The 288358-nt window shown below is 35.9% G+C and overlaps 2 protein-coding genes across 3 annotated transcripts in view; both read left to right on the top strand.

Annotated features, from left to right (window-relative positions):
• The window catches only part of LOC114364600 (uncharacterized), a gene marked incomplete at its 5' end in the record, with an annotated part of 7703 nt that extends 2905 nt beyond the window's left edge, over positions 1–4798 (top strand). Inside the window, one exon of the mRNA XM_028320811.1 lies at positions 1–4798. This exon is cut by the window's left edge and continues 677 nt beyond it.
• Positions 4799–113174: 108376 nt separating this feature from the next.
• LOC114364635 (uncharacterized) lies at positions 113175–227018 on the top strand. Of its 2 annotated transcripts, none has more exons than XM_028320861.1 (8): positions 113175–113383; positions 170612–170853; positions 207491–207726; positions 213943–214071; positions 218171–218264; positions 220571–220698; positions 221722–221890; positions 225405–227018. In XM_028320861.1, exons 2-8 carry the CDS (start codon positions 170775–170777, stop codon positions 225506–225508), a joined length of 939 nt encoding a protein of 312 aa, XP_028176662.1. In that variant the 5' UTR covers positions 113175–113383; positions 170612–170774; the 3' UTR covers positions 225509–227018. The 2 variants fall into 2 exon arrangements, with proteins under 2 accessions (XP_028176662.1, XP_028176661.1); XM_028320860.1 differs by having other exon boundaries at positions 225378–227018.
• Positions 227019–288358: the final 61340 nt, after the last annotated feature.

Here is a 288358-nt window from a genome sequence, read left to right as displayed (position 1 = left end):
TCAATAGTAAATTGTTGCCAACTATTCAAGTTCAATAAACAGACTCGTACAGCAAAACGTAGCGATTCGTTTAGTAGCGGAACAATGTACTGACACATGAGTCGGGTCCGCACGGAGGAACGAACGTTCGGTTCGCGTGAATGCACGCAAATTACTGATAAGAACCTAGTTCAACTTCGAACTTGTCCACGTAGAACGTATATTTCGATCGCCTCGGTCATTTTTACGGACACTGTTAACCCTCAACCAGTCAATGGGGATAAGTCACCAAACATTCGAACTTTCTTCTCCGATCCAGGGTTTAAGACTCACAGTTGTTATGAATCAACAACTGCCCATCCGTGCGTACCTGCCTACACAGTATTATACAGCTGCCACGTTTCGTTCCATAAATTCAGTCGTTTAAAACAATAATTTATTAATTGTTAGCGAGGTAAAGGCACTAATAGTTGACTCTACATAGTTTATGAAGAACCTTAAAAACTATGGTAATGTTATAGTGACAAAAATTAGAAGTACTGTTTAACTAATTACCTGTTTAAATAAGTGAGTACTCATTGTTCGTCAAATTTTTTTATGTGTATCATGCAGAAGATAAAGTTATTTTGAAGATAAAGATAGTTATGCTCATTGAGTAGGATTTAGTGCCTTTGCTTGCCTATTTACTGCAACAGTAGTTTGATGTCGCTTACTTCATTTATAATTTTACTTACAAAGAACTGTTGAGATTTAGACAATTTTCCCGTGATACTAATATCCCATTACATTAACCATTTGCAGTTATTAATTTTGTATTTATTATTAGAAAGTTCTGTACGAACTAGCAATTAGCTTGTATTTCTGTTCAGTTATTAATATAGATGAAGAACCGTATAGTCTGCAATCATTGCGACCGTTACATAGGTCATCACGATCATTTTATAGGGCAAATCATTACAATAACATGACTAAATATCACCTACCGGGACCCTTAACCAGGCTTAGGTTTCAACCGTACATCCACAGCATTTAGCTCAAATTTATGTGAGGTCTATAATTCTCCTCAGCCTGGTTATAGGTTAAGACAGCCGCAAGCAATAGTTTAATGTTTTTTAACTTGGGACGCGCCCCGCATTGTTGTGCCTTTTGACCCGCGCTGTGTGAGTGGTTGGAGTATCCGTATGGTACTTGGATTAAAATGCTGAGTGGCATATGATGGTGTTCTCACCATTGTGTGAAGTATTGAGATAAGTTCCCAAGCAATATTTATATAGGGCGATACACTACATGTTAAATTGTCCCATGCGAAACCGGGGTTGTTGGTAGTAGAACTTTAATAATTCTATTGCTTGCGACTGTTTTTTTTTCCTCATTTACATAAACTTGAGGATTTATCTTTACATAAATAAAAACAGTGTCTATTTAGCCCTAATATAGAGTTGTAATTATTACTTTTGGTCCTAGTATAAAGTTTCATGTGTACCTATTATTTCATTTCGCTTTTATGCATTTAATCATAAATGTGGTGAAGATTTACGATAATAAGTGTTCTAATTTGTTGTTTTTGTAAAGATTGTAATTAGCCACCAATCGACTATCAGTTAACATTTTTAGTAGTAAATTGCTTACTTTTTGTTTCCCTCAGAATCATTCCCTGAAGTCCTTATAAAAGTCAAGTGACTAAAGAAGTAGTGAATTAGCAGTATAGCAGGTTAATGTAATGTATGCCTGGCTGGTTTTGTTTAAATAGTAAACATTGACAGGAACCTCATTATTTGTTCAGTTACATCAGTTTTACAGTGACGTGATGAATTTTGCAAAAAATTTTGGCCCTCAAGATAAAAATGGCAACAAACCTATCTGACCTTTACACCACACAACTTTTTTAAACATTTTTATAGTTTAACGAAACTTCACACTTCCTACAGCCAGTTAAATAAAGCCAATAAGTTTTTTAAATAAACTTTTTTTAAGAAACCTCAAAAACATTACATTTATTACCGTGGATCATTAAAAGAGTAAAATGATTACCTATATTATTTTATCATGTCTCTTTTTTACATTAGGCATTGTATATATCGCATTCCCATGTGCCCGTGCACGAGTATAGTTCGCTCACCTTACCAAATGAAAGGAGGTATAGTGCATAATAGGTGCTGGAACAACCTGATGTAACTGAACTATGAGATTGCAGCAAAAAATGGACACGATTTGCGGCCGGCTAGTTCAATCGATATCGAATGTCATTAAATATATTATAATGTATTCAGCAAAAGCAATCTTCTCTACACATATCACAATATTATTGATCAATTAAAAAAAAAACATGTTAATTGTAATTATTCCATTTTGTTAGGTTCCTTACTGCGTACTAACATAAAATAATGCTTGCCCCTAATGTGAGAGGGATTAGTGGTAATATGAATCAATATGCAATATTTTACATAAATGTATTGAAATATTTAAATATTATGTACTTAGTATTTTCACATTAATAATAACCGTGCCTTCACTCTCACTTGATCTGAAAATACGGTAAATGTATCTGTGTCGACTATTTATTCGATTCGGCCATTATAAGTAGTTTTATAGGAATACAAACCTGTGCCGCGTTTTTTGTATTGATATTTTTAAAACTATCGTAAATACTGTTGTATTCATAAAATAGATGCACCATAATGGTTCTTTAAAGCCATTGCGTTTGCGTGTTTATGCCTGTAAAAGAATATCTAGTTCGGTGATAAAATACATAATATACTTTTTTTCCCTATGTTACATGTTTACAAATAGATTATAATATTAAAAATAAATTAGTACCTAATATAAAATCGTAAATATAACGTGTGTTATGTGATTGTAGATTGCGGAGCTTAGAACGAGGGCGTAGGCGAACATAAACTATATTTTGTGATAGATATATTGTAACGTTCACCATTGTGCGCTTAAAATATTTAATGAGAATGCACTGATCCCGCGCCGTACTGCATACCCATAGGGACTAATCGTAACGTTGTCGTATTTTCAAATATAGCTGTGCTGTGACTATTGTCAGCATCTCACCATAAGTAAAGAGCGATGGAGCTATTTGAAAACTTAAAAGCGTTCTGAAGCTACAAGATAAGGCAACTATATTGCTCCATTTAAGTCAAAGTTGCTCCATTACCGACAGTGCAGCACCTTGGATAGTCCTGCAGAGTGCGCGCCGAAAGTCAAACGTGTGTATTTTTACTTTTTGCACAATGTACTTTCCGGGCTCGGTATATGCCTTTGCTAGATACAAATTAATGTGCCTGCAGTAACTAAGCTTCACGCCCTGGTTTGAGCTCCGCGCCGCGCCATTGTTCAATGATTTGTCTTAACGTCCCGAATCGAATTCAAGTCGCACATAGGTACACATTATAGTGAAATTATTTCACGTTATTATTTCAGTGGCCACTAAGATTGCAAAACCCATTCATCATACATACTACTACCATAGAACATGTAAATACAAAGATACTTGCACAGTGGGAGTGTCATACAGCAAGTGAGGTTATCGCTTCTTAAATATTAGGATTTTATGCGGCTGGTCTGGCTTCAGCTGAGCTTAACATATTGAAATAAGTATCATTTTTGGTCGCGTCGAAATCATTTTCCATGATGAATCTACTTATTGTATTGGGGTTGGTATATTTAGTACAAGTTCATGATTTTATATTAGGTCTTATTTACTATGAACGAAGCTCAGCTAGGTCGAACTACTTTGCAGTGCGAAGTGTGAAATATACGACAAAATAGATATATTTGTAATTTAACCGTGGATCTGTTTTTTAACACCACGACTAATATTCTATGTAACTCTAGACCTTGTCATGGTTCATAGCACCTTTAAATCGTAGATTTGTGTCAGTATGATTAGACAGATTTAATTCTTGATTATTATTGCATTTCATAGACATTATGTTACGGTAAAAATAATATCTTTATGAGGCAGTCTCGCTTAAAATGTTTAATGAATGTGGATAATTATTTTGAAATTTCCTTTTATAAAGTTAATTGCACATTAAATTTCATTGTTGTATTAAACAAATTGTGGCAAAATGCCGTTGTGTCTAGTAAAAATAAATTATTTTATGAAGTTGCATTAATCACACATTCGGACAGTCAAAGTAAAATAACACTTGAGTAGACAATTTTTTACATACACAATATTGGTCTATTATTTTAATATACACAATATTATCAATATTGAGATTATCGAAAACTTTTAAGCGTGAAAGAATTTAGCAACATTTAACTTCATTTTTGCGATGAGAACATACTTCAATAAATCAACAATTTGATGATATTTTGTAACAATGATTATAGTTGTTGTGTTGGTTCCATCCAACTGACTCAATAGTAATAAAGAGACGACACAGTAATATTGTCATCTTCGAAAAGTATAGTTGATGCAACCTGAAACATTATTTTTACTTGACTTCAGAGGACACCGATCGCACTAGACAAAACAGAACAAAGGAGTGCCTGCCTGTCCGTTGATAAATTTGCTTGACCCAGAATGTTGTTTTTTGTGCAAGAAATAAATTTGTATTTACTAATATTCTACCTAATTTAAATTTTGATTTGTAATTTATGATGACTTGATACATCGCGGTAGATCGGTGTGCATGCATCAAAGTAGGTAATAATAATTATATTTATAAATAAATGTTTCATGTTTTCGGTGTTTCTATTGCAATATATGGAAAATTCACTCCATGATTTATTTAATGCGTGTTTCCAGTGGAACTGATGTTAACCTAAATTCGCTTGATCCATGGAAGACCAAATCAATGTGGTAGCACTTACATAGTAGCAGTTGGTCGTGACAGTACTCAGTATAAAGGAAAGTGATCTTATCAATTTAAACCATATTATGTTGATAATGTACGAAAATTTAGTTGCAATTATTTTTAATGTGTCTATGATAACGTATGTACATTCTTGCTGCTTTGGTATTAGTAATGTAAAAAAATATTTTATTTATTTCGGGATATATATTAGTATTTGATTGAAGTAAGGCCATTCGAGAAACCATTCTTAGTTTTTATTTTTAATTAACAATAGAGAACCTTTTAATTAAATTTTCTGTATGGTATTGTTGTTATATTAAACTATTATGCTATATTGTATCGTTTTCTGAAATAAAAGACTTAATTTATGATCCATTTGTATTACTTTGATATCCTATTCTGTTACATTTAGTTTGATGCACTTCAAATCGCACTGCAGATAAGGTTAAGACTATGGTTAAGGTTTTGAGTGCAGAAAGAATAGAGTATTTGCCATCACCAATCAATTGACGTACTTTTTAAAATTGACAAAACGAGACTCCTATATTTGTATGGCAATACTAGCCAGTGACGTCATAATTTTATGAACTCGATAAAACTACCAAAATCGTAATTTAAAATTAAAAGTTTTTAAGATCCGAATGAAGCACCTTTTTTCAAAAAAGTAGTGTATTAGAATTATTGGAATGAGTTGTGGCAAATACCCAATTATTTGTGATATTTATAAATAACTAGCTTTTGCCCGCGGCTTCACCCGCGTGGAATTTAGCTTGTCACATATCGTCATAAATTATAGCTTACATGTTATTCTGGGTTATAATCAATACTGTAGTTTCATCAAAACCCGTTCAGTAGTTTTTGGGTGAAAGAGTAACAAGCATTCAGACATTCATACAAACTTTCACATTTATAATATTAGTAGGAATGACTGTTACAAATGAGTAGTAATACAGATATTCGTTCAATGGTTCAACCCTCTACGGGTTCGTTCAACTAACAACCGGACACTGCTATAGTCTTTTTCACCTAAGATGATTCCTGTGACATAGGGTAAACCGTATAGCTATTGCCCACTTAAAGATATTGTTAGGAGGACTGTAATGACAGTCTCCATAGCGACAGTTTTTGTTATCGCATGTCTTGTCATTATAATTTTATTCTATGTGAAATAAAACATTCGTCACAAGTTCCAACAGTGTTTATTTAACTTTAATATGGTAGCAGAGCAAATAACGTAAATAAATACGGGAATCACGATGGCGTCGGGCTCAAGTACAAAAATTGAGACTCTAAGTAAAGAAAATTTCGACACATGGAAAATTCAAGCCAGGGCGATACTTATCAAAAATAAATTATGGAGTGTTGTTGAGAAACCGTTGGATCTTGAGAAAGCTGATGAAGAGAAGAGAGAGAAGGATCTTTTGGCTCAATCTGAGTTAGTACTTCTAATTTCACCTTCTGAATTAAAGCAAATTAAAAACTGCAAAACAGCTCATGAGATTTGGACAACGCTTGATTCCATATATGCGAGTAAGGGACCGGCTAGAAAAGCTTCACTTCTAAAGCAGTTAATATTGTCCAAAATGGAACATGGCAATATAAGAGAGCATTTGAATAAGTTCATGGATGTGGTAGATAAATTGCAGGATATGGACATTCACATTCATGATGATTTGCTTGCTGTTATGATGCTATACAGCTTACCAACAGATTTTGAAAATTTTCGCATTGCCATTGAAGCAAGAGACAATTTACCTAAACCAGAACTACTCAAAATTAAAAATCTTAGAAGAAGCAGAAGCCAGGCAAATTAATAACAGTTATAACAACAATATTAGAGATGGACATGAAGAAGAATCAAATTATATAAAAACATGCAAATTTTGTAAAAAGAAGGGGCATGTTGTAAATGACTGTAGGAAGCTGAAAAAGAAGAAAGAAACGAACGAAGAAGTTCCTGAAACATCTCATGCTTTATCTATGCATTCCAAAAGTAAGAATCTAGACGATGATAAGAATAGATGGATTCTTGATAGCGGTTGTACATCGCACATGTCTTTTAATAGAAAATATTTCGAAAATTTAGAAAAATCTGACTTCCAACTGCTAAAACTGGCTTCCCAAGATGCAACAGCTAACATATTTGGTAAAGGCCAAGTGAACATCATGACAGATTCTAATGTTGGAGGCAAAAGGAAAATTCAAGAGATCATGTTGAAAAATACTCTCTATGTGCCAACCCTATCCTCGAATTTACTGTCTATTGGAAAAGCCACAGAATGTGGATGGACTTTCTTATTTACAAATAAAAAAGCCACAATTACACAACCTGAAGAAGGTATTAAACTCGATGCGCCAAAAGGCAAAGATGGGCTGTATTACTTAAATCCTGCATCGTGTAAATACAACAACAAAGATACATGTAACTTGGCAAAAGACACAGAAATTCATAAATGGCACAAATGTTTAGGTCATATGAATGAAGCCGACATGAAATTAGCATTGAAGAATGAGACACTTGTTGGTTTAGATTTCAAGCCGGATGAGAAACTTGGAGACTGTGAAATATGCATTCAAGCAAAGATTAAAAGACTGCCTAGTAAACCCAATGACACACCACGCACGACAAAACGACTCGAGATAGTGCACAGCGATGTTTGTGGTCCGATGACTCAAACCCTCGGTGGAGAAAAATATTTCGTAACTTTTATCGATGACCACTCTAGATACAGCCGAGTCTATTGCATAAAACAAAAGAGTGAGGTATTGGACAAATTCAAACTTTACAAGGCAGAAATGGAAAATTTCACAGGTAACAAAATTATTAGTCTCCAGTCTGACAATGGCTTGGAATATTGCAATCAAAATTTTGATAATTTTCTGAAAGAGCATGGTATTACAAGACGATTGACAGCACCATATACACCACACCAGAATGGTGTTGCAGAACGCAAAAACCGTACTCTATTGGAAAAGGCTAGGAGCATGATGATTGAATCCAAAGCACCTCAAAGCCTTTGGGGAGAAGCTATTCAAACTGCAAACTACCTTTCCAATCGAAGTGTCAACAAAACTATTTCCGCACATTTTGGTACTGTTACTTCACCTTATGAGAAATGGGTACAAAGAAAGCCTTGCGTCTTCCATTTGCGTCAGTTTGGAATAAAAGCCTTTATACTACTTAAAGATGGCAAAGAACATGATAAATTCAAATCGAAAGCTATACCTGGGATGTTCGCAGGCTATTCAGATACATCCAAAGCTTATAGAATTTGGGTACCTTCAAGACATAAAATTATGATTGCCAAAGATGTTCGATTTACTAACAAACTCTACTACACTGAACCACAAAATTCAATTTCGGAAATTACAAAATCTTTGAAGGATAATGATAGATATTACGCCGAAATAAACTTCTTTGATAATAATGACGAAAGTGAATATGAATCAGTGCAAGAAAATGATGATGAAGATGTACCTATTCCAGATACAGATGATAATGATACTGTTATTGAAAGAAATATAACTGAAGAAGTTACAAATAATGAAGTCACTAACAATGAAGCTCCTCCTGAACAACGAGTACTTCGTGATCGCAGCCTTCTGAGAAAACCACAAACTTTTGATGAATTTGTTCTCGCTGCTACTGAAGAGTTTATCAACTATAGAGAACCTTCAACCTATCGCGAAGTTCTTGAAAGCACAGACAAAGACAAGTGGTTAGGAGCAATGCTGAGTGAGATAAATTCTCTTAATGAGAACCAAACATGGGATCTCGTTCCTTTACCAAAGAACAGAAAAGCATTACCTTGCAAGTGGGTATTTAAAGTTAAGACCAATCCAGATGGTAGTGTCGAACGATACAAAGCAAGATTGGTAGTAAAAGGATTCTCACAGAAACCAGGGGTAGATTATGACAAGACGTTCAGCCCTGTAGTGCGTCTTACTACCGTCCGTGCCCTATTAGCAGTAGCTGCAAAAGAGAAGTTATCCCTCTGTCAATTTGATGTTTCTACAGCATTTCTTAACGGCAACGTAGAAGAAGAAATCTACATGAAACAGCCTGATGGTTATAGCGATGGAACAAATAAAGTGTGCCGCCTGAAAAGGAGCTTATATGGTCTCAAGCAGGCTCCAAGATGTTGGAATACCAGTATACATGAATTTCTTGTGAGCTCCAACTTCACACAGAGTACTTCTGACCCATGCCTATATATTAGAGAAAATGGAAAATCAAAAGTGCTGATTGCTCTGTATGTAGATGACGGATTAGTCGCATCAACCACCGAAGAAGATGCAAAGAAATTCATTACGGAATTACAAAGGCGCTTCAAAATCGTTACGAAACCAGCTTCTTATTTTCTTGGTTTAGAAATAGAAAGATCTGATAATGGGACCATAACATTAAGTCAAAAAGCCTATACAAAGAAAGTAATTGAAAAATATAAGATGACTGAGTGCAAACCAGTTAAGACACCAATCACTAAAGAGATGACTAAAATTGATAATTCATCAAGTGAAAAAGAAAATTTCCCTTATAGACAGGCTGTGGGTTCTCTAGCCTACCTCATGGTAGCGACTAGGCCAGACATAAATTTCGCCGTCAGCTGTGCTTCGAGAAACCTTGATAGTCCATCAAAAGCAGACATTCTTGCAGTAAAAAGAATACTACGCTATCTAAAAGGTACAATAAATAAAAGCCTAGTATTCGGTATGCATAATGCCACCAATAAATTAATCTGCTATAGTGATGCAGATTTCTCCACAGCGCATTCCACGTCCGGGATACTTTGTCTATATTACGGACCAATTAGCTGGCGGAGTAATAGACAGAAAACTATAGCTTTATCGTCGACGGAGGCGGAGGTAGTGGCAGCCTCGGAGACAGCACGGGAAGTGGTTTGGCTACAAGCAATGTTGGAACAAATAACAAAAGTTGAAAAGCCACCACTGCTACACATTGACAATGAGTCAACGATTAAGCTAGCGAACAATCCGCCGTACGAGCAACATAGCCGGACCAAGCACATTCAACGACGATATCTTTATGTTAGAGAATGTGTGGCAGCTGGCACGCTTGAGGTGAAGCAAGTTACAACTGAGGACCAACTGGCCGATTGTTTCACAAAGCCTTTATATGCGCCCAGGCTAGAAAAGCTAACTAGAGCTCTTGGCCTCAGTTCCTAAAAGAGGAGTGGATGTTAGGAGGACTGTAATGACAGTCTCCATAGCGACAGTTTTTGTTATCGCATGTCTTGTCATTATAATTTTATTCTATGTGAAATAAAACATTCGTCACAAGTTCCAACAGTGTTTATTTAACTTTAATACTAATGATTTGAGTTAATCTTTGAGTAATCACTCATTTTTGATGTTATAATGCCATCACTATACAACTTGAAGTTGAAGTGAGCTAGTCCGATGGAGCAGAAAAGTTTAAAAACATATTTTAAATTCCAATTTCCAAAAAGCAAACAGATTTAATACCGAAATCAACACAAGGTGACAAAGAAAATCGGCAAAGTCTGGTTCAATTTATTTAATCATCAAAATTAAATCTTTATCCCATTTAAGATGGAGACAAAGGGGAATTTATGCGCATTATCTTTTGGATTGAGATCAGAAATTATTTGGAACCGTTCCTTCATGAATGAGCCAACAACAAAGCAACAGTAATCTTGATTATGGAGGTCCGTAATTTTCCCCGTTGCTTGTGTATTGTTTGGAAAATGGAGTTAATTACATTAAGTATACGAGTTTTGTTTGTTTGATCAGCTATTTGTGCCTTCATAGTTTTGATGATTGGCATAATTATTACGCAGTGTTAAGACCCGTTTAGGGGAGCTATATGTTTAGCAGTGGAAGTCCTGTGGCTGATTGATGATGATGATGAAGACCCGTTGCAAGTGTTAATATTCAGTCCTTAGTACCTGCGTCGCGGGGATCTAGTGAGTACGTAATATGACTAACAATCTGAATTACACGTATGTAATTGATTTTTGAGACAGCGATGTTGGTCATATACAAAAAATAGTGTGTGCATTTGATTGCCATATTCAATCTTTCAGATCTTATAAAATTTCCTTAAAAATACCGTAGGTAGAATAGATACAAATAAGTATAAAATCTATTTTGCTGTGGATTATGTATTCCTCTCAATAGTCCCAAAAATTCGTAGCTAATCCAATAGATATCCTTCTCCAAAACTCATCTGACACAACTGTGAACTTATAAATGTAAAGGATTCGCGAGAACTTTATTCCAGGCCCAGAAGTTAGTGCCTACAATAAAATCTTCTTGTCCCTGTAAACTTGTTACACATTTTCTGGATATTGTCAAAGTAATGAGCACTACAAATTCTATGCCATACCTCTATTGAAAGTAGACTTTATTAATATACAATTTTCAATCTTATTCCGAAGTAGCAAGCACTCTATTTAAAAAAAAAAGAATATTTTATATAGAAATGGAAGGTTTTATTCCCTCACTTTAAGTTAAACAAATTTTCTCAATTAGGGGAGAGTGGGGTGTAGTTGATCATGATACGCTTGACCTTTTCGTCAATTGAGAATACACTCATTGAATATCAATGAATTTTTTGTTCCAGTATTCATCTCTTTGATGAAGCAATGATAAAAGAGGTATCGAATACAATAAATAAATTAATTAATTAGTAAGGTATTGTAGAAAATGTTTTATCATGCATTCTTGTAGAATATTTACAAATAAGGCCGGGTTGCACCATCTTACCTTAACATTAACAAACGTCAAAGATCTATTAAACTCCATACAAAAAACACCGGTTAGCGTTATAGTTGCCGTTAAAGTTAGGTGGTGCTCAGCCTAAGTGTTCAAAAAGGGCCAACAAATTTATAGACAGCTAGTTCAAGTTTTACAAATTAAGTACCTGACTACCTGTTTTACCTACATGCTGCATGTAGCTCATTTTCCTGTGAGCGTAAAAAATAATTTTACTTCATTCATAAATAAATATGTTCCTATTTTTACCTAGCACAGAGCTTATCGGAAATGGAATTGGAATTTTGTATCGTATTGCAAAGAACACGTACCTAGGTAGTTGCAATTTCCAATGGAAGCAGCTGTTAAGGCAGGCGTCAATTAGGTTACCAATCCGAGTCGAGTCTCGAGTTTACTCCAGTTTCATTTCTTTACTCTAAAACTGTTCTATCGTTTGAACTAAGAACTTGTAGTATAGAAAAGCGCAAATGTAATGCTGTATGTAAGTGTAAGCTAATTTAATTGTAAAAAAAATGATGTTTCACAGAAATCATAGAGTCAGCCGCCTCTGTGGTCTAGTGGTAAGACCACCTACCTGCTTCAGACGCAGAGGTCCCGGGTTCGATTCCCAGGGGGGGACAGATTTTTCTGTTCGGTTTGGTTGGTGGTAGGGCTTGTTCTAAGTCAGCCTGGCTAGCTACCACCATCTTACCTAAGTCTGTCGCCATAACAACAATGTTAACAGCATTGTTGTGTTCCGGCAGTTAGAGGTAAGATAGTCAGTTCCTCCGTGGTTGAGGATTCCGGGTGAAGCTCGCTTCCACCTTCGGCCTGATCATCACTTACCATCAGGTGAGATACAGGCCAAGAGCTTCCTTGTCGTGGATAAAAAAAAGCTTTGTGTTGTATTATAATGTGAAATAAGTAATATTGCTGGCATTTTTACACAAAATACCGAACAGCTTAAAGCCGTTCGCAAAGTTTTAAGTTCTTCAAAGAAGTATTGTCTCTACAAAGTCAGTAAGAGACGTAAGAAGGAATTGTGAATATCTTTTTATATCACTGCAAAACTATGTAAGGTTAATAATAGCTTATTAACCTTTGACTCTACCTACTCGTATACCTACACTAGAGTGCTGCTTACTTCATACACAAATCACTATCAAGTCAATTTTTCGCAATGAAACACAGAATCAAGTTAAATAGCAGTCTACACTTAAAATGGGGTCAAATTATGTGAAAAAATAGCTTTGTCGGCGGTGCTTTTAGCCGCGGGACAAAATCATTTATCTTAATATCCGTAGTAGGGGTAGCCTTCTGCACATCGCAATCCCTACTTCATATTATAAATGCGAAAGTAACTCTTTATGTTTGTTACACTTTCATGCGTAAACCACTGCAGTGACTTTGATATAATAATATAAGTAGTTTGAATCCCGCGTAAGTTAAAGCCAAAGTCAAAAATTTCTTTATTTGTATAGACTCTTTAAATAGTGATAGTACTTACAAATCGTCAAATATTTTGTTCTTAAAGAGCTTCTACCATGTCTCATAATCTTTTTACCCGACCATCCCTTCGAGACCAACAATTGGCAAGTGCCGAGACTGCTGAGAGAGAAGAAGCGCCGCAGAAGGACATAGGATAGTTTTTATCCCGGTTTTTGGAACAGGGACGCGTTCATTATAGTTTATCTGTGACAGACAAAATTTCACGCGGGCGAAGTCACGGGCAAAAGATACTTTATTTATATGGCAGAAATCCAGTTTGTGGCGGGAAGTCATGAAATCCATGTGCCGGGGGAATCGTGCTCAGCATTTTTATGACTTTTGCATATTTAATTTTTTATCAGCATTTATCACCTTTGTTCATTGGAGTATTCGCTAGTGTGTTTTTGAGAATGCTGCAGTATGAAGATAGAAGTATCAAAATGAAGCAAAGTACATAGATATTATATTTTTCTAGAGTAGCGTCGAAAGTAAGTACGGTAGTTAGTCTGAGGTAGGTATTTTGCAAGTGAAATAGATTATATTCTATTCTATTAACATAATATTTAAACGTCTGTGCTGCCTGAATTCATTAGCTTTTAATAATCTTAAGGCTTGGTATTTCTGCTAAAGTAGGTATTTCGCGCTGTCAAAATCTGCGCGCGCAATACTTCGCCGAAGACAGCGCGCCAAAGAGCTCTCGCGGCTACACAGTATAGAAATACGCAGTTTGGAAATACGCAGTTGGTTAGGTTAGGTTGACTTCCTTCCGTTCAAGTGCTATTTCTTTTATGATTATTATATTATTTAGGTAAGCATCTACAGCTTGACCGCCAATTAAAACCCAACCAGTGAAGGTCAAGTTTGTCCCTGGGAAAGTTAAACGGTGCTGTTAGACACACCTACTCTACCTATTTCTTTTATGATTATTATATTATTTAGGTAAGCATACTACGAGGGATACATACATACTCTTTATGAAAATACCTATTATGTAGATTGACTTCTGTACCTATTCTTTTACATTGTGACTAGCTTCAATAGCTTTTCTAATATCAATCATGCGCTCGCCATGTAAAATAAAATATCCCTTCGGGGAAACCTCTAGCATATTCCTGTGAGGTGTAATTTTCTTTAAGATGATAGATAGCATCGCACGGCAGTCTATCAACCCAGAAAATAATGAAAGTCCATGAAAAATGGTAACGTGTCCCGTAAAAGTGAATACCGTCATATGATGCGTGGAAGGGTAATATTGGGGGTGGGTGCTTTAGGCACTTTAACGCAGCGAACACTTGACTCCATTTATCACAATTTCTTTTTATGTAACAGGTATGAAAATTGACCTGTTCGTATGTTTTCTTCAATTCGTGAAGCCTTTTTAAAGCTGTTATTGTAAATGACGCTGGTGGTACATTTCCACAATCGAGAATAGATTCAAACCAAAATTAATAATTTCATTGCAAAACACAACAGAGAGGTTATAATTTGTAACCATAATTCTTATAAAGTAATAAATACATAATTATAGTGTAGCTTTCAATAGACAGATGATGTTTATTGATCTTTCCATTGATTCTATTAATTTGTAACTTTCCGGCTATTCTAAATTTTAACAGATTGTTAGGAAATTCTAGTGAAATATCGTTCACAGCTAGTTCGAATGATATTATTTGTTATTACATCGTAATTGGTGTTAATGGCCGATATCTCAGTGTGGTTTACCAATTTAAAGCATAGTTTCAAGTAAGTAAGGTACTTGATACAAATAAGGCCTACGTTCTAATAAGGCCTATACATCAGAAAACACAGATAAATAAAACCTACCGGGATAATACTTCAAGGACACGTACTCATATGCCCTTTAACCCAGTAGAGAGCAAGAGCGTCCCGATCCACGATCCCAGCACCAATTGGCATGCGTTCTTCTAAGGTGGTGGGTGATTTCGTGCTCTCTTATAAAAAATCGGCGATTTCATCTTAAGTTTTTGGTAAAATGACGCTGTTTTAGATTAAGCTTTTCTTAGTAATCGTTTCTAAATATTTCTTACTAGCTAATAATTACCTTAATTTGTACTACTGGCTATAGATGCATTATTTGTAAATTTTTAAAGACAACGAGAGCGAGATATCTAATAAGGCCTAGGCCTTATTTCAGCATGGTAGGCCATATTAGATACGTATGTCAACACCTGATTACGGACAAATTCATTAAACTAAATGAGTCAAAGAGTAACAAAATATTTATTTAATAAGAATGTTACCAACAACACAGAAAAGAAAAAGAAAACAGTGTCAAAAAACATAACAAAACCTATAAAAAAAAAACAAACAAAATACAAAACCAATAAAAAAAAAGGAAAAAAAGCCGTATGTATAAATCTAAAGGAAAGGAGAATAAAAGCTGGTATTATCATGCCTGTCTCGAAGACAAAGTAGCAGATATGCGACCATAAACGACTGCTTTAGGTGGTATCACAAAGATTGTGTAGGAGTTCGTAGAGATGATTCAGAAGCCTTTTTATGCCCTGGTTCTAACAAAAAATTATGTCTCATTTTGTTTACAAAAATTCAAGTCTAAATGATGTTCCTAAACTGATTTATTTGAAAGGTTTTATGTGTAGGCCTTATTCGAACACGGTGTTTTAATAAGCCCTATGCAAAAAAATAATAATGTTTGTTTTTGATATTTTTTTTTAATAATATAAAATACTAGCTTTCCGCCCGCGGCTTCGCCCGCGTGGAATTTTGTCTGTCACAGAAAAACTTTATCGCGCGCGTCCCTGTTTCAAAAACCGGGATAAAAACTATCCTATGTTCTTTCCCGGGACTCAAACTATCTCTATGCCAAATTTCATCAAAATCGGTTGCGAGGTTTAAGCGGGAAAGCGTAACAGACAGACAGACAGACAGACAGACAGACAGACAGACAGACAGACAGACAGACAGAGTTACTTTCGCATTTATAATATTAGTTGGGATGTAAGGAATCATTACTTTGTTACTATGAATATTTAATTTTATCTATAATTTATGTATAATTCTTAATAATTGGAATTTAAGTTTATCTAGAGATGTAGAGTATATTTATGTTTACTTGGTATGTAAAATTTTGATAACGCAAACAAATCGACGTGTTTAATGTTATGAGACCGCATTTTGTGTAATACAATCACAATTTTAAGGTCTAGAGGCATTTGAATCATATAGGCCTTATTCCGTGTAGGTGATTTAATAAAGCCAAAATCAGTGGTTTCGTAATTTGCTTATTTTGAATAGATTTAGTTAAAAATTGTGTTATTTTTTGTAATATTGCTAAAATTAAAGGATGGAAGAAGTTAATTAACCTTGATTTTGTTGATTAGCGTTAATATTTATTGAAATATAAGCATTTAAAGTTAGGTAGGCCTTATTTGTATCAAGTACCTTATTTTGGAAATACATACAGGTAAGTTCTACACATATAGAATTTTATGGTTGATTGAATTGAAGCATCTGCTGGTAAACACGGCTCTCTATTTACTATTATGGGTGAAAATGTAAGTATGATGTGATACGAATTATAGTAGGTACTGTCTCAATCAATAATAAATGCTTTGTAGAAGGCTAACATTATCTAACCAACTGACGACTGTACTCACTAATTAAGTCGTCACTTGGTTGGTAAATCAGTCTATTTTTATTATTGTGAAATAACGCGAGCAAAAAAGACGTAACGAAGCGACTACAAAACGTCTAAGGCTGAGTTGCACCACCTAACTTTGACCGTTACTAAAACGATAACCGGTGTATTTTGTATGTAGTTTGACAGATTTTTGATGTTTGTTAAAGTCAAAGTAAGATGGTGCAACCCAGCCTTAGTCTATCACGAATATTCTTTGTCAGAAGGGCCGAGCTTGTGGAATATACCTAGTTTCTAACGCCACCCAACAAACCGCTAATAGCTTCAAAAGCATGTCACAACTGTCACATTCCCTTTGTGCGGCATAATTTGCAACCCTAGCTTTGCATCGATACCAAACCGCAGCGTTCCATATCGGCGGGTAACAAACTATACGTGACGCAATCAAATTATCAATTACGCCCAATTTTCAATCAATATTGACATTACAAATGAGTCGGCTACGTCCACCCGTAATAGCATGAACGTGCGCTCATCTGATACGCTCGGCCGTGATTGATCGGGATTGTATTAAAAATTACTGCTTTCGACTGCAATGTCACTCGGTTTATTAAGATTACTTTTTCATTGCGCAAATAAAAAGACGGGTTTAGTGATACGGCTCTCGATTCGAAGATGACTTTCGAGTTGGGAATGAAAAATGCATCCAATCTACGGGTCGATTTAATGAAAGTGCCGGTATCTTGTGCTTACAAAGTTACGAGAGGACGACACGTTATTTTTATAAATTCTTTCACGGAAAAGTGTGTTCAGGCGATTATTCTATAATATTATATCATGTCTAATAACTGAGTAAGCCTCGTAAAATAATGAGTTATAACTTTTTAAGTGATAAATAAGGTTAAATTATTACCCTTCATAAACAAACATAAATAGATTTTAAGAGTCTGAAAAAGCGTGAATGAAAATACTAAATTACTATTACAATTTCAGCTCACGTCATAACAAAAGAGCGTTAATTTTCGTTTCACTTCATTAACTCAAAGCCGTATTTTAAGTTTTAAATCAACGAAATGTCCGTTAAAACTGAAACGTGGACGATACGAGTCTCGCTGCTGCGCCGGTCATTTGAAACCGTCTTTTTGTGTCTCGCTTCTCTAATGGCCATGAGTCAGACACAACTGCATTCAAAGCTGTATTTGTACACTTTTTGCCCTGAAAGTTGGTACAAATGGTGTGTTACCTTTTAGTTACTGGACAAAAACGGCCGTGCGCTTCAGATAGGTGCGCACTTTTAATTAGCGTAGTAAGAATTGTGCAATTTTTAAAGAATTAAATTGCTTTTGTGGTATTAATTAACGCTACCAGTAGTTAGGTACTTTATTTTATCCTGTTATTATGGCTTTGAGGCAATTAACATGCTTTTTAGAGTCTAAGTAGAACGGTAGAACTATAAAAGTAAAACGCTGTGTGTAGAGAACACATGAAAATGAAGTCTTTTTGTTAGGTTTTCATCAACACTAATATTTCACGCCTGTATCAAATTATTATCCTATGTAATCGTTGATTTAATGTCCATAGAATACAAAACAGTTTGGCAGAGTTCAATCTGCTAGCTGATAATTTCCGATTTATAATAGAATCAGATATACGTTTCAATTCGGTACGTGATCGAAATCAGCCGAAATGTGCCAATAGTATTTTGGGTGGACTGATCAGCCAATAAATGGAAATGTTAATTTCAATCCGAACGTTGATAACGCCGCTTTATTCGTCCATTTTGTCCGTTTCGAATTTGTTTCAAAGGCATCGATTGATGCCATTCAGGGGGATTCTCGAACATTGCGATGCTCAAAAGATTTTCTTCAAACACCAAAGGAATAGGGGTTATTTGTTTTTATTCGCGTGACGGAAAATATAGGCATTTAAATTGTGTTTTGATTTTTTCCCTGGGATCGTGGTTGGCGCCTTGTCAAAGAAAAGTTTATTTTTCTAATCCTATTCCTAGGCGCTTCGATTTAAATTTTTATAAAAAATACCGGCCAGATGGCCAGGTGACATTTTCCTAACCTGCAGAGGGTAACGCGTACTTGACTATTTAACCGTAGCGGTTGATAAAGTAAAGTAAGCTTTTATTTACTTTTTAAAATCCCTGAATAACTTGTAAAATTCCCTTTAAAATATTTTTGATGATTTCACTTTATGATGGAATTCAGGATAATATGATAATCAGCAAAAACTTAAAATAAATATTTAAGCATACATGCCGAAGTCGGTTGAAATTAATATAACAATTCAATCAAAATATTTTAATAATTAAAATGAATATTTTGTTCGGATTATTTTACATTGCTCAATGCTCATCCTTAATTATAAAGGTATTTATTCATATTAAAAAATTGAAAAATGTACTTACCTTAGCAGCACGAAGGCCAATTTACAACGTGATAACTTCAACACTTTAGGCGTCCGTTCACCGCGGAGGTTAGAAAGAGACTGTCTGGTACTCGGGTCATATACAACGATGAATGACTGTTGAACCGAATGAACAAAATATTTAATGATCGCGATTAATAATCATAAAAATATAAATTGACTCGATAAGATTTATATTGGCCAGTCTTATATCGTGCAATACGCAATCATAAAAATCTATAAGAAAGAAGATATAATTTAGGTATTGCGTGATCTAATAAACGGTTCAAATTCCCAGAATGTTTTAAAGAACCCTAAAAAATGCTATTGCCATCCGAAAAATTCCCTTTTTTTTGCATCTAAGCTGATTAACAGTCTATTGAAAGCTGAACGTTTCATTTCCTTTGTCTGCAAAGACTATTAGTATTTACGAATCAAGTGCTGTTTCTGAGTAATTTTGTTATTAGGAAAATATCCGGACCAAAAGCTGTTTCTGGGTAATTTGTAATTATACGAATTTTGAGTAATTCCGAATCACAATAACTTTTTTCCCAGGAAAATGACTGGTCCATACTAGGGATGTTATGGATATGTAGTTTCGATTATGGATACGGTTACGGATATTGGAATAATATTATACCGGTTTCGGTTACGGTTACGGATATATTTTTATTTCAGATATCCGAAAGTTTCGGTTACGATTACGGATATCCATAACATCCCTGGTCTATACCTACCGCCGGGGGGCAGTAGGTTATGTGGGGCTCGAACCCACTAAAAACCTGAGGTGTTCCCCTGCCGCTTAGTGTTCGGTGCTTTGGGTACTGTAGACGACCAAGAGGCAGTACGCAGACGCAGTGTGACGCTGTATCACAAGAATAGAGTTGTTAAATTGCGAAAAATACTTACCTCCTATACAATTTATCGAAGTTTCTAGAAAATGAGTACCTACTAATTGTGGTAGTTAGCCCTAACGCAGACAATAGAAAACAATACGAACTAATGAATCGGTTTGTTGGCATTAAAAACTTTTATTTACTGGTACAGAAAAATGGTTTTTTCCTTTTGTTTGTCTGAATGGCGAAGTCAATTGTTTCGGGCCAATTGGAACAGGGCCCAAACTACAGAGCAAATGAAAGTCATTCAGAGTTTCTAGTACTATGCCTCTATGATAGAGTCAGAATTTTCGTTTGTTTTTACACGTGAAAGAATGTCTAACTCGTCCATTAACTTTTTTAGTAATTAATAGGCATTACTGTTAGTTCAAGTAGAAATAACTGTAGTTCAATCACTGGTAGTTTTAGGCGTTAATTATAACTTTAGATTTAATTATAAAGTGAATTTCAGTATTTTTAAATATTTCAGTCATCTCACAGATAAACACTAAACAGCTTCCATTTTATTTGAATATTAAATTTAATATTCAAGAATACATGCTGTATATTTAATGATGAAAACAAGAGGCACATCCACTTTATTCCAAGCACGCGTACATAATAAAAATAACAAACACCTCCCAAAAAATAATCAGCCATAAACAAATCTAATCAGAACGTTCTTAATAGCTTTTTTAACGATACCTGGCACTCGCGAAATTTCCATGCTCATAAAATTTCATGGACCTCGCGAACGTAAAGCCGTGGCTCACGTAGGCGGTAGATGGGGGTAGATGGGCCAAGATTGCGGCGGCGTAATGTGTTACTACATTTTTGGACAAAGTGATTCAGTAACCCTATGAAGTTACTTGACCTTTACTGGTTGGGCTTTTTTTGGCGGTCAAGCTGTAGATCCTGGCTACACAGGAGTTGCAGCGGTGGGCACGAGAGGTGGGAATAGTCCCGTAATCCTATAAGTTCTGTAAGTAATAATAATTTAAGTCCAACCACAGCTCTATAAATCTTATGAACATCAATCTATGGTCCTTTGAAGATGATTAATTTTTACCGAAGATTTTATTATGAACAAAATAAGGAAAACTATAAACTATAAAGAAAAAAAACATTAGAAAAACCACTTGTTGAAAACAATTTAACGTTTCTCTTTCAACCTTGGCTATCACTACTGAAAACAAAAACATGGACCTCTTGAATGTAAAGCCACGGCTCACGTAGGCGGTATATGGGGGTAGATGGGCTAAGATTGCGGCGGCGTAATGTGCGGGTACTAATGCGTCGTGCACATGCAATTTCCGCGTAAACTACGTCCACAGCGCCATCTGCGGTTGTCTGATTGAAATCGACGTGTAAACGTGTTTCGAGGTAAAGCGTTCTGTCCTGTGTGCCTACCATGAGTTTACGTTAGGTGTGCTCGCTAGCGACTGCGTAAAAAATGACATTTAAATGTATGACATATTGTGCAGCGCCCCTAGCGGCTACTTACAAGAAATAAAATCTTCATAGAATTTTTTGACGTATTCGCTAACGAGCTCACCTAACGTAAACTCATGGTAGGCACACTGTTGTGATTAGATTTCACCTTTGGAAATAGATTTTGGAGACAAAGAAAATTGGTGTTTTGCACCAACTTGACACAAGAGACTGGACACACAAGATGATGAAATTCGACTGTTAGTGCTCAATAGACCGTTAAAGTATTTTTTAGGGTTCTTTAGAAACTAAACTCTAAAAAATTCTATCACCGACCGAAAAAAACATTCTTGCATCTCTCGAACGGAGAGCCACGGCTCACGTAGGCGGTAGATGGGGCAAGACCGTGACAAACAAAATCCACTCTTATAAAATAGCTTGAACTCATTTTCAGACGGTGTGTGTTCCAACTTATCTTCCCACCTCGCATTTAGTTACTTCGGATGCTGAGCGAATACCAAACGGCGCAACCAAAGAGCGAAATGCGACGGGACTTTATTGTACCTGTCGCTTGGATTTAAAATGGATACGGTTTCTTGGCAGGCTAGATAGCTTTCTGAATGTAGAGTTCCAGTTTTATAACGTTTTTGACTGTGTGTTGTTTTTTTGTCTTCAATCTACGTAGTTGTGAGACTGATGACCAAATCGTTCGTTCTTTTCAGCCAAATGACGTCACTGCAGGACAAAGGCCGCAATCAAGAATTTCCATAAAGACCATGTTCCAAAAGTGGACCACACTACCTTGTGAAAGAAATTTCTAAAAGCATATTTCTGCAGAAAATAAATTACTTTTATGACTTTTTGAATATTACGATTTTTTTTTCATAAAAATATTTTTTTAATAATTAAAATATAAATACTCGAAAGCTAACCTAGAGTCGTATACGTGGTAGTAAGTTTCCTCTTGGCTTAGATTTATTTTTTATTTTTTTAAACGATGGCATATTATGTACACAGTACCTAAGATAATAATTAACTTTTTAAAAAAATAAAACCGACTTCAAATGCATGAACATAAAAAAAAACGTATAAAAAATTGCGTATAAAAAAGTTCATCCCCAATTTTCCACCCTTGGGGGTGAAATATTTTCTTCAAATTCGCATGAAACCACCCTTTTGATACCTAATACCTATTCAACAAAAAAATAATCGTTCAAATTGATTTATAATCGGCGGAGATATTGCGTATAAAAAAGTTCATCCCCAATTTTCCACCCTTGGGGGTTGTTTTTTCTATTATTAAATTTAAATGGGACCACCCTTGAGGTATTACCTATACACCGAAAAAAGATTTGTTCAAATCGGTTCATAATTGGCGGAGTTATCGCGTAACAAACATAGAAAAAAAAAAAAAACATACGGGTCGAATTGAGAACCTCCTCCTTTTTTTTTTGTTGAAGTCGGTTGATAACAGTGAATTTGGTATCAAAAGAAACTTGATATTATTGTCTTGTAACCGTCCGTCGTTATAAATTCTACGAAATAGGTTTAGGCAGAATATCGCCTGAAATAATTGTATAACCGTTTTATACACGTGTTAAAACTAGAGACCTGCTCCGGTTTTATATCGAGGTCGCAAAAAGCTATAGAGTTTCAAATTATAGCGTGATATTATGTTTAATGTAATTAAATGTTACCAAATAAACCATTTAAATAATTATATTGCAACATTTATCACACTAATAGGCGAAAGTTTGTGAGTGTGTATGTATCTTCACGTCTAAACGGCTGGAGCGATTTTAATAATATTTGGTATGGAGTTAGCTGACACCCTGGATTAGCACATAGACTACGTTTTACCGCGGGTAACATCGCGGGACACAGCTAGTTAGTTCATAAATAATCCTGCCTTATTCAATTGTTTTCCGGAAATCTCGTAATTCTACAATAAATCTTTCTTTTGTGCTACCTGTTTTTGATATAGATCATTGCTTCTGACACAAGGAAGCAATTATAACGATCTTGCACTATTTCAAACCCAGCCCAATCTCACAGCCCGTACACAACAGTTAGGCCTGGTTTCCGCCAAGGCGGAGAAGTATTTTGATTTGAATAACTAATCAGATTTCATTATTTCCACTTCAGTCTCCTCTCCGCTCCGCACAGATCCGATCCGCGCAGCGCCGCCACCGCTGTCAAATTCTATAGAAAAATTTGACGGTCCGATACTTCTCCGCTCCGTTTAGTGGAAAACGGGCCTAAATTTTAAAAAATTTACTTCACACTTAGGTACTTATGAGTCTAAACACAATGAACTCAGATAGGTAATTCATAATAAACAGTTATAACATTATCTACCTATTTGTATTTTATTTAAATTTTACCATATTTCAATCATTCGTGGTGTACAAATTACTAAATTTCCCGTTAATCATTCCAATAATACGCGCTTTTATCTGCTTGGTTTTTGAGTGGGTTCACTACAAAACACTTCAGCGGTCGATATAACCCCCGAAAGACTGTCTGTTTCCGAAATCATTGGGTTGTTTTCTTTTGTTGTCATATCGTTTGTGTTTTGTTTTCTTATCAATTGACAATGATGACCGAGTTTCTTGCGCTACTTGTTCTCAGCAGTGGTCTCTATATTGTCTCGAAGCAGTGGTAGGGTTAAAGTAAAACAATATTGGGATGGGTAAAAGCGCTTTTTAAAGCCTTGTTTCACCCAAAACGTGCATTGCTGGACAAAAGGATTTTTACAACGACCGGTCTTGCGCTGTTCACATCCAGGTTCTTCCCGCGACCTTCACCAGATCGTCGGTCCACCTAAAACCTATTTGCGAAAAATAAATTACTTTTATGCTTTTTAATTGAGTTTGCTGTCCTATCCAAGATGTGGCTGTACACCGGATCGCTGTATCTCGGATAGGCGTTCGGAGGCCATATTAATGGGCCTACCTGCTGCCTGACTGAGACGGATCGCTCGCGGCGACTGCCGTGACCTGACACCTTCTCCCTACCCTATTTGTTGTGGCCCAATTTTGTAAGTGATTTTGGTGCCGTTCTAAATTTGGGCCCGATAAAGGCTAATAAAGTGTCCGGTGTAGAGCGGAATTTTAATTGCCTGATTACATGAAGGCTATCAATTAATACACTCTATTTTATGACGCATGATACAAAGATAAATCTTTATGAACATAATTATATCTTTTCAAAAGCTTCTCTACCTATTTTATTAGCGATAAAAGTTATTTCTAAAATATTTATATAAGTTTTAGTTCAACAATCACAACCCATAGTATGACCGCTGTAAATCTCCGATTTGATGTCAGTCTTGATTTCAGATTTGTTTAGATTTATTATTCGTGACGTGGGTCTATCTTCTTTATAGGTACGTGTCATGAAATTCTAACAAAACGAGATCTTATTCAGGACCATTCGACATTCAGGAATCTAGAATAAAATGTCTTTGACTGAAATTGGAGCAATTCTTAATTCAAACTTTGTTTGGCATGTTGCCGTATACCTTGGTTTGTTTCTAGAAAAAAAAATTACGCAAGCGTACGCCAAACTAGTTTTTGTTCACAAATTATTGTTTGTATCGTATCATTTTCTTTAACGAACTTGGTTTTGGCAGACGTAGATTGCCAAAAGTGGCGTATTGTTCTACTGTTGATTCGTTATAGCTGGAATGGGGAAGGAAGATTAATGGCATAGGAAAATACACTTAAAGCCAATAGAGGCTCAATCTTTATTAATACTTATAAGTTGGGCTAATAGATCCAATCACTAATCATAATATTCAATGAACTAATTTCATGTTTTATGAAAACTCAATTCTTTTTACCAGACTGCGCCTAAGGGAGTTATGTTTCTATCTTTTGTATTCATTTCTACGCAGTTGGATTTTTTGTTTTTTCATTTTATTTTTTTTCTTGCTATCTGGTATAATCGATCGAACTAAACTTTATTGTAGTTAAATCCTTGAAAAAGACTCACTGTCGCAGACAAAGCTAACTGAGTTGTCTTGCGCTGCTTCTTTTCAGCACTGGCTCATTTTTTGTCCCGAAGCAGTGGTAGGGGTTAAGCAATATTGGGACGTGTGAAAGCGCTTTTTAAAAGCCTTTTTGCAGCAAATTTACTTAATTATGATTATGATTTAGTACTCGTATAGAAACTGGTGGTATTATACCAAGGCTATTCGCGCCAAATCTCTGGGCTTGTCAGCGTTGATTATATCGAGACACGTGCATCGCACCGATAAGCGATTAAGCTTAATCGATGTTTAAGTCAACATCAGCAGTAATAATCGAATTAATTAAGTTTGCCAGCCCCTGATCCGTGTGTGTACACTCAAGTTAATACCACTGTGTACACTGTAGGTACAGTTCAGAACATAGATTTAATAATCATCTTCGCCCACACGCGTACAAACATTTATAAATAGAGGTGAGGTTTTGTTTGTTGGAAAAGTTTTAATTAGGTACCTAACTGTGATCTAATTGAAATTCTGACAGTACACATGATTAAAAAGCTATTTATAAATTACAGGATTATGCCAGTGCACACAGCAAGCACATCAGAAAACAATTTGGTTGTAAAATACACAAAATATAATATGATAAATAGGAAGGTGAGTAGGTATTCATTGCATGTGCAACGATTAAGGACTTGTTCCCACGGAGACATCTCTTTTTTTGGGAACTGTTTTTTGCAGGTAATCCCGTTTGCAGTGTCCCGCAAAAACCGATCCATCCAAAATCGTAATTCGAATTTCAAACACATATTATGTGTGTTACGACAGTTCAGTTTTGCATCCTGCAATACAGCATCCCGTAAAATGGATTGTCTTGGTCAGTAATAGCAGAGTATTTTTCTATGGTAATAGCCACGATAGCCCAACGGTGAAGTAGTCGGACTGGCCGACTCGAGATCCGAGGAACGCGGGTTCGAATCCCACAGCCGCTCGACTATTGTGGTGAGCGTGAGCCCACTCGTAACACAAGCTTATTTAGCTTAACACGAGGGGCTAACGGGACTAATTAGTAATTTGTGCAATACAAATTTGCTAATAATGCTTAAGAAAAAAGAAGTAAAATTCAGAGCCAAGACATACTTTTAAATGTCTATGGATCCTTAACACACAAACACTGAAAAAGGTTAATAGAGTTAGCCAAGCAAAAGAAGCAAAACATCAAGTTAATTGAGTTCATAACCAATTTGGAGACGTACATATTTTATCACGGAAATGGATAAATTTTGCATAATTCAATCTTTTATTTGTGTTTCGTCAAATTCGATTTCCGACGTAGAAAATCATGTTTTGCATTTTGCAAAGGGCAAAGAATTCGTATTCCTTTGCTCTTTTCAATAAATTATCTTTATTTATGAAGTAAGGAGTCATGATGTCAGAATATTTTGTGTTTTATGCAAAATATTTCGCAATTTTGATGCTACGATGAATTGTAAAAAGATTTTTCATTATTTTAAGTGTTGAAATGTTAAGATAGGTACCTTAAGATTCAGATAGCTATCTGACATAATGAACTTAAATAAATATGTATGAATTGATTTCTTATTGCCGGTGACTTTATCTGCTAGACCTCTGAAACTAAAAGTTGTAGCAAGATATCAGGGATATTGCAGTTAATGATATTAATTTTAACCCATTAACGCCCATAGTGAAACCACGGTATATTTTCATAATATTTTTTATTATTGCTACTGAATGGATTACAAGTAATCTATAAACACAAATTTTTGAAAAAAAAAAAAATGAAAAACCTAGAAAAAAACCCTGTACACAAGTGTGTACAATGGGCGGATCAGGTGTGAAATTTCCCGAAGCAAGGTCGCTCTACGCAAATCGTTTTCAAGCATTTAGAGCAACGCCAACGCCCCCTACTATGGCAAATAACACACCGAAGAGGGTTTACAATACGTTCAGGGTTATGCCCTCCATTGCTTGACTGTAAATTTGATGTTGACGATGATGGCCGCGTCTTCGTTTTGTTATTGGGTAAATACGATCTGGCTATAGATCGCCTAAAAGCCAATTGATCCAAGTAGGTTGTGCTTTTGGTTTTCGCGCTAAGTACATGTAAGCGCCATGCATTTGAGACCGCCATATCCACTAGGTAAGTAAATATTACCCACCACCATTTCTTCCCTCTGATGCCAACACGATAAAGGCTTATCGACTGGTCCATTTGGTCCACACCTCCCATTCCTTTATTATAATTTTGAAAGAGGTGTGGTATATTCACGTCAACCTTTTGCTTGGAAGAAGAACACCAGCGTTTGACTTTTCCTAAAGGTTCGACATTATCAAAATTGGTTCCAATGGTGCAAACACTGTTGTCTTTCCAGCGTACAAATAAGACTTCATTTGTTTTATCAAAACGATAGTCGTAGTCGGCTCTAGGCTTTTTTTTCATGTCTTTCACCGAAGTCAATGGACATTTTTTTGTGCGGTTTTCTCGAACAGTACCCGTCGCTCTGTATCCTAAGACACGCAAATCATGAAGTAAGCTGTAGTTTGTAAAAAAATTGTCGAAGTATACTTTGTGTTCCTGAGGGTTAGTAATAGGCAACTTTTGAAGCAAGGACTTTACTACTCTAGCTCCTAATGGATCGTTTGAACTTTCCGCTGATTTTCCACAATAGACGTCAAAACCATAGCAATATCCATCTGAGCTAGTGATGGCCCAGTTTTTGTAACCAAAGCGTACAGGTTTGCCCCCCGCTCGCGCGCACTACTCGAAGGCGGACGCGTTACTGCTCGCTCCGTGTATTTTTAATTAAAAATGATGTAAAAAGTTACATTCCTGTGTCGTGCTATACCTTGTTTTGTAGACTTTGAGACAAGTTTTGTGGTGGTGAAAACAGTGTCAAGAAATACGAACTGGATCTAAAGGTACAAGCATATTCACTTCAAAATAGCATATTTATCCAACGAACGTTAGTACCTACACAAATCGAGCTCGCTCCGGTGCTAACGCCGGCACACACTGAGTCATCCGCTTGAGTGTTCGGACGGCCCATTGACGCGAGCGTAAAACGGACACATTCACACGGTAACTGACCGGACATCATACTAACTTGGAAATTTGTGACTGCCAAAAAAAAAAAAATGCCTTTGAAACGCACACCTACCAAATCACCTGGAAAAAAACAACACTCATCATCGACTACAAAAGCCGACGCCTCACAGATGCCCCAGTCTAAGGGGACTGCCGACCCCAAGGATAACCCCCAATCAAAAGCTTCAACACTGCAGCAGATCAGAACCTCCGAGACCTCCGACAGGGACACTGACGCGTCTTTACCAACATACGGTAAGCGAAAGTCTGACGGCCCTGATCACAGTGACTTGCGCTCATTTATGGCCGAGATGAGGATGCACTTTTCAAACTTTACAACCAATCAGGATAGAAGGCTTTTAGACCTACAGGAATCTATTACGAATATTAAGACTCAAAATGCAGAAATACTGAAATCAATCGAATTTATGTCCCAAAAATACGATGACCTATCGCACAAACTCTGTCTGCTGGAAGAAGAAAAGAAGGAGAATCAGAAGCAAATAGCCGCCCTGGAAGAAAAGTTGGATTATCTAGATAAAAAATCTCGTTCGACACACGTTGAGATCAGAAATATACCCAGGTCACCCAGTGAAACCAAGGAGACTCTAACCTCAATCTTCGAGAGGGTGGGAAAAATCCTAAACACGCCCGTAGATAGCAGAGATATAAAAGATATTTATAGAATTAACTCCAAATCAGAAGACAACAAGCCTATAGTCATAGAGTTAACTACCGTTGCTCTCAAGCATAAACTAATTGCCTCAGCCAAGAAATTTAATAAGGTTGAAGGTGCGGAGAAACTTAACACCCAGCACCTACAAATATATGGCCCTCCAAAACATGTTTATGTTGCTGATTCTCTGTCCCCAAAACTGAAACGACTGTTTTATCTGACACGTGAATTCGCTAAGGCAAATGACTTTAAATTCTGTTGGACATCTAGTGGAAGCATTTTTNTGTACGAATTAATATCTAGAGGAAAAACTGTCATTTGCTTGGCCGTGGAATCTTTAATTGTTCCAAGAAGAAACCCAAAAAAAAACTTAGACAAACTAAAAATGAAAAGATCGAAGAAGAGAAGAAAAAATGTTTATTCAGTATCACACATACATAATTTACTGCTTGGCCTCCGATTTTCCAAAGGTTTTTAAACGTCATGTGGTCAAAATCGGAAATACATAGTAACCAGTATAGTCCCCCCCCGTCAAGGTTCAGTGTTTTACAACTATAGTCCTGTTAGCCCCTCATACTGTCACAAGTTAGCTCACTTCAGCGGATTTCGAACCCGCGTTCCTCCGATGACAAGTCGGCTAGTCCGACCCCTTCACCGGTGTATGTAATGTATCCTTTAAATAAATTATTTTTATTTGAATAACTCTAGTTTTATTAATTACTTCCTTTATTATTGGAAGATGATAAGGGGGTTGCTAAAGCGATTAAAGGGCTAATAATTACTAAAGCGATTAAATAATTGCTAAAGCGATTAAAGCGCCGACGACCAGCTGTCGGCGCGCCGATACTGATACTGTACCAACTATTTGCAATTTATTTCTCTCCTATACTGTACTTTTTTAACTAGCTGACCCCGCGAACTCTGTTCCGCCTTAAAGGCAATAAATAAGCCATCGCAATTTTTCCTTATTTGCTCACCATTTAGGTGTTAGGGTAGGTACCCTGGACTACGACAAACATTTTAAAACCAAAATCAGCTCAATCGGTCCAGCCGTTCTCGAGTTTTAATCAGACTAACAAACAACAATTCATTTTTATTTATACAGCGTGTATCTGATGACGTGTAAAAAAAAGGTAAGGTTAGGTAAGTGTAGGCATGGCGCCCAAGATCTATACTTATAATAAATCTGTAGAGAGGTCAATTCTGTACAATAAGTATATTTTCAAAAAAAAAACATACGGGTCGAATTGAGAACCTCCTCCTTTTTTTTGAAGTCGGTTGATAACTATCAGGGGGTGATTAGTGATCGATACTGATGCCAAAAATGCAATCAGTAAAATTTTTGTCTGTCTGTCTGTCTGTCTGTCTGTCTGTCTGTCTGTCTGTCTGTCTGTCTGTCTGTCTGTCTGTCTGTCTGTCTGTCTGTCTGTCTGTCTGTCTGTCTGTCTGTATGTTCCTTATAGAAACAAAAGCTACTGGACGGATTTTAACGAAACTTGGTACAATTATTCTTCATACTCCTGGGCAGGTTATAGGATACTTAGGAATTTCCACGGGAATGGGAATTAGCGGGAAAATTGTTTTGTATGAAAAATCTGAACCGCTTAAGTTAGACGCTTGAAATTTGGCATGCAGGTACCTTAGTAAACTTAAAGCTTAGTTACAACAGGATATTGCAAAATTCCCACGGGAACGGGAGTTAGCGGGAAGAAACATTTGTATGAAAAATCTAAACCGCATAAGTTAGACGCTTGAAATTTGGCATATAGGTACCTTAGTAAACTTAAAGCTTAGTTACAACAGGATATTGCAAAATTCCCACGGGAACGGGAGTTAGCGGAAAAAAACATTTGTATGAAAAAATCTAAACCGCGTAAGATAGATGAAGGGGGTAAAACGGGATCCACGCTCACGAAGTCGCGGGCGGCCGCTAGTTATAAATAAATAACCAAACAAAAGACATTAGATTAATTGAACATCAAAATTAATTTAAAAAAACTTTACTGACTTATTTAATTAATAAATGTTATTATAATATATCTGAATTTTTTGACGATAAATCTAATTAGTTTATGTAACTAATGACAGTTTAACCACGGTAATAATATTATACAGTATTATAACTTCATTTAAACCGTCGAAACGCGAGCTTTCCTTCGAATTTCAAAACTCGGGACGCGGTCGAGATCCAAAAGTTAGGGGTGTCGCGAATGTGCCGAACGGACGTCGATGGCCTAGTGTTGAAAATGACTAAGGTGATTGAATTTGACTACCGTCATTTACGGTCAAATTTGTCAAAAACTAGTTATTAACTGTCAAAAATGGTCATTTTCAGTCAGTTTGATTTGAAATAAAAAATATATTGTATTAAACTAGCTTTTGCCCACGACTTTATCCGCCTGAAATTAAAGTAACAGGTCATTAAGTACTCATTATGATTAGTAGATTCAAAATTATTATTGTGTATTTTTTTTAATTAAATCTACTAACACAAAACAACACGCATTTTTATCCTATTCCATTCACAAAGTATTTTGTTTGTCTAAATAAAAAAAATACAATCACAAAACTAGATAGAAATTCGAAGTAGAAAGATGTAATTAGAATGGGTACTGTAGGTGAGCAGCCCTATCGCATTTATTTCAAAAATATGGTCGATTTGGAATACTGTATAGATAGTATTACCGTGGTTTAACTTTCCCCCGGAACAAACTTGACCTTTATTGGTTGGATTTTTATTGGCATTCAAACTGTAGATCCTGTGTACACAGGAGTGGCATTGAGGAAACGAGAGGTAGGAATAGTCCTGTGTCCACGAAAAGAGTGGGGTGGCTATACTTTGCTGGAACCACAGCATAGAAGAAATGTTATTTTTATGCAAGACAAGGCAGGTATTTGACCGCAATCGCACCTGGTGTTAAGTGAGATGCAGTCTAGGATGGTAAATATCTGCACTGTAATTGCCTATTCACTGTCGCCTTGAAAAGGCCCGGATTTTGGTGTTCAGGAAATACAGCAGCAGGCAGCGTATTATATATTATTTATTAACTAATAAATATTATTGTTAGTACCTATTAATTATTTATTAATTACCACTCTATCGAATTTCAATCACGTCGTATTTTTATCAGTATGTCTTGCACACCTGCGCCTTGGTTATCATATCACTGATAACGATGAGTTTAATTAATATATATAAATGCAGTAGGTTCTCTCTATACGCTTACTGGCTTCTTTAAAATGTAGCCTATGTTAATAATCTTCTTTTCGTGTCGACAACAAACCTAAACAGTGTCAGCCCAAAACCCCGCCACGAGAGTGGCGTTGTCAGCAGCGCGCTCATCAAATAGTCCTGAGTGCAGTTGCTTGATGGGCACTCATGGCACTCAGGGCACGACATCAGGTGCTTCATCGACTGGGGAACAAAAAAAAACCGCACCTGCACTGCATGTTTAAGCCATCCAAGAATCAAGAATCCCCACCTGACCAGATTTTCCTTACTACGGCCAACCTGCGTCCGAAGTCTATTTAAAGACTTCCAGGTAAGCCAGGGGAGCTCATGTCCAGGTGGAGGACTCTCAGGTTAATAATGATAATTTAACAATAACATTTCACACAGAACTATTATTAGGTACGTGCTCTGTGCACAGAACACTCATGCATGCATCGACTACGTCTGTATGTCACTCATTTGACAAAGGCTTCCTCCAACTGCTACCATTTTTAGGATTCCGTAGCCAAATGGCTAAAAACGGAACCCTTATAGATTCGTCATGTCACCGTCCGTTGAAACTTGGTAAGTAGATGTATTCTGTGAACCGCATTAAGATTTTGATGCAAAAATAAAAAAATAATAATAAATATTGGGGGCTCCCCATACTTAGAACTGAAACTCAAAATTTTTTTTTTCATCAAACACATACGTGTGGGTTATCTATGGATAGGTCTTCAAAAATGATATCGAGGTTTCTAAGATATTTTTTTTCTAAACCGAATAGTTTGTATTTTTAATTGGTAAAATGTAGCCTATGCAACTACTAATTTATTGTTCACTAGTGGCCGCTCGCGACTTCGTATGCGTTTTACCCCCTTAGTGGTGGAGTTTCGTAAAATCCTTTCTTAGCGGATGCCTACGTCCGCGTCATAACATCTATCTGCATGCCAAAGGACATTGTCAGAAACCGCCTAAAAACCGCCCAAAAACATTAACCCATCATAATTATTTTCTATTTTTTTTAATGCATTAAGCACCCTTTCATTCTAATGGACACTTAAGCATTNGGGTCATCTCATATTCGAGTATCTACGGAAGCAGACCTGGAGAAACTCAAAGAAAAAATATGACTAGAGCATTCACTCATGTCACTTACTTTTTCTAGCATATTATTGTTTTCATTACTTCTACTAATTATTATACAAATTACTGCAACTTGCTGTGGTATCAGCTTCACACAAATACTACACACTCATATAACACTACTGTCTTACACAACGACACACATACATACCGGCTTAAATGGAAAGAACCCTCTATACCACTCTAATACTGTATCTCGTACTATGTATCGTACAACATTATCAAATGAATGTAACTGTACTATCAATTGGACTCTCGCCATTCCTGTCTTAGGTAATATTTATTTGTCACTCTCTGTAATTTTTTTTTTTTTATTATAAATTAATTATACACTATTTATTTCATTTGTATTGTATTCTTTTTTTTTTTTTTTCTATTTGCAATGAATAATAATTGTACCATCGCTGATGATATTGACAATTTCAATGTCTCTAAATCGTTCAACTGTTCACCAGAACAAAGTGAAACATTCCTAAGAAACATTAGCAAGTCACTTAAAATTTTTCATGTAAATATTAGAAGCATAGGCAACACCCCCAACTTCAACAATCTTCTTGTCTTATTGGACAGAGTCAAAGTTCAACTAGACATAATAGTTTTGTCCGAGTGCTGGCTAAGTAAGTGTCCTTTCATCCCAAATATACCGGACTTCGAATATTTTAAATCAGATTTTTCCAATCAAAATGATGGTGTAGTGGTCTATTTTCGACGCAACTTAAATTGTACTGTGGAGTCTCCGGTTATGGTGGATGCCAATTGTCTTTTGCTTAAAATCCACAACGAACTTGCACTACTAGCAATATATCGCTCCCCGTCGCAACGTAAAATTGATAACTTTGTGAACGCACTAGACAGTACGTTAAGCTCACTTAAATCATTTAAAACTATCATCATAACCGGTGATATTAATATCGACATTTCGCATGGTAGCACGGACCTGAACTCTGATACATACCTCACCACAGTTGCGTCCCACGCAATGCTACCAGGTCACCTCTTGCCAACACGTGGTAATAGTTGTTTGGATCACGCTATCATCAAATCCAATAAACCGGCTGTTACACTTATCCTTGACTCATTTATAACTGACCACGCTCCAATGCTCATGGCTTGTAATATTGAATCAGTAACCTCAAGGACCCAAAGAGTTGCTACGCGTACTGACATCCCTGCATGTGTAACAGACCTCGAAACAACTGATTTCTCACCAGTCCTAGCCACCAACACTGCAACTGAAGCAGCTACTCTTTTGGTTGGTATTTTATCCGAAGTGGTCAGAAATAACACTCGTACACATAGGACTTCAAGTAGAAACCTTATCATCAAACCCTGGATTACGCCGGGACTGTTACGTTGTATACGAAATCGAGATAGACTTCACCATCAATCTAAGAGGGACCCCTATAACGACAACCTGAAAATCACCTACAGACGATATAGAAACTTTTGCAACAATTTACTTAAAAAAATTAAACGAGAGTTTGAAAGTGCAGAATTCAAGAAATACAGCAAAAATCCCAAAGCCACTTGGAATCTAATTAAATCAATCGCCAATTTGAAACAGACATCGTCAACTGCCACTAAACTGTTATCCGTAAACGAAAGTCCATCTCGCTCGGTAGATTTTGTAAACTCCTTTTTCGCTAATGTGGGAAAAAACCTGGCGTCCAGAATCGTGGCCACCAGACGTTGCCCTACTGTACCTGAACCGTCTTCACTAGCCTCACCCTCTGACTCCATGGCTGTTTTCACAACGGATAATAACGAAATTGAGTGTTTGATTCTTGGACTTAACCTAGATTGTGCTACGGGGTGGGACGGGATCCCTTCTAAACTCATCAGGGCCGCTAGACACATCCTGGTGCCTGTTATATGCCATGTTTTTAATCTTTGCCTCTTGACCGGTACTTTTCCTTCAGTTTTTAAAAAAGCACTTGTACATCCGATACACAAAAGTGGAGATGCGTCATGTGTTAATAATTACAGACCCATATCTGTGCTTACTATTTTGTCTAAACTTTTAGAGAAAATCATCAACAAAAGACTCGTTGCTTTTCTAACTTCACATAATATCCTAGCAGATAATCAATTTGGTTTCAGGTCCGGCAAAAGTACTGAAGACGCAGTACTGGCGTTAGTTGACGATGTGGCATCAAATTTAAATAAAAAATTAAAGACTATTGCTATCTTCCTTGACCTGTCAAAAGCTTTTGACACTGTTTCGGTCCCGATTTTGATTCAAAAGCTGGAGAGGATAGGTGTTAGAGGTTTGGCTCTTGACATCTTCGTGAGTTATCTAAGTGAACGCTCTCAGGTAGTAAAAATTGATAACTTTACCAGTCAAGATGTATGTATCACTTATGGTGTTCCTCAGGGTAGTGTTCTTGGCCCTACTCTGTTTTTAATTTACATTAACGACCTTTGTATGATGTCACTGGATCACTCCAGAATCATTACGTATGCTGACGATACTGCGATTTTGGTTCAGGGATCTAATTGGTCAGAAACGCGTACTCGTGCGGAATCTGCTTTGAAGACAGTCATGGAATGGTTATCAGTAAATTTGCTTACCCTCAATACTGACAAAACCAAATTTATAACCTTTGCTCCTAGACTTGCTTCCCAACCTGATTCTTTGTTTGATATAACTGCACACAAGTGTGGAATATCTGCTGTAAATGCGAGCTGCAACTGTGTAAGTATCTCCAGAACTAATAGCATTAAATACCTAGGCGTAATGATAGATAGTACGTTGTCCTGGAACTGTCAGATCACATCACTAGTTGCAAGGGTTCGAAAGCTGATTTTTGTTTTTAGAAACTTACGAACCTCAGCCAACTTCACCACCCTCAGGACTGTTTACTATGCTCTTGCCCACTCAGTACTGACCTACTGTATCACAGCATGGGGTAACGCTTGTAAGACCTCTTTCCTACGTCTGGAAAGGGCACAAAGAGCTGTCTTAAAAGTCATGACTCACAACCCCATTCGTTTTCCAACCGACGAACTATATGCTTTGTGTAGGTTANATCAGTTATCTGGCCTCCGACAGTTCTGTATAGTTTTGTGGCCGGATAATAAACAGTCCTGCACAACTTCCAAAGGCATTGCATATTTGCAAAATACAGTGTGAGTCACGTTAAAGTGTACATATGAAAATAAATGAAACTAGACCTATTTTTATCGACAAAAAAGAGGTCAAAAAATTTTTGCGATTTTTTTTTAATTTTTTATAGATTTTTTTTTCTTCCAATTACTTATTGTAAAGAAAACCTAATAACTTTTAAACTAAGCGGTACATCCTGATAAAATAAAAACAGTAATAATGCTAAATAACAGGCGATACTATAAAAATACATAAACTACACAAAAAAATGCCAACAAATAATAAAAAATGATACTTTTTGAAAAAAAATCTGCTTTTAAATTCGTGTTTTTTTGGTTATTTGATAAATTTCTCCAAAAAATGCCCCTATAACCGGTGGTTTTTATTACTTTGTATTATTCTCTATCGTATTACCTTCGTAAAACCAAAAATCGCATGTCTCTATCCCTATCACAACGTTTGCAATGATCGTTTGAACTAAGCCTCTCCGGGCGCGCCATTCAACGTTTCGTTAACAACGAAACTGAAAATGGCTCTACATTTGTAATTTTGATAAAGACAAGTTAGATTTCAAATTAAAACAAAAGATTTCGAAGTAAAATAAGCATTATAGTTAAAATTAAAATTGTCTCTACCTGTAGCGGAGAATAATGTTGTGGCAGGCCTTTGTTCAAACGGTCATAGCAAATGTTGTGATAGGGATAGAGACATGCAATTTTTGGTTTTACAAAGATAATACGATAAAGAATAATACAAAGTAATAAAAACCACCTATTATAGGGGCATTTTTTGGAGAAATTTATCAAATAACCAAAAAAACACGAATTTAAAAGCAGATTTTTTTCAAAAAGTATCATTTTTTATTATTTGTTGGCATTTTTTGTGTATTTTATGTATTTTTTTAGTATCGCCTGTTATTTAGCATTATTGCTGTTTTTATTTTATCAGGATATACCGCTTAGTTTAAAAGTTATTACGTTTTCTTTACAATAAGTAATTGGAAGAAAAAAAATTGTATAAAAAATTAAAAAAAAAACTCAAAAAATTTTTGACCTCTTTTTTGTCGATAAAAATAGATCTAGTTTCATCTATTTTCATATGTCCACTTTAACGTGACTCACACTGTATATTCAAAATATTTTGTACTTGCCATGTGATGCTTTTAGACAACAGCATTCAGGCGAGATAAAGAATAATAAATTAGATACAGCATATTTGCAGAACAATCATCAGGGTTCCCGCAACGTGTTGCAGCTATATGTAATTGAATTGGACTTCTTTGATATTGTAACATTTGGTCTTTGTCTATGCTTATAAAGAAGTCTACTGTTTGCCTAGGTGCATAAGGCAAGGTCTGCTGTTTTCCAAGAAGTAAGGTGCTGTTTTACGCTGTGTTGTATGCCTAAGCTTATAAAGAAATTTGTTCTCCTGTTTCCTGAGACACATCTTGGGTACACAGTGGTGGTCATGTGTAAAACAATGTCTGCTGTTTCCCTGGGTATTTCTCAACTAAAGCCCGGTCCGTGAGCACGTAAAATTTTGTCCAATGATCTCTAGCTACCCATCCTTATCGCTCGCGCGTAATTATATTGCTGTCGCGACTGTGCGACTGGCACCCGCAGTGAGTGTGCGAGCGCGATACAACATAATTACGCGCGAGCGATAAGGATGGGTAGCTAGGGGTCATTGGACAAAATTCTACGTGCTCACGGACCAGACTATATCAGCCTACCTCTGGCGCGCGGTAGTAGCGCGTGACGACATAGGGCGTCATCATGAAGGTGGTGCCGGCGGTACGCGCCAGCCCGAAGTCCAGGATCTTCAGCGTGCAGTCGCTCTTCACCACGATGTTGGACGGCTTCAGGTCCTGGAATAAACCGCAATGATTAGTAACGCCAAACATTTTTTTTATCCGCTGNCAAGAGTAAGACACTCTTTTATCATGCAAACTGTACTCCGCAAACACGCTGGTCTGGTATTCGAACCTAACCGGGAAGAAAAGACCCGAAGACATGACAAAGTGTGCAGATTGGAGTCCTGCGTACTTGGAGTGGCGAGTCGACAATATCGGTTCCTGAGTCCTAAATTATATAATAAAATTAATAGACTTCTCAACATCTACAAACTTACCTTGCGTGAATGTAAAATTGTGATTGATAAATGGCTTCATACGCTCACTTATCAGGAGATTGAAAATTTCTTAAACGGGTAACTTGGGTTCCTTCTATTCTATATTATTAAAGCCAACACACTCTTACAACACACAAATACACACACCACACACATACACACACCACACACATACACACACCACACACATACACACATCACACACATACATACAGCACGCCTAAAGTAGTATGTTTATGGAATATTTTTTACGGAAGTGGGCGTTAGTAGTCGCACCACAGTTCTCTGAAACTCTTGCGGCTATTATCGTACACGCTTTTTCATGTACAAATTTTCTTGTTTCCAATAAATAAATTTTGAATTTGAATTTTGAATTTGAACCTGTATTTTGTAGGGAATATTATTTTACACTTGACATGAAGAATATACTGCCTACCTTCAGTGGTAACACCAAGGTAATAATTAGTTAACTAAAAAGCAAGAAATAAGTTAATTTTAAAAAAAAAAAACCGACTCCAAAAAACATACACCAAAAAGTAGAAAAATAATTACTAATTACTAATTACTTATATATTAGGACGAATTAATATTTCACACGTTCATACACGCAGGCAAACTTCACACGTTTCATAATCTTGGCACCGACTCCAGAAGTATCAATCATGGTATACATAAATATTAATTCGTCCTAATAAATAAGCAATTAGTAATTATTTTTCTACTTTTTAGTGTATGTTTTTTGGAGTCGGTTTTTTTTTTTGACAATTTTGTGAGCGCTATTATAATAGCTAATGCAAGTNCCAACACACTCTTACAACACACAAATACACACACCACACACATACACACACCACACACATACACACACCACACACATACACACACCACACACATACACACATCACACACATACATACATCACACACATACACACATCACACACATTCAAACAGCACGCCTAAAGTAGTATGTTTATGGAATATTTTTACGGAAGTGGGCGTTAGTAGTCGCACCACAGTTCTCTGAAACTATTGCGGCTATTATCGTACACGCTTTTTCATGTACAAATTTTCTTGTTTCCAATAAATAAATTTTGAATTTGAATTGAATTTGAATTTGAAATTGCTTGGCTGGATGATGTCCGAAATATTTTATCATTGATTCATCCACTGATAAATCTTCATGAAATACCCCCCATTGGCATGCTTTTTTTTCTAATAGGTTACATAATGGTCTCAACTTATACATTTTGTCATTACTACTTTGAGCTAAAGAATTATCAGCAAAGTGTAAGTTTCTTTTTATTTCTAGAAAACGGTTTCTAGACATGCAGTTATTCACTAAAGGAACGCCGAGATCTTCGTCAAGGCTCCAGTAGGCCCTTTCTGATGGTAATTTATGGTACCCTGAAAGCAGTAATATTCCAAGAAAGCTTTTCATTTCCTGAGTCGTAACTTCAAAACTATGCCTATTGTTCTGTCCAGCATATAATAGACTATTGCTTATAATCAAATCTAAAACTTCCGTATCAAAAAATTGTTCAAACAGCATTGTAGGGTTAAAAGTTTCCAGGGAATCTGTAATAGATTGCTGTCGTTCTTGAATAATTTGGGTGATATCATGAGCAGTAGAATAAATTGGTAATATTTTTCTCCAAGTAGGATTTTCAGCAACTTCAGCTTCGTTACGAGCACGTTTTTGAGTCGGACCAAGACTTGAAAGAGGTTCTTCATCGCTACTGTCCCATTCCGTTTCTTCATCTGAAGGTTGGTGGCGTAATAACTCGATAGTACCTGGTATATCTCGAGGAAGTACCGAGGAAGTCAAATCATCTTCTGCACCTTCTTCTTCATCACTAACAACAGCAGGATCAGGTGGTATGATGATCAAGTCTAGCTCCGTATCGTCATCTTCAGCTGCCATAATGCATTCGACGGCTTCCTCTAGTCTTAGAAAGTCGTTTTTAGAAGATAAACTGTATCTATGTGACATCTTCAATGATCAACCAGGTCCTGCAAAAAATGTTTTTCTTAGTATACATCCACCCACTGTACACAAGCGTGTACACCAACATTCTTGAACAATTTTAGGTATGTTATATGTAGATATTTATTATTGTTTTAGCTTATTATAATAATTTACAATGTAAACTTACCTTGAAACGTAGAATTGAAGCAAATTATGGCTAAAATATATTAAATCAGTATTATTTCACAACTAGCACCAGTCACTTTGAGAAAAGGTCGGAAAAATTTGTTAATTTGACATTTATTTTCGCGCCACCCTCCAACTTTTTTATATTTCTTACCTTGTAGTGACATCTATATTATGTTTTATCTAGTAATTTGCTTTGACATTTGAAGTTGCGTTCAGAAATGAAGTTTAAAGAAGTGTACACACGTGTGTACAGAGGGCGTTAATGAGTTAATGGATAGAGTTCATAATTATTTCAATTATTTTCTATTTGCGTAAAAATCTGTAAATAAATCCAATACCTAGAATCAATCCGCAAACCTTCATGTTGAACCACTGTTAATCATCAATTCCATTCCACAACATGCATAAATAAATTCCACAAATTTTGGAGACCAGTGACAATAACCATTCCGCAGATCTGCGAACGATCCTCTACTTCTCGGAATTGAAATTGAATTCCCGACACTTAATTCCGGGATCCGCTTTGGACAACTTCCCCGATTGAATAGTTGTGTCTCCGTCTGCTTGGGTCGGGTGCATTTTGAGTACAAGCTCATGAGTTTATACAGGGTGTTAAAATTATCAAGTCGTAAGTGTCTTATTAAACGTGAGACAAAATGAGCACCACGTGTAGCTTAGGTACTGTCTGTGACATTATTAATGATTATTAATATTGTTAAGAGTTTTCGGCTAAATAACTTTTAGATGAAAATAGAAACATCTTTTTATCCGTGTACCTACCTATAATATTTGTGAAAATTCGTCTTTAAAAATGTAAATATCTAAATAAACATCCTATATTGACTTTGAAATATAAACGTAACAACACACAGTACCTTGCTTGGTCAAATTGGAAATAAAATATTACCTGCTCGTATGAAATATCAAAGTAAAATATTGTATCAAAATATGTATGTGCCACGAAAACTCTTTCAATGGGTAAAAAAATGGCTGAATAGCGTCCGAACTTTTAATGAAAAACATTTCTCAAACTTGGAAAAGTATGCAAAAGTTGCAAAATGAAGAGAAAGTCTTTAATACATGTACGAGTATTACCCATTTTCTAAAAGGAAGAGCTTTAAAGGCTTCTAAGGATGCCTTCAAAGCTCATCCTTCTAAGGTTTGTAGCACGTATTGATATTGTTTTTATTATTATCACCTTGAAATTTCGGCACCTCTCCCACCTTTAAATTTCGGTTTTTAAGATACACGGTTTGCGCCACCAAAACTTATTTTATATTTTTATAAATATTTATCTGAAAAGGAATAAGGCGCCACGAGCTTCAAAAATATAATAATAATTTTCGTCCGTGCTGCCCCCCAAAGTCCAACCTTTCGTCCGTGCTTGACCATCTAAGCCACGTGGGGGGCGGACACTCGCAACAAAGTTACTTTGCGAGTGACCAACAGGGCAATGGCAAACCCATCATGGAGAATGTCATTAAGGAAGTATAATTTGCGGCCGCTGCCCGGGGGTCGCCGGGGCGCACCTGGAGCCGTTGCTGGGTGTCTCAGCATGCGAACCAGCGGCGACGAGGAGTTGAGCAGGCGGGCTCCCGTCGACAAAAATACTACAGCCGAAACAACCGATCCATCTGATACTCAATCCCTTTTCTCAGATGGTTCATCCGTTTACCAACCAGATTTGTATAGACCATCATCCTCTAATAGCAGTGAACAGACCGAGGATGTTGTGCAGGATGTACTCGATACAGCAGAACCTGCACCCACCCCGAACAAAGTCTGTACGCGTAGAAGATGGACTAAAGACATGAACGTTTTTATTCTACGCACCTACCTAATGTTAACTAATATGGAAACTGACACAAAAAATTACATCGGACCTCTACACAACCAATTTTCTGAAAAATTTCCAGACATGCAGGTTACTGGACAACGTCTAGGTGACCAAAGAAGAGCTATAATACGCAACAAACTCCTACCGCAACACACAATAGACACAATTTATATGGAAGTTCAAAAAGATTTAAACCTTACATCCCCGCCTACTCAAAGTCCTAACACACAACACACATCCATATCACAAGTTACATCAAACACTAGCCAACGTATGAGGTGGACAAACGAACACAATGAGGTGATAATGCGATCCTACTTTAGAGCTACTAATCTTGAAAGAGACATCACTGCATACAGGACAAAAATACACGAAGAATTTTTAAATATTTTCCCAAATTTAGGTCACATTTCCGAACAAAGAATTGCAGATCAGAGAAGACTCATCGTAATGAATAAATGGATCAGCTCTGCTAGGTTGAAAGAAATAAGACAGGAAGTTGCCGAAGAATTACAAGTAGCCAGAAGAAATGAAGAAACGCAAGACCTTGAGGAGCACTTTAGTAACATAAATGTAGGAATAAGCCAGTCAACTACACAATTTGATCAAGATCGGACTACACTACATACACAACCATCACCAGAAAACCATTCACATAATGAAGAAATTGCTAGTGATAATAACGACAATTCCACAAACCCTTACATATTAAATCTTAGCCAAAAAATACAAAAAGAGTTTGAATATGCCCTCGATAAGTTTAAAGACAGTACCCCTACGGATAGGCCATACTTACCGAAACAAAAAATATCTAAGCAACTTAATTTCATTGTAAACTACCTAAATACAAAAATCCTACCCAAACATGTGTCTGCCAAACAAGACTTCAACAACTTGCACACTTTAATATACTGCGCAGCATATACAGCTGCTATATGTAATGGCACTATAAAACACAATAGCAATAACCACTCTAATCATCGAATCAATAAACCGCATTGGCAACAGAGACTCGAAAACAAAATCAGTAAATTAAGAAGCGACATAGGACGACTAACACAATACATGCTTGGTAACAGAAGTGCACGGGTCATTAGCGCAGTCGAAGATATTAAAGCCAAATACAAACAACATGCCCAGTACGATAACGTAAATGCCGACCTAACACAATTTATGGACACCCTTAAACAGAAGTTAAGTACCACGGCTAGTAGACTGAAAAGATACCTCACTTGCACTAAAAGAAAAAACCAGAATAAGTTATTCAGAAGCAACGAAAAATCATTCTATAGAAACTTAGGACAACCACAAACCGTAAATCCTACTACTGAAACACCTACTACCCAATCGCTACATCATTTTTGGGCACAAATATGGGAAAACCCTGTTTCTCATAATACCGAAGCAGAATGGATCCAGAAAATCGATAACACAAAAATAACCGACATGACATTTGAACACATATCAGTTGACACATTTATCAAAGTTATTAGTAGAACACATAACTGGAAAGCTCCCGGAACCGACAAAATTCACAATTTCTGGTACAAAAAACTAACATACATATACCCATATATACATAATCATATAAATAACTTCATACAATATCCCGATACAATACCTGAATATTTAACACATGGTATTACCTACATGCTTCCTAAAGATAAAGACACCAAAAACCCTGCTAAATATAGACCTATCACTTGCCTTCAAACCATTTACAAGATAATTACAGCATGCTTGAGTGAAACTATATACAACCATCTGGAAGAAAATGATATTTTATCCGAAGAACAAAAAGGTTCGCGTAAGTACAGTCAAGGGTGCAAAGAACAGCTCATCATAGACGCAATAGCCATGAAACAAGCACACACTAATAGGAAAAATATACACACTATGTACGTAGACTATCAAAAAGCTTTTGATTCGGTTCCTCACAGCTGGCTTTTATCAATTTTAGAAACATATAAAATACACCCGCTTCTAGTTAAATTCTTAGAAACAGTAATGGATAAATGGCAGACAGTCTTAAACATTAGAAATTCGGATATAGCGACCGAGCCAATAAAAATCCAAAGAGGCATATTCCAAGGAGATGCCTTAAGTCCTCTTTGGTTTTGTTTAGCGCTTAACCCTCTCTCACAGTTATTAAACGATGCTCATTGCGGATTCAAACTTAAAAGCAACAATTCATATTTCAATTTATCGCATCTCCTTTACATGGACGATATCAAATTATACGCGTCTAATAAAAACGATCTGTACAAACTTGCTGATTTAACAGAAAGATTCTCACATGACATTAAAATGAATTTCGGGGTCGATAAGTGCAAAATATTTTCAGTACATCGAGGGAAAGTAGAAAACAATAGCTATATGTTACAAAATCAAGAAATCATAGAATCACTCGGAGAACATAATACTTATAAATACTTAGGATTTCAACAGGCAAAACAAATTAATCAAAAACAGACCAAAATAGACCTAACTCAAAAATTTCAACGTAGGGTAGATCTCATCCTTAGAACAGAGCTTAACTCAAAAAATATTATAAAGGCTATAAACACTTATGCAATCCCGGTACTAACGTATTCTTTTGGCATAGTAAACTGGTCCCAAACAGATTTAAAGAAATTACAACGAAGCATTAATACAAAACTAACTAAAAACAGGAAACACCACCCAAAATCGTGCGTTCAGAGACTTAGTCTACCAAGAAAAGATGGAGGAAGAGGGATAATTGATATCCAAAATCTACACAACAGACAGATCACGACACTCAGAAACTTTTTTCACACCAAATCACAACACTCACCATTGCATCATTTTTCCGTTTGCATCGACAATAATTTTACACCCCTAAATTTGCATGATACAAATCTACAAAAGAACGAGCACATTGTAGATAATGAACAGAAATTTAGAGCTTGGGCTGAAAAGTCACTACATGGCAGGCATAAAGCAGATCTGGATCAGGAGCATATCGACAAAGATGCCTCAAACAAATGGCTTCAAATAGGAGACTTGTTCCCTGAGACAGAAGCATTTATGCTTGCCATACAGGATCAAGTAATAGCGACACGTAATTACAGGAAATTTATTATAAAAGAGCCTAACCTTCCCACTGACTCATGCCGCCTATGCAATAGTTCAAGCGAGACCATACAACACATCACCAGTGCATGTAAGACCTTAGCAAACACCGATTATAAACACCGTCACGACCAAGTCGCTGCAATCATACACCAGGATCTAGCACACCAATACAATTTTATCAATCAAAAGACACCTTATTACAAATACAAACCGCCACCAGTACTAGACAATAGAAAGCACAAAATTTACTGGGACCGCACAATTTTAACCGATAGGACAACTCATTACAACAGGCCCGATATTACCATCCACGATAAAGAACAGAATATAGTATACCTTATAGATATTGCAGTACCGAATACCCATAACATACAAAGCACAATTAATGAAAAGCTCACAAAATATACAGATCTAGCCATACAATTAAAAATACAGTGGAAAGTAAAATCAGTCCATATAATCCCCATAGTACTATCAGCAACAGGCGTAATACCCAAATCCTTAATAAAGAACCTGGACATCCTCAAATTAAAAAGCAACTCATATCACTTAATGCAGAAAGCTGTTATTTTAAATTCATGCCGAATCACCCGAAAATTTTTAGCCGACGCGCGCTCCACGTGTAACGAGTACTAAATTAAACATCATATCAATGCTATCCACTTGGTCTCGACCCGTGGATAACATTAATACCAGCATAAAATGCTGAGAATTTAAAACAACTCAAAATAATAATCTGTCACAGAAAGAAAGACTTTATCAAGCACATGTAACATGTCGTCATCCCTTGAAAAACATAAATAAAAGCTGAACTAACAAATTATATCAGTCTTTTCAGCAGTTTTTGTGAGAAAGAGGTTGCTCTTTTTGTGATAGTTTTCATTAAAAAATGCATATTAAAATGTTTAAAATGGTATGATACTTAAGTAACGCTAAATAATGATAACTCTCTCGGCTCAAACTCGCTTTCTACCGGCTTTTCCACTTTCACTGTCATTTTCACTGTTTATCTGGTGTCACTTCACAAAAGATGCCCTAAGGAAGAGTTGATTTGGGTCAATAGTTTTAACTAAACAATGCTAACTGCTACACTGTATTAAAATAATAAATGCCTACCACACTAACATGAGTGTTCAGAACCAATACTAGTTTGACTCAGCGTTTCAAACCGACAATAATCCCGTTGATCCCAATAACTATTTTCCATCGGATACCGTATTATTGTTGAGCATTGTTAACATTAATAATGAATGTAGATTAAAGCCTGACAATTACGACACACGGGGTGAATTCGTATTGAAACACTACGCACTGTTAATCCTGATCGATGTACACTGGATTTAGGATTATTCGGAATATAATACCTCGGCAAGGCATTTACACATACGTCCGTATTCACAAACATTACTACGAGGTCTCACAGTGCGCGTGGACGTACAGGGTGACACACGAACCAATCTGTAAGTACAAATGCACGTCACTACTTTGTTTAATATACCACGCAATTTTGTATATCCATTCTTATAAGATACACCATACAAGAATGCGTGGTAAATTCAGAGAACTGCTCCTGAATCAATAATGCTATTTCTATTTATTTATATTAATCGGCAGACAGTGGTGCCTGAGTTTGTTGCGGCGCTTCTTCTCAGCACTTGCCAAATGTTGGTCTCGAAGCGCTGGTAGGGTAAACAGATTATGAGACATGTAGAGGCTCCTTAAGAGCAAAATATTTGACGATTTGTAAGTAATATTGTATAATAGTCTAAACAAATAAAGAAATTTTGACTTTGACTTTGAATCACTGAAAGAAATAGCATGTTTTCCACCAGTGAGAACAGTTTACTCGATTCGACTCTGGACTCGATTGTGACGTCAAAGGACTCGTCAAACTTAGCAGTCGTGGAATTCAGTCTATTTTTGTAAAATCGTTTATCTAGATTGGCTGACTGATACATCAGTTAGAACTTATACGTCTTCCAAAATTCCCCTTCTATGATCGTTAAACATAGTAGCATAGTACTAGTTAGCTCAGGAACCTATCATATGTCAATAAAAATATATAACATGATACCTAAGGAAATAAAAGGCATTGAAAAAAATAATTTGTTTTGTAAAAAATTAAAAGAATGGCTACTAAGTAAATGTTTCTACACGTTAAAAGAATTCTTTGATCTCAAATCTAGATAAATAAATAAATATACCTAAGCAATTGTCTGTAATATTGTTATTTTGATAATTTAGATTTTAATATTGTATGTACCTATAATGTTGCAATGCCCTTACAGGGCCATGTTTCGGGACTCTGTATTAATATTTAAGATCCAAATGTACCAACATGATGCAATAAACATATATGACTATGACTATGACTATATTAAAGTTTTGTCGAAAGTCGGTAATAGGTAACAAAAAAAAGATAATTCGAGAAATAGGATTCTTTATTTTTAGCAACATTATTGCCGATTTTACCTTCAAAATTAAATTCTATAACACTTTTTTTGTACAACGAACCGATGTTCAAAGTATCGTATCAAATCTATCTCGTCTAAGAACGTAATCGAAATTCGCGTAGAAAATAATTAACAAGCCTTCGGATACTCGCAGAAGTGCCTTGATCGTCGTATTGAAGAGCCCTTAACCTTCCCATGCCGTGGATTATAGCTTTATGTAACAATAAAGGTAGGTACATGTTTATCGCCCTTCTTAAATCTGTTCATCAAATTGATCACAGTTTTGTAACATAACAGTATACAAAAGACTGTTTGAAAAAGTTTTGATAATGAGCTTAGTAGACCACAATAAACCACTGAAATTACACTAGCCAACTACCTACCTACATAACTCTTTGGTTATATTAGATGATCTGTATGTATTCCGCACGTATGACATATCATACGTGCGGTGCGGTGCGATGACAAATATTTATTCACAATAAACAGATTTTTTTAAAACTAAAGCAAACTTAACTCTAAACAAAAAAAAAACTTACTTACTACTCAAAAATAAAAGTGTGTCCGCGAGGCAAAGAGGCTCATTCAATGATTGAATTTATCGTGATATTCTTTTTAATGTACATCGGCATAATTTAGTGTAAGCACAAACAAACTTGGCGCTCTATTTACGCTAAAATTATATACTACAAACACTACTCCATCAAATGAAATATGTATAATACATTATCTTTCAGCGTTCGGCCTACAAGACCCTTCTTCATTTCAAGGTTAAGGTTCGCGTTCCTCGTAAAACAAGGTTATTGGTTCGTTAAGCAAACAAGTTCGGATCAAATCCGTTCAATCGTTCATATTAATGGGCAGGACTTAACGAATAGTAACAGGGCATCGACCTAAGAGAATTAAAGGAGCATGCTGACTTTCATTTTTTTTAATAAATGTGGCACTATGCAATTTTTTCGGTTTTTAAGGATTGGTATTTATGAGGAGTTAAAAACTAGAATAAAGGATGCCATCCAAATAAGTATAAGAGTGAATTGTAGGTATTTATGTACATACCTATTGCTTAAATTTATCAAAATGTATATTTTCTCCATCACCACCTACGCATTTATCTGTGGGGTGCCGTCAATGAACTTTGTCTTGTCTTTAACAATTCTGCATTTTCTCGAAACAAATACCGATACAAAAATATTATTCATCCAAAAAGCAATTTGCTCGGAAAAATATATAGCTATAACCCTCCGAAAACACTATACTTTCAGCGTAAATCGTGGAGGTGAAGGAGATAAGATTTCAAATCGTTCGTTCCTCTTTTTTCACACATCGCAATAAATTGTAAGAAATCGGTGTAATATATCGTGCGGTTTGCTTACTACGTGGTGGTTGTTTAAGGGTCTTTCGCAGACGAATTATAATATACAAATATTTGGGTTGTTAAACTCATAATAATATGCAAATATTTATGTTGTTAAACTCAGACCTGATAAAACTTTGTGCGAAAGGGTTCCTTTCATAACGCATATTCTATGCCAAGTCTATTGAAAAAAAAAACTTCTTTAGTCAGTCAATTGATCTAACTAAAAATTGTGGGACGTCCACCCATAAGGTGGACCGACGACCTCATAAAGGTAGCAGGAAGGCGCAATGATACGAAAGAAGTACGTAAGAGGACCTATTTTGCAACGAAAATATGTATAGTGTAATGTGCTGTCGTCTGAACCTAACACAAAACTTCGATCAGACTTTTTATACTAACATTTCAAATACAGAATACAATCGCTTCTAAAATCAGATGGTAGATTTTCTGCCTTTGCCATCAACAGAAAATACTCCGTTTGCGATGCCCCTTGAATATGTGTAAAGTAAATTCACCCTTATGGCGCCTGCGCAAAAAATGGCAGCTGAAATGATGTGGGATTCTCTTCTGGTAGGTAAAAGTGTTTGAGTTGTAAATGGAGTCCACTTATTTCAATCTTATTGGGTACACACTTGTAATGGGACTGTGTGCCTGGAGACTATACGTCACTGTGTAGGTATTGTTTGTGTTGACTCTCCAAAGAAAAGTGCGCGTTAGGGATGTTTGTAACTAAAAGCACAGAATATTAATAAGTACTACGTACAGAAGTTTTACTTCGCGAAGGTATTAAAAAAAAATGTATGCTCAATGTCATTAACAACATGGTGTAATCTTGTCTCAAGAGTCAAGCACCATTTTGTTGACAAACGTCAGTGATCGGTACTGCGCCGAAGCTATAGGGCTGACTTCGGTATAATGATGTGACGTGAGGTGCCAAACTGCAGAAAATGGCGGAGGAAATACATGATTTAGCATGAATTATCATGAATAATATTAACTACTTATTTACCTCTCAGTGTCTTCAGGCAACTTACAAAAGTACATTCTGTGTTTTTATCATTATTTAGGCAGTTAAATACTGCACAGTATTTAGTACATCATTTTCTTTATTTTTTCCATCATACACAAGAATACGCGTGCGAGAGTCAATGTTCGCTCGTATGTGAGGCCTTGTCGAATAGTACTCCTGTAGGGGGCCATCGTGCGTGTTTTGTTTTCGATGTAAACTCGCGGAGATGAACAGGCCTGCTAAAAGTGTGAGAAATTAAAGAAAAAGACAGCTTGAACCCGATATCTTACCTACTATTTGTATAGGTTTTTTTATTTAACACTGCAGTACACGCGCCCCTTTTTTTACACGAATACACGCGCGGCCTACTCTGGTAAGCCAATTTAAAATCACTGTAAATCAGTTTGTAAGCAATTTATGAATAAAATAATTAAGTAAATGATAAAAGTGTTTATTATAGTTATTTTATAATCAAAGTTTCTTTATATAACTATTTGGGATCAAACATTATAAACAGATTTAAAAGTTTTAAATTTTTTGGACCAAAATTGCACTCTGAAACCAATGTTAACAAAAACAAAATGACTGAAAAAATATGATTAGTTTTTTATCTGTCATAGTATTCATGACTTTCTACTGCCTGGTACACGGTATAAATCCATTTGTTGCAAGTCTTTCATAATTTTTTTGTCGAGTGATTTCGGGCTTTTGAGTAGACCCGCAGTNTCGACCACGGGTGCGTCGAAAACTGGGGGACTCGGCCACGGACCCAAAGATTTTAGCAATTTAATTCACAAAATGAATTGCGCACATTTAAAATCATTGAAGTAATATTACTACGTATAGAACAGACATCGCGAACAAAATATGTACAGTGCGGGGTGCGGGGCGGGAATTTGACGGACAGCTGTCAGTCAAATCCATGACTATCAAGTTTCATAATTTATGGCGATAAAATCTATGGTAAGCCAATTTAAAATCACTGTAAATCAGTTTGTAAGCAATTTATGAATAAAATAATTAAGTAAATGATAAAAGTGTTTATTATAGTTATTTTATAATCAAAGTTTCTTTATATAACTATTTGGGATCAAACATTATAAACAGATTTAAAAGTTTTAAATTTTTTGGACCAAAATTGCACTCTGAAACCAATGTTAACAAAAACAAAATGACTGAAAAAATATGATTAGTTTTTTATCTGTCATAGTATTCATGACTTTCTACTGCCTGGTACACGGTATAAATCCATTTGTTGCAAGTCTTTCATAATTTTTTTGTCGAGTGATTTCGGGCTTTTGAGTAGACCCGCAGTTTTGACGGCTAATTTTAGAAAAGTGCGCAGACGCTAGCGACCCAAGCTTTACTGGCTTACTGACAAATTTAGTAAACGAGGCTTTCCTGGAATGCCAGCTCTCTGGCGCAAGTTTTCAAAAAGTTATAGCGTAAAATGTTACCCTGGTCTACTATAGTAGTCCGCGCGTGTACTCTAGTGTTAATTCCAAATTCAAATATTATCGTACTTTTAGGTTCTGCTTTTTTGTATTCTGCGAAATAAACTATAATCAAAGTTGGTCTACAAAACCTCAATATAATTTACTGAACGTGTTCAAGTCTCACAGCAAACATTTTGAGAAAAATATACTATTAATGTTTCATTTTGTAGCATAGCTTAGTTCTAGCTCTTTGCCCGTTTTCACCGTCAATCCCTTATTTTTAAGTGACGCATGTGAAACAAAATGCCTGTTAAGTGTTACTATTGGGGTCACTTAAAAATTAGGGATAGATGGTGAAAACGGGCATTAGTGTCACATTCTTAAAAAAACTGTGGTAAGAATCTAAGACCAAATATACACGAGGAAAAGTTTTTTAATGTTATATTCGTAAATACAAGAAAGCGTGACGTCCCACCTGCGTGCAGCCCGTGCATAATGGAAATGCGCCCTTAGCCATAAAAGCCAATGTTGTTTCAGCCATAAAACCATGTAGTCAGACGAATCATTAAATATTACGTCAGAGGTCAAACGACGACAGTTATATTTCTACTCTGAGGTTAAAAGGTTTCCCCCAAACCCTCTTTTTTAAGGCCAAGAAAAGTAGTGCATGATTCTGTGAATTTAAAGGTTTTCTAGTGTTTTAAGTCTTCTGTTAAAAATAATGATGTTATCTAACCTTATAAAGGTTAGATAGGTACCTACTTTTTCCATGAAAGAAAAGGCTGAGTTGCACCACCTAACTTTGACCGTAACTAAGTATAACGATAACGGGTATATTTTTTGTTTGGAGTTTGATAGATTTTAAACGTTTGTTAAAGTCAAAGTAAGATGGTACAACCGAGCTTAAGAGTCATTTCTTACGGTGGCAGTCCAGTTTTGCGGGACCCTGCATTACTGGATCCCGTCCGGACTGTCGTGTGAACACACAAGTGTGTTTTGTGAATTCCAAATTCGTGTTTTTAAAGGGATGTTCGCGTGAATGTTAAGTAATTCTAAAACACGTACCATGGGATCCTGGAAAAACGGTTCCTGCAAAAAACTTGTTCGTGGGAGAGCCCATACAAATTTGTTTGTTCCAGAATTGAATTTACCCCCTCTAATTCACAGATACAATAAAACCAATTTAAAACAAATGACAGTCTCAGTTCTCGAACAGCGAATTAAATGAAAAATGAAATGCGAACAAAGCAGTCATAGTAATATCGTATTTCCGATATAGGACACAATCCACTTGTCACTTTTATTATTGAAACTATTGATCCGCTGCGGCGTATGCAGAATCCAATATCGACAATACATTTGTTTCCCACTTCCCCTTTCATGCTCCAAGTAGGCATCTTGACTTGTTCACAAATGAATTCACTTGGTGACAACGCAGAAGCAGTAAAGTTAGTTAAGCCAACTCAGATTTATTTTTACTCGGAACTTTTAATTTAGGGCTGATTTTTCAATCTGCAGATATCTTTTAACGGAAGAATAAACTTGTCATTTTGACATAGGTATCTTCCATATTAAAACTGTCAATGTGCCAAACTTTTCTTCAGTTAAAAGTTATCCGACGATTGAAAAATCAGCCCTTAAACAGATATCCAAATATTGAATAATTTTACTTAAAGCACATACAAGTTAAAAGCCATGCCTCTGCCATCTGCCCAAATAGCAAGACAGTGGCTGGTGAAATCGAAAATCTTAGACCAGATAAGAAATTTGAAATCAGGTATTTTGAACTACTGAATAATCTCTTTCTTCTGGCAAATCAATAACTTTTATAAAAGCTGCTGATCCCCGCTTATCATAAAATACGGAAATATAACTTATATCTTCGTGACAGCTGCACTGCAGTGTACTGCGCTATTCATCATAAATATTTTAATATACAGACTACGGTCATTGATATAATGGCAGATGTAGTACAGGTCTGTAAAAATATCGAATGTGTTCACCGAATGGCGCAGTTACACTATGCCCGAAATTGATCGAGACATTATAGTGTAAACACGCACTTCAGTTAGTTTTGCCGTGCGTCGTCAATACTTCGGTTTGTGTGCTCGCGCTTCGTCTCAGTCATTTCCCGCATAGTGTAACTGAGCCAATACAATTTACAAGTCGCAACATACATTACTGTAGTACATTACTGTTAGAGGACTTTTTCCTTTGTTTTGGCTCTTTCTTTTTGGCTATGACATCGGATATCCTTGAAGAGCGAGTCACTCTGTGGATTTACAGCGTGTTACCTATGCATTGCTATGGGAATACAAAAACAAATAGCTATAAATATGTACTAGTTGGGAAGATTGTCTTCTGACTGAGAAGATCAATATCAGTATAAGAATGCACTTTAATGTTCATGAGATTTTCGTGACTTTAATACTTAGTATGACTGTTTTTATTAACTCTTGTTATGTTGCTTTAAAGCTATATTACAATGCGTACTTTAACTTTACTTTTAGGTAATTTTACTAAGTTGAAGAGATTGTGTTAAGTTTGTTAAATGTATTTAATGTAAGTTTAATATTAGCTTGAAGAGTTTATTCTGTAGTATGAGGAAAACACATTTAAGTATAATAATATTATTCTTAAAAGAAAATCTCAGTTTTATTTTACCCGACTAATAATACGTTTTTTTACTTACTCGTTCAACGACAAATTAAGTAGGTAAATAAAAGTTTCAGAGTTATAAAGGAACATAATTATATTAGTTCTTATATATTTAAATTGGATTATTGAAGTAAATGGAACTACAGACTTCTCTCATAATAATTTCTGAATGACATTCCGACCTCTACCTGTCTCCTCTGTTGCTACGTTATTAGTAGTGTTGTTCTTATCTTCATAGCATTCGTACTTGGCTTGGATAAGATTATGTTTCGTACCTACCGAAAAATATTTATTAGTTTCTTAATTTTAGTTTAAGATAAAACAACACAAACTGGAAGGAATTTGGTCTTTTCTTAATTGCATTTTTTAATCACAAACTGGCAACATTCTTTCCAATCCTAAGGAGCTCGCGATTGCGATTGCGACGCCCCCCAGTGACGCAAGAGTTTTGAGTTCGGAAGGACGCCCGTGCGCATCAGCGGTGTGTTCTTTGATTCGGCAACCACATAAGCGTTTGTCAATTTCCAAAATCAAGTGAATCTAATGAGTGCGGGATCCAGCCCCTATGGAACTATGGTCTTTCTCATCAATATGTGCTAATACTTCACAAACAAAACTGCATTTCGGAGATACGCCGGGCCCGGCTAAGCACGCGGCTGGCACTGTGGATAAGAGGTTTGTTCGCCGTTTGTTTTGAAAATTTAGTATAGCTAACAGATTACATTAGGCAATTTAATTTACCCAAACAAGAAAAGATAAAGGCTGAGTTGCACCATCTTACTTTAACTTTGATAAACGTCAAAAATGTGTCAAACTCCATACAAAAAGCTCCGGTTATCATTATTGTTACGGTTAAAATAAGGTGGTACAAGTCAACCTAAGTAAAAAGGTAATTACTTCAAAGTGAAAATAAAAATTAGAAACTGTTTTTAAAAGCTAATTAGAAAGTAATTGTTTAAAGCAAGAAATAAAGTGCTTTTGTATCACTAAGATGACATTGTAAAATTATGTATCTAGCTTTGTTTGTTTTACGAGTTGCAAACGCTCATTCTGAAGGTATTTTATCAACATTAATGTGGAAAACATGGACATTTTGAAACATCGATTAAGATCATATACATGTAGGTAATGACTATAATAATATATAAAAAAACTATACTATTACGTTGTACCACCATGTTTTAAACAAATAAAATTATTTGATTTGATTTGATAGTTTTGAGATATTGAAGAAACGAAAATTAGCCCGATATCCGATATCTGACTGAATGAATAGTCGAATAGCAGGCACATCTCTATTAATATTTGGGCTAAACAATAACTGAAGGCCTGCGTGGGCTGAGACACAAACAATTACTCCACGGTTATGGATCAAAGGGCTATTAATACCTTAGACGACAAGTCATTTAAGATGGCTATTTTGCCGATTACACGCATGTTTAATGGGCAACAGATATTCACTAATAGTAATATACGAGGATATTGTGTGTATAGGGGTCTGACTGGCTGACTTGACATCCGAGGAACGCGGATTCGAACTCTGCCGCCGCCGTCGCTCGAATATTAATTGTGGTGAGCCCATACGTAAGATAAGCTTATTTTTGGCTTAGCACGAGGGACTAACAGGACTATCAATAATTGTACAATATAAATTACTGATATTAAAAAAATACACCATACAGCAAAGCTGGTTCCCATATTATTCCTAAGACATACAGGGCTACAGAAAAGTTTCATAGTCTGGTATAAAACGAAAGTTCTAGAACAAAAAAGAATCAAACATTATATGCCTTAGGCTGGTGATACAGTCACGCTTGTAAATACATCACAAACGATGCTTGCTTAAGTGAAACAGCAAATCGAACGCACAGCGTTGAATATAGCTCTGTGATTGATTCGTGTGTCACCCTGTGCATCCACGCGTACTGTGAGACCTCTTAGTAATGTTTGTGAGTACGGGTAAATGACGTAATGCTTTCACACATACACGTTGGTATTGTGGTATGTGGTGAACCGAGAGCAAAGACGTGTGGCGAATGGGTTACGAAGTGGAGGTCTGTGGTCTATACAGTACGAGTAGGTATAGTTTACAAAGTTTCTAGGTCTATATTGTTCATTAAAAAGTGATAACACTGAATATCCTGGATCCATTAAAAACTGTGCATGATGCTGTGATAAGATTAAATATATTGCCCGTTCGACAAGGAATAATTCAGTTACTTAATATTTTTAAAGATAACATGCCTTATCGTCATTGAGATAAAAATACAAATGTTCAATTTAAATTTCGTTTCAGCTGCATTTTTCTTAATTAAAATACCGTTGAAACCGCACTGCCCCATATTTGAATCACCCTCAAACATTGCGCATTTTAGCAACGTTAAAAATATTTGTTAGATTCATAATTTTAAGCTTTTTGTCATCCGATGCAAAATTGTGTCAACTAGTAAAATGTGGAATGTAAATAAAATGCTGGAAACCTGCGCCACTATCATTTATGTTCGCGAAATTGTAACTTGCTACGTAATTGGGTCACCTACATAAAACTTTATTGGGGGACTACGAAGCACGAAAAACAATAGCCCATCTCAGGGCACGGTAGTAAATTACCGGACGAATGACCAGTGCATCAGGGTATTAGTTTTTGCTATCAATGGACTAGTTTTTGAGTATTGGATCGTAAGTTAAGCGAATGTGGCCCTTTGAATTGAATGCATTCCAAAACTCTGAATATTTTAATAAGCCTCCATTAGTGTTTGACACACACACACTGTTAAACGTAGTGACGTACGTTTTGAATGCTAGAAATCTTCCTTATCTTACCTCAAACCAAACTAAGAGCCAACATATTTCTGCATTAGATACTTTACGTACCATTTGGGAATCAAACCCAGCTTCCAAGTCTCTGATCAATACTACTGAACTAGGCTTTTAACGTAAACCCGGTGCTACATAAAAAATGCCTCAATAAAAATAAAAGCGCGACTTGAAGCGATTTTACTTTCTCAAGACCTATTCGGAAAATCCTGCGGATGCTGTATGTAATCAGATACTGGCAAATGTATGCAATACGAATACGTGATGTGTTCTCCTATTACGTTATATGTCGGCATGTTGTAGATACAAAATAACATTTGCTTTTTCGACCGATCTCGTGGAAATAACAGTTTTTGGTACGAGTACATTTACAATAATGTTTTCCAAAAAAGTAATCGTATATCGTCGTATGTTCCTAATTTGTAAAATTTTTGAGATATTCTCTTTTTCTTCTTCACGGTTCATCCTTCAACTTCAGTTTGGCTCAAGATGTAAAATTGTGCGCGTAAAATTAATAGTGGTTGGCACGTGTTTCATATTAGGACGTAAGTATGTCTATGTCACCCTGAGTCTGGATGTCTAGTATTATTTATTATCTTTGCTTAGTTTGGGACTAGAAATCTCTGAAAAATTGCTTTATATCCTTTGTTTTTTTTCATTAATAACGTAACTGACGTGACCATTATTCGAACCTGAGAACTTAAGCAATCCAGTGTTCATTTTCAATGTACTTTTGAGGTATTTCATTAGCATAGACCCGAATCACTCATAACTGCCGCTTAAAAATGTACAGTCAACAGTACCTACATCAGACTATAATATTTTGTTGCAAAATTGCTTCTATTACAACCGCTTAAGATGTTTAGTTTCAATGCTGACTGTACGTAAATAGGTAATACGAGAAGCTTACAAGTCAAACCTCAAGTGTTCTGATTTAATAACTTGAGCTGAAAACCCTACTCAGAGGCGGTCCTTGGAAATACAGGGCTGGTTTGAAAAGGAGTTTTTGTGACAATAGGAGGCGAGACTTCTGGGGGTGACAATAAAAAGTAACTTACGAGTGACAACTCTTTTGGACTGGATTCGTTTTACAGATGTGATGAAAAATTAAAACTCCATTCAGTTCATTTCTAATTAAGTTAGGTTATTTTTGATGAAAAATGCTAGCGCATAGAGAGCACAATGTTAATTAAACACAGCTAGTTCAAAATTAATAAAATTATGTCAGATAACGAGAATCAATCGTATGTGCAGTTAATTTAAATAATCCTGTGCATGATGTGGAAATTGTTACTGCGAATTTTTTGTTGAAAAAACATTTTTGATGTTGACTGCTCAAATTGTTTATGATATATTTATTTTATTTCAACTTAATTCTAAACGTATTTAGGTAATTGTTTGTGTATATCGATAAGTTTTATCCACTGTTTTCCCAAGTAACTTTGATTAGTTGCAGTAGCATGAATTTTGGAATGTATCAAAAATTCCCAAGAAATATCTTTATCAAAAAACTATCCACCCTGTATTTTGATCAGCAAACCAGTTCATATTTCATAANTTTCATTATAATCTAGTAAGCTGAAAAGGGTTAATTATTACATCTACCCACATGTGAGTTGAAGGTCGGGTCGATCTACCCTTGATTAGGTGTCAAACGACTTAGCGTGAATGGAAGCAATGAATTTCCAGGTTTTTTACCAGTAGAACGGCCCTATTACCTACTGTAGCGTGGGCTAGTTTTCTTTAGATTATTATAAATCTTGGCTATTCCCTAATGCTTTAGAATACTCCGACGACGTGACGGAGCGATGACATAATACGTAGTTATACTCGTAGGCGCGAGTGGCGCAGGATCGGTCTTAGTGGAAATCCTTTGTCCAGCAGTGGACGTCTTTCGGCTGAAATGAACGAACGTACGATACTCGTAGGCCGCGTATGGAATTGTAATCAATAGCTGATTCAATCTCCAGAATTATTTAAAGACTGTTATTGGTTGAACTTCAATATTAAGACTAATCTTAAACCTATTCCCTTGTATTCACACTGCACTTAAGGTGGAAATTAGTAAAGATCTCTTGAAGATCTGCCATTTGCTTCTCTCTTACTCTCTACCTAAAATGTCAATGACACTCTAAGTTATTCAACTCTATCTACCTTTGCTTTTAAAACAATCACAACAACACGAGGGCAGACCAATAACGTTCCCAAAACCCTGCCAAGTATCCACTTACCTTTACTCGTACCTTGCCACTCTATCCATTATCAAAATTATCTTTAATCAGCAAACTGATATTAAGGGAAACTTTCCGTCCGAATGGAGAAGGTACAATGCAAGTCTGCCATTCGTTTTGAAATACAATCGCCAAAGTTCATGCCATTTAAACTTGGTAAAATAGCTTTCTAGTTAATCGTAGTCATTTAGGGGAGCACCACCACAGAATTCTCTGATGATATTTTAGCGAAGTTCTTATAGAGGTACACTTTGCCTTTATAAATAGTTCGACTCGTCATAATTGAAGTTTCGACGCTATTATGGCTTTGTGTAGCACCTCAAATGGGTAGGTAAGTGTTTGAGTAACTTGTTTAGCTAATACTAGTTTTTGCTTGCGGTTTCTTTCACAGAAAGTCCAGATTATAGAGCGTACAGTGATCAAAGACACTTTTGAAAAACAATGGGCTATTCATTAAAAGTATACGAGTCACTTTTTTAATTTAATCCTAATCTGATCATATTCTCCTCCCAAAGCTAATCTGTTGTCTTATTCCAAATCGATAGTTTCTTTCAGATTCCTTCATTTCAGTCAAATAATTTCCACTGCTGGACAAAGGTCTCCCATGGAATTCCATTACGATTCTTTCGGATTATTAGTAGAGAAATACCTTTAGCATAGACTACTTGTTACTCTTGTTAGTATTAACTTTCTTTACAAAATTTGAGGAATATTATAGTATCTAACCTTATTCAGTACAAATAAAGGTAAATAAAGTAAAATTTTAAAACCATTGTTGATCCATTGGCATGGGTGCGATGATAGCTTCGGTAGCTCTAAGTCACATAAACTACTCATAATAAAACCATCTCCTCTCATACAATCAAAGCAGCTTTCTCAAAGACAACAATCCTTGAGCGATACAGCTGTCGCCCGTTCCGTTATCACGCACGTCACATTTGACTCCGACTCGTTACTGTAACTTGGTACAATTCGACCTTTTTGTCCCTTCCCAGTTATACTCAGCCCCTTTGTTTTCCTTCTGACAAAAGACGCACCTTTGAAAAGGAAATCCAGCGAGCGTGTTATGTAAATTAGAAACAGAACAGACTCCTCTACGGTAGGCCGCGTTTTGGTAAGTGGTTGGCTAATTTAACTCATTCCATGGAATCAAAGATCACCAATCTGGAAATCGTTCTGTCGCTGAAATGATGGTGATGTCATCATTAGCTCAGAATGTCGTAGCCATCGTAAACAGCGCCCGCTCTTTTGGTCATTGTATGAAAATAGTATCTTAAATTAAATTAGATCTTTTGAAAACCGTGAGTAGTGGCAGAAAGAAAGCCTTGAAGTAGGTACCGAGTTAGAGAGGTGATATTATAACTAAGTTTTCTGAAACAACCTCCATAGGGCTTTAACCTGCATTGCTATCCAAGTATAGTTATCTAACACACTCCGCGCTTAAAAGCTCTCGAGACCAACCAACTCCTGTTTCAGGTTTCGTGATGTTCTTGCTTCAGCATGAAAAATGTTACCTTATTATTTTCGGTGTCAATTTAACATATATTCAGTTAGCTTTTCGAAAGATTTGCACAACAAATGTAGAGTGACTTGCAGTATCCTACCGCACCGCATCCCATGTGTGCATAACAAAGTATTCGGTTTTATTGCTATAATATAAGCGAGCACTCAATCCCGACTGCCATATCCCGAAGGCTTAATGAAATTTTTTGATTACACTCCCTATTTACACAGGGACACGACACACAATAAATCTCCTTATGAAATCTACAATTTAATCAAAAACGTATTTGGCATCCGCATGTTTCTTCAAATGCGATTTCGGACGTTGAATGAGATTAAGGAATTTATTTTACCACACGACGTTTATTTGAATGAAAATGTAAAGGTTTACTTATTTTTATTCAATGCAGTTCATTTTTAAGCCGTGAGTATTGCGGTGAAAGGTTTCCGTACAAACGGATAGCTGTAAGCCGGAGGTGTGTTTATTTGTTTACAATGTTGATTAAAAACTACAAAAAATAACATTATGAGTAAATACAAAATGGCAGCGAAACAAGTGCGCATCATTTTTATTTACCAACTGGAATGAATCATGAAAGTATTGATAGAAAGTTTACAAAATGTATTCACGGAACGGAATACTCTAGCCCAAAGTTAATGCCAATATTTTTTTAATTTTCCAACCGAGCAAACTAAATCATAACAGCCTCAGCCCGCTCCATTGTTCACTGGGCGTTTTGTCAGACAATAAATTCGCCACTATCTGGTAACGCTGAATATATTATAAAATATAGCAAAGATAAAGTCAGAGCGGCTTACCGTTAATGCCCCACGTAACCCTCTTCACCCCTGTTTCAGATCATAAATACCTTGGAATCCTGATAAGCTGTGCTAAAAGAAAAAAACAAGTTTTCACCCAAAACGTGGAAAGGAAAGTAAGGGTAGTTCCATAAAATAACACAATGCGGTAGATTCTTACTGAAAGTGCGATACTAAGGCACGGCTTACACAAGATGTGTAGCGTGTATTATGGTATTTAGAATGACATTTTCATTATTGTAGGTACCTACTGCTTTTTTCAATGGTTGGATGAGATTGTATCGGTCAGCTCGTCAGTACAAAGATGTCCAGAAACGGCATATAAAGATGCAATATTCAGCCATCTCAATGGGAAGGTTTGGCAGCACAGCGCTCAGAATGGCGGGTTGTGAAGAGGCGAGTCTGCGAGTTTGAGGAGCAGCGCACAACTAAACTCGATGCGAAAGGTGATGATTTAAAAACCCAACCATCTACTGCCATTCAATAAAATAGGCTAGTTTCCTAAAAAGTTTTTTAGTCCGTCAATTTTGAAGTTATGGTGCGTTGAAGTTCGGCCGTCACAAAGTGCTGCACTTTAAAGCACTCATTGACGTCACGGGCCTCTTTCTTTGAGCTTTGGCGCGCTTTATCTCTTTAAATTTTCATTAGCTTGAAAAAGTGAAAAATACGTGTCGAGTATTTTTTGGTATGTTAGTTGACGGTTGACTAAATAAAACTCTTGCTTTTTTACCCAGGAAACATTGTATANTTGGGATGTGTTGTGCCTATAATCGATTTGAATTTTTTCTTATTGGCTTTCGTTATTATATGGTCAATTTGTGAGATTTTATTTCCGGATTTCCATGTTTTCTTGCAGCTTTGTCTACCGAATGAAGTTTCTATGCAGAGTCTCTCTCTTCTGACGATATCTATGATGATATTTCCTGTGTCATTAGACTCTTTGTGCAACAGGTTATTTCCTACTTGGCCAGTTTGTAGAAGGTCGCGTACGTCAAGTGAACCTATATGTGCGTTGAAGTCTCCTAAAATTATAAGGGTGGCCTCCTTTGGCTTTCGTTTAATTGTTTGTAGGAGACTGGAAACAGTTCCCGTCGCAGCTGATGTTCTGTTCGGAATGTGAGTTGTTACAACAAATAACTTTTTCTCGTTACTAGTTATGGTGGCGGCCATGATGTTGGGGAGGTTTATACTATCTGTTATTTTAAGCTGAGTATTTCTCCTTATTGCAATTGCCAAGCCGCGGTTTTTGTTTGACCCTGATAATATCCAATGGTAATTTTTTGACTTGTAATTGCCGTTGCGCATGTTGGTCTCTTGTAGACAAGCGATATGAACGTTATGTTTGTATAGAAAATTATCTATGTCGTGTCGTTTTTTGGGGTTCGCTGCGCCTCTGACATTCCAGGTACCAAATCTTAGGTTTTTCGGTTCGATGATCGTCTCATTAGTTGTTGGGTTAGTATATGCGTTGATAAGGCGATAGCCTGTGTCGTCTGGGCATTCTTCGATGCTCGCGGGTGTGTAGATCGAGCTGCTTGATTGGTTATCAGATTTTTGGCTATTTTCATTCTGAGTAAGGTCTGTGGCTGGTGATGAGACTGATACTTCTGGATTTAAGTCAATGAGACTGTCATAATGGCTGCCGTCGTATATAAGATTGATATTTCCTACTGAATCCTCCGGGATTTTTGGCTTGAAAACTATTTTGGAGTTGGTAAGAGCTTGATGGATATTGACGTTCACTAGGTAGAGATTAGCTGCTGCTATTATTATGTCAGTACCGGCCCATTCTCCGACGTTGTATTGCTTGGCNTCTATGCTCAGATGCCCGCAATGTAGGGGTTTTACAGGAAGATCAGCTACGTAAGCCATCTCCGGGCGCACCAACGTTGCCAAGACAGTTAAGAGTCGAAGTGGTCGCCATGACCGACATCAGTCGGGCAAATCATCATCACATGGATAAGGTTGTAGGTTATGTATTTTCTAGTCTTTGTGAAATTCCGTGGGAAAAGCCTTTGTCCAGCAATGGACGGAATTCAGTTGAAATGATCGAAGTTCGCTACCCATCATGCGAGCCTTCTGTCTTCTTCAATTTACAGTACATAGTTCTTTTCCGGAATTCGATCTTGGTCTTTGTTCGAAAGTTGATCGGGCCTAATTTTGTTGCTTCTAAGCCAAACAACTGAGTAGCGAGTCCATCACTCAAGTTTTCGTCGCAAAAACTTCGAACGGAGGTGTGGTTGGCGAAATGTTTTCCATTGTGCTCCTCGGATTTGCTTTTTAAGAATTCCACTTTCTTTTACTAGGTATTTTTAATTAACACAGTTTTGTTTAGGCACTCTTTTAATAGCTTGTATTTAGTATTTGAGAATTGTGCCAATGTTTGTAGTTTTATGAAATGAAAATCTTGGAGGTCTGAAACAGGATGATTTATAACCTGTAGCACTATCTCTACTGAAATGAATTTACTAAAAAAAGTACGTAAATGGTTCAAATACTGAAATTTTATCAATGACAGAATAAATCTATGTTGGTCTTTGAGCATTACTTATTTCAGAATAGTTATTTGTCCATTCTGAAAAGTAAGGTTATTGGAGGTATATTACGAGAAACCAAAAATGATCGTGAGGTCATGATTCAGAATTAGTCTTATTTTTGCGAAAGACACAGTATAAAATGATAAAGTAATAAATATTTCATGCAAATGTTAAAAGCTATATTGAATGTTTTTTTCCTTATGACTCTATTATTATGTGAAAAATGTTACTCATATTAATTTTTCATTTTATTCCATAACTAATTATTTAATTCACACAGTTTCTATAGATAATTTAATTGAAGGCTGAATTAATCCTTTATTGTATTTAAAAGTAAATAATGGAGCTTAATATAATAGCAAGATAAATAAAATTGAGAAGAGTTTTAAACTTTCACGAATCCGAGTGCAGAGAGGTTTCATTAAAAATATACAAGCGTACCTTAAAATGGAATTTACTGTTAAATAATATAATGTACTGCCTCTAGGATGAATCTTCCGCAACCTATACGAAAATTAGCAATTTCTTTCTGCACAATAGACCCGTAGTGCTTTATTCTGAATTACAAAATACTTTTTCTGTACCGCAAACTTGTGTTCCTTTTATGTTTCGAATGAATACAGAAATTCTTTCAGATGGTATTTTTATTAGACTGTATTCAAAGTAACATAATGAATTTAGATATTAGTGTGACATTTATTTAACAAGATTATTTTAAAAATATAATTCTGCGAGTCATCAACCTCTAAAGTTATATTCATTAAGCTTTTTCTCATTACAAAATTTAAAAACAAACCCTTAGTCCTACCCAGGTAAATAAGGTACACAAGATGGTACCTACATCAATGTTATTGTGAGGCATTAAGATGCCTCACAAAAATAATAACGGCCTAAGGGCCGTTACAACACCTAACTTTAAAGAAAGAAAGAGAGTAAGAAAGAAAACATATTTATTTGGNAAAACAAATACTAAAAATATAATTGATACAAATTGACATAATAAAGCAAAAATTATAAAATTGTTGTACCAAATTGATCTCTGGTCAGTATGAGGCCATAACGTAACGATAACCGGTGTTTTTTGTATGGAGTTTGACAGATTTTTGACGTTTGTTAAAGTTAAAGTAAAATGGTGCAACCCAGCCTTAATTTATTTGTAATAGTTGCTATTTTATGCTGTCAACTGTACATTTGATGCAACTAAAGATCCACTTAATATATTTGAAAGGTTATCTTTTATCGGTGATGAGAACACTCTATTGATTATTATTTGTTTGATAATTATCTGTGTAGTCAAAGCATAGAGTTCCAATTAGACAATGACAGTATAATCATACTATGTGATTTTTTTTTGCATAACAGTTCCTGTTGCAACTGACTTATGATACCTCTGTGTTTAACTTGGTATATTTTCCGTACCGGAAAACGCAGCGTGGAACGTCCACCCACAAGGTGGACCGACGACCTGATAAAGGTAGCAGGAAGGCGCTGGATGCAGGTCGCTACCAACCGTGCGATGTGGAAGTCACTGGGGGAGGCCTATGTTCAGCAGTGGACGTCCTGTGGCTGAAATGATGATGATGATTTTCCATACAATTTCTGTGACAAAAATTGCAAACAAAATCGTGTTTGCGAATACTATTTCTCTAACAGGAAACAAGAACGTCTTACCGAATTACATTCCACCATAGACCCGCAGTTCCGAGAGTCCCAGTTCCCCATAAAAGCTAAAATAATGTCCACTTAGAAAAATATTCGTTTCAGTTAAGTCACGTAGGCACGCGACGTGTTTGATGTTATGTCTCTATTGATCTACCTACATTCCTACAAGTTCTTTTGGTAACAATTGTACGGTTTTATGGCTGGTAGAGAAGACTTACGTTTATTTTGTAATAAATAATACTGGCGATTTACTTTGGCATGAGAAAAGCGGCTTTAGCGTTATTACATACAGGATGTTATTAAGGTTCACGAAGCTAACAACATAAGTTGCAGACTTAATCACTGATTGTTCTCAACAAAATGCATTTTTGGTACTAGGGAACATCCTACTTTCCAACAATAATAGGTACCTACACGCACCCTCTTTAAAATAATTCTACGGCCTTGAAATAAATATCACTTTTAGGATCGCAACATTTTGTGACTAGCATTTGGCTTAGCAATAACCCGAGCTTTTCTAGAATAAACTGACCTAAACCGTTCGTTAGTTTCTGTTACATCTTACGTAACGCCTCTCAGGTAAAATGCCTAAAATATTCCGTCCTTTCAAAAGGCGCCTTTATAAAATTACTCACTGGACCGTTTTTCTGTCTGTCATATCCCTTTCCGGAAACCCTTAGAATAGTAATTGAATTTGAAAAAGTATAAGAAAACATTGGCCGTAGAGAATGTAAAATGGTTACACGAGTTTTGGTGGTACAGTCAGCGTCAAATAGTTCATGACATCCAAAGTAGCCAAAAAGTTTGCAACGCGTCTTTGTTACAATTGGAATAAGATTGTGTTGTCATTGGTGACTTTGGGTGTCGCGAAATATTTGACGCTGTCTGTACAGTGTAACACCAGAGAGCAACGAATTTTTGTGTAATAAGGGCAAAAAGTTAAATAAGGACATTTTATGTAGATAACTGCTTGAGCAATGTAAGTACCTACTTGGTAACTTCTTGAAACAAACTGCAGAAACAAGTATGTAGTATGTTCAATTTGTCATCGATAAATATTTTTAAGTCTTTTGCTTTGTTTAATGTAACCCCAACACATTTTTTGTAGGAACACGCTTGAAAAATATCCCAATACCAAATAATTTTCTCTTAAAAATTCGACTCAAACGTGTTGCTTCGAGATCCTTGTTTACAGCGTCTACTCAAAGTGTATTACTGCCTGAGCTTGTTACCCACCAATAAAGCTCAAAATCCCATAACGACAGAGTCTACTCTATACAGAAAGTGAGGCATTGTTTATTCAGGAGACCTTGCGGGAACTTTTAAAAGGATTGAATCAATTTTTCACAGTTGAAACCGGATCATTTTCGAGGGATTTAATACCGTCCAAGTTTTAATTACCTGTCTAACAAACTCTTAGGGCAGGGCTTCCAAGGTTAGTAATAGCTAATAATGTTACCTACCAGTTAATTAAACTACAGCCAATCTTGATCAGTGAATCACAGACAAAATCAATGCGATCCTGTGTTTGAAGTTGATGAATCAAATAATTTGTAATTAAAGTGATATGTTAATTTTCTGAAGCTTTAGTAGTTTTCTAAGTATGAGGGATTTTATTGAGTCATGACACTCTTGAATGTTGAATGACACCCACATTCAAGGTGGACCGACGACCTCATAAAAGTAGCAAGAAGGCGCTGAATGCAGGCTGCTATAAGGCGATGTGGAAATCATTGAGGGAGCATTATGTTCAGTAGTGGATTGGACGTCCTGTGGCTGAAATGATAATAAAGAATATAGAGACCCAATCCACCAAAATTTAGTTGAAACGATTGGTACTAATTATCTAGATATCAGCAAAGGACGTTGAATTTAATTCCCACCTAAGGCAAATAGACGAGACATCATTATTTGTCGGCCGTTTGGTGTAGTGGTTCGAAACGGACTACTATAAATTCCGGAGGTAGCGGGTTTGATTCCCGCACAGTACAAACATTTGTGTGCATAAACATATGTATTTGTTTGTATTGGACTGGGTGTTTTCTATGTATAATAAGTATGTATTTACAAAAAAAAGCATTTAAGTATGTTTGTTTATATCCGCTGTCTAGTACCCATAGTACAAGCTTTGCTTAGTTTGGGACTAGAAGCGCAGTGTAAAATGTCCAAGGATATTTATTTATTACATAAACATTAATAAATGACTACCTTCTTTGTATCAAAATTACCTTTACATACCTAGATTATTCTAATTTAAAACGATATACACGCGTCTTCCTAACTTTACAGAATCCTTTTAACGGGCACCGAAATATCTTGTAAATATTTCAGGTACTGAAGATAAGTAGGTACAGATGACAGCATATCAAGCTTAACCTTATAGCATCTAATGTCGTTGTAATAGAGTCTATTTTACGATAAAAATGTACAGTCTGACGTGCTGTTGGTTGTACTAGCCAACGGCAAAGGCTTTTAAGCTGTGGAATTAAGGATTCTTAAAATAGCTTTGAGCATGTATAATGTAAATCTAAGGGAGTTGTAAATAAACGTCAAAAGAGGGCTGACCTAGCATTACGGCATGGTGGATTATTTTGAATGAAGTCGGTTACGGGTTCGATTGCTAATAGAGTCATTTTAGAAAACATTGTCTTCTAAATTGACTCAACCAGCGATCGAAATCGATCTCTAATTACGCATTAATTTTGCCATTCTATACATTAATGAGATAGTTACATTCAAATGACTCGCTAGTAGAAACATTAAAATGACACACAAATGTCACAATGACACACAACAGACACTAATAATAATAGTGAATAGCAGAATTAGGAATACTCATTTCATAATAGCTCAACTTTGACTCAAAATGACATTTAATAATTGTTAGTGTGGGTAGTATTACCTTAGTGAGTCAGTCATTTTAAACGTTAATACTCGTAATACTGCAATAATACCTACCACTATAATTTAATTCGTGTAAAGATAGTTATCAGCAAATAACAATCCTCTACTGTGAAACCTTCATCAAAATCTTAGAATCAAATTAGTATATTCAAAATGATCACTTTATTTGAATTTGCCGTGGAATTCTAGGTTTTACTGGTTTTACGATATTTATAGCCTGACCAGGAACATAAAAACCCTGGCATAGAGGCGCTTCAATTGCATTTGATAGTGCAACACTGGGTACAGTCGTACCTGTATTAAATTAATAGGCTAACTTTATGTATCAGGATTCAGGATTATAGGCTTATTTAATATTTTCATAAATTAACAAAAACGTATTATATTATAGGTAAACTGGTTTAAATAAATTAAATGAAACCATCAATCGAGCAAGTAGGATTTTATTATTATTCATCAATAATCAAATTCTGAACTTGAATATTCAACTACAATGTCTGCTCATGAACGCTTCAAGCTCGGTACTTCTTTCCCAATTCCATAAAATTCAATACTTACAAAGTGACAAAAAACTTTAAAATAGGTAGTTGAAACAAACCACAGCTAATTTCCATAGTTGACTGTACTATACGATAAACATGTCAGTCAATTTGACAACCTTTGTCGGAAACATTATTCAATGAAAATATTGTCCGAACCCTTAGTATTTCTCTTCGACAAATACTTTAACACATTGTGAACCACTTTTCTTTCACGACTATATAAAGATTTTAGCAATTTAATTCACAAAATCAATTGCGCACATTTAAAATAAAGTTTATTTGACAGCAATAGACTGACATGCAAGGTGACATGTCAATGAAGTTTTCAGTTACTGTTGCCATTAAAACAAATTAGTACCATTAATTTTCCGCAACATGGCGAGGGTTTTTATGTTCCTGGTCAGGCTATACTTCTAATCAGTATGGTTTCATTTGTTCTTTCTAGTTAATCGTGCTTACGTATTATTTCGGTAACTAGCGGCCGCCCGTGACTTCGTACGCGTGGATCCCGTTTTACCCTTTTGGTGGAGTTTCGTAAAATCCTTTCTTAGCGGATACCTACGTCATAACATCTCCTTCATGCCAAATTTCAGTCCGATCCGTCCAGTGGATTGGGCTGGTTGATAGATCATTGTATCAGTCAGTCAGTCATCATTGAGTTATTGTATATTTAGATTCAGTAATTTTACAGCCGGGGTAGGATGCGTACCTACCTACCGTGGTTAAATGTTATCGATGATTTTAGTCGACAAACGTATGGGCCTATCGCGCAAAATCGTTAAAATAGCGATAAAAGCTTATTGCAGTGCGCATTCTAGGCCTACAAGACAAAAAAAAGTTTATCGTTAGTTACTTAAACATAGCTTCTGTAGACTCAGACAAAAAGAACTGAGATAAATTAGCTACGATATACCTATATACTTAATCGCATAATATAATAATTGGGTCCTTATTGAAGTAAATATTAGGTCACATCTCAATTACCCAATAATATTGGATGAAATAACCTTTACCTAGTTCCAGAAATAGCTTTTCTATGAAATCAATTTTGAATGGATTCTGTTAAGACATTAAATTAAAGACGCCATGTAGAAGCTCGCCCCGCTCGTTAGGCAAATATTGGGAATATGACTTTATTTGTTAATAAATTTTGGTTTAATTTAATATAACTAGCTGACCCGCCGAACTTAGTACCGCCTATGTTCGTTAGAAATAATGTAGGATTGTAATGGAAAAAGAATTTTTCAAATTCGTCCAGTAGTTTTAAAACCTATTTAATACAAATCATTCCTGTTTATACCTTTATTAAAGTTATAAATTACAATATTTGTCGGCCGTTTGGTGTAGTGGTTCGAATCGGACTACTATTCCGGAGGTTGCGGGTTCGATTCCCGCACAGTACTAACATTTGTGTGAATGAACATATTTGTTTGTATTGGACTGGGTGTTTTCTATGTATAATATGTATGTATTTACAAAAAAAAAGTATATATGTATGTTTATATCCGTTGTCTAGTACCCATAGTACAATCTTTGCTTAGTTTGGGACTAGAAGCGCAGTGTAAAATGTCCAAGGATATTTAAAAAAAAAATATCTTTTATAATAATACAGATACAGAATACTGATTAATTTTGATAACTTAAGCAGGGTACTCATCTAGCCGTGTAGCATGTAATGTATCAGATACTGTATCAAGTGAGTACTAGGCACACGAGCCCGCTGCGAGTTGCTCGCGCGTGGTTCGCAGGGAGACCGTAGCGAACCGCCGAGTGGCGGTTTCACTGCGAGCACAAAGGCGGCTCGCAGTAGGATCCAGGAGCTCGCAGCCAGATACGCGATGACCGTGGACGATAATCGTATCTATCGATTTGATGCGGTTTTGGCCGTATTGCTATGAGACAAAAATGTTGGTCGTGGGCTCTCGTACTATGAATGAAGTGTACAATGATTGAGTTTAATTCATTTGGGAATTTTGGGATTAACCAAACCATAGGTAATTGATATAATTATCTTTACTAGTTAATGAAGACGGTATTAGTATTTTTGTATTGAATAGATTCTGAAAGTACTTACTGAACCGATTTGAAAAATTATTTCCCATTAGAATCGTAATTTCTGACGAATACCTACGCATTTTTTAATTAAGAAGAATTGAATATACGCATATTTTTTTATAATTTTCAAAATTTTTGTTAAATACCTTATCTACCCGTGCCAAGCTTTTATTCACTCACAATCAACACTAAGGCTGGGTTGCACCATATTAATTTAACTTTAACAAACGTCAGAAATCCGTCAAACTCTATACAAAAAACACCAGTTATCGCTAAAGTTACGGTCAAAGTTAGGTGGTGCAACTCAGCCTAAGCCTAGTTGTAGAAATAACGGTTCAGTTAAACACAGTGGTTTCTTATGAAGTAAAGTGCGATTTTACCATAAAAAAGATGTACTCGTATGTAAACTGTACCTACAGTCTTTGGTGTACCAATGATCCTTGCTAAGCTCAATACGCACGTACGTGCACAAACGTGTAGTCGTAAACAATAGTGTGCACAATCAGATATTATCCAATTTGTGGGACAGTTTATTTAATTAGCTGATACGATTGTGGCCTGCACTATTAGACAAATGTAAACAAGATAACCGCCCGATAATGCTAATGCTAAACAATTATAGAGGTGAACTGGGAAATTATAAAGTACACATTGTTATATGTACTTACTGGATGTAAGATGATCTTCTGTAGTTTATTATCTAGCTGCTAACAAATAATATACATATTTAACACTTGATTTAACTTCCCACATTACTACCATTTCCTCGTTTAGTATACAAAAATTCAAACTGTTTATTGATGAGCGCAGTTAAATAGTAGAGATATTTTATTATCGCTGGCTGTCATTTTNAAATTCCCACGGGAACGGGAGTTATCGGGTAAAAACATTTGTATGAAAAAATCTAAACCGCGTAAGATAGATGAAGGGGGTTGGTTGGGCCTATGTCCAACTTTCTTCTCTTCCTTTTCTTCGGTGGCTCCAGGGGTAAAACGGGATCCACGCGTACGAAGTCGCGGGCGGCCGCTAGTCTATTATATAAAAGAAAGTCGTGTTAGTTACTCCACTTATAACTCAAGAACGGCTGAACCGATTTAGCTGAAAATTGTCAGGGAGGTAGTTTAGAGCCAGGAGAAGGACATAGGATACTTTTTATCCCGTTATTGATTGCCATTAAGGCGGAACAAAGTTCGCCGGGTCAGCTAGTTTAATTTAAAGTAAGATGGTGCAACCCAACCTTAATAAATTATAATATTACGTATGTCTTTAATTTGTTATTTTTTGTTAGCCAATTTCTTCAATCATGCAGTTTAATAATAGTATTAATTCAATAATAATTGTTTATGAATGATGCTGTGATTTTGATACATATTTTATTCCACAAAATTGCACAAAAATATATTTTTTGTAAATAACATGATTGTGAAAACTCAGTGCAATTTTATGTCAGCTCTTGAACGTGTGGAGTATACTTTAATGGAACATAATTAGGTTAGCTCATACAATGAACACTGCAATTATATTACTACGTTACTCTGGTACTTTTTAATTGGGTTTATGTACTTATATTATATTATACACTTCGTTTGTACGAATACATACTGCTTTCTGCAAAATTGGAAATGACCTTTTGAGGAATGAAAACGCTGCCATTTTATGTTTTTCTGATTGAACATTTTTTTATCCTACGCAATTATCTATACTTATAATAAATCTGTAGAGAGGTCAATTCTGTACACGAAATATATTTTCAAAATAACTATCAGGGGGTGATTAGTGATCGATACTGATGCCAAAAATGCAACCAGTAAAATTTTTGTCTGTCTGTCTGTCTGTCTGTATGTTCCTTATAGAAACAAAAACTACTAGACGGATTTTAACGAAATTTGGTACAATTATTCTTCATACTCCTGGGCAGGTTATAGGATACTTAGGAATTCCCATGGGAACGGGAATCAGCGGGAAAATCCTTTTGTATGAAAAAACTAAACCGCTTAAGTTAGACGCTTGAAATTTGGCATGCAGGTACCTTAGTAAACTTAAAGCTTAGTTACAACAGGATATTGCAAAATTCCCACGGGAACGGGAGTTAGCGGGAAAAAACATTTGTATGAAAAATCTAAACCGCTTAAGTTAGACGCTTGAAATTTGGCATGCAGGTACCTTAGTAAACTTTAAGCTTAGTTACTACAGGATATTGCAAAATTCCCAAGGGAATNACGGGAACGGGAGTTAGCGGGAAAAAACATTTGTATGAAAAATCTAAACCGCGTAAGATAGATGAAGGGGGTAAAACGGGATCCACGCGTACGAAGTCGCGGGCGGCCGCTAGTTTATAATATGAGATCGGACATTACAGAAAGACGTTTGTGCTATACATGGAGAATTTGGTTGGCATTACGCCATCCTTTTGAATTACGAAAATTGAATGGTCAAAAACTAACAACTCCGGGTCATAAAATCAGTTTCTATTGGTTTTCTTATTCAAAATCTAATATGCGCATCTTGCCAATTCTAGACTAGGAAGATCGTTTCGTCCACGAAGACGCGCCCCACCAATTTTTGGTCGAGGGAAGCGCAGGGTGCAGGGAGTTTGATATAGTATGCGTGTGTACTCATGGATAATTTAATTTAGCGTATACCGATAACACTCAAACATTAGCGGAATAATGTTGAGGCGCGTCTTCGTCGATGAAACGATTTATATTATTTATACTTATTCTGACACTTCCTTCTGTTTTTGTTTCTATCGAGGACACATCTTCGTCTCTTATAGGTAAATGAATCATTAGTGTTTTAATCAACCTCTGACATTTAATTAAATAAACCTATTCCCTCTACAATTACCGTCTCAGAAGGTTCGTCTTATTTGAGGACTGCCAAGTTATTATGTGATGCATTATACACATTTTGCAGGTCCTCGCTGCTACTCTCGTCGCCGAGGTATGGTAAATTTCAGCGCAGAATAAACCCACTGTAATTAACTAGCAAATAATGCAAAGTACTTGGTACTTCATTATGTGAAGATAAATTTGAGTTTTGCACGTAATTTAGTATTACGAATGGCAATAGAAGGACAGTTTCAAATGGATTTTAGTGCAAATAGCCAGAATACGGAATGCTGTGTTTAAGTATACAAGAACAGTTTTCTGACACGTGCTCCTAATATATTGCAGGGTAATTCTTGTCTCAGTGCTGTGTTCTGGGAAAGATTTAAATCCTTGAAGATTGCTTCTTGTGAAATGGAGAATCCACAAAATAAAATAACTTTATGCCCCGGGTGATATTTAAACGACAAACAAATTGAAATCGCAAAATTGAACGGGCGTTTTTTACCTGGCGTGGCAGAAGTTTTATTTATTTTAAAAGTGTTTATTACGGACTCTGTTTGAACCACCTTTTGACATAATAATTATGGTATGTTGCACTAGTAATTATTTTTTCACTTATGTGTTACAAGTTTTCTAACAAACGGACAGCAATAACAGTTTTTACGTGAGCTGTGAGTTACTTGCACGCCATAGGTAAAACTTTTTCAATATTTACTAAGCTAGACTCAATTATACAGTAGACACGTATAGCTACTTTAGTGCTCTATTTATAAAATATTAGCAGAGCCCGCGACTTCGTTGAATAATATTTCTCGTTCTTGCAACATTTTTCTTTATTGCTCCACCCCTATTGGCTGTACATTGATATTATGTAGCTTAACATGTAGGCTATATTTATCGAGGAAAGCTTTAGGCTCTAAAGCCTTCCTCGATAAATGTGCTACCCAAACACAAAAATGTTTTTTCAAATCGGACCAATAGTTTCTGAGATTAGCGCGTTCAAGCAAACAAACAAACTCTTCAGCATTATAATATTAGTATATTATAGATGTCGGTGACCATCCAAGTTAACCACGGCCATTGATTTTAGCAAAAAGGCTTTGACTTTCACCTTCAGAGCCATCTGCTTAGCGAGGGTTTCCATTATTTATGACATGCATTATACCAAATTTTCCCAAAGAACACCGTACGAATTCGCTAAAAGAACAAAACCCTCTGTATCCTTAATTACCACGGTGAAGACCGCCCATGAATAATTCAGTTAACAAAATTAAAATAATTAAATTTCACTTCAGCGGTGAATAAAGAAACTGTCATTTTCGTACGAGACAGGGCTTGACAGGAGCGCCATGTTAGATACGTAATTATACACTTGAAATATTAGGCTGCAGGTAACATGTTGAGAGCAAAGGCGATATAATTTTGGACTTTGGTTATATAGTCGTAATATTTTGTATTAAAATTCAACTCCAACGGTGCTATTTTTATCATCTAAAGTAGCAATCAAAACCTATTGAAATCACATCGTTATTTTTCAATGATTAACTATGAAACATACACAATGTTATATTTTCAGACACCGACCGTTTCGAAGTTGACTCAATCGACTCGGTCGAAAATTGACCAAATTATTCAACACGATAAGTGGGTCTATCTATCGATTCCGTAATTACTACCGAAAACTTCCTCATAAATACGTAAATACAAGTACACTATCCAGAGGGCTTAGTGCGAGTTTAAATCAAACGTCCTCACTACTGAGTGCGTTATAAAATAGGTATATGAAAATTTTAGTTTTTGAAAGTTTCCGCTAGGGGCGCTGAACAATCCATGTCATTTTTTACGCGCTCTTTTAGTGACAACGTTTGATGTAAATTTACACCAAGCCCTCAGTCCATATCCAACCTCAAACATATCAGAGTCGGTATTGACCTCGTAAAATTTTACCGGCGTAACTCAATATTCCGTGCAATTCTATTGACTATCTGCCAAAACAATTTTAAAAGAAAATAAGTGGGACGTTTTGCTACAAAATATAGTACAGTTAAAGTTTGGCAGCGTAAACAGTGAGGGGACGAGAGAGGATTTTCTGAGGGCTGTTTACCTTCCCCGTCCAGCGTCTTCTAATTAGTTTCACTGTTTACATTTTGTTATACCTACCTTGTAAGACGAGCCTCTGAAATTGCGTGCATAACTCGCCACCTCGTCATTCTGTTCTAACAGCGTTAAATTTGTATCCACGAGTTGTTTAAATAGGTTGCTTGTTTTATCGCCCTAAGTTTAATCCTCTCGTTGAGATTAATTAAAAATGTTATGGTTTGCCAATAAACGTTTAGTTACTTTTCGGGATTAAACCTGTTTTCAAAGGTTTCCAAATAAACAAACTTATGTTAATATCAAAGAGTATTAATTTAAAGCAGCTGGTTTACATTTTGATAAGCTTAGTTTGTGGATAAATCCTAAGTCTTAGACTAGACTTAACGAACACTAATTTAAATTTATTTACATGAATAAACAATTTAAGTAAATAATGCATTACATACACTTTTTGAAATTTTCAATTTAACTGTAAAGTTATTTTGTAGTTAATCGCTACTAAGACTGCAAGCGGTGTAACACAAATGATTGTCAAAAATAAATGGAAACATATGGCGCTGTGTGACAAATCGAGGCAATAAATTGTATATTGGCCCAAGGTTGGGCGATAAATTTAGAAAATATTACTCCATGACAATGTGTGACACTCCTCAGTTGAGAGAGCTTGCGCTGTTTTATGGTTAAACATTGTTTATTTTAAAGATACTCGTATTGTTTGAACTAAATATTTGAATTGTGTTTAAAATAATTATACTTACCAATTTAAGATATTATAACGACGATCTGGTGAAGGTTGCGGGAGGTGCCTGGATGCAGGCGGCGCAGGACCGGTCTCAGTGGAAATCCTTGGGAGAGGCCTTTGTCCAGCAGTGGACGTCATTCGGCTGAAACGAACGAAGTTATTATAAAATAACTACTTAAAATCAGACGGTTGGATTATTGGACGGACATTAACGGCAAGGTAGAGCTCCGATTTCATGAAAAGATTTACCTACTAGATATTTCTTTCACTGTCTATCTTGATTAGTAAGTACCTGCTTAATTTGAATACCAAGTCCAGGTGAAACTGTATTCTCCAATAAGAAAATGCTCTGAACGATCTACGTTCAAGACATCAATCTCTAAAACATAAGTGAGATTGATAAGAGAACAAAGCCAACTTAGACCATCGCAATTATGTATGTATGAGGCCGGGATCGATACTTTTTCTTTCGGCTGAAACTTCGCTATAAACCCAGGGATCGGATCGTCGACAAGTTTAATTTAAAACGACTTACCGCTCGATCGCCGATCGCGGTGCGGATTAAACTTGCGATGTTCAGTAACCTGGCTACCGGAGATCAAAGAAACGTAAATAAAGAAAGGTTTAACTTCAGACGTCTTCGTTTATTAATTCTGGTGTATCTGTGCTTTAATTTTCCGTTCACACGAGCTTTGGAGAGCTTTTTTCGCGTTGTTTCTCTTACTTTGCATTAGCGACAACTTTGAATATTATGTAGAACTTTGGAATTTTGCTAATCTTCGTCTCATTTTATCGTATAGTTTATTAGTGACAAAGTTTAAATTCTGAAGGCACATAATTTAGTTCTTGGATCGTTTCAACTTCATAGAGACATACTAAGTTTTTAGTAGATTATTAGTATTGTTTCTTGCATGTCATTTTATCAGACAGCAAACAAAGTTTTTTCCAAACCCAATATTTTTCATTACAATTCCACGAAGCCGCGCCGCATCGCACCGCATTTTGTATTTTCTCTAAATTACATTATGAGCCATAAAGGTCAAAGGTCAAAACCGTGACATTATGTTTAACAATATTATCGGCTGGACATAGGTCAAAGCAAATCAAGTTATTGACACAATAATGGCCGGCCTGTAATCGCTATTATGTTGCGTCATAACAAATTCAAATGAAATGGCTGAAAATAGACAAGTTCGAAATTATTTGGTGTTTTAAAGAAAAAAATAATAATTTGAATTTGAATCACTCTGTAAAAACGCTCCAGAGAAAACAAACTACATAAATATGACTTCACACCTATGTACTTTGTGTGCATCAATTAAGAAATTTGTTAGGTAGCTATATTAAATTGTAGACAGCTATTTTTCAATCAAAGAATTTTGGGTGCACGGGGGGGTAAGCGAGTTTAGATGAAGGAACGTGAATTCAAAACTGCTTCTGCGCAAACACAGAACACAGATACTCAAAGGTGAGAGACGCATTACCTACCTACTCTATCGATATGAATAGTGGTATTCAATGGTATTTCTGTTTCTTTAGCTCAACCAACTGGCATCCGCAGAATAACAGTGGTCGTGACGCGCTCTCTGCCGTCGTGGCTTATACTGAGCAGATGGCATTTTGGTGCTTGTGCTGTATAGTTTTAGCCTAGGTGCAGACCACAGACTTTTAGTTGGCCGATAGTCGAGTCGGGCTGTTAATCAGTATGGACATGTATGAAAGAGCGCACATTACACCGATTTGATATCGGCCAATTTTTCATATAAATTGAGTTGGGTCAAACTATGGGCCAACTAAAAGTTTAGTGATTTTTAATTTGGCACTTTAGAAATAGACTCACCAACTTTAAAGAGTCATCAAGATATGAAACCAAAAGTATACAAATTATCCTTTGTAACCACCTAACTACCTATATTCAATAATATGTTACAATACCAGGATCTGTCTACCTATTGTAAAGCTGACCTCATTGCCTGCGATTGACTTTGGCTAACTTCAAATTTGACGACTGATACTTCGAGTTCGGTCCACCATCTGCTGACAATCGGAGAGGGCAAATAAAGAGGAATTAATTTGTGAGACTGCCCTACTTTGGTTCGTATTTTAAGAGCTTTCAAGGTATTTTTGGTAATCGATTTAGCAATGTAAGGGTAATCATCAAAATTAACAAAAAAACGTTCTGATAGCTACTCCTGTCGTGGGTATCATGTAGGGACGTACAATTGCGGTCATCGACCATCCTTAGGCTGGGTCGCACCATTTTACTTTAACTTTGTCAAACGTCAAAAATCTGTCCAAGTCCATACCTACAAAAAGCACCGGTTATCGTTATAGTGACGGTCAAAGTTAGGTGGTGCAACTCAGCGTTAGATTTACAAACGTCTGCGCACAATGCTTTGTCAATATGATCATTCAGGTTCTGTGATCAATTGGCGCAACAAATAATTAAGCAAAAAAACAATTGACTGATTTTTTACATAAACAGGGATATTATTAAGTCCCTTTTGCCTGACACCCATCTGCGCAATGATACGAGTATATTTTGGCAAAAAAACAAAGCACACAATTATCTTTATTGCAAATTAATTAAAGTATTTTTCTTATTTATTTCAATAGATGAGTCCTTTAACTTGTTAAAAACACTTTTTTGGGATCTCAGCAACGACTAAGTGACAAGATTTCAACAAAGGTTTATTTTAGTTAGGGCTTGTTTAAAATTATTTGTTTTTAAGAACACCTAGGATTACTTAGGAGTAGTTTTAGTTCGAGTTTTAATCCGTATCCCGCCGGGGACCGCCCTTTAAGCCCCTCTAAATTAAAAACTGACTCTTAGGCCTCAGCCTCGAACTTAGCGGGCAGCGGGGCGGGAGCGGCAGCGGCGTGCAGCGGCAGGATCTTATGCGTGAAATCAAATAGACCGGTTCTCGAAAACAGCGGCGCGGCAGCGGCGCCAGAGCGGGCAACGAGCGGGCAGCGGCGAGGGAGCGTGTAACGAGCGGGCAGCGCACTCCTTCTTTTGCCCACAATAAATCAAGCGTTAGGAATAAATTTGAATCGAAATAAAATTGTCGCCGTTGTTCAGACATTTCGTTTGCGAATAAAAACAACTATCTCGACAACACAACCCCGACCACAACACTTCGCCGCTAAAGCGCCGCGCGAGCTGCCCGCTTGTTTCGAGAACGGGTCTGCGTTGCCCGCCCCGCTCCTGCGCCGCCGCCGCCGCCGCCCCGCTGCCCGCTAAGTTCGAGGCTGAGGCCTTACACGTCCCGAACGTAGATTTGCTGAGTGTTCCCGTAGAAGCAATCTTAGTCAAGATAAATAAAGCAAACCGAGTGCCTGGTAGTGCACAAGCCAAGCGAAAGGTTTAAAAATTAATTATAAAGTTTTGCAAAAACGTGTGGATGAGATGAACCTATTTACAAACTTGCCGTCTAGTAACTACTTTTATGTAAGAATGATGGCATGTATGGCAATACGTACAAGTAATTAAGCTGTAAAAATAACAACATATTTTCATTAAAAATTGTGAGAATTATCATTAAAAATATAAAAATCCATAATTATTAAGGTACTTAGTCATTCTTAGATGAATAAATCACGCATTAATCACTACTAGTCCGAACCGAGTGGGTCAAATGACACACCATTCAACGCCTTTTCATACGCTTTTGTTTAAATAATCTTACAATAAAATTGGCCAATCTCTAATCAACATCTTCTACAAATTCATATCACCCTCCAAGTCTAGACGCCTCGTTTGGAAGCGTGTCCCTTGTTTGTTAGTTTAATATTTCCAGTGTCATTCTTCATTTTTGTCGTACGACCGTAAAGATGGATTTTGTCTCCGCGTGTAACTCAATTTCGTGCAGCAATTTTTTGAAGGAATGCATACAAATCTCACTTGCACTACATTGGGCTGGGTTTATCTTTTTATTTTTGTCTGTGAATATCAAATTGTCTACGATATTTTAAGAATGTTAATGAAAAATTAAATAAGGAGAAAAATAATATCCAAAAATCGATAATATTTATTTAATATAAACTATTATTTTCATAGTATAGTTAGAACTCTTCCAAATAATCTTTAATGCGTGTTCGTGGTCACGAACACACAGCAAAATAATTATTTCACAATTTGCTTTGTTAGTTCAATAGACATCACAAAGGCTACTGAGTCCACCATGGTCCAGTGTACTCGCGACGCCTCTAAATGTCAGAAATGGAAGCACATCGCCAGGAGAGCTACCCTCGGAGATGATCAGATGACATCGAAAACCTCACCGTGTACCTCGTTAGCGCAACCACGACCACTCTGATATGAGTGCCCGACTAAGAAGAAGAGAAGTTCAATGGGAGAATAATGCAGAATGAGATTTGACTAGATTCTAGGTAGAGTGTGGTATTATGAAAGCTTATTTTTCCTAATCTCACACATTTTAGTATTTATTTAACTGTTTTAAAGAAATTCCACCACGATCTGAGAAATAACCTGTCACGATATATTTGCGTTTCTAAGACGACAATAAAGGTGATTGCACCAACGGCAATTTGTAAACATGCATATATCAGTCTGAAGATATTTATGAAACATACAAAGATTAATCTAAATACATTAGTGCAGCCTTTGTTCTAAGTAGGTAATACTACTTCTAATTGATCTATGAATAATTTAGTAAATTTTTACTATTAAATTGAATTTAACTTTAGTTTTTCAACCGACTTCAAAAAAGGAGGAGGTTCTCAATTCGACCCGTATGTTTTTTATTTTTTTCTATGTTTGTTACGCGATAACTCCGCCAATTATGAACCGATTTGAACAAATCTTTTTTCGGCGTATAGGTAATACCTCAAGGGTGGTCCCATTTAAATTTAATAATAGAAAAAACAACCCCCAAGGGTGGAAAATTGGGGATGAACTTTTTTATACGCAATATCTCCGCCGATTTTAAATCAATTTGAACGATTATTTTTTTTTGTTGAATAGGTATTATCAAAAGAGTGATTTCATGTGAATTTGAAGAAAATATTTCACCCCCAGGGGTGGAAAATTGGGGATGAACTTTTTTATACGCAATATTTTTAATTTTTATTTTTTTTTTGTGTTCACGCATTTCAAGTCGGTTTTATTTTTTTTAAAAGTTAATTATCAGTCTATCACAACAACATGGACCTTAGCCTCTTTCACCATCTACGAGTAAAGTTCCAGTAGTTACTACCAGATTACCACTACTTATCAAGTAAAATAAAAGCGTTTTTGCGTTCAGTGTGCCTACCATGAGTTTACGTTAGGTGAGCTCGCTAGCGAATACGTCAAAAATTCTATGAAGATTTTATTTCTTGAAAGTAGCCGCTAGGGGCGCTGCACAATATGTCATACATTTAAATGTCATTTTTTTACGCAGTCGCTAGCGAGCACACCTAACGTAAACTCATGGTAGGCACACAGATATAGTGGAATTCGATAGCTGTAACTTGAATTGGTTTTATTCTACACTGCATTGCAACAAATAATTCATCTATACCTACTTATAATAATTCTGTAGAGAGGTCAATTCTGTACATGAAATATATTTTCAAAGTAACTATCAGGGGGTGATTAGTGATCGATACTGATGCCAAAAATGCAATCAGTAAAATTTTTGTCTGTCTGTCTGTCTGTATGTTCCTTAAAGAAACAAAAACTACTCGACAGATTTTAACGAAACTTGGTAAAATTATTCTTCATACTCCTGGGCAGGTACTTAGAAATTCCCACGGGAACGAGAATTAGCGGGAAAATCCTTTTGTATCAAAAATCTTAACCGCTTAAGTTAGACGCTTGAAATTTGGCATGCAGGTACCTTAGTAAACTTAAAGCTTAGTTAGAACAGGATATTGAAAAAACATTTGTATGAAAAAATCTAAACCGCGTAAGATAGATGAAGGGGGTAAAACGGGATCCACGCGTACGAAGTCGCGGGCGCCCGCTAGTAAAACATAATCTTATAAACAAAAACATTCCAATAGACGTTAGATTGTGCAAAATAATGAGACCGACCCGCCATTGGTTCTAGTTTTCCTACATCACTCCTTATTGTTGCTCTCTGCCCCAATTGTGCTGACGTCACAATAGACCCAGTCCTGAATGTGGTTCTGAACGTGCAATTTAATTGCCCATGTATGTAATTGCGTCTTAACAGTAGTTCGGTATTCTGCTACTAAGCAATATAATTTCTAGTCCGATTTTAGATACAGCTGATTTGCGAGCATGTTTGTTAACAGTAAGTCTAATATAGCGTGGTTATCTTCAACTCTATATCAACGTATCAACGTATCAACGTATGTATAGAATGCGCGAGTAGGAACTTGCAATTTGGGACCTTATAGAGCCAAATATATTGAGATCGAGCTGTCTATCCCCCGGCTTCTGCATTGAGATTTTTAGCTTTTCATATTGAGCTCACCTACGTAGAAAACGAGCAAGCTTGTGCTAAAAGTCTCAATGTAGAAACCGGAGGTAAGTTTCAAGCGTGAATGACTAAACTTGTCTTTGATTGTAAGATCCGGTTTTTACCAAAACGGAGCAGAGCGGAAAAGTGTCGGGTCGTCAAATTTTTCTATAGAATTTGACAGCCGGGGTGTCGCGACGCGGAGAGGAGAAGGGAAGTGGAAATAAGGAAATCTGATTCATCATCATCATCATCATTTCAGCCACAGGACGTCCACTGCTGAACATAGGCCTCCCCCAATGACTTCCACATCGCACGGTTGGTAGTGGCCTGCATCCAGCGCCTTCCTGCTACCTTTATCAGGTCGTCGGTCCACCTTGTGGGTGGACGTCCCACGCTAAAATCTGATTGGTTATTTAAAACACTTCTCTACTCTGCTCCGCTCCGCTCCGACATGGTCGAAACTGGGCCTAAAGTGATTTTTTTGGGATCACGAAGGAGTTCGATAAGTCGATTTTAATCATACTTTATTTACTAAACTGTCAGTTGCTATTGTCGCAGTATAGCAGGACTGGTCCTGCCTCCAGTATTACATTTACATAATATACTTAGTGAGGAGAGCCGCATACAAAGGCTCTTCGCAGAAGCGATGAGCGCTGTATCGCGTCAAGGAAAAATGAATTCTTTTATGGTGGCACTTAAACAGATATTACCTTGGGGCAAACATTTTGCTAGTATTAAATTATTACGCGGTGTTTTACTCAAGACTCGATTAGAGTTTTTTGTTTGTTTGAAAACATTTTTGTATTGGGAAATCACTCTGTGAATCATTGTAGTAAAGTGTATTTTAGTATGAAATATTACACACCATGTGAGGCCTTATTACAGCGCTGTTTAGATCAGATCCAGTCCAGTGGGACTAGCGGAGAATTTTTGAAAAATCTGAAATATTTCACGGATCAACATTTCAATAGGTATTCGACATCCCTAATATAAATTCCAGTAAAATCCTCACTTTACCTGAACTAAAATTTCGATCGTTAAAAATCACATTTTTATCTAAACGAATTTTTTGGAATACAAAATATTATTTTTCTACTAGCTGTGCCCGCGACTTGGTACGCGTGAAAACCCGTTTTCGCAACATGTTTCATTATTGATCTGCTCCTATTGGTTGTAGCGTGATGTTGTATAGCCTCGATAAATGGGCTATCTAACACTGAAATAATTTTTCAAATCGGACCAGTAGTTCCGGAGATTAGCGCGTTCAAGTAAACAAACAAACTCTTCAGCTTTATAATATTAGTATAGAGTATAGATTACACTTCTCTAAAATTCACACTTACAAAAGAATTTATTACAATACTATGCATTGAACTGCAGTAAACAGTGTTTATTGATGAGGGCAGTGAAACAGTAGACATCTTTTAGTGCCGCGGGCTGTAACCCGCGAGCCAAATTGAATAATGCTTGAGGAAGCGTCGGAATCATCTTTATAGCTTTGTTCCTCCTATCACACTAGCATGTAATGTAACAATAATACTTAGATTCATTCGGATAGTGCTATTTTGAAATAATGTTTTGCTATTTTCCTTTATTGCAATTTCCAAAGACCACAGGCCGGAAGACGTAGTGTGGACAGGCCCCCACTAGTTGGACCGACGATCTGGTGAAGGTCGCGGGAAGAACCTGGATGCGATCGTTATGGAAATCCTTGGATCCTTGGTCGTTATGGAATCCTTTGTCCAGCAGACGATAAACTTAAATATCAACAAACTTATATTTATTTTTTTCTGTACATACCAAAACTTATTTAAATATCACACAATACCGATTGAGAAAAAGCGCGCCGCAAAATCGGATGCCATTTCGTGCATCGCTCGACTCAGAGAAAACCACGGCAGCGGCGGTTATGTGTCAGATTCGATTAATATGAAAATGCCGTGGTTTACGAACGGAGGTGTACAGCCTCTGGTTGCAGTGAGCGCGAGTTTAGCGTTGCGAGACATTTTGATGCAATTTGACGGCCTTTGCGCGTAGCAACGCGAATATAGTCTGCGGCAATAGAAACTGGCAATATTTAATATAGTGTGTCAAAAATTTACTCAAACTAACATTTTACAGAGTTCTGTTGACGGGTTGACGGGTTGTTCGTCAACTCGCACCTGTCAAACTCGCTAGCAGGTGCGAGTTGGGAAATTCCGATTTTACCTATTATTTTATCAAATCACAAAGAGTTCGTATTTAGGGTTGTCTGGAATATTGCAAGTTTATAATGGCTTGGACTATACACACGCACAACATGCTCCCGTTTGTCAAACCACATCTATTCTAGCTGTTTGCCGCTTCAAAAAACTTAAAATAAATTTTGAACTAAAATATCCAAGTTATAATTTTCTGTACGCTATATCAGTACGGTTTCTCATTGTCAGTACCGCAAAATTAGCGTCCATAATCTCTATTAGCGCTAATTTTATAGTCCATAAATTTAAATGCCTTTAAATTAACATAAAGGTGCTCGCTGCGGTATGAAGGAAACTATTATGCAGGTCTGGATCGCCCGGCTTAAGTTTCATTGTAGACTTGAGCTTGTTTTAGAGTGACGGTAAATCTTCAGCGATTTTACGGTTTGGGTCTGTGCTTACTGACACTTGGCGTAAACCTATTTGTGCTGCTTCTTGCTTTATATAAATCGGGAGAGTAAAAATTTTGCTATCTGCATTTGCATGTGCAAAAGTTGGAAGCAATTGAAACTATTTGGTGCGGATTTGTGACGGATTTAAAAAAAATACGTTGTATTTTTTGCCTGATTCCTGGATTTTTTAAATGCTTTCCTCTTTCCCAGTTTTTCAGAAGAGATCAGAGATCGCTTCCAAGAAATAGGACTTTCGTGTCTCTATATTTGAAATTTTTATGTAACGTTTCACTGGATTTGCTTCCCCTGCAAATAGCGCTTTGTACATCTCTGCTCTTCACAAAAAATAATGTACTCGTAAATAGTGATCATAATCACAGAAACATAGGGGATAAAATTCTGCAATTAAAATAGAGCCTGTGTAGCCACTTAAAGCCCTTTAAATAAAATATTACCCTGAACGCTGGAATTAACCAAAATTGTTAATGATTTTAGTCAATTATCACAAGAAAAAATACAGAAAAAGAATTACACCCGGAAACGTTTTCTAAGTTTATATGCCCACTTAAAATCTAAGAGGTTTTACTCAACGCAAACCATATAGTACTTCTGCAAACTTCACATATAAAACACGAAACCACTAAAGTCAAACGCAAGCCTCCGTAAAAAGAATAACACTCGGCAGTGAAAGCGTACGAATGAACAAAAACATCGTACACAAATAAAAGTTTCATCGGAACACTTGATGGCAATTCCTAGCAGCTCCGAACCCGGTCAAGTGTCAGTACATTACGCGCCTCTGTAATTGCCTCGCTATAATGAACTTGTGCGATACCAGCACAGGGACGTATTCAGGTTTCCCAGTGGAATATATTCAGAAAGAAAAATTTACTAACCGAATTGACAACCTCCTCCTTTTGTTGATGCTAAGTCGGTGAAACAATGTGGATTGACAGAATTAAATTATCTAGCCTACTACTGACTTCAGATTTATACCTACACAACAAACCGTACCGAAATACAGGTACCAAAAATAGTGTATGTATACTGAATAATGATCTTGGTGAAACAGGAGATAATTCCTCCATTCATAGAGATACTCGTAATAGCATAATCTTATAGTATAATATAAAAGGAGTTCAAGGATAATTTATCACGAGTAAGTGATAAGTAACGTGCTGTAATAAGTTATTAAACACAATAACATTAAGATCAGTCAATAGGTATACTTTCATAACGAAAACATAAAAATCGAACAATTATTACTAATATTCCTTAGTTTTTTAGTAACGTACATAAAAATTAACTTACCTGGATTTTCTTGAACAGTATTTCCACCACTAAACACTTTAAAACACTTCACAAACACGTCTGTTCACAGCGGAGGTTGGATAGCGACTGACTGTCCGTTGCTTGAATTACAATAAAGTGAACGATCGAGTGAGTAAAAGAACTTGAATGAGTGAGTGAATAGATGAATGGACTTTCCGGATCTGACGTCATTGTCATTTCCAATACTTATAAATTAATTCTACTTTTAAATTTTAATAAACTTCGAGAATTTAAAAAAAATGGGTTTGAAATTATTTAAGAATCATTATTATTAAATACTAACAATTTTATAAATTATCCTAACAAACATCATAGCATTCTGAACTGTATTAACATAACAATGACGAATTTTGCTATATTTGTACAGAATTAATTTTATTCATTAGTTCATACACCACACAAGTTAGTCCTATTTGTCTTTCGAATGCTACTCGGTTCGTTTACTAGAAGACTAGAAGCTTACTCTCGGTAACTCTCTTCCAACCTTATAAAGCAACCAAGCTTTTTAATCCACAAAACATTTTCACTGATAAATGACGTTGTTGTGTGAGTTTACTCACTCTCATGCATGGCCACAATAAATGAAGTGGTACACATATGTTTCAACCCTGAGTACGTCCCTGTAACCTGCTAGGAAATTATAGGCGAAATTAACTTCTGCTGCAGGTGTTTCTGTCACTGCTTGTTAGTTCTCTGTTACGTTGAACAAACATTTTATAGGAAATTCCCGTGGAGTGCAAGATAAATGTCTTTGTAGCGAAGTTTTTATGCATTGTTTGAGTAATAATGTATTCTGAAGTAGGGCTTTAGTGTAATTTGTATTTCTTGTAATCATGCAATGCCGTGTAATGGATATTAAAAATGTTTAAGTCACGAGTTTTGTGTGTTTAAGCACAAAATACCCTTCACGTCTCCTGCTATCAATAGTGCTAGTTATTAAAGTATTTAAATATTGAATTTCAGTGAATATAGATTTTTTGAACTACTTGTCGTTTGATTTAATTTTAAGGAAACCTTGAAATTAATATTATGTGTGAATCTAATGACTTTCGTTTAAACAAATCATTTATCTCGAGATATCTTTTATACCTTTTTATTTATTTATTTTCAAAGAAAAACAAGATTTTTGCAGTAGGTATGTAATTAGTTTATACAAACTCAGATTTTCAAGAATTTTAAAATTAGCATCCGCGCTAACTGCTAAATTCACAGCTTTATTAACAACAGGTTAGCCGAACTCGAAATTCATTAAGCAATGGAATGCGATAAACGTACGGTTGGAAGCGATAAATCGATTTGCAGTTCCGCTCGCCTCGCTTGCTCCGCTCAGCTCGTAGCTAGGAGCTGTTAATTTCCGCTGGCTTGTATCGCGGAGCGGAGCGGCAGCGGTATTATTGCGCCTCGCCAGCTGTTTGCGACCTGTTACACAACATTCGTTAAGGTGGGACATTGTGGTAGGAAGAGCGGGCAACAGGGCGCTATGTAATTTTTATGTAAGGTCTACTTTGACATTTAATAATTAAATCTCAAAGAAGACCCTTGTCTGTCAGCTAAAAACTCTTCGACACCGTTATTATGAACACTCAAGGGGCGTTCCCCTTGAATGATCATAATAAGACTGCTTCAATGGCGAGAACATTACAATAGATTTTTGAATATTTAGGTACATGGCTATTATGTTTTTTATTTTGTCCAATTACTTGACCTCACGACTTTTAAGTAACTGGAAATTCACCCAATAATGATACTATTTGTTTCACGTTTAGAATCTCCATTGAACTATTTAACTTAATCTATAATTTAGAAAATGAAGATGATGGTGAATAATATCTTTATTTTTGTGAATATTGAAAATCTTAACCGCTTCTCTTCGCCGCTAAGCGCAGCCCTTTATTTGACGTTCATAGGCCGCACTGGTTGGATATTGAGGAAATGACACCGATGTTTCGGATCACATGTAATTCAACGTAGGTATTGCCCAATATTTAGTACGTTGCAGCTGGATTTGTAGTAACAGGTTCAAAATCCCATTTGACCCCGCGAAATTACAAGTTACATATCAGAAAGTTAAAACTATTAATCAAACTGTTGGTCATAAGCTTTCCCCCAAAAACTCATAAGTTATCATTATTAAACTCTTAGGTGAACTTGTATGTATTTTTACTTATTTATTAAGGGANGTAATTTGTATTTCTTGTGATCATGCAATGGCGTGTAATGGATATTAAAAATGTTTAAGTCACGAGTTTTGTGTGTTTAAGCACAAAATACCCTTCACGTCTCCTGCTATCAATAGTGCTAGTTATTAAAGTATTTAAATGTTGAATTTCGGTGAATATAGATTTTTATGCACTACTCGTGGTTTGTTTTAATACAATATTTGTGTGAATCTAATGACTTTCGTTTAAGCAAATCATTTAAGTCGAGGATATCTTTCATACTTTTTTGATCAGAGAAATTTTTGCAGTATGTACTTAATTGATTTACAAATCCAGTATTTCCAGAATTTTAAAATTAGCATCCGCGCTAACTGCTAAATTCACAACTTTATTAACAACAGTGTACCTACCATGAGTTTACTTTAGGTGTGCTCGCTAGCGAGTACGTCAAAAATATCTATGAAGATTTTGTTTCTTGAAAGTAGCCGCTAGGGGCGCTGCACAATATGTCATACAATGAATGTCATTTTTTTACGCAGTCGCTAGCGAGCACACCTAACGTAAACTCATGGTAAGCACACTGGTAAGCCGAACTCGAAATTCATTAAGCAATGGAATGCGATAAACGTACGGTTGGAAGCGATAAATCGATTTGTAGTTCCGCTCGCCTCGCTCGCTCCGCTCAGCTCGTAGCTAGGAGCTGTTAATTTCCGCTGGCTTGTATCGCGGAGCGGAGCGGCAGCGGTATTATTGCGCCTCGCCAGCTGTTTGCGACCTGTTACATAACATTCGTTAAGGTGGCGCATTGTGGTGAGACGAGCGGGCAGCATATAGAGGGGACGCTAGGTATTTTTATGTAGGGTCTACTTTGACCTTTAACTGTCTGTCAGATAAAAACTCTTCGAGTTTATTAGATACCCTTGAATGTTCATAATAAGACTGCTTCAATAGCGAGAACATTACAACAGATTTTATCTACATTTGTGATTTGTTATTTTTTATTTTGTCCAGATACTTGATTGACCTCACGACTTTGAAGTCTCACTTCACCCAACAATGATATTATTAGTTTCATGTTTAGCAACTCCATACTAATTTGAATTCTTAGGCTTGGTTACCCCATCTTACTTTGCCTTTAACAAATGTCAAAAATCTGTCAAACTCCATACAAAATAAACCGGTTATCGTTATAGTCACGGTTAATGTTAGGTGGTGCAACTCAGCCTTAATCTATAATTTTGAAAATGAAAATGAAGGCGAATGTTACAATTATTGTGAATAATGAAAACGTCGACCGCTTCTCTTCGCCACTAAGCGCAGCCCTTTATTTGACGTTCATAGGCCGCACTGGTTGGATATTGAGGAAATGACACCGATGTTTCGGATCACATGTAATTCAACGTAGGTATTGCCCAATATTTAGTACGTTGCAGCTGGATTTGTAGTAACAGGTTCAAAATCCCATTTGACCCCACGAAATTACAAGTTACATGTCAGAAAGTTTATTTTATTTAAGAAAGCTTTCCCCTAAAAACTCATAAGTTATCATTATTAAACTCATAAGTGAACTTGTATGTATTTTAACTTATTTATTATATTCTTTAATGTCACATAAATAAGGTGAACTTAATGTCATAATCGTAAAGCATAAAATATTTTTATGAGACGTAAAGTTTTTGAGCCCGAACGGCCTTCCGCGTGGTAGACGCGAAATTAACTTCTTTTATTTAATTTCGAAATAGTATAAACCAAAATTACAAAACATGGACAATAATTTTCTTGGAGACAAAAACTCAACACAGTATCTGCGACCCTAAGCAATAAATAGATGATTGAGAATAAGGGTTCCATTTTTTGCCATTTGGCTACGGAACCCTAAAAAGGCAAATGTAATTAGTTAAGAAGTACTCAAACTAGTATACAAGCAATACCAGACTATAAGTTAAAGACTACTCGACTAGACAGCAGAGTCCCTCATCACGTTCCATGCTAGAATTCCTATTAAAACTCCCGAACTACGATTTTGTCCACTCTAAGGAGTATATTCAAAGTACTAAAGGTAAAACTTGGAAATGTGCACATTCCATGCATTACTCTTTTGTTCCCAGTCGTGTCTTAACTTTTTAATCCGCTAGTGGGAAAGCGTGTAACTGTTACCATAAGGGCCACAGTAGACATGCCACTTTGAGCATCTGTTATCGGCGATTTTGCGACTGTATCCGATGCAGCATCGCCATTTTGCGACTTCATGCGTTCGGATGCGGTATCGGAATCGCGCGTTTTAGGAAGTGCTGTCGCGGCGTCACTTTCCGAAAAGCGCCTCAATCGCCATTCGCCACGTTTGGCATTTCCAAGTGTGCGGTGTGGAATGTGTGGTCGCTGCATTCAGCTTCTAAAACGCGGCTAAATTGCTGATCGCTGATGCAAGTAGCATATTATGTGAGCTGTGGCTCTAAGGCTGGGTTGCACCATCTTACTTTAACATTAACAAACGTCAAAAGTCTGTTAAACTCCATACAAAAACACGATATGTATACAAAAAAATAAAAAATAAAATTCAACAGGCTTTTAATAATTATGTTTATTGCTCATAAATAGGCCGCATGTTGCTTCCATTATAATCAATGTTCAAATTAACCACTAACAGTAATTAGTTTAGCATGACTAATTTCAAAATCATTGTATCATTGCTTTCATTAAAGCCCGTCAGCAAAATGGTAGCTTTAATATTAATTAGGCCAGTTATCCGTTCGTATGAATACCATCTACTTCTACTAAGGGCTGACATTTCAATCGCTGGTTAACTTTTAACTGAAGAATCAGTTTGGAACATTGACAGTTTCAGTATGGGAAATAATATGTCAAAATGTCAATTTTATTCTTCAGTCAAAAGTTATCCGACGATTGAAAAATAGCCCGAAATAAACTTACGAGTAGTAGGTAAGCTTACTTGGATCTTTTTAGTTTTTTTTAATAATATTTTTGTAGTTTTATACTTACTTAGTTGCTTGAAAAGTTTGCTGCACAAGAACGTTTATCAATTACTTAGATTAGCGCGTTTAAGTAAACAAACAAACTCTTCAGCTTTAAAATATTAGTATAGATTTACATTTTCAAATAAAAGCTCATCATCATCACCGTTTTAGCCACACGACGTCCACATAGGCCTCAATGATTTTAAGATTGGCCATTTGTTATTTTTTTAACCGACTTCAACAAAAGGAGGAATTTCTCATATTTTAATAGTAATCGTTGTATTACTTGTATTGAAATTGATTGATCGGTTCTGTGTAAGCACAGCATCATAAATATCCACGACGTTTGTACGAACTAAGCGCCTACGTTTCCTCTTAACACCGTATAAAATTCTGAAAACCTGGAGGCTAAAACAAACAAAATCAAGGCATATCCTTACGTAGGAGTATTCAAATAGCTCCGTCGCACGACTGTTCCCTTCCCCTGTTATTTAATATTTCATCCCAGGGCCTACGTATGTCAATATCACACAGTACATTCGGTGGGGGACGCTTGGAATTTTTCACATAACGCCTAAAATGCGGATGAATTTTCATATTCGCTGGCTCACCGTGAGCGAGAAGTTTTTGCTTGTCATCGGGGGGTTAAATGCGAAAGTTGTTTTTTAAGGACAGGATCGTGTACGTCGAAAATAGTAGGAAGGTTTGCATTTAAACCTACAATACTTAATGCCGCTTGGTGGTTACGAAGTTTAGCTAAATTATCTTCATGATACAAGCGTAGGTATCTTCTTGTATTTCATCTTTGTCTACGTACGAGTATATCCTCTTCGTGCTACCTTTATGATGTCGTCGATCCACCTTGTGGGTGGACGTCCCACGCCGCGTTTTCCGGTACGCGGCCTCCGCTCCAGAACCTTGCTACCCCATCGGCCGTCAGTTCTGCGTACTACGAGTATCTGTCCTGACCGGCAGGCCGCAGCCATAGGACGTCCACTGCTGAACATAGGCCTCCCCCAATGCTTTCCATGTTAAGTACCCGGTTGGTAGCGGCCTGCGTCCAGCGCTTTCCCGCTACCTTTACGATGTCGTCGGTCCACCTTGTGAGTGAACGTCCCACGCTGCGTTTTCCGGTACGCGGCCTCCACTCCACAAGGGGCTAACGGGACTATTAGTAATTTATGCAAAGAAAAAAATATTTATAATTATTCTTTAAAAAAGTCTTAATAATAGAACAGTTCTTACATTCTAAACAGAAGTAGAGCTCAGTCACGAATTCACAACTTACCCACAAGTCGATTAGTGGCGTTTGTGGCTTCACACCGCAACAACAATCACGTAAACAAAGCCACATGTCAGTTTGTTGTCAAGTTGGGGCTAGCGTCCTATATCTATTATAGGATGTCCCTTTATGTATCAAAGAACAAGGATTGATCACTGCTCAAATGCAACAAATTTCCTACAGGAATAATATCCGAATTCTCATAAAAAATTATCCTCATACAATTGACTAATTACTGATGACAATTTGTATGAAAAGGTATTCTTTTTAATATTTGACTTCCTTCTCTTGGGAACAGTTGTCGCATTTGAGCCGAAGAATTTATTCTTTTTGTTTGATCCATACTTGAAGGGACATCCTGTATAATTTAAAGAATAGATACAATGACCTAGATCCAACGTTACAAAATACAGTGCGTGTCCCCAAGGGAAAGTTTTCATTCCACCCCGTATGGGTTTCGAATAACTGGCGTTGTGAACGCTGCCTTTATTACCAAGATTTGTTCATGTTTCTTTCGAGATCTATTTCCGCTCAACCTTCAGGGACTTGACTTCTTTGTTATGGCGCAATTGATGAACGATTTGACTTGAACCTTATTGGAGAAAATAAGGTAAGTTTACACACAAAAAATAAAAAATACAAAGTTTAACAGCAATAGTACTTTCAACATTAAAATGGAGCTATGGTATTATTTCCAATACAGCTGTTAGATAGTACAAATATAAGTAGGTACATCGTAAGAGATAAGAGAAAAGCGAAAAGAAATGCTAGGTTGGCCTAATGTTTAGTAGGAAGTAGGGACGCTCATAATGTATGTAACTAAAATGATCAAATTTTTCGTATATCAATGAGTTTTCACGAAACAAAATATAAAAAGTTTTTTATTGACATACGAGTGCAAAAATACATCTTGATTCGTGATCTACAATATCAATGTAAGTAAAACAAAAACTTACTCCCGGTGGGAATTAAACCAGACGATCTTGAGACGTTTAAACACAATATAGGTAATTACTACCCTTGAAGGAGACCTAATTCCCGCAACTACGTGGTCGATTAGTAACTAGGCCAACGCCAGATGAGTGAGTAAATATTTTAGTACCTAATATCAGAGGTACTCGTATGTATTTAGAACGATTCCATTACCCAATGAACTAATTATTTTGACGTGAATGGGTTTTAGATGTAGTAATTAATTGTCTATAGAGATATTCTTGATCAAAACATAATTATGGCCTACTTTCGTGATTAGCAAAAAGCAATTATTTTTATGAAAGTAAAGAAAGGGCGCTAGTTTAGTACATGATTAGTACTTACTTCAACTTTTTTGGTTTCTCAATATAGTGAATAATATTTACCCACAACAATACATTACGTAAAGGGCAAACCCTGAAACTGATTTTATACACATTGAAAAAACTATAATTAGGTTTGATTTTTATCTTTATTCATTATTTTTTTCTATATTTAGTTTTGAGTCTTTAATTTATAATGTATGGTATACCATTTAGGTTTAATTCGTACCTGGAAATAGATGTTTACCAAAACATATTCAATACAAATCACCCACTGGTTACTCCCACGGACATAGGTACCTACTCGTGTCGTGATAATGATTTATTGACTTTTTATAGAACACATTTTATCTTTGTACTATATTTAGAACAAAATAACACGCAATGTGATTAAGTGCTATTAGATTTAGAACACAGTTCAAATCAGGAAACGCAGAAAATAATATCCTGTGATAAATAAATTGTTATTTATTAATTAACGGAATTAAAGTAACTAATTTAGTACAAAGAAATCGCTTCAGAAAAAAAAACACAAAATTACTGAGTAAAATCAGTGTATTTTAAAGGTTCTACCTTTTTTCGCAGAACTTTTTTAATCATAATTTTACTATGCATAACAACGGATGGCATAATCTTCTTACGCAGAAATTCGTTAGGCATACACTCATTTGGTATACATTCAAAACTAATAATTTTGTAAGGCAGAATCATCTTTAGCCATAACTTTAATATCCCGAATAATCAAAAAGCAGAAATATCACATCGCAGAAAGTACTTAGTCAGAATCGTCTTTTGGCATACTATTATANCTCCCCTATATTCTTTAATATCACATAAATAAGGCGAACTTAATGTCATAATCGTAAAGCATAAAATATTTTTATGAGACGTAAAGTTTTTGAGCCCGAACGGCCTTCCGCGTGGTAGACGCGAAATTAACTTCTTTTATTTAATTTCGAAATAGTATAAACCAAAATTACAAAACATGGACACGAATTTTTTTGGAGACAAAAACCCAACACAGTATCTGCAACCCTAAGCAAATAGATGATTGAGAAATAAGGGTTCCATTTTTTGCCATTTGGCTACGGAACCCTAAAAAGGCAAATGTAATTAGTTAAGAAGTACTCAAACTAGTATACAAGCAATACCAGACTATAAGTTAAAGACTACTAGACTAGACAGCAAAGTCCCTCATCACGTTCCGTGCTAGAATTCCTATTAAAACTCCCGAACTACGATTTTGTCCACTCTAAGGAGTACGAGTATATTCAAAGTACTAAAGGTAAAACTTGGAAATGTGCACATTCCATGCATTACTCTTTTGTTCCCAGTCGTATCTTAACTTTTTAATCCGCTATTGGGAAAGCGTGTAACTGTTACCATAAGGGCCACAGTAGACATGCCACTTTGAGCATCTGTTATCGGCGATTTTGCGACTGTATCCGATGCAGCATCGCCATTTTGCGACTTCATGCATTCGGATGCGGTATCGGAATCTCGCGCTTTTTAGAAGTGCTGTCGCTGCGTCCACTTTCCGAAAAGCGCTATCGAGAGCGCGTTTTAGCCACTGCTGTCGCTCCGTCGAGCTTCCGAAAAGCGAGTTAATCGCTACGTTTGGCATTGCCAAGTGTGCGGTGTGGAATGTGTGGTCGCTGCATTCAGCTTCTAAAACGCGGCTAAATCGCTGATCGCTGATGCAAGTAGCATATTATGTGAGCTGTGGCTCTAAGGCTGGGTTGCACCATCTTACTTTACCTTTAACAAACGTCAAAAGTCTGTTAAACTCCACACAAAAACACGTTATAGTTACGGTTAAAGTATACGAGTACGACTGAAATAGTAAAGTGACTGTTATATACAAAAAAATAAAAAATAAAATTCAACAGGCTTTTAATAATTATGTTTATTGCTCATAAATAGGCCGCATGTTGCTTCCATTATAATCAATGTTCAAATTAACCACTAACTGTAATTAGTTTAGCATGACTAATTTCAAAATCATTGTATCATTGTTTTCATTAAAGCCCGTCAGCAAAATGGTAGATTTAATATTAATTAGGCCAGTTATCCGTTCGTATGAATACCATCTACTTCTACTAAGGGCTGACATTTCAATCGCTGGTTAACTTTTAACTGAAGAATCAGTTTGGAACATTGACAGTTTCAGTATGGGAAATAATATGTCAAAATGTCAATTTTATTCTTCAGTCAAAAGTTATCCGACGATTGAAAAATAGCCCGAAATAAACTTACGAGTAGTAGGTAAGCTTACTTGGATCTTTTTAGTTTTTTTTAATAATATTTTTGTAGTTTTATACTTACTTAGTTGCTTGAAAAGTTTGCTGCACAAGAACGTTTACCAATTACTTAGATTAAACAAACTCTTCAGCTTTAAAATATTAGTATAGATTTACATTTTCAAATAAAAGCTCATCATCATCACCGTTTTAGCCACACGACGTCCACATAGGCCTCAATGATTTTAAGATTGGCCATTTGTTATTTTTTTAACCGACTTCAACAAAAGGAGGAATTTCTCATATTTTAATAGTAATCGTGGTATTGAATAGTTGATAATAATTACAATAGGCTCCTGGTTCTTTAAGCATACTTAGCGTCATTATACATCATGAATAACCACCACGTTTGTACGAACTAAGCGTCTACGTTTCCTCTTAACACCGTATAAAATTCTGAAAACCTGGAGGCTAAAACAAACAAAATCAAGGCATATCCTTACGTAGGAGTATTCAAATAGCTCCGTCGCACGACTGTTCCCTTCCCCTGTTATTTAATATTTCATCCCAGGGCCTACGTATGTCAATATCACACAGTACATTCGGTGGGGGACGCTTGGAATTTTTCACATAACGCCTAAAATGCGGATGAATTTTCATATTCGCTGGCTCACCGTGAGCGAGAAGTTTTTGCTTGTCATCGGGGGGTTAAATGCGAAAGTTGTTTTTTAAGGGCAGGATTGTGTACGTCGAAAATAGTAGCTAGTAGTAGTAAATTTATACCTACAATACTTATTGCCGCTTGGTGGTTACGAAGTTTAGCTAAATTATCTTCATGATACAAGCGTAGGTATCTTTTTGTATTTCATCTTTGTCTACGTACGAGTATATCCTCTTCGTGCTACCTTTATGATGTCGTCGATCCACCTTGTGGGTGGACGTCCCACGCCGCGTTTTCCGGTACGCGGCCTCCACTCCAGAACCTTGCTACCCCATCAGCCGTCAGTTCTGCGTACTACAAGTATCTGCCCTGACCGGCAGGCCGCTACGAACCGGGCAACATGGAAAGCATTGGGGGAGGTCTATGTTCAGCAGTGGTCGTCCTATGGCTGAGATGATGATGATGATGATGATGATGTATCCTCTTAATTTGTGTTGGCTCTCCTTGTCGACTTTAATATACATTAAATTCGAGTGCTTATAATTATACAATTTTAGTAAACAGATAAATAGGGTACTCCACACCAATATAAGCAATCACACGAAATAAATCGTTGGAATGTCTTAATTTAATCGGTTTTATCGTAACAGTACTATCTTTTGTCTAGACAGAGGGTAAGTATAGTGAGAGGCTAAGTATTTTGAATTAAAAAGAAAAGTAATGGTTAGAAGCCACGATAGCCGACCGGTGAAGGGGTCGGACTGGCCGACTCGTCATCCGAGGAACGCGAGTTCGAACCTCGCTGACGCTCGACTATTGTGGTGAGCTCACTCGTAACACAAGCATTATTTAGCTCAGTACAAGGGGCTAACAGGACTCATCATCATCATCATTTCAGCCATAGGACGTCCACTGCTGAACATAGGCCTCCCCCAATGCTTTCCCTGTTAAGTACCCGGTTGGTAGCGGCCTGCTTTCTCGCTACCTTTACGATGTCGTCGGTCCACCTTGTGGGTGGACGTCCCACGCTGCGTTTTCCGGTACGCGGCCTCCACTCCACAAGGGGCTAACGGGACTATTAGTAATTTATGCAAAGAAAAAAATATTTATAAATATTCTTTAAAAAAGTCGTAATAATAGAACAGTTCTTACATTCAAAACAGAAGTAGAGCTCAGTCACGAATTCACAACTTACCCACAAGTCGATTAGTGGCGTTTGTGGCTTCACACCTCAACAACAATCACGTAAACAAAGCCACATGTCAGTTTGTTGTCAAGTTGGGGCTAGCATCCTATATCTATAGGATGTCTGTTTATGTATGGATCAAAGAACAAGGATTGATTCTACTGCTCAAATGCAACAAATTTCCTACAGGAACAATATCCGAATTCTCATAATAAATTACGTCCCCAATGCATACAATTGACTAATTACTGATGACAATTTGTATGAAAAGGTATTCTTTTTAATATTTGACTTCCTTCTCTTGGAGACAGTTGTGGCATTTGAGACGAAGAATTGATTCTTTTTGTTTGATCCATACTTGAAGGGACATCCTGTATAATTTAAAGAATAGATACAATGACCTAGATCCAACGTTACAAAATACAGTGCGTGTCCCCAAGGGAAAGTTTTCATTCCACCCCGTATGGGTTTCGAATAACTGGCGTTGTGAACGCGGCCTTTATTACCAAGATTTGTTCATGTTTCTTTCGAGATCTATTTCCGCTCAACCTTCAGGGACTTGACTTCTTTGTAATGGTGCAATTGATGAACGATTTGACTTGAACCTTGTTGGAGAAAATAACGTAAGTTTACACACAAAAAATAAAAAATACAAAGTTTAACAGCAATAGTACTTTCAACATTAAAATGGAGCTATGGTATTTTTTCCAATGCAGCTGTTAGTACAAATATAAGTACATCGTAAGAGATGAGAGAGAAGCGAAAAAAATGCTAGATTGGCCTAATGTTTAGTAGGAATTACGCTCATAATGTAGGTAACTACAATGATCAAATTTTTCGTAAATCAATGAGTTTTAACGAAACTACATTTAAAAAGTCCTTTATTGACATACACGAGTGAAAAAATACATATTGATTTGTGGCCTACAATATCAATGTAAGTAAAACAAAAACTTACTCCCAGTGGGAATGAAACCAGACGATCATGAGACGTTTAAACACAATATAATTACTACCCTTGAAGGAGACCTAATTCCCGCAACTACGTGGTCGATTAGTAACTAGGCCAACGCTAGATGAGTGAGTAAATATTTTAGTACCTAATATCAGAGGTACTCGTATGTATTTAGAACGATTCCATTACCCAATGAACTAATTATTTTGACGTGAATGGGTTTTCGATGTAGTAATTAATTTTCTATAGAAATATTCTTGATCAAAACATATTATGGCCTACTTTCGTGATTAACAGAAAGCAATTATTTTTATGAAAGTAAAGAATGGGCGCTAGTTTAGTACATAATTAGTACTTACTTCAACTTTTTTGGTTTCTCAATATAGGGAATAATATTTACCCACAACAATACATTACGTAAAGGGCAAACCCAGAAACTGATTTTATAAACATTGAAAAGAACTCTATATTTAGGTTTGATTTTCATCTTTATTCATTAACTAACGGCCGCCCGTGACTTCGTACGCGTGGATCCCGTTTTACCCTCTTCATCTATCTTACGCGGTTCAGATTTTTTCATACAAATGTTTTTTCCCGCTAACTCCCGTTCCCGTTGGAATTTTGCAATATCCTGTTGTAACTAAGCTTTAAGTTTACTAAGGTACCTGCATGTCAAATTTCAAGCGTCTAACTTAAGCGGTTTAGATTTTTCATACAAAAGGATTTTCCTGCTAATTCCCGTTCCCGTGGGAATTCCTAAGTATACTATAACCTGCCCAGGAGTATGAAGAATAATAGTACCAAGTTTCGTTAAAATCCGTCGAGTAGTTTTTGTATCTATAAGTAACATACAGACAGACAGACAAAAATTTTACTGATTGCATTTTTGGCATCAGTATCGATCACTAGTCACCCCCTGATAGTTATTTGGAAAATATATTTCATGTACAGAATTGACCTCTCTACAGATTTATTATAAGTATAGATTTGTAATGTATGGTAAACCATTTAGGTTTAATTCGTACCTGGAAATAGATGTTTACCAAAACATATTCAATACAAATCACCCACTGGTTACTCCCACGGACATAGGTACCTACTCGTGTCGTGATAATGATTCATTGACTTTTTATAGAACACATTTTATCTTTGTACTATATTTAGAACAAAATAACACGCAATAGTGATTAAGTGCTATTAGATTTTAGAACACAGTTCAAATCAGGAAACGCAGAAAATAATATATAAAATAACTATAAAATAAATATACATTTTTTATTTATTTATTTATTTGATAAATAAATTGTTATTTCTTAATTAACGGAATTAAAATAACTAATTTAGTACAAAGAAATCGCTTCAGAATAAAAATACTAAATTGCTGAGTATAATAAGTGTATTTTAAAAAAAGCATGCAACCAACGTAATTTTTTTCTGAATAATGTTCTAAAAAATACTCCTCTACCATCATTAATAAGTACTTAAATTAGTTTCGTATATCGCCATAGACACATTTTCAATGTCTCATTGGTTAAAATGTTTTTTTCTATAATGTTTTAAAAATTCCAATAAATAAATCGTTATGCTTGCACCACACGACACAAAATGTTGCGATCAAGAAGTTTAAAATCCCTTTGTGGAAACATCAATCTTGCTTTAAATTCCTCTCAGGGTATAAACTGGCAACATTGGCGTTCGTATCCGAGACAATGATGGGTGGTTTGTTTATGCCAATGCAATTAACTCGACAATGGCCTGATGTAATCGATGCTGTATTTAGCTAATGACTTGTTATTGGCGTGGCTAAAGCACTATTTCTAAGAAGTTTCAGCACCACGTAAACAGTTTTCAATTAATGTTTGCAATGGATATACAAACCACTTTGTTATAACGATGGAGTACCGACAATTATGAAAAAAAGAAAGAAAGAAAATAACTTTATTTTGGCAACAAAATGAGGCAGCAAAGACGTACACAATAAGGTAATTTTTATAAAAAAAAATAAAACCGACTCCNAGTGTAACTAACTGCCAAGACATAGATTTTCTGTGGTTATGAATACCTATCTCATAAGAAAACAAAGTACGTTATTATAATTTTAAAACTCTATTGCATTGCTAATTACATACAATATGCATTATGCTACTGTGTTTGGACAAAAACAAATAAAAAAAATGTTACAATGTTAACGGAAAGTCTAACTAAGACTTATTTATTAGCTTAACTATCACCAAGACAGTAATAGTTATGTCAATATCAAAATCTAAATAAATAACCAGATACAAAACCTAAATCCTTCAAAAGGGATATCCATACACTAGCGGTTAGCTCAAATAGAAATAAATCAATCAAACAAACCATAAACCGAGTTGTTTCACAAACTTTACCACAATTGATCTATTTTGGTGTACATTCGGTCTAAAATCGATTGTAATTCGGAAGTTGGTTGAAAACGCCGAAAAACGAGTTTTCAGATTTTTACAGCCGTTGCTTAATCTCCGCGAGATATTGCGCACTTTTCGCGCCGACGCTCACTTCCTTATTTCTAAAAGGATATCCTATACAGGCAGATGTAATATGAATATGATTTGATGCTGGCTAGTGATAAAACTCTTATAAAAAACTATTTATAAGTTGTAACCAGGGAACGAATTTTCCAACTAGATACAGATTTCAATAACGTAACTTGACAAAAACGTCTTTACGACGCAATATTGCTACGGCTATGCTCTAACTCTATACGCCGCAATATCGCTACAGCAATGCTACGGCGGCGTAGTCGTACGAGATGTAGTGGTACGATTCGTAACTGTAGAATTCGTCACTGTATAATAATGTAACATTGTTGTGTTGATAGTCAGAAACGAAGCATTATTATAATTTAACGGAATAATATTCCGTAATTTCTCGTATTCTGTATTGTGCTTTAATTAGGGAGACGTTCGACAATGTTCTTAGTTGTGTGGAATGGTACGATAGTATGATTTAAAAACCGGCCAAGTGCGAGTCGGGCTCGCGCACAAAGGGTTCCGTAGCAGCAAATATAATAAACTTATTATGTCAATTTAATCAACCTATCTCAAAAACTATAAGAGATACTTTGATCAAACCAAAAATCGTTGAAAGAGTTAATTAGCATGCATCACCTCTATTTTTTTTAGAATTTTATACCCCGTAGTTATAAAAATAGAGGGGGGGGGACATACTTTTTACGACTTTGAGAGCTGATATCTCAAAAACCGTTCACTTTAAGAAAAATGTTTTTTAGAAAACTTTATATCATTTTAAAAGACCTTTCCATTGATACCCCACACGGGTATGTACATCGAAAAAAAATTTTCATCCCTCAGTTACATGTATGGGGGGCCCCACCCCCAATTCTTTTTTTTACTATTTAGTGTCATAATTTTGTAGCGGTTCATACAACACATATTCCCATCAAATTTCATCACTGTAGTACTTATAGTTTCCGAGTAAATCGGCTGTGACAGACGGACAGACGGACAGACGGACAGACGGACAGACGGACAGACGGACAGACGGACAGACGGACATGACGAAACTATAAGGGTTCCGTTTTTGCCATTTTGGCTACGGAACCCTAAAAATAAAATGAATGAGTTGGAAAATATTTTGTCTTTTATACAAAAGGTTCATGTAATTGTAGTTTAGCTTGGGGCGCTTTTGTAATCAAATACAAACGAATGGGATATTTTTAGCTAGTTAAAAAGTTGGTAATTTTAAATCATGGTGGATCAGCAGCGAAGTAGTAAAGTAATTCTTCTAGCTGCTTCATTCGGCTTTTGTTTATGGCCTTTATTGACACGTACTGGACATAAAACCTGAGCGGGACACTCATGCGCGTAATCACATTTGGCCCTCACAACGAACGTACGAATTTAACACACCTCTTTACGGGTAACAAGATTTACCCACTTTTCCGTTTTATGCAGAAATCCTTTATGATTTACCAACTTGAAACAGCAGATTTTTGCTCCTGATTTTTTCATTGATAGAGCTGTATGTTCTTTACGTCAAAGTGGAATATTATGAAAGAAATTATGACCTTAACTAACACGTTACCAATGAACATAATATCAAAAATAGATATACTATGACTATTTATAATTTAGTATTCACAGAATACTAAAATTACGGCCTCCGTTCTAATTTTGTTATTGAGATTTAAGTTTTGTGTTCCATTGGGTGAACCAATGACTTGGTGAAGGTAGCGGGCAGCGTAGGATCGGTCGTTCGAGAAATCCATGACGTGCTTCTAGTCAGTAAAGGACGTCATTTGGCTGAAATAAATTTTAAATGTTATTTCATACAAAATTAATATTTTCTTAATTTCTTACGTGACCAACGTCATTTTTTAGATTTTTATCTCACGTCTATCAGCAAAAAGCTTACACTTGTCCTTCTGACTTAATTCGTCCCTTGTCATGGGGTTTCATTATCACGCGCGGACATAAAACTGGAGCACGAGTAATCACGTTAGTCCTTNCGAGTAATCACGTGGACAAATTGCAGGATTTACGTAACTTTCTGCCATTTTTGTGTTGAGATGATTAGTTTTTGTGAGAGCCCGCCAATTTCGTTCTAGGTGCGTTTATTTTCGGGCGTTTGGGATTGTGTCAGAAATTGTCAGACAACAATAGCGATCCATATGTCTGACATCAAGGTTCTGAACTCTATTATTTCACATCATAAGATAGAAGTAGGGGATAGCGGTTTGGCAAACATAATTTTAGCCTTTGTATACTTGCGAATATAAAAAAGAAAATCGTTAGTACGATCCAATTTCAGGTCTGTTTGTTACACATCCTTCTCACACATTAAATAGCAAGATAGCAAAATGTTAGTTATTTTGAATGTAGTAGCGAGGGTAAATATATTTACGTTAACAAAATAATGTTTACATTAGTGCTTATAACTTTGTGTTTTTTAATTTCGCTTTCGACACGCGTTTGTAGTGGTACAGACGCTATACACACAAAAGTCAGACCCAATCTATAGACGTTTGAAGAAAAATAATCCCGCCGCATACTTACATAAGCCCCTACATTTAATTTAGTTCACTCTATATTATGTGCTGTAAAATCTACATCCTTAGCTTCTTTCAACGGTCTGAAACAGCGTTTATATCAGTCTTCGTTTATTTACTTAACATAGTCTTTAATTTGTTCCTTCTCAAGAACATAAAGGATTAAATTCAGTTCGTTAGAAACATTGTCTATACTTATCACAATGTAACACTAGCTACTTTGTAAATAACGATCCAAACTATGGACTCAACTGATTGTCAGTTAATTAGAAAATCCAAAGCCCGTATAGTGTACAATCTAACAAACAAATCGGATAGCATATGTTCGGCTTCGGAATAGGGATATTGGCTGAAACCGATCAAATATCGCGTGGAAATTATGTTGTGGAATAGATTTTACCCACAGATTCCGCCCATGTATTAGTTCGTAGAAGGACTATCTCGTATTCAGAAACCTTGTATCGCAGGAAATAGGGCTTTAACTATGTTACTTGGCGCCCTATAATGTTTCGGTTATTAGAGATATAGTTTCCATTTAAGTTAGTAATTGACGGATAAGTTATCATAAACGTAGTAAAGTAAATGAATATTGTAACCTAAAACATAGTTATGAGAAACCCAAAAACTACACTTATAAGTATTATAATTGTGTAGTTTTTGGGTAATTATAAGTGTAATCACTACGAATATCATACCACTAACATTGCAGTGAAGTCTGAACATAGCTTAAAGTGAAAATAACGTAAAGGTGAATGCTATTATTAGTCAAGTATCAATTTGTGCCAGGCTAAGTATACATAGAACGAATTAGTGCGCTCGAGTTGCTTTATTATATTTATAGCACACCCTTTTTGTAGGCTGGGTGATGATGTAGGTACTTTCTTTCTTTCTTCTTCTTTCTTTTCAGCCAAATGACGTCCACTGCTGGACAAAGGCCTCCCCCAAGGTTTTCCACAATGTACTTTACATACTATAATACTCACATTAATGTTAAAATATAGGCATTGTAATCAAGTCTTAACTATCTTCTTCTTCTTTGGTTTATGGCGATGAACTTGAGTTTTTTTCGCCACTGAGGGCACACTATTCCGCCAATGTCACGTGCGCGTCTTAACTATGTTCGTGTCTAAGAATCTCTGACAATTCAGGCACTGATAAGGTGGACAATTTTTTTTGTAAGTGCTCTCTATTAGGTCTATTTTTTTTTTCATTTAATGACAATAGTATTTTATTGTTAAAGTAGAACTTCCTCATAAAACATTAATCCTTCAAGCTCCGCGAATCTAGACACATTAGATAATCAATTGTTATGACATTAATTAATGCCGTCTGGGACTCAATCGGTTAAAATATAGCCTAATAAAATCAAGTTTTATAACACGTAGTATAAAGTTCGATATCATGAAAGTCGCTCAGTGAAACGACAAAAAATTAAGTAAGAAAGCAATTTTAATATACCTACGTACAATAATTTATTCAAATGTACAATAAATGTTTAAAGAGAAAATATCGTTATGAAACGAAATAATTTTTAATTGTTAGTTGCGTTTAATGGTCATGGCTTTAATAACTCATATTCCATGACTCACTTTTGTTGTAGTCTAGGAGCAAAGCAATTTTTTATTGCTTATAAGGTGCTGTTGTATGTTGTATTTTTGGTAAATTAATAGAAATGTGATGGACAGTAAAAAGTTACTGTATAGCTATGATTTATTATAATTGGTACACTGCAGTCATTAAATAATTGTATTTTTATATCACGATAGTAACTTTTAGTTACAATAAAATCAGTTATTCTCGTTTACATGGATAGATTTACTTGTGTTTGTAATAATCACCTGAAATATCCGGTGTTAAGTATTTAGAAAGATGAGAGCAGTCAATTTGTTCACATAGTGTTGTTCATCTTCAAAGATTGCATTTCTTGTTTTCATTATCATTAAAATCATTTAATTTCAGCCACAGGAGTAAGATTTAAAATGAACTTAACAAGAAGGGTAGGTATACAAAAAATATTTATTTATCGGGCAGATTTAGAATTCCTGTTTTATACACTTCAGAAAATGTAGAGCTAGCTCTTAAATTATAAAGTGGAAAGTAAATGATGATTTTGCTGTATGATTCCTAAACCCAATCAATTATGTGACCATTACCCCGCCATCTTGGTTAAATACAGTAATTTAGAGCAATTTGATGGCAAATGTAACTTACATTAATGACCAAAAGGTAAAAGTGTCTGACAGTAATAGTAACTTTGAAATTAATAACGGTCTGCTAAGTGAGAAAGATCGCGCAACTATGATTTTGCAGCAGGGTTGGCTATCATTGTATGTAGGTACATATGTTAAACGCGAAGTTCAGGAAAAATCAAAATTATTGTCACTTATGACCTTTTATTTCTGAGATTATGTAAGTTTTGGACAAGCATAGTTTTTTAAAATGATCCCTAATTTTGAGCTTCCAGAAAAGTATCAAAGTAATGTTTACAATGGAGTAGTTTATTCGCAATGAATGGTTTTTGGCAACAAGTCAGAAATTTCTAAAAATCGAACAACTTAGTAACCATCTAGTTTTGCCCCTTGGTTCACGGGATTTAATTTGTTGCTAATGACCTCTAGTATAATCTCTTTCAAGGAATAGGACGTTATATCACCCATAGGAATCCCTGTCACCCTGTACCTTCTAAAATATGAAACTCCTACTAGATCGATTTAGTGTTTATCAATATACTTAAACACTACTATTTAACTTGACACTAGTTTTAACTAAATAATACCCGTTTCTTTCTCAAAAAACCTAAATATAGCTGTTTAAAACTTACAACCACACTTGTCTAAGGCTGCCACCCGATGTCCAAGTTGTTTATCGGTTAAAAGTCTTAACTACAATCACTGTTTCGGATTGAATTCCCGCGAGGTGCACCTGCTTGTGACGCCCACAAGTATTTTAACTTTTGCTTGTTATTTATTTAACCGTAACCTAGTCGCTGCTTAGTTGAGGACTAAAAGTTGTATGCAGTGCGGTTTGTAAGTTATAGAAGTGTTTTAAGTATAAATGTAGCCTATGACATTCAATATTGATTTTACAGCAAATACAAATTCAGTTTGACAGCAAAATAATAATCTTACAAGTAATATTTTGAACTTATTGGTTAATAGTGTCACTTTACCACATAATTGGTAGCGTTCATCATATTCAACTGTAACTAAAAGATGATTCAACCATTCTGCTTTCTGAAAACTCAATCCATTAGCACAAATGGAATCAAACTGGCCGTTAAATACGTAACAAGATTGCAATATACGACGCAACAGCATCAGCACTCAGCAGCGTAATATTCTCGCACGGATAGTAACGTCCAATGTTCAGTTAAATGCCGCCGAATGGTTCTTGCCGGCCGACCGCAGGGCGTGTGCGCCGTTTGAACCAAGTAATTAGTGAGGGCTTAACGCTGACGCTCGCAAACATGCTAAATCACATTATTTTAATCGCAACTATGTTATATTCTTTAACCGTATCTAATCGTTGCAATAATCCATCAAAACATAATTTATTAACACTTTTTCTTTACGATGAAGCCTAGACTGTAAACTGTTTGTATACCTATTACAAATAAATATAAAAACAAAAAAAAAACTTTCAGACTGTATAAGATTGGTAATTAATTTATGGGGAATATGTAACATGAACTTTTCAATACCTAAACAACCACAAAATTGAAGATTATCTATCTATCTATATAAATAAAAATGAATTGATGTTCGATAGTCTGATTAAAACTCGAGAACGGCTGGGCCGATTGAGCTGATTTCGGTTTTAAAATGTTTGTCGTAGTCCAGGGTGGGTCTAAACGGTGAGCAAATACGTGCGCGATATTGTTTTTCTGTGACAGACAAAATTCGACGCGGGCGAAGCCGCGGGCGGAAAGCTATAAAAGATAAAAATGTTTAAAATGTTGTAACTGCCTAGCTCGCGTCAGTAATAGGTATTTATTATAAGGCTATGTTTATGTAAACCATGGAAACAGAAGATGAAAAAGGTGTCTGATGCCCGTTTTCATCATCAATCCCTAATTTTTAAGTAAACTCTTTGAAAACAAAATTCCTGTTATATGTTATCATAGGGGTCACTTAAAAATGAGGGACTGATGGTGAAAACGGCCATGTGTCTCTTGCGCTGCTACTTCTCAGTAGCTCATTTATTGTCCGGAAGCAGTGGTAGGGTTAAAATAATGTTAGAACGTGTAAAAACGCTTTTTAATTTTATTACAATACAAAAAACGAATTCGAATCATTCATTTTTTACTCAACAGTTGCTTCGTATAATCTCTATTGAAATCTTATAAAACGCGATCTTTTTATCCATTTTAACATGACGCAAGTAAATAGGTCAACTAGAATGCTTTATTGGAATTGAGCCCACGACGGGGCCAGTGTTAAACCGATTTCGGAGATAGATCTTTGAGCAAAGAATCGGCTGGATGAGCTTCCTTAGCGGTGAGTGGAGGTTACTGTGGCTGGAAATCTATTGTTCGGGATCCGCAGGTGAATATCTGTGCCTCTTGGTAGAATTCTCTTAAGGATTATGTAGCTAGCACACGTTATTGGTCTCTATATTTAGAGAGCGAGTGAACGGGTGACTTTTGTCTCCGTGACTGTTTCGTCACTAGTATGATGTATGGAGGTGACAAAAAGTTTCTGTCACTGTTGCGTATAGACCCAATATACTGAACTGTCCTACCTATGACATTGACAGCAAGGCGCCACAGTCAATACCGGATGGTTGATTCCGATTTTTGCCATGTTGGAAACTATACAGTTGAATGATGGTGGCGCCCTTCTGTCAATGAGTTTGGTGGGACAGTTCAGTTTAGGTCATCTATAGCGACGTGCGCGCACCTCCATATATCTCTATGGACTTGGTATGAGTGACGAAACAGTTACGGAGACAAGGGTCACCAGTGCGCGCGCACCGTTACAAGAGTAACTCGGGGTTTTTTTGTATTTTGTTAAATAACGTTAATCAACGTTACTGAACTATTTCTTAATGAACTAGCTTTCTGCCCGCGGCTTCGCCCGCGTGGAATTTTGTCTGTCACAGAAAATAGGGACTCAAACTATATCTATGCCAAATTTCATCAAAATCGGTTCAGTGGTTTAGGCGTGAAAAAGAGACAGACAGACAGACTTTCTTCTCAAGTTATTAAAAAAATAAACTGACGAATTAAACAGCCATTAGTCATTTGAATTACATGTTCATACATTATTATTATAAATATAATTGATTTAATGGACACAATCACTTAACTTTGTAGGTAAATGAACTTAATAAAAGCTATCAGTTCACAAAATCAGATTAATCAAGTCATGGCACATTTCTTTCAACAAACAAAAAAATATGAACCCAAACAGTTATGTTATCAGATTACACAGTAACTTAAAGCAATAAAAATCCTAGTACTACCTAAGTTTGATCACAAATAGCCACAGTCAACGTAACAGTCGAAGAGGTATGATAAGTTCATATTATTTTACAGACTAAACTAACCATTTACTTGTCGGTACACCGTATTTTGAACTTTAAAGAGACTCCATGAGGTTTACTATCTACGAACATTTTTTCTCCATACTGGTAAAATGAATAAGTTTTTTGAAAAAGTTATTGAAACAAAGTAAAAAAATAAGCAATCTTAGAGATGGAATTTGTTGAGATTCTCTTGAATAAAGAACTAGAAATTCAAGTTGGCAAAAAATTTTTGTGCCTCAAAATATCGTTCCATTATTTCACTGGGTGTTTAACTAGGCCTATTAATATTTGGGACAGTGTTAGCAGTAGTTTCACCTCTGTCCTCCACAAATAGAATAAAAAGTCTTTAGTTTAATAATGTATTCGTTTATTAAGCAGAGCATCAAGCAGATCGTGTCGGGCGAGTAAATAAGACTTACTGCTTTTGTTTACTATGTAACATTGTGGTCTCAAGGTTAATGCTAAATAGTTTCAGGTTTATTACAAAATCTCTGACTAAAATTACTAGAGCAATCGCTGGATCAATACGCCCGCTAATATGAAACTAAGTGATCCCATGAATACGTAACGACTTTGTTTCGTTTTGTGCACGCTATTCTCTTATTAACTGCTTACTTTGATTATTATTATTGGCAATGAAAAGTGAAAAAGGGCTTTTTATACCCAACTTAAAGAGGGTCTATGACCTGTTATATAAACGTATTATGACTCAAGTAATTAATAGTTCATGATTGACGATTTTACTTTTCCAAATAACGGGATTACGTAACTTACAGTCTATCACGTTGGTTCAAAAATAACAAACAAAACTTGCAAAATAAGCCAAAAATATTTTAGTGTCCTTCTGGAGATCGAACCTAGGACCTCTAAACAGAGTCTGACTCTCTAATCCTATAACTACGAAAACGTATTTTTTTATAAAGAGTTTAAAATAACAAATTTGATAGAATAAAAATACAAGTATTAAATTCTGTTACTCTATTTTGCTGATGTTGAAACCAACATTGAAATAAGTTAATATCGAACATGGTTCGCTATTTCTCCACAGCGGCTCAGACTTCAGATGCGGCCAAGAATTTTCTCAATAACTTTTAATTGAGAGGAAAAATGTGATGGAAATAAAGAGTAAGAGTTGAGAAATACTTTGTGGTTGTTGAGAGCGAAATGCTATGAAAACATTACTATATTCTCGTAAATATAAACAGAAAATATTGCTTGTTTTGGTACTGTGTTTCTTGTTTTCATTTTTAAGTGGGTACTATTGCAATACAATGATATCGTACAGAGACGTAAAAATAATATAAAATCTTTAATTACGGTACGTAAATAAAACCATTTTGGGTACTATTTTTGAGATTTCAAGTACTAGTTAGTTGAGTGAATGCGTCTGTTTCCAGAAAATAAGTGTATTGAATCCTTTTTATTCTTAGAGAGTTATTTTTTACATACACGTTCTTCTAAATTAATTTTCTTACAATAACTTAAATGTCAATGATTTTATAAAAATATTATAATACAAAGTCAATATTTCCTAGTGCAAAGTTTTTCATAATGTGTCGGTCAGTCCCGTGACCTGTTTAATCCGAACAAAGCTCCAGCACCTAAGCTCTACATAGCTGTTTAATATAATCGTCAACCCTTCACTCGCTCTATTAGTTTCCCCACTCCAAACAGCCGTCGATAAGAGAAAAAACAAAACTGCACTATTATTTCCGCCCGATAGAGAAACTCCGCACCCAATCAAGCAAATATCGACAATCTATCCCGAACGCCGATTGAACTGCGTAACTTCATCAAAAGAGCCGTTGTACGTCTTTGAAGCATCCGTATCTAACTAACTTGCCTTGCAGGCATCTAGATCCGTTTTTTCTTCCACTTTCTGTCCTTACAGCGCATACTTTATTTCTATTTGGCCGTACCGCGAGGTGAGCGGGGCGCGGGGCGGGTGCTAGGGACACGCGCGTTGGCGTCTCCCCAGCCAGTTGAGGCTGCGGCGAGCCTGCGAGCGCCTGTCACGGTCGCCACCCCCAAAAAAAGGACTGGTGACCCACCATAGTGTCAGTGATCGAGTGCCCGAAACGCACATGCGTGCGATGGAATGACCTGAAGTGACCACCCGTGACTTGTGATATAGTGCAACCGTACAAAGTTGAGTGAGTTGGTATCGAGAATCCATCGTAGTTGCAGTGCAATCGCAACGCTGCCGGTAAGTCGCGGTGTTTTCTGCGATAAAATTAGCATAGTAACAGGGTCCCGTAACAATTTGTACGAATGAGCAGCTCTGGGCCTGGATTAGGGACGTACGCGATACGGTTAATTAATCATACTCGTATCGCACGCACGGCTTTCCGAACGTTTGCTTGCCGTCAAATAAATAACCAGTAATTACTTCAAAGGTTAATGTGAATGGGAAAGGCAATCGTTTGGAATCTGTGCAATCAAATACTCGAGATTATCAAACGAAATTCCACCGGGTGGGTGAGATGATGAATGATAAAATCTAATTGGATTTCACGGCTTAAAAACACTTTTTTATGTTAAATAGCGAAAGAAAACAAATGAGTATCAAGCGTGAAGGTCGAGATATTATGCAAAAGCGTGTCGCATCGGAAAAGACGGTGTTTTTCAGGAATGTTAAACTGAAGACATTTACATTCAACGCGGTTTCTGTCTTATGAAATGCGATGGCAAGTTTATTACAGGTTTATATCATCATGGCTGTTGAGGCAAGAATATAAACTGTTATTTAAATTTTCTGAATTTAGAAATATTTGTAAACGTAACTTTAAAAAATCGAGGTCTGTTGAATAATACGCGTGGATTAACTATGGGAGTTTAGAAAAACAAATTGAAGTTTAATAACTTGTATAATTGATTTCTTTTATCATAATTATTTCTAACATGAGTTCCAATCATCGTTTTTTCACTATCAAAACCAGAATAGAGTTCCAGTTACTTAAATAACCTATGACTCTACAATATACATATTTCTTTTAATGGCGGACTAGTTCTTCATCCGCCTACAAGAAGGTACTCGTATTATATTTCTGAATCCATCAAAACAGTTTATCTGCTATTAAAGGGGCGTAGTTAAGGCATATTAACGGTCATTACACGAAAACCTTACTAGGTAGTTTCGTAACATAAAAATTGAATCTATTAACTTTTATGATATCGAAATGTTTCGGAAAAAATAGTTTAAACCAGTTTTACTCCTTTAGGGGTGGAGTGTCGTTTAATGCGTTCTTAGCGGATGTCTACACCCTATTCAGAACCTACCTGCCTAATTTTAAGATTGTAGGTGTCATAGTTTCTGAGGTTTCGTGATTAATCTGTGACTGGTATTTCGATTTTGTATGATAGAAGGAATCGAGCTTTATTTTACATTATAGATTATTGTAGTTTACAGGTTGTGCGTAAGGAGAGGAATGATAACACCGAAGACTGATTTATTAATTAAAATAATTCGTTTATATTCCCACGATTACATACCCATTACAGTAGGTTTAGGTGGCATAAGGCTGTATATTATTAACTTACATTATACGCATACGCAATGTAGGTAAGCTACGAGTATATAAGCGCAAAATGTTCAAAGATAAAAACAGAAAAAAAAACAAGCATGATGGGACTAAAGCTAACAGATGTTACATAGATCATGGAGCGTAAAGTGGCGCAACATTGCATGCTAGTAGAAATACAGCTTTATTCTTACAAATAGCTTTATTATTCAGATTTACGATAACGTGATCGAACCATTAATCACAGTTTTTGTGATTAAACACTATCAATTATGTTGAATTGCAAAATAAATAAAGCTTATTATAGAATTTCCAACAATACCCGCAGTTTTCCGATAATCGAGTAATATTGTAAAATAAAAATACAATAAAATATTTGGATGTGACGTTTTTCATTATTGCACATTGAATTTATTGAAAAGCGAATTATCCACGCTTTTACTATTTGAAAAAGTTATTTATAAAAGAAACCTCAACAAAAATGAAATAAATTGAAATCAACTTAATTCACCCATAAAATAGGGACGTCAAATTCAAATTCAATAATATATTTGCTAGAATACATAATCACATGCTCGTTTTACAAAGCAAATCTTACAGTTGAAGTTAAAGTAACAGGGAATAAGAATGTTGCCATGCCTTAGAGATCAGGTCTTATATTTATGAGACCCCTAGAGCAGCTGCAATGAGTAACCCATTTGTTACATTTTGGCATAGTAGTTTTGGAGAACATTACTCAACTATATCGTAGCGTCTACGCGTAGCATCTACGGCGTAGCATCTACGGCGTGGCATCTAAGACACATCATCATAGGCGTAGCATCTACGACACAAGCAATATCATCTTAGGGTTCGGACAAACCAACGCGATCACACCGCGATCAGCCGGCGTGCAGCGATGGCGACCAGACCTAAATGCATTGATCGCCATCGCTGCACGCCGGTTGATCGCGTTGGTTTGGCCGAACCTTTAGATGTAGCATCTACGGCGTAGCAACTACGGCGTAGTGTCTACGGCATAGCATCCTAGGCGCAGCAGCTACGGCATAGCATTTATAGCGTAGCATCTACAGCGTAGCTTCTACGGTGTGGCGTCTACATCGTAGCATCTATGGCGTAGCATCTATGGCGTAGCATCCACTGCATAGCATCTACGGCGTAGCATCATTTGCGATGTAGCATCGACGTAGATTGTAGAAGCATGCTAAAGAAAACGTGCTTAATTCCAATCCGAATATGTTAACGATTTCTATACGTGACAATTTTGAAGCTCCATCTTCAATAAAATATAGATTAAAAGCATTTTCGCTAACAGTTCAATTAACATTTTTAATATTCACTAAAACATTGACTCAAATTGATTTCAATCTTGTTTGCTTAACTAGGAATACAGTTTAATACGACATTGTTATCCAACTGTGATTGTGTTGCAAGCGACTGAGATAATTCTGTCAAAATAGTTTCACTAAGGGACAAACAGCTTTGCGACTCCAGCACAATTAGTGCTAATCGAGCCAGAAAGCGCTTTCAGGAAGCCGCTTGTTGGTGTTTTGGCAGATCTTAGCGATCTTGCCTCCATTAACTTGAGAGGTACTTGGTTTCAATGCATCCAGTTTGTTCTTAATGAAATCTATTAATTAAAGCTATGTTACTGTACACTGTTCAAACAGTACACTCACAAGTATAAGATCAAACAAATTCGTTGTGATTGTCACAAAAATGTTTTGATGTTGTTTTAAATTACACTAGCGTAAATTAAAATGAGGTTGCATGATCAATATTGAAAGCGAGGTTCTAATCTGAGTATTTTTTCTACCACATCAACTCCCAAGAAGCGAGGTCGAGGCGATTTATTACTTAACTACGAATAAAAGTCAACCATTGAAAGACATTAAGTTAATCTTAGACTTAGGGACTACACATCAAACAGAGAATGGGCAGCAGCGCTCTCTGAAAAACATCAATCTTTTAAACTGCGATCTCCAACCCGCCTGCCAAGCGTGGAGATTATGGCAAAACCCTCCACTATAGTGGAGGAGGCTCATAGTCCAGCAGTGGACTGTAAAGGGCTGTTGATGAAGTTAATCTATGGAAAAGTGGTAATAATTTGGTTTTCTGAAATTATTATCGGATTAAATATTACCAAAACCAGACTAATACATCAACATTAGAACAAGAATTCGAAGCCAAACCACCATTTTTCTTTCGTTAAAGCTAAAACCGCGAAAGTAAGAAGTTCAGTCACTTCGAAGTTGTTACTGACTGAAGTTCTAGTTGCGAACCACACTGTTACTATAGCATACTGCTTTAGACGGATAACCTTAAAGAAACCGTGAAAGTGCATTATAGTATCAATGTCCATGTAGCGAGAAGAAACTCGTAAGTGTAAACAAAATTATAACAATAATCACTACGAAAACATCTTGCGTTGTAAAGAAAACGAATACTTTATTTAAACGTTTTGGAATGAACATTTTAACATTGTATTCAAAACGTAGAGACGATGGATGTTGGGGCAGAAAAGTTCTCGAGTAGTGACCACTGGCCGGAAGACGTGGTGTGGGCAGGCCTCCCACTTGGTGGACCGACGATCTGGTGAAGGTCGCGGGAAGAGCTTGGAGCCTGGCGCAGGACCGGTCGTTATGAAAATCCTTGGAGGAGGCCTTTGTCCAGCAGTGGACGTAGAAGTTATTAAATCAGTGATCTGAAATACGAACCTATTATTAAATAATACACCGTTTCTCAAGCTTTGAAAAGACGTTGTAATCTTGTAATACCTACAAGAATAAATAACATTTTCAATAAGTACTTAAAACTAATCGAGTACCGAGACAGCGCGACGCTATTTGGCAAACTTAACTCGGTTTGGCTTAAATCCGGGAAGCCACTTTCATCTGGAACGCTACATCTTGCCTCTTACACTTTGAGCTCAATCGTTTATCTAGCTGAGATTCCTACGACGAACGTATTTGTTTTTGAACCCTAAATTCTTTATTAATTGAGTTTTAGGCTGGTTTGCACCATCTTTAACTCTGATAAAAGTAAAAAATCTGTCAGACTCCATACAAAAAGCAGCGGTTATCGTTGTAGTTATAGTCAAAGTTAGTTGGTACAACTCAGCCTTTGATTAATATCCAAATGTTGGCAAGTTTTGATTTATTTATTTAAGAAGTACAAAGCAGGTTACAGCCAAAATATGAATTTCAGATACAAATTGATTTTATGGGCTACGTTGTTACCCTAATTTAATCGTAATCTGATTACAAAGTCTGATAGTCTTGAATTTAATAAATCAATAATTATTTTCATACTCAAAAAGGAATTTTCAAAGGCATGCCGGTTAAGTCCTATTTTACAGGCTGTCTGGTATTTCAGATGTCCTTAAGTAATGAAAATTAATTACCATCTGGGAAGCCACAAAGTTTCCTATTTTATAAATAATCTCTTTTGTGTGGGATTGACAAATTGATGTAGATTTATGATCTTTATTAAACTACTTATTCAACAAGAAGAAAAATCTTTCCCCGAATTGGCCAACAACAATTGATCACAAAACTACTTAATTGGACCAAAATAAGATTTATAGCGACCATCTGTTGAAATGAGAACGATAAATAAGGCTGCCCACAAACATGGGCCTTGATATTTAATATTACAGCCACAATGGAATACTGAGCAGACAACAGCTTCGTTGTTTGTCCAACTCGACGGAAAATACTAAATGTATTACGCGAGCCACTGAAATAAAATAAAAAACGGAGAAGTGCGAGTCGGATTTCCACCCTACGGGTTGGGTAATATTAAAAATTCGACCAAAAAAGTCAATTTTTGCGTCGTGTACAAGTAGTGCTTTGATGTACAAATATAAAATGTAACTTATGTTTTTTTGTTTGAAAACCTTTAATAAAATACTTTTTGAGAAAATTTTATAACCTTTAAATAATAAAATTGATTAAAAAAATCCAAAATTGTCTATTTCTGTGCATCATTATAACGCCAATGATTGCAATAATGTTGTTTACATATTACCCAATAAACTACAACCTTATCCCGCTGCCTGACAGATAAGGAACTTTAAAAATATAGGACGTATCACTGGCAAGATAAGACTGTTCTGTAACATTTTACAAATAAAAAGTAATGGCTTTTTACGAACTAACGAAAGGAAAAACCGCGAGAGACAGGACTCGTGACTTTTATGAAACGGTTCTGGTAGCCGGGTGGGTAAATTAGTTCTGAGTTGTCAAGGCAGACTTTAAGTCTTACTGGGATTGGTTGCTTTTTGGAATTATTTTACTTCATGTTTTTTAACGGAGCGACCCAGTTCTGTGAGCAAATACTCGCAGATAGAACTGAAAGCTTCACCTTTTTTTGGTTTGTTTACGATAGCTAAATCACTTTGTATTATGAATCGATTCTTTAATAATCGAATAAGATTTATTTTTTGAAGAAAATTCACTTAGGTATTTTAGGTTCACATACATGACCAAATTCAAGGCATTTACTGTACTTTTCAAATATTCATAGGTACTGAACTCAGTCAGTCAGTCAGTAACATCAACTGATGTTGATATTAAATATAGAAAATACCTACATGTCAAGTTCTAATAATATGTTTAATGTGAGGACTAACTAAATCAAACCATGAAAAGGTAGATTAAAAAGGCTCTACACGTTTTGAAGTAAACGCAAACCAGGTATTTTTATGAAACTTCAACGTTAACATCTAATTACCTTATGTTTTGTCTAAGAAACTTACATGTTGTGAAATATTATTGAAACGTAAACAAAACATGTCACCACAATATCAGTAATCTATTGACTGTAACAGGCATTTAAGCAAAAAAGTTATCAATGTTTTACATAATAATNTGCATCATTATAACGCCAATAGTAATAATAATATGCAGTTTGTTATGATTGCGATAATGTTGTTTACATATTACCCAATAAACTACTACCTTATCCAGTTGCCTGACAGATAAACAAGGCAGAGGATTAATTGAGTCCAATTGCCACTATGGGTAATAAGGAACTCTAAAAATATAGGACGTATCACTGGCAAGATAAGACTGTTCTGTAACATTTTACAAATAAAAAGTAATGGCTTTTTACGAACTAACGAAAGGAAAAACCGCGAGAGACAGGACTCGTGACTTTTATGAAACGGTTCTGGGAGCTTGGTGGGTAAATTAGTTCTGAGTTGTCAAGGCAGACTTTAAGTCTTACTGGGATCGGTTGCTTCTTGGAATTATTTTACTTCATGTTTTTTAACGGAGCGACCCAGTTCTGTGTGCAAATACTCGCAGATAGAACTGAAAGCTTCACCTTTTTTTGGTTTGTTTACGATGGCTAAATCAATTTGGATTATGAATCGATTCTTTTAATAATCGAATAAGATTTATTTTTTGAAGAAAATTCACTTAGGTACTTTAGGTTCACATACATGACCAAAATATAAGGCATTTACTGTACTTTTCAAATATTCATAGGTATTGAGTTGATGTTGATATTAAATAATATTGAAAAGACCTACATGTCAAGTTCGAAAATGTATAATGTGAGGACTATCTAAATCAAACCACGAAAAAGTAGAATAAAAAGTCTCTACGCGTTTTGAAGGAAACGCAAACCAGGTATTTTTATGAAACTTCAACGTTATCGTCTAATTATCTATCAAAATCAAAAATATTTTGTTCAATTTTGACCACTAGCATGAACGTTAAAATACAGTAAAAAAGGTAGCCCTTAAGGAACACTTTGCATGTCTCCTTACCATGTTTTGTCAATCTAAAATACTTACATTTCCTTAATATTATTAAAACGTAAACAAAATCTTCGTAAAAACGTAATCTTTTGACTGGCATTTTAGCAAAAAAGTTATCAATGTTTTGCATAATAACNATAATAATGCAAGCATTTTAATTACTCGTCAAGCTGAAAAACCGTATCCATGATTTTCCATAATACCTAAATGGTAAGGTTCAAAACCGGTCAATTAATATTCGTAGTAACAATGTAACGTATACCTTTTTTTCACGCTCAATTTTGCGAAAATTAAAGCGGAATATTTGCATAATGTCCATGTTAATGACTTGTTCATTCATATTGCTATCTTCATGCTAATAAATATGGTTGCGTGGGTCAGTTTACGATGTAAATGTACAGTCTATACCACATTAGACTACATTTTTGTTCGAAAAGCACCCTTATCACAAGGAGGTAGGAGCCTACAGTGTTTAGGTTTATGTGACGTCTGTACTAACGTTTAACGACGATTTCGAGTTGTAAAATTTCGGATGTTTACGTTAGGACATTGAATTTGTTATTTACAAGCCATAATTCAGATGGTACAGTTAAATGCTTCATACAATCTTGGAGATGTAGAAGACATTTGGAATGTACAACCCGGTCAAGTTAACTGCGTACCTGGAGGTCGTGACGTCACATCGACGCTCTGGTACGAACGGAGCGAACGCGAGCAGATGTGCGGGTGAATGCGAGGAGAATCGCATTCCAGCGAGGTGCGCAGTTGACTGCGTCATACCTACACTTGTATGGCGATAGTCGTTTGATAATATTTGAAACGCCTTTAGTCACTATGTAACTAAATTCAGTATTTGATACTCGGTTTCAGTTAGTTCGGTTGCACCGACCACTATGCGGCAAAGGGGAACACCCCAGGTTTTTAGTGAGTTCGAGCCACACATAACCTGTCGTTCCCCCGGCGATAGGCATGGATAGGCCATTTTCCAGGGTAAAAGGTTGAGGTTAATGTCCTGAAAGCCTATACCTGCGAACATTTAACGTGTTTATAAAAGTATATCATTTTTCGAGTAACATTTTTAGGATTATTTATTTTAGCAACTAAATTATGTCTCTTCTTAATCCTATTGCATATCTACTTATATCAAACTGAAAATCCGTAAACATCTCCGTTCCGTATCTCATAAAACTTGAATAGAGTCGGCGTTCATGTTTTATTAGGGAGGGAAAGGGTAGAATCAATAACACCGCTGTGTGTAACGGGCAAACATTGCCTTTGGAGTCAGGCTACAGCTTAACTGGGAGGTCTGTATTGTACACAACAGTTGATAGACAAAAGGGCAATACACTTTAAGTTCTTTTAAGTTTTCTTTAAGGCTGAGTTGTACCACCTAACTTTGACCGTAACTGTAACGATAACCGGTGTTTTTTTTTGTATGGAGTTTGACAGATTTTTGACGTTTTACAAAGTTAAAGTAAGATGGTGCAACCCAGTCTTAGTCTTAGAGGCGGGTAGAAAAGAAATGAAAATTATCTTTATTGGTTTAAAATATGGTACAGAAATAGATGAAAATAAGTATGGTATAGAGAAATGTGTTTGTATTTCCATCAGGTCAGATGCGACAAAAGACAAAATGTGGGTGCGGAATGTACCCAGAGACCTTTTACACTAATTATTTGTCCAGTGCAGTGATTTCGCAGTGATTTCACAGTGAAGTTAGTGAGTATGCGTCGTTACATTGCAATTAATTTAATTAAATCAAATAGCTTTGGATCGGCGAGTGAGAGAGCTAGTTTGATAAGATGCATAGGTATTCTACTACTCGTAAAAGTACATACAGTGTCATGAATATACATACTTAGCCTTCAAGCGGGCGCGCGGTCTTTTGTAACGGCAGTGGTCGCGCGTAAACGAAAAGACCTATAGGGTCTAGTAGAGAACTAAAGCACTTATTTTCCAATAATCATTTATTATTTTGTACGCAGATATATTATGATTGTATTAAAGTCTTAAGTAATTTGAATTAAGTTAAAAGAAACAATTATTTAATCAATTAACATAACGCAAATATTATTTGGATCAATAACCAATTTTGGAATACAAAATCTTTTAAAATACCTCAGAATAGTTCATATACCTTGTAAAAACGATAAAAATGGCAAAATAATGATAAAACATAATTTCATATTTTTGGTTCAGTTTAGCTTGGTCTCTGAGCTCCGATTCACTCTCTTTTTCATATTATCGTAGTAATGCCTCTGTTATTTCACTTTGTACTAGCAGTCTAAGACTTATTTAATAAGAAAAAACAGTATTGCAAGCTTAATTCAATAATATTGGGTGATAGCCGAAGAAATGGTATGTCGCATAGAGAGTCGCGCGTAACCTTTTCGACGACGGGCGCGTGGCGTGCTTTCGACGCCGGCGCCGCGACTAAGACAACAGCAACCCATGGGGTGGGAAAAGCGCGGAGAGCTGAGGTAAGCTCTTTATTTCGCTCACAATGAGCAAGCGACAGGCTACTAAAAATGAGAAATATGTGTAACAAGTAAAAAAAAAGTTATGAACGAAAATGTGTTAGGCGCGGTCGATTCGACGCCGCGCGCCCGCTTGAAGGTTACAAAATTTGACAAACCTGTTCTAATGACCATGACAATTACTCCAGAATTATAAGGTTGTTATGTTAGAAGAACAATACTAATGAAACCAAATGAAAACAGTTACAAGTACCTGCGTAATGAACGGTCAAGGCAAGAATCGTCTTTAAATGATAATCAATATTAATAAGCAAGCCGTTCCGGTTTTGTTTTGGGTTGGATTCGAGGAAGATTCATCAGATCGATAGCAAAAAGCCGAGTCAGCTTCGGGCTTAGCCCGTAAATATTGCTTTGCAGTGCGGGCCACAGCTTGAACAAGGCCTACGGTTTTGTGTATCCATAAATTCTAACTGTGCTCTTTTTAATTAGATAGTTGAGTCTTTATTTTGCGCCATCTAAACTGAGTAAAGCTTGTATTGTTAGTAACTAGACAACTTTACCTGTTTTTTTAATACATTATTACAGAGGAAACAACTAGACAGGCACAAACAGATAAATCGTAAACATTTTTCAAAACTATTCTTAATATGTAACTACGATGTTAATTACTAACAACGCCACTCTTGTAGCCGAGTTTTGGGCTGACACAGTAGGTTTGTTGTCGACACGACAAAAAGAAGATTACGTTTACGATATTACCACTTTTTAAACAAATCGACTGCAATGATTTAAATAACCTCCTCCTTTTTAAAGTCAGTTAAAAATGAAAAGCTCTCTTACTCTAGCCAGAAAGATTCGTTGCTATAGATGGATATCATTTAAACCGGCATTGTTGCCTCAAAAAGACAATAAAAACGTCACAAGACTAAAACTACAAACGATCGTTGTCAAAGAAATGTACGCTTTAAATTCCCTGTGTACGCACAGTGTCCAATGAATAGCAACTCCGGCTCTGCTCTACAGAAGATTTATTAGAGCGACCGCGACTCTGAATTAAAAGAAAATACGAACAAAAACAAATGCGAAATTGCCAGCGACTGCGGACAAACTGACTCTCGATCCGGACACGCGGAGAATTCTAATATAGGAGCAAATTGGAAACGAAACAGGTATCGGAGCTAGTATTGGAACTGGTATTGTGGTATATGTAACGGTGACAAGAGCGTGTAATTAACATGTGGCGTGCACGAAAAATATTCTACGTTGAGTTGGAGCTGTGAATTATTTAGTGCCGGTTGAAATTGTATTGAACGAACATGTAGAGTAGGTAGGTATGTTAACAATAAAATAATTTTGTAGTTAAGACGTAAGTAAATAGCAATGTAATGAAATGATGTTCTCGTTTTTTATTGATGTGATGAGTACCTTGTGATGTGTAGTATTAAAAAATATAATGTTTATTTTTATTACTTTTTTTTTACAAAATATAAAATTTTTATTTGTGAAGCATAGGTAAAATCATAAAATGTAATGTAGTAATGAAGTAAGTAGCAAATGTATGTTATTTAAGAAGTTTCATTTGCTCCAGGTTCAACTGAACACATTTAAAATAATGTTTAAGTTGCGCTTTGAAATAATTCGTTCGTTCGTTTCGTTTCACCCGAAAGACGTCCACTACTGGACAAAGGCCTCCCCCAAGAATTTTCACAGACTTAAATTTGACCTAAGTTTAAAATAATACCTGCCTAGAATAAGTACCTTTAACTATAAAAGTGACTTAACGTATGGATCTCCATAATTTAAGTTAATAGTTGGCAAACGTGTACGCTCTAGTTTATTATGAAGTCGTTAAATGTCAAAACGAGGCACTAAGCCCATCATATTTGCCTGTACTCCGTAATCCACATGGGCCTATTCCAAGGATTAGGGCAGCTTTTCGGTGTTTAACTAATGCAGTGCGCCATAAAACCTTTAGTGAAATCTTTTATTCATGTAAGATAGCTCACCCTCCTTGTAAGACTTGATTATGTATTGTCACAGCTGTATGTTCATACGTTATAAAAATAATCGAATATTTTTCATCGTTCATTCTATTTTATTGTAGCATAAAATGGCCAGACGAAAAATAACAGCAAATACTTGAAAAATATTATCGGTGAACTATTTTATGTGTTTTATGCAGGTTTTGCTGAATATTATAAAACGTGAACGTAATTTTGTATTTTTATTAAAAATAGTTTTATCTACGTATGAGGAGCTGCATGGAATATTTGGTGAATAACAGAAAAATATTTGATTTTGATGGATAAGAGTAAAAAATGGTATCGTACAATTACCTATGAAGAGTTTCGTGATGAACACACTCCACAGATACTGTTGTTTTTAACCAGGCAGCCAGGATTTTTTTATTTTAAAAGAAATTAGAAACCAAAAATTTCAATGAGGGTTCTAAGAATAAAGTTATTTGCATGAATTTTCAATGCCTAAACCTCAGCTCTATAATTAGTAAGGCTAAATCTGCATAAAATGAAATCTTACAGTACCTACCCAAACCACAAATATCCAACTGATGGATTGTCTCACACATCTCTCACTTCTCTGTTATTTTACTGGTCCCAGGTGTGGCTAGAGATAGGCACAAATTATTCGGAGTATGTCCTAACTATTCGCATCGGCAATGGGTAATATGGGTATCCCTATGAAATACCGTACGCATTCCAGCGGGACCGCCGAACATCCGAAGGGCACGAGACAAAGGCTTTTTTCCGCGTGTATGTGGAAGCCATTTTGAAATTGCTGAATTGACAGCACTTACTCTGAATTAACCCCTTCAAATATGAGTGAGTGTCGCGTGCACTTTTAGGGCTTCTGACCAGTACAACGAATCATATGATATCGATACATACAAGAAAATATTATTATTACGCTTTCACGGCATGTACGACAACAATTACGATTAATTACGTGCCTTAAGCATTCCTAGTATGTAGTATTATTTAGTTGTAGTAGGTAGAGTACTTAACAACTTTATGTTTTGGAGAAAGTACCAATGAATTGTGTTCCAAAAAAGGCAACGAAAAATATTGTTTTTCAAAGATGATAACAAAAGCATCAGTAAGTTTTTAAATTAAAACTTTCAAATTGAAATTGAAGCGCAAAAGTATTTTTAGAAATACTGCACTAGTTTTACGAAAGCTTTCGAGCGTAAAATTCTCTAGTAAATAATATTATATCTACTGACCATCCAGAAAGATGAATTCTCCAAAATATTAGACCATGCGGATATTCAGGGTATACCAGGGCAGCAGAAAAAAGTAAGAGTCATAAATAAGACTTTACGCCCCTGGGTGATATCGCTTTTGTCCCGACTGGTGGTCATTGCAGATAGAAGATGGAAGTTGAATAATATACATGTAGAAGCATTTATATACATTTATATACTTTAATGTAGAAGCATTTGAAGGAGAGTTATAGTTCATTTTATACTGATAACTTGATATGTTTATATTTATTGTAAACAATATTCTAGAGATAATGGATTATACAACATAATTTAAAACTCTATAAATAAAATACACATGTGGAGATTGTTTATATAACAGACAGTATTGGAATGTACACAATCTTATTTCAGCGAAAGGCATTGAAAAATGTACAAGACTTCGAGTAAGGACATACGACGATAATGATACAACATTGTGGGTTAATTTGGATAGTAGTAAAACTTACCTACTTAGCAATAGCTAAATGTAATAACAGTTCTTGCAAATGAGAGATACTCATTAAAACCACCCTATCTCACCAAAACCACTACGCATTATGTGTACAATATTAATTCCCTCTGACCTCAACTGTCACAGAACACGTAAAATTAATGGGAATTCGTACAAACGATTCTCGTGCATTCCTGAATTTCTATTACAGAACTGTAATAGCAACATCATGTTACGTATTACCGCGCCTCGCGACATGTAAGATTACAATCTTCATTGAATATATTAGTTTGTACATGAACCAAATTATACAGCCAAGACATTTTGATTACGCGCTAATTCTGCTATCACTCTCTTTCGATTGTCTACGTTAACTATATATATGAGACAGCTTTTTCTTTATGGGCTTATGAGCTGCTAAAGATTCCATCTTTGTAGTGATATTTTTATTTTATTTTACGGTAATCTGNGTAATCTGTTTTTACGTTCAACAATATTATCCTCTATCTCTGGCTCCTAAAGTCTGTAATTTATAGATAGGAGTAGCCGTGATGATTAGGAAACCTTTTTAAAACACGCTTCGCTTAGTTCTTCAAATTGTAAACTTGAAACGGTAAAAATTAAAAGAAGCCTTTAAATGTCTCACTACAGACACAGACATGCAAAAACTGTCTTACTACAGACATACACTGTAAAGCCTTGATTACACATACCGAGTAAACGGGTGAGAGCACTGTCTCGCTCGTTTGCTCGGTACGGTGATCAAGGAATAAGGGTCTCGACTCTACGAAGGAGCCTAATGCGGCATGGATGAATTAGCTGTTAAGATTTTATCAAGCCAATTAATAATTTACTCATTTTTGTTACTAAAACGAGTAACAGCTCGTGGCCGTGGCTTTGACTTCGCCGAATAATAACTTCCGTGGTATTGTTATTTTCTTTCTTGAATCCATACCATTTTTCATCGTAATCTATTTAGCGGTTTTGGAGTGAAAAGGTAGTAATTATTAGCTATTGCCTTGTATTATATTTTTTCAAACAACGAATCTACTTTTTCTGAGTAGTAGGTAATTGAAGAAAATTAATTTTCATAAAATTTACTTCAAGTCATATTTTTCTTATACCAAAAGATAACATTTCTTTAGTAGCTAGGCTGTAAAAACGGAAAAACATGTTTTCCAAACCGAGTTCTTAGGTAGTTATTTTATTCCTCATCGTATTTTCCTGGAGCTGAGCAAATTAGTCAAGTGAACTGGCTCGTCAAACCAGGCGTTGAGGGCCCACACGGTAACGCCGAGTCATTTCCGCGAAACACATTTACCGCGTGCCCGCGACCGAAAATTATGCGGACGTAATAGTGCAAGTACCGGTATAAACCGGTACCAGGTATAGTGTATAAACACTTACACGCACATGCGATTAAAAATTATATAATTTTTGGGGAAACAATGTCAGANATGTCAGATTTTTCAAACAAAAAAAACCATCTATTACGTCTATTAAACTGGCTCGTCAAACCAGGCGTTGAGAGCCCACACGGTAACGCCGAGTCATTTCCGCGAAACACATTTACCGCGTGCCCGCGACCGAAGATTACACGGACCTAGTAGTGCAAGCCGCCAAACACACGCATATTATACTTTTAAATATTTTGGTATTTTTTCAGGGAAAACACATAAGTCAGATTTTTGAAACAAAATAGACCACCTCTATGATTCCAGTCGACAACATAACATGTAGATGTTTTGTTGCTTTTGAAAATATTGCTACCTTGTGAACCGTTTTCTGCTTAACCTAATTTATCTATCTACAGTATTAAGAGTACTTTCCCTCCACGTAGCATTACAAAATTACACCCTGTATACTTTTTCACGGTGGTTTGTGCCAATGGAACCTGTTATTTGGAGAACAATCATCCTCGAACGTGCCTTTTTTTACTTGATTGTGGCGTGTTGAAGTGTTAAGAGTCGACGCAATCTCTTTGTCTTGGAAATTGTTATTGAATCAACTTATCCATACGATAGTGGCTTGGTGTTAGCGGCTTTATTTCAAACGAAACTTGTCAACGACTTCATTTTGGTTCAAACTAAACAAACTATGTATAAACTACTTTGTATGACTACGATACAAGTACTACCTTAGAAGGAAATAGGAAGTGATACCTACGAATATCATAATAGTAGTAGGTATGTACTTAACCTGCAAAAAAGGCCCGGTTCCTTTTGTTATGAAGCATAACGATGTTGATGTAATAAGTTCTATGAAAGCAATCTGAGTATCATAAAAATATCACGACAGCCAAAAATACTCAAACAAATTTTTCTTTTTAGTAATAAAGGTAGGCGGAAATTGCATTCCAAACGAAATTGTCTTTGACGTTGTAAAAATGATACGCATTTATATCCTACTCCAGGTTTTAATTGAATATTGTCGTCAAATTCAGATTAAAACGTTGGCACTTATCTTGCAAGTTCTTTTTAAATAAAAAATCCAGAACCGATGCATCTCCGTGATCTCTTAAACATTGTTCTGCACTTAGTGGACATTACGACTTTCTTTTGTTTCACTGTACCAGCTCACGAAGGAAACTTCAAACGAAATTAAAATACAAAGCAATTTTCTTTCGCTGACTCCTCTCCTCAACTTAATCTTTTTGTAATTGGAGATATACGAGTAAAATTAACATAATTAACTTTTTCGCATCAAGTAGGCTTCGGTCTAGAGATTGAGGCTTCCTTTTCTGGATTTAATTCTGTTTTGATTTTTCCAACCCCCCGCATCCATCTTTGCGGGCTTTCAAGCTTTGGGACTTACGATAAAGTTTTATTAATGCCAATATATAATCATGGTACTTAATTTTGTTTTCGCGCCTACATCTGCTATTCTCGGAAGACCTTGAGCGAAGGCAATGGCGCTGTAAATATTTTATGTATTAGCTAACGCGGAAAAAGCTTCTTGCTGATAGAAAGACTTTACGTGATGACGTATTAGATTCTTATTTCAGCAAAGTGCTGACTTAGCCATTTCGCTTGTGAAAAGAAAAAGTAAAATTTTTTCGTTCGCACGAGTGATCTGTTTGATGTTCCGAGTAACTTTTTATGATAACGATAAACTGACAAAAATGGATAGCTGAAGTTAGTGTTTGTGTTATTTTTAAAATAAATCTAGTTTGGAATAGAGGGAACAAATTCAAGATAAATATTTGTAGTGAACTCGACACTTGTTACTTGAAGTTTGTTAGTCTACTTTAGTTCAAGGAGTAATTATTAAAAGTTTAGTTAACCAATAATATGTTAACATTGTAGTGACCATAATACACTAATTCTGTTATATTAATTTATGAAAGTAACTTACTTGTCAAACAAACCGGGAACTACATATATGTAGAAACAGAAAATAATTAACGCTTGAAGAAACTCACGCTAAATGAAAGGCGCCAAATTAAAGACCGCAACCGTAACTTCTGATAAGTATTTCCCTAGCTAGTAAAGAAAAGAAACGTCAGATAAACTTGATAAACCGTCCGTAGTAAACCTGAAACATCACGTCCCAAACCGCTATCCAATCGAAAGACAGACATTTCTCAAACTCGGTGGCAACCTTTGTAATCGATACGATGGTTTTTGCCCATTCCACGTACGCAGACGATGACGCAGCGATTCCGATCCGAGGCCTTGCCGACTCATTGCCGTTTCACGACCGGCTTTCTCGATCCCAATCTATAAGGAGCACAATCGCAACTATTCAATTTATAGTGTGGGGTGCCAAATGAAAAAAAGATAATGCGAAATTGAATGCGTAAGATGCGTATTTTTGTTACCCAATATTGTTTTATCTGCTCATCTTAGAACGAATCGAAAAAATGCGAATGCGAAAAGCTTTGCTTCGAAGATATTGAATATGATTTAGTAAGTAAATAAAATAAGCTTCACCAATCTTGCAAAAGAACATTTTGATATTACGAGTATACTCGTAGGTACGTATAAAAGCGAAAGGTCACATCATAAAATCTCAAAAACTACAAGTGCTAGGAATCTCAAAATTTGCATGGGGTTCCTTTTAGAACGTAGATGCTCAATAAGATGGGATTTTGAGAAACTCCACCCTTAAGGGCGTAAAACGGACCGCTTAGTACCGTTATTACCTAGTGAGACTAGAATAGTTTTTGGTACTACTTAGCACATTAACAAAATTACCAAAGCCTATTGGATCGGCCTATAAATAAACCTACACAATACAAAATCATATTTCAGATTGAAAGAGCATTTATTTAATGAAATGGCAGTAACACGATTAATTCGTAAGGTAAAAATAAAGATATTGTTTCCCTATTTTAGGCACAAAACCATCAATCTGTAATGTTTCTTTTAGGCCTAATTTGCTACAATTATAGTCTATTCATATTTAATAACGTTAGACAATATGATGCCTAAATAACCGTCAGAAATGGCAGTTACAGTCTGCTCTATTACAATAATAGTAGAATTATAACTTATATGCCTAAAAATAGAGCCGTATTTCTATATCATATTGTGAGCTATGTATTGATAAACGGTTTTTCTACGTCTAAGTTATTAGTATTAACGGACTTTATTGTAGAGTTTTAATACAACATAACAAAAGCTTTAAAATGAAAAATATTTTAGAGTAAATATTTTCAGCATATTTACGATTCTAGTATATCGAATATTAAATAATAAAAATTTATAAGAGTAGGTAACATTTGAAATACATAATATAAACCTACGAGTATTTTTAAATTTTCTCCACATAATTAACAATTAGATACAAATAATACGTATTGTTCGTAGAAATTTTCTTTCAAAATGATTATTTTTGTTTCAGGCCTTACGCTTCACTCACGGTATTCATTGTTGTAACAAGTTTGCAAATACAGGCCTGTAGAAACGTAGAGCCTACATTATTAGTACATACATTTACTGTAATTACAAAAACAAAATATGAAAATTCATGGTTCTAAAATTCAGACAAAAGAACAACATGTGAATAATGTAACTGTCGGCCGTTTGGTGTAGTGGTTCGGAACGGATTCCTCCTACTATTCCAGAGGTTGCGGGTTCGATTCCCGTACAGTACAAACATATGTGTGCATGAACATATTTTGTTTGTATTGGACTGGGTGTTTTCTATGTATAATATGTATGTATTTACAAAAAAAACAAAAAAAAAGTATTTAAGTATATATATATATATATATATATATATATATATATATATATATATATATATATATATATATATATATTTATATTTAGTTTTTTACACACATAAATGACCTCATATTAATCACATTTACCAAATCATGCGGTAAATTATTCATAATAACCGGCGATTATTCATAATTTTCACATTTATCACTTTGACCGTAACATATATTATATAGTTTATATCCGTTGTCTAGTACCTACCCATAGTACACAAGCTTTGCTTAGTTTGGAACTAGAAGCGTAGTGTAAATAATAAATATTTATTATTTATTTATTTATTTATTTATTTATTTACATACACACACATTTACTATTGTTACAGGCTAACCCAATATAATAGTAGTGCCAATCTTTTACCATAATTCAAATAATAATAATTTATTATTATTATAACTATAGTGAAGTAGGTAGTGACAAGTCTAGCGCCTAAACTTAGTCAGTACCTGAGGTATGGCAGCAGCAGGGGAGGGGTGATATTAACATATTATAACATGACAGAGCATAAAAATCTGAAGTATTATCTAAAGTCTCGCTGACGTTTGACGTCCCTCCCGTGCCGGTCCCATGCCTCAGGCACTCACTAAAGGCCCGGTTTTTTTATTCGTAATTAAAATAACCAATAGTCAAATTTGACAGATGTCAAATGACAAGTGGTTAAATATCAGAAATAAATGTTTTTCGAACAATGGTTAGCTTGACTTTTAGGCTGAGTTGCACCACCTGACTTTAATAGTAACTTTAACGATAACCAGTGTTTTTAGTATGGAGTTTGACAGATTTTTGACGTTTATCAAGGTTAAAGTGACATAGTGCAGCCTTAGTAACTTTTTTAACTATTAGTTAACATTTCGTTAATATTTAACCATTAGTAGCAAATTTAACAATTTTTATTTAAACTATGAATCAAAACTGGGCCTAAGTTAAGTACTAGGTACCTATAGGTATCAGCGCCAACTCTTGTTGGACCATTCGGTGCGGGTCAATGAACTCGCTCCAGAAACAAAGTGGAAAGGTTTTTACGTACATCTGTATTTATGGCTCGGCGTGTTCAGTTATGCTGTTAAGTGCCTGGAGCGTGAAGCTGATATCTGCTTTTGATGTACAAACAACGGCAAGTCAAGCCTTGTGGCGTTTTATGGTGTGATAGATTCGATTTTGCAACAAAAATGTAGCCTGATGTGGTTTCTATATCGTATAGGGAGACGTAGCGTAGCTAGGTACTGCGTGAATATTTATTAATTTGAACTTTTTACACATACTCGTACATAAAAGTAATGCATTGTGGCGGAATTCCGGATGGCATTCTCTGCCAGTCAACCATGGGCCATGCATAGATATTAATATAAGGTATATTCAGTGTATTCTCCTTCTTGTCGTGTCGACGGCAAACCTACACAGTGTCAGTCCAAAACTCCGCTACAAGTGTATTGATTTAATGGAAATAATTGTAATCTTTGGGTTTATTATCATAAGTACCATAATTTGGTGGATTTTTTTTATAAAACATTAGTATTTTCTTCAAAAAGTCGATGAATGAACTGAAAACCATAATTATTTTACCCTTGGTACTATTTCTATTCTGTTATTTTAGTTAGTACAGTTAGATAACTACACAGAGCATCAATTAATGAAACAGTGAAAGGGATTTGGCAAAACATTAATATAACCTAACCAGATGAATCGTATTACAAATGTAATATCTATGTTTATGTAACATGAAGAAATAATGCGTGTCGTGACGAAATAATCTACTCAGAAATAAAACGCGGCGCTACCGCACGCACCACGGTGTGACAGGTCGTGGTAGCCTGTCACCCGTGAATGTAAGCACACGTTTTGTCCAAACATTCGGCTGCCGAATATATTCGCTGAATTGATCGCAATATTATAATGGGTATCAGTATTTCTCATTTTATTTACAATAATATTACACAGCATATTTTTTCAACCTCGTCCCTACCCACATAAGCTAACTAAATTTTTGTGTTACCCACTCCTAACACACGCATATAATTTAGATATCCACCTACAACAACCTCAAGAATCTAAAGGATTTGAAGAGTTTGAACTCTTGAAACGACAGCTCGACATTGAATACTGTAGGACCATTTTGGTCTCTAACTACGAGTAACATATAACATCCGTAAACGAATTAAACTCGCTGACATAGCCCAACGGATTAGCTAGCTGAAGTGGCAATGGGCAGGGCACATCGTATGTAGAACTGACGGCAATGCGGCAGCAAGGTTCTGGAGTGGAGGCCACGTACCGGAAAGCGCAGCGTCGGATACCACCACCACCCATAAGGTGGACCGACGATCTCACAAAGGTAGCAGGAACGCGCTGGATGCAGGCCGCCACCAACGGGTAATAGTGGAAATAATTGGGTGAGGCTTTTGTTCAGCAGTTGACGTTTTATGACTGAAATAATGATGATGATGAACTAATATTGAATCGCACAAAAACACTTCTTTGATCAGAGAAATGTAGCATAAAAGTTCACGGTTGGGAATGTAATATAATTTGTAGCATTATTATGCAAAAAAGTTGTACAAAACCGGCTACCTGTTTCACTAATTTGAAGCCACAAAAATGTCAGTGGCGCTACAATATAAGGCGGCCACTGAGAACTATGGGCGGTTACACTATACGGTTTCTTTATTATTTGCGATTCCTTTGTTCATTGTAATTTTCCGTTTCTGTTTTTCTCATTTTTTCAGATAACTAAGTGCTATATTTGTAGTCAGTAGGTATTAACCCGATGAGGATGGGCCGGATAGGTCAATTTGCATTATGATTTAAGCTCTATAGATATTTAGATAATCCTATTAGTTATAGTTCTTGCAACTCACGAAGGCGAGTGAGCTTTACATATGTATAGTATAATGTCTATCAAAACTTTTGAAAAACGAACAGTGTGCCTACCATGAGTTTACGTTAGGTGAGCTCGCTAGCGAATACGTCAAAAAATTCTATGAAGATTTTATTTCTTGAAAGTAGCCGCTAGGGGCGCTGCACAATATGTCATACATTTAAATGTCATTTTTTTACGCAGTCGCTAGCGAGCACACCTAACGTAAACTCATGGTAGGCACACAGTAGCGAGCCACCACACATGTAAAGCTCACTTGCCTTCGTGAATTGCTACAACTATAGACGAATTACTGCAGCGATTGCAATGCTGTTTTTCAAGACTAGAAAACTGTTCTGCATTTACCTACTCTTTACCGTCTAATATCATTATACAAAGGGCTTTACTCTTGCTCTTTACGTAACATTTTAGTCTACGCTAAATCTAATAGCTTAGCCGATGATTAATGGTTGAAATCGTTTTAGAATACAGGCCTAGTGTCAAGGCATTTGTACACATAAATGATGATCCGGTTAAAACATTACTGGAAAGTAGAACAGCTGTCATCCGTAATGTACCTTACAAATTGATGTTTCATCAAACTTAACACTGTAGGATCTTAAGTAGTCTTAATAAGGGTGAATTTACAACAAAACTTTATACTTGTAGTCTGATATGCTGTCTTCTGTACGTTCGTTTGCCTCGCAGATACGAAAATCATTTGTTCAGAGGTTACTTAGTTCGATTGGGTGCCTCAAGATTGATTACTCCATGTCTAAACGTAATGGAAATTGACTGCGTTATCGCTGTTTCTTTTCTAATGTCATTGTTTACTTGAGCTTTTAGATAAAATATGTTTATGTAAACAGACGTGTCATTAGAAATAAAAATAATCAAACATAAAAACAAATAACAATCGCTTTTATTTATCGCAGCAAATTATTCCTCAAGTATACAAGTACCAAAAGATGTTTACAAATGTACGAGGCGCATAAATTTGTTCACCCCACCACACAATTATGGATACGTCCTGACTGCGCCCCGAATATCGCAATGATTAAGCATTACAGACGAGCATGCGACTGTTTGATGTTTCATAGCAAAATAATAAAAATATCGGTAGCATATACTTGAAAAATAAATAGTGAAAACAAGATAAACACGAAACATGTTCACTAATGCAAAGGAATAAAACTAACTTTTAAAGCCAAAATAACTCGCAGAAAAACAAAAACAATGAATGAAATAACGAACAAATACCTACCATTCCTTGTAATATGAAAAGGCTTGTACAAATCATATTAAGTTCACTCCACACAATTAAGAATACATTTCGAACTACGCCCTGTTTCCTAGCAAAACAGGGCGTAGTTGGAGAATGGGAGACAAGCATTTAAGACAACCCAAGCACGCGATATTTAACAGATCTAACCATAAGCTACATTTAGTAATCCTAATAAAATGCTTATCGCAAAACGCAAAAATACTAGGAACATGTTTACAGCTCTCTACAAAAAAGAAACATGAAAGAAAAGACGGAAAAACAAAACACAAAAGAAAAAACACACAACCATACCTTCCCTTGTAACAAGTACCAAAACATGTTTACAAAGGTACAACTCGCATAAATTAGTTCACTCCGCCACACAATTATTATGAATACATTTCGAACTGCGCCCGTCTGTTTCGCCATGATTAAGCATTAAAGACAAACGGTGAGCACGCGACGTCTAACGGCTGAATGCGAGCGAAAACATTGATTGCCGTAATACGGGTGAGATATCCACGCTTCAAGACCGCCAGTGTTATGAGAGCTATAGGGTGGCCATGCGTCAGAACGTTACGGTATTTATGTTTCTTGTCAGAACGTTCCGGTACTTACTTACTGGTTATGTTTCTTTGTCAAAGTTAGTCCTATTTTTTACTTTTCCTTTAGTTGTTTTGCTTGTCATATTTTTTGTAAGATTTTCAAGTTATTCAGATGTTTTTACGTTTCTGGAACTGAAAAATCTGACTTGTGACCATTGTACTAGTAGAACGTAAACAACAGGCACAAAATCAATATACATCAAATGAAAACTGAAAAGTGGGAATGAATAATGACAGTCAGCAGGTGTTAGACAAGCTAAAGCTTTTAAGCCAGTACATGAGATGTCAGATAGCGTTATTATAGAGCAAGGCACATCGGTAATTTCGTAAAACAATACGGATTTTGAAAATATTTCTTTTAATGTTTGTTAATAGCTGCAACCTTATCTTTAATCTAATGATGACACCAACAATCAACTGAAATACTTTTTATGATCTGTTTTTCTTTGCCATGGGTATGGAAATAAATTGTTCCCTAATTAAGCCTACCTAAAGTGATAGAATGAAGAGATTGGTCTGATAATGTCTTTTTGCCAGTTAACTCACGCCCGTATTCACAATAAACGATGCTTGCTTAAGGGTGATGAATTCACCCTTCAAAATCAAAATCAAAAATATTTATTCAGTTTAGACCACAAGTGGCACTTATGAACGTCAATAGAAAATAATAAAAAAAGAAAAGGTAGCCCTTATGGGGCACTTTACATGTCTCCTTATCTTTTGGACCCTACCAGCGCTTCGAGACAAACATAATATGGCAAGTGCTGAGAAGAAACGCCGGAACAAACTCAGTCACCACTTATTGCCAGGAATTATCTAACGGTAAGAATAGTCAAATTTAAGTACATCAAATATGTGCAGACTGAACTACACTTTATTTGAATAAATCGCCAAATATACCACCGCGGAGACCCCAATCGCGTCTCTGCGTTCCATGGAATCGTATGAGCGTATGGATTTTTTGCGATATTTTTCACAATTTCTATTTTTTAAAAATACCTATCGATAGCTTACTTTATTCTGATGAATAAATGTCATTACAAGTTTTTCTCTAAAACTGATAGTTTGGCTAGAAAAAAATATTTTCTATCCACGCAGTACGCCGGCAGCGATCGGATCGGATATAGTGACGTTATCGTCCCCGCGCCGGGCGGTCAGTGAACTTTTTTAGTAATTTGGCCATAACTTCGTCAATTTTTGTCGTAGAACAAAAATTTTTGGACTGTGTATTAAGGATTTCTTAGCCCTATAAATCTGCATTCACAGCTAAAAATCGAAATGATCCTCATTAAAACTGTTGAAATCGATTGAAATTTAATAAAAACACAGGTTTTTTAATCTAATATTTCTACGTTTATTGCACAACAATCAATATTAGAATTTAGTACTACTTATTTTGGTAAGGAAAGAAACAAAAAATTTAAATCTTCTTTCATAATTAATATTACCTAACTAATAATCATAACTTAGTTATTAACTAAAGGAACAAAAGTTATAATGTCGCGTGTACTTCAAGGATAAATAACAATAAAAATCTGGAGCTACAATTGAATCACTTGTTTTCCAAAGAACACAAGTCCAAATAGCAAAATTACGATTAATAGTATTTTTATAAACAAAAACACTTTTTTTATAATTTCTTAAAGATAACGACAACGACTTTAATAAACTTTACGGGGAGGTACGAGTACCTAACCGAACAGACAGTTAACAAATTTTTCGGTTTTTAAATCAGTCAGAGTTAAACATACATAATAAATATAGCATACTCGTAGGTGAACATTATTACTTAATTTCGATTGAGATCATTACTTGCAAATCAAATCAGTTAAAAAAGGAAAGACGAGGCCAGTATAAAAGCAACGTTAACATATTAAATAATTAAAAACTTACTTTTGTCTAAGAAAATAGGCTTTCAAGAATATTAAAGCTTCAAAATCGAAACTCGAGAATTCTCGAGCTCCGGTAATTTTTTTCTCGTCTCGAATGAAGCAAAATTTCTCGAGTTTTCTCGAGTTCGAGAAAGCTCGAGCAGAAACCCTACACACAATTATTATGAATACATTTCGAACTGCGCCCGTCTGTTTCGCCATGATTAAGCATTAAAGACAAACGGTGAGCACGCGACGTCTAACGGCTGAATGCGAGCGAAAACATTGATTGCCGTAATACGGGTGAGATATCCACGCTTCAAAACCGCCAGTGTTATGAGAGCTATAGGGTGGCCATGCGTCAGAACGTTACGGTATTTATGTTTCTTGTCAGAACGTTCCGGTACTTACTTACTGGTTATGTTTCTTTGTCAAAATTAGTCCTATTTTTTACTTTTCCTTTAGTTGTTTTGCTTGTCATATTTTTTGTAAGATTTTCAAGTTATTCAGATGTTTTTACGTTTCTGGAACTGAAAAATCTGACTTGTGACCATTGTACTAGTAGAACGTAAACAACAGGCACAAAATCAATATACATCAAATGAAAACTGAAAAGTGGGAATGAATAATGACAGTCAGCAGGTGTTAGACAAGCTAAAGTTTTTAAGCCAGTACATGAGATGTCAGATAGCGTTATTATAGAGCAAGGCACATCGGTAATTTCGTAAAACAATACGGATTTTGAAAATATTTCTTTTAATGTTTGTTAACCCTCCGTGTACGAGGTGACTAAAAGTTACGTCCCGTACTAGGTGGGGTATGACACACCCCAATATACAAAGTGATAAAATTTTCATTCAACTTTTTTTTAGGTGGAATTTAATATTTAATATTGATTGTTTACGTATGCTAATTAGGTTTAAGAAATGCTCTGAGGTGAAAATAATTATGTATTATAACATTTTTATCATAAAAAAACAAAAAGACACAATTTCCGTTGTTCTTGTAATTTAGGAATCAGTTTCCTATGTATAATTTTTAATTAGTGCCTTTAATTATGACAACCGTTTTTATTTAACAAAGTACAAGTATCCCATCCCAACTAATATTATAAATGCGAAAGTAACTCTGTCTGTCTGTCTGTCTGTCTGTCTGTCTGTCTGTCTGTCTGTCTGTTACGCTTTCCCGCTTAAACCTCGCAACCGATTTTGATGAAATTTGGCATAGAGATAGTTTGAGTCCCGGGAAAGAACATAGGATAGTTTTTATCCCGGTTTTTGAAACAGGGACGCGCGCGATAAAGTTTTTCTGTGACAGACAAAATTCCACGCGGGCGAAGCCGCGGGCGGAAAGCTAGTTTACTTATAATTTAAAAGTAAATTAAAAACTGGAAGGGTATAAATTTGTTTTGATCATCGGTTTTCAATTTACCACAATTCTGATGAAAGAAAATGAGTATGCTCAATGCATAAAATGGAAGCGTAACAATTTTATTTATTTATAAAATACGTTATTCCATTTCAGTAGCCCATAAATTGTATCACCAAGAGTATAAATTGTAGCCCATAAGTGTATGTTCACATACATCTTCGGATCTCAGTACTAAACTTCCAGATTCGCCTTAAAAGTCATCTCATTTGACTAAGTGCTTGAAAATTTCAGATGCCGTAAAAATCACGAAAAATAATATTTGTATTGAATTTTATTCAATTGACAAAGCTAAAAATATATAAATTACACCAAAATTGTTAGATTTTTTTTAAAACTTTTTAACAACGTCCCGTACCAGGTGGGGTGTGTGACACCCACACGCACTTTAAAGGCATGTAACTCAGTTGGTAGTCACCGCTGGACTGATTTTGCAACGCTGATCGAAGCAGCAGTGTCATAATTCCAGCTACTGAGAATTTCAAATTCAGCACTTGCAAATTTTTAAAATTGTGGCTATTTTTAAAGGACTGGGGTGTGTCACACCCCACCTCGTACAGCGAGGGTTAATAACTGCAACCTTATCTTTAATCTAATGATGACACCAACAATCAACTGAAATACTTTTTATGATCTGTTTTTCTTTGCCATGGGTATGGAAATAAATTGTTCCCTAATTAAGCCTACCTAAAGTGATAGAATGAAGAGATTGGTCTGATAATATCTTTTTGCCAGTTAAATCACGCCCGTAGTCACAATAAACGATGCTTGCTTAAGGGTGATGAATTCACCCTTCAAAATCAAAATCAAAAATATTTATTCAGTTTAGACCACAAGTGGCACTTATGAACGTCAATAGAAAATAATATAAAAAGAAAAGGTAGCCCTTATGGGGCACTTTACATGTCTCCTTATCTTTTGGGCCCTACCAGCGCTTCGAGACAAACATATGGCAAGTGCTGAGAAGAAACGCCGGAACAAACTCAGTCACCACTTATTGCCAGGAATTATCTAACGGTAAGAATAGTCAAATTTAAGTACATCAAATATGTGCAGACTGAACTGACCACGCATCCTTGTCATCAATATAGTCTCGAACCTTGTAGTACCCTTTGGACATAAGGGTATTTTTTATATGTATCTTAAATTTTATATGTACCTTAAGCACCAAACAAGAGTAAATATTAATCTCAGAATAAATTAATCGTTTTGACATAATATTTCCCATACTGAAACTGTTAATGTGCCAGTTATACCAGGAGTTATTCTCCGATAAAAGTTTTGTCGAATCGGGCCTAAGTAAAGCAGCAAATCGAACGCACAGCGTTAAATAGGGCTCTGTGATTGGTTCATGTGTGCGACCACGCGCACTGTGAGACCTCATAGTAATGTTTGTGAATATTGGAATACGGGCGTTATTTTTGCCGTATTGACAGCCGTCTATCATAAAGGTTGTTTTCAAAATAGCTTAATCAAATTTTTCTTCATTTATCAAAAGTCTTTTTTATGCATAACAAGGCAGGTATTTGACCACAATCGCACCTGGTGTTAAGTGGGATGCAGTCTAGGATGGTACAAGTATCTGCCCTGTCAGTGTCTATTCACTCTCGCCTTGAAAAGGCCCGGATTATAGTACTCCAAATAACCAAAGTAATGGTAACCCTACTCTGACAGATTGAAGGTTATTTTGGAACTTCGCTTCCTCAGAGGTGTTGCCTCACTTCGAATTTCGTATTATCGAGTAATTTTCGACTAAGTTTAAATCAAGATGGCATTTGCCGCCGTATTGGGTACGTAGGCATCCGATAAAAGTAGGTCGGCCATCGATTCGGCTGTAACACTATGAATATTAATATGAGAAGCTTAACAAGATGTCTGGTCGTGACAGGTTATTTGTGTGGTAATAATTTGTTTTAATAATTACTTAGCCTAAAACTAAGTAGAGCTTATAAGCTCTAGTTTGGTAAACTATAGTATAGCGACTAGATAATAATTAATGCTGGGATGCATCTTACTTTAACTTTGACAAACGTCAAAAATCTGTCAAATTCCACACAAAAACACCGGTTATCGTCAAAGTTAGGTGACCTGGTGCAACTCAGCCTAATAAAATAGATTCAACTCGTTATCAGAAGACTCCATAACTTGTATGATTTGAACCTAAAACCACATCAAACGTTTCGTAGTCCAGTACACAAGTCCAAGTTGACCTTGATTGGTTGGGTTTTTAGTGGCAGGCAAGCTGATCCTAGCTTAAATGATGATCACAGGATTTGCAACGGTGGGAACGAAAGGTGCGAGTAGACCCGTGAGGAAATCCACTAAGGCTGGGTTGCACCATCTTACTTTAACTTTACTAATGGTGCAAAAAGCACCGGTCATCGTTATAGTTACCGTTAAAGTTAAGTGGTGCAACTCAGCCAAGTTTGGTAGTCATTCTCGTTCGAATTTATACGGCAAAATTTTGATCTAAGATGCTATACAAACGATCAAATAAAATACAAGCTTTAAAAATACAGATTTTTTTCTGTTGTACCTAAGGTTTATTTTTCGCTACTAAAGTCGATTATGTCTGTGGCTCAGCGTGAAGGCCATTGCTCAGGCGACGAGCAACTCCGAGATCAAAGCAATAAGCACTAAGCTCCACTCATACAGATACATCCAACTCATTAACCTGAAAACTTGCCAAGATGAAAGTATCCTTTATTATGATGATGTTTTATCTCAATGACAAACGTAACAAATGTAGCGTAAAGTCAAATTATGCTGTTTAGGCGAACAACCATATTCCGGAGTAAAATATGAGTAACTAAGCCATAAAATATTCAAATAAACGTTACAGCCTGCAATACTGCGAATGACGCATTTGCTTAAGTGCCAGTTTACGGCGGCGTGTTTGCTCAGTGAGTTTGCCGCATTCAGTTATACGGGCAAATGAAACAATAGAATATTAGGGGAAATATCTAAAGGATAAACGGTATTTTGTATTTTGATACAGTGACAGTGCAGTAGTTAAAATGCAACGAGATGATAGCGTAATGGTATAATACGTATACCTTTCTTTTTTTTTGCATCGGGAAATACTTTGCGCATGCCCACTGGCTGATGGGGACACAGTCAGTCAGTGGGTTATGTGGGACTCACGTGTCATACCTCCTTACTCCCCACCATGCGGGTCAACAGGTTCCCCTACATTGCCTAAACCCATCTATCAAAATTCTTATAATGTAGATAATAGAAGCTATTATTAAATAAAATATACAGTCTTATATGACGCGTAAGACAGCAACGATTTTTAAAATTATTTGTGAATACATTTTAATGAATTCGATAAATTAAGGTAAAATAACTTCTTGAAACACGGCGTCTCTACTACGCCATAACATTTGTTCGATGTAAATACAAAAGTTATATTTTTTCATAATATATTCATACTACGATTATAATATTCCTCTCATATTCATAATACGCATAGAAAAGATATTGCCAAGCCCAGAACTGAGAGCAAAACGATAGCCCACAATTTCGTAGAACCCTTAAAAACGGCGCACCACTTTTATCAAAGAAAAAGAACTGTAATGTTCGATCGTTACGGAAAACAATGTGATGTGAAGTACTTATATTGATCATAAAATTCAGCTTACGAAAATTGCTTCCTCTGCAAGAAACTAAAGTGTTCGGAGTAAAGAAATTGATAACTGTCTTTGATAGCAAAGTATGACGCAAAATTTTCGATGTGAAAAAACATTACAAACTCCTCGAATGTTTCTTTTTTGCCCGAGGGAGATTTGACGGGCCCTCAAAGAAAGCTCGTAACTTCGTAAGAAATTATTTACTTCGACACAAATCCGGTTAGATGTTTAAATAAGCGTGGTGTTCCGAAATAGAATTTGTGTAATTGTTGGCGGACAGGTCTCATTTGTCAGTGTTATAAAAGGTTTTATTCCTTTGAGCGAGTTAATGTTTGTGACAGTTGGAACTACTGATAGGATTCTAACAAATTCCAATTTATTGCTAAGTTTCAATGGCTTTTAATTTCATCTCTAATATAAACGTAGATCTTAAAAAGTTTCTCAGAATACTAAGCTCCTTGCCAGCGGAATAATAATAATAATAAATAAATTCTTTATTGAATAACTTATTGACAGTTTTTAACAATAGGCTAATATTAAACTATAATAGGTAAAAGTACATACGTGCCTGAACTAAGAATTATAATTCCTGTATCTCAGGCAAAAAAAGGCTTACATTACTTTATTAATAGAACTATTTCTAGCAAAATATATAATCTAATATTTATACATAATAATATAAAAATTAAAATCTACACAAGTTATATTTAAGATTTAGAATCAATACAATGTGCTACATAATATTGCTTGTTCTACATACTTTATTAAAAACATCCAACATACAGTGTCTGCGTAAACAAAAATAATAAACTGGGTCACGCTCAATGTTGCAAAAATCATACAAGTTATTTATGTTTACTCTAGATATACTTAAATGCAATTCGGGTTTGTTAAGGTAGATTTGATAAAAGGTTAGTGGGACAGCTCTGTGATTAAATAATAAAATAATAAGTCCAGCATTTAACTCAGTCAGTGCCTGAGGTACGGTAGCGGCATGGGAGGGGTGACATTGACATATTATGACAAATCTGAAGGACATTTGAAGTCTCGCTGACGTTTGACGTCCCAAAAACCCTCCCGTGCCGCTCCTATACCTCAGGCACTATCAAATTAAAAGACTAAAAAGAATAAGAATAAGAAAAACTTTATTTGACACTAAAAGAAAAGAAAAAACAAAACAAAGGGTCTTAAAACTATACACGCATATTTTGTGCCAAAAGCGCCCGCTCAGCATTAATCGAGCCACGCGTGCCCCGACGCTGGTTTTCAGCGGGTGCCTCTCCAACCAACATTTTAAATTACAAAAAAAGAAAACATTAAACAAAACATTGAAAAGAGGGCACCACTATCTCACCGCATCAATTTTTGCCATGTTGAGAAAACACGCTCGATTCCGCATTAAAATTATAACAGTAAGAGAAAAAAAAATTAAATTATGAATACAACACTGGAGGCGACACTTTTAGACTAAAAGATTTGTTTTATAAATTATCTAAATCCCATTTAGAAACCCATAACATTCGTATTCATAAATGGGCAATCCCTAATACACTAAAAGAGATTCCAAATAGCAATTATTCGTCATCTATTAAGTTATTAATTACTGTGCTGGTAGTCACAATGAATCTTCGTCATGCTAACTACACGGTTATTAACATTCGTATTAATTAATACGTACGCATGTTTGTTTCTATAAGCTTAGTTCACATGGGAACAATTCTCGCTATTTCATTTTCAGAGCTGACAAAAAACATTTTTGGATTTACATAGATCTTTGAACAAAAAACTAAACAAAGCTTTGGTGATGTTTAATTTTTAAAATTTTGAAAATGTTTTTGTTGTATATTTACTTTCCAACTTCAAATATTCGCAGCACCGCGTTAATTTTTTGGCATTTGTACACAGAACTGAAATTGAAACAAAACACTGTGCCGTTCACGTAGGCACAACAAACAAAAAACTAAATAAATTCAATCCGTTATTTACTCTAACATACTTTTGCTTTCAGCTTATCAGTTATACAATAAGCATGGGCTTAACGTACTGTCTTCCACTAGTTTTTTTTGTTTAATGGTAACCAAACCTCCTCTATAGGAGGTTTATTTCTGCCAGTGTCGAGAGGTTAGTTTGATTTGAACAATAGAACATTGGTGTTTGCGTAAATGCCAAAGAGATAAGTCGGTATTCCTTTAAGCAGGTTTCAAGACACCATCGAGTCCATAGCGGGTTGTTCATTCGACACTCGATGCCGCTTTAAATTCGAAGTGTTTTAATGTTTATAATAATATATTTATCACTTCACTGCATTTTAAAACACAAAATAACATCAGAGGTGGAATTGTGTAAAGCAATCGTAATCATTTGACAGTTCATAACGTACGATAAAGTCAGTTAGACAAAGCGTTTGACAGAATAATCGTACGATATGAACTGTCAAATGATTACGATTGCTTTACACAATTCCACCTCAGATTTGTACACTAAAGTCCGTTAAATAATAAATTAAGACCATTATCAAATCCATGCTTTCCGTTCAGTTGAACGGAACACAGTCGTGGGTAGTTACCCACGACCGTGTGTACTAGGCTTTACTTCGTGAAATGACTGTCACGTGACAGTACGTAAAACGCCTCTGTTTTGCGGCGGCCATTAACTGTGATTAGTAATCGCTGGTAATGGAAACGGGTGAATGCGAAATAAAAACTGCCCAAGTGCGAATTACAATTGCGTGCTGAATTCATACCTATATTTTCGTCATAATTATGGATTCTAGATTAATTGAAATATCTTAATTACAAAGCAAAGCAAACAGAGCCGTCATAACTATTAACTTTTTCTCCATAATTGTTTGTCGTCTGGTCAAAGAAAAATTTAATCGCGCGTTTATAAAATCAAATAAAATATATTCTATGTCTTTCGCTTGGCCTCAAAATACATAATATTTATCTACCTTTCATCTAAATCGTGGTTTAAGCGTGAAAAGGTGACAGACTGATAGAGTTACTTTCGCATTTATAACAATAAGTATGTGACTACACATATAGGTGATATTTATTTATTCATTTAATTTTTATGTATTTTTCTTAACATCACACTACTCTATACCTAGACATAGTAACTTATAGTGACAGCATTCAAACTCCACAATGGCCGATTCTTCCGAGCAAGTCACCCCAGGAAACCCCAGGGGGTTCCTTTGATTCTGTTCATTGTAGCCGAAACGCTCAAGATTTGTCGTTTGGTTATTCACACGACCGATTTCTAACTTTGGTTGAGAACTTAACTATTCCAGGTCAAATAATATTTTAATTTGTTGAATCGAAAATAGTTCAAGCACAACTACGAGTATAGATCGTTTCATCTATGAAGACGCGCCCCACCAATTTTTGGTCGAGGGAAGCGCTGGGTGCGGGGAGTTTGATCCGAGCAATCCGCGCGTCATTATTGTAGTGTGCGTGTGCACTCATGGATAATTTAGCGTCTTCCGACGACACTCAAATATTAGCGGAAGAATGGCGGGGCGCGTCTTGGTGGATTAAACAATCTATAAAGACTAATATTTTAATATCAAACTTACTAACTTAGTACTTGAACGAAGAGTCACTACTAAATCCCTAACCCAATGAATTAGACCTCAATGAATTAATTCAACTAACCATATTTAAAGGGCACAACTAGAGCATTTACGAGTACAGTGCCACACACATGGGTACTACAAAATACCAAATAACTAAGTGAAGTTGGGTCATAAACATGAAACTTAGTCCACACCACTGCTTTGATGGAATCCCGTAGCGAGATCTGGGGGATCGCCCATGGTTCGTTAAGTCCCATTTAGGGTTGCCTAGTCCGATAACACAAAAGCCGGACTCGGCGCTTAATTTGGCCAGACATTACACTTTAAAAGCCGGACATACCGTATTAAATAGCTAGTCATAGCTAAAAAAAACCATAGTATGTTCACAAAGCGTAAAAATATTTCAAAATAAAAAAAATTGCGCCATGAATTTGATACTAAAGACACCATATTGTCGAATTTTAATTATGTGTAATTATTGTGTGATTTACTAACATAAACATACTAACATAAAGATCTTTGTTACCAACACTTTTATGGGCTATGCCTGAATGAAATACCTTTTATTTTATTTATCTTATTTGAGCATGCGCTTGACTTTCAACTGGCGCGGCAGTCAAATTCAAAGCCTAACAAGAGACGGACAGACTGTGCGAGTAAATATTTGACTGGACACGTCTGTAAAAAGCCAAACATGTCCGGCTAGAGCCGGACACCTGGCAACCCTAGACTCCCATTCCAAGTAACTAAGTTTACAAGCCAGAGGGACGGGACAAAATCTTCTCGCTTAAGTCTGTCACTCTGAAAAGGGTATTAACAAACATTTGCTTAACACGAGAACNTAGGGTTGTCAAGTGCAATAACACAAAAGCCGGACTCGATGCCTAATTTGGTCAGACATTACACTTTAAAAGCCGGACATACCGTTTTTAAAAGCTGATCATAGTTTTATAAATCCCTAATATGTTTCAAAAGCGGAAAAATATTTCATAATACTATACGTTAGAGGCCAGGCGTAACAGACTAAAAGCCATACATACCGTTTTTAATACTCAATACTCAATAGTTTATTGCTTCCATAATGTTTACAAAAGGTGTTATTGGTAAGGTAAGATACAATTATGGACCCTGTCGGGCACTGCATTTTAGGAGAGAGGAAGATTTTTAGATTTATTGCATTAATTTATTCTATGGTTATTAATTATCAAATTTATTTTTAATCTGTATTTATATGTATAACTAATAGCTGATCATAGCTTTATAAATCCCTCAATGTTCCAGAAGCGGAAAAATATTTCATAATAAAAAAATCCCGTCGTGGCTTTGACCATGCGCTTGACTTTCAACTGGCACGGCAGTCAAATACAAAGCCTAACAAGAGACGGACAGGCTGAACGAGAAAATATTTGGCTGGACACATCTGTAAAAAGCCAAACATGTCCGGCTAAAGCCGGACACCTGGCAACCCTAGACTCCCATTCCAAGTAACTAAGTTTACAAGCCAGAGGGACGGGACAAAATCTTCTCGCTTAAGTCTGTCACTCTGAAAAGGGTATTAACAAACATTTGCTTAACACGAGAACGGGCGATAAAAATCATTGGAATCTTTGACTTTCATCTTATGTCTGAAATGTAAAGGAGTTGAGTAATCTTGTTTTACAAGCTCAGCCCGCCAGCAGTGCTTAGTGCAAAGTTTGAAATAAGAAACTAAGCAAAATAGTTTCACATCCATAATATTATACGCCTTTATCGGAGTAGCGTGGTGTCGGAGTAAAGTCATGTCGATTTTCAATGGTGTCGGAGTGACGTAATGTCAAAGTAACGTTTGTCGGAGTTCAGTAAGGTAGCTTAATATAATATCAAGAGTGCAGTGAGTGAGAGTTTGTTTTATGAAGTTATTTTATGTAAAATCTACCAGCAAGTGCTTTTATAATAATTATGCTAAATGCGTCAAAATGGTCATAAAAACTACTGTGCCTGAACTGCAGTACCTGTTTAACGATTAAGCAAATGCTATGCTACTCGTAATGTATTTTTTTTTGCAACCCTAATAAAGGAAATTCATATTTACTTTTCTAAAATTTGGAACCACGATTTGAACCGTGTTGACTTTATACCGCATATACATAAATCAACTCATAAATTGCATTATAATCTGCTTAGTACCGTTAGTTTCAGAGGCCATAAAACGGAGTTACCTAAACGACAACACGGCTTAAATTAGAAACTTAATAAAATACGGCTTGCGAAGTTTACCGGGCACTTATTACGAAAGTTTTTACTTCGGGACACTGAATAGTGCTATTCAAATGAAAATCCCGATGTTTCAGAGGTAGACAATACGTCAAAGTTTGAGTTTGAGAGAAACATACCTTGATTGAGGAACGTGCCGTAGTTCCGTAGCATTTCTGGTTGTTTCCTCCTGCTTCTTTCTTTCTCCTTCTGTAAATAATAAGTACATTTACTGAGATATTCTTAATCAACTATTTCTATTTAAATCAACGTAGGAAGAATAAATATAAGTATGTTGTACCTTTTTAGGTCGTTGTTCCAATTTGTATCCCTTTAGGTATGTATTGTATGTATAATACATAAACTAGTTCAGAGACGGAATAGAGAGGAGAGAAGTATTTCTAGCTATACCTGATATAAAATTATCTCGAATCTACGCAGTATGCCGGAAGCGTGGGCTTTAATCTCATATAAGGCCTTATGTAATTAAAATACCTCCTGAAGCAAGAAGATGCTTGTGATAAAGTAAATACTTGAGTAAGTTAGACGGGTATCCACTTTGACTCCCACACGCGCTGTGGTTTTTCTAAACTTGGGATCGATTACCGAGTACTGTGGCCGCACTGGTAATTTTATGTACCTACCTTACAGTATCCATGGTATTTGAATCAACAATACTCCTGTAAGTATTTATCACGTAACCTTGATTTTACCAATCGTATTTTATTTATCGTGTGGGTAGTATTAACACAAATCACAACCCTGATGTTACAATTTGTAAGATACTGGCAGCTTAAGTGCTGCAACTGACAATATGGCAGCTTAATTAAGTGCCCTGCAAAGAATCAATAAGTACTCGTATTTTCCAAATTGTCAAACCAGTGGACTGTAACGGCGTTATGCAAAAATACTTTGACGTAAAACTTACATTATACCGGGTGAATTTGCCCGGCTATTCTCTAATACTCGTTTAACTACGAGTATTACCCTTCATTTACAGGCTCCTACTGTTTACAGCCTCGGTCGTTTATCTCATGTTGGAAACCGGACCCTGATATATTCAAAAGTTTCCAAAGCTGAATAGTGGTCTATTCATGAATATCCCGATTTCCGAACGTCCCAACTTTGAGGAACAAAATGCAAAGTTTGAGTAGCATTCGATCATTGATCAAAGTTCAGTAGTAAAAGCTTATTTGGATGAAGTTTTTGAAAGTCTATCGCAAGTGGGTTTGCTTTGAAGGGAAAACCTTTGCAAGCTGTTCTAGGGCACGTCCTTACACGGCCGAGTACATATTTGCAGGGAGATGAGTTGACATAGTGGGCTAGGGTAGAGACAGCAAATCTATCCAAACTTTAGGAAAAAATTCCCAATTTTGTTTGAAAGTAATGTAGGTAGGTACGAATACCCATTTTTATTGAATATTTATTTTCAAATTCAAATTCAAATTATTTATTTGCAATAAATAGGGTTTACAAAAAGGTATTTCAAAGAGATAAATGTTGCTTTCACTTATTTAACTATAATGACACAGCATGCAAATTTTCGTCTTAAAACGACTTTTTATAAATTACAATAAGTTTTCAATTAGATAGTACAATATTATTAATTTAACGATTACCATTTGTTTTCTTTGACATTTAAATAAGACTTATTTAGGATTATGAGACATCCAAGATGTTATGTACAATGCGTTCGTATCTTATCTTGGGCCTTAACTTTTTATAAATGCAAATGTATCTCATCTCATAAATACGTCTAAATATGACTAAGTTTATTAATACCGAAAATATAGTGTGCAAAGTGACTTTAAGACATTACCGAATTAAGACAGAAGTGCGATATCTTAAATCGTATTTTAATAAAACAATAAAAACTTCAAAACTCCTATTCACTAAATATTTTTTAAACTTCAAAGTAAAGCACACAACCGCCTCCGTTAAACCAGAGTACATACAAATGAGTAGGTCATCTTCATAGAAACGCACCGAGCGCGGTTTGTATGTGAGCGCGCCAATACACGTTTGCGGCGCGCACGCACACACTGACAAAATTCGGCGCAACCACGACTGGCTCACCGCTAATCACCGCTAAATTTTGTCAGTGTGTGCGTGCGCGTCGCATACGTGTTGGCGCGCTCACATACAAACCGCGCCCGTGCGTTTCTATAAAGATGACCTACTCATTTGTATTTACTCTAGTTAAACTATAAATTGAAACAGGAAGAAAGGCGTCAGAGAAACGTGTATGGCGGCCACATTTTCTCGCCGTAACTATGTCATGAAGTTAGAATACCGTAGGTCCATCTTTTGCGGACCGTACTGACAGAAATAGGTCACCAGTCATCCTGTCCATAGTTACCTGGACATAAAGTGTATAGAGTTGCTTTCATTGGTATGTTTCGTCTATGACGCCCGACGCGCGTCTTGCGTGAACGGATTGACGTAATTTCCTAGGTAGGTTTAGCAAATACGCTACGTTATCAGTATTAGCTTTGTAAGAGGACTATTTTTATAAAAAGTGGCTTTTAAGGTACCAAAGCGATTCTTGAAACACGAAAAGTAGGTAAAACTTATGTACGAAATGAAATACATTTCTGTCATCAATGTTCGAATTTTAGTGAAGAGAGAGTTTACTTTGTCTTTATTCTATCAATATTGATATCATAATAATAGAAATCCTATCATTATTTTTATCTAAACCAAACAAAGACAAACGCAGAAGGCAATTAAGAAAATTTTATATCTTAGCATAATCCGTTATTGTTGTTTGAAAAAGTTACGAACCATCTTTGTCCCTTGTTCCCGAAAGTGTTTAATCTAGCGATTTACGATGTCTAATCTGACACAGCCGAGATATAAATACGGCGATAAAACTTACAGGTCTAGCGTTTAACTCATTTTGTGCCTGAGGTAGGGGTGCGGCACGGAAGGCGGTGACATTGCCATATTATGACTTCGTAAAGCATACGAATCTGAAGCACATTTGAAAGCCGTCTCGCTGGCTAGTTCAGTGATTCGTCCCACAACAGGTTCGTCCCACTGCTGCACTGGGGCGAAACACTGAATTCAAAAAAATACATATTTTTAGTTCTGGATTCGTCACATTTAATTTATTCTTTAACATGATGAGATTTAGTACCGTCAGAAAGTCAATGAAATAAAAGAAAACATGAATGTTAACAATGTCTGTATTTAAAAGGAAATCAACATAGAAAATCTTAACTACTTGTATTAATAAGAAATCACAGCTTAAAGTATCACTGAATCAAATATAATACATATTTGATTCAGTGATCAATGATTTTACAATTTTTTTTTAATGTTTGCTGATCTATGTTTATTGTATAATATTCACGTGTTACTTTTCTTTTAAATAGAGATATTGTTAACAAATTAATGTTTTCTTTTATTTCATTGACTTTCTGACGGTACTAAATCTGATTATGTTAAAGAATAAATTAATTGGGACGAATCCAGAACGAAAAATATATATTTTTTTGAATTCAGTGTTTCGTCCCAGTGGGACGAACGTGTTGTGGGACGAATCACTGAACTAGCCGTCTCGCTGACGTTTGGTGTCCTAAAAAAAACATACGGGTCGAATTGAGAACCTCCTCCTTTTTTGAAGTCGGTTGAAAACACCCTCCCGTGCCGCTCTCATACCTCAGGCACAGACTGAGTTAAGCGCTCTATAGATTTCATATTTCGGTGGATCTAAATCTCTAGCGTTGGCTCCCGGCCCACTGGCCGGGTTGGGTCATCAGGCCACTGAACTTTTTATAGACAACCATTGTTTTCCTACGGTCTGATTTCTTTGGTGACACAGCTTTAGTTTCAAATCATAGTTTTGTGAGTTTGGTCATCTTAGTCTTATTCTAGAATAAACTTTTTAAATACTAGGAACCCGTAAATCATTCTAATCAATCGTAGAGACGAATTTTTAATCATTCGTGGAGACGATGGTCGTTCGGCAGAAAAGTTCTCAAGTGGCGACCACGGGCTGGAAGACGTAGCGTGGGCAGGTCTCCTACTAGGTGGACCGACGATCTGGCAGTGCAGCGCAGGACCGTGCATTGTGGAAAACCTTGGAGGAGGCCTTTGTCCAGCAGTGGACGTCATTTGGCTGAAACGAACGAGGAACCCGTAAAACCGGTTAATGATATAGTTTTAATGCGCAATCTTAACAAATAAAGGTTGCTGATTACCGGTGGTTCTAGTGGTGATTCAGTTGCACGATATTTCTAGGCGAGACTTGTAACCCAAATGTTGTAATTTATAAGACAGTTAAATTCCTAAAAGGCTATCAGGAACTTTTTAAACACATGTCCTAAGTAGGTATTCTAAATGTGCGTAAGAAGTAGTTTATTCTTTGGATGAAATATTATAATGAAACGTAGTACCAACATAGGTAACTTGTAGGAATTAATCCCATAATTTGGAAAAGGCAAATTCAAGTTTGTACTTAACACAATCAATACAATCCGGTTAGAAACTTGGCTTTATCAACAAGCCTAATAAATAATTAAAATTAATGTCGAAACACGTTAGGCCCAGCAAAATTGTTATAATAGAGCCTTTATACACTGTGGAAGGGAAATAACTGTAATTTAACATCCCAAAGGGAATGTAAATCTAAGTAATTTATATTAATAGCCCAAAATTTAGGTTAGTTTTGCTACAAAACGGCGTTTTGAGACCGATTTTGGGGCTAAATAGACAGTAGTTAATCATAATAAATCGTGCATTGGTTTCCTTGCTAATTCAGATTAGTTGTCGCATGGGTATGACACTCATTATAATATTAACAAAGCAGAGATAAATATTTATGATTGTAATAAGAATCAGTTGTTATATTATTGTCATATTTAGTAGTAGTACGTACTCGTACTCGTCAGCTTATTCAGTATTATTTTGTACTTAATTAGTCTTTACCTACATAGTTTAAAAAGTTTACCTTAATCCGTTTTCATTTAGGTGAACAGATTTCTTCACTTATGTATTAAAATTTTTCGCATTAAGCGACGCATTGTGTCCCTTCGTTTTTAACGCGTTTTCGCGGAAACGTCTTGCAATAAAATATTTTCATTCCCTCATCTTTTAATTCCGCATTATGAATTCTGAGAGATCCTAGTTTTTTTTATTGTAAAAACAGTTATCGTAAAATTAATTAAGATTTTATTTAACGTTAATTTAACTCTTTCTCTACGTTAAAAGTAGGTCAATACATTTTGTAGACGGCAAAATATTTCATTTAAAGAATAAGTTATTAAGTAAAATTTATACGAGGGTACTGTTTGTGTGCTTTTTTTTTATTATTATTTCTAGCGTAAAGTATTAAATAACATTTTTTTCAAAAAATAATATTTTGTTAAGCTAGTAATGATTTTATTGAATGTCGCCATAAAACTATATTACTACTACTTCATGTCTCATTAAAACGGAGTGCGTATTACTCACCATAGGTTATTAACTTTATGGTACTCACAATAACGACTGTACCATGTTTACACTTCCATTTCCAAGTAATGACGTGCATTTGAACGAAATATCATTCATCTAGTAATAAATTAGATGTCACTGTGACAAAAAGGGGTAATTTCGTCACAGATATTACTTCACGAAGCCGTTCATTAGGTTAAAACCGGAAAAGTGAGAGTTGCACTCGCGCACCGAGTGTTCCGTACAAACTTTTAAGATGTAAATAGTTTTTAGTCGCATTTTTGTGATAAAACAACTATTTAGAGCCTTTTTTGACAAACTTCATAATCCTAGGCTTATGGGACCCTTTAGGTTTTAGTTCCTCTGCAAAATGAAGATAAGCGTTGATGTGTTGACGTAGAAGCTTGTTTTGTAGATCCCCTGAAGCTGTAATAGAAACTATTTGATGTTAATTTAGACTATGTTTTATACCTCATAAAGGTAGCAGGAAGGCGCTGGATGCACGCCCCCACCAACCGATCATTATGGTATCTTTGGGGGATTCCTATGTCCTTAGTCTGAAATAATGATGATGATGACGTATTCCTAAGAAAAAGTCTTAACAGAAAGAATGCGCGGATAAAAAAGTGATCCTATAAGGGTTCCTTTTGAGTCTTATAACCCTAAAACACGAATGTTTATTTCACGCGTTAATACTAACGCAATAACTTCAAGATTACTCAGAAGGGCAGACACCGAACAAAATGGCGGTGATTAATCACAGCTGTTATTTTTTTGCTACATTTTACTTCAGTCTTATTTCAAAATGTTGGGATAAGGCAACGCAGCGCTAACGCTTCCTAAGCCAGTCAAATAACCTTGCTAATTAAAGAGATGGTGTCAAACAGATAGGACGAGATAACACGGAGTTGAGGAAGAAAAAATAAAATCCTGATGAATACTGCGTGGGCAGAAATTATTATTTTCATAAGACTAATTTCTAAGAACTTCAGGTATAAGGATTCCGTTTCCGATATTAAGATTTTATTTGAGAGTACAGAAAATTAGAATTACTTTCTACAATAACAAGAATCAAAAAGGTATCAGCAACTAGGTACCTTACGTAAACTATACGTAACTACGATACGGACCAGTANATCTTTGACTTTCATCTTATGTCTGAAATGTAAAGGAGTTGGAGTAATCTTGTTTTACAAGCTCAGCCCGCCAGCAGTGCTTAGTGCGAAGTTTGAAATAAGAAATGAAGCAAAATAGTTTCACATCCATAATATTATACGCCTTTATCGGAGAAGCGTGGTGTCGGAGTAAAGTCATGTCGATTTTCAATGGTGTCGGAGTGACGTAATGTCAAAGTAACGTTTGTCGGAGTTCAGTAAGGTAGCTTAATATAATATCAAGAGTGCAGTGAGTGAGAGTTTGTTTTATGAAGTTATTTTATGTAAAATCTACCAGCAAGTGCTTTTATAATAATTATGCTAAATGCGTCAAAATGGTCATAAAAACTACTGTGCCTGAACTGCAGTACCTGTTTAACGATTAAGCAAATGCTATGCTATTCGTAATATATTTTTTTTGCAACCCTAATAAACCAAATTCATATTTACTTTTCTAAAATTTGGAACCACGATTTGAACCGTGTTGACTTTATACCGCATATACATAAATCAAGTCATAAATTGCATTATAATCTGCTTAATACCGTTAGTTTCAGAGAGGCTATAAAACGGAGTTACCTAAACGACAACACGGCTTAAATTAGAAACTTAATAAAATACGGCTTGCGAAGTTTACCGAGGCACTTATTACGAAAGTTTTTACTTCGGGACACTGACTAGTGCTATTCAAATGAAAATCCCGATGTTTCAGAGGTAGACAATACGTCAAAGTTTGAGTTTGAGAGAAACATACCTTGATTGAGGAACGTGCCGTAGTTCCGTAGCATTTCTGCTTGTCTCCTTCTGCTACTTTCTTTCTCCTTCTGTAAAGAATAAGTACATTTACTGCGATATTCTTAATCAACTATTTCCATTTAAATCAGCGTAAGAAGAATAAATATAAGTATGTTGTACCTTTTTAGGTCGTTGTTCCAATTTGTATCCCTTTAGGTATGTATTGTATGTATAATACATAAACTAGTTCAGAGACGGAATAGAGAGGAGAGAAGTATTTCTAGCTATACCCGATATAAAATTATCTCGAATCTACGCAGTATGCCGGAAGCGTGGGCTTTAATCTCATATAAGGCCTTATGTAATTAAAATACCTCCTGAAGCACGAAGATGCTTGTGATAAAGTAAATACTTGAGTAAGTTAGACGGGTATCCACTTTGACTCCCACACGCGCTGTGGTTTTTCTAAACTTGGGATCGATTACCGAGTACTGTGGCCGCACTGGTAATTTTATGTACCTACCTTACAGTATCCATGGTATTTGAATCAACAATACTCCTGTAATTATTTATCACGTAACCTTGATTTTATCAATCGTATTTTATTTATCGTGTGGGTAGTATTAACACAAATCACAACCCTGATGTTACACTTTGTAAGATACTGGCAGCAACCGACAATATGGCGGCTTAATTAAGCGCCCTGCAAAGAATCAATAAGTACTCGTATTTTCCAAATTGTCTAACCAGTGGACTGTAATGGCGTTAATCAAAATACTTTGACTTAAAACTTACATTAGGTACAATACCGGGTGAATTTGCCCGGCCATTCTCTATACTCGTATAACTATTACCCTTCATTTACAGGCTCCTACTGTTTACAGCCCCCGTCGTTTATCTCATATTGGAAACCGGACCCTGATATATTCAAAAGTTTCCAAAGCTGAATAGTGGTCTATTCATGAATATCCCGATTTCCGAACGTCCCAACTTTTAGGAACAAAATGCAAAGTTTGTGTAGTATTTGATCATTGATCAAAGTTCAGTAGTAAAAGCTTATTTGAATGAAGTTTTTGAAAGTCTGTCGCAAGTGGATTTGCTTTGAAGGGAAAACCTTTGCAAGCTGTTCTAGGGCACGTCCTTACACGGCCGAGTACATATTTGCAGGGAGATGAGTTGACATAGTGGGCTAGGGGAGAGACAGCAAATCCATCCAAACTTTAGGAAAAATTGCCCAATTTTGTTTGAAAGTGATGTAGGTAGGTAGGTACGAATACCTATACTTATTTGTTGAATATTTTTTGTTTTCTTTGTCATTTAAATAAGGCTTAATTTAGAAATAAGGGGCATCCAGCAGGATGATATCTCATCTTAGGCCTTAACTTTTTGTAATTGCAAATGTATCTCATCTCATAAATACATCGAAATACGACTAAGTTTAATAATAACAAAAATAAAGTGTGTAAAATGACTTAAACCCTCGCTGTACCAGGTGAGGTGTGACACACCCCAGCACTTTAAAAATCGCCACAATTTTAAAAAATTTCAAGCGCTGAATTTGAAATTTTCAGTAGCTGGAATTATGGCGCTGCTGCTTCGATCAGCGTTGCAAAATCAGTTCAGCGGTGACTACCAACTGAGTTACATGCCTTTAAAGTGCGTGAGGGTATCACACACTCCACCTGGTACCTACGGGACGTAACTTTTAGTCACCTGGTATACGGAGGGTTAAGACATTACCGAATTAAGACAGAAGTGCGATATCAAAAACCGTATTTTAATAAAACAATAAAAACTTCAAAACGCTTCACTCGATATTTTTTAAACTTCAAACACTACTTCCGAAAAAATAAGGCATACAGTCAGCTGCCTCCGTTAAACTATAAATTGAATCAGGAAGAAAGGCATCAGAGAAACGTGTATGGCGTGCCACATTTTCTCGCCGTAACTATGTCATGAAGTTAGAATACCGTAGGTTCATCTTTTGCGGACCGTACTGACAGAAATAGGTCACCAGTCATCCTGTCCATAGTTACCTGGACATAAAGTGTATAGAGTTGCTTTCATTGGTATGTTTCGTCTATGACGCCCGACGCGCGTCTTGCGTGAACGGATTGACGTAATTTCCTAGGTAGGTTTAGCAAATACGCTACGTTATCAGCATTAGCTTTGTAAGAGGACTATTTTTGAACAAAGTGGCTTTTAAGGTACCAAAGCGATTCTTGAAACACGAAAAGTAGGCAAAACTTATGTACGAAATACATTTCTGTCATCAATGTTGGAATTTTATTTTAGAAAGAGAGTATACATTGTCTTTATTCCATCAATATTGATATCATAATAATAGAAATCCCATCATAATTTTTAACTAAACCTATAAAGATAAATGCAGAACGCAATTAAGAAAATTTAATATCTTAGCATAATCCGTTATTGTTGTTTGTAAAAGTTAAGAACCATCTTTGTCCCTTATTTACGAAAGTGTTTTAATCTCTGCGATTTACGATGTCTAATCTGACACAGCAGAGATATAAATACGGCGATAAAACTTTTAGGTCTAGCGTTTAACTCATTCTGTGCCTGATGTATGGGTGCGGTACGAGCAGTGTTGCCAGAAGGTTACTTTTGTAACCTTTTAGGTAATTTTTGAACTGCATTGTAGGTTACACTAATGAAAAGGTTACTTTTAGGTGATTTTTCGGAATTTGTAATTTTCATTAATAATAACACTTTGCATGAATTTTGGCTGATTGGTAAGATAAGAGTCGAAGATGAAAGATGTTAGTACGAATCAGCTTTATGACGCACCCCCCTGTATGAGAGTTACTTTTTTTTCAAAAAGGTTACATTTTTTTATATTTCTGGTAATTTCTGACAAGACCCTACTGGCAACACTGGGTACGAGAGCAGTGACATTTTGACTGAACAGAGCATACAAATCTGAAGCACATTTGAAGTCTCGCTGACGTTTGGCGTCCTATAAACACCATCCCGTGCTGCTCTCATACCTCAGGCACAGACTGAGTTTAGCGCCAGACCATGGATTCCATATTTCGGTGGATCTAAATCTTTAGCGTTGGCTCCCGGCCTACTGGCCGCGTTGGGTCATCAGGCCACTGAACTTTTTATAGTCAAGCATTGTTTTCCTATGGTCTGATTTCTTTGGCGACACAGCTTTAGTTTAAAATCATAGTTTTTTAAGATTTGGCCATCTTAGGCTGGGTTGCACCATCTTACTTTAACTTTGACAAACGTCAAAAAAGTGTCAAATTCCATACAAAAACCACCGGTTATCGTCAAAGTTACGGTCAAAATAAGGTGGTGCAACTCAGCCTTAGTCTTATTCTAGAATAAACATTTTAAATAACTAGGAACCCGTAAAACCGGTTAATGATAAAGTTTTAATGCGCAATCTTAACAAATAATGGTTGTTGGTTACCAGTGGTTCTAGTGGTGATTTAGTTGCACGATATTTCTAGGCGAGACTTGTAAACCAAATGTTGTAATTTATAAGACAGATAAATTCCTAATAGGCTATCAGGAACTTTTTCAACACATGTCCTAAGTAGGTATTCTAAATGTGCGTAAGAAGTAGTTTATTCTTTGGATGAAATATTATAATGTAAGATACTTAAACGTAGTACCAACATAGGTAACTTGTAGGAATTAATCCCATAATTTGGAAAAGGCAAATTCAAGTTTGTACTTAACACAATCAATACAATCCGGTTAGAAACTTGGCTTTATCAACAAGCCTAATAAATAATTAAAATTAATGTTGAAACACGTTAGGCCCAGCAAAATCGCTATAATAGAGCCTTTATACACTGTGGAAGGGAAATAACTGTAATTTAACATCCCAAAGGGAATGTAAATCTAAGTAATTTATATTAATAGCCCAAAATTTAGGTTAGTTTTGCTACAAAACGGCGTTTTGAGACCGATTTTGGGGCTAAATAGACAATAGTTAATCATAATAAATCGTGCATTGGTTTCCTTGCTAATTCAGATTAGTTGTCGCATGGGTATGACACTCATTATAATATTAACAAAGCAGAGATAAATAGTCATGTTTGTGATAAGAATAACTTGTTATAATATTGTCATAATATTTGGTAGTAGTACTTACTCGTACTCGTCAGCTTATTCAGTATTATTTTGTACTTAATTAGTCTTTACATAATGTAAAAAGTTTACCTTAATCATTTTTCATTTAGGTGAACAGATTTCTTCATAGGATGTATTAAAATTTTTCCCTTGTGTCCCTTAGTTTTTAACGCGTTTTCGCGGAAACGTCTTCCGATAAAAGATTTTTATTCCCTCATCTTTTCATTCTGCACAATGAAGTTCAGAGATATTCTAGTTTGTATTTAATTGTAAAAACAGTTTATCTTAAAGTTAATAAGATTTTATTTATCGTTAACAATTCTTTCTCTCTACGTTAAAAGTAGGTAAATCCCTACATTTTGCAGACGGCAAATCTTAGAAATATTTCATTAATAGAATAATTTATTGGGTAAACTTTATTATGAGGGTACTTTTTGTGCTCTTTTTATTATATTATGATATCTAGCGTAAAGTATTAAATAACATTTTTTTCAAAAAATAATATTTTGTTAAGCTAGTAATGATTTTATTGAATGTCGCCATAAAACAATATTACTACTACTTCATGTCTCATTAAAACGGAGTGCGTATTACTCACCATAGGTTATTAACTTTATGGTACTAACATTAACGACTGTTACATGTTTACACTTCCATTTCCAAGTAATGACGTGCATTTGAACGAAATATCATTCATCTAGTAATAAATTAGATGTCACTGTGACAAAAAAGGGTAATTTCGTCACAGATATTACTTACGAAGCCGTTCATTAGGTTAAAACCGGAAAAGTGAGAGTTGCACTCGCTTACCGAGATGTTCCGTAGAAACTTATAAACTAGCATAACATACTTTTTAATTACATTATTGTGGTGGGACAAGAATTTAGCCTTTTTCTTGATTTTTGGGAAGTAGTCTATAAGTTTTTAATTCCCCTGCAAAATTAAAATAAGCGTTGATGCGTTGACGTAGAATCATTTTTCTCTACAGCTTCGGTCTCCTGAAGCTGTAATAAAAAAGTATTTGATGTTAATTTCGACTCCTTTCTGTATTTTTCTCATGTGTTACGACGATGCCATGAAGCAGAAAATGCTGAATGCAGGTCGCCACCAACCGGTCATTATGGAAATTCTATGTTGCTAGGCCTATGTTTAGCATTGGACGTCCTTATTCTGAAATAATGATGATGATGACGTGTTCCTAAGAAAACATCTTACCAGAAAGAATGGGCCGATAACAAAGTGTTCCTTTAAGAGTTCCTTTTGATGTACATAACCCTAAAAACTAATGTTTATTTCACGCGTTAATACTAACGCAATAACTTCAAGATTACTCAGAAGGGCAGACACCGAACAAAATGGCGGTGATTAATCACAGCTGTTATTTTTTTTTGCTACATTTTACTTCAGTCTTATTTCAAAATGTTGGGATAAGGCAACGCAGCGCTAACGCTTCCTAAGCCAGTCAAATAACCTTGCTAATTAAAGAGATGGTGTCAAACAGATAGGACGAGATAACACGGAGTTGAGGAAGAAAAAATTAAATCCTGATGAATACTGCGTGGGCAGAAATTATTATTTTTATAAGACTAATTTCTAAGAAATTCAGCTATTATGATTCTGTTTCCGATATTAAGACTTTTGATAGTACAGAAAATTAGCATTACTTTCTACAATAACAAGAATCAAAAAGGTATCAGCAACTACGTAACGTATACGCAACTACGATACGGACCAGATCAAGGCCGCAACTAAGTGTTCGGTTAGCGAAAGTGCCCGGAAAGCTGCAGTCCGCGAGGAATGGCGCCGTATTACGAGGAACATCACTCATCGTGATTCACAATGATGACCACGACCATTCTGACAAGAGTGTACCGACTGAGAAGAAGATGAAGAACTACGTATTATTATTATTTTTTAAATCACGCTTCATAGATTAGGGCATCTACCACGCACGATATAATAGGCATCGCACTGATCACTAATATACTGGAATATGGACATGCTTATGATGAAGAGTGGTTTATCAACAATTTGATTACAAAATATAGAAAGTTAAACTTTTGCAAAGTAGGTAATTCACTGCGGCTATCTTAAATTAAGGGTCGTTTTCCATTAAAGTAAAATACAGTTGAATTTCGTTATTCTCCAATACAACCTTTAGTGGTAATGGGTGATAAAGGTAAGCTCCGTTTTGGTGAAAATAACCCGTTATTCTGCTCGTCTTTGCTCATCGCGCTTTGGTGGAAAACGTCCTTACTGGGCACTACTCTCTCACTTGGCAAAAATAAGGAAAACATGGCCAAACATTGTTGATTAGTTACATAAACATTGCGTGTAGCCCGGGCAACTGGACTCGGGGGATCAGGATGTAATGCGATGTCAGACACTGTCGCCTCGTCACGTCATAACGTGACATTATAACGCGATACTTTCGTATATTCGGCATTACTTTACCCTCGATGAAGGGTGTTCGTTCTTCCTTGTGGGTCATTTTAGAAAAATGATTCCATATTATCGTAGTTTCTACCACAAAGCTGCCACTTTTTATTGAATTCACAATATGCGTAAAGGGTGTGTTTGTTTCAATAAAATCTTTGTAAAAAAATAAATTCAGTTCATAATCCAAATTATGGGGTTTGTGATAATTTTGCAGTCAAAAAGGATACGGTTAAAGTCAAGTTACTCATAAGTTATATTAATAGTAATTTGATTTACTTTTCAAGCCTTAAGCATGAGTTTATAGGAGGTACTAATTTTATTTTACTTTGCACTAAAAACGTCGTTATAACTTTAACGTGCATATTAAGTACATGAATTTGAGAGCCGTAAAAATATATTTACAATCATAAATAACTTTTAGAATATTGGAACTTATTTGATGCATGTCGACGGAGAAAATCTCAATTTTGCAGGTTTGTTGGGAGCGGATGTCATTTCATATTCTATGTAAGTTTATATCGTGATTCCAGATAAGGATTGGCTTGTCACGTTTTGCTCTGCATCAGGCACGTCGTGACGTATTTCCTGTTCAATGGTACATATTTGGAATAGGTATTTTGTTAGCATGAGTTGAGTAAGGTTGTACAATTGAGGTCTTTGTTATCAAGTTTTGAGGTGCTAGTGAATATTTACGACTTTCATGTATCTTGCGATTAGTGTATTTTTCAATTGATGATGCGATTTTATCAGTTACTTTAAAAGTAATTAAACACACGAATTTTTTTGTGTTTACGTTAAAGAAGTTTTGAGTTACGGAAGAGTCAAAAGTGGCACCAAGTGGTTCGTGTAATATTACACTCGGCGCTGGCTAGCCAGTTCCTTGGCTTGACACGCTGCCGCGTGGAAGATCCACAAAGTGCTCTTTAAATTTTTAAGTACTTTTTTTATAAATTGAGCCTATTATAAGGAAATCTTCTTCAATATTTAAGTAAACTTGACTAAAGGTATGATTAAAACGGTTTTCTAACCAAAACGAGTAGGAGTTTAGAAGTAAATAATACAGATACCAGTTTATCTGCAAGACCGAAGTTTCGCTTACATACTCCGGCTGTGTTTACCTATAGGCGAAGTTATAATGAGTTGCAATGTTAATATTTATGTCTACGTAAAATGAACTTCGTGACTTTTACAAAAGACTGGTGTTTCATAAAATAAGCTGCTGGTTATAATTGGGTAATTTCAGGGGTTTAGTGCGGGGTGCAATGTCGACTAGGCAGGTTTATTGCGCCAACAAAATATTTTAAAGGAAACAATGTTGTTATTTCAAAACGAAAATAAGAACAGTAAAAGCTGAAATAAGCTGAGCGTAGCATAGATTATGGAGAATCACCTTTTGTTAGCTTCAGGAAAAACTGTCACGATGAGCAATATTTCAAGGTTTTTGAGTTTTGAGAAATAATACTTATGTAGGTAGAAATAGAACACTTGATTAATTTCGCATTTATTTATAGCAATGAGTCTAAAAAAGTAGTTAGGTACACAAATTAAAATACGCAGAAATATTTTTTTTCCTGGAAAATTGTCTTAGAATGAATATTATCTGTTTTGATAGGAATCTGTCCTTCACACTGATTGTACCATAATTCTCACTTCCTTTGCAACTAAAAGGAAAATATTTTCCTTTACACTTAATATCAAAACATCAACAGTTTTCATTACAAAACTTACAACATATTTTGTTACAAAAATCCATGCAACATTATTCCAGCACGTTATGCACAATGATGACATAGTGCGACTGTACTATTTACAAAGTATGACCACAGAATATAAAATCCGGCGGGAAAATCCACAGCCATAACTGCATTTAACTCAAAGATATTGCCCACCATAAATTCACTTAGTTGCCTCGAGATCGTAAAGTTTTTACATCAGCTCAAGTTACAGTGTTATAATGCAAATGAGTTCTGTAACTCTGTGGGTTGTCCCTCTAAATCTTCAACACTTTCGGGCTACGTGACAGCTTTAATCTTAGTGATTCGTGATCACGAATAAAGGGAGTCCCTAGTCATCAATTAAACCATTTTTCGCTCGAACTAAAAAGAAGTAGGTTAATCTTTTGCAATTTGGCCGCGGGCTGCCAAAAAAGCGTTTCAAAGGAGCGGTGATTCGAAGTGCCAATTTCGCTGTAGGTATCTCTTTATAAGAAATCTATATTAAGCGCTTGTGGCCAAGGCTGTCTGAAATATTTCAGGGCTCTTGGGCTCACAGGTATTCAGGATCGAATCTAGTAAAAAGACAAATATTAAAAAGAAACGTGATCTGATAAAATCGTGATAATTTTAAAATCAACGGAAATTCTTACAACCCAACCTAAAAATGTTGGAAAAGCTTGCTCCCTTTAGACCCTCTGAGGTTTTGGTTTCCGAGTAGGAATGGGACCTCCGGTACTATGATGATGCTATTTGTGACATCATATGACCTTTACGCATTGCTTTTGCTTTTCTTTCCCGGAAAACACATATTTTCTCGAGGGATGTGGGTCGGCTAACATAAATGTGAAAGTTGGTAATTAGGACTTATACAGTGTGAGTCACGTTAAAGTGTACATATGAAAATAGATGAAACTAGACCTATTTTTATCGACAAAAAAGAGGTCAAAAAATTTTTTTGAGAAATTTATCAAATAACCAAAAAAACACGAATTTTAAAGCAGATTTTTTTCAAAAAGTATCATTTTTTATTATTTGTTGGGCTTTTTTGTGTATTTTATGTATTTTTTTAGTATTGCCTGTTATTTAGCATTATTACTGTTTTTATTTTATCAGGATGTACCGCTTAGTTTAAAAGTTATTACGTTTTCTTTACAATAAGTAATTGGAAGAAAAAAAAATCTATAAAAAATTAAAAAAAATCTCAAAAAATTTTTGACCTCTTTTTTGTCGATAAAAATAGGTCTAGTTTCATCTATTTTCATATGTACACTTTAACGTGACTCACACTGTATTTCCTATATCGTGTTTTCTTTGACCACTTACATAGCTTTTGTCAGCTTTGCCATAAAATTATGTGATAGATTAGTTAAACAATGATAAGAAAACAAAGCCTTGATTTTATGCTTGGGCTGAGTTGCCTTACTTAAAAGTAACTACAACGATAACTGGTGATTTTAGTATGGAGTTTTACAGACTTTTGACGTAAGTTGAGTTAAAACAAGATGGTGGAACCTAGTCTTAGATGCTAGGGGTTAAGCTTATTAATATGCAGCAAGCTTATTATTGTGTGGCAGCAAGGTTCTAGAAAAGAGGGCACGTACTGGGAAACGTCCACCTAAAAGGTGGACCGACGACCTCATAAAGGTGGCGGGAATTAGGCACTGGATGCTGGTCGCCACAAACCAGGAGATATGGAAATCATTGGAGGCCTATGTTCAGCAGTAGACGTCCTGTGGCTGAAACGATGTTAATAAATTGTTAAGTTATTGGCTTCATATGTCAATACATTACGTCTCAAATTACGTAAACATCCGCTTTCAATTCAATATAACCGCTTCTACTTAAATTGCTGTTAAAATTGTTAGAAATACAACCCCTCTCGTTTCCAGTTCGCGGAAGCAATCAGCAGTTCGATCCGATTACGACGTTTTCTGATATAGTATGTCAGACACAGGCTTTCAATTCCTGTATGTCTAAACTCGGCACGGAAGACATGCGATCCTTTGCCGTAGTTATATACGTGCATGTTTCGTTTAATATAAACGTTTGAGAGGTTGGAGTTTTTCTTTTGTTTGAAGATCTCAGTTTTATTGTATTACTAGCTTTCCGCCCGCGTGGAATTTTATCTGTCACAGAAAAACTTTATCACGCGCGTCCCTGTTTCAAAAACCGGGATAAAAACTATCCTATGTCCTTTCTCGGGACTCAATCTATCTCTATGCCAAATTTCATCAAAATCGGTTCAGTGGTTTAGGCGTGAAAGAGAGAGAGACAGACAGACAGACAGAGTTACTTTCGCATTTATAATATTAGTATAGATAGGTACAGAGGAGGGATAATTATGACTTTGTGAGTCTGTGAAAACTATTTAGTTGTATTAACAAGAATTATAAATAGTGAGACAGCTTTGCAATCATATTTTTAACATCGTAATTGTTGTTAGTGCGAGGATTTCTGTATTTTCAACATTAACTCATAAAAAGTTGCAAAATACATTTCCTTACTACCTAAATCGTCTCTACGTGCTAAAGCCAGAAAAGTTCTCGAGTGGCGACCACGGGCTGGCCACCTACTAGGTGGACCGACGATCTGGTAAAGATCGCGGGCAGCGCAGGACCGTGCATTGTGGAAAACCTTGGAGGAGGCCTTTGTCCAGCAGTGGACGTCATTTGGCTGAAACGAACCACATAATTAAGTTTAACGAGCATGTAATTTTTATTAGTGAAAAAAGTAAAAAGAATTGATTGGAAAATAAGAGACTACTGAGAGGGTAACTATTTATTTTATTGGTTTTGAAAAATTGCTCAAATCCCGATGTAACTGTAGGTTGTAATTTGTTTCCTGTCTGTTCCTATTCGCAGCCTCGTCAGTAACCTAAGCCACACGCTGCTTTATGTTGGCAGTCGGCATGTAACAGAGAGATTTTATCAGGGATCCTTCGGGATCTACCTATTTCATCAGGTCACGTGTATTCCCATTCCTGTGATGGCTATTCCTGGCCCACGACCCACGTACCGGACAAATTGGCTCAATAAGGTTTTGTGAGATAGCGGGCACAAATTCCCGAGTAAAGTTTAAAGGAATTTCAAGTGAAGCGATATTTTTTAAGCAAATCTAAACATTATTAACTCTTATAATTAAGATTTCCATTGTAGTCTCTTGTTGTAATTTTTAATACATTATTTTTTCTTTCAATCTGTGATGTAGTTTTTTGGACATGTTTTGCTGCCAGAGGCTTCGTCTTATCGCGGTTTTAAGAATATTTAATTATCGAAGGACTCAGGCGTTGTTCACATTTTTTATGGATTTTAGTTCACTTGTTATCTTGACGCAGCATGATTATGCTAAAATAATGAAACTTGCAAGGAATGAGAGCTGTAAGTACGTGCCGCTGTTTTTCTTCATACTACGGCCCTGAATTACCACGCACACGTTCATAATGAATTTCAGCCTTATCATATTATGCTTAAAGCATCCTTTTCTGTACTTTGTTTTAAGTAGTTTAACCTACTCTAGAATCATGCTTTTCGTTTGTGGACGCGTCGCCGGGATACCATAAAAAGCCTTTTATGGTCAATACAAAACTTACTTTTATGGTCTGTTTATATGTCGTGAAGAATGCATGGGTTGTATTGACGGATGTCGGTAGTCCAGGATTTATTGAGGGGGATGCAAAGCGAATACTGAGAAGTGTTTAGGGAAGGGTTATTTTTTGCCTAATGTTACTGAGATTGGAAAATTTATTAGGTAATCTACACCGGTTTCGTTTTGTTTGTGGCTTGCTCATGTCAATGAGTTTTAAAGCGTAATCAAGATGAGAAGTAATCTAAATAATTTTAACGGCAAAACAGTTTTCAGGCTGGCTTGCACCATCTGACTTTAACTTTAACAAACGTCAAAAGTGTCAAACTTCATACAAAAACACCGGCTATGGTTATAGTTACGGTTAAAGTAAGGTGGTGCAACTCAGTCTGAAGAGTTATATCACATTTAAAATCATCATGTCTGCTGGTATACAAGCTCAGAAGTATATCCATTTTGTTACACACATAATATTTCGTTTTATTCCGAATGGTAGTGACATATACATACAGGGTACATAAATATGTATCTTTCTTCTGGTATCAGATTCAGATATTGTTTGTCTGAGTCTCGGGTCGGAACAAATCTGATTTCCTCTGCATTAATATTAAGACAAATTGAAAAAAAGATTACACAGAAAGATGATAGAATTCTTCCATCTCTTTGAGTAATCAGAAGCTTCCTTCTTATTGCTTAGACTGTCACGTCTACTTCTTTGTTAAAAATTATATTATCGCACAAAGCACAATAATATCACCAGAGAGTACAAAAAAATTATGTAACTGGGTGAAACGAAACGAATCTAAATTTTTGAAATGTCTTTTGTTTTTTTATTTAATTTTTAAACCTAATAATAGTTATGGTTTTTAGTAGCAGTATCTATCTTTCTAAAAAAATATTGTACAGAGTAGGGCTTTATCTGTTAGAGCAGCTCCATAGTGCATTATGCACGTTGTTATTTTCTTCTAAGAATCAAGGCTTGATGTTCCAGACGTTCGCCGTGAAATTATTCCCCCATTTTGAAATCAGAAATATCAAAATAACACGTTGATTTGACTGAAGCTTTATAAAACCTTGTCCAGGAGGGCGAATTCGCTGCAAATTCTACGCGCGTAGAATCATACGCGCGTTGGCGAGATACTAGCAGCCAATACATTGCGTCCAAAAGACACGCGCGAGTTGAAAATTCGCGCGTAAATCGCGTCATACATACGCTCGTGTTCGCGCAAAGACATTCGCGGCGAATTCGCCCTCGTAGACAAGGCCTAAAGTTGGTAAATTCAGCGCATCCATACACTTACGTTATAAATACCGATTTCATTACATACCACTGATACAAGGAACACAAAGGTTGTGGTTAACAGAAGTGACACTCAGCATAAAGCGAGTGAGCACAATACGATTCTGCGTCGGACGCCTCTCTACAATGAACGTCCGCCTTTGTAGAGCGTTTCCAGTAACGTGTTCAACAAATAATTATGCCGTGGTATTGTGTGAAAAAACGTTTGTTCTGTCCTCCTGGATTTCTAAGCGAGGATTTATTTGTTTACTGTGACAATAGCGTGACTTAACGTTATTTATGCAGAAACAAATGCGACGGTTATCCTAAAAAAATATAAATCGTACGCGGATTTTTAAATGAAAAAGACTAGCGATTTTTTAATGTTCAAAGATTACATTTCCCAATCAAGTATGTTAAGCTAAGGTGTATAGACTCATTTAATTAGGTATAAAACATCCATGTGATCTACAGCAATTTTTAATTTAAGCAGCAAAACTAAAAAGATCACAAATAATTCAAAAAAATAAGTAGTAGGTAAATATTTCTTTTATCTGTCTACATAGTTCTGACTAAAAGTTTACGAAGTCAGCTAGCGATTTCAGTCCAAATGGGAAGAATGAACTAAACATTTTAATTTGTCAATCTTTATAACGTACTTATTAGGTAACTTAATATCCTGTTACCCAGGCCCAAGTTGTATTTGCGAAAGTTNCGAAATTTAAATGCTCGAAAAACGGTCTACCAATAAATAATTTGAATGAAAATTAATTGCTAAAATTAAGACTTATATTATAATTTGTTTTCAATTGTTTCAGATGTGACTTCAGCAGCCATTTCATCGCGTTTCACCATCGGGACGATGTCTGTCCCATGCCTCTCCGCTCAAAGGACGATAATAATGGCGAATTCATGGTGATTGAACAAAGTGAAATAGAGAAGATGTCGGTAAAAGCCAGTGTGGGTTGAAAAAAGCGAAAAATGGGCACCAAAGGATTCGGGGCTGAAGTCATCGGCGTTTTCCTGGCGGTTGTTTTTTGCATCGTTTGCCCGAAATATGGTGAGTCTGTTTTTACTTTCACTTTCATTAGTGTTTTGGAGGTTTCGGTAAAAAGGGTGGCGTAAAAGTGGTCTAACGCTGAGGTACTTACCGAAATAGAGGGTGATTTTGTAAACAGTATCCATAATATACTGTATAAAAAAAAATATTCAGCTTAAATAAAAAAGGAAAAAAAATCGTTGAAATAAATTAACTGCAAAGTAGCAACACAATAGATATTTCAAATACCTAAGTTTTAAAGCCCATTTAGGCAGGAAGAACTAAGAACCTCTAAGAACCTCGGCTAGAAAATTCTTAAGTTTTATATGAACTAGAATAGAATAGAAATATTTATTTGTCTTTGAATAGGGTATACAGAGGGTCGTTTAGCCTTTTAGAATAGCTGAGTACCTACATAGTGTTTCGATATTAAAATTTCAGTGTTGGGAAACTATTTAGTACGCCACAATCTGTATGAAACCACTTTTTGCCAAAACAAATAAACGTTAAAATAAATATAAGCAGGGTTAACATTTCATAATTATATCAAATAATTTGTAGACTTTTTAGTTTATGAAAAGTTTTAATTAGTTTAGTTACCGTACGCCACTTTCAGGCATATCAGACTCGTGTCCGAAAAACAGCGATAACTTTTACAGTGCGTAAAATTATATTTTAACAAATTACTTAATGAGACGCGAAAAAGTGCCTTTTGCATAAATTAAAAAATGATTGATTTAAATGCTGTAGCTTTAGCAAAGATAATACTCACTTTCATGCGAGTCAAAAACTATAATTATACGGCACTGAAATGAAAGTAACCTAGCATATTATAACCAACAAAATTTTGAGTAAATATTAAATTCACTAACAGAAAACCTCCGTCAAAACTTAAATAAACACTGCGATGTAAAATGAGCTGTTTTAAGTTTAAACAACAACAATGGAGTATTTCAGCTGTACAATTACGTCATCGTGTTAAACGGACCGCCTCCAGCTATTCGCTTTTCATCCCAAAGTTTTTGAGCAAAATAAATACTTATGTATGTTTTAGTGATGTGGGGATTACATAATGGGTAAGCTTATGTCGATAATATCAAGAGTGTTAAGTTTTCTGCATAAAAGTATTAGTAAATAAATAAATAAAAGGTATTTAATTCAGGCATAGCCCATAAAAGTATTACTAACAAAGGTCTTAGAAACTATGTTAGTAAATCACACAATATTTACACATTTTGATGTCTTTAGTAAGATTAGACACGCGTCCGTGTCCAGTGCTGCATAATGGGCACTGTCCACGACTAGTACAGGTCACAGTTACCTAGATTATAATCTCTATTCATTTACCTTGGATTTTTACTTTTTTATCTTCAACGAGAAAACTCTTGGCTTGTATCTCACCTGATGGTAAGTTATGATCAGGCCGAAGGTGGAAGTGAGCTTCACCCGGAATCCTCAACCACAAAGAACTAATATTGGTGCGCTATAAATCAACTTACCTACTGATTCTTTGAATAAATGTCTGTATCAATATGAGTACGATTTATGAATTAAATCTTTTATGCAACTTTATATGCGTAACGCTGGCTAGACATCATGTACTTTTATATTAAAGTTTATACAAATAATTTTTATTTGTATGGTGTGAAAAATCTGAGGTCAAAAACCTAAAACGGTTACGAAACCATCCTTTTCCTATTGCAATCATACTGAGTGAGTTCGCTCTACGCACCTACGAATTCGCGCCCACTGCCTACCTTTATTGTTATAGCGGCGCCTATTCCAAACAATAAACACATTTCGCCGCTTATCCACTGGAGAGCCACAAAAGAAAGCCGTCAAAGAAAAATCACATTCTTGTAGTTAAAGCCAAATAAATTGCGACACAACGTTGTTACCCGCCAAGGGATGTGGGCTTAGGGCGCGTTTATATTGGAGCGGAGGCAAGCGGAGAAAAGTGTAATTACTCAAAAGTAGCTTCAATCGTGACTTTAAAGATGGGCGATTGGGAATGATATTATTCGAATCATTCGAATAACCTTTATTCGATTGTTCTAAGAATATCAAAGAAAAAGACTTAGGTATTTTGTTATTGCATTATGAATGTTAATCCATTACTTGCACTAGCGGTTTCGGTGCATTCGATTGTTCCTAAGAATGTCAATCAAATGTAGACTTTATTGAACTGGCGGTTTAATTCGATACGAACTAGCGATCGATTATATTTGTATTAGATTATTAATATTAGTAGTATCGAACTATTCGATTGTTGGAATTCTGATTCTTAGGCAAGTGTTTAGGGCCGTTTTGAGATGAGACGAGAGGAGACGAGACGTGTTATTAGTAACCAATAGAATTCCGTCATTTACACATCTCGTCTACACTTAGTTTCATTGGATACGGTTGAACAGAGCTCCACTCCGCTTTGGTGAAAATAAGCTGCTCATAATACATACAATTTCTCTCCACACGTCTAGCCTCGTCTCCGCTTTAGTGTAAAGTAGCCCTTATTGAAGCGGATAAGGGTGATGAAAAACGACTTTATTGTGTAGAAAATAGAAAAAACGCTTTAGGAGCGGTGCAGGGCAATGAAAAACGGCTTTACTATTGTGTAGGAGAAGCGCAGACGCGTCGATACACGCTTCGAAATGCGGATGACTGCACGCAAGTCTTCATTCTTCTATCCATGACAATTCATTCCTGCAGTCCCACTTTGCGTTCGTGGAATCGCGCCTTTAGCGTTTGAGAATAAGTAGATCGATGAAGCTCAGAGGCTTTTACTGGAGTTTAAAGTTACTTTTTGCACATACAGTACAGTGGCGGACTTAATGCCAGGTGGCATTCTCTGCCAGTATTATACTTGTCTGTAAGTAGGTACCAAAGTTTTTATTTAGCATGCCTAATCAACAGTCAATAAAAAGATTTAATAAGTATTGAAAATGATCCCATCACAGGCTTGGATTTACTCGTAAACTTAATTTTGAATAATTTTAGATACAGTTTATAAAAACATTTTACCAGTATGTAGTATGAACTAATACGACTTTTTATTATTCCCATTAGTCAAATCAAATCCAAGTTATACCACATTAAGGAATTACAAAAATTTAATGTGTTTTCTACTTTGTGAATTATCAGCTAATACCGTCTAATTTAATTGTGTTGAATTTGGAAACTTCGGTGTACTTTAAAAAGTTCTTGAGCCAACTCGTTTATTAATTTTCGCTTCTAAGCCGTGGTCTTGGGTATCAAAATGTATATTAGCAAATTGAGTTGTGAAGCTTAAGCAGTTTCGTCTAATTTCAATAGACCGATCCGGTATGCCAAACTTATGGCAAGTCCATTAGCAGATCACGCTATATTATGAGAATTTAATAACATCTATTTAAATGTAATAAAGCCGAATTTTGATTATGACAATTTGGGGTTTAAGAACTGGGTGGTTTATGACAAAGTTTGAAGGTGACTTTTATTGGCATTGAAAATCAGGAAGTACTTAAAGACCACCCAGGAGAGTGCTTGAAATCTTCGTTCATGTAAAACCATTAGACCAAACAACAAGGTATTAAAGAATAAGAAGTATATTTTATTTTGATTCTGTGATGTAGCTCAAAAATAAAAAAACTTCAAAAATATATTATTTTTATTTAAAGAGGCCTTTGTCCAGCAGTGGACGTCTTTCGGCTGAAACGAACGAACGAACGAACATTTTAAAATAGCGTGGACAGGCCTCTTACTAGGTGGACCGACGATCCAGTAAATGTCGCGGGAAGAGCCTGGATGCGGAAAGTGCACGAACGTTCATTGTGGAAAACCTTGGGGGAGGCCTTTGTCCAGCAGTGGACGTCATTTGACTGAAACGAACGAACATTTTAAAATAATTACTATGTATAATATTATGTACCTATGTATTTACTACAATAAAAATATTTAAGTATGTTTATGTCCGCTGTCTTGAACCCATAGTATATACAAGCTATGCTTAGTTTGGGACAAGAAGCGTAGTGTAAAATGTCCAAGAATATTTATTTTATTTTTTATTACTGTTGTTTTTTTTTATAAAATATAGAAAATATAATTGCCATTTTTTCTTAACCAGTTGAAAATGATTCTACATTTACCAGTCATATTGTAACCGTTAATTATCCGTTCAAATATCCCCCCACTATGCAGGTTCCGTTCTCGCAACAATTTCATTATTGGATTAAAAAAGGTCCATTTAAATGTAAAACATTCCGCTTATTTGCAGGGTTAAGCTTTCAAGCGGCATCGCCAGGGCTTTTGAGTATCAGAAAATTGCGTATCGCAGTATGAAAGAGCTTTCGTCGCAATTAATTTAATGAATTATTAAGGTAATCCGATTTTCATGTTTCTGACTGGTGAACAATCAAGAATTTAAATTCCGAAAAATACATTTAATTTTCATTTACAGTAACTACCTAAAAGTGTTGATTCTATCAACGAATACTGATAAATAATGTGAAGTAACTTTGTCAGTACCCTTTCAGGTTTTAACCGCTTGGTGTTATGATACATTTGACTTAGGAAAATGACATAAATTATACTTTTTTTTGACAAAAAGAACTTGAAGGGAATGAATCGTGTATGGAGTAATTTCTCATGTTTGCGATTATAACCTAAAACGCTAGTAGCTTCTTGCTTTGATAAAATTTTTGGTATACATACATAATTCTATCTCAAAATAGTAATTTCAAATATTAAATGTATTTCAATGTTCAAAAGCTCAATATACAATTTGTTTGATGTCAAACAATGGTTCCAAAAAGTTTTAAGCCGAGAGCAAAAAGCTTAATTATTATTTACCACAGTTGTTATTGTTCAAATAAGGCAGACGAAAATCTGAAAATAACTTCACTCAATTTGAGCTGGAATTTTCCAGAACCTAATACTGGGACAAATTTTTAGTTTATGGTTTAAAATGGAATATTTTGACATGGCCCCAGTGTGAATCTCAAAATCTGTAGAGGTAATGTGACTTTAGTAACTAAGCTGGTGACTGTACAAAAATTTTATGCCACTTTAGCTCATTTAATGGAGCTATTAAGGTTCATTTCTGTATTCCAATGTCAAGTTAAAATGGATCCTATCAGAGACAGACGACATTTATAACGAAAAAATTGTGACTCATAATTTGGCTTTAACAGTAAAATTTGTGATAAAATAGGTAACCGAGTAGCTAATCTTTTACCCAGCGTATTACAAAATGCACCACTGTGCACGAGCGTAGCAAAACGAGGCCGCCTAGGAATACCTTCGTGCACAGTGCAATGCAATTGCGTGCCCTCTGAGCGACTAAACTCGATCCGGACGGGTGCACGCCCGTTCCAAATTATGCGACCGCCCCACTGTGCCAGAAAAACCGATAACTTTGTTAATTCAATGTTGCTTTGGAAAGAAACACTTTTGGCTTTGTTCTTGTATGTTTATAATTATGTGATATTCTATCGGTATAGTCTGGTCCGTGAGCACGTAGAATTTTGTCCAATGACCCCTAGCTACCCATCCTTATCGCTCGCGCGTAATTATGTTGCTATCGCGCTCGCACAGTCACTGCGGGTGCCAGTCGCACAGCCGCGACAGCAATATAATTACGCGCGAGCGATAAGGATGGGTAGCTAGGGGTCATTAGACAAAATTCTACGTGCTCACGGACCGGGCTTTAGCAACAATAACTTCACGATATCGGGAATGAGGTTCGTGGACATATTGTGGACAGTTTAGCGAATGCACGTATGATAATAATCTCAATTAACATAAAACCATGTACTGAAGATTTAAAAAGAGAGAGAATGAGAATTCCTAATGAATTAAACTAACAATGAAATTTTTAAGTGATTTGGCGAGTGTAGAGTAGGAGGACCTTTTTTTAAGATGACTAATATAGGCAGAAATGTATTGAAAACAACGAATGCAAATAGTTCCTACTTGAAATTCTCTTTTTGTTGAAAAGTTATAAAAATGATTTACATATTAGTTACAAGATATCCCAAAGCCCTCATAAGCCAATTCCTCAGTCAGAACAACTGAAAATTTATCCAACAAATTAGAGTTATGACCGGAACAAAACGAAAGCGTTTGGCATAACTTTCAACACAAACAGAGATACGAGTATTATTAGTTTCCGTATATTGTTTGATTTAAACGTTATATTACCAGGCAAACGTTATCTAAACTGGAAGTGTTTTACAGACTGTACGTTTTCTTCATATTTTTTTTGGATGTGATAGCTTATTATTGCTTTTTTCATTGAAAACTTGATTGAAAAGTTTATGAAAATTAGAGCACCTACCTTGAAGTACCAATTTGCATACCCGAAATTTGGCAGCTCTAGCATGGACAATATTTTTTTTTTGTTATTTTGAGGTTTGTTTCTGGAGAAAAAAATACAAACCACTGTCCAATTCCTTCTCAAAGAATCTGTTAGAGGTGATTCTCTTAACTATTTTAAAAAATTCCACTATTATTCATGATTCATTTAATGATTGCTTAAAACGGATCCCGATTATGCCTTGTCATATAACTATAGTAACATAGACTTCACTATCGTTACCGAACAATCAGGTAATCTTTACTAACCCCTAACTACCTAAAGCGGTATTTAGCTACCTCGCTCGGCAAATAACGCGCAATCTGTTGACCCCTAAACCAGCAAATATAGGTTCAGTTCCGCAGACTAACCAGCCTCGCAAATTGTTCCTAAATCCAATTATACGCGGTCGAGCCCAAAATTTTGCGAGGGCACACCATTGGGTTCCTTTCAAACTTCACTAACAATTTTACCTTCACGAAACTAGTTTTGTAGTTGGGAATTTTGACGGCAGATTCCGTTAGATAACGATTAGGGGGATAGTTTTGCGATTGGGTGTATTATGTTGTTTTGTATATTTTGTGACGCAATGTGTTTCTGTTTTTGCGGTCTGACCTCTCAGTTCAAGGTTGAAGGTAAACGTGATGTTCAGTTGACTTCTTATTAAAAGAAAGAAAGAAAGAAAAATATTTTTATTTAGTCCAAACATCCTTAAACATTGAATTGTTTTGTATTTTCATCATCATAATTATAAATATTATAGACCTGCTGTTACTTACAAATTGCATGGTACGCAAAAACGGTAATTTCTTACCTACCTTTTCAGAAAATGTATCGATATACATATTTTTAAAAACCCTTAACGAAAATCTACTATGGGATGATCCTGGGACAAGAATTATTTGGGATATAGTATACCAATTTCAAAAGCCCTAGCTCGTTGGCCATTCTCAGCTCATATTCATAATATACGGAACCTACCTCTATTATACCTAACACAAATTATTTATTTTCATATTGCGACATCATTTATACTGCGGCAATTTCAAAGGGAACGCTTAAACCAATCAACTGTTATTTACGAGTGCGTTCGTGCGATAAAAAATATACAGGGCGTACAGACAAGTTGACAAAAACTTAAAAGTTTCAGTATTCTTGCAATACCCACCCAATTGTTATTCTGAAAATAATAATAAACAGATTAACTATAATGAAAGAATAGACAGCGAAAAACCAAGTTAAACATGAAGGCTCTACTTGTCTTACAATCTACCAAAAAGCTTTTAGCTTTTATTTCCGAGTAATAAGACTAATGTAAACACTTTGCTAAGCAGTTTACTATTCAAGTTTTGCAAACCTGTTCTTAGAAACACTCTGTATACTTATATACTAATATTGTTCCCATTCCGGTCACGCGCGCTACCCTAAAGGAACTTCATAACTGGCGACTCAAAACGTTGTTTGTGCACAGAAAAATATGCCTTCCCATCGGCAATAAGCATTCTTACTGTGACCCCATAAGGACTATGTTTGCTTGACCCAGATCCAAATATCCATTTGCTATGCGACCAGAGTAGTTGGGAAACAACAATTAAACTCTGCGTGATAAATATTTGTGTGAAGCGTCGTCAACAATAACAATTTAGGTGGTTGCAAAGCCTTTCGCTTTGTTATTGTATTAAAACACAGATTAACTTACCACCGACAATTAGGCATTCCGTGACGAATTCCATTAATTATTCTGGAGCTTTGGAGACATTTTTTCACTGTCACGAGCATTTAATTTTTCTTTTCATTTTTGTATAAAATACTTTACAGTTCTCTTCTTTCATAACGCATGATACTCAGTTGAAATATCGGAAAAACAAATACAAGTGATGTAATCTATGTAAGATTTTTTTTATTATTAGTGGCTATGTATAAAACTTTGATTGAATGTAGCGCATGTAATAACGATAAACGAATATGTATAGGATTGCAGCTTCACGAGCTTAACAAAATATAATTAAATTTCTAAATCTAAAGGTAAATTTTAATTTAAAAAGAGCCCAAAGTAGCAAAAAATAAATAGGTACTCCGCGTGACATCGTCACTCAAAAATATTTTTTTGGTCCAAGCAAAATGCTTTAAAGTAAATGTTTCTTCTGAGAGAGATATGTGCCTGACAGCTCCGTACGACTGTACTTTCAATTTTCTTTTACCTTTTGTGCGAATGTCACTTTCATACGTATTGTGTTTTTATCTGCAATTCTGTTTTAAAAACACATTGTCATTTTCTCTCTCATGTTGCTCATGAAGTCTTTTTGAAATATAGTAGGTACTATAACTTTCGTAAAGGGAATAAAATTGATATAAAAATAGCGTTTGAATTCAAACCTAAACTTATTTTGGTTTCAATACGGGCGTTAGTAAGTTAACAGTTTTGGTAACAGTTTTCTCTAATTTGACTGCTAAAGACAAATATGGCACAATCTGCCTGTTAGTATCAATCTACGCATCAGAAAGACCCCAAAAATACACGGACNCGCTTTTTTGCTCGACTTGGTGGGGGCACTGCCGTGCCCCCAGATTTAATTCTGCAACATGCTTCACCAACAGCGCCATTCTCTAGTTTGACTCCCAAGAACAAATATGGCACAATCAGCCTGTTAGTATCAATCTACGCATCAGAAAGATCCCAAAAATACACGGACTCAGACGCGCGTCCCGGAATCGCGTCCCTATGAAAATATTATGAGAGGCACATTTTTAACAAAAGAAAATGTAGTAGTTTTCTTCTTATTTACCATGTTATAATAATTACACTTACATGTAAAGTAGGTATTTGTATTTTCACACAACATTTAACCAGACTTAACTCGAGTAGTGAGTTAATTCTGCAACATGCTTCACCAACAGCGCCATTCTCTAGTTTGACTGATATAGACAAATATGGCACAATCAGCCTGTTAGTATCAATCTACGCATCAGAAAGACCCCAAAAATATACGGCCTCAGACGCGCGTCCCGGAATCGCGTCCCTATGAAAATATTATGAGAGGCACATTTTTAACAAAAGAAAATGTAGTAGTTTTTTTCGTAATTACTTACCATGCCTTAATAATTACACTTGCATCTAAGGTACTTATATTTTCACACATCATTTGGCCGGATTTGGCAGAGGCATGTTTCCTGGGTAAAAAAGCGTTTTAATTAGTTCGTCAGTTAGCTTATCAAAAACTACTTAACACGTATTTTTCACTTTTTAAAATTAATGAAAATGTTAAGAGATAAAGCGTGCCAAAGTTCTACAGAAAAGGCCCCTGCCGTAAAAGTGCAGCACTTTGTGACGTCGCGCGGAACTTCAACGCACAATAACTTTGTAATTATTTGCTTGATTGACAATTAAATATATACGTGTCCAATATTTTTTATACTAAAATTGACGGACTAATAAAATTTATTTAGGAAACTAGCCTGCTTGTTAAGTAGTATCAATCTACGCATCAGAAAGACCCCAAAAATACACGGACTCAGACGCGCGTCCCGGAATCGCGTCCCTATGAAAATATTATGAGAGGCACATTTTTAACAAAAGAAAATGTAGTAGTTTTTGTGTCCTTACATTGGATGTGTCCCGCGCCGCCCGTATTGACGACACAGAATACGCCTTTGAATAAAATATAACTCTATTTAGACTTTGCGGAAGGGTTGAAGGTTTTTTAACTAAGCGCTGTGTATTTTAGTTGACACGTGTATTGAAAGAGGTCGTTTTAACGATAGCAGATACATGGATTATGTTATAGGATTATAGGTACCAATTTGATAACATTTGAGACCATAAGGCTGAGTTGCACCTCCTAACTTTATCTATAACTATAACGATAAAACAGGTGTTTTTGTTTAGCGATTGACAGACTTTTGACGTTTGTTAAACTCCTAGTAAGATGGTGCAACCCAGCCCAGCCTACATGTGTGAGATGTGCAAACATTTTATTACTATTAATGTTTTATGGAAAATTTTCATGCAAAAAATATACCTGTAGGTATCTATTACTTATAGGCATATTTGAGCACATTGTTACACAGGTTTACTTATTGATTCTAAACAATAGAAAGGGTTTTTTTGTTAATTGAGTTGGGAATTATAAAGTATGCATTTAATTAATCTTTAGAAAGTTCATATTACAACAATTCAATCACACAATTAATTAGGCACCCACCTAATTCTAATAAATCATCTACAATATTTATGACCTCAGAGTTGTTACAATGGAAGGAAGGAAACTGGAATGGATAATGAATTAGTAACTGAAATGGATAAGTAATTATTCGTGCTCATCTCACTATCGATTGTTCCCTGATACCAACCTAAGGGTTCTGGTACACTTGCGCGAAAGACACTAGCGCGAAATACATAAGCGCGAAGACACTAGCGCGAAAAGCCGTTTGCGTGAATGGACACTTGTGCGAAAAGACACCAGTGCGAATGGACGCTAGCGCGAAGACATGACCGCAAAAGACACTAGCGCGAAAAGCCGTTTAAGTGCATGGACACTTGCGCGAAAAGACATGAGCGCAAAAGACACTAGCGCGAAAAGCCGTTTGCGCGCATGGACACTAGCGCGAAATACGTAAGCGCGAAGACACTAGCGCGAAAAGCCGTTTAAGCGCATGGACACTTGCGCGAAAAGACATGAGCGCAAAAGGCACTAGCGCGAAAAGCCGTTTGCGTGCATGGACACTTGCGCGAAAAGACATGAGCGCAAAAGACACTAGCGCGAAAAGCCGTTTGAGCGTATGGACAATTATTATTGCGCGAAAAGAAATTAGCACGAAAGACACCAGCGCGAAAGACATTTGCGCGAAAGACATTAGCGCGAAAGACACCAGCGCGAAAGACATTTGCGCGAAAGACATTAGCGCGAAAGACACCAGCGCGAAAGACTTTTGCGCGCATGGACACTAACTTGCGCGAAAAGACATGAGCGCGAATGGCTTTCGCGGTAGTGTCTTTCGTGCAAGTGTCCCGATACGATCTTACTAATAATGTAGTCGAATAACCCCAGACTAGTAAATAAATGTTATATATTAATCTTACACCACTCTCAGATCTCCTAACTTTAGCAAAATAACTTTTTTAGATAAGAAAACTAAGATAAAACATCAGATTTGTTTCGGGATAGTTGAATAGAGTTTTTTCTTTATCTCAAGAGCATAAGATAACAAACGAAACTTGATATTAATATTACATAAAGTTATGCATTATATAAATGGAAGATAAAGGGTATTGGCTCCATTATCTGCTTGAACGATCCCAACGGCAATATAAATCTGGAGCATTATCTTGAATAGGCTTAATTTTTATAATGTTTTGAGTCCAAAATGTAATCGCTTTGAGGTGTTTCCAACCAAAAAACCAAGATTATGTCAGTTTAAAAACTCAGAATCGCCAACGATGTTACGTTGTCTAAGACTGGGTTGCACCAACTTACTATAACAAACGTCAAAAGTCTGTCAAACTCCATACAAAAAACACCGTATATGGTTAGAGTTACGGTTATATTTTAACTCAATTTAGCCTAAGATGCACTAGGGTAGTACAAAAGAAAATTTAACATTCTTAAAAGTAAACAAACGAACTTTATATTTATTTAAAAGAAAATCCCCTCAAAAACGAGCACGCTACTCGTACCAAAGCTGATAAATAAACAATGTGCGATAACCTTACGAATTACCATCGTCTAAGCTCCCAACTTTTCCCCTAAAAAATCCGATACATAACTTCCTCACATTCTCCCTAAAATATCAAGAACTCCACTGTATAAAACTCCCCATTACAGCAATCTCTCCAGGATTACCCGTCGGGAAGCGAGCACGTGCGGTGCTCGAGCTAACCCGGGATCAACTCGAGCTCTGCCTGAAAAATTAAAAGAAAACGTATTGCCCGTTATTTATTTCGGAGAGTCGATGAGCTAGTGATGTAATGGTATCTTTTCGGAGTTCTTTCGAACTTTGCTATAGAGAGAGTATTTTTTCGTTTGTTGTGATCCGTGTGATTTATTTATTTGAACGCGTTAGTGAGCAATAGTTTTATTTCAATGAAGACAATAGGTATTTTTAATTATTAACCACTGGTTACAACACCAAAACACTGACACTGTGTAGGTTTGTTGTCGACACGAAAAGAAGAACACCTAAAACAGTTTCAGTATGTTTGTATGAACCAGTGAGCATAATAATTTATTATGCTCACTGGTTCATTTTTCAATTAAATTATTAAATTCATCTATCTTTTTTACAAATTTAGTAGCCAGCTAACTACTTATTAACAACGCGCATACTAAGTTTCTAAAAAAACTGCCGTTTTAAGTTAACTACATATAATTATGTTCAAACAGTCAAAACAGTAAAATAAAAGTTGTGTAAACTTTACTTTTAACTGAAAAAGCTCACTATGCTTTTTCGTTTAACGAATACTCTAAATAAGGGTTCCGTTTTTTGTCATTTGGCTAAAGATGCAATAAAACATCACCCCAATTTAGCGGCCTCCAATCATTTCATTCTAAATGAGCAAGAACTTTTCGAATTACAGAATAATAATTCAAAATGATTGTTCCAGAGGTTGTAAAAACTTTAATGCTTTAAAATTAATTGGCATGGGGTAACAAATAATGGCTTAAAATGTACAATTGTGAAAACAGGGAAGTAATTGATGCCCCATGATAAAATTTAATGCAGTCGGTTTAATGTTACTGGTAGAAAAGGGAGGGGTTTACTTTGTATGAAACGATAAAGAACTTCATTCAACTTTCGTGCTTGTGCTCGTACATGAAAGTTAAAATAATTTAAAAAAAATAGCCCATTAGGACTCTACATGTCTCCATATCTTTTGGCTACTAGAAGTTGTTTTTGTATGGTATACTAAGTAATCTAATCATCATTGACATAAACAAACATTTGCAGCCAGAGAACGGTATGTAATGGTATAATAATAAAAGCACATAACGTCATAAAAGAGTAATTTTATCAATTACTAGACTGAAGTAAAGTCTACAGTAAGTCTAGAGTGTAGTGTGAACACGTGAAAGCATTATAATTCAATTTGTCTAATATTGTTTTACATTGTATGTAGGTACCTACAAAAGTTCGGTTAAGTCGGTTACGTTACTGAATTAACATTAACGCCCGTATTCAGAAACATTACTATGAGGCCTTACATGACGCACAGGGTGACACACGAACCAATCACAGAGCACAAGCATCGTTTGTGAATAGGTACGGGCGTAAAATTACAAACATAAATAAGACCTAATAACGTTTTTATAAATAAACTAGCTTTCCGCCCGCGCCGCGGCATCGCCCGCGTGGAATTTTGTCTGTCACAGAAAAACTTTATCGCGCGCGTCTCTGTTTCAAAAACCGGGAAAAACTACCTTTCCCGGGACTAAAACTATCTCTATGCCAAATTTCATGAAAAACGGTTCAGTGGTTTAGGCGTGAAAGCGTGACAGACAGACAGACAGACAGAGTTACTTTCACATTTACAATATTAGTATAGATAATAAACAATGAAAAAGTTCATCCATCCGTAATGTAATTAACATACTGCTTTAACCTAAGTCATGGTCATGGTCAGCCAATGACATAAAAAAGCGTATATAGCCCACAATTTTTACCGTACTGAGTATCAGTGGTTGCGTGTTCAGTGATCCTTCTGAACGTATCTACACTGCGATGTTCCTTACGGGCTGTTATAACTTTAGGAAATTGTGCAAGTTATAATACTTTCTGTGTAGTTATAAATAAAGAGTCGGGTTTATTGCGATACTCGTAAAGAACGGGCCCGCCCGCCCAATAAATATAATTAGTGCCGTACGCTAAATGGCCCAGTGTGCGCACGCAACTGAACGATTATTTGTCTGTGAGTTACGTATTCTTGATGAGGCTTTTGTATTTTTTCATCATCATAATTTCAGTCGCAGGACATCCACTGCTGAACATAGGCCTCTTATGATTTTCACATCGCCCGGTTGGTAGCGGTCTGCAGCGCCTTCCTGCTAAATTTATGAGGTCGTCGGTAAACGGTTGTATTTTATACAGTGTCTAAAAATGGCACGTCAGACTTAGGGTGGATCTATATTTGTATGACGTGTTATGACGTGACGCATCAGAACGAAATCGATTTCATATTATCAGTAGGTATGTGACACGTTAAAAGCCATCAGGACACGACATAAGACTAGTTTATATCGTAAGCCTAGGCGCAGACCACCGCCTTTAGTTGGCCGATAGTTAGGTCGGGCTGTTAATCAGTTACGAAAATGTATGAAAGTGTATCGGTGTAATACACTTTTTTCTTTTTAATTCATTCTTCATACAAATTATAATCGGGCCCAACCATCGGCCGTCTAAAAGTCGGTGGTCTGAGCCTAGATATGTATGAAACTGATTCCGTTCTGATTACTTCTGATGCGTCATATCGACACAACACATCAGAAAAATATAAATTCGCCCTTGCACTAGAGAAAGCTAAGTTACAGACTTTTTAGACTTATTAAACTATTATTTTATAATGACAGTGGAATATTACTATTCTTACACCAATTAGATTAATACCAAACCGCTTATTAAAACTGATTTAACTGTTTTCCCACGCAACGCTAAGCCTTGGGGTAAAAATTCCAAGTTTTATACAAATCCCATAATTTTCGTGTAAACCTTATCACGTTGGATTAAGCTTGATTTTTGTTAATACAAAAAGGCGCCGATCGCAAGCATTATAATTAGGGCACTGGCCTCTTACTGACAATACACAAGAAAGTAGGTTAGGCAAACTCTATTGGAATAGCAGTGGACGCCAAGCACATAAAGCTTTACATTGTTATAGCAAAATCGCACTTAATACCAATGAATAAGAAGCCGCCTTGGTAACTTGATGTGCCATCGTCTGTATATGAAGTTAATTCGAACGGATGTTGGCTGAGTCAACTTTCATATTGGCAGGTCTTTGTGTTAGGTATATGAGCTATGCCATTTTCTGATTTGTGTTTAGAAATGCACTTTTTATAGTGCAGTTTTCTCAACAGTTGTGGTGTTTCATCTTAAGTGTGCTCTTTTATTTCTTCTTTCTGAAAATCAAAAAAAAGTTTGCCTTAATTATTGAGAATAACTTAGTACAATTAACCTTTAATTTCATACAGTAATGTGGGATATTGCTAAAAGTTATTTAAACAGTTGAAATTCACATAAAATGTATACCTACTATCAGAGTTCGACGTCAAGGACTTTCCGCTCAGAACTATACTCTTAAACTAACTAAATAATGACCGGTTCAAAATTTTAGAATGTTTTAAACTAATATTATAAAGAGGTTGGAATGTTTGGACGTAGGACTTCATTCACAATTTTTGAATTAGTATACTTTCAGAGTAGGTAGGTTAGGTCTACCTAAATTAAGTTAAAATAAACGGTGATTCTAATTTTGGAACTGTAAAGTCTACAAAAAACGTCGGTTAATTTTCACTAAGAGCCAAATCATACGACGCGTTGCGGCTCGTGTGCCCGCCACAGATATTTCTATGACACGACGCAGCGACACCGCTCCGGCGTCGCACCGCCGCCGCAACGCATCGTGTGCTTTAGCTCTAAACGTGATAAAATAAAAACTTTTCTCAGTTCAAATTAAATTTTGGCTACAGAATGAAAATCATGCCAAAAATTTCATAAGCCGCCTTCTGGCGTAAGATTAAGCTGCAAGTCGACTGCGCTAATATTAAAATCATATAAGTAGAACATTTTTTATGAAGCGTCGAGCAAACGGTGATTTAATATTCACTAGAATTTCATAAATTTATTTATGCTGGAAGAGCGAGATGCCTGTAGGGTAANAGAGGAAAACTTTGTTTGTTTGGTTGTAATGAATAGACTCAAAAACTATTGGACCGTTTTTATTAAATTCTTTCACCATTCGAAAGCTACATTATCCACGAGTAACAGGCTAAATTTTATTTTGGAAAATAATAGGGTTCCGTAAAATATGTAGGTACCTAATGTAGGCCACGCGCGCGAAGCCGCGAGCGAAAAGCTAGTGGAGTATAAGGTGACAATCGTTAAGTAATTTCACATATAAAAATCATTATTTCATTGCTTGGGGGTCTTGGGGCGAACGATGTATGGACGCAGAACAATATCCTTTATTTTCAAATTTAAGCAAAAAGCATTCTGTGGTTATAAAATACCTATGCTTATTTGCACCTAGTTTATCAATCACCATGTTAATTCCATGCTTTCTATCCAGTCGACTGCTCTAACGACAAGGGTGGGCTGTCGTTGAGATGACAGCGCGAAAATCGTCGGCATCCACTAATTATGACCCTTATGTACCACTATATTGACAAAGTTCTCCGTCTTCGTACGCGATATTGGAAATTTGGCATCTACCATCGGCTGATCTGACATTAGGCGTAGTCTGGCTTTGTTATTCAATTTTCAACTGTATTACTTTGACAATCAGTTCAAAATTGATTACTAGAAAATTATTTGACAGACGATTTCTACTCTCGACAAATGCATTTGAATTAGCCCACTGGATTTAATTTTACAAGTAAATGAAGACATTGCAAGATTAACTTAGAATTGTTAAACTGAAGCTGGAACTTTTCGTGTTCTTTCGTTTATTTCACAAGACCTAGTCAGATTCAATACAAGTTATAAATCTAAAGTACACTAACACATTAGTGTTATTCACTAATGTGTTACTATAGTCCCTACATTAGTAGGGATTATAGTAAAGGTAGGTACTTTTTGAAAAAGTATTAAGGTCTTATAAAAGTGTCATTTAAATACACAACCAATATTATTGAATTGAATACTAATGCCAATATTTTGTCCCAAAGGTGGTAGGGAAATTTATATTTAGGACGTGTATAAGTGCCCTGAAATGGGCCTACATTCTAACTTACAAGATTTCCACAAAAAAGTGTTCATAGAAAACTCTTCTATAGAATTCAGGCTATTAACTCGTTAACCTTTCGCGCTAAGTCTCGATATAGAACTAGGTCGTCTTTGTATGTTTGGCAATAACCCGTTACGTGTGAAGGCAGCGGCATATCAATAGACAGTGCTATCTTATGCTAGTGGAAACAGATGCTATATTGCAACAGAAATAGTCTGATGTTTAGTCGAGGGTTTGTGGTTAAAGCTTTTGCTCGAGGGATATTGCTTCTGGGAATATGTGAATGGCCGACATAGAACTAAGATTTAATCCTTCCCAGCACAATATGAGTACGTTTGATATTATAATGTTATGAAGATTCGAGTAAGAACTTGTCTTGTAAAAGGTTAATTGAAAGATTAAGTTAAGGTTACGTATATTGTCAGCACACTTGCAAAACAAAATTAAATGACGATTTCACCAATGTGTAAGTTTTAAAAATTTTTGCTCGGTTAACCTTTTAGTGACTGTACAGTGTACAATATGTTAGAAATGTATTATGTATATTAATGTAATAGAGGCTATTTTGCAATAAGAATGATATCAGATGATGGTATTGGATCGGAATAGATCATAAAATAAATATGCTGTTGTCTGTAAGTACAATGAAATATTGGGTATTGGCATTTCAATACCTACAACTTTTACTTGACGCCAAAGAGCGAAAATAGCGGGTATAGTTTGTAATCAATAATGACCCACTTAAATCGCAATAAAATGCCTACTTCATACGCTATATTCGTTTTAAAATCTCTACAATAGACATACAAATAGATAAATAACTCAAACATACAACATGGTATTCAATCCGCAACAATAATTTTTCAAGCATACGTTATTCGAGCATAATGGAGGGAAAGCTGCGGAATTATTCCTCTGTTAATATTAAACTTTCTTATTGTGTTGTAGACAAAGCATATACTTTAGCGAATGCCTGCATGTCACGGCAGATCATGTCTCGCGTACGAAAATGAAATAACAAAGCGTAATACAGAAATTCTTAGACCGCAGCTGTTATTTGCGAGCGTTGTGTAAACATTTCTGTGGTTTTGTAGTGATGTAACTATTCCGTTTGTATAATATGAGAGCTAGGATTGATTTCATTGTTTTGTTTGTTTGATGATGACGATTATGATGATGAATGTTACAAAGATAAAAATGATTATTAAAACTAAGTACTTCCTTGCAAATCATGCGTAAAATTAAGCTGGGCTTTTCTATAGAATCAAAACTTGATAGTAACTTTTTCATCATATATGCGTTTATTTTAATATTTTCATTAAGAAAGAACACAAAAGTTAATGTGGGTTGATGACATTATTAATATAAAAATTCCAACGCCCATTAAAAGCGCATCGTTAGTAGAGTTTCCAGTGTTATGTCTGCCTGTTTAAAGAAATTGAATGTTTTCTTTTCAGGCATTTTTACATACATTTTTATTCATCACTTGTTTCTACATTAATCAAAAATTATAAGTATATCCATAAGTTATCAAAACAGTGGAGCAACTTCATCGTTACTCAAGTCTGAAACAAAAACTTGTCACATCCCTACTCTTAAGAAACAGTTGTTTCTTAGTTATTAGTGACACGAACCAAACTAGGTCGCGTTCTATGCAGTGAACACCCAATTTCACTTTAATGAGTTTCGGTTTTTTTATTATTATAGCCAGCTATTGCTAACCTCCGAAATATAGGTTGAATGTTCTTTTTTAAACATTCGGGTAATATTGTACGCTATTTGTTGCGTTTATTGTCTCGAATTGCAACAAATAGTATAAAGCATCTATTTGTAAAATATCGTAAAGATATAACAAAGTAAAAAAAACGTTGTAGGTATTTGTAACTAATGTACTTAATAAAAATATAATTATACACATGATAGAAGAATCTGAAAATCGATTACTCCTTGTCTTAAGCGATTTAAATTGATCGATCACAAACACGAACAGTTTTATAATCCAATAGCTTTCCGCCCGCGGAATTTTGTCTGTCACAGAAAAACTTTATCGCGCACGTCCCTGTTTCAAAAACCGGGATAAAAAGTATCCTATGACCTTTCCCGGGACTCAAACTATCTCTATGCCAAATTTCATCAAAATCGGTTCCAGTGGTTTAGGCGTGAAAGCGAGACAGACAGAGTTAGTTTCGCATTTATAATATTAGTATAGATATTGCAAAATCTCCTTGAACGATATAGGCAATATCTTATCATGAATCCATATTGGTCATTTATAATAAGTAGGTAAATGTGTGGTGAGTTCTGAATATGTAAAACAAACACGTTGTAGTAATCAGCAACTTCCCATAAAAATGTAGGCCAAATTCAATAAACATATGATTTGTGTAATTACTTCTACCTAACCGTAATAAGTACACGGAAAACTCTTTCAGTAACCCGAATTCGCGCACATTACACCAAATTCAGCTACGAACGAGCATAGAAAGGTTATATTTCCCCATTTTTCACGGCTAAAGCCCCAATTCAAGCACACAGTCTCAAATTATTTACACCTTCAGTAATTATGAAGCTCACTATTACCTTGGAGGCTGTACAGTCTGCTACAGAGGTAAGCGGTTGGAATTACTATTTTTTAAATACGCTAAGAGGCCCTTTAATTTTGAGGAGAAATCTGTCCATCAACAGTGTGATCTTTTTCTTTTCTCGCTATCTACTGACATAATGTGTTAATAGTGTTGCTACATTTATCAATTGGAATCATTTATAATACGTATATAAAGTAAATAAAATCCCACCAAAAACTTTTTTTCATAAGGTTTCAAAAAAGTCATCAGATCTCATGTTAGAGCCAAGCTTCTAACACCAGTATTCACAAACATTACTATGAGATCTCTCAGTGCGCGTGAACGCACAGGGTGACACACGAACAAATCACAGAGCTCTACTCAACGCTGTGCGTTAGATTTGCTGATTCACTTAAGCAAGCATCGTTTGTGAATACGGACACAAAGGTGAAATCTCGATTTTGATCAATTTTCTCTAACACAACACTATATAACAGCAGTATTTTTCCCTCCCAATATATTTCTCTTCCATGTAATAAAGTAAAAGTAAGTTTTGTAGCCAACTGTACCTCGCAGCAAGAGTTTGCGCGGAGTCACGCAGAGCGTCGCTGGCGTCGATTAACCAAATTGTAGGGAATGGCTCGGCACTGCGGTACTCTGCTACTTGCCTTATTACTGTAACTTAGCACGCACTGTCTGGAAACAACGTTTGTGCTAAGTTTCTGAACTCATGTTTATGCTTAGGATTCATTTGTGCGCGCTGAATAATTTATTTTGTAACTTAATCTTCACCTTTGAGATTATAGCTATATCTATTATATAAAAGAAAGTCGTGTTAGTTACTCCACTTATAACTCAAGAACGGCTGAACTGATTTAGCTGAAAATTGTCAGGGAGGTAGTTTAGAGCCAGGAGAAGGACATAGGATACTTTTTATCCCGTTATTTATTGCCATTAAGGCGGAACAAAGTTCGCCGGGTCAGCTAGTTATAGATAAGTAATTGTTTTCTGATGCATTGCGATAAGTTTCACGCATATTATCGTTGAAACCATTAACTACTGAAAGGTGCACGTTTATTATTGAATTTAATCCAAGTCTGAATAGCTAGACTGAAAATAAAGACTTCAATTTCTTCAGGCACAAAAATAGCTGAAATATTCAAAGTAAATGTATTTCATGCACGTAGTTACCCGGACTCTAACATCGGAATAATATTTAGCGGCGTGTAAGCAGATTTGTCATTTAAATGTTAAATTGCATCGCCCGCTAAGCTCGGTTTGAATTTTAGTCGGGAAATACGTCAACAGTGATTAATCACACAAATTCATTTGTTGAATTAATTACATTACGTTTGTAATCATTTGAGTGATGATGGCTAAAGCAAATGACGCGACAATGGATGTGGAATTATCTACTAATCCTTATTTTGAGCTAATCCAAAAAACCAACTAAATGTACATTGCATTTTACTCGATGCCCATGTGGCAGCAAGGTTCTGGAGTGGAGGCCACGTACTGGGACGTCCACCCACAAAGTGGACCGACGACATTAATATAGCAGGAAGGCGCTGGACGCAGGGCGCTACCAACCGGGCAACATGGGAAGCATTGAGGGAGGCCTAGGTCCTATGGCTGAGATGATGATTTTATTCGATCGACAAGCGTCTGGCTTGGTGCAACAACAATATGGATTCGAGTTACATCTGAAGTTGTCATTTCTTTTTTAAAAGTATTTATTCAGCTATCTTTATATAGTTTCATTTTTAGTCATTCTCAATTTGCTTAGTAATAGGTAGGTGACATGGAAATTTTCAACTAATATTATTAAGTATATCATTTATTCTTCATTTCAAGAGGACGACCCTTTCAAATGAACATAAAATTCAAAATAAGCATAATGTGAAATCTAAAAAAATGTTTGAACACAAATCTTACATTCATCACGGCTGACGGAACATCAAAGTTAATGATGTATCGTCATCGGTTGCAATTGGTGTTATTTTGCGACAAAAATGTGTTCTGATATGCTGTACAATGACACAAACAAAATTCAACTCTCAGAAGCGAAAAAAATACTTCAATCCCCCCACGATTTCACGGAATATGTCAATTGGAACGGGAAAAAATATACAATGTGTAAAGAAAATACCAGCGATACACTGCTGTAAAACATAATTTTTTGATCTGCGAGGGCAATGACTGTAGCTTGAATGTTTTATTTTGTGCACAACACACAAAAAAATGCACTAAGCAACATTAAGGCTGAGTTACACCACCTAACTTTTACTGTAACTTTGACGGTAACCGGTGTGTTTTGTATGGAATACGACAGATTTTTGACCAACCTAGCTTAAAAAATAGCAATCAATGTCAAAATTAATCATCGCCTTCCTCTTTTATTTTTTTCACCTTTCCTCTGGGTTGTCTAGAAGAGATTGCTTCCTAACGATAATACGACCAAAATTTTGCCGCTTTCATTTTGCATTATTTGTTTAAAACAGTTTTGTGTGGTTTGCACCAAAAAGCGTCAAATTTACACTATTTCCATTATAAAATGTCGGCCAAAACATTCCTCGTTCTGTTGGCCCGAATTAATTTTCTAATTAATCACAAAGTTCATTGTCTAAGAACATCAGAAGGTCACGTTCAAGTGAGCGGACAAAATGCTCATTCTAGTTTCCTGTTCATGAGCAAATTAATTTGTTGCGACTAATTGTGTTAGTCTGTTGTTTAGGATTTCGGGGCATTGGACGAAAACACGCAATGTGAAGCGTCTGTTATGATACGACCTTGTGTTTTGGGAGTTGTGATTGTGAGAGCTATTACGTAATACATTAGATTTGATTCTGAGAATTGTGATTTGAAGTACCTAATTATTGGAATAGAGTTTTCACGGAGTCGATTCAAAGTGTACCTATAGGTACAATCTACTTATACCTACTACTGCTACCATTGAGATTCTTTAATAATGTCAACAACTATACTGTTGCGCAGCAAAAAAGTAGATTAAGGTAATTGTTAGTAGTTTAAGCTACTTTCTTGCTGCTCTAATAGTATATCACTATTAGCATAATAATATATGGTACTAAATGGTGTCTGTTTATCACATACCTAAGTCCTAACCACCAACCAAATCAAATCAATTCAAATTAAATATTTCCGGAAAAGTTGTTCAACAAGATAATTACATTTATTGTAACCTCAATCCAAGAAAGTAATTTTGGCAGCGCTTATTTAGGTGGAATTGTTTCCAGGAACAAAATTAAAGTAAACGTCCCAAGTGCTTCAGTCTAGCTAGGAATAGCCTTTTATTTCAAGAATTTGCTTTTTGAACCTCTCTACAATTAAGAAAGTTACTTAAGTAAGGTACTTAAGTATACCTACAATAAAGTTACTTAAGGTACGTTCTCTAAGTAGGTTGAAAAATATTTACATAAAATGTTGTCTTATTTAATTTTCTGTGTTAATCTTACGTTATCTTATTCAAAAAATTAGCATATCCATTTGACCTAGTTTCAGCGATCATATAGAAACGCCTACGCAAAGGAAAAGAACGCTTCTCATATTTTATTTCTTTTACTTATTTCTCAATAATATTTGTCATAACCATGTTGGAAGCTTGGATAAGTAAATGAGTTCAGTAATGCCTACATCACGATGGGATGTTTTAATCGAACTTAAAAGTTATTATTATTTACGGGATTGCTACCATGTACCTTAATTTTGAGTTTCCGATATTTCGGGACTGTTGTAAGCGCCATGGTCACGGAGTAAGTACTTCTGTTTTTGGGCATATTGCTGCGACACTGGACACGCCCCCTTGTAACATCTCCCTTTAGTTTCTGTGATCTGTGTTGCAACTGCTTAAAGCAGAATATTTTCAATTTAAATAATCATCAAATAAACACTGCATCCCATTTCAATATCATTATTAATACCCCGTCGTTAATTGATCACACTGCGTAATGACCCGCGCCATTACTGTTATTGATTCTGCCCACGTGGTCCAAGGCTTCTCAGAACGAGCCATTTGACCTATATGAAAGCTAATTGTGTAATAAAATACAATAGCTTGCTACGTTATGCGCGGAAAATATCGCAAATAAGAAGCGGAACGACCTAGACCAGGGCTTCCCTAACTTATTTGAGACGCGCCCCTTTTCGACCATAAAAAATTCCCCATCCTCCAGTCCACATTATTTATTGGTCGTATCGGGCAGTTTGGTGTATTCTCCCAGCGGACGCAGGTTTTTTAATACTTAACTATAGATTAATAAAGCCTAGATGGATAGTCTTCGTCAAAAGTGAGGCAAAAATCTTATGTCATTACAGTCAAAAAATCTTATGTCATAACTGTCAAAACGTTGTTAAAGATGTTTAAACTATGGCGTTTTTTTCGAAAATGAGGGATTAGAAAATGGTTTCAAGTTTCAAATAGACCAGAATGATCCACTAAAAGTTGCCTCACTTTTCGTGCGCTTACTTTTATCTAGACTTTATTAATCTATGTACTTAACTACACATTGCAGATTACCCCACTTTGGGAACCCCTGACCTAGACCTATGAATTGTTTCGGTTTCAATGTTACGGACTTTATCATCTTACGGAAACTTGGTACTCGTGTTTTGAGTTAGCAAAGTTTGTGTACTGGGAAATGGCGTAACTTTGTAATGGTTTAAAAATACTGAATTACTTCAGTAATATTTGCTAAAGATGTCGTATTTCATATGTTTACTTTTAAATCTAAAATTAGGTAAATATCAGTATTTGTTATGTGAAGTTAAATAATTTTATTTGTAGTTTTAAAATCTAACACCAAATTATTTATTTCCAAAGAATACTAATCGCTTTCAATTATACTTTTTATGCATTTAACTCAGCTTTTAATGCAATTCAAATTATAACTACCTAATTGTCGTATTAATTAAGGCAGCACCCAAACAACACCGTACACAAAGGCATCACACTCCAAAATGCCGAAACGTCAATCAACTCACCCCTTCATTAGACAAGAGACAACCCGACCCAAGAACCGCAGCCCAACCTTAGCCAATACCACGCCACGATGTTAATACGCACGATCAATAGCAAACGCACGAAACATGATTAATTAATCCAAATTTTCACATAATTAAAGCAAACGTGGATTCATAAATCTTTCGTTGAATGCTGAACGAAATTGAGGTTAAAAGTGGGACAAAAGATAGTGGACGGAATAGAAAAATTAGCGCTCTAAGGCGGAAGATGGCAACATTTGGGTCAGAGAGAAGCGTAGTTGTTTCGTGGATCACTCAGTTTGCGGGCGACTGTGGTTTTGAAGGTAGTCTTGTTTCAGATATTTACTTACTTATTTATTTATGTTTTTTTAAATAAAACATAATAAAATATGAAGTGTTTCGTAAATGTTTCGTTTAACTGATGCTGAATTAAATTGAGGTTAAAAGTGGGACAAAAGTTATATAATGGCGAAGGAATAGAAAAATTAGCGCTCTCAGATGGAAGATGCCAGTATTTGGGTCAAAGCGGGACTGCTTCACCGATAACTTTCAGTTTGCGATTCATAGATTGCTTATTAAGAAGTTTTTATCAACTAAGACCTTTTACAGATATGGCTTTTCTCTTAGCTCTACTTCAAGAATTTTCTTAACATTTTCCAAGAATGAATAATTAATCCAATCAATTTTGTATTTTACTCAGAATTTTCTAAGTAGTTACGTCTTATTTAGGTACTGACACGAATAAACGAAATTAATTTTGAGATCACTGAAAAACTACAATCTTTAATCAGTTCTCTTTAATAATCTCTTAAGTACCTCTATTGACTGTTAATGTAATAAAATATTCTGTTAATGGTAATAAACTAGACAAGAGATAAATACGTTACATTTTTCTTACAACATTAAATAACTAATCATAGAATATTTTTCATTATTCCTTTTTAACCGACTGCACCAGAAAGAGGGTTATGTTTTTTATTTCACTAATCTTATTGTGAAAACTTTTATAGACAGAACACAACCTAAAATAAAAACATTTAAGCTATTCGTTTTAAAAAACAATTAATAAAAACAGACCAAAAGTTACTTTTGTCGCCAGCCAATCAATCATCATTTCTTTGGAAAGCCAAAGCTGTAATAAAAAGCTTAGCAAGATTCTTCGAATCACGACGTTTTTGTCCTATCATCTATAATTAATTAAAGCTGGCTTGATTACAAAAACATTTTCTTGAACTTGAAATTGGCTAGAAATGTGTTTTGTCACTGGAACCTAAGGGCAACAAAAAAGTATTGTTAGGTAATCCATGTCCAGGCGGGTTATGATGCGGCGCCATGATAAAATCTCATCGACCTTTTTAGACGACAAATGTATGGGTTTATCACGCAAGATCGATAAAATGCCTCGACGAAAGTTTACCGTGGTGCGCATCCCAGGCATAGGTCAGTAATATCGCAATGCAAAAGCGAAAGGTCGTAGGGCCGAATCTGACCTAAGACTGTCCATCAAATTTAATTGCGAGAACATGTTTATTAGCTAAACAATTACAGTTCTTAATGCAACATTTATTTGGTTAATTTTTTAAATAATTTTAAAGTTAGAAAAGTAGTTCTGAAAAGCAACAGCCTACAATTATTTTGAACCTAGTAATGACTTGCTAATCCCACTAATAGCAGCCATTATGTCTGGTTCCATGAATGATGGATGAAATGTTTATTTCAAACTGTATGCCTAATTTTGGCTGGTTTTAAAACTAGTTATTATGCGATCGATATAAACTTAGTCTATTTGACATTAAAATACAAAGACTTAGAGCTAAAATATGGAGCTATTAAATTTCAACTTAGAGTATCGCTTTAATGTAAGATAAAATGGCAGCCATTTTTGTTAAATCTAAAACTAGTAATCTAACACAGTCATAGTCACGGACAGGAAAAAGTAATGTAAGCAGACGGATGATCGAGTGAAGGTTGCGGGATACACCTGGATGCCCAGTATTGCCCAGTATCTGTTTGTTATGTTTAAGATTTGCTATTTTTTTCATACTTACCATCTTTACAAAGTATAAAACAAAGTCGCTTCCTCTGTGAGCACACACCAAGCTTTTAAACTAGTTACGTAACGGATTTTAATGTTTTTTTCATAAAAAAATAGTGTTGTTTAAAAGGAAAGTTTATAATTATGCATTAACTTAAAATAAGTACTACATTGCACCCGTGGGAAGCCGAGGGTGGTCGCTAGTTTTCTAATAAAAGTAGCTTTCGGAAATACGCTTCCAGCTCCAAATCGCAAAGGCCATGATCCCGTTCGCTTTACCCACGCTTTCCATGCATCATACATTAGTTAGGTTTTGACCTTTAGTTGTTACAGTTTACGCTTCTACAGTTTATATTTGAAACCATTTACGAATTCTTTGATCAAGGTTTCTGATTATGTTAGTATGTAAACTTAGTATTAAGTTATTTACTCTCATAATTAGATTGTGGTGACTCATGCATTAGTAATATTGAGATTTGTACACTGTTACTGTCGTTTTGAGACAGATAAGAATTTAAATACAAATTTTGCTTGATGGGGAATAAAAGGGAAAAAGAAGTAAAGCGCCTTTTCCGGTAATGCGGATTACGGCACGTGTGCGGGTCTGTGTGCCTACCATGAGTTTACGTTAGGTGTGCTCGCTAGCGACTGCGTAAAAAAATGACATTTAAATGTATGACATATTGTGCAGCGCCCCTAGCGGCTACTTTCAAGAAATAAAATCTTCATAGAATTTTTTGACGTATTCGCTAGCGAGCTCACCTAACGTAAACTCATGGTAGGCACACTGGTCCTATTACGCGGGCTACACGCATGCGGAACGAAATCTGATCTTATTACGCGGGATATACGCACGCGGAACGAAAAAACACTTATGAAATTATGAAATGCGGAACGAATCCGCACGCTTGCCGAAATCCTCATCAAAGGAGAAGGCACTAAGATGCAAAATCATTCAAATTGTAATTCCGAATGTATTTCAACGAATCGAATCTCATCTTTGTAATAATTGTAACATCGGCCAATAAGAAACGATACTCGAGTACTCTTCTAATAATCATCAAGCTCAAATCCTTGTCCCGAATCCCGTGTCCTTGTCGTCGCAGATATTGGAACTGATATTGTGCCCTTCGCTGAACTGAATAGGCTTGTAAGTATATTGTGCCTTCACCACGATTCGCTATCGCCGCGACGGCGTTCTCAGCGAGATTTATAACTACGCCTTCTCTAATATTGTTTACTTCGGTAATGGTCAGTTTTATTGCTGCTATCCATCCATCCGTTTTTATTTTATTTGGCTTTTGGATTATTGGACAGAGATATTGAGACGTGCCAAATTGAGATACTGTCGCAAATGAGACGTTAAAAATTATTTTGATTCCATGAAACTGTATTGTCCGAACAAATATTTTAAGTAGCTATACACTAGTACAGTAGTAGTAGTAGTAGTTTTTTTCTTTATGGCTCTCGCGGATTGCACTAGTATAGTTGTTGCAATCCACGAAGGGTTATTATTATTCTGTGTATAACTTGCGTAAAGTTAGTCGTTGTCTAAGTCTTTAAAAAAAAGTGGCCTTTGAAATTCTGTCCCCTTTATTTACTTAATTGTGTTTTCTGAGGAATTTATTTTACCTAAATGATTTTTGGCAGCTTTCTCTTTAATACATTACAGAAAACTACGTGATTGTAGAATGAGGGCTATCGTTTTTATACTTAACAGTTGGCACCCCTGGCGATTGACAGAACCTTACTCTACAGTGGCGCCATCTTGATGAGTGCAATTGCGATAGTCCTCCTACCACTTTAGCGCTCACCAGTTGGTGCCACTGTCTTCGCTACTAGCAAGTGACAGGACCTTACTCTACAGTGGCGCTAACTGGTGAGCGCTAAAACGATAGACCTCATTGCAAAGGCAACTTTTGTGTACCAGTTACACAATTCTCCAAAGACACGTGACAAAATAAAATGTACACACGATACGTGCAAGTAAATACACGAACGTAGAAGTGAAAATGATATGAATATTTTATTTTGATGTAATTTTCGATCTTCTAGCCAATACATTCGTTCGTGATCCGAAACACAAAGCCAGACGGTCGAGAATTTGAATCCCCTGAGAAACAACTGTATACAATTTTGGTCTGTGATCAACACGACCAAAGAGTTAATAATATAATACACAAGTAACACTTCAAGCATGTTCATTTCAAATAGTCCACCTACTTGAAATAAACAGAATATAATCAACAAACTATGATGTAATCTGGTACAGTTTATGAATTGCAATTTCAATATTTTTATCACTTTTTCCCTTATAGAGTCAGATATTTTCGCTTAGAACGCAGGTTGTAAAAATATGTTAGGGTTTCGGCTATAAAATTTCTCCTAGCAACCCTTCTCTGTTTGTTGGTGTTCCGTTTCATCACAGTAAAAGTAATAGTAGAATATCTTCATGTTAAAACTTTCATTTATTAACATAGAGAAAGCAGTGTGATTTGAGAAAAACAATATTGAAAGTATGATCATTGTATTCTAACCAAAAAGAGCATCTGTTTACAATAAATTAAACTAATTTCAAATGTACAATTTTATAAAAGCGAGATGAAAATGGAACGAAGAAAAATATTTTAAAGAGAAAAAACAAAAAACGATCGGTAGATTGGAAACCAATCTTGACTGCCAGTACCCGTTCTCAGTTGAGGGGATGCTACTATTCGAAATTCAAAATATTTGAGAATTTTATCAGTGTGCTTACCATGAGTTTACGTTACGTGTGCTCGCTAGCAACTGCGTAAAAAAATGACACCTAATTGTATGACATATTGTGCAGCGCCCCTAGCGGCTACTTTCAAGAAACAAAATCTCCATAGAGATTTTTGACGTTTTCGCTAGCGAGCACACCTAACGTAAACTCATGGTAGGTACACAGACCAATTTACCGAAGGAGATTCTATACTATCAGGTCATGGTAACATTTAATTTATTGTGAACGAAATTTTCTGTGTACCCGATTGAGGCTAGCATAAACATTTCACTGCTCCATTTTACTGTGGCTTCATTCCGTCCCTTGTAGCCCCATTTTGTGATATTCAATACCACTGACAATAACAACGCCCTGCGGTCTTCTACTTTATTATCGTGTATGTTATTAGCAAAGGAATAGTGGTAAGTACAGCCTTTTTGTCTGAGGAAAAACATTTTCTCTTTTGTTAGCGGATAAAAGGCTAATTATAAATAATGGGTTGTTTTGCTAACGTTGATATTTTTAAAAGAAAACAACAAACTTTCGCTCCATTTGACCTTTTGTAAAATCTCGTAATGCGTGAGCGTATTACTTTAGCTGATTGATGTCTCTCTAGAAAAACAATTTCTCTAAATGTAAGTTGTAGTTGACAAAAAAAATCAATCTAAATAAGTATTTTTATTTAGTTCAATAGAAGCTTGATCATTAAGAGCTAAGTGAGTCGATCAATTCAATGTATAAATAAATACTCTCTCACATTCAATGTAGCTAAGCGAAAATCAATTTGTTATTAAAGTAAATATGTTTTGTGCTTAGAGATACGATTCTGACACCAGTGTTGAAATTAACCCTAAAACATAAGAAACTTTGCAACCCATGTTAACACCGGCTCTCAACGTGTCCATCCACTGGGGTAAGAGAGACGAATGCATATGACTGTATATTGTACTAGCTTTCCACCCGCGGCTTCGCGCGCGTGGACTACATTATCTACATATTTTGCGGATCCCTATTTTTTCCTAAATAAAATTTAGACTATGTTACTCGTGGATAATGTAGCTTTCGAATGGGGAAAGAATTTAAAAAAAAAGTCCAGTAGTTTTTGAGCCTATTTATTACAACCAAACAAACAAAGTTTTCCTCTTTATAATATTAGTGTAGATAAATAATTGATCAACATCATTTAATTTTAGTCTCCACTGCAGGAACATAACCCTCTCTAAACCAAAGGCAAATGGAGAACTTGGCCTACACTCCTCTCTAGCCAGACGGGTTTAGGTTAATTACGCTAATATAACGCACACAACAATTAATATCTACATAGACAGTCGACATGCATGAGAAAACTTCGTCAGTTCGAGTCTATAACTACAGTCGTAACTAAACGTAGGTCTGCGGCTTAGTCCACTCTCAGACTTAGTTGGCGGACGGTCTGCGGTCAACAGTCAATCGGACGAACGAGGAATTTACCGTTCCAGAGCACAGCCACGCAATGTACGCGTGAATTACGAGTCAGACTGCGGTTTTTATCTCGCTAGGGTTTATCGGTTTGATGGACAGGCGAACAATAATTTGACTTTCGTCATTCATCGTGACGGGGTCATAGGAGTCATCTAATGACATTGGTCTATTTACATCTATTTTAGTACTAGATATCAATGCCAAGGTCTTGTAATTGATCTTGGTAAGGCATAGTAATTCACTTTGAATTGTTCTTAGTTAGGTACCTAAGTAAGATAATTGGACACTTGAATAAACTTGATTATACAATGAGAAAAATTATAATTTTTCGCTTAAGAAATTGTACGTTAATGCAACCGTTTGAGCAGTCTCAATGGAAATTTAAAAAATGAAAAATTAGGTTATTTATTATTTATATGTCCTTATTGTCTGCAAAATCTTAACTCAATGTCTTCAAAAAACCTAGATTAGTAATAAGTTCAAATTATTACATTGTAAGACAAGAAACCCTTGCAAAAGTTTTTTGAACGTTAGTTCTAACCCAGCAAAAAGTTTTCTCTTGTACGATTTATAATTTTCAATTTTAGAATCTTTTGCAGCGCAGAAGTGGTTCCAATAATGGCGACGGCTAATGTAAAACCGTTCCAGAGAATAAATTCCAGGATCGACTGGAATTATTCGGGAAATTCCAACTGAGATAGACTCTACTTTCGTTTTACTACTTTTAAATTTATAGACATTTTTACCGTGTTTTTACGAGATCCATGGGGCGATTTTAGATTTAAGAGCTTTCGTTATGAGATGCGTGTATGAATTTACGATTATAGTCCAAACTAGCTTTCCGCCCGCGGCTTCGCCCGCGTGTAATTTTGTCTGTCACAGAAAAACTTTATCGCGCGCGTCCCTGTTTCAAAAACCGGGATAAAAACTATCCTATGTTCTTTCCCGGGACTCAAACTATCTCTATGCCAAATTTCATCAAAATCGGTTGCGAGGTTTAAGCGGGAAAGCGTAACAGACAGACAGACAGACAGACAGACAGAGTTACTTTCGCATTTATAATATTAGTTGGGATTGCAAGGCAATAAGGTAGCTAAAATAAAAATATGCTTCGTAAATTCAATCCATCAATGTTTTTCCTTCTTAGATTTACCGACCTTGTTCAGCAAAATGAAATCTATTTCTTCTGTAGAAAGGCAGGAAAAAAACTAATGACTACTTGAGTACATCTGTACAAATAATTGCTAGTATTTTTAAAGGAGAGTTCTTCGTTCGAGCGCTTTTATGCTCTGAGTACTTTTAGATAACCGAAAAGTATATTGAACGAACACTTAAGGCTATACAAATACAGACATGTTAGTAACAGCTTATAATAAACACAATCTTACATTAATGGTAGTTACTTTAGTTTCTTTTAGTCGTATGTCTTTTTTCGTGACGTGGCTTGTGATCTGTGGCATAATCTGAAACGTCTTTGCTACGTGGCATGACCAAAAATATTTATTTGCGATAGTCACTATCATACTTTTTCTGTTATTTCTAAATGACTTTTTGACATGCTGAGTACTTTGTGGTACCTAATTAGCGTCGCGCGTCGCGAACACAATAATACGTGTGACCTGAGAGTTAATTTACTCGAGATATCACACTTTAAAAGTTGTAATGTGCATGTACAAACACGAGTAAAGTTCACTTGCCTTCGCGAAATGCAAGAACTATACAACTACATAGATATAATTGTACCTACGTAACTTGAAATACCTTCGACCATACATTCCCTTTGTACCCATCAAAATACGTTGGATTATATTCGAAGCGTAAATATTGGATTTGAAATAAAGAATACGACACAAAACGGAAAAACCTTGAGACGGATCTCATGTATCGGTGTTTCAAATTACAGTCAACGCCTTCAGCCTATCTTAAGACGGAATACGGGGGAAATACGGCGTTTTTTAGGGTTCCGTAGTCCTGACAAGGAACCCTTGTAATTTCGATATGTCTGTCTGTCCGAGGTTTTGCTTGGAAACTATCGCCACTAGAGAGCTGTAATTTTGTGGAGGTATGTATATTGATCACGCCAACAAAACGGTAAAATATTTTTTTTAGGGTAGCTCCCCTACATGTAAAGTGGGGATGAATTTTTTTTCATCTTCTACCCCATCGTGTGGTGTATCGTTGGATAGGTCTTTTAAAATGGCTTAGGGGTTTTTAAGACTCTTTTACCATTTAGGGATCTGTGTGCTTACCATGAGTTTCCGTTACGTGTGCTCGCTAGCGACTGCGTAAAAAAATGACATTAATTGTATGACATATTGTGCAGCGCCCCTAGCGGCTACTTTCAAGAAACAAAATCTCCATAGAGATTTTTGACGTTTTCGCTAGCGAGCACACCTAACGTAAACTCATGGTAGGTACACTGTTTGCAGATTATTAAAGTTTTAAAGTACCAATTTTTGTTCGAGTAGGGCGTCACCCCTCTAAAAACTAAACTGTTGTTGGCTTGAAAAATCTAGAAAAAATCGCAATTATACTGCTTTTCATGAACTTTCAAGGAAAACTATAACGGTTAAGATATATTAGTCAGTATAGAAGTAATAGTCATTTCACTCATGTATTATAAAATTTCTTAACTAGTGAAAATTCCTAGAAGAAAATATTAAAAGTGACTTTAAATGAAGTAATTGCTGTTTCTGAAATATATTGTGTTAAAGACGGACAACTACGGAATCCTAAACTGAGCGTGGCACCACACTTTTTTCTACCTACGTCTGAACATGCTCATTATTGAAAATTATCTGGATATTGTACTTAAGACTTTCCAACTCGTATTCGGGGCCGTAACGAAGATATAGCGATGACAATTACGTCGTCAACATTTCTTTTGATAAAATACTTTTACACATACTTCTTTGGTTAAGGTTGGTTTAACCTTTATCAAAGTAAGATAAAATATATGTCTTCGTTAATAAAGGATACAAATCATAAAACATCATTGTGGTGGATCTCTCATCATCTTAACAGCCATTGTCATCACATTATGGGACCTACGGTACGAGTAAGCTTTATTGAAAAACATGTTTACTGCTTGCTCATTTACCTTTCCTTGTTTTGTTTACCTACGTATTGGTTGATGATTTACCTCTTATGATTATTATTCTCGAACGCGAACAATAGTATTAATAATAGCACTGTTGCCTTACAATTGTAGCTATATTTTGATTAACCTGCCACAATTTAGTAGAACTAAAATGAATAGAATACACACAATAAACCTATAAAAACTTGACACAGAGTCTATAACATTAAATCTCGTAATTTACCCTTTACAGCCATTATGACGTCATGACTGAAAATTGGACCACGCTTACACGTGATTGGTTCCGAGTTGCCGAGCGAGTAAACTAGAATAATAAGGCTATGTTCTGATGACAAAATTTTAACGCGCGTTTTCTAATCGCGCGACCTGACATCGTAGTATTTACATACAACCGATCACATATCATGAGCGTGCGTTAACGCACGTCAACGAGCGCTGACGCGGCGCTCAGAGAAAAAGTCTAGACGCAGGCGATTCACATACATACTTAGCTGTCCCAGCGCGTGTCAACGCGAGAGCTAAGTATGTAACGTCCATTGACTGTTCAGATGAGCGCGCACATCCATCGTAATAGCTTCATCCACGTCCATTTTCTAAGCTCTATCGAAAAAGACTGACGATCTCCTCGCAAAGCGCGTTAGCGCTTGTCATATGAACTTTTTATAAATTAAATTCCGCGTTGACCTGCGTTAACGCGCGTTACATGTGAACATAGCCTAATGCGCTAATCTGGGAGGTCACTACTGGGTTAAATTTTAGCGGAACAATGACAATAGAGTTAGGTTTGACATATCTTGACAGGTTCTTAAGTCCCAATTGGCACAATTCCGGAGGGACTCAATTGTGATGTAGTGGGTGCCTCAAGGCTATCCGACCGACACGCTTTGACACTTATAATGCGAGATTAATTTATAGTGATAAAACATTTGCGTTATAAGGAACTTCCATCCATTAAAAATTATTTGGATAATTTACTTGGAGAAAAGTATTTTCTTAAAAGTAAATAGTTACCTATAATATTAGAATTAGGTACTATACACTAAAGCCAAGACTTGACTTCTTTTACCTCAATTTTCAGACATTCTGTCTGTCTGAATCAATCACAGTTGAGGTACTAAATCAATCGCATACCTGACTATAATGAGGCGAAACACTTATTCAATTTTATTTGTAAATGAACCCTCTAGCATCTTCATCGTTACTTAACGAAAGGTTTTTATTTCAAACCTTCTCCTTACTAAATTATTAATGGCCGAATTTTCCATCTCCATATAACTTTAAGGGTAACTAAAAAGGTTCAGACGATTGAAACAATATAATATAGACTAAAAGCACATGTAGATAAATTATTACAATCACAGATAAAGTGGGAGCACCCACGCAATCTTAAGGGTGACTTTTATCATTCGATTGGAATCGAAATAAAATACTGTTTCAAAGAAGTAGAGCAACTTTGGTAATACATGAGATTTATTTTCATAGAGAGCAAACAAACAGTAACTTATAATAAACTAACCTTTTGATAAAAATCAAATCAGTCTGAGAACTGTTCTAATAACCAAAGAAAGTAAGTATTGTGTCTTTTTTCAACAAATTAATTAGCTTATAGACGCTCTTTCGGTCTGAAAAAACAACAATAGCTTTTAAATCTTTACTCGTTGAAAATAAAACCCAAGATTACGTGCATGCAAATAATATTTATCACCCACTGCACCATCGTAGATAAGTTTCACCAGGAAGAAAACTTCTGCAGCAGTTCCATGCGAGCCATGAATAAATGTAACTTCCTTACCTCTTGAAACTTGGGAAAATTTGTTTCCAACTTATTTCCTTCGTGTTATTATCCTGTCAAATACCTAGAAGAGCAACTTGCACTGACGATTTTTAGTGACACTAAACTCCAAAAGCTCCAATTGCTTTTTGTTCAAAATCTGACAAAAAAGCTGCAATAGGATCCGTTATATTAGTCTAACACTAACTAATAAACACCTTATGTAACTCGTACGTACATAATGGTTTGGCCAAAATTAAAACAACCTCCTCCTTTTGTTGAAGTCGGTTAAAAACTACAGAGTATTAAAAACAACGGCTCTTTAACACTATTGCATCTTGTACAAAACCCTATTCTGCAAAAAGATGTGTGTACCTAAACTACCTAAGCTTTAGTTATACCATAAAATCTAAAGCTTCAACCACACCAACGCGTGCAGATCGCCATCACTAAGGGTTCGGCCAAACCAACGCGATCACACCGCGATCAGCCGGCGTGCAGCGATGGCGACCAGACATAAATGCATTGATCGCCATCGCTGCACGCCGGTTCATCGCGTTGGTTTGGCCGAACCTTAACGCGATCATAGGCCAGGTCGCGTGACCTGTCATCGGTCGCGACCTGTCATTGGCCTATGATCGCGCCGGCAATCTGCACGCATTGGTGTGGTTGAAGCTTTAAAACAACATTCTTCTTTACTAACCTTCGTCTCTCTTCCACAGTGTCATCAGCCCAACGAGAGCTCGGCAAGGGTACGCCAACGAACGCGTCAGCCACAGCGTCCCCGGCCGGATCGGTCGAGAACGCGATACGGCCCGGCGCCGCCCCGGCGGACAGCCCGCGACCGACGCCCCGCACTGGCCCCTACTTTGACTTGATGGCGTCGAAAAATGTGACCGCTCTCCTTGGCAAGACTGCATATTTGAACTGCCGAGTCAAGAATTTAGGCAATAAAACGGTGAGTTTAAATAAATAAGTAGATGAGTAAGAGTCAGTAGACCAAGTGTCCTCGGCCGGATCGGTCGAGAACGCGATACGGCCCGGCGCCGCCCCGGCGGACGGCCCGCGACCAACGCCCCGCACTGGCCCCTACTTCGACTTGATGGCGTCGAAAAACGTGACTGCTCTCCTTGGCAAGACTGCGTATTTGAACTGCCGGGTCAAGAATTTAGGCAATAAAACGGTGAGTTTTTTTTTTTAATTTTGACCTAATAAGAAATTTAGTAGACCTTAGCTGTAAGAGCCAGTTGACGCTCAGCGCCAAATGCCTCGTACTGGCCCCTACTTCGACTTGATGGCGTCGAAAAACGTGACTGCTCTCCTCGGCAAGACTGCGTATCTGAACTGCCGGGTCAAGAATTTAGGCAATAAAACGGTGAGTTCTTTTTAGAAATTTTGACCTAATAAGAAATCTAGTAGAGCTTAGCTGTAAGAGCCAGTAGACGCTCAGCGCCCAACGCCCCGCACTGGCCCCTACTTCGACTTGATGGCGTCGAAAAATGTGACCGCTCTCCTTGGCAAGACTGCGTATTTGAACTGCCGGGTCAAGAATTTAGGCAATAAAACGGTGAGTTTAAATAGATAAGTAGATGAGTAAAAGTCAGTAGATCGTTAATGTCCCCGGCCGGATCGGTCGAGAACGCGATCCGGCCCGGCGCCTCCCCGGCGTACGGCCCGCGACCGACGCCCCGAAATTTAGTCCTAATAAGTAATCTAGTAGACCTTCAGCGTAAGTAAGAGTCAGTAGACGCTCAGCGCCCAACGCCCCGCACTGGCCCCTACCTCGACTTGAAGGCATCGAAAAACGTGACCGTTTTCCTTGCCAAGAATGAATTATTAAATTTTCAAAATTAAAGTACTATTTTATCGTAAAATTGGTTTCAAATATTTGTATTGCGTCAAACCAAAATGGAATTAAAAACTATTTATTACCTAATCTACTTAAAAGCAGATTAATGTGATTAATATAGCGCGTAATTCATGAAAAGATTAATTATACTCACTGTTCACAAAGGCGAAAGAATAATATCTTAGGCAGGCTGTTATATCACTCGTTTTCATTTTCCTAAGTGAAGTTTAAAATAACATTTTTTTGTCATTACTTAACAGTATTTGTCTACTCTATTTTTAACGCTAGGCTAAATTAGCTTGAAATTCTTCAACGTCAAACATATTTTTGAAAATGTGGATAAGTCTATTACATTACAACCGACGAAGTTGTAACTATTTCCTTCTCACAATATCCGTCGGTCGTTCATGTAAACGACATTGCAACCCACTTTGGATTTGATGGTATACTAAAACGAGCCAAATATAAACGCGTTCTTACATCCGAATTGCGAGAGTAAATGTCTTAACAGGCGTACCCGCTTCGCGAACGACGAAAAATCTTCCTCTCAACAAGATTACTTCAAGTTACGCCCGTGTGTGACTCAAGTCAAGAGCCAAATTAATTTACAGAGCTGTGTTAGTACCGCCCCAGCTCTGAAAGTAAGCACTCGCTTTCGTTATGCAAGTAAAGCTTCGTACACAACGCCTAACGAGTCCCCCTTACCGTAACACGTTGTCCAATTTACATAGGAGTGTGCGTTGCGCCGCAACTCCACGCTTAAAATGAAACGTAACAATAGCACAATGCAACTTTAAAGTCGCCATTGTGAGCTCAACTTTATAAATAAAAGTCTCATTAGGCCGCGATGCCACATCTTCCACATAAATAACAAGCCAGGCTAACGAGGTATCTCTGTTTCTTTCACTCGGCCGCTCTGAGAAAGGGATAGGTGGACTCGGCTTAAAATGTTTGGGACCGAAAATGGGGCGGGAGATTATTTCGTCATAATAGGATTATCCAACTACTCGGCTATATTTTCGCGCATCGACTTTCACTCGGTTAAGGAATTTCCGATAAGCTTATCTGAAACTTAATTTGGGTTAGGTTTCTTTACCTTAAAAAGTTTTTTCTATAAAGAAAAGTAATCCAAATTTATTCAGAGCTTTTTTCTGAAGTACTTTAGGCAAATAATGAGATTTTTATTCGCTTAGCAACGACATTTCGAATAACAAAATTAACCAAAATTTTAAGTAGGTAGCCTTGTAACCTAACTTTGTGGCGGCGGAGTAAGCGAAATATATTTTACTTGTTTTGATGTTTGCGGCTTAATTACTCATTATATTCCATCTGAAAGTTCTATTCGTATTTGAATTGGAATATTATACTTCCTACTAGTGATTACATCAAATATACCTACGAGTATTCTAAAAACGTGTCATTGTAGATCAAAAATGTGGGTCAAATGTCACATTGTATTTTAAAATTGTGGTAGATGCAGACCAAAGTATTTACATTGAAATTACATCGTACAATGGATGACAAAGCTTTGAAACTGCTAACTTTGGAGTGGTGTACAGACAACGGTACATCGAGCACACTGAGGCGAATTACGTCATTGTAATAGATGCTATTTTGCTACAAAAATGTAGCCTGATTTGCTGACGACTGTACAACAAACACGCCATTAGGGATACCCGCCAGAGGTTCTCAACATTGAAATCTTGTATGATTTCCTTAATAATGTGAAGATATTAGTAATGACTACGGATACTTAAGAAAGCAAATTTATTACCGCTACATACACTTGACTGAATTAATTTATACGAGACTTTGAAAATATTTGTGCCCATTTATAACAGAACAAATAAAAGTGACACCATTATTATTAACGCAATGTGTAAGAAAACAGTGTAAACAGAACTATTTGACTTATCTATACTAATCTTATAAATGCGAAAGTAACTCTGTCTGTCTGTCTTGCTTTCACGTCTAAACCACTGAACCGATTTTGATGTTTGCATAGAGATAGTTTGAGTCCAGGTAAAGGACATAGGATAGTTTTTGTCCCGGTTTTTGAAACAGGGACGCGGGCGATAAAGTTTTTCTGTGACACAAAATTCAATTCAAGAAATCTAGTTTTACATAAATAGCCTGCCATTGTAGGCAGATATGCCATGTGTTTTAATTTTCGCAGTGACTTTGGACTTCAATTTATTTGACTTATCGAGTTCGAATAAGTAGCGTCATTCCCACAACAGCTTGAGAACCAGCGTCAGGTTTTCTATTAGCCTCCTGTAATGCTCCGTTAATGAACCAATGCTGTTATTACCCGTCGCCTTTGATATTAGTTTTAATTAGCTACGGTAAACATAATACGGATAGATTAATATGAAAAAAAAAACCTTTCATCCTTATACTAAAGGGTGATTTCCTATTTTTCGCAAAAAGTACCTACTGTAAGGCTGGATTGCACGAACGTCTAAAATCTGTCAAGCTCTATACAATAAACACCGGTTATCGTTATAGTTACGGTCAAAGTTAGGTGGTGTAACTTAGCCTAAGGGTTTCAAAGAAACTTAAACATGCTAGTATTATAAAGCTAAGACCTCCGCTACATCTGTCTATCTATTCGCGATAAGCATACCTACTACTGAACAGATTTTCATGCGGTTTTTCTAATAGAAAAACATAGATAACATAAGATGAAAGTCAAATCGTTCGTTCGTTCGTTTCAGCCGAAAGACGTCCGGGTCATTCCATCGTTTCGGGTGTTACGTTCGTACACACATATTCAACAATTTCATGTATTTTGAAATAGTATTTTAATAATGTTAGTGCCTTAATCTGTCCGTTTTTAGTTGTTTTATCTTAATAATAAAGTTTGTACAGCTTAGAATGTAGGATAACGAAAATATGAGTCGAAAAGTGTGCGTTTCGGGCGTTACGAGATTTTGCCTCTATGTTCTGACTGTTGCTGCATTTACTCGAAATTTAGCGAATTTTCTTAAGGAATCATACCTAAAACTTACAGGACTTCTAAAGTATGACATTTACAAACCATGTAACATACAATCACTGTTAAATAAAACGTTTTACTATTTTTTTATAAATTTTTTCTTTGTTTCGGGTGTTACAATGGTTCTGTTTCGGGTGTTACGAGTACGAAAATTCAACTCGTTTTATCGATAAAATCGGTGTTTTATTAGTCTCTAGGTACTACAAAATAAGGAGTACAACAAATAAACACAAATAGAGCGAATTCTGGTTTGAAATTACGAAGCAGCTTTTTTTAAAAAATATACAAAGTTCAAGTTTAATTTTTCCTCAGAATATAGCTTTTTCTATTGTTTTTGGCTTGAAATAGCATTACTTTAATTTCTAATTACGATATTTATTGGAAATGTCAAACATCGACACTTTTTAGCAATACCTTAATTTTAGTGTTAAGTCGACATTTCAAAAAAGTCTTAAATTGAGAAATATGACTCCTTTTCCGATGCCAGCGCTAGTGGGAGGTCAAAGGACCCTCACAGTAATACTTTTTCACTTCTCCAAGCAATATACACACATTATCGACATATAAATAAAAATGTAATACCCGAAACGTTTCGGGTGTTACAGTTTTTAATCAAGAAAGAAACATACTAAATTAGTATCATGCTCAGATATTAGTTAGTATTTGAAATCATTACTACCATGACCTTACTTTTACCAAATATTGTTACCCTAATCCATGTGTAAGGTACAATAATAAAACAAATACCTGTTTTTCTGTTTCGGGTGTTACATCGCCGAAGTAACAAGAAAACACACTTAAAACTTGATGATTATCCATTTTTTTGGGACTATGACGCTATCTACCAATACTATGATAAATACCCTCGAATCATGTAGTGGCAAAACGTTTCACAGATTGATAGGTTTTTTTAAATCGTATTAACAATAATTAGAGAGAAAATGATCATTCAGACAGTTGACTTAAGTATAGACTTTGAAGACTAATAACTTAAAAATTACTTGTTTCTTTCAGATTTTTTTTGTTGCACATTATAATTTGGAATGTTTACTTTCAAAATTCATCAGATTTAATGCGAAAAGAACATATTTAGTTTTTCACCCTCGGTAACATTTGTCATGGAATGACCCGTCCACTGCTGGACAAAGGCCTCCCCCAAGGATTTCCACAAAGACCGGTCCTGCGCCGCTTGCATCCAGGTACTTCCCGCGAAAGTCAAATAGAATAATTTAAGTAATAGTTTAAGATTTACCTTTAAAATTATTTCTGAAAATGTCATTAAGCTTAAAATTTTGTTCAGCTGTTTCAGCAAAATAAACCCATAATAAATATTCAAAATTTACGTTTCAGAACGACAATCGCAGAAAGTTTTGATTGAATTCGAGTAATAAATTTAATGCCGAAAATTACATTTAGTTACGAGATTTGTTTGTGAGGAATTAATTTAGCGACGGACAAACATTGACAAGTTTAAAGCCTGCAGAAAACTATATAGTTTAGTTAGTCAATGCTGGTAAATGTTCTGAGAAATTGCAGACAGTTTGATAATTTGTTTGTTTTTATTGTACAGTCGTCAGCATAAGACACTAATATTAATTTGTTCTAGCAAAAGCACACCTATTTAAGTTCGGCCAAACCAACGCATGCATCCTAATGATTTCTACTAATCGCCATCGCCATCGAACACGCAGGCTGCAGGCGTTGGTTTGGCCGAACCTTTACGTACAACTAAATAAAATTTAATGTCCTATAGTATCTTATTTGATGTACAAAGTGTTTTCCTTTACATAATTTTCAATAGATGTTATCTTTTCAATAAAGACAGAACTTTAGGTCGAAGCTATTAGGTAAATGCTTTTATGTAGATAGGACATAAATGGTTAAAGTTTTTAATTGGAGATTTCATTGTGATAATGCACGCTATTTCTTATTACTGTAGCTTTACGATGACTATAAGTAAACGTCCTTAATCACTAGGGGGTACGTCAAAATCTAATGACGATTTTAGTTATTGAAAGTAACTGCTAGGGGCGCTATAAAATGTGTCATACATTTAGTGTCACTTTTTACCCAGACGCTAGCGATTAAAATTAATAACTCATGTTAAGCATACTGGTTTTGATGGTACCGACCGGATTACTAGAAAAAATGTTAAATAATGTTTATCCATCCGAGATCAGAGATTCGATGGCTCAGTGTAAAATGTCCTATAACTTATTAGTATTCAAAAATTTTTTTTTGTCACAGATAAACATGCAAGTGAGATTCGATGGATTGTAAATTGTACTTTATTTATTTGTATTCAAAAACCATCTTCTTTGTCACAGATAAACATGCAAGTGTCCTGGGTGAGGCACCGGGACATCCACCTGCTGACGGTGGGCCGGTACACCTACACGAGTGACCAGCGCTTCAGAGCGATACACCTGCCCCACTCGGAGGACTGGACTTTACAGGTAAGGGAAGACACTAGTTCGTTCGTTAGTTTCAGCCGAAAGACGTCCACTGCTGGACAAAGGCTTCCCCCAAGGATTTCCACAAAGACCGGTCCTGCGTCGCTCGCATCCAGGCACCTCCCGCGACCTTCACCAGATCGTCGGTCCACCTAATGGGAGGCCTGCCCACGCTACGTCTTCCGGTTCGTGGTCGCCACTCAAGAACTTTCCTGCCCCAGCGGCCATCAGCTCTACGAGCTATGTGCCCCGCCCACTGCCATTAAGTAGAGGACACTAGTACTCAAGGCTATTCCCACCTCTCGTTCCCACCGCTGCAACTCCTGTGTAGCCAGGATCTACAGATTGACTGATATTAAAAACCCAATTAGTGGAAGTCAAGTTTATCCCGAGGAAGGTTAAACTGTCATTGGACCTGAAATTAATTAGAAAAAGATAGGAGAAGTTCGTAGTCAAGTTTTGACTTCCCTCCAGTGCAAAGCGGATGACAGGTGACAAAACAAGGGAGAGGTTTAGATTGTCTATCTTACGGGCTTTTTCTTATATTGTAGGTTTAATGATGAACCTTCTGCCGTTGTTTACATAGGCCTTTATCACTCGCTTCATAGGTATGTAAGAAAAGCCACACACCATTTATATCACATTGTAGTTTACGATGCGATTAACAAAAGGAATGTCTGTCGCACAACACGTACATTCTAGCAATCTATTTCACACGTGACGACTATTTTTACTGAATTTTAATTTCAAATAGCAAGCAAGTTTGCACTTTATTTTGTTGGATGACCTTATACAGTGATGATTTTATTGCAAGTACTTTAGGTCTAATCTAATCATAATGATTGATGTTGCAAGAATCAAAAAGAGAGAGCTAAAAAGCTTATAAAAGGAAAGCAAATACCCATAACAAACTAATATAAACTTTAAAAGCTTTTAGCTAGTACGAGTACCTAGCGCTTTAATTACATTTGACGTTAATATTGAAAGTTCGAACGTAGAATACTAAACTAACATTGAGTACTAAACGCTGTCTGTAACATTTAAATAGCTTGAAATGATTCATGAAATTAATGAAAGCATTCAAATATATTTAATTAGGCATATCACAGTGTTCGTATACTGGAAAATATCTGAGTAGATTTAGTCTTAGTCTATTTAGTCTCTCTGGAAATTGGAACTATAAAAGCGCGTAGAATAAGGCCTCATATAACTAAGTACATTTCACAATAAAAATAGTACGCAAGAAATACTACAAGTAGTACTCCAACCCCTTTTCAACCGACTTCAAAAAAGGAGGAGGTTCTCAATTCGACCCGTATGTTTTTTTTTTTTTTTTCTATGTTTGTTACGCGATAACTCCGCCAATTATGAACCGATTTGAACAAATCTTTTTTCGGCGTATAGGTAATATCTCAAGGGTGGTCCCATTTAAATTTAATAATAGAAAAAACAACCCCCAAGGGTGGAAAATTGGGGATGAACTTTTCAACCGACTTCAAAAAAAAGGAGGAGGTTCTCAATTCGACCCGTATGTTTTTTTTTTTTTTTTTCTATGTTTGTTACGCGATAACTCCGCCAATTATGAACCGATTTGAACAAATCTTTTTTCGGCGTATAGGTAATACCTCAAGGGTGGTCCCATTTAAATTTAATAATAGAAAAAACAACCCCCAAGGGTGGAAAATTGGGGATGAACTTTTTTATACGCAATATCTCCGCCGATTATAAATCAATTTGAACGATTATTTTTTTGTTGAATAGGTATTATCAAAAGGGTGGTTTCATGCGAATTTGAAGAAAATATTTCACCCCCAAGGGTGGAAAATTGGGGATGAACTTTTTTATACGCAATTTTTAGTTTTTTTTGTGTTCACGCATTTGAAGTCGGTTTTATTTTTTTTAAAAGTTAATTATAGCCCAACATTTCGCGGGCATGGATCGACGCAGCTACCTACTTCCTGACGCTGTTTTCTGATCCATCTCTCTCAAAGTGATACTGGTGCGACAGACACAGACAGAAGAAACTCTCTTGGTGTTTGAAAAATATCTGGGAAAGCTTGCCTTGGCAACTGATAACAAAAAGGATTGATTGTACTGCTGAAATGCAACAACTTTCCCCAAGGGGTTAAGTTCCAAAATTAAAAAAAAAATGTATTTCCCTACAAATTGTCATCGGCAGTCATTTCATATGGGAACTTTTTTTTTAGAATTTGATATTGGTCCTGTGGGAAAAGTAGTTGTATTTGAAAAGTCGAATCAACCCTTTTTGTTTGATCAACTACAAAAATAACACAATGTATTAAGCAAGAAGTATCACTGCATCCATTTTCTTTAGGTACCTTTAAACAATGATGTTATCTTTAAGGTCGTAGCAAATAATTCAGTCCTATCTCAGTGCTCCGATGGACTAATTGTTCAAATGAATGTCAATGACATGCTAAATCTGTTATTGTACTCGAAATCACTCGACGAATATTGTCACAAGGTTGGCTGGAGGCCTAATGTAAATTAGTGGTTCAGTCAGATGTTATTGTTTTATTTCAACGTTTGGTATTCGTTCAGTTTTAATTTGAATTTACTTATAGATATAATTTATAAAAAAAACTTTGTTATCGCTCCGCATTTTTTGCCATCAAAATATTCAAACTCTCCTTTTATAGAGCATGTTTAGTGTTCCTAGTAATTTCTGTGCAATCATCAGTCTATTATAAAAGGAGACTAACAATGGCAATTTGCATTCTAATGGGTTATTAAACGTAGGTATCAAATTTTATTCTGTAATATTAAAAAGAGTATTTATCTAATAAATCACAAGCCTCGTCTGCCAGTCTGTTTAAAGAATCAACCCATTACCGAAAAATGTTAGAGCAATTCATAATACCCTTGAACTGTGAATTACGTCGAATAGTACCTAGAGAGTGCTTCAGAATTTGATAAACATATTTTTTCTCGCGTCAGCCAGACTGGAAAATTGCCCTTCGCATTAGATTTAATCTTGTCGAGTACGTACCGGCTCTTCGATGAGTACCTTTGTTTCAATCGTGACACCTACACAAGTGGCCAAAAAGTTCGCAACACATCTTTGTTACAATTGGAATAAGGTCGTGTCTTTTTGGCCAGCGGGCACATCTCGGACACTCACGACAATCATCATCATCATCATCATTTCAGCCATAGGCCTCCCCCATTGCTTTCCATGTTGATCGATTGATAGCAGCCTGCGTCCAGCGCTTTCCTGCTACCTTTATGATGTCGTCGATCAACCTTGTGGGTGGACGTCCCACGCTGCGTTTTCCGGTACGCGGCCTCCATTCCAGAACCTTGCTGCCCCATCGGCCATCAGTTCTGCGTACTATGTGCCCTGCCCATTGCCACTACAGCTTGCTAATCCGTCGGGCTATGTCAGCGGCTTTAGTTCGTTTACGGATCTCCTCATTTCTGATTCGAACTCACGACAATATGTATGTGCAAACAAACGTGTTCTAAGCACACAGTCGTAGGCTCGTGCAGGTGAACGCGTACCATGCTTGTATGAGCGAGATATGACATGCTAGGCTTAGCGTTGCACGGTTTAGGCGCATGTCAAAAGCTCAAAATGTCAAATACATAAAAATCTTATTAATTTATGATATTTCTATCCTGTTTAACCTTTGCTAATCACGTCTAAAGGGAACGCGGCGGAATATCACACGACATACGTACATTGTATCTTAACGTAAGATAAATTTAGATCACATACCACTCGGTAACTTTGAGGTAGGTATCTGACAGCGGGTGATGGCGTATTCAGTGGGAGGCAGGAGTGTCCGATGTCCATTCTGTAGTAGCAGAGTAAATACAAATGAGTAGGGCATCTTCATGGAAACGCACCGAGCGTGGTTTGTATGTGAGCGCGCCAATACGTATGCGGCGGACACGCACACACTGACAAAATTCGTCGCAACACCCCGCTAATCCACGCTAAATTTTGTCAGTGAAGATGACCTACTCATTTGTATTTACTCTGGTAGTAGTCTCATTATTATACTATTACTATGGTTTGGGTGTCACGAACCATTTGACGCTGATTGTGCCGGATTTTCATTGAGTGCTTTTGTTTCAGATAAAATATCCCCAGCACAGGGACTCGGGGATCTACGAGTGTCAGATCTCCACGACCCCTCATATGAGCCACTTTATACATTTGAATGTTGTTGGTAAGTATACTTTTATTTATATATTGACTAGCGGCCGCCCGCGACTTCGTCCGCGTTGATCCCGTTTTACCCTCTTAGAATAATCCGTTCTTAGTGAGCACCTACGTTCTAAAAGTAACCTCAATGAAAAATTTGAGACTAGCTAGGCACTTGTAGTTTCTGAGATATCGTGATGAGTGAGTCAGTCAATCAGTGACCTTTCGCTTTTATAAATATATATAATTCCTATTTAAAACCCTAAACTAATTCACGCCACTCAAAATCCAGATGAAATTTTCAACTTCAAATATTTTAAAACCTCTCCATACAAATTTCAACCCAGCGCTTACAGTATGAATGAAGTGGGTAGACAAACAAAACATCACAATCCACTTTCAGACCAGTTCGAGCCGGTTTATTTTGGTACTTGACGTTTAAACTTTCATTAAACGTTTAGTATCACTTTCAGATTCCGTCATACTGAATGAGTTGGGACGCTTTATATAATACTTTAGTGTTTGGTTGTTCTAAAAATACAGTTCTCAATTAATTAAACTCAGTAAATGTTAGCTTAGTAGACGAATTACAAAACATTCTACAATATAAATTAACTAATTTCTCTATGTCTCCTATACCGATAAATGCCTACTCGCAACTCGTAAGTTTTGACATACGAATATACTCTGTTTCAATTAAGTATCAGAAAATAAGAATTATTTATTCATATTCTACTGATCTCAATTTTACTTCACTTTGAAGGTATACCTTAACCTCTTTGTTGTTAGTTTGCTTGTAGTTAGAGATGTTTTTATCAAGAAGATCAATAAATTAGTATTGCAGGCAATTGAATAAGCTTTTTCTTCAGTTATTCCTTCAATCACGGGTTTGGGCGCACTGATTTGGCTCTACGGTAATTACAAAGAATCGAGTTCTAGCAACCAAACACCTCTACATTTAACATTTCACAAATGCTGGCTGTCAACAATTCCATGTACAGACGACGGCAGTATACCTTAACTAGTCAAAATATGTTCTATTTTGCGACATAATGTACTGATGCTGTACTTTAGTAAACACAGAGTTCAACGTATCATCTAGAGTTTAAACAAGCAGCAGTACTTCTCTAAAGTCTAAATGTTACGTTTTTGTTTCCACCGCGCTCATAACCCGCGTGCGTGCTTCTAATGCCGCACTTAATGAGTCGACTTGCTCAAACATGACGATCGAAAACATTGCGAGTTAACGAACTTAACGCGAACTAGGGTTGAGACCGCCATGGAATTTTAATGCGGACGAATTTGTGTCGTAACACGTTCAATTTGGGACACCTTTTGGGTTGACGGTGAAGACAATACTGATATTGAATGTGTCTATGAATAAAGGCAAAAAGACAATGATGAGATTTGATAGACTGCAATTGAATGTGGCTTTGTCCATTACTTTGTGAATAGCGGGTTAGCTTTAAGTTAAATAAAAATACAACTGTTTAAAAAAAAATATAGACTTGCGGAGCAGATGTGTATCCAAAAGATTCTAGTCTTAATACTCGTATAAACTAAATAATGTTGTGATTGTCTATAACAGGCATTTTTTCTGAACTTATTTGATAGAAACAAAATACGTATTTTGGTCACGTTCCAAATAAAAAAGCTTAGATAGAACTAAAACTCCATTGAATCGATGTAGGAATATTTTTATGGAAATATTGGAATTGAATCATACAAAACTTCAATGTCAACCTCAAAACGAAAGTTGATATCTGTCTATTCCACTCTTACTGAGAGCCAAAGCGCAAGATGCGATGCGGCGGCGGTTCGACGCCGGAGCGGTGTCGCTGCGTCGTCTTAAAGTTCAGCCAAACCAACGCAACGCGTGCAGCCTTCTTAAGTGATCCTGCGTAAGCGATGGCGATGGCGATGGCGATCCTATTAATTTCAAGCTGCACGCGTTGGTTGGACCGAACCCCTACATATAGGTAAATATCTGTGGCGAGCACACGAGCAATGCGGCGCCGCGTCGCGCGATACGTCCAAATATTTGCGGTGCGGTGCTCCAAATCGTGTGCTTTGGCTCTTAGGTATTTAATCAAGGGGCGTACTCGATATCGACTGCGTAAAAAAGTGACATTAAATGTAGGACGGATTATACAGCGGCCCCAGCGGAAACTTTCAAGAATTAAAATCTTCACATATTTTTAAGTGTGAAAACTCGCACTACGCCCCCAGATATCTTACGGTCATAGTTTAAAACCTATCATACCCCAGAATACATTTTCATTTTAAAAGAAGTTATTATTTTCAGAAACTAAATTAATTTATTTGTTGCAGAACCGACAACAGAAATTATTGGTGGGCCGGATCTCTACATAGACCGGGGCAGCACCATCAACTTGACATGCGTGGTTCTGTACTCACCAGAACCGCCAGCGTATATTTTTTGGAATCACAACGATGCGGTAAGAAAACTGATCTTCATCATCATCATCATTTCAGCCATAGGACGTCTACTGCTGAACATAGGCCTCTCCCAATGATTTCTATGTTGATCGGTTGGTAGTATCCTGCATTCAGTGCCTTCTTGATACCGTTATGGTGTCGTCGGTCCACCTTTTGGCTGGACGTCTCACGCGTCCCAAGAAAATTGATCTTATTAGGATGAACTAAGACCCTATTAATTACTATTGGCTTTTGATGATTTTTCCACTGGAAAGAGTGACAGGCTACCTTTTAGGGCGGAAGAAACCGCAGGAAGTAGCTAGTTTTGACTCTAGTGATTTGAAATACTCCACTTGGGTATAAATTGAATATAAATTACAAATATAATCGTACGTAAAACAAAATGAATAACAGTAAAACTCGTTACTGTAACAAGAACTTTAAATGAAATTCAAACCAACTAATTACAATTCGATGAGAAAGTTGTGGCCGAAACTGTAATTAATGAAACACCTGAATAAGTTATCGGTGTAATTATTGAATATTCTGCCTTTAATTAAACAACTCGAAGTAATTATGTCATCAAATTCACATTAAACTTTGTTCAACTTAAAATAATTTACCTTAGCAATTTTAGCCTAAATACGTAATGAAAACAAAAACTTACTATTAATTTGTCAATAATGAATAGTAAAACGTTTTTGAGTTTTTGATGAAATACAGTACAAATACCAGAGTGAAAATAAATTAAAGCATTGTTACTGAACAACAATATCAATAACACACATGAATTCATCTGGTTGATCAATCATTTGTTACAAAATATGACTGTAATGTTGACTTTTTGTTTTAAGTAGGAAGTATTTCCATGTGGCAGCAAAATAAACGTGTTTCTATTCTATTATATTCTATCATGGGTATTATCCCTATGTTTAGAGTTTTTGTAAAGATGTTATCACTTCCAAATGCCGAATTAAATAAAGTGTAACCAGTAGTTGTGTTAGCTAATTCTAGAGTAACTGAGTCTAATCCTTTCCCCCCAGATAATAAGCTACGATTCCCCCCGAGGGGGAGTGTCGGTGGTGACAGAGAAGGGGGAGACGACCACCTCGTTCCTGCTCATCCAGCAGGCCAGGCCTTCGGACTCGGGGACGTACCAGTGCAACCCCAGCAACGCCCAGTCCAAGAGCGTGGTGGTTCATGTTTTAAATGGTGAGTATCTACTGTCTAATTTACAAGGTAGTGTGAGTTTATGTCAAACGCATTCGATATTGACTGCTTTAAAAAATACTAGCGGCCGCCCGCGTCTTCGTACGCGTGGATCTCGTTTTACCCCCCCTTCATCTATCTTACGCGGTTCAGATTTTTTCATACAATTTTTTTTCCCGCTACCTCCCGTTCCCGTGGGAATTTTGCAATATCCTGTTGTAACTAAGCTTTAAGTTTACTAAGGTACCTGCATGCCAAATTTCAAGCGTCTATCTTACGCGGTTTAGATTTTTTTATACAAATGTTTTTTCACGCTAACTCCCGTTCCCGTGGGAATTTTGCAATATCCTGTTGTAGTTAAGCTTTAAGTTTACTAAGGTACCTGCATGCCAAATTTCAAGCGTCTAGCTTAAGCGGTTTAAATTTTTCATACAAAAGGATTTTCCCGCCAATTCCCGTTCCCGTGGGAATTCCTAAGTATCCTATAACCTGCCCAGGAGTATGAAGAATAATTGTACCAAGTTTCGTTAAAATCCGTCGAGTAGTTTTTGTTTCTATAAGGAACATACAGACAGACAGACAGACAGACAGACAGACAGACAGACAGACAGACAGACAGACAAAAATTTTACTGATTGCATTTTTGGCATCAGTATCGATCACTTATCACCCCCTGATAGTTATTTTGAAAATACATTTCATGTACAGAATTGACCTCTCTACAGATTTATTATAAGTATATAGATTTCATGTACAGAATTGACCTCTCTACAGATTTATTATAAGTATATAGATAAGTATATAAAGATTTTCACACACGCACAACGTAAATTAAAAGAAGTGGTGATTTTTTCTATTGTTATGATAAAAAGTTTTACTTACTTTACGTTATTTTGTTAAGAAAGAGTGACTCCTTCTAGCACAGGTGCCATTGCACTTACAAGAAAGAGTCCACCTTAAATTATTTTCATTATTGTCATTCATTCATCATCAATCATTTTACATTTAGTTCTTGAAAGTTTCCGCTAGGAGCGCTGTACAATCCATCATACATTTAATATTACTTTTTTACGCAGTCGATATCGAATGCGTTTGACGTAAACTCACACTATGCCTCCAGAGCTGTTTTTGGAGGCAGCCAAAGTTAATCATTTGTTTTGTTTTTCTTGTTTTTGTTTTGTTTTAAATAAGAGGGTAAGATTGAGCTGACATGTTTCATGTAGGCTCTTAAATTATTAATCTTTTAAAGAAATTGAGAAAACATCGTATGCGTCAAATAGGTAAATATAATTGCAGTAGGTACAAAAATTATGTCTGATACAATATTGGGAAAATTAAGAAGGAAGTAGATACAAAAAATAATATTGAGGATAATAATAACTCATAAAAAATCTTTGTGAAAAAAAAGATAAAAAAATAACGAAATTAATTAATTTGTTGACACCACTAAAGGCACAACATTTCCGGGAATCACTTCATTTCGCCGTGAAAATTATTTTTTGGAAATTTATAAATAGTTAACGAAGTCTGTAAATATTATAAAAAAAAATAAAACCGACTCCAAAAAACCTACNAAAAAAAAAAAAAAAAAAAAAAAAAAACATACGGGTCGAATTGAGAACCTCCTCCTTTTTTTGAAGTCGGTTGAAAAGCGCCTTTTAAGAATCGGGCCGTAAATTCAAAATCTCATTAAAATTATGAATTCGATTAAAAAGGGATTCAAGAAAAGCAGTAATACTGCGAAAAAAATATAAACATGTTCGGTCTGCAATTTTTCCGTCTACATTAAAAGGAAGATTAAAACGACATCACATAATTATGTTTTTCGAGAAAACCAAAATAAATTTAAGCACTCTCGTGCAATTTCAGTTGGAAGCCAAGAAGATTAAAATGAAACACTGTCAGATACCTTTTTCCTGGCAATCAGGATGAGTCTGAATATAATACCAGAGTAATAAAAAATATTTTCTTAAATTTCTTTTTTTTATTTGGGATTTTTAACGATAATTAAGAGCTAAAGCACACGATGCTTTGCGGCCCCTCACCGCAAAGAAAGTCGCACCGCAGATATTTCTATGTAAGACGACGCATTATCGCCACCGCAACGCATCGTATGCTTTGGCTCTAATCTAAAAACAAAAAAAAATATTTTTCCTCTCCTTTTTTATTTAAGATTTTTAACGGTAATTAACGGGAAGAATAAATGGCAATGCCAGATTTTGTATGGAAGGTGGCGTCTTTTTTTTTTTCGCGCGGCCATCGACCAAACTTTGTTTTTTGATTACAAAATAGTGTAATAAACCAAACTTACTACGGCATGTATACCTCTAAACTCAGTCTGAACTGAGTTACGAACATTAGAAGTTTGATGATTTTCATACCAGATTTGCTCAAGTTTTGTAAGAAATTGCAACAAAATATTGCGCTAATTTTTTATTGCGCTGATTCTGCTCCATACTGATGTCTGGAGCCTTTAATGGATGGTATTGTTTGTTTACACATACAATGTCACTATTTTGTTGCAATTTCTTACAAAACTTGTGCGCAAAAAGCAAATCTATTATGAAAATCATCAAACTTCTAATGCTCGTAACTCAGTTCAGACTGAGTTTAGAGGTATACATGTCATAGTAAGTTTGGTTTATTACACTATTTTGTAATCAAAAAATAAGGTTTGGTCGATGGCCGCGCGAAAAAAAAAAGACGCCAATTTCCGGCATTGTCTTTTAAAGCCTTAAAGACGTTCACAATATCCGAGCAAATCTGCAATTTCTAAATCACTTGACGGCGTTATTCGTTAAAGGCTTCCCAATCTGGTTGATAAACGACCTCCGTGAGATAGCGGAAGGAAAATATATTTTTAAAAATCTCAGGGAATAAAAATTCAGGATAAAGGCCATTATCATTAAAACAACGATAGCAATAAATCACGGAAATGAAACGTTCACTGTAAATGGTCGCGTTAATATTTTTTATTAGCCACGGCAATATAATTAGCTGCGAATGTCGCAAAGGGATCGTTAAATACGTTGATGACGCATTTGTTTTCCCTATTTTTTAAACATAATTGCGATAGTCAACTATTTTTCTTTCTCGCTGTTTCTCGAGTTTATATGAATTTACGACATTATAAAAGGAAAAAGTTTTAATTTTTTTTGTTTTATTATTTGTTTCTTGATTTTCCTTGATGTTATACAAGCTTCCTTATTGTGTAACTCAGAATCACAATCGCTTATTGTTACATAAGTATTTCACTGCAAGTAAATAATACTCATGCTGAGTAAATGCCAACAAAGTGACGATTGTCCACATCTAGATATTTCTGCGGATTGCTTAAAAGCTATGATATTGTATTTTGAGTTAAACAATTAAACCCCTGCTTCTCTTTTGATATGACATGACAAAATCTTTCAAAATTTTCAACTCTATCACTTTGGATGTAAGAGTTTGTAGTGATATTGTCGAGAGCAGTTTTAATTTTTTGCCAAAGAAGCAAACTCGATTTTTCCTTTGTCAGGTGAATACCCCGCCGCCATGCAGAGGGGGGGACAAGCGTTCGCGCCAACGTCGCCCGCGCACTGCCTGGTTCTCGTCGCCTGCCTGTTCCTCACGCTATCTTGACAAATACCAACCTTAAGATAAACACTGTAAATACCAGATTTTATTAACAGCTATTCACAATGACGCTTGTACCACACACACTTCTTCACGACACCTTTCCAACACAAACGTCATTGTAAACAGCTAAGATGCTCGCTATTTTATAGTATGGGTTGTGTTATGTAAAATATAAATTTAAATAAATCCCTGAGCAAGTAGACTACATGCTTGTTTCGTATAGAATTTGTATATAGTGTACTATAAAAACTATGTGTGTTTATTGTATTGTTTCATTGATAATCTAGATTGTCACTTACGTTCTCTAGCTCCAAATTTCAAAGTCCTTTGAAAGATCCCAAAATTTTGTAGTAAATGAAAGATTGGAAATTTCAAACCGAAATTTAATTTTCAAATAAAATTGTGGTTAGATCTTGAAATTCTTTTGCGTGAATATGAAAGATCAGTACTCATAATGTTATGGTAAAAATGTATTAGAAGTCGAAATTGAAAAAGTATTTAAACATTTTGAGAGAAAATAATAAAGATAGTGACACAGGAATGTATAAACAGCTGACAATATTACGATAAAACACAAGTTTAGAAAAAGGACTGTACATAATAACTAAAATAACGATATACGAACATTCTGTCTAGCTTTACTATATCTGTTTAAAGATAAGTGTAAATTGTAAGTAAGCATACCTATAGTTTTAAACTTGTGAACTAAAATAATGTTGTAAATATTATGCATAAAGGACTTGGTTACACAGGTTTTTAGAGAAGCGAAATATAATGGATGGTTTTATATCGTAATGCTAAGTAATTTATTTAAAAATACTGCGAAAACATTAGAGTATTTTTATCTAAAAATTACAAGAATGTATCGTAAGCATATTAACCTGTTAATGAGGTCCTTCCTGTAATTAAATCTTATATACAAAATAGATAAAAATTATATTAATAAGTATTAAATTAGAAATGAGAAATATAAATTTTACAGGTTAGTTAGAAAAGAATTCTGATTTGTAATTACATACAGTTGTTTGTATTTAAACGTTCTTCCCATGTTGCATGATCTATCCAGTTTAAGATTTCTACGATACTATTAATAAAGTTTTGTTTTATTTTGACCCTTTTAAGTTATTTTTATTGCCAAATTATTTTTATAAAGAAAGTCTTACTTTGTCAAAAATGTAAAGTTGTTCCCCGTCCCCTTATATTTAACCTAAAATTGCATTTAAAATGATTGAGATGAAAGTGCTTTCTAGACAGATGCTGTCAAAAAACGAAGATATTAATTTGTTTTGTATTTTAATGTAGATGTATATAAATCGTGCTGTCCATAAACATTCCTCAAAATCAAAACGTTCGATGTAAAAAAACTATGGAATGATGAAACTATGTATTTCACTAACATGTTTCTCTATTAAGATATTAAAGACAGATCTTGATTAATATAACCAGTTATTATTATGTCAAAAGTTTATTATTGTATACAAGTAACAATAGTATTAAAACTTGTTGTATGTATTACGATACCAGGAAAAGCGGGGCGCCGCACGATATAAATTACATGTGTAATAAACATTATAAAGAAACAATAAAGTTTTAAAAAAATAATTGCGTTTCTTTCAAAGATAAATGAATTACAAAACAAAACAGATGTATTACATTAAATATTGCCGGGGTGGGAGTTGGGAATTTTGGATTCATATTCGAAACTTTTTGTTTACATACAAAAATAATACGAGAAATGTTTCGGGGAGTGTGAAAAATGAGGGTAGGAGGTTCGACCCTGGTTGCGCCTTATGAATATCTAATCGGACTGAAAAGAGACGAAAGATGTCTTCCCTAATTTCTGTCGACTTATTTATGTGCTACATCGGCCATGTTTTGAAAAGGAAGCAGAATTGAATCCACGATGGGCTGAGATGCTTTGCTTAGTCGACGATATTACAGTTAAAATTTGTATTTTTCCTTGAAATTTTGCTGATGAAAGCCCCAAAAAAGCTAAATCACCATGTTTACTCAACGAGATCGGGCAGGCTTATTTATTTTGTTTGATGCTCGAATATGATTTTTATGCACGAGTGTTTAGAGATACAGTTCGAATGAATGGTTTATGAGTTCACATTAACGACTGAGATGAGGTCTTTGCACTTTGGGTCTTTTTTGGATATCAAACATAACCAGGTAGTAAGTAGGTTTTAGTAGAACATCCATTTCTACCACAGTTGAGATCTAATAGCTCAAATCAGTACAATAAACCTTAATTACGTGACTACTGCAATAGAATGAAAGCGAATCATATAATGTACTCGCTATGAGAAACCTCGTGTTTGTTACTTTAAAAACATTAAATTAATATGCTTATTAAGTCGCCCTAGTATCTCAAGGCTACAAAAACCAAATAAATACTCAGTTGTTCTCTACATAACAACGTTTATTTAGTAGGTCACGTCCTAATACGAATGGTAACCGAGCTTAACAAACGCGTTAATGTCCAAAGTTTACGTAAGACCGGCCTTACTTAAACTTGTATATTTTATCATTATCGGATCTAATATTTTCGGCACGCACGTATAACGTGAGTACCTAAATTACCCCCCAGCACACGATGTGGGGGGGCGCGAAGCGCGTCCATCAAGAATTAGGGTTGACGAACTACCGTCAGGAAGGTCTGATGTATTTAATTTTTAGGTCTTAATTTCAGGTTGAAAGCTTACAGTTAAGTCTAGATTTTTGTGCTTAATCTAGATGTTCCAGAGAACTCATAAAAACGAGGAGCAAATATTATTAGGTAGGCATTGTCAAATAAAATTAATAATGTACAAATTTAATATTGTCTAGTAAGACTTTGCCAACCCTTAGAAAATGTGTAAACCATTATAGGGAAACTAGTGCGTAATTCGTAGCGCCACTGCTACGGTTTGTATACTACGAACATGCATAAGACGCTACGGTGCTACGGTTTTGTTACGAAGTTGAGCATTGACGTCATTGTAGCTACGATTACATTAGAACAACAGACTCTGAACATTGTGAACATATTATTATAAACCGTTTTTTTTGTTTATCTACACACTTGGATCATTTTAGTATTGACATATTCGACTAGATTTCTACAGTTTGTGCAATCTACGAGGAATTTATGGATGTAAATCAACCCTATAAGAAATAGCACCGAGTAACGTCTGCTCACGCGATCTCCCTCGTAAAACAGGGAAATGCAATGGGAAAAGTTTATTGGAAGATAAATGTATCAGATAAATATGATGGATTTTTAATATTCAGCAAAACATTTCTGAAAACAACAACACTCGTTTGATTGATGTAGGGAGACTTTATGAGATTTGTTTCTGATTTGTAAGAACAAAGCTTCTGTTAATAAGTGTTACACGTGTAAAATGATCATATTGTACACGTGTGTAATGAATAATGATGCACGTGTAAAATAATATTTGTTTTGTCGCACAGTAATATAAATGGGAAAGATTGTGAGTATGTTTGGTACTCTTTCACGCAAAAACAGCAAAATGGATTTTGATGAAACTTGACGGTTAAGTTTGCTTGTACAGTCGCGGAATGAAAAGGTTCGTCACCTTAGTGTCGGTTTTCGCTTGCACTAGGTACTGTAAGAGTCAAACCTGCTAACATAACAGTGCAAGAAACAGTGCTGCTAACATTTAAATAAATATGACGTTTGCTAACGAATAAGGTTTTGCTTGTTTATTTTTCTATCCCATCAGTGCAATGCAATGATGACATTGACCAATTGACAATAGTTTTTTTTATTTAATAGAAATAATAATGGCAGGTTGAACCAACAAGAAGGTTTTAGTTTATCAATCATCATAATCTTCTTGACAAGATAAATCGTCAAACAACTTTGATCTGAATAATTTTGAACTTTACTGACGAACAGTTAAAGATTATTTTCTCTAACTCGAGATAATTCTGTAACATAGTTTCAAAAGGTAATATGTGCTCGCGATTCGTTGAAGGAATCAATTTGAAAACTGACGAACCTTTTCATTCCGTGACTGTACATCAGAATAACATGTAGCCAGCGAAAAGAAAATATTTTTTATTAAGCATTTTAAAAATGGTTCTACAACTGGTTATAAGAGGTAATTACACGACTGTACTGATGAACGAAAGACATGACATGGGCAGGCCCCCCACAAGGTGGACGGATGATGGTGAAGGTCGCCTCAACCTGGATGCAGGCAGCGTAGGACCGGTCGTTAAGGAAATCCTTTGGGAGAGCCTTTGTCCAGCAGTGGATGTCATTTGGCTGAAACAAACGAACGTAACGACTATTCAGACTTCGGTGGCGCCTCTTGTTCCCACCATTGTAATTCTTGTAGGTGATCGCTATAGTAATTAGCCAATACATAGTTATTGGCCAACTTGCCTAAAATGAAAAGAAACAAGCCTAATGGAACTTATTAAGAGAGGAAAAGAGACAAATATTTTTTCTGAGCAATACGCAGTCCAATGTAGTAAATATTTTTGTCTCTTACTTATTAACAATCCAATATGCCAATAACTATGTATAGGCTAATTACTATAGAAATCACCTACAGTTTCACTGCCAATGAAACCTGACAAGTTAAGGTTAAGTAAATAATATAGTTAAACTATAAATAGTTCTCTAATTAATGTTCAGCAAATAAAAGAAACTCAATCTACAAAAGATACCTTTGATAAATCACACGTAATTAATCGTCTATTATCTTGTACCTTTTTCAACATATTTGGCGTGCTTGAATATAGGGGAGAGTTCGGTATATTGTACCGCCGGGTAAATTGTACCACCCTCATATTTCGTAAAGTATTTATTAAATGTCTGTAACTTCAACACTCAGCGATACACAACTAAAATCAATTAATATCGGCCATGTGGTTTTTACCGTGACAACAAACACGTGTGTTTTATTTTGAAAAGTATTTTGTCATTGTTTTCAAGTAACTTTTGACAATACATATTTAGATTGTAATTTTGTTAAATTTAATCACAGGGTGTTTCTAATTTATTATTTAGAAGCGTAAATTAGTGTGGATTACAATTATTTGAAACATTTTTCGGTATTTATAAGCTATATTTTTTACCGATTTTTTAAAAGCACTATCACCTAGTCGGCTAAATTGTACCACATCAAGTTGTATGGAACTTTACCAAAGGATTTTGAAATTTTTTTTAGTAAATCATATTTTGAAGTTATAATAGCGTAGTTATGTTTGACTAACAATAAATGAAAGCAAAAGACTGGCAAAGTAGATTAGGTACAAGTGTGCGTTACGATAATTGGATTTACAAAACTTGTACTCAAAATCGTGATAACGTGTAAAACAATATCGATTGTCTATGTTATTAACTACTGTTCCTCTTCGTTTCCTAATTTGTTAAGAATGTATCGTATAATATTTTGCCATAGTTTTTTTAAAGGCTTGAAATTTATTGAAATCCAATTTAGTAACCCTGTGGTACAAATTATCGAACCGGTTGGCTAAATTGGACCGAAGCTCTGAACTCGTACTTTGTTGATTTGTGCTAAATATACAACAATCATGTTAATTAATACTTATGAAATAGTAAGTTGAATAATGTATCTTTTATTATATACCATGGACATTAGCAAAAACAAAAGAAAACTATGTGTAAAATGGGATTGAAAAAAACTGGTCCAAATTAGCGGACTCTCCCTTAATATTTCCAAGTACTTATCTAAACTAATTGCTCGTATCTTAACAAACTTCAAAAGTAAATATCAATTCTTTATCAGACTTAATATCTCAATATTTCATCTTAGTTTGAAATGAGTTATAATACCTACTCCTACTTTATCCAGCCATCTTTATGTAACTACTAATGTCTTAAAATGAAATTATTTATTAAATTGAATTATTAATAAGTAATATCTTTCTGTAACACACAACAGTAAAAAGTGTAATGTAACTGAGTAAATATACTACAACTTTGTTTTTAGATTTTCGTACCCAAAGAGTACCAATGGGTCTCTATTTGACTGTCTGGGGACTTTAAATATGCTGAACCGTAATAAATAGAGAGCTTAAAAAAAATACTTTAGGTACAGGGTGGAATTTTGTAATGCCACCTGGAGGGAAAGTATTCTTAATATTGTAGATAGAAAAAAAATCTCAAAGAAAACATTCCTTTATTTTTGAAAAGAAATAGAACTGCATTCAAAGATTTCCAAGAACTTTCTTGCCACACCCGGGAATTGAACCTAAAATCTGTTAAAAATTACACCCTGTATTTTTATTGCATCCATCGTTAGGGGTAAGTATAAGGATGAAATCTCGCTAACAAACTTGATAAATCAAATGAAAGGAAAACCATGAAATCTTATATTATTTTAATTGTTTACAGAAAATTTTATGCCATGGTGGTGAATTTCCGTAAAAATTTAGAAAATCTTTAATTTTCTTTTCAAAAATGAAGGAATGTTTTCTTTGAGTAAAATTTGCTATCTACAGTATTAAGAGTACTTTCCCTCCAGGTGGCATTAAAAATTCCACCCTGTATATGAGTTCGACTCTCACTTGACCTTTAAATAAACTGTCAGTGCAGGTCAATTAGCTCATCCTAGATCTCGTTTACTCAATATCTGTCAAGTAAGTAACGCTCCACAGCGTATCTTCCATCTCGAAAGGATGTCATCTATCATAGGCCTTAGGCTTGTTTCACACGAATCACAACTTTCTACGCCACAGCACCGTCGCGACAAAACGTGGTCAAGCTCGTGGTTATGTGAAAATTGCTGTATTTGTGGTCTAGTGATAAGATCACCTGCTTCAGGCCCAGAAATACTGGGTTTGATTCCCAGTGGGGGCAGATTTTTCTATTCAGTTTGGTTGGTTATCGTCATCTTACCTATGTCTGTCGCTATAATAACAACAACAGCATTTTTATATTCCGGCAGTTGAAGGTAAGATAGCCAGTTCTGTGGTAGGTAGAGGATTTCGGGTGATTTCCCCCTTAGGCCTGATCATCACTTTTCATCAGGTGAGATGCAGGCCAAGAGCTTACTCGTTGTGGATAAAAAAATTAACGTGTGAATTGAGTGGTGCCCGTCCACGTGATGAGGTTGTGGTACATGTGAAACAAGCCCAATAAAACTTACCTGCGTACCATTTATCACTTTCTAAGCGAACAACATGACATTCTCAGACCTCTCCCAATCGTTTATATTTCTCAAACGTCCAGAAGACCCTTACATAATGAGCCGATCGACCACTCGCCGAACCTATTTCCGTATACCAACGAGCATTTCACCAAATTGACCCGCGTGACTTGCTATAACTAGGCGCTGGGTTAGTACTGGTGCACACTGGGAGGGAAATTATACGTTAGTTGATTTTTTAAAATCATTCTTTTAGATTTTTAGTTGGCCGATAAATTTATTGGTATAAATTGTATGAAGAATCGGTCAAATCAAATCGGTGTAATGTGCGCGATTCCATACATGCCCATACTGATCAACTGCCCGACTAAACTATCGGCCGACGAAAAATCAATGATCTGCGCCTAGGCTTAATGTGAACAGTTAATAACTGGAATTCACTGCCTGCTGATGTCTTTCCTGAACACTTTGCATAGGTAATCCAGACATAGGCATCTACTGGGCACGTGGACACCACCCTAACTGCATCTTACTTATTTCGGGAAACTACCTTTTTACCTTTTCAAAAGTGTTTGTGTGTTGCCATATCTCGTAGTAGTGGGAATTTAGTAAAAAATGTTACCTACCATTATTTAGGAGATATAAAGTTAAATAATGACGGAGAGCAGCTAAGTGAGGCGGTGGAAAGAAGGAGTTAAGGGGAAGGTAGGTAAGTCTTTTGTAACCTTACTTCAATAAAATTAGCATTCATCGTCTGTATTTCAACATTTAAGACCAAGAAGTTGTATACAATACACAAAATATTTAAGGTGCCTAAAGTGCCTATGTTACAATAACCATAGAGCATAAAAGTTCAATGCAATATTGAAGGACTATAAAAAAAGAATGAACACTTTTCTGTTCTGAAACGAGATTACTAATGCTTTAATACCTAAATATTGCCTAAACAACACACTTTGATTGCTTTAAGACATTTAAATTATACTTAATGGATGCAGTTTACAAACAACCACATTATTACGAACCTATCACGAAATAAACCCACAAACTAATGCATTGTCTAAAGCCAATGAACTCGGTGTGTCTGGCCTTTACAATCGACTGGAGGTCAAAGTAATAACATCACATGAACCTATAGTGTATAGTACCTATAGTACCGCCCCGACTTTGTATGAGTTGTTAGTTTTAAAATGCCCTCAGCCTACGTTTACGAAAAACAGTATCTTCAAGTTTTTACGACGCTGTTCAATGTTCAGTAATGTAAGCGCGTTCGCCTCATTTTACCAGTATTGTGTACAGTCCTGAACAACTTTCACAGTCAGTTTTTAATTATGTAAATCATTAAAATGTAAACGAGATGAAAGTTCTTTGAATAAGCAAACTTTGAATGGTAAATGTGATACGTGGATTACATTAAAATACAGTTATTAATAACACATTTTAATTTTTATTAAATGAAGTATAAAATAATGAAAATATAAATTTCATGAGCCGCATTTAAGATTTTCAATATGAATAATTCCAACAGGTTTAATTATGAAATTCTTTACATACTTCATTAAAAATATTTTAATTTCATTTGGTAGGCGCGAGTAATTTTATTACGAAAATTAATGCTCCTCATTTTCATATTTCGTTGGTATTGCGTATCGTGGAAATATTTTATATACCTACTTACCGCACAATTTAACACCAAATTTTATATGTATAATCCGTTTGTATTGGTCTTGCCCTACGTAATATTTTTATTTAACCCTTAAGTAACATCCTTATTTTTGGTTACACTTTGAACACCCTGGGGCAAAAAATTACCCCAAACGGAAATTGAAAAATTTTAAGTAAATATTTAAAATAAATTTAATTTTGTGATTTACAATGTATTAATGGACTCACTGAATCATACGATTGCTTTAAAAGAACGTCTATCTAGCGTAAAGGAACACCTTAAATCAATCATAACAAAAAACAAACAATTTGTCATTAGCAACTAATAGTCTCCACAATGGTCTTCTAGAAAAATCTCGGAAAGTTATTGTGGGAACCAAAAACTTACACTAATCGGACATTAAATAGATGTTTTATGCATATTTTAAACACAAAATGAAATAAAACGAAAATTTCTGGCTTTATAATAAAGCAAAATAAAAAAACTATTTTTTTTATAAAATTATGAAAAAATGACTAAAAATATTTTTTGTTTATTTTATTCCTAATTATTTTTTTCAAAACACATCAGACCCGCTGAATTACTACGTAATTATCACTTTTGAGCCCTATTTCTGTGTCGAATTTATCAACACTCTGTTCTGAGGGGATGTCTTCAAAGTTCGAAAAGTATCATGTAAATCAAGCTCTAATTATCTCTCTGCATTCTAGAGACAATGTGCTACTTAATCGTCATATAAATATTTACTCATTTTGTTTCAATGTTGTAAAAACCTATTAATAACATGTTAGGTGATGATAAATTAAAGTATGCGTAACTAACACCCTGGGGTAAATTTCTGCCCCACCTGCCTGTAAAAGCCAAACGGATGATTTTTTTCACATCCCGCATCTACGAGCTTAAAGCGCACACTCTGGATTGAGAATACATAAAACGACATTGCACTAGCTACGCTAGAAAAAAAGTTTTGTAAATTTTTATGCGCCTGGGGTAAAAAATTACCCCACGGTGTTACTTAAGGGTTAAGAAAAATATAATAATATGAATCTATTTAATGAAAATAGAAAAAATATGTTCATATAAGTAGTACATTTTCTCGTATCTGTAGTACCTACCTGCTTTACTTTAGTATTGAATGGGACAAGATGATATGTATATCATCTTAGTATACATATCATCTTAAACAACTTAGTATTAAATGTATTTAATACTGTAGGTAATGAAGTTTGTGCCCAACTGTACTGTCTTTAGTTTTACAGCGTCTAACTAGATGTTCATAGGTATTCAAGCCGTTGTTATTTTTGGCAAATTATTTGCTAAGATTCTACTAGAATTTAAAGCGTAGTACAGCCCAAAAATAGTATTAGACAATATTGATATTTAAATAAATAAAAGAATAAATAAATAAAATAACTGGGTTATATTGTATGATATATAAATAAATAAAATATCTTTTCGGTTACACTAAGTCATAAATAAATACCCATCGATTATGGTATGCTCTATACTTTACAAATAAAGAGTTTTTCATTGTTTCTCGGTAAGAATCCTTACACGAATAATGTTTCGACCAGAATAATATGTAATTGTAGGAAAACGTATACATACATACTGAACAATTCAAAAAATTACAAAATTACATTTCTCAGTAACAGTAGATTTCTACTTTAAAGTAAAAAAAAACACACTTAAAAATGTTTGTTTGTAGCTCTAGGTCATTTATTTTCATTATCATACTACTAAGTACCTACACTTAAAATTGTAGCCACGTACTTGCTTTAAACTTCTATCCAGTTATAATATTATAGCATTTTATAAGCAGCATAAACATTCTTAATCACAATTTAAACCGCAATTTGGAGTCCAAAATAAACCGGCAGATAAACTTTCACCCCAATTAGAGGAATGGCCGAACAAAAATGAGGGTACATAATTAAAAGGCTTGAAACTGTTATTGTCACGCGGGCAGTTAAACAATAATTGTTGACAACCAAGTTAAAATTTGTTTGCACAAAATATAAATGTTTTTGTTTATAATTGAGTCAAGCTACTTACTAGAAAAACGCCGCCGCCGTTCCCAAACGATGCTTGCTTAAGTGATGCAGCAAATCGAACGCACAGCGTTGAATAGAGGTCTATCATTGGTTCGTTTGTGACCCTGTGTGTCAACGCGCACTGTGAGACCTCATAGTAATGTTTGTGAATTCGGGCGTAAGAGTTTGTACTATTTAATTTTTTGTTTAGTTTATCTATTTTATAGGTGTCAAACGTCATGCTGCAAAGAATAACAATAAAACAATAAAATGACCTAAGGCTAAGGCTGAATAGCACAACGTAACTTTAACCGTAACTATCGATAACTGGTGTTATTTGTATTCAGTTAAAGTAAGATGATGCAACTCAGCCTTAAAGTCCATAACGTTAAACGGAATAATAAAACGAAAGTAAATTAAATAAAAACGATCTATTATTTGGTTTCTCCTATACTTTTCCATTTCGGTAAATGGCTTGTTCTTCACTTGGAATAAACCGATTTTTCCAAGACGTTTTTGTTATACTTACTTTTACTTTATTATAAAGGTCCCATAAATCAAAAAATCAAATATTCGGGGGCAAGAAAAATGAAACGAAAGCCAACTTTCCGATGGCAAAACAACCATCAGTGGTCGAGTCACGCGCCAAGAGTTTTAAAAGTAAATTAATTTCAATGTGATATGCATACTCAATGTCACAATAGAGGTACTTAGAGAAGGATAAGTCCTCTTAAGTGGTTCTACTGTAAGAATTCTATTTCTGAATAATATTTTTTGAATCTTTTCGCCGAGTGGTTCGATAGCTACACACTCTTCCCGTGGATGTCATAAAAAATTACTAAGGGTCATTAAAAACATCAGGCCTCCCCAACCAGTCTTGTCACCATTTTTGCCAAGTGTGAACTCCTCTTGTTCAAGGCCAAATCCTTAATTTTGTTTTCTGCACACTTTGCATCATACAAAAATGCCAACTTACTTATGGAGTAAACTGTTTCCTAAACATGTAAATAGATTGCTTAGAGACAGGGGGCATCAGCTACTTATACCAAAAATAAAATTGGCTAGTGCTAGGGGCTGCTTTAGATTTGCCGCTGCAAAATTTGGAATGACCTGCCACCACCGGTTCGCGCCGCATTGGATCTTACGCTACCGACCTTCCGCAAAAGATGTCGCAACTGGCTGCTTCAAGAGCAATCTCTGGCACTGGCTAATTATAAGTTCACATAGCAATTTGTAATTTTAGGAAATTGTAATTTTAAGTACCTATAAATTAATATTTATTTATTTACTTATGTATATCTTGGCTATGGCAGAATAACAGGGTTTGTGGGTCTCCTGCAATCACTGAGTCATAGACCTTTTTGTCTCTTATGATTTTTTGTATCTGTGAAAAACTGTAAATGAAACCTGTTTTGAGACAAATAAATACTTTCTATTCTATTCTATTCTATTCTAATTTGCCTCTCATGAAATTAGAGCTAGTCAAGTTTCTACAGTGGCGGAGACTAAATGACCTGATCATGGTAGTATGATACCTATTTATTGCTATTTTAGTGTTACATGTGAAGTGTGTCGACCATTTTGTCATTGAAGCACCATGATAGTATAGCCATTGGGGGTTTCCTCAATTGCACCCACCAGTTGACGCCACTAGCGAGTAAATTCTAGTCAGTTGCTTGTAGCTAAGACAGTGGCGTCAAATGGTGAGCACTGAAGCACGTCGCATTGCAATCACCAAGTTGGCGCTACTGTGGCACCGTTAATAAAGTCCTATCACTCGCCGGTGGCGCCAATTGGGGAGCGCATTTAAGGGTTGTAGATGACCTACTGAAGCTACTTATCTTGCGTGAATACTTAATACAGTGAATCATTGTGCGATACGGGACGCAATCAGTTAACCGATTAATTATTTATTCGACTCATGGCAATTGCAACAAAATTTATTTGCAATTAAAAAAGTTACAGCCTGCCGCGATTTCAGTCCAATTTATTTTAATTGAAGCAACAGGTTTAACGATTGAGGCGCTGCGGTTAATATAATACAGTTAATGGCACAATAATTATTGTCATTGCTGGAGTAATTGGGTATAATTGAAAAAAAGGTACCTACCTTAATACCTTACCTTACTAGGCTTTATTAAACAACTAGCTTTCCGCCCGCGGCTTCGCCCGGGTGGAATTTTGTCTGTCACAGATAAACTTTGTCCCGGGAAAGGACATAGGACTATCCTATGTCCTTTCCCGGGACTCAACTCTATCCCTATGCCATCATCAAAATCGGTTCAGTGGTTTACGCGTGAAAGCAAGACAGAGAGACAGACAGACAGAGTTAATTTCGCATTTATAATATTAAGTAGTATAAGTAGATAATTATGAGCTCAAGGGAATGGAATATGTGGCATCTTTGACTTACAACGCCTGCTTGAATATCGGTCTGCCATAAAAAGAGTTTATCGCGCGTGTCAAATTACTTAGCGTCGTTCGTATTGCAATTTGTTCTATGTCAAAAATGACAAGTTTACAGGAGAGTAAAAAAAGAGCGTACGGAAAAAAATCTTTTAAGACACCAAAATTTTTTTAACTAATGTTTCCTAAGCAGTTTGTTCTTTTTAATATAAATATAAAAGTCTCCATAAATAATTTATATTTTGTTAGAATTTTTTTTGAATTTTTGTCATTGAACAAATTGCAATATGAACGACGTTAGGCTGAGTTGCACCACCTAACTTGGACCGTAACTATAACGATAACCGGCGTTTTTTGTATGGAGTTTGACAGATTTTAGATGTTTGTCAAAGTTAAAGTAAGATGATGCAACCCAGTCTTAATTGATGTAACTCGTATGTAGTTTTCACCAATTATTTACTCTATTTTATTCATGAGGAATACAGAACAGATGCGGCGAAGAACTCTGTTTCATAATATTATGCTAGAGATTTTGAAAAGAATAAGGCAATGGACTTGACAAAATATGATAAACTAGCGGCCGCCCGCGACTTCGTACGCGTGGACCCCGTTTTACCCCCTATGGGCCCGTTCCCGTGGGAATTTCGGGAATTCCTTTCTTAGTGCACCTCTACGGTACCTAAGCTACGTCCCTTTCAAATTTCAAGTGCCTACGTTTAGCCGTTTAGGCTGTGCGTTGATATGTCAGTCAGTCAGTCAGTTTCTCCTTTTATATTTTCTTCTTCTTCCTCGTTCCCTCACTGATGAGGATCGCGACCACAGATAGTTTTCCTCCACAGACTGCGGTCAAAAGCTGTGTGTTTTATATTTTAGATAAATGGTAATAAATCAAGATAAATGGAAAACAGCAAAATAGAACGCATCCTACCTTCAAATAATAACACTCCCACTTAACAGGTACGGAACTTCAGACAATCAATGAAGTTGTAAGCTTGTTTGAGATTGGCCCCGAGAAAGTTGTTGAGATCCCACGTAGGGTGAAGGTACCACTAGTCGACCACACACCAACATCAGTGTGCAAAAAAAATATTACCAAAATTAAGAAACTATGGAATCGAAAATATTGTTTTTTTTTTTTATTATTAAAAAGACAATCCATAAGAATTACCTATCAGTCAAAGTCTGCTGCTATTGGTTTGCACATAGTGGGACATTATGAATAAAATAAACTCTCTGTGACATTTATAAAATCTTTCATTTTTAGGAAATTATTATTATAAGTTTGCGAGTACATCCCCTAGTAAAACTCTAAAAAGCGATACTAAAAGCACTAAAAATAAATTAGTTTTTCTAACCATAAAGGCGCTTAAATAGTCAACTAGTGGTACTTTTACCTTAGTAAGTTGAAACACTAGCCATTATTCTTCTCACTCTTATTGCGTTGGAATAGGGTATACAATCGAATTCCATGTGAGATGGCTGGGTGTGTACGTGAGGCTTGATTTGAAAGGCCTTCCGTACGATTTGGTTAATCACCGTATACGTGTTGGTTGGTACTATACAGCCGATTACGTGCGTTTTACGTTGGTAATAAATTCGAAAAAGTAGGTAGGTATTATCGATTACATAGTAAGGAATCGAATATAGTAGATCTCGTTAAGTAGAGTTATGCCCGTTTTCACCATCAATCCCTAATTTCTAATTGACCCCTATGGTAACACCATAACAGGAATTTTCTTGTCATAGGAGTCACTTAAAAATTAGGGATTGATGGTGTAAACGGGCATTAGTCAATTTTTTAGTTTACAACTTTAAAGAAAGTCCAGGAGAGTCTTAAAGTGATGGCTGTTGAGATATCCTGTTGCGTTAGGATCAAAATTAGGATCCGTTGCTGGTTCGAATCCTGCTGAGGACAAATTAAAAGTTTAATAAGCACAAGAATATTTATTTGAAGTACCTAGTTTTTTACTAGTATAAAATAAAATCTGTAAGCTTAGGGGAAGAGTTTTGTGTAATAGCTTATGAAAAATAATAATTTTATTAACATTTTACTGTTATGTTACGCGCTTGTTATTTCAGCTAAGAAAAACAACAGTCGTGTTAGAATAAAATTGAGGATTTACTTATTTTTTGTGTTGATAATTTTGCTATCACGTTCCCCTAAAAAATAGTCGACCTATTATCTAACCCTTAGAACACTTGCCCTATTATGGTAACAAAATCCCGAAGAATAATGATCCGCATTAAAATTCTAACAAGATTTGTGCGCCTGCTCAAATTATTTTACGATACCAAATAGCACATCCAATTTACCATTACATTATTAAATATTGGGGTGACTTAGTACAGAAACCTTTACATGGGTTCCGTACAAAAAATTTGAAGTCCCATGCTATTTTTTTTTATTCATAAAATCACACTATGACCTGAAGGATTTTAACAGATTTGTAATTTGTGGCAATTTTATTTAACTGCAAGATAATTTTATTTAATGAATAAATTAACATCTTGGCAAAATTTTCACACACCTGTCTATTATATCAGACATAGAAACATAATTATATTATGTAGAATTTTGTAGAGCAAAGGTATTATTACTTACAACCACCTACCAAACATTTTATTTTAAGCTCAAATGTTTCTAAAACAAAATACCAAATATGTTTGTTATGATTGAAAAACCGACCCAAAACCATTCATGCGGGACCCCAAACACTCCCCTTTTCTATAAAGTTATAAATGTCAAAAAAGAATAACGTGCAATCGTTATGGCCACGAAATCTCAGTAAACCGAAGGGAAGTAACAAACTAAAAGGAGGGAGAGATTGCGTTTTAAACAACACCATAGTAGGGAAAGTCCATAAAGGTTTGCCACACTGGATGCGGTCTGCGGTCAAAGTGAACGCAGCCTGCATCATGCGAGAGCAACGTTATCGGTCTCTATACACAGAAGCGACGATAGCTGAACGGTGAAGGTGTCGGACTGGCCGACTCGTGTTCCGATGAAGGCGGGTTCGATCCCTGCCGCCGCTCTACTATTATGGTTCACTCAACTCGTACTACGAGCATATTTAGCTTATCACGAGGGGTTAACGGGATTATTGGTGATTTGTATTTATTTACAAATTCACCCACAAGGTGGACCGACGACCTCTTAAAGTTAGCGGGAAGGCGCTGGATGCAGGCCGCCACTATCCGGTCATTGTAGAAATCATTGGGGGAGGCCCATGTTCAGCAGGTGGACGTCCTATGGCTGAAATGATGATGATGAATGATGATTTTTTTTATGAAAAAAAATAATAAGATTACAATTTTGTATTGATGCGATCTGACAATACGTGAACCTGACCGCAGACCGCATTTAGTATGACAAGTGCTTAAAAGAGGAATGCCTAACGTACACCGAGGGGAGATATTATAAATGTTTGCTATTCTATATTAAAATTGCTCCCTTATGAAACATTCTTACAAGTTGCAGGAATGGCATGGAGTATCAGTAGTGCATTAAGTTTACCATGGAGATTTTGTTATTGTCTTTTGTATTATAATTTATTCGAAGGGAAATTAAGTGAGATACGTATTCAGAACGTAGTAGTAGCTTAGTAAGATGAAGTTTCATAAAAATATCACGAGTCATCCGGTACCTAAGTAATCAAAATAATTGGTTTTTATTCCTACCCACACGAGCTTCTGCGAGTATAAAATTTATTTAAAAAGTGCAACTGAATTCTGTGTTAAATAAATAAAAACTAGATTTTATTTTAATAAAAATAAGTGAATTACTAATTAATTTATTTAGGTTATCATGTAACCTAAATAAATTCCTGATCAGATTTTCTAGCACAATACTAGGTATATACCGAGTCGTGAATATGCAAAATATGATAAAAATAGAATAAAATAAAATAAAAAATAAAAAATGTATTTATTGCCTTCGAACCATTAGACATAGGTACATGATAAACACTTAAATGTCAAAATATCATATCTCGGTTTCATCAAAATTCTTAAACTATCTTCACCTAAGCTGGGGCAAGAGGTTAACAATCCAACACCAAAGGGCAAGGGTTAAACTCAAGCGTCCTAGTAATTTTGCACCCCAATATAATTTTTCGGGCCCTGTCTTGTTTGTAGTGTTGTGACTATTGCTATCGATAATGTCTCATGTAAAGTGATCTTAGTACAATTTCCGAAAACATTTTAATTGTTATTTCTCTTATGTCATTTTTTATTGTTTACTATTTTTATTCACAAAATGAAATAACTTAATTATTGCTGAGTTGCTGAGTTGCTTAATTGCTTAGTTGCACCATCTTACTTTAACTTTAACAAACGTCAAAAAGCTGTCAAACTCCATACAAAAAGCACCGGTTCCGTACAAGTTACCATTAAAGTAAGATGGTGCAACTCAGACTTACTTGCTGATATGTATCTAATCTACTTACCGCTCGTTGTACTCTTTCTGAATTTGATACTTGAATATGAGGCAGTAACTGGCTAATATCTGAAAAAGAAGACCAGTATTTATAACTTATGATAATTATTATCATAATGCATTTTTTCGTATCGCAGAAACAAATTAAAGAAACATACTACAAATTATGACACATAAGTCACATAAAATATTATACCATGGGTATGCTAATTTCAACAGGAACTTATCGATGTCGACACTATCGACAGTCGTACCTCACTACTCATGGCCCCACTTGTGATATTGCATATCTCCAACAATAACATCCCGTCGCTTCCCGTTGACCCTCCGGTTCCCATTTTATTAGAACGCGAACGCGACGGAACAATCTTAGATTTGATTGCGGATAACTCGGTATTATGTTACAACTTATTGCGGATTAGATTATCGAGTTACAAACGAGATTGGTTAAGTTTTGGCAATTTTAAATTTTCTTCATTGTCTGATAAATGCGGAATTCTGCGGTAATAAGTTTATTGAGCGGGGTTTCGTGAGCTTTGGCGAGTGGAAATGGGCATTCGGATTTTTTATGAACTGGATTTTTTATATTAAAAAATGCATCCTACTAAAGTTAAAATGCGGAAGTCTAGGTATCTGAAATATTTTTACGTCTACAAACTTTTGATGAGCTTTTCTGTAGTGATAGATGGGATATAGGAAAAAGAAATACTTTATTAGACTAGGAAATAAATGTTGCTAGAAACCAGCAATCATTTCTCTAGGCAGAGATCTGAAAATTCATTTTCATGCTTTGAAAAACATATTAATTTAAATATTATGTTTTAAAATATTTGGATGGAGAGACGACTTAACGCCAGAAAAAAATCAATAACTATGTTATTATGTTTTGGCACATGACAAGACTTTTGTGTAAGCAAGACCGATATCAGCGCAGACAAAGTTGCGAAATGAGCTAGTTGTTATAATAATATAACCTCCAATCCAAGTCTAGATGTATTTCCAATACCTATTTAGTTTCAAATCCGTGCCAAATAAATACACGGCAATAGTCTCAAAGTTGAGTCACGGCCTCGAAACTTGCAACCGGATATAGACCGCAGCCGTCACGTGACCTCGGACTTCCGACTTCGATCCGCCAAAACTGACGCCATATCAACACTTCTGCGCCTCTCTAGTGAACCAGAAGTTAGGCTGGTGGCAATTGTGCGATCAGAATAAATCGTCCGTTTTTCCCATACTGAAAATATTTTTTGCAACATTTAGGGCTGCGGGTGTCTGTAGACGTTGGTAATCACTTACCTCCTGTCCCACAAAAAAACTGCCCAACAAAGCACATTTATGTCAGTAAGTAGGTATCTTTATTGTTCATTTCAGTAAGTCGACAAGAAAGGGCACAAAACATTAAAAAACCACATACAAATCTCAATCTTACATTTTTTACAATTATTCTCATGTAAGATTTTGTATCAAACAGCTTTTGAGAAAAGTTATTCAATAGGTGTTTATCAACTTTTTATTTTTTACATCAAAATAGTGTCGAATTATTCTTTTGTTAGTTTGGTAGGTTGATTGTGTTCTAAAAAATAAAATTTAGGGGGTCACCGGTGCGCCCTAAAAATTTCGACCTGTCTACTATTTTCTGTCTTCTTTTCGACCGATAAAGAATCTAAAAAAAAAAACTCAGAAAAAATTAATAGTCGTAATATTGTTCCTGGCCGTAAAATCTAGCGAGGTGGGCCAACTCGCGCTGGCCGCTTGAACGATCCATCTGTCGGAACAAATATATTGACAGATTCATTTGTGCCAGCCAGATTGTTGGGTTTATAGCAAAACTACGTTTACACGTGACTGCGCTCGTGCGAATTTACTTCTTTAGGGTGTTTTGTAGGATGATTCGTTATACATCGATTTATGTTTCTTAACGTGTCGACAACAAACTTTAGAAAGTTTAGACAGTGTCGGCCCAAAACTCCGCTATAAGAGTGGCGTCGTCAGTGTCGATTTATTATTATTTTAAATAACCATTTATTCATACTACTACGTAAAACTACACATGAGTGAAAGAAATAACGATATTGGATAACAGTAACTACATGAACATGGCAGAGCCACGGGCATTGTATAATATCCGGAAATGTGTTCCTACATCAACAAATTACAAAACATGGCTAAGGTATACCATAATTATGTAAAATACACAAAAAAATTGCTTAACCTTGAGGTTAATTAAGCTTAGGTACAATGTTATCAAAAATTTTTAACGAGCATTTCCTAGTAGTCAACCCTTGTATTATATTCCTGGAAAGTTGAGTTTATAATTACAGTTCCAGTTGGTATTAGGCCAGTGCTTTGCAGTTAGGTGTATTAAATATGAACAAAGGGTTCTCAAGTTAAATTTTGGTTTAATATCTTTAATCAGAAATAGTGTTTATGCGTTTCTCAGAACAAAAATCTCAGAGATTTGAACTAAAAGCAAGTAAATAAATAATTTACATAATATGAACTTTGCCATACATGTTTTCTTAATAAGCTCCCAATTATTTCAAATGCGTCCATTAAAATTATGTAAAGCAAAAACATATTATTCATCGTCCAAAAAAAAAATACTTAGAAAAATACATCAGTATTTTCTCCGTGGAATGTTTGGTTCGTTATCCCTTACAAGTTCACACACATCCCTCGAATGTTACAGCCCAAAATTAGCCATTACCATTATTTATTATTCTAGGGCCGAGTCTAACTAATTAAAGAAAAAAAGGCGCAAAAACAATAGACGTGGCGTCGAACGGAACCCCAAAAATTCGTGACTTGCGTAACGATAAAGGCTTTTGGGGAAATTCTTTGTTTTGATGTAAAAGTAAATAAAGGCAGTTCTCAAAATTTTAAGAAGATACTTTATTTTAAAGTAATAACGTATCAATTAAAAAAAACATACAAACAGCCGAACATAATTATAACCTCCTCTTTTTTTGAAGTCGGTTTAAAATAGATCTTGTACCTAGTTGCACCTAACCTACTCAATAGCCCTTAGTATTATTTTTCTTTCGATTTCTTAATTAACCTTTTTTCGATGAGATACGTTTTTTGCTCATTACAAAAGTAATTATTTTGGAGTGATCTCAGTATTGAAAAGATGCTTATTGCGGGTACCTGCCAGACAGTGTTACAATAATAGGTAATCTCAACATTGTATAAACTCCCACAGAAAAATACATTTATATTAATAAAATCATTCATTTATACATACAGTATCTCTCTGTACTGTTCAAAATCTGAATTTTCATAATAAGTTCATACATAAATAGAGAATTAGCTCTTTCAAGCTTAAAATCTTTATTCAGACAGTGGGCGTAATGATTTAACCCATGACTATTTCCCACTTTCGCAAAAAACAATACTTATTATCCTGTTTTTAAAAATACCTCAGACACTACTATGCGTTAACAAAGCTCCCATCATCTCGCTCAGTATTCTTATACGTCATCTCATGGCTTATGAGCCATGTGTCGCCTCAATTTTGGCGCGCGGCATGCGCATGCATTATGCAGAGTTTTCAAATTGTAGCGCTTCTGTACGACGCCATTAAAATACATTGGTATTGCATGGGTGTATAATTTTGTAATTTCGGAGAGTAAGTAAAGGTAGGAGAAAATAGGGTGTCATGTGAGATCTTTGTCTAAAGATAGATGTTACATTATTTGTTATTTATTTTTATTTCGTCTTCATGCAGTATTTGTAATTTCTTGAGTTTATTTCTAGTAATTATTGTGAAAAATATTTTACTAGTCTGTAGAAAGCTACATTACCTTTAATCTTGAGAGACATAAGATAAAATAATACAAATTAACAAACTTAAAAGCTTTTAAACCTAGGTAGGGTGAAGCCGCAGAAACTATTATTTATAATAGAAACAAATGTTTTACACTATGACTTTACCTTGCGTTTCATAACGTATATACCTACATTAAAATTTATTGTGAGTGCAGATTGAAGAAGTTCAAAACAACATTAACCTACTATCGATATAAATATTAAACTACTACAAACTTTCCACGTAGGTACTTACAGATTAAACTTACCGAGAAACGTAGTGTGTGGGTAGAAAACCCATACTACGTTGCTCAAAGGTAAAGTTTATGAAGGTTATGATTTTGTTTGTTAGTATCTATTGTGAAGGCTCATATCATATTTGGAGATAATTAAATTTTCTTATAACAATTTATTGTATTTTGAAACATCAAATTATCTATATATATAAAAGAAAGTCGTGTTAGTTACTCCACTTATAACTCAAGAACGGCTGAACCGATTTAGCTGAAAATTGTCAGGGAGGTAGTTTAGAGCCAGAAGAAGGACATAGGATACTTTTTATCCCGTTCGAAATTAAAAAAAAAAGTCTGCTTATTTATTGCCATTAAGGCGGAACAAAGTTCGCCGGGTCAGCTAGTTTGCAATAAAATAAAATTAATTTAATGATGTTGGAAATTTGAAGATTCCAATGTCTGCAATTTCTCCACCGCAATCTAAAATACAAAGAGCGCCATCTGTTGATTACGCGAAGTACTAGCTTCTTATTAAACATCGCTAGTTGGTTCCAATAGAGTCGCTTAATCTAACCATTCTGCAGCCATCCGTCCCACACGACTTTATTAACATTACCATAACGCCAACTGATGTCAACTCTAACCGGCGGACGCATTTACATATCATTTGAATCTCCTTTGCGGGAGTGGTTGATGGGAAAAATTTATTGCAATCCCCTTGTTTTGGGCTAAACGGTTTAGGGAAACTATCGGGGACTGTGTTTATGTCGATGATGTATTATTTGGTTCGAAGTTATTTGAAACATAATTCGGGTCACTGTTTGTGATAGCTGGACAGAAAACCTTGCGGACTTTTATAAATTCCAAAGTACAATGGATCTACAAATTTTTGTTGTTTTAATAATGCGGGGCTCAGCTAAATTGTATCCCCATTTATAGGGTGTTAGTTGCGTTTTAAGAGTCTTATGCTTTCACCATCAATCACTAATTATTAAGTGAACCCTAGCTATGGTAACACATAACAGGAATTTTGTTTACATAGGGGGTCACGTAAAAATTAGGGATTGATGGTGAAAACGGGCATTAGTGACCCTGTAACGATTTAGGCGTATTCGCAGACGCTCACACAAACAGCTTCTAATATGTGAAAAAACTTAACTGTAGGTATCTATAATAAAAATGACTTGCTTTTCAGTCAATTATCTAGATTTAAGGGGCATAACCTAATACCCACCATTAGCCCCCCATTATAAAATAAATAATAACGTTCATAAAACAATAACGCCCTTAGGCACAAAACAACGAACAAAAGGGGTTCGCATTTTTTCAAATACCCAACTCACCCCTCATTCACAACGGCTTCATTCCTCGGAAGTGGGAAAACGAATTAAAAAACTACCGAACAGAGGTGTTAAACGTTCTCTAAACACAGTTTTCCGTTGGGAAATTTTTCACTCGGGTGAATAATCTGATTACCTCGGTTCACTCGTTGACAATGACGCTTTCAGTAGTCATAATTACATTTGCATAAAGCTCACAATCGTTTGGCGGCATTGTCTGAAAGCGGACAACGGGATTAGCGAACGTAAAATTTAATGAGCCATACTGATAATAGCCACGTCTCATTAGATATTCACAGTAAAGTATAGTTTTAATGCACTAAGGGTCCGTTGATGTAATTGCTCGCGAGGGTTTTGATTAATTGAGGCGTGGAAATAGAGAATTGTTGATGACTTTTGGTAAATTTACACAGTGTCACACCCACGTTGGGTTTCAGGGAATTATTATACAATATTAAGAAGGTTATCGCCTGTATTCACAAACATTACTATGAGGTCTCGCAGTGCTCGTGGACGTACAGGGACACACGAACCAATCACAGAGCTCTATTTGATGCTGTGCGTTCGATTTGCTGCTTCACTTGAGTATGAATCGTTTATGAATACGTGCTAATTTAATTCAATGTCAAATACATTTTAAAGTAAAATAATTAAAGCATCCGCGCATTAAATTTTTTGAACCAAATATTTAAAAAAACCTACTTTTGTTTAACGTTACTCAAAGTGTAACAAAACTCGTAGTTTTCTCAAAAATGCTGTCGTGTACACACTCGGCAAGGCCTCTTGGCATTGTGCGCGGAGTGTAGACACAGCTTTAAATATTAATTGCTGTTGAACCCACCTTGCAGTGGACGCTCGGACAGCGGGCCATGATAAATCATCATTTCAGCCTGACCGTTTTGCAGCCGTTTCAAATGTTGTGACGTTTACGTCTCCGAGATTAAGTTACTTCGTCTGTAAACGTAATTTTATTTCCAAACAGTTGGCGTTAATGCTGTAGTGAGTTTTAATGAGCACCTAAAAGCTTTTTTGTTTTGAATACAAATTAATTCTATTTTCGTCTGTAAAGCAAACTTTTATGTTTGATATCTGATTGAATGTTCACATATTTGAAAGCTAACAGTTTTATGTGGTTTTGTTGTCGAATACTTAAGTATTGTTTCTATCGTGGCGAGTTAAATTTACAATGACCGTTGAGCTGTATGCAGTCACATGCAATGTTTCAAAAGGTGCAATGAACTTTCGGCTATAAATATCTAATTGGTATGTATGCAGTTTTAAACGCGACCTTTTTGAAAGTTCATTCTTATTATTGAATTACTTATGTGAATTGGAGCTTGAACTATGAAATATTTAGTTTGATTCACGCCAATTACCATGTTTTAGTTATATTCTACGTCCAATTACTGTTTTTCTTTGATTGAACATCTTGGCACAGGGAGATTTTGCGAAGCAGTAATAAGATTAGTAAATGTAATTTTCTAGTCTGCATAACTATTCAAAGACCGTGAATTACATGGCCATGCCTTGTCTAGCAAAAATAAGCACTAAATATGACTATAATATCTTGTCAATAAGATACCTAGCCTTCCTGGATTGTGATAGAAATGATCTCGTTCACAAATACCCGTAACAAAAATGCAAACTAAGGCTGGGTTGCACCATCTTACTTTGACTTTAACAAACGTCAAAATACACCGGTTATCGTTATAGTTACGGTTAAATTTAGGTGGTGCAACTCAGCCTAAGAAAATCACTTTTGCAAGTATCTGCAAGAAAGTCACTGTGTTTTTACCAACGGAAAATACACACATCTTCTGTGTAAATAATACTTTTTGTAGAGAAATCGTCAATCAGTTGTAACCGTTAATGTATTGCTATTCTTCAATAACCACTCAATTGCTCGCATCCCACGGGCTAACCGCAAATTTCTTGCATGGCTCGACATTTTTGGAGCAGGCTTCTGTCATGCAACTAAAGTTATGAAGCGACGGAGTGGATAAAAAGTTTAAATGTAGCTTCGAGTTATCGCTATCGTTTTGTTGGCCAATCAGATCTGCTCTTTCAAAGTGAGCAAAACGCTGTATTAAGTTTCTTTTGTTCAGCTTGATTGTATCGAATTTTTCCGTCAGATATTTCATCTGCAACGGTTGGGAGCGTCCATAGTTCAAAAGCAAAACAAATGTCAGTCTACATCAGGGATGGTGAACCAAAGGCACGTGTGCCATTGATGGCACGCGCCACAATATTTAGGGCACGTCAGTCACAAAATTCACTACAAAATAAAATGGTAAAGTAGGTATGTGTTTTGAATAAGGGCTATCGGATTTGCCCTCACCGTTTAATGCCACTGTAGGGGAAGGTCCTGAGGCACCACTTGTACAATGTAGGTACAATACCCCTCATTGATAGCAATAACGTCCACTGCTGGACAAAGGTCTCGCCCAAGATTTCCACAACGACCATTCCTGCGCCGCCCACATTTAGGCACCTCTCACCTCCACCAAATCGTCGGTCCACCTAGTGGGGGGCCTGCCCACCCACACTAAGTCTCCCGGCCCGTGGTCGCCACTCGAGAACTTTTCTGCCCCAGCCATCAACTCTGTTTCAACATCATTTTTTTTAGATAGTGACACGTTGATACTTAAAGGTTCGTCATCCCTGGTCTAGATGAATGCAATTCGAGCAAGTCTTCGCAGCAAATACGAGTATTTGTCGAATACTTGGGCGCCGTGGAGGCGAGCAGTATCTGCTTTATTTGAATAATTTGATTAAGCCGGCAGTCCTTATGCCACTCGAAATAAGACCCATGCTCGGAAAGCATATCGATCGCTCGCCTGAGATGATTGCGACCTTATTTATTTATTTAAATGTTCATGGCCAGAGATTGCGGGTTTAATGAAGTATTATAATTAAATATCCTCTAACGGGCTACAAGCAATTTTGGATCTAATCACGTTGTCTCCCGCACCGTGTATTTTACAGCGGTTAACAGTTATTAAGAAATGTTTTCGTTTGAATACATAATCTTGGATTTAAATATGTACTAAGAACTATCTCAGCTAAGTGTTCATAACTCGTGAATAATAAACAGAATAAATTACTAATTCAAACACTAAAATTCAAACACTTTGTTATGTATTAAATCATGTATCTTGAATACAATCAAGTTTATTAAATTTAATGACATCACAACATTTGAGAATTGACATTTTCTGCGAAGTTAATTAAAACGTACCTTTCCAAAATGAGCCTTGTTATCAGCTTTCATGTAGGTTAAACTAGATGAAATTTCATTGAACAAGAATTGCCTAGATCTTGAGTTACAATGCACAAAAACCCTTAGCGTTAGACTGACTTTCAGTTTCATTTATTTAGTATGAAGTAAGTAGATTTTACTAAATAAATGAAACTGACAATTGACACTAAAAACTAGAAGTATTTTTGATCATGATTTCTTCTATTCATGAGAGAAGATGGATAGGTCTTTAATAAGCACTCCTACATGCAAAAACTACTTAACGGATTTTGATGACACTTTACAATGTTATAGAGTTCAGTTAGATCATCAGATAGTTTCGCTTCTAACAACTATTTTGATTATAATAATAACTTATGACAAACATAAAGTCAACCTATTGCGTGATAGAAGCGATGTTACTGTACAAAACTCTACTATTAAAACAAAAGGATGGAGTGTTCCCTCAGTAATTAGTTGGCTGAAAGTTAGCCTTTAGAAAACGACTGAGGCAAAAATAGATAATAATTTAACATTTGAAATGTTTTCGGGGCCGTGATAAGAAACCCGCATTCAGCAGAGTGGCGCTTTGATCTTATCGTCATTATTTAGCATTTCTACAAATGGTATATCATTTAATAGAGTTAGGTATAGTAGACTCATTTCCAATGGAGGCTTTTTTATGCATGACAAGTATTTTGAGTGTATTTAGCTATAAGTATTATCTATATAAATAAAAATGAATTGATGTTCGTTAGTCTGATTAAAACTCGAGAACGGCTGGGCCGATTGAGCTGATTTTGGTTTTAAAATGTTTGTCGTAGTCCAGGGTAGGTCTAAACGGTGAGCAAATACGCGCGCGATATTGTTTTTCTGTGACAGACAAAATTCCACGCGGGCGAAGCCGCGGGCGGAAAGCTAGTCATATAATATATTATAACTACTTTGTTTTAAACAATATTTTGAAGGGCTGTCTCATTTAATTTATACATTTATAATCAGTAACTGGGACTCTGATGTCATTAATAATGACATAACGGTAGAGACTGTTTAGATGCCAGGTCAATATTATAATTCTATTGCATTATCTGATAGGATATAATAGCTAATTAATTATACAGGATTGCAAAACGCAGCTTTCCTACAATCTAGATGTTAAACTCAACACCTTCAGACTACCAATCCCCAAATCGATTCTACTCTTATTCGACCGAGTGACCGTATAGTAATCAACATGTTTACTGATGAATTCGTTTGTCGAACGAGACTATTCGCTCGATTCGCACAGGATTCGATTCGAATCGGGTCTATTCGATCCGAATGTGCCGGCGCGAATAAATATGCAGTACGCCCTGGAGTGTTAAGATAACCTTCTCAAAAGGATGTCAACGTCCACATTGGGATTCTATTGGATCGTGACTCAAATGCGCTTAAATTTCATTTATTATACGCTTATTTTTAGTTATTTTCAGATTCTTTTTGTGACGCGTCGAAGTACGTAGTGATAAGCAGTATGCTTGAAAAATTGTGTTGGGTTTTGTTAATGTAACATAATATAAATCTTTATTTTTTTATCGTTCGTTTCAGCCAAATGACGTCCACTGCTGGACAAAGGCCTCCCCCGCGGATTTCCAAAACGACCGGTCCTGCGCTGCCCGTATCCAGGCTCTTTCCGCGACCTTCACCAGATCGTCGGTCCACCTGGGAGGGGGGTGGTAGGCCTGCCCACGCTACGTATTCTGGCCCGTGGTCGCCATTCGAGAACTTTTCTGCCCCAACGGCCATCGCCATTTTTTCTATAGATAAGTAGTTCTAAACTTAACATTGATTCAAGAATTACATTACACCTGTTCGAAGCCGGGGTGGGTTGCTAGTGTGATAAACACTACCTATTATTCAATCCGCGACCACCACCATAGGTTTTGTAAGCCAATAATTACAAAAATACTCAAAACTTCACGCAATATTCCGTCAAAAGACTGACTCTAGTTTAATACAAATGATAAAATTCTCGCCTACGCCAAGCAAGTGAACTCATTAAATAACTAACAAAACATAGTTTTTCCACAAAAGTTAAATGTCAGGGCCAATTAAATTCCGTTGTCACCTTCCCTAATGTCGATCAATGGAAATCCACTGTCAGAAATAATGCTAAGTTATAGCAATCATTCCTTTTAGACTAAGAGCTAGTGAACGCCAGACCTACGTCATTTTATAAAAGTTGAAAGTTTGTCAGCGTATGCTCCCAATATAGGATTTAATGTGCATAGCCGCCGCAACACTCGCGTAGGTGGCCGCCGCTGTGTCCAGTTTGGTGGTCTGCTTCCCTATCTCATCTTTGATCTGGTCAAGCTTCTTACTATTCTCTAATAACAGTCTCGTATTTTCCTCTATCCTGGCTATCACCTGATCCCTGTCTACATCCACCACCTCCACTATAATTATGAAGTTTGGGTCATGGTGGCTTTGTGAGCTACCCTAAAAAAACTGTCTGGCAAGGAGTTGGAACTGTCAAAACTGTCTGGCTGTTGGGGAAAATACTTCTAATTATTGTCCAAAGAGTATACATAAAAATCAGATTTAATGGTATTCACCATTCATTCATTTATAATTCACCAACATTATATCCTACATTGGGAGCATACGCTGACAAACTTTCAGCTTTTATAAAATGACGTAGGTCTGGTGTTCACTAGCTCTTAGTCTATAAGTTATAACAATCATTCCTTTATCGTTAGCGTCGCTTCGCGTGTCACGCCCCCGTCGACGGGACCTGTCGATGATGTCGATGTTTTAGTGGAACTGTTGTGACCGAACAACGAAAAAGTTTTCGGTAATAGCATAGAATTAGTTGATTTATTGGTGCTGCTATCATTTAGTAGCAATAGGTACCCAATGAACAGTCATGCGGCGATCAATCCTGCAAGGGTAATTTATGTGAGTTTTCATATATCAATAACTTCATCCACGTGGATTTGAATCTGTAACAGAAAGATTTCGTTACGCGTGTGTAAAAATCGGGGTAAAGATATTTCTTACGTTTTGTCCTACTTCCTACTAATACCTATTATAAATGCAAAAGTTTGGATGTCTGGATGTTTGTTACTCTTTTACGCAAAAACTGCTAAAGGGGTTTGATGAAACCTTACAGTATTATTGTTTATAACCCAGAATAACATATAGGCTATAAATGATGACGATCTGTGACAAACGATATTTCACGCGGGTGAAGCAGCGGGCAAAAGCTAGTCTCAATATTTTTACCTATTCATTCGCAGGCGGTCAGACAAAGATACATTTAAAAACTAACTTTATTTATAGCGTTATCTGATATTGAATTTCTGAGTTGGGATCTTCGGAGTTATGATGCGAGGTGTAAAATATATAGAAATTTATTTTTACTTCTTAGTTAAAATTAACGTACGTAAATGGTTACCAAACCGAACCGTTTCATACACATTTGCTTTCCGAATTTCATTGACCACCAGTTGGTCACGCGAGTCGTCGCTTAAGATTTTTTACCCTTCGTTTCGTAGGGTATTTCTTCGTCCCACTTTGTGAAATCCCTTAGACATGGCATCCAACCATTAGATTCTGATTGCTACGACGTAGTCGCGTAGACTACGAACTACATGTGCGTAGTAAGGGCTTGGTTAGACGCGTAATTTGAATTCGAATTTTTTAATAATATTGAAAGTAAGTATCACCATTGTCATTTTAGCCACAAGACGTCCACTGCTGAACTCTTCGTCTTCAAATTATTTCCAGATAGCCTAGTTGGCAGTGAGCAGGGCACATGAACGGTCAAAGAAGCAACGTGGTTCTGAAGTGGAGGCCACGTACCAGTAAGCGCAGCGTAGGACGTCCCCCCAAGGTGGTCAGTCGATCTCATAGCAGGAAAGCGCTAAATGCAGGCCGCTACCAACCGGCTTAACTATATGAAGTGTCTGAAAGTCTTTTGCTACATCTTCTCAGCATCAAGTAACTGGTAAGGCAAGCTTTAAGTATCCTAAAAAGTATCGACTATTTTGAATTTGAACAGAACAATAATGCACTATACATTATCTGAGAGTCTGATGCCCGTTTTCACCATCAATCCCTAATTTTTAAGTGACCCCGATGAAAACAAAATTCCCGCTAACCGTTACCGTAGGGGTCACTTAAAAATTAGGGATTGATCATGAGGGTCTCTCTATAAAATTATTTCTTGGCACTAATATTATGTGTCCAGCACAAAGCCCTTGGGTCTGTAAAGTCACCTCTGTTGCTAATAAGCCACGAAGGCAATTTCCAGTGTACATTTATTCTTAAAGCTGAAAATAGCTACACTAATAGTGATTATTGGCACTAAAACTCGTTTATGTAGCTCTACCTTTACCAGTCTACGTGTGAAATAATGATTAAAACTCTTTGTAAAGCTTCGGATCGATCGTCGGTTGTTTGTTGTGCTCTATGCCGCAAATGGATTGGATGTGCCGTTAGAGCCTTTGTTTTTCTTTTCTAAATAAGACTAAAGTATATTGCTGTCTTCGCTACGTTGTAAATGATGGTGTGAGTTCGAACGCTTCTTCTGAAGGTTATTTTATTTATTTATTAAGGTACTCTTTCAGATCTTGTTAAAATATGAAATTTTATCATGAACATAGGTCTCTACCAAAGATTTCCACATAGCCCGGTTGGTAGCGGCCTGCGTCTTTGGATCATAACTTGATATTATTTTTCTGTAACATTTACATCATTCAAGATGACGATAAAAATTATATCAACTCAAACAAGTCACATTAATAAAACATTAGGTTATTTGCCATAAGTCATGAAAATAATGAAAAAATCTTATCAGATCCCTTAGCTTTTGCTTTCAAGAAAATTTATGTAAAATATGAACATTTTGAGGAGTTTTGTTAAGAAATTTACAAGGTGATTAATGAAAGATCTTATTTACTAATCTGATTTGTTTTTTTTTTATCCTGAGGCTTATGAAGTAAGACGGTATGACTAGGGAATGTCGATGTCCTTAGAGTTCCAACTGCTTCCATGGGTCTATTGTTTAACTCAATCAGTGCCTCGGGTATGGGAGCGGCTGCGGCACGGGAGGGTGTTTTCATAAGAATAAGAAATTTATTTATAATGTTCATTACATGTCAAATTTTCAAATACATTTTCTTATTAATAACAGTCAAGGTATCAATAAGAAAGAAATACAAATCATGTCCAAACAAATTAATAATACAAAATACATTTTTCGGTGGTTTCGAACACATTACAGAAAGATATAGTGTTAAGAGTCACATGAGGTGTAATTAATAGAATTAATGTCAATTAAATGTTACATAAATAGTAGGTAAACAACAGTGTCAATAATCAACGTCAAACGTCAGCGAGACTTCAGATCTTCTTCAGATTTATATGGTCTGCCACGTCATAATATTATTATGTCGCTGTCACCCCTCCCGTGCCGCTCCCGTACCTTAGGCATTGACTGAGTTAAGACCTACACATAGATGAATTTCTAGTTGCTTAATCTATACTAATTTTACCGCCTCTGTGGTCTAGTGGTAAGACCACCTGCTTCAGACGCAGAGGTCCCGGGTTCGATTCCCAGTGGGGGCAGATTTTTCTGTTCGGTTTGGTTGGTGGTAGGGCTTGTTCTAAGTCCGCCTGGCTAGCTACCACCATCTTACCTAAATTTGTCGCCATAACAACAATGTTAACAGCATTGTTGTGTTCCGGCAGTTAGAGGTAAGATAGCCAGTTCCTCCGTGGTTGAGGATTCCGGGTGAAGCTCGCTTCCACCTTCGGCCTGATCGTCACTTACCATCAGGTGAGATACAGTCCAAGAGCTTCCTCGTTGTGGATAAAAAAAAAATATTATAAATGCGAAAGTAACTCTGTCTGTCTTTCTGTCTTGCTCTCACGCCTAAACAACTGAACCGACTTTGATGAAATTTGGCATAGAGATAGTTTAAGACCCGGGAAAGGACATAGGATAGTTTTTATCCCGGTTTTTGAAACAGGGACGCGCGCGATAAAGTTTTTCTGTGACAGACAAAATTCCACGCGGGTGAAGCCGCGGGCGGAAAGCTAGTATCCCATAACCCACATTTCCATCAGCCCTCTTTTGTTACAAAGAAACATTGAATAAATAGCATTTTCCTTTTTATAAACAAGACTGAACCGTACCCCGAACTACAAATAACAATTTGTATTTGTAACTAACTCCGTCTGATACAATACTGATTGTTTGTGTAACAAAGTTCAAACAAACTGACTTGGATTCCTTGGCATGTAAATAGTAACCTACTTATTATGTATTATTACTGAATAATTTTGTCCTTATAATTTTACAAAATGTCATTACAACTTCAATAAAAGCAAAGTCAATTTGGAGTCACGCGAACGAGCGCTTAAGGATGCACGGTGCATTTTTTCGTTGGTATTATTCATGGAAAAGTTATTGCATTTTAAATCACTTTGTATTTGGTTTGATTATAACCAGTTTAAGACTTGTGTTTGTTTTTACACGCTTTTATAAGGACCATGAACGTGCGGTCAGTGTAATGACATAAAATTTTATATCGTATTAAATACATCATTTATTTTTAATGTATCAGGCCATTCAGTAGTCGTAACGCACCTGTTTTTTAAGATAAGAAAAATGATACTTTGAAATAACAGTTACATAGGTGATGGTGATGATAATAACTAAGCTATCAGTAGATGAATGAAGCACAACTTGAAATCCTAGTCAAATCAAAAGTTTCATTCACAACAGTATCAAGTATACGTGCATCGTCAGAGGTGCTTGATGTGAAACTACGTTTAATTCCACGAAATGTTCCGCGTATAACTGTTACATTCCACTTGCTGTTACGTGCACAAACTCGTACATTACTGAGAATGTTACATAAGAAGGTACATCAATACTGCAAGTTTACACTGACGTCGCGCTCACGGGACTTACTAGTAAAAGACAAATTCAGAAAGGAACATTATTAGTTCATTAGAGTCAAAGTTGAATAATTGTTACTTAAGAACGTGATAGCGTCCTTTTAGTGGCACATTTCTGCTCTTTATTATCATATAAACAATAATATGACTAAAACAAACCCTCTTATACCGTAGTTGGAAACTTCTTAGTTACATTTTTGGTATCAGTTTTGTTTAGTTAGAAGATAAGATATAACCTATGAAGTATGCAAGTAAGTTTATTGTATGTTTTATTGGCCTTTTGTTAGTCTTATGCCCGTTTTCACCATCAATCCCTAATTTTTAAGTGACCTCTATGGTAACATAAAACAGAAATTTTGTTTTCATAGGGTTCACTTAAAATTAAGGATTGATGGTGAAAACGTGCATTATTCCACCACAGATCTCATATGTCATTGGCTACATATCGCTAAGTTATGCCGCTGTAAGCACGGAATCTTATCATAAGTATCAGTTGTATAAAATCGACTAAAACGTAATAAATCCAAGCACAAATAAATCAAGGATTCTACATTAAACATCGTGTCTCTAACGTAACAGGTAACTCAAAAACCGCATCACGTAAATAACACAGAACTGGGCGATTTGTAGGCAGCAAGAACCTTAGGACTCCACACATCAATATACGGCTAAGTGTCGGCGAATTTATCGGAGGCACGACTGATTGCGCTCGTAAACCGCTTTATGTGTACGGGGGGATTTAGAAGAGATGTTTGGCGGGAATTTAAATGTAATGATAGAATCGAGCTTTAAAATGTAACGGCTGTTTTATTCAAGTTAGGTGTTACCTAGGTACCAGAAACTTCAGGAAATGTTACAAGAAGTGATACTATGAATGTATGAATTATTATTACCACGTCTTCACTCAGGTGAGACTTGATTTTATTTATTTCAGAACTGCTAACAAAGCACCATCATACTTGGCAGTTGCTAAAAGGTTTTTTTTATACGTCATATAAGAAATTTTAGAATTACCTTATCAACAAAGTAAAGAAATAAACGATAAAAAAATTACTATTACTAGAATGGGGGCCTGAAATGTTCCATTTAAACAAACAATTGAATCCCTTAGTTTGTTGAATTTAAAGACACAAAACTTTGTCCTGTTTGAAGTAAAATATTACATTATAATCAATCAAATCGACTTTGCCGCATTACTCATACGTCAATACAGTACAAGTTTACACTAGCGTGACGTAAGAAGCTTTCGTCGCCTCGCGTTTTTGAAATCGAACACTCTATAGACCGATGTTACGAGGGTCCTATTTCAATTTGTTGCCGTCAAAATAGAAATATCCAAATACGTTACGAAAGGCCACGGTTTTAGTGCCCCCTTATTCACTCGCCATTTTTGCTGGTTTATTGGAATTGTACCTTTAAAACCCTTTTCCCGTATGTAGATACACTGAACCCTTCCTTTGTGTAGGCACGTGACGTTCTATCGCCTTTCATGCAGCTCCAATAACTATTCCAGTCGTTTGCTATTTGCCTATACCTATTCTGTGCGTATTCCCGTATTCCCGCTTTTATGTTTGAAAAACTACCCACTTCATTTTGTGCGGAACGTAATATTTCTTTTCTGAATACACGTGTACCAAGAGTAAGTGCTTACATTTTCAGTGGACTGTTAAATTAAATTCGGATGATTTTCAGACAATTCTGAGAAAATTTTGTAATGAATGTATGTAAATAAGGTTAAAGCTTAATATTTCATGCGAAATACATAATGGTTAAAACATATTTCGTTTTTTATTTCATTTTAAAGTGATTTTAAAATAACAACCTAATTAAAAAAATACTAAATGTAGTTTTAAATGCTAAATAGTAATTAGAGACACGTTCCATGCACGGTTAAGGAACTGCTAAGACACCGAAGAAGTCAATATTTACTTCATTAAAACCATAGTTAAAGTACAAAATTCCTTCGCCAACCACCTTATAAAAATACGCAGCACGTATCCCACAAAATTCAGGTGGGCACTTTTGTCCCTCTTATAATAAATATTTAAAATCAGCACGTCATACTGCACATCGCGGCTCATTATACCCAAAGTTGACTTTATTTATGTAGGGCCAGATAAAACGGTTGATTACTTACCCCGGCCTTGAAATAATAAGCTTCCTAATAATCTGTGCGCCGGTGAAAAATCTCCCCCAAAATTTTAATTAAAATTCTCAACGTTAACCTGCTAGTAACAATTTTCGATTACTTATGAAACGGGCCGCGTTTGAGACGGAGTATTTGATGTTTACGGGGAAGTTAATTAAATATTCAACCTAAATACCAATTTAAACAAATTTTTTTTGTTCAAATTCATAGAAAAATAGTGACCCAAGTATCTTACTCATCAATATTTAATCAAAGAATTAGTCCGGCTATCCCAACACAAAACCAATCTAAGTCGACAGTTGATTCAAGTCAGCAATTCAATTGAGAGCTCGTATTTCTACTAGGGTCTCTAAGACATTCTTGAGCAAAAATAGCGTTCAGAATCACCCGGGTTAATAAATCTTGTCTTGCACAAACACAATTTTCAAGTTCACCACAATCAACGGAGGTTATCTCTCGATTCCCCAACATATTCTTGGGTTGTTATTCCAAGGAAAGCGTGTATTGCGGGTGTGAGGGTTAGTTCTTATGTCAAGGTGATAGAGGATATAATACATAGAGCGAATGCCTAGTTTGTACGCAACCCTTTCGGAGTGTTGTTTGTTAGCCGTACGCCTCTCCCACGCGACTGCTCATTGCTATAGTATGGTGCAAATTAAAGATTAATTGATACTGGAACGTGCTAGATGTCTGATGAGTGTAGGCGTTTTGCGTGACTATGCTATTTAATAATTCACTTGATGAAGGTAATTTATTAGTTATCTTGAATAGAGAACAGGCTATTCATCCCCTTTTGCTGTAGGAGATAACATATTTGCTTTTGTTAGTTAGGTAATAGTTCCACAAGATTAATACCTACAAAATAATTTGAGTTGTGTTTTGTGTCAGTGATTATATTATGTTGGACTTATTTTTCACTGCTGCATTATTAGAATAAGTAAATGGAAATAAGTTTTCGTGGGTATAGTTCATCATTGCGATTAGTCTCATACTTGTAACATTCGTTGTAGATTATTTTTTGTGACCGCTTCGCTCAATCCACTGCGAGATTTTTATAATCTTAATGCACAGTCACATAGAGCGTATTAATTCACCACTATGCGTTTTGTCTTGCGGGCCCACCACTAGGCGGACCGCCGATCTGGTGAAGATCGTTATGTAAATCCTTGGGGGAGGCCTTTGTCCAGCAGTGGACGTCATTTAGCTTCTTCTTCTTATCGTGTCGACCTTCAATGTTAATCGAGACTACACACAGGCACGGTTTTGTGAGCGGACTGGTTGGACTTCGGTTTGCCATCGTGGTGCAGTAATTCGTTTCACGGCTTCTGCCGCTACTCACGGGGAGGGCCCGAGCAAAGGAGTTGCTCTACGGGAAGGCTCACTGCATCCCTCCATCATTTAGCTGAAACGACCGAACAAATAACGCTAACCAACGCATCGTTCACTAACCCACCCCGCTCTCTGCTATGTGTCGCACTTTAATCTTACGCACATGTAACCGCGTCAGTTCAAACAATTGCGCCATACCCCAAACTAGACTACACAGAAGGTTGCGGTTTACGTTAATTAACTACTGACTGAAAACTTGTTACAATAGAGTCGAGTAATTTGGAAATTGTTAATAAACCTAACGTTAAGGCTGCGGCTGGCCGTACTACGGGTTGCGTTCCGGTGCGACGTGCCTCAACATTAGTTACATATTACCTAATAGTTTGGTATAGTTTATATTAAATATAGTTCGTTCGTTCGTTCGTTTCAGCCGAAAGACGTCCACTGCTGGACAAAGAACTCCCCCAAGGATTTCCACGTAGACCGATCCTGCGCCGCTCGCACCCAGGCACCTCCCGCGACCTTCACCAGATCGTCGGTCCACCTAGTGGGAGGCCTGCCCACACTACGTCTTCCGGCCACTTGGTCGCCACTCAAGAACTTTTCTGCCCCAGCAGCCATCAGCTCTACGAGCTATGTGCCCCGCCCACTGCCACTTGATTTTAGCGATTCTGCGGACTATGTCAGTCACTCTGGTTCTCCTACGGATCTCCTCATTTCCGATTCGATCACGCAGGGAAACTCCGAGCATAGCACGCTCCATCGCCCTTTGGGTGACCTTGAGCTTGACCTTGATTAAATATAGTATATTAACAATAATCTTCAGAAAGGTGACTGAGTTTCTTGCGCTGCTTCTTTTCAGCACTGACCCGCCCTACCCACCTATGGTTCCGAAGCAGAGGCAGTGATGTTCCAAAGAGCCTTGTATACAGCCTATTTGCGAAGCATTAATTACATATTTTATGACTTTTAAGTTCAACTATCAACAAAAATCGTCTCTAAGAAAATGTACAAAGGTTTCATTTCTCATCCATTACGAGTATTTATTTTATTCATTTGTCTGTTGTCACAGAAAGATTTTGTCACGCACGAGTAAATTACGATTTGAATTTACACTTTTGCATCTTTTAATCCGATTAGAAACTCTCAAAAGTTTGTTCAAATAAAAATATAACACAAAACATATTTCAAAATTACATTCAACGCAAGTGGGTTGAGTAAACAAAGTATTTTCGACAGCTGTTATAATAAATTCAAAAGAAAAAACTGGTAATAAGCTGCCTCGATTTCAAACTTAACTTCTTCAATAGTTTTGCTGGCAAAATGGAAGTCTGCCAAAAGTCACAAACAATACCTACTTTTGTAATGTAACGAGAAGAGATCCGACAGAGGTAAAAGATATTTTAGCTGTTTCGTATTTTTGAGCTCAATTGAATATTTGAATAACGTATAAAATGGGCTAGAGATTATTAAATGTGTTTCCGTCTCATTATTTGTTTTGCTATACAGTTGGATAGGTCTGGATTCCGACAGCACCGAGGCTCTATTCGAGGATCAATTTCCAGTTGGAAAAATTAATCCAGGAAAGCCCTTATCAAACGCGTTTTACAGTCAAAATCACTTTATTGCCGTGGTGTTCCCCAACAGCACACAAAATGAGTTTTTTTTATCCACAACGAGAAAGCTCTTGTCCTGTATCTCACCTGATGGTAAGTGATGATCAGGCCGAAGGTGGAAGCGAGCTTCACCCAGAATCCTCAACCACAGAGGAACTGGCTATCTTACCTCTAACTTTAACCAATAACTTATACATAGGTATTACCGTTTCACAAACAATATTAATTTTATTTTTACAGATAGTGATAGAAAGAAAGATAGGTACTATATTAATAGGTTGAATTCAAGCAAGTTGTTACCCCCGATACCACTTCCGTTCAACAAGATGGCGGACCAATTTCCTTTGATCCACGCGAATACAAATTAGGCACCTTTAACTAGTCCAGTTGGCTGTAAAAAGATCTATTACCGAATACCGTATAATTTACAGAGTTTAATTAAAAGTAACCAAGCGTTTAGAATATCTTTTCTAACAAGTTTATTTCTACGTCAGTTTAAACTTAAGCCTGCAAAAACTTTACGTAGAGATTTCAAAACATTTTAACTAAACGTATTGTTAAGCAGTCAAACTAGAGGTAGTAAACGAATTACTATAGCTTAAAAATTAAAACTGTATCTGTTTCATTACTAAACTTAGGTATTTCATTAAAGCTGAGTTGCACCACCAACTTTGACCGAAACTTTAACAATAACCGGTGATTTTTATATGGAGTTTGACAGATTTCTGACGTTTGTTACAGTCAAAGTAAGATGGTGCAACCTTTTTTTTTTTTTTTTTTTTTTTCGGGGAAAAAATGCGTTGAATCGCATAAGCCTTCTCTACCACAGCCCCTCCCGGCGATTGCCCGCCTACACGGCGGGCCCTACAAGCCCCCCAGGACGGGGGGCGACAGGAGCAACTGGAAGCACACAGCTGTTCCCGTCCGACGGTGGTGGTGGCCTGTGCAATGCAGGCGGGGGCGCCCCCACGCCCCCAGCCCGCTGGCCAAGATGGTGCAACCTAGCCTAAGTTTGTGTTCGTTTGGTGTCAATTACTTACAAATCAATAAGAACTCACGTTGAATGGCAATTTTTGCTTCAGAATACGGTTATCAATAAAATATATTCACAATAACTTATGAATAAATCCTCATCAAGTGCACGTGTGGAATTTATTCCATATCCTGTCGATGGGACCTGAATGTATGGAAAATGAAAATGTTCCACTATTTTTATCAGCTAGATGTTTGTGTAGAAATGCTAGTATCCTTTTGTCGGATGGAATAAGAATGATTTTGCGATATATCTAATGTAGCGACGGGGATAATGTTAACGATATTTTTCGATGTTTTGTTTTGACCGTAAATAATTCTTGTTAAATTATAAATGCCAAATTATTATTTATTTTATTATATTTTATTTTTATTTATTCAGAAAACCACAGCTCTTTATAATAATAATACAAACAGGTATTTTTGTTCTTACAGCCAATAATGGATTAATTATCTCTAGGTAAAGTTTTCATTTCTTACGTAACCACTAAAACATAATGATGAGGGATAAATAATAATCCCATCAAAAACAATACTTGTCAAAAAAACCAAGTCTCGCAACTCAGTTGTTCTACGGTAAAAAGTTGTGAGATCCATGTAATACCAAGTCCAGGCTAGGAAATCTTTAACGTTTTACATAAATTATTGACTTGGCCATCGCACTAAATAATTTAATTTACACGTGTTTTCATTGGCGGTTGCACTACCGTGCCCCCAAATATTTTAGTTTTTCCTTGATTCATACACCAAACACTACTTATATTCTAAATTTGAAGCTTCTAGGTCTGCTAGAAGTGCCTTAGAATTTTGATGATCGGTGAGTCAGTCACTGAGTCAGTGAGTGACAAAATTAAGTAACTTTGACCAGTTATAATTCTTAAACTACTGGTTCAAATTGAATGAAATTTTAAATATACCGTGTCTTTACAATGCCTGCACTGAATCAGGATAGAAAAAGGACAAAATAACTAATAAAAACGCAGATTCGTTTGGATAAGTTACAAGTAACAAATTACGATGTGAACAACTTTGCAAGGAGTTCTGAACCTTGCCTCGGGGCATAGACGTTATTCTAGATGGCCATTTACATAGTTTACCTAAGTTTGCAATGACGATGTTTCTTTACAAAAATTCTGTCTCAACTAATCAAAGGGAGAAAGATATCACTGAGCTGTTCGTTATTAAATTGAAAAATGTTAGGTCTTACATCCAAACTTTTTGTATTTGTTTTAGTTACCTGTGTATCGAAGTTGTTTATCTAGCCAAACAAAACAATATCATCTACTGGGCACCGTCTGAATTTAATATGTATAGGTCATGTTGCTAATAAAGAACCGCCATCAAAAATTACATAGTCATAATACCTACCAGACAGGCGTAAAAAACTGTAGGTACATAGTGATTATGAGATAAATCATAAAAATAATAAGACTCGACGCCGTCTTTTAGGAGAGGTTTTCCAATACAATCCACCAAGTCCACCTGTGGATTGAAATGGAGTAATATGCTTTAATCTAAACTTTGGTTCGAAAGGTGTATTTTGATGTTACCTACTAGTAAAGCTATTGTTGCTGCTGCTGAGCTGATGGCCGCTGGGGCAGGAAAGTTCTTGAGTGGCGACCACGAGCTGGAAGACGTAGCGTGGGCAGGCCTCCCACTAGGTGGACCGACAATCTGGTGAAGGTCGCGGGAAGTACCTGGATGCAAGCGGCGCAGGACCGGTCTTTGTGGAAATCCTTGGGGGAGGCCTTTGTCCAGCAGTGGACGTCTTTCGGCTGAAACGACGAAAGCTATTGTAAAAATTCTTGTAATCCGCCTAGTAGTTTTTAAACGAACGAGAAATAAAGATCTAATCATTCACCCTCGCAAACTCCTGCGTATAAAATACTAGCGGCCGTCCGCGACTTCGTACGCGTGGACCTCGTTTTACTCCATTAGGGGTAGAGTTTCGTAAAATCCGCTCTTAGCATCTATAGCGCATACATTTTAAATTTCAACTCTCTTACTTTAAACACATAGGACTTTCAAAATTGTTGGGATATTCAAAATGTGTGTTACTCCACTGTAATCTTGGAACTACTAATTCAATTTCACAAATTCCTTCACAATAATAAGAAAACTAGTCCAACTAGCTGGTTTCTCGGGAAAATAATCAGCGCCCAGGGTATGCGCGATGAAATCTTTCTGCAACAATGTAATCTGCGCAGACAGCGCCTCGAGCAGTATTTCAATTTAAATACAACCGTTACGTAAATTGGTTAGTCATACAGTCTTATACATGATGTTTTTAAAACGGGACTATTCCCACATCTCGTTCCTACCGTGAATGCGCAACTCTTGTGTAGGCAGGATGCAGTACTGAAGCTGTAGAGCTTGACTTAGCAAAAAAAGCCCAACGAGTAATTTAATAAATCAAAAGTTACTGATTCCACTGCTCACACACAATTTTTCCCTAAAGAACGAAGTTAAAATCTTCCAAAAAAAACCTTTTCATACGAATATTTTGTCATCAGCAATTAGTGATTTAGTATGGAGAAGAGTAATTCACCAACTCGCACCACATTCCTACAGCCCATTTGGAACGACTTGCTGAACATTTTGTTGAAAAGGCCTAAAGTTCCACGAAAAAGTAAATAGCCGTATGGTCCGAGCAGGTGAACCCGGAGAAGACATCAATTTTTCTTGAGAATTGAGATTTTGGTTCTGTAAGAATAATCTAATGAGGAGAAAATCAACCCTTTTTGTTAAAAGAAACAACCAAAGAATCACTCTGTCTAATTCGTTTATTACACTCGCGTTAAAAATAAAGAGGCACACATGAAAATGAATACATACCTACATTGAGGAGTGAAACGCAAAGCCACAAAGGCAGCGCCCTCTTGCAAGCCACTTACTTGCTCGCTCTCTTGGCATTTTTTCAGGGTACGTTTGTTCCTAACGGGGTTAACTGTATGAAGAAAGCGAGTGATAATTACCATGTTTGAGCAATCAAAATAAGCCTCGTTGAATTTACCGTTTTGATGAGAGAAAAGTTCGCTGCTCGGTGTTTTTATTAGGTTTGGGAAAAATAGTTAAGCACTATTTTAGATAGACAATCCTTTATGTACAAGTATCAGTAGTGTATCACAAAAGTGATAAATGTTTTTTATAGTTTCCTTAATACTTGGAATGACTTTTTTCCGTAATCACATTACGGTTTTGTAATATTAGCTCCAACGTATACGTAACCGCACGTTATTTTCGCCGCAATGAGCGAATACCTAAAAGGTCTCTTTGAAAGCATATTCCAAATCCAAAAACTCATCTACCGGCTCTTGTTACACGTGGATTGCCTATTTCGACCCGAATAATTCTTTGTACGTAAAACCTCAGAGGCACATTCATTTGAAAAACAGCTAGCTCCCATTCAATCCGGATCCAAGCGAGGACGGGTAAATCTGATAGCTCGTACGAGTATCACGTGGCTAGTGTTGCAGATCTATCGATTTCATTTATCGATGTTTGACCTTGATATAATCATCGAAGTATCGAGTTCGATACTCAAATGGGAGTTGGAAGACCAGTCGCCCGGCAAGCGGAAGGTCGTGGGTTAAATTCCCGCCTTAGGCAGTTCGATTTTTTTTCAAGTTATTTATAATTTTCAAATCAAATGGGTCGCTTTCATTCTCATGGTGCGATATAAGATTACTATAGTTCTAGCGCTTAACTGTTAGTGCCTAGGGTAGGACAGTGGCAAGACGTTTCTGACGTTGGCGAAACTTCGGGTGTGCTTCAAACATGTTAAACGCTCTGTGACGTCATAATAATATGTTATTATAATATAGGGGAGAGTTCGGTATATTGTACCGCCGGGTAAATTGTACCACCCTCATATTTCGTAAAGTATTTATTGAATGTCTGTAATTGCAACACTCAGCGATACACAACTAAAATCAATTAATATCGGCCATGTGGTTTTTGCCGTGACAACAAACACGTGTGTTTTATTTTGAAAAGTATTTTTTCATTGTTTTCAAGTAACTTTTGACAATACATGTTTAGTTTGTAATTTTGTTAAATTTAATCACAGGGTGTTTTTAATATATTATTTAGAAGCGTAAATTAGTGTGGATTACAATTATTTGAAACATTTTTCGGTATTTATAAGCTATATTTTTTACCGATTTTTTAAAAGCACTATCACCTAGTCGGCTAAATTGTACCACATCAAGTTGTATGGAACTTTACCAAAGGATTTTGAATTTTTTTTTAGTAAATCATATTTTGAAGTTATAATAGCGTAGTTATGTTTGACTAACAATAAATGAAAGCAAAAGACTGGCAAAGTAGATTAGGTACAAGTGTGCGTTACGATAATTGGAATTACAAAACTTGTACTCAAAATCGTGATAACGTGTAAAACAATATCGATTGTCTATGTTATTAACTACTGTTCCTTTTCGTTTCCTAATTTGTTAAGAATGTATCGTATATTATTTTGCCATAGTTTTTTTATAGGCTTGAAATTTATTGAAATCCAATTTAGTAACCCTGTGGTACAAATTATCGAACCGGTTGGCTAAATTGGACCGAAGCTCTGACCTCGTACTTTGTTGATTTGTGCTAAATATACAACAATCATGTTAATTAATACTTATGAAATAGAAAGTTGAATAATGTATATTTTATTATATACCATGGACATTAGCAAAAACAAAAGAAAACTATGAGTAAAATGGGATTGAAAAAAACTGGTCCAAATTAGCGGACTCTCCCTTATTTTTATCGTTAGTGGGAAGTAGCCTATTATTAACTACCAGGAAACAAAATATCTATGCTATTAATAGGAATATCGATTCGATAAATGATATTTTAAGACTTCGATACGATAATCGAAAATTATCCGAACAACACTACACCCAATACAATTTCGGTATAAAGAGTGGCGGAATCTGTTGAGATGTTGTAACGTTTCAAATTTGCTTTATGGAACGGAGGAAGGTAAAAATTGATGTAAACTGAATTTAAGGGGGTTTGCCAAAATTTACTAAATGTCGGTCGACCTGATTTTATAGTTTCAATAATACAGTAGTTGTTAAAATGCCTAAAAATTCAAGGACATACATAAAATTGTGTTCTTCAATATCAAATAGGTAAATATGTTTGGGTGACCGATTAAATGTTGTAGTTAGGCACGTGCATTTTTGCTACAAAAACGTGATTTGAAATTATTTTAGGCACCCGGTGCAATTATACATTTTTAATCTAAACGACTTTAGCAACCTTAATATTATTATATGTACTGTGTACTTAGTATCTTACAACTGAAAAATATAATCTGTTCACTATATTGTCTTTTAACCAAAAACTATCTGGACAAACCCAAAATAATATTAAAACAGCAGCAATTTCATGTTTTCTCCGCAAACATGTGTATTTAACAAAGAGTGCACTGCAGGCCAATTTGGCTTGTTTTACTTCGTGGATAAGGGTCTCACTTACTTATCCGTTTTCGCTAAGTGCATTCCGGGCCGTTGGCCGTTGGCTCTGCCCCGGTTCTGCCCCGCCCATCGGATTACCTTCAATATTACTTTTGGAACTCGAAGTCGAGTCGTTCGTAAACATACCTAATTGGACGATTTATTATAAGTTTTGAAAATAAACTGGGATTCAACAGAGAAGGTTACTCTTTCACAGGAGTACCTAATTGCTAGCGCAAAGCACATTATTCGAAATATTTAAGCTCCCATAAGTCATGTGATTTTTTAAAATTAGGCTTGTAAAGGGCACTTCTACACGTTCCGGTGTAATTAATTTAATAGTTTACAATAAAAATACTCAAGCTTTAGCAGAGAATTATGAAAAAATTAAACATACTATGACTATAAAAGGTAGTATTTTGGTAAACGACTAAGAATTAGGGAAATCGCTCTTTCAACCCAACTTTTGCAATTCTCCTTTCATTGCCAAAAAAATCATACTAAACATCAGTCTTTGTCGCGAAACTGCTATTATGGCTGGGTTGCTTCATCTTACTTTAAATTTGACAAAGGTCAAAAGTCTGTCAAACTCCATACAAAAAACACCGGTTATCGTCATAGTTACTATTATAGTTGATGGTGCAACTCAGCTTAAGAATTCTAACACCCGTATTCACAAACGATGCTTGCTTAAGTGAAGCAGCAAATCGAACGCAAAGCGTGGAATAGAGCTCTGTGATTGGTTCGTGTGTCACTATTCGTCCACGCGCACTGTGAGACCTCATAGTAATGTTTGTGAATACGGGTGTTAATGTACCATTTTCTCCTAGTAAACATTTAGACCAGTCAGAGATAATATTATAGCACTGAACAGTAGTAAGAGCAAATCAAGCATGGCCTTGCTATTCAATGCCAGACCCTAATTGACTTAAGGGAATTATGTATGTATATTTGTAAGATAATACTCGCAACGGATTAATTAAAACTTAATTAGCAGGTTCGTTAATTGTTTTTATTTTAATGTAAACTAAGGCTGGGTTTCACCATCTTTCAACGTCAAAAATCTGTCAAACTCCATACAAAAAGCACCGGTTTTCGTTATACACTCGGCATCAAACAAATCGCACCTCCCGCGACAAGCACTTATCAAAAGTATGCATCCCCACTTCCCACCAACGTTGGTACCATTTGAAAGCCTAGTTCTAAACTTCATTTCATTAACACTAGAAGTGCCGAAGATTACGACCCCCCTAAAAGCGCCGCTGGGTCAATTTTGTCCCAGCATATATTTTGTAACATTTTTAGTTTCAGGCATGAACATTATGGTTAAAACTATTTGTAGTATCCTTAAAAAATGTTTATCTATACAGTTAAATCAATATGTACTTATTTCTTTAAAAACATAAATGTATTCAATTTTAATTTTGAATTTTTAAAAGACAGATATTTTTGGTTTCATATAAAAATAGTCACATATTACATGGTGTTATACTGTATTAAAATTATGAAATTACTAATTTAACTATTCACTATTCTTTTTGAATAAATAATAAAAATCTTAAAAATAATAGTGCACATTTTGCACAAAGTTTTTTTGTATGGTTTTTTTTGTCTCTCTGGTCTACTATGTGTTTAGGAACTTCTATAGGTATGGTTATTTTTCTGTTATCCGTACACACACAGTGAAGTTTTTTACCAGTTACAATGAAAAGTATGTACGTTTAATTTAAAAAAAAATTATACGTCACACATTTTAAAAATGTGTCAAATCATACAATGTATGAACTGACATGGTCTGGAAGTCACCTTCCTACTAATATTAAAAATGTAAAAGTTAATAAAGATTGATGAATTGATGGATGGATGAACCGATGATGAACAGATAGGAAGGATGAATGGGGTGGATATAAGCCTTGAACTTGAACTAAGTGAGTGTGGATTCATGGTTAGATCGATTGTTGGTTTTTCACTCTTTTACGCAAAAAATACTAAGCCGATCTTAATAAAACTTTGTAGTTTTATTGTCAATATTTCAGAATAACATAATAATAGTCTATAGTTAACAATAATATTCAGTTATTTGGTCAAATAACAACGATAAGTATCAAGAAATTAGGTCTTTCTATGATAAACTTGATTTCTCACTAGGTGAAGTCACAGGCAAAAACTAGTACAATTTAATTACATTTCTGCATTGTGACGAGTCACCTAAACGTTCCTCACCTCCCCATTCTCGTATTACCTCGAAACAAGGACTCTTCATCGAAATATTGTTGCAAATACCAAGGTGGGACAAAAATGACCCAGTGGCGCTTCTAGGTAAAACCGATTTTAATTTTTTTTCTAATAATGTTATCAAAATATTATCAAAAACATCAAAAAATTATAAAATTCAATAAATCAGGAAAAGTCAAAAAGTTTCATGGACTTTCGTTGAAAAATAAAAAAATTAGAGACGATCAAACTCGCGAGTGGGACAAAAATGGGACGGCGACCTTTCTAGTGTTAAAGGAAAGGTTTTTACCCCAAAAATGTGTCTTAACAAGGATCCAGAGTCACTTCTTCAAAAAATAGGTAGTTACGCTATAGCCATTTTTTATGACTATAAAACTGTTAAGTTAGGATTAATCGCTATCCATCTGTTAAAGAGGACACGTAAGATCTTTATTTGGTTTTATAACCATAAAAAATGGTCTAATTGATCCCAGAGGTGAGCCCAAAGTGAGGTCTATTTTCAAGTCACATTTATGGTATATATTTATCATTTATTTAGAAATGAAATGTATTTTTCTTTAGGGATATTTATTGGGCTTTCAAATAACACCAATATTGTTGGGGTACCATGATTGTGTCAGAAGAAAATCTTTAAAGTTCGCGTCGCGGAAGGTGCGGTTTATTTGATGTTGAGTAGTTACGGTCAAAGTTAGGTGGTGCAACTCAGCCTTAGTGTCTTAAAGTATTGTTTATATTTTGACTTGGATGTGGTAGAGGCAGCGTCAAATAGTTCGTGACACCCCATCACTTTGTGTGTCACGAACTAGGTATTTGACGCTTAAATTGTTATCCTAAAGTATGTAATACTTTAGCCACATTAAAACACCATGCAGCCATGGAAATTGAAAAACATTTTTAGTATTACAATTCTCATCAACGTCAGACGACATCGTAAAGAAAGAAAGAAAGAAAGAAAGAAAAAAAAAAAGAAAGAAAGAAAGAAAGAAAGAAAGAAAGAAAGAAAGAAAGAAAGAAAGAAAGAAAGAAAGAAAGAAAGAAAAAATGTTTATTCAGTATCATCGACAATACACTTACAATACTTAACATTATTTAATGAGAAGGTAATTACAATGATACTGAAAAGGTCAGCATGGTGTCGGTGGTGTAAAGGCAGCAGGGAAGCGCTGGACGCAGGCCGCTACCAATCGATCAACATGGAAAGCATTGGGGGAGGCCTATGTTCAGCAGTGGACGTCCTATGGCTGAAATGATGATGATGATTACAATTCTTGGTACTTATGTAGTGCTAGATTTGATGCAAATTGTATCTAATATTATAAAATCTAGTAATAAGGCAAATTATTAGATTAACTTGTAATATTGCGAATAACTAATTAAAACAATAAATTAATGAAACCTCAATTAGAGGCTTTTAATAATACACATCAGTGCACAATTAAATACAATATAGCAGATTAATTTTATAACTGGAATCAAAATTGCAAAATTTTGGTATAACTGGTACTAAAGCAGGTAAGGTACGAGTATTATATTTAAGTTCAAAGTTCAATAATCTTGCAAACCAATATAATGTAAACATAGAACTAACTTTATCTAAGGTACTCGATACAAATAAGGCCTACCTAACTTTAAATGCTTATATTTCAATAAATATTAACGCCAGTCAACAAAAACAAGTTTAATTAACTTCTTCCATCCTTTAATTTTAGCAATATTACAAAAAATAACACAATTTTTAACTAAATCTATTCAAAATAAGCAAATTACGAAACCACTGATTTTGGCTTTATTAAATCACCTACACGGAATAAGGCCTATATGATTCAAATGCCTGTAGACCTTAAAATTGAGGTAGTATTAAACAAAATGCGGTCATAAAACATTAAACACGTCGATTTGTTTGCGTTATCAAAATTTTACATACCAAGTAAACAGAAATATACTGTATATCTGTAGATAAACTTAAATTCCACTTATTAAGAATAATACATAAATTATAGATAAAATTAAATATTCATAGTAACAAAGTAATGATTCCTGACTTAAATTATCAAAAAAAATATCAAAAACAAACAATATAATTTTTTTGTATAGGGCTTATTAAAACACCGTGTTCGAATAAGGCCTACACATAAAACCTTTTAAATAAATCAGTTTAGGAACATCATTTAGTCTTGATTTTTTGTAAACAAAATGAGATCTTAATTTTTGTTAGAACCAGGGCATAAAAAGGCTTCTGAATCATCTTTACAAACTCCTAGACAATCTTTATGATACCACCAAAAGCAGTCCTTTATGGTAGCATATCTGCTACATTGTCTTCGAGACAAACATAATAATATCAGCTTTAATCCTTTAGAATTATACATACGGCTTTTTTTTCTTATTTTTTATTGGTTTTGTATTTTGTTTCTTTTTTTTTACAGGTTTAGTAATTTTGTTTTACTCTGTTTTCTTTTTATTTTCTGTGCTGTTAGTAACATTCTTATTAAATAAATATTTAGTTACTCTTTGACTCATTTAGTTTAATGAATTTGTCCGTAATCAGGTGTTGACATAAGTATCCAATATAGCCTACCATGCTGAAATAAGGCCTACCATGCTAGGCCTTATTAGATATTTCGCTCTTGTTGTCTTTAAAAATTTACAAATAATGCATCTATAGCCAGTAGTACAAATTAAGGTAATTATAAGCTAGTAAGAAATATTTAGAAACGATTACTAAGAAAAGCAATCTAAAACAGCGCTATTTTACCGAAAATTTAAGATGAAGTCGCCAGATTTTTATAAGAGAGCACGAAATCACCCACCACCTTAGAAGAACGCGTGCCAATTGGTGCTGGGATCGTGGATCGGGACGCTCTTGCACTCTACCGGATTGTAGGGCATATGAGTACGTGTCCTTGAAGTATTATCCTGGTTGGATTTGTTCATCTGTGTTTTCTGATGTATAGGCCTTATTAGAACGTAGGTCTTATTTGTATCAAGTACCTTATTGTACGATTCCCTGCGTGATCGAATTAGAAATGAGGAGATCCGCAGGAGAACCAAAGTGACTGACATAGCCCGCAGAATGGCTAAAATCAAGTGGCAATGGGCGAGGCACATACTCGTAGCTCGCAGAGCTGATGGCCGCTGGGGCAGAAAAGTTCTCGTGTGGTGACTACGAGCCGGAAGACGTAGTGTGGGCAGGCCTCCCACTAGGACAAGGTGGACCGACGATAGTGTAGGTCGCGGGAGGTACCTGGATATGGGCGGCGCAGGGCCAGTCTTTGTGAAATTCCTTGGGGGAGGCCTTTGTCCAGCGGTGGACGTCATCCGGCTGAAACGAACGAGCCTACTTTAGTACTAAAGGTAAGTAATTCAAAGTAGGTACGTTTATTGTAAACAACCCAAATCATGCCACCAATAAGCCACATAAAACGATCAACAATCACTTCAATCCCATTCCGTTTCGCGAAATATTTGATATTATGCCTGTCATCGGAACTAGTTGGGAAAATTACCCGACCCGGGCAAATTGACGCTAGGCCACTGTCAAATCGAAATTACGACCGGCTGCGATAATCGCATTACAATCCAGTTGGACCCTGAGCTGGAACGCGAACGGGACCTTTGATTTTGGTAACCATTTAGCCCATGAATGACCACAAGGCTTATTTAATGACTATGATTATGTGGTCATTGGAACTTACTACTATTATCATTATAAGAACCATATTTTACTATAACTTATCAACACAGAAGATTCCGTAGATGCACCATGAAACGATGATGACGTGACGTCGTATTCTAATTATGTGTAAAAGCCAGATTATATTTATAGGTCTTAAAGAAGAAAAAGTTAACAGAAGTGAAAACAACCCAAAAAATAGGTACCTACAACAGAGATTTACATTTTTGATGTGATCGCTTTCTTTTTTTTCAGACAGAAGTTCCATAGAAGTAATTAGCTAATTTAGTTACGAGAAATATAAGAAATATAACAAAACATTAAAAAAAACACAAATTAAAATAAGGGCTTAGGTAACTACAATTTGTTATGACAACTTCATCCAATTCGCAAGTCAAACAATACTGGAACTAAACTTTTCAACGGTCGTAACATTTAAGTGAAAAGAAGCAACAGAAATTGGTTTCCTTTGTGGAGTCAACTCCGACCCGATAGCTATTAATGGGCGACTGTTTCTTCCATTGTTTTTCATTGCACTGCAAAAGAAAGTTTTCAATGTACCGTAATAATAATACTTTTCGATGTAAACTTTTTTGACGTTTAAAATTTTCCTAGAAAAGTGTATTGAAAATATTATTGTTGATTGGATGTTTGTATTGTTGGCAGTTAGGAAATTGAATTCAAATATTTGATGTTCATTCGAATCATGGATCAAATAGGTTTTTGTTGCGTTTCGTGGAATTATTTAATGTGTTTGGAAGATCCATAATGTATTGTTGGAATACCTATTTAACTTTGTTTACATTTTTTATCCTTTGAATTGTTAGTGAAAGTGGTGAAAGCAATAAATACTGGCTACTAGCCAAGTATTTTTTTCGCAATGTGACAGCCTTTGCGTCGTTATTGTTCAAGTATATCTCTCAAAGATGTCAGTTTATGTGGTGTCTTAGTTCACCACTGTTTTACACTCATTTTTCATTAATGAAATCTGATCTAAAAATATTATTTTCTTTTTCATGCTTGAAAATGAGCAACGTACGTGCTCTACTCCAAAACCCCAATGTGAGCTATCTGCATAATATGTTTAGACGCGGAACAGTACCATTTCAACGGCAATTTTGCCACTGGTATTACAAATTTACAATTTAAAGCAAGCCTGTTTTCACAGCATAAACAGAAATGGGACTCGTTTTATTAAAATTTGGTACAATATAGCTTGTTCTCCAATCAACAACAAACCTGCGGTTCTTTCTTGCCTCCTATCAATACGGAGTCTCTTAAAAATGTCAGTAATCAGCCCATTACAATTTATTTTGGTAGAGCCAGAAATTACTCAATCAATATAAATGACACAAGGTTATTATACAAGAATCTCTATATACGATACTAGCTTTCCGCCCGCGGCTTCGCGCGCGTGGACTACATTATCTACATATTTTACGGAACCCTATTTTTTTCCAAAATAAAATTTAGCCTGTGTTACTCGTGGATAATGTAGCTTTCGAATGGTGAAAAATTTTTTAAAAACGGTCCAGTAGTTTTTTAGCCTATTCATTACAACCAAACAAACAAACAAAGTTTTCCTCTTTATAATATTAGTGTAGAAATATAATATAGGTCAAGATAAATATAGATCCACGTGTTATAACTTCATGATTATGTATGATATAGCTTTGGATTTATTAGCATAATATAACATAATTGTTTGTGTGAAACATAACTTCTACCTATTTGTATAAAAACAATTGTATGGGTAAATGATGACTATGACCGCTCTTATTGTCATTAATAAACTACATATTTCAACTATTTTATTTGGGTATTTTTTTATACAGTCGTTTATATTCATATTAATTTATGAATTTCTAATATTACATGCATAAAAGAAAATAAACTGAACAAAATCCATCTTACCAATGCCTAGCAAAGTTAGTAATGATGAAAATTAATCTTATCAAGTGCTAACAAAGTCTTGCAGGTGCTCGCTCTTCGCAAGCATTATTTTTCCTTGAAACGTATACGCTTTGTATTATTATGCTTAGCGGCCGCCCGCGACTTCGTACGCGTGGAACTCGTTTTACTACGTAGTACTTATTATTATTCTGTGGTTTTACCCCCTCAGTTTATTATTTGTTTGTCTCACCTTATTTATTTCTTGTAATTTACTTGTCACATACCGTCATAAATTAGAGCCTGTATGTTAGTCTGGGTTATAAACAATAATACTGTAAAGTTTCAACAAAATCCGTTCAGTAGTTTTTGCGTGAAAGAGTAACAAACAGAAATCGTAACATCCATACATCCAAAATTTCGCATTTATAATATTAGTAGGATATCCATCATTAAGATCATATTCGTGGAAGCGGAGTCTCAAAAAGCTCTTTCATTTTTCTTTTTTGGCATTTACACTGAACGATTGTAGCGTAGTTACGATTTAGTGGTACAAACACGCGGTGTAAAAGCACCTTCAGCCGCAAAGTATTCGAGCGTAAAGTAGAGCATCCTGCGCTTATTGTAAGGTATTACACCGGAAGGTACCAAATATGGTTTCCTTTTCCCAGGCGTGATTCTCCATTTCTTGCCATTGAAAGGTAATAATAGGAAAAACATCTATTCATGCTACAAAACGGAACCTTTCAATATAAAATAATATTGTAGTAGCTCGGTTTTGTAATAAAATTTAGCTTTGCTCGTGTCGATCCCGTTACGATTTCACATTCTGGAGCTCAGTAGATACCAAAATGTTTAAAAAATAATATGTGTAATATAAACCTGAAACGTTTTCCTGTAAAATAATAACAAAAAAGGTCAAGGTCTTATTAATATCACAAGAGCCCAAAAAATATACTTCCTATACTATTTATATATGCAATTTGTTGACATAGGCTACTGTTGGCTGTATGTATATGCCCTAAACCTAACGCCCTGTAAGTATGATGGTTTTCAACCGACTTCAAAAAAGGAGGAGGTTCTCAATTCGACCCGTATGTTTTTTTTTTCTATGTTTGTTACGCGATAACTCCGCTAATTATGAACCGATTTGAACAAATCTTTTTTCGGCATAGGGTAATTCCAGGNGATCCTTAAAATTCAAAAACTGTATTAACGAGTCATCTATCCCTGCATCAGGCATCTATCCTTTGAAGCAATCATACAGTGAGTCTTCTATCCCCCACATTAGGCGTCTATCCCACTTTTTAGATGTCAATTAAAATGGTATTTACTCAGAATCGGTATAACTTAAAGTAAAATAATTATAGTAATATCATAGACGAAAGACCAAAGTTTACAGATACTAAGGTCAAATTGTTGATAAAAACTTACTGACTGAGTTACAGAGCTGTTTCAAAAAGTGGGGCATCTATCCTGGACTTACCCTATAGGTAATACCTCAAGGGTGGTCCCATTTAAATTTAATAATAGAAAAAACAACCCCTATGGGTGGAAAATTGGGGATGAACTTTTTTATACGCAATATTTTTAATTTTTAGTTTTTTTTTGTGTTCACGCATTTGAAGTCGGTTTTATTTTTTTTTAAAGTTAATTATATTAACTCTTTATGGAAAAAAATATGACATTCGAATTTTAGGCTGAGTTGCACCATCTTATTTTAACCGCAACAATAACAATTTTGTATGGAGTTTGATAGATTTTTGACGTTTGTCAAAGTTAAAGTAAGATGGTGCAATTCAGCCTTAGTTTACGAGTATCTATGGATGACAGCACATCAAGCTTACCTCAGTGTGGTCTTATCTAGTTGTAATACAGGCTATTTTCCAACAAAAATGTATAGTCTGATGTGCTAGTGACTGTAGTTAATTCTGTAAAAAAACATACACAGTAATTTAAATGAGATAACAACATCAGATTATTTCAGTAACGTTCAAATAATTGGTCGAAATTCCGCCTGAAAATATAAACGATGAAACAGCAAGGAACGAAACGATCTCTCTAGCCTTTTAGCCAAAGAACAATAACAAATGTTTACTTTCAATCTACTACCATTACAGTTAGACTGGTTTTCCACGTAAACGACTGAAAAAATCCAATTTTGCGCGAGTAAAAATGCTGAGTATAGTCAGCTTCATCATCATTTCAGCCACAGGACGTCCACAGCTGAACATAGGCCTCCCCCAATGATATCCACATCGCCCGGTTGGTAGCGGCCTGAGCTGCTTACCTTTATGAGGTCGTCGTTAAAGAGTCAGCTTACGTTTGTCAGAGTCAGTTTGACAAATATTTCTCTATTTTAATGTTATTTTTAAGTTTTTGCAACGCCTTCACTAGGCGTCACATGTTCAATATTATGTTCTTGTCAACCCTTACCCATGTGACATGCAACAAATAATTTGAATTTGAATTTGAATTTGAACTTATTTAATGATTCTACTTCGTTCGTTCGTTCGTTTCAGTCGAAAGACGTCCACTGCTGGACAAAGGCCTCCCCCAAGGATTTCCACAAAGACCGGTCCTGCGCCGCTCGCATCCAGGCACCTCCCGCGACCCTCACCAGATCGTTAGTTCACCTAGTGGGAGACCTCATAAGAAGGCTCAAGGTCACCCAAGAGCGATGGAGTGTGCTATGCTCGGAGTTTCCCGGATCCAGAGAACCAGAGTGACTGACATAGCCCGCAGAATCGCTAAAATCAAGTGGCAGTGGGCGGGGCACATAGCTCGAAGAGCTGCTGCCGCTGGGGCAGGAAAGTGGCGACCACGAGCCGGAAGACGTAGCGTGGGTAGGCCTCCCACTAGGTGAACCGACGATCTGGTGAAGGTCGCGGGAGGTGCCAGGATGCGAGCGGCGCAGGACCGGCCTTTGTGGAAATCCTTGGGGGAGGCCTTTGTCCAGCGGTGGACGTCTTTCGGCTGAAACGAACGAACGTCGACACTTTGCTCGATAAATAGGAGCTTCGATGGTTGTTACGAGTATCGTTCACCGTTTCGTTTTCACTCACGATGAAGGTGGAAAGCAAACCTAATAACAAAGATTCTGTACCGAATATTTATGTCAAGGCAATAAATAATCTCTTGTCTAAATTTTTCAATCTAACCCAACAATATATAATAGACTTAACGTCTCCCACTAAAATGTTATGTTCCGCTATCATACATTATGTGCGTCAATAAATTCAAAGTTGGGTCGTTCAGTGAAATTTTCAGTGGAAAAATGTCGTGGAGTTGTAAACATTGGTCTCGAGCACTTTGGCGATAGGAACTTTGCTTTTGGTATGCAATTTCCTTTGGATTCAATTACGTGAACAGCTCTCGGATCTCGGCGCTACAAGCGAGGCGTTGTTAGATTTGAAAATATGCCTTACTAGCTAGTAGCCGGGTCAGCTGACCCGGCGAACTTTGTTCCGCCTTAATGGCAATAAATAACGGGATAAAAAGTATCCTATGTCCTTCTCCTGGCTCTAAACTACCTCCCTGACAATTTTCAGCCAAATCGGTTCAGCCGTTCTTGAGTTATAAGTGGAGTAACTAACACGACTTTCTTTTATATAATAGATTGTGTATAGGAGCTGGTTGTGTGACTGGACTTTGTTATTTAAAAGTTTATCGAAGTAATTAACTATAGAAAATGTCATTTAAAAAGTGAGTTATACAAAAGAAAATGGTTGTATTATGTTTGCCCTTTATGTCCTCTCTTTGCTATTTTTCTAAAGAAAATTATCAAGTTAAATTATCTTTTTCTCATTTATCAATTAATGACGTGAGTAATATAAGTGATATTTCACTACGGAGGGCGCAATACTCATAGGTGATGACCCTTTCTACGCATTTTTTTTTGCAAATAGCTACGCACCTGATACAAGTTTGAAGTTACATTACAAATTATATGATTGTGTCTCTAAACCCTTTTTTGTGCACTATATTGGATTAAAATGCACGCACGCAATACATTAAAAAATGCACTAGTCAGAAAACTTTCCGTTTCATTATGAACCTAAAACCAATGCTCACAAAGTGCTCACCACAATCGACAATCTCAAATTCGTCATAGCCGACGCATATCACGGTCCAATTAAACTCTACGCGCATTAATTTGGTCGCATCGCGGTCGTTTCAGGCGAGTCATGACGTCACGTAGCTGCCTCGTTGATCAAGTGGGGGTTATGTACCTTGCAAGCCACGGGTTTAGTGACAAGCGGTGACAAGTTTAGATGAGAGAGCAGAATATTAAAAGCTAAGCTTTTCATACGGTATGTGGTATACAGGATGGAACCTGTGGGTGGAACGTGGAAAGGTTGGTCTCGAAGCGCTGTTAGGGTAAAAAGATTATGAGACATGTAAAGGCTCCTTAAGAGAAAAATATTTGACGATTTGTAAGTATTATTCATTAGTCTAAACAAATAAAGAAATGAACCTGTGGGTGGAACAGACTATCAAATTATTATTGTTAATAGAAATTTGTGCAGAAATCACCTAATAGATATTTTTCTAAAAGTTTAAGTACAACGTCTGAAGCAAACTAATTTTAAAAGGCTCAACTTTAAGATTACTTTAATGATTTTATAGCCTTAGATAAGGTAAAAGTATGGTACAACTTCGTAAAATGTCCTGTGTACTACTTACAAAATTTTCAAGGTAAAAATGAATCAGAATTCAAATATGGTCAAACGTTGAATATCGCGTCTCCCCGCACGATATTTTACCCTTCCCCGAAACACGTGCAAATAATGACAACAGCCCGACTCCTGGGCCTCTACATTATCATTAATTTGATGGCCGAAGCCCAGACAGCATAGTTTGGATGGTCACTGCGGGCGTGACTGGCCTAACTTGCCGAACTTACGCAGTTGTAATGTCTTGTATTTATAATAAGGGCTAATATTGCATCGTGAACTATAAATAAGCCCTTGGGATAATTGAATACAATCTGTCACAAGTTGTTGGTTTTAACTAACCTTTTGTAATACACTGTGACTTTTGTACTGATACAAACAATATAGCGAACTTGATAGTTGCGTGATTGAATTGCTATGGTATTGCTATCAATGATAATAGTAGAGTAGAGTAGGTAGGCTAATGTCACTGTATCGATGCTAAGTCAAATAAAGTTATCATTTTATATTTTTCATGATCTTCTACAAAAAGTGCAGATAAGTGAAAACATTGATCAATGTCTCATCTTGGAACTAATGCAATCCAAAGACAATTTTATTCGAAATTTATGTGTAAGACGTAAGTAATTAAAAAAAAATATTATATTGCCTGAATATAGTAAAACATTATCTCAATATTGTGTGAGATATTCATCATAAACTGCCTGCACCAAACAAACAGTGTTAATTTATTAAACACAGCCCAAAAGACGTACCTTTTTTACGAGATAAAAACAACGGCTCATCCCTAAAAGGCCATAATACTGATGAGTGCTAAAATTTTAATCATAATAACCCGGCTAGTTATAAAAAGCCTCCTGAATTATTAACTAGTGTTGCTCATCGAGTGACTGGGCACTCGTGCTAGGGTAGGTATATCAAAATAGCATGTCAATTATCGTCCTGTCCGGTTGTGACATTGACTTCCATGGAGGGTAATACATCATTGAATAACTTATCATGGCTTTTCAAGCTGGTGATAGGCATTTATAATAATAATAATACAATAGCCTTATAACTACTAAATAAAGGGTTATTGATTGCTTAATTTAATATTCCCTTTGACCGCCGATTCTATTGATTGGAAGATTGATTTATTTATAGAAACCAACAGCGATACATTGAAAATGTTAGTTATAAGATTAAGACTGATAGTATAGCCAATGACAGGTTTCTTTTTTTATAAAAGTACATTGTTGATGATAAATAATTATAACGATATCTAGCACATAATTAACTTTTCACTTTTCTGTTTATTTGACCGGTTCTGAGCCATTCACATCCAGGCACCTCCCACGACCTTCACCAGATCGTCGGTCCACCTAGTGGGAGGCCTGCCCACACTATTCTTTTTTCTGTAATGAAGGTTTAAAAATCTGGAACATCCTTTGATATGTTTTTTTTAAGTTTGTAACCGTAACTTTTAGACAGAGCTCTGTCGTAGATCTAATATTTTTCGCGCTCTCTTTTAGTGATTTTAGCTAGCCCCCAGGGATCCACTAGGCCTCTAGTTAGAAATCTATTAGAAAGATATTTTCGCTGACGATATTGCCTATTACGCAATATTATCACAAGTTAACTTAGCGTTTGCACTTATGAACTACTTAACTTATGATAAACTCTCAGCCATTTCAATAGAATAGACTGGTGCTTCAAATCGCAAATGATTCACAAAATATCCTGCAATTTGTAGGAATGATAATAACAGGGAACGCTACGCTTTATATTAACTAGTATGTATCAACGCTTTTACTTATCATACCCAACGATGACGTAATCACAATTTGTCGCAAACAAACCGATGCGTAGGGTATTCGCAAGTTCACTCATTACACTTCGCACTCCATTGAGGCGTCAAGGTTCATTTATGTTTGTCAACCTCTCTAATAAGACCTCCCTCTGACGACTCGTCAAGTTACCAGAGCCCTCAAATACCCCACATTGGAGGAGACACAGGGGTCCCCAGTAAATGGTCACGTAAGAGAGCCCACTCGAATTAATTTGATGACCCACTTTTTCAGGCTGACTCATGAATTGAGCACTTCGATGATATTGGATTTAGTTTGGCGCCTAATCTAATTAGGTTTGTTCAGTGTTGAAGTTTGATTAAATCATCGGTTTGGTCAAAGATACTTGTCCAAAGGACGAAGGGTAAATAGATTCAGATGTCATTTCAGCACGAAATGTGATTTTAGCAGCAAACGTAAATCAAAGAAGTCTTCGAAATCAGCCTCCATTGGTTAAACTAGACTTACGTATGTTTAGAATTTTTATGATGAATCAGCATTGAATCCAAACAACAATAGCTTCATTCATACAATGATTCCAAAAAACAAAACGTATGTTTTTTTTTTTTCGTAAAAAAAAACTTTTTACTAAACGTATTGTGTTCTATGGCTTCATTCGTTTCAGTGCAATTAAATGGATTTTCTTTTTTCTCCACTAGCAATCAAAGCCTGCAATTTGCCGTTTTTAATTAATTCCGGGGTTCATTATCGAAAGCGAGAAAAACGGATCGCGGCACCGAGCAAATGTGCCCCGTAATGACAAGCGATACGAGTAATTAAGTGGTAATGTAGCAAATATTGAGTCTTGTTTGTAAATAAATACGCAGTTCTCATAAATATGCTTACGAAACATCTATAAACACAGGATCATCGTATACAATTTGCAAAGGGGCTTTTACCAAAGTACGTTTACACCAACTGCTTAAATTAGAGGATAGGATCTCATCGTTATTACTGATACTACGAAAATTTAAGGCCAGTATTTCGTACATTGCTTAAAAGTTTAATAGATTCTGTCTTGTGATAGGTCTTATAGAAATCCAACTAATCATCTATGGTTGAGTTTGAATGAACTTTTATTTGATTTTTCTTTATTCTGAAATCCACAGCTCTTTTTAATATTAATACAAACAGGTTTGAGCTTCCGTTTTTATAGAGATTTCTGAAGACACATTTTTAGACGAGTCAAAACTATATTGATGCTTTTAACGGTATTGAACAACCTACCAACCTACCGGATGGATACGCAACTGATTACGACTGCTACTAAGTCAAAATTAGAGAAAACTGCCTTGCCCAAATTTTCCAAATGTTCGTCTTAATCGAAAAAATAATAAGGTTACCTACGTTAATACCAATCGTAATCAAGTTCGTAAATTGGAAACAGAAACTAGGCAGAAAGAAAACTGAGCTTTTTCTTAAACGGGCCTTTTCAAGGCGAGAGTGAATAGACACTTACAGGGCAGATAATTATGCACCATCCTAGACTGCATCTCACTTAACACCAGGTACGATTGCGGTCAAATACCTGCCTTGTCCTGCATAAAAAAGCCTCGTCACATTATTTCTAGCATTGCTGGTTTTTCAGAACTCTAAACTTTAAAGCTACCAGCTTTCAAATAGCTTAGGTATATTACCGCTTCATCCCATTCGCTTAGCCCGATTATTAGAAGTCAGATTACTCGGAATAACGAACGAAGTATTAAATGACATTGGGAACTTTTTGCCCCACTTTTCGAAAAGTAGCGGACACAAACGAAACCTATCACAGATGATACATACTAATATCCAATAAATTTCCGTGCATTTTTTTTTCTCTCTTATATGGGAATATTGAGAAAATGAAGTTTTAATATTTTAGTTTATTTTACATTTAGGTAACATTTTTGACGACCTCGGTGGCGGAGAGGTGCACACACCGGTTTTCAAGGTGTGCCGGGCTAATCCTGAGGTCCCGGGTTCGATTCCCGGCCGGGACAATATAGAAAACGATCTTTTCATATTGTCTCTGGTTTGGGTGTGTTGTGGTTCGTCGTTCCCGATTTCCATAACACAAATGCCTTAGCTACTTATTTTTGGTTGGAGTAATATATGAGATGTTGTCTAATATTAATTTAAGTATTTATAATATTTTATTTATTTATATTATTTTATTTACTTTTATTGGTTACTCTGCAATACCAAACAACATAACATATAAAAATATCAAATCATTTTAGACAAATATATTTTCAACTTAGACTCGTCATATCTCAGAATTCCCATATATCACAACATAGCGCTTTAAGTGAATATACCTACAAGTATAAAGCTTTGAAATAAAATACGTTTCATCTTTGTCCGCCGTGGGGCATTTTCTCATATTAAAGTTCCCAATGTCCTTTACTGGTAAACAAACAGTCAATCTTAAGACGAAAAAAAGCTTGTCAATTCAATCGGTATTAATTGAAATACGGCACCGAATGAACAAAGATTTTCTGACGCTGTTTTGGAAAAGTTTCCAAGAATGATAACCTAAGCAATCTACTTATCGAGGGAAAGGCAGGGCGAAAACAATAACAAGTGAAGGGAGGACGAATTTGGGTTTTTATTAAACAGACGTCAATCATAGCTGCTTGCTTAATAAACGCTATAAACATTGTTTCTCTTGACTTCCCTTCGAGACAGGATCCAAGTTGGAAGCGGAAAGTATTTTGGTATTAGTAAAATTTGGGATAGTTTATTAAAAACAAGATTAAGCTGCGATCAAGAGCAAGAAACAGTTAAATGATTTTATCTCCGTGTTAAGTATGAGAAATTTTAGTGTTAGCAATGCTAACACGTTGTAGAATATGTTTTCTAAACATAAGTAGGTACTAAAACAAGAATGCCTTTACTGTTTAAGCCTACTGTCTCAGGCGGGAATTTAACCCTTTCACTCACTGGGTTACTGCTAGCCATTCAATCGTTGTTTGCGTTAAATGAAAAATGTCCTAATCATATCTTACTTGCGGCAAATTCAAGTCCAAAAATTTGACAAAACTAGCTTTTGACCGCGGCTTCACGCGCGTGAAATTTAGTTTGTCACAGATCGTCATAAAGTATAGCCTATTATGTTATTCCGGGTTATAAACAATAATACTGTAAAGTTTCGTCAAAATCCGTTCAGTAGTTATTGCGTGAAAGAGTAACAAACATCCACACAAACTTTCGCGTTTGTAATATTAGTAGGATGGTACGTGCTATAATATTTTGTTAAGGGTTAAATAACTGTTTGATAGGGCTAACAAATATTTTAATAACTAGGGGGAAAACGCTCTCCTCCTATTATCCAAGCCACGCCCATGTCAGACCATGGAGCTTCGATAATGGTGTAGCTTAACACGACACTTATTGCCAAAATAAATCATCGCCCCGTGGACGTGTTATTTTACGATTTGTTACAACCAAAATAATATTTAGGGTGCGGTGCGCCACGAGTCACAGAAGATTAATTTTATTTTCACGGTCTGTGCTGAGCTAGTCGTTTAAACGTTTCAAAGGTTAAAGAGGACTGAGGACTTTACCCTTGAAATATCTAAAATTCTAAATGAATTCTTAATCAAATCTAAATATTATACACATGTGTTATAAGTTAAGGATGTGTACATTTCATGTGTACTTATAAGTTAAATGTTTATGTGCTAAGGTCAAATTAATGCGATATAATAAATGCCCATTTCTACGTCCCTAGTCCCTAAAAATCTG

This window comes from Ostrinia furnacalis, unplaced genomic scaffold (genome assembly GCF_004193835.3).
Source record: "Ostrinia furnacalis isolate ACB-3 unplaced genomic scaffold, ASM419383v2 OfSCF7454, whole genome shotgun sequence".
NCBI lineage: Eukaryota > Metazoa > Arthropoda > Insecta > Lepidoptera > Crambidae > Ostrinia > Ostrinia furnacalis.
This window is presented reverse-complemented; position numbering and strand designations above follow the sequence as displayed.

Excerpts from the sequence above, each read along its gene's own strand:
- LOC114364635 (XM_028320860.1), top strand. The coding sequence starts at position 170,775 with ATGGGCACCAAAGGATTCGGGGCTGAAGTCATCGGCGTTTTCCTGGCG. Across the intron at positions 218,265-220,570 it reads TATACATTTGAATGTTGTTG|AACCGACAACAGAAATTATT; the intron begins GTAAGTATACTT and ends TATTTGTTGCAG. Across the intron at positions 221,891-225,377 it reads GGTGGTTCATGTTTTAAATG|AAGCAAACTCGATTTTTCCT; the intron begins GTGAGTATCTAC and ends TTTTTGCCAAAG.